The sequence below is a fragment of the Aquarana catesbeiana genome, linkage group LG10, assembly GCF_042186555.1.
Source record: "Aquarana catesbeiana isolate 2022-GZ linkage group LG10, ASM4218655v1, whole genome shotgun sequence".
Lineage (NCBI taxonomy): Eukaryota > Metazoa > Chordata > Amphibia > Anura > Ranidae > Aquarana > Aquarana catesbeiana.
In genome coordinates, this window is record NC_133333.1 from 179,308,837 (window position 1) to 179,597,194 (window position 288,358).

Below are 288,358 nucleotides of genomic sequence, written 5' to 3' on the forward strand. Positions count from 1 at the left end.
CGTGACACCCGCTATTATTGTCCCTCCTGTCCTGACAATCCTGGTCTTTGCATTGGTGAATGTTTGAACGCTACCATACACTAGTTGAGTATTAGCGTAGGGTACAGCATTGCACAGACTAGGCAAACTTTCACAGGGTCTCCCAAGATGCCATCGCATTTTGAGTGACCGTTGCAGTTACAAAAAAAGTGTAAAAAAAAAAAAACACAAAAAATATATAAAATAAAAGAAATAGTTGTCGTTTTATTGTTCTCTCTCTCTCTATTCTCTCTCTATTGTTCTGCTCTTTTTTACTGTATTCTATTCTGCAATGTTTTATTGTTATTATGTTTTATCATGTTTGCTTTTCAGGTATGCAATTTTTTATACTTTACTGTTTACTGTGTTTTATTGTTAACCATTTTTTTGTCTTCAGGTACGCCATTCAGCTGCAGCACGGATTTATTTATCTTGACAGCAACAGCATTTGCTCCCACGATATATAAAGCTGTGACTCCAGCGGAGGTGATATATGCCGAAGCATGGGGGCAGCAGGGGCAGAGGAGCGATTTGCTCCTACCTTTTGCGAGAGGATGCCCCCATGCTTCAGCATATATAAACGGTGCATGTATGCCCATCATTAGAAGTGGGTGGATGAAGGGAGGTATTCTAATGGTGGGCATACCCACCGATCAATCTTTTTTTCGTTCAGCCCACAGGCTGCATGAAAAAAAAAGATTACAATATATGCCCAACAAGGACCAGCAACGTACTGGTATGTTGCTGGACTTTGAGTGGTTATACCAGAATGATGCCTGCAGGTTTACTTATCATCTTGGTATCATTCTTTTCAGCCAGCGGTCAGCTTTCATGTAAAAGCAATCCTAGTGGCTAATTAGCCTCTAGACTGCTTTTACAAGCAGTGGGAGTGAATGCCCCCCCCCCACCGTCTTCCATGTTTTTCTCTGGCTCTCCTGTCCCAACAGGGAACCTGAGAATGCAGTCGGTGATTCAGCCAGCTGACTATAGAGCTGATCAAAGACCAGAGTGGCTCCAAACATCTCTATGGCCTAAGAAACCGGAAGCTACGAGCATTTCATGACTTAGATTTCGCCGGATGTAAAAAGCGCCATTGGGAAATTGGGAAGGCATTTTATCATACCGATCTTGCTGTGGTCAGATGCTTTGAGGGCAGAGGAGAGATCTAGGGTCTAATAGACCCCAATTTTTTCAAAAAAGAGTACCTGTCACTACCTATTGCTATCATAGGGGATATTTACATTCCCTGAGATAACAATAAAAATGATTAAAAAAAAAAATGAAAGGAACAGTTTTAAAATAAGATAAAAAAGCAAAAAAAAATAAAGAAAAAAAAAAAAAAAAAAGCACCCCTGTCCCCCCCTGTCTTCACGCAAAGGCGAACGCAAGCGTCGGTCTGGCGTCAAATGTAAACAGCAATTGCACCATGCATGTGCAGTATCACCGCGAAGGTCAGATCGAGGGCAGTAATTTTAGCAGTAGACCTCCTCTGTAAATCTAAAGTGGTAACCTGTAAAGGCTTTTAAAAATGTATCTAGTTTGTCGCCACTGCACGTTTGTGCGCAATTTTAAAGCATGTCATGTTTGGTATCCATGTACTCGGCCTAAGATCATCTTTTTTATTTCATCAAACATTTGGCCAATATAGTGTGTTTAATGCATTAAAATTTTAAAAAGTGTGTTATTACCCAAAAAATGCGTTTGAAAAATCGCTGTGCAAATACTGTGTGAAAAAAAAAATGAAACGCCCACCATTTTAATCTGTAGGGCATTTGCTTTAAAAAAATATATAATGTTTGGGGGTTCAAAGTAATTTTCTTGCAAAAAAAAATAATTTTTTCATGTAAACAAAAAGTGTCAGAAAGGGCTTTGTCTTCAAGTGGTTAGAAGAGTGGGTGATGTGTGACATAAGCTTCTAAATGTTGTGCATAAAATGCCAGGACAGTTCAAAACCCCCCCAAATGACCCCATTTTGGAAAGTAGACACCCCAAGCTATTTGCTGAGAGGCATGTCGAGTCCATGGAATATTTTATATTGTGACACAAGTTGCGGGAAAAAGACACATTTTTTTTTGCACAAAGTTGTCACTAAATGATATATTGCTCAAACATGCCATGGGAATATGTGAAATTACACCCCAAAATACATTCTGTTGCTTCTCTTGAGTACAGGGATACCAAATGTGTGAGACTTTTTGGGAGCCTAGCCACGTACGGGACCCCGAAAACCAAGCACCGCCTTCAGGCTTTCTAAGGGCGTAAATTTTTGATTTCACTCTTCACTGCCTATCACAGTTTCGGAGGCCATGGAATGCCCAGGTGGCACCCCCCCCCCCCCCCAAATGACCCTATTTTGGAAAGTAGACACCCCAAGCCATTTGCTGAGAGGTATAGTGAGTATTTTGCAGACCTCACTTTTTGTCACAAAGTTTTGAAAATTGAAAAAAGAGAAAAAACATTTTTTTTTCTTGTCTTTCTTCATTTTCAAAAACGAGAGCTGCAAAATACTCACCATGCCTCTCAGTAAATAGCTTGGGGTGTCTACTTTCCAAAATGGGGGTCATTTGGGGGGGGGGGGGTTGTGCCACCTGGGCATTCCATGGCCTCCGAAACTGTGATAGGCAGTGAAGAGTGAAATCAAAAATTTACGCCCTTAGAAATCCTGAAGGCGGTGATTGGTTTTCAGGGCCCCGTATGCAGCTAGGCTCCCAAAAAGTCACACACGTGGTATCCCCTTACTCAGGAGAAGCAGCTGAATGTATTTTGGGGTGCATTTCCACATATGCCCATGGTCTGTGTGAGCAATATATCATTTAGTGACAACTTTTTGTGAATTTTTTTTTTGTCAATATTCAAAAAATGGGGTCATTTGGGGGGGTTTGTACTGCCCTGCCATTTTAGCACCTCAAGAAATGAGATAGGCAGTCATAAACTAAAAGCTGTGTAAATTCTAGAAAATGTACCCTAGTTTGTACGCTATAACTTTTGCGCATACCAATAAATATACGCTTATTGACATTTTTTTTACCAAAAACATGTGGCCGAATACATTTTGGCCTAAATGTATGACTAAAATTGAGTTTATTGGATTTTTTTTTTTATAACAAAAAGTAGAAAATATCATTTTTTTTCAAAATTTTCGGTCTTTTTCCGTTTATAGCGCAAAAAATAAAGACCGCAGAGGTGATCAAATACCATCAAAAGAAAGCTCTATTTGTGGGAAGAAAAGGACGCAAATTTTGTTTGGGCACAGCATTGCATGACCGCGCAATTAGCAGTTAAAGTGACGCAGTGCCAAATTGTAAAAAGTGCTCTGGTCAGGAAGGGGGTAAATCCTTCCGGGGCTGAAGTGGTTAACAAGTTTTGAAAAGTGGATGTGGCAGCATCAGCTGATGCCAGATCTGGGTGTAAAGTTTTGCAGGTGAAAGTTCACTTTGCTGTATACCTTTCTTTTAAGACTTTCAGTCTGGTTTTACTTTTGCCCCCTCTGTTGTAACATTGTCCCGATAAGTGATGACATAAAAGTAGAAACTGTGTCCTCCCGTTAAAAGAAAAAAAATAGGGTTCACAGGAAAATAATTTTTTCTGCATTTATTGGAGAACACAGCACGCACCTTCTAACTTTCTGCTGCCTGTGAGTATAAATACTGTACTTTGGTTTGCACTGCTATGCTATTAAAGTTGTTCCAGAGTGTGGGGGGTTTTGCTCATCAGCTGGGTCCACCCCTGTCTTTAGTTTTTAATTGTACCCATCACCCTACACCTGCAGGTGACACTATACCCCATTAGGTGATCAAAACCAGAAGCTGTGTCCTCCAGTGAATGCAGAGAAAAAGAGCTTACAGTAAGTACAAAAAAAAAATCATTTTTTTTAAAGTTGAGTAGAGGAATGCTTGAACCTGCTTTTTACTGTTTGCTGTGTTCATGTTGCTGATTTTACCCACACTCCCTGTTTAGTAAAACATAATCCCCAGAACAGAAATTGAGGGGAAATCTTTCCAAAGGAGACCTGGATAGCAGTAAAACCTGACATGGGTTCTCTTTTTCCCATTCTATCCAAAAACAAAAAAAAAGGAAAGTTTTGGGTATAGATACACTATAATGGGTACACAACATACTGGTAAGAATAGGGTGGACTGGGCAAATCAGAAACGTTCCAAGTGATTTGTGTTCTTCCAGTTTCCTGATTATATATATGGCAGGTAATTGGTCCACACCAAATCACAGAAGTCAACAAGCCAAAACCCACCTAAAAGTGAATTTTTGGTGTGGTTACTCAGTAAGTACAGCAGCAGACTTAAAGTGGTTCTACACATTAAGGTAAAACAACTTACTGCATGCACCCCCCCATCCCAACCTTATACTTACCGGAGCTCAATATTGATCCAGTGATGTGTACGAAAGCAGATGCTCTCCCGCCTCTCTCCCTCCTCATTGGATCAGACACAGCAGGGGAAGCCATTAGCATCAATCACAGCCAGTGAAGAGAGGGAGCTCGAGAGTGAGCACGTGTAAGAGGGGGCGTGTAGGTGGGTGATACCGCCCTCCAAACTCCTCTGCTCATGTGGGTCACATGGAAGGCCTACCCCCTGGGTTTTTCTAGGATACTCTAGACACCTGTAACAGGATCACTTTACTTCACATGGGGTACCTTTACTTTAGTACCGTTATCATCAATGCCCTGGGACAAGGTTGAGGCTGCTGTGGGGAAATACTTGACCTTAAGGCAGACCTCTGGTTTTAGAGATGAATGTTGCACCATGTACACTTGCACTGTAACTGTTCTCCAGTCAACTCTCGAGTCCCTGTAACAATGTACACCTTCTCTGTATATTGCATGTAGGAGGTACACGTTGAGCCTTGTCCACATCCACCTGTCCAGCATACCACCGCTACCTTCTGCTACCCTAGGTAACCCTTGTACCTTCACACTGTATTACTCTTGTACCAATATCTGCATAACCCCAAAGAGCCTTATTGACCTGATCTATAGAAGGGTTTCAGTTACTTGCATTATACCCCTTTCAGTAACTTCAGACCAAGTGGGAACAAGGTTTCAAACTTTACTAGAAAAAGTGCAAAAGGCATTACAAGTATAACATACAGAAACATTCTTCCTTCCTATGTCCCTAACCCTAACTCAGGCCTTGGCATACCTGCATGTATAATACAGAGTCCATCAGTGGTGTACTCCAGCAACTGGCGTCTTCGGGGCGAACCCCAAGTTTTTGATGACTTTTAAAAGAGAAGTATGGGTTTGGGTTTTTTCTTCCCCCATCATACTTACCTAGGTCGATGCTGCATCTGTCCCCTGGCGCCTCTACACTGAGAACCAAGCGATCGAATATCGCCGATGGCTCGGTTCTCACAGCTCCTCGAGTAGAGAGCTGCTGACTGTCAATCAGCATCTCTCCTCTCTGCTCCTCCATGCTCACTGGAGTGCTGAGCTGTGGAGGGGCGGGGAGCGGCCGTATCAGCCTCTCAGCTGGGAGCTGAGACAGGTGTCAGTCCAGGCACCTGGCAGATCCAGACTTTATTGTCGCGATGATGCGGTGCCTGGACTGATTCCTGTGATGTCAGCAGAGAACTGACTTTAGTCCGCTCTCTGCTGAAAAAGGGTCACAGGGGTGCAAAACGGATTGCACTCCTGTGACCCATGGGAAAAGCCCAGCCAAACGAGCTCAGGCTGGACTTCTCCTTTAAATCTCGGCAGTAGTAAGCAACATTCTTTTGCTCCTCCTGGGTTCTGTTCTCTGACTCTTTCTTTCTCTCTCTCTATCTGGGCTCTCTTGCACACCCCTGTAAGGGGCTCTCAGGCCTAGGGCTCTCTGTTTCTGACCATTGTACCTCTTTTTTAACACAGGATTAGTGGGTCAGACCTAGAGATAATCCGCCAAAACCAAAGAACTGGGAAAGTATTAACTGTTGTCCTCCTGTCCAGAGCAGGACCTAACTGGTTTAACTTTCAACCTGCTTACACACGCACAAATGCCTCCGTAGCAAGCCGATTGTTAAGGGGGCACTCGACGGGGTGGGAGGAGCCAAGAGCGCCGACAGGGGACCCGTGAAGAGGATGACCAGTGCTGCTCTGTGCAAAATTATTGCCCAGAGCAGTTAAGTATAACATGTTTGTTATTTTTGAAAAATAAAATGTAAACCTTTTATAATCACTTTAAAATGTATCTATGGTCAAAATCATAAATTCTTTTTCACATTGTATTTTATTTATTTCTAGCCTACTCCTGTTATTCTGAATTTTTGAATTTTGTAAGCTTACTTTGTGAAGACCCTCACACATTTACTTGCATGTATTTACTATGCCCTGGGGGTAGCCACTGCTGTGTCACACATTTCACAGGGTCTGTGTTCTGCTGAGAAAGTTCCGCTCGGCGGCTAAGTTCCCCCCTCCGGCGGAAAAAGCCGAAGCGGAATAGCTGAAAATCAGCTGTACACAGCGCCTGTAAGAGGGCCCCTCGCGGGCTCGCTTCGCTCGCCACGCTTCGGGCACGGCCTCGCTTCGCTCGGCTCTTTTAGATTCCCCCTCTAGGTCCACTTGGATGGTGGGGAAGGAACCTGGACCCAGAGCGCAGGCGCCGTGTACAGCTGATTGAAGCGTTTGAGCTTCGGCTATCTCTGGCGGCTGACAGTAGTCTGTACTGAGCAGGCGCTGCGCCTGCGCAGTACAGGGGGGGAACTTATCCGCTGAGGGAACATTCTCAGCAAGACACCTGCCTTCTGAACTACAGAGGTGCTGAGAGGAGGAGTTTCAGGAGGCGGAGTCAGTACAGGAATCACTGTTTACAGGGAGCAAGGTACCATGGGATGTGTAGTCCTTAAAAATGTAAAATAAACAGCAGAGGAGAACCTGCTAAGCATGCAGGGAGCCCAGAAGATTGTGGAAAGAGATGACCAACAGCACTAGCAACATGAAAATAGATTTTTCAAGTAAGCTTATATTGGATTGTCAGCAATCATTGTTAGTATTACTAGTACAGTGCCGATGTAGTAAAATTAATGTGTATACTGTCTTCCCTGTAAAGCACTGTGCAAACTGCGCTATATAAATCCTGTATAATAATGATAATAATATTGTGACCATAGAACTCTCTTAAATATGGCAGTTTTTGGAAAGTGACAAATGCTTACTAGTACAATACCAGTGGTATGCTTAAAAAAAACCAGATAATTCTAAAATCATAATAAACAAGTCTAATATTATACAGGATTTTCTATAAATTTATTATAACAGATTTTTATTTGGCATGTAAACTTTTCTCACATTCTGCCACATTATGATAATAATATTTTTTACAGCTATAATAGAGAGAGAGATTGAGATCAGAGTGTGTGGGTGTTCTATGTAAATATACTATATTTTGCTATATGCGAGGCAAAACCACTTCCACACACGTTGTGCTGTAATTGCACAGAATCCAATGCTTTTCAAATCTTATATTTTCTTTCCCCTATGAGTTTATGAATGCTTCTCCCAACACAGTCTGGTTGTATAATATTACTCTATATTATTATGCTCCCAAAGGGAGCAAATAATTATCCTCCAGTCAATCACTGTGAACAACAGAAGCAGTAATACTCACATTCCAATAAGGGGCCACTAAGCCATAAGTCTTTTGCTCGCTCCTCCTTCCTGAATCCTCAACATCTCCTATTGAACCGAAAGATTTGCAGCTTTTTCTTGAGCAGATCTCTCCTCTTGCATTGCTGTTCAGGAGTGAGTAAGAGACGGAGGAGGCTCAAACACTGCTGGAAAAAAATGTAAGTGCAAGATTTTTTCAATGTATCTATTGTTTTTTTTTTTTATATTTCTCCTTTTTACTATATTACATTTAGAATTTTTTTATATATATTTTTTTTCTTTCTGCTTTGTTGACTTTTCTAGGATAAACATGCATTTATGGTCATTTTTAATGTTCACCTTGTTTTTGAATCATGTGTTTATCCAACATATGCATAGTTTTTTTCATAATAGGTGAAGCTACTGAACAGAAAAGTGTCATGTTAATGCAAAAAAAATATTTATTTACCAAATATGTATATATTGTCCTTTGCTAGAAAAAATGTAGAATTTAAAGGCGGACAGTATTTTTAGCAGAAATTTTATTTTGAGATCACAGTGAAAGTTTTGAGAAGTTTACTATCAGTCTAAAATTAGAATCATTTTAGTAATTAAGACAAAGCAGAGCCCCTGTATCCTATTGTAGGTTTCTACGATAACTCTGTGAATGTCCATTCAGAAACAGAGCAGGTTAAGGTGGGAAAAAAAAAAACAAGCCTGCTATTTTTAGTCAATGTGGTACTGATTCAATTACCTAGCAACGCATCAGAAATCTATGATAGCTCGTATACCAAAGATGGGAATTTTATTAATTTAAAAAAAAATCTTGTGAATTTGTGAGAAGTAGCCAATGGCTTTATCCACATTGCTGCCTACTCCCTAATACTGGGGAGGGGAACACCCACATATGTACACATATGTTTTATATAAACACAGAATCCCACATAAGAAAATAAAAACACAACATTTTTCAATGCAAATTTCAGAAACATTGGCTTAGCTATTAAAATTCCGTAGGGGAGAAATTTAAATATAATCTATTACATATGTAATTCTTATATGGTTGCAAGCTTTTCTTCTTGGGTCCTTCAATATTTTATACTTTGTTTGACGTGGGGTTCTTGAAAAGATGCAAGCTTTGATTAATCCTCGAAACATTGTTTTTTACTCAAATGCATATATTCCCTGTATATAGACAGCACAATGCATGTCTTTCGATCTCCCCATATCACTAGCCATGGCTCTGGCTTATCTCCGTTCTTTAAGGAATATATCAGGATTGGAATATGGGAGCTGCCATTACTGACTTATTTTTTAAAGTGCATGTTCCGGAGCTATCATCCTTATCCTGCACTGAATCATTGACCTGGAATAAGCATGTAGACAGTGTGAGAACACCTGATGCACAGTTGTGAACAAGCTGACATTTTCCATGGTCGCTTAGAATTTCTAAAATTGATGGGCAAGAAAACATCTTGTAATTGTTGTGTTGCCCCTAAAGGCAGTTCCTATTGATTTTGTAAAATTTTCTTTACCATATTAATGACAGAAAATTAAAATGTGTATTTTTTTTTTAATGCAAATACGATATAATGCATATGAATACTTAAAATGTACCATGTGCATTCAGTATATGAAGCTCTAGAGCAGGGATATGCAATTAGCGGACCTCCAGCTGTTGCAGAACTACAAGTCCCATGAGGCATAACAAGACTTTGAGAGCCACAAGCATGACACCCAGAGACAGAGGCATGATGGGACTTGTAGTTTTGTAACAGCTGGAGGTCTGCTAATTGCATATCCCTGCTTTAGAGTCTGCCTAATGCAACTTTTTTGCAGTTCTTCACTTCTGTGCTGTAAAGAGAATATTTTGGATCTCTCACTGTTCGATTCTATTTAGAACACACACAGATGAATGAGTCAGGGAAGTGACACATCCTCTCCCTGTCTCCCGTTCATACAGCTGTATATGGTTTTCAGTTACAGAGAGACAGTCCACAAGTGAGCAGCTGCTACTTGAAATCCCAGAATGCTCTGTGAACACAGTATCACATGAATGAAATATTTATTGCTAAAATCCAGATTTTATACACGTAATTAATGATGTTACACAATTAGCTTTTTTTTATCAAAAAAGTTCCTATTCACATTTTTTTCTATCTCTTTGCCACCATATTCCCCAAAAAATCTTGATATTTACATAGCTTAGTCATTCAAACTGAATGTACATACAGTACACAAGTAAATGACTCATTGCAATGACTACTTCCTAATACAACAGCTCAAAGCTTTAGCTAAGCCATAGTGTTCTGGAAATCCTTTGTCATTTATTAAATATGTATTTATAAGTTAAAGGTATGTGTGTACAGCTTACTACTTGTATAGTTTTCACCTCGGAGCCAGCACATGAATACAAATTTGAAACAGATACTTAACAGTTTTATCTGCCCCCAAAAAATTGTAAAGTAGATACTTGTGATGCTCCCATAACACTGTTACACCACTGTACAGCAGAAATGTTGCCGCAACTCTTTTTTTCAGAACCTGCAGTCTGTAGACTTTGGATCACTAATTCTGACATCTGCTTACACTTCAGGTAACAAGTGAATAGAACCTGACTACCCTGGATTTCATCAATAATTGCAAAGGTCTTGTTGCATTCTATAGATATCTGTGTGTTTACAACATCCATTGAACAGACTTTCAGGCCAGGTTCACATATGTCCGGCTGCTGTTCCCAGCATGGGGTCCGGTGGGTTTCTGTTCTCCAGTTCAGGTGCGAATCAGGTCCAAATTTTTGCCTGAATTCGCACCTGAACCAGACCCAAACATGCACAGGAGCCTTTTGGAATGCGGACCATGGCCGCCCTGGACATGTGTGAACCGGCTCCATTGAGAGCCGGTCACACTCGCATGTCATGCGAATTGGAGGCGGACGAAACTCGCATCCAATTCGCAGATATGTGAACCTAGCCACAAAGGGAATCTGAGTGTGTAAACCTATGAAATATTCCATATGCATATCTCTTACAGCAAGCAGTAGGCTTGAGCAGATCTAATTACAAAGCTAAAATACTGCTGTTGTACTAATATTGCAAGTAGGCCTAGCTAACAGTATGTAATATTACACATATAGTTGAATAGCTCAGAGCAGGGATACAGCCTCTCCAGCTCTCCTAATAGTACATTGCCCATTTGAATTCCCAGTCAACTAATGCAGAGCTAGTGCTGGGATTTCTATCCTGCAAACAAAGTATCACAAAATAATGAATGTATACAATTAATGTAAAATTAACCAACATCAACTTATAAAACCTGAAGAAAAAATATGTTTTAGCAAGAAACATTAAAACTACCACTGTAAAACACATTTCCAAATGGTTATTTACAATACATAACTGCGCTCACATTCTTAATGGTTTTCTAAGCTCTCTGCTCAAGTTAAGAGCTGCTTAGGCTCTCTTTTGAAAAGCTTGTTGTATACAGAGCTCAGTGGCACAAGCTGAAATGTACCTGGTTTTAACCTTCTACATTACCCCCTCCCTCATTGTCTGAAGTTTTAAAGAGAGAAGGAGGGAGCTGTGTATAGCATAGAGACCTCTGTCTTCTCTCCAACAGGCACTGCAGTGTTGCATTTTATGTGCCATTCATAAAATGCAGGCTGTGGTATAAAGCCTATGATGTCCATTGGAATGTTCTGTGGCTAATGCTGTAGAAAACATGATGTGATAAGAGAAGAAGCGAGTCATGTGACTTTTAGATTTTAATTACCATGACTTGTAGATCTGTGGTTAGAGAAGACGGCTTAGAGGAGATCCAGGCTCCCCCACCAAACAATTCAAAGTCAGCAGCTACAAATACTGTAGCTGCAGACTTATAGTATAAGGACACTAGCCTGTCCAGGGATCCAGCATTGTCCTTACCCGAGCCAGCTCTTTAATCGACTTTGGGTGCAGGCTCCGGCATCTGAAGTAAGGGAAACAGGAACTGAAGCCTTGCAGCTTCACAGCCAGTTTCCTACTGAGTATGTGCCTTGTGAATGGTCCCGTAGTCTTCTGGGACCTGTGATGTGTCCCAGTAGACTGCGGGCAAAGGGGGGGTGCTGATCTGAGCTGGAAGTGGGAGCTGGTACTTGTCAAAACCAGGCATCCACCCCCCAAAAAAGTGCCAAATGTGGCAGTAGAGGGTGCAAACAAGTGGAACTTCCCCTTTTGGGTGGGGCTCCGCTTTAATATACAGTATCTCACAAAAGTGAGTACACCCCTCACATTTTTGAAAATATTTTATTATATCTTTTCATGTGACAACAATGAAGAAATGACACTTTGCTACAATGTAAAGTAGTGAGTGCACAGCTTGTATATCGGTGTAAATTTGCTGTACCCTCAAAATAGCTCAACACACAGCCATTAATGTCTAAACCACTGGCAACAAAAGTGAGTACACCCCTAAGTGAAAATGTCCAAATTGGGCCCAAAGTGTCAATATTTTGTGTGGCCACCATTATTTTCCAGCACTGCCTTAACCCTCTTGGGCATGGAGTTCACCAGAGCTTCACAGGTTGCCACTGGAGTCTTCTTCCACTCCTCCATGATGACATCACGGAGCTGGTGGATGTTAGAGACCTTGCGCTCCTCCACCTTCCATTTGAAGATGCCCCACAGATGTTCAATAGGGTTTAGATCTGGAGACATGCTTGACTAGTCCATTACCTTTACCCTCAGCTTCTATAGCAAGGCAGTGGTCATCTTGGAGGTGTGTTTGGGGTCGTTATCATGTGGAATACTGCCCTGCGGCCCAGTCTCCAAAAGGAGGGGCTCATACTCTGCTTCAGTATGTCACAGTACATGTTGGCATTCATGGTTCCCTCAATGAACTGTAGCTTCCCAATGCCGGCAACATTCATGTAGAAGCCCCAGACCATGACACTTCCACCACCATGTTTGACTGTAGGCACTAGGCAAGACACACTTGTCTTTGTATTCCTCACCTGGTTGCCGCCACACACGTTTGACACCATCTGAACCAAATAAGTTTATCTTGGTCTCATCAGACCATAGGACATGGTTCCAGTAATCCATGGCCTTAGTCTGCTTGTCTTCAGCAAACTGTTTGCGGGCTTTCTTGTGCATCATCTTTAGAAGAGGATTCCTTCTGGGACAACAGCCATGTAGATCAATTTGTGCAGTGTATGGTATGAGCACTGACAGGCTGACCCCCCCACCCCTTCAACCTCTGCAGCAATGCTGGCAGCACTCATAACTCTATTTCCAAAGACAACCTCTGTATATGACGCTGAGCACGTGCACTCAACTTCTTTGGTCGACCATGGCGTGGCCTGTTCTGAGTGGCACCTGTCCTGTTAAAACGCTGTATGGTCTTGGCCACTGTGCTTCAGCTCAGTTTCAGGGTCTTGGCAACCTTCTTATAACCTAGGCCATCTTTATGTAGAGCAACAATTCTTTTTTTCAGATCCTCAGAGAGTTCTTTGCCATGAGGTGCCATGTTGAACTTCCAGTGACCAGTTTGAGAGAGTGAGAGCAATAGCACCAAATTTAACACACCTGCTCCCAATTCACACCTGAGACCTTGTAACACTAACAATTCACATGACACCAGGGAAGGAAAATGGCTAATTGGGCCCAATTTGGACATTTTCCCTTAGGGGTGTACTCAGTTTTGTTGCCAGCGGTTTAGACATTAATTGCTGTGTGTTGAGTTATTTTGAGGGGACAGCAAATTTACACTGTTATACAAGCTGTACACGCACTACCTTACATTGTAGCAAAGTGTCATTTCTTCAGTGTTGTCAAATGAAAAGATATAATAAAATATTTACAAAAATGTGAGATACTGTATGTTTCCCTGAGAGGGAGTTAAAATCTAGAATGGACTACTGCCTATGTGGGTTTGTGGTGGACAAGTGCAGAAGCTGTACAAACCACAATGAGCTTTCTAAACACAGGTCAGACTCCAGTGAAATTGCAGCTTCTCCTCCCATTGACTAACCAGTCCATCATGTAGATGGTACACATGTCAAATTTGCCAGTCCTGGCCTGACTGTCTTTCACTCTTTCTGTGCTTTAAATCCGTGTAACGCTCAGGGGCAAGTAGGAATTATTTGCATGGTTTTTCCCACTAAATAAGGAATAACCCTCTTATGGTTTGGAGTTGTAAGGACCTGATGTTTAAGTCTATGTAAAAGCGTTTTTCTATTAAATTAATAGGTGCCCAATTGGCTTAAGTAAAATTACTCTCAATAACATTACTTGAAAACAAGCAATTTTTTTTTACCTTTTATGCAGTTGTTAGAAACCTAGAAAAGTGACGGCAAAAAAAACATTGAGTAGTCCATTGATTCTGCCAGTTTCATTTTTGTTTGTTTGGTTTTTTGGGGGTTTTTTTGTTTCTTTTTATTTTTTTGTGTTTTTGTTTTGTTTCGTTAACTTTTTGTCTAAGTATAGATTTATGATTGTTCCAAGCATGTTTGAAGCCGTTTACTTTTGACTATCTTACTACCTTTCAGTAAAATAATGCTTTCTTTTTTTTATTGGTAAGAAAAGAAAAACATTTTTATTCAACAATAAACATGTTTTAAGATGTTGGAAAAATAATGCTTTCTGAATTCGTTTTGAATTTCTAGAATTAGTTGTCCACGTCTGTCTGATGTGATCAGCACACGCTTATATTATGATTTACCGCCAGGCAAAGTGGGAGGGGCTGAACAGAGCTGCTCCACAAACTACATCTTCCACGAGTTATGCCCCGTACACACGAGCGGTAATTCCTCCAGAAAAAGTCAGATGAGAGCTTTTGGTCCAAAAATGCGACCGTGTGTATGCTCCATCAGACTTTTGCTGGCGGAATTCAAGTCAGCAAAAGATTGAGAGCATGTTCTCAATTTTTCGGTCGGAAAAAGTTCCGATGTGAAATTCTGAGAGAGGGGGGGATTTGGGACTTTGAATGAGGCACATGTGAATGTGCCTCCATCCCTGAATCAGAATTAAACTACGGAATTTTGGGACTTTGAATGAGGACAACGTGGAGGTGGCTAAGATGAGGGTACAATTTTGTTAGATCAAGTAAAGTGCATACAACATAACAAAGTAAAACCACATAAAGAAAGACATTGTAATAAATATCATTTCATAGGTAATCACAAACACATATGTATGTGCATATGTGATATAATATTTCATAATATGTACATATAACCATACAGCAGCACAATGGAGGCAATAAAAAATATGTATGACAAATAGTAAAACCATGATAAAACGATGAAAAATGTTCTAAGTTGACGTTATACTGTAAACATATGTCTGTATCCCAAATCCCGACGCGTTTCGTGCAAGCAGCACTCATCAGGGGCCAGATGGTCGGGGATTTCTGGAAATATGATAAAATATATAGTAAATCTAATGGTAATTGATACTGACAAGGGGAGGCGGGTAAACCTCCTGAGTACTTACATACAGTCAGTACCCTACGCTGTGGCGAGTACAGAGCCAGGACCAACAGGTATCTGTCCCGGGAGCTGAGGTATAATGGGGTGCGTGCTGGCGGGTCAGGTACACTGAACTCCCCCGAGACGTGGCGGTCCACATGCTGGTATAGGTGACAGAGGCTATCACAGAGATGGAGCGCCAATGTGGACTACCTAAGAGGGAGTGAATAAGACAGTGTGTCAAAAAAATGCTATACATAACAGTGCAAGGGTTTATGTGAAAACAGAAAGGGCAGTATTTCTGATGTTTTGGGCTGCGGAACTTATCTAATTTTATAATGTGCCTGTAGTTTTACTTTAACAAACATTTTATGTGTTTTTTCTGTTAAGAACCCTTCTGTGTAGCAATCTATCCCCCCCATAACCCCATCATGAGTTATAACAAAAAAAATGACCTTGCTTCACTGTAGGGAGTTGTGGAATGTTTTTTGAAATGGGTGCAACAAGATTCACCAGCCTGATACTGAAGACCTAGCATCATTATATCGGGATGGTCACAGCTCTGTTTCTATTATAATTACAGTTGATATGCCTTATCTGGAGGGCTAGGTCCAGTAGATCAATGAAAGCCCAAAATTACTCACCTCCACTTCATCAATGTGTTGTCTGCAAGGTTCCTCACCACTACAAAATGGAACACAAAGAAGCGCCAGCTAAGCGCAGCATCAAAGGGTTTATTAGAGCCAAGTGCATTCTCACATACAGGTTAATTTATTTCAGTAATTCAATTCAAAACGTGAAACTCATATATTTTATAGAGTCATTACACACAGAGTAAAATATTTCAAGCATTTCTTTCTTTTTAATTTTGATGATTATGGCTTACAGCTAGTGAAAACCCAAAATTCAGTATATCAGAAAGTTAGAATATTGTGAAAAAGTAAAATTTTGTAGACTCATGGTGTCATACTCTAATTAGCTAATTAACTCAAAACACCTGAAAAGGTTTCCGGAGCCTCTACATTTTTTGAGATGCACTTGTAAATATAAAATCAAAGAGCTTTTCTGCAGCCATGCCTCATTGGATGGAAGAGCCGCTTGTGACAGAAAACAGTGTGTTCTCACTTCCGGTGGACGGTTTCCATCCAATGTGACATGGTTGCAAATAAGCTCTTTGATTTTATATTTCTGTGAATTTCCACTTTTGGCTTTTTAATCGTAATAAACCCATTGATACTGTGCTTAGCTAGCGCCCCCTTGTGTTTCTTTTTCTAATTTCAGAGATCCGTTCCTGTCTCAGGTGGAGCTGCCTACTGAAGTACAACACCCTTCCTATGGGATTTTTATGAACTACCTATGCTACTCTTTATATTTATCTAGGGGGGTAGAGGCTAACTTATGTGGGTGGTGCTTTAGCATTTGTTTGTGCCACAATTTAATTTGTTGTTTGAAGATTCTTCAACTGACATCTTAATCTTTTCTTCTGTTCAAAATCTTCGACCATCTTGATTAGCCAAGCCAAGATGATGTAACTCCTGTACATGCTCCTGGGTGGAGTACATGGAAAATTCTCAGGCGGTACGCTGAGTTGCACGTGCGCAGCTCAGCATACACTGTAGACAAGTTTGTTAGGAGGGTAAAAGTCCTTTATTGCAGAAGAGACATACATATGTCTCTTCTGTAATAAAATAGAGAACCTTCCAGCTCGCAAATTTTGTATTTTTGCTAAGGTTCCACTTTGAAGTGTATGTAAACCAATTAAAACCTATTAAAACATTTTCATATATCTGTTGTGCAAAAAAAAAAACCTGTTGATCCTACCAGAAATCCAGTGCTACCTTGTTTACTCTGCAGTGTTTTGTCAAGCATTGTTAACAGCCCTGCCCAAATGAATTCTGTAGAGTACAAAATACCTCCACCTATGCTACTGAGATAAATACATGACTTGGTTGGCTTTAAAATGGCACATCACTATTTGAAAGCATAAAGAGAAGAAAGAGTTTTTTTGTACCCCCTGGTTATGGTGGGATTTAAATGGAACTAGTCCATATACTGTGTAGTTAAAATATACAATGTTTATTACAAAAATACGTTTTCTAAAAAAATAAACAACATTTAATTAAAACAGAACTTGTTTGTCAATCCTTAGGGGTTTACACCAAACATGCCATTACAGCATACAGGCTTATGTGCAGTTGTGCGTTTTAAGCAGTATATATATTATATCAAAATCGCTGCAGAATGCGTTTCTTGGACTTTGGTCCACTTCATCAGGAGCTTACTAGCGCAACATGTAATACTTCATTGGATGGGGTGGGGAGAATCAAATCAGTATCTCATAGGGGGTGAACAAGCGAGCACCCAAACTGGAGGGATGGAACAGGGGGATCCGCACAGATATGTATTATATGAAGACCTCTAAAAAGTGTTTTTATGGTATATTGGTCTATATATAAGGTAATATCTGTTGCATTATAGCATATGCCATACAAAACATTTTAGCAATGGTCCTGCTAGCATGTCAATAGGTGGCCTTTAACCCTTTATAGAGGTCTTCATATATTACATAACTGTGTGGATCCCCCTGTTCCTTCCCTCCAGTCTGGGTGCTCGCTTGTTCGTAATACCTATGGATTGATGAACAAGTTCTGTTTTAATGAAAGTGTTGTTTGTTTTTTTAGAAAACTTATTTTTGGAATAAACTTTATATATTTTAACTAAATATGGACTAGTGCCCTTAAAATCCCACCATATCTAGGGGGTCCAGAAAAAAAAAAAACTTTCCTTCTCTTTATGTTACTGAGATGAGAGGGAAAATAGTTCTGAAGTCCTAAAAACTTCTTGGGCTACGGTGACAATGCTGCTGCTCCATAGAATGCAGTACAGTAAGTGAGCGTTGTCACCCTAGTACAGCAAGGTCTTTTTTTCGATGGGTTTCAGCTTGCATATGAGTGGTATGTATGGTAAGGTTTTACAAAGCATTTGCAGGATTGCAAGCTTTGAAGAAACCTTAATTGTACAATTTTGCTCCAGTTCTGCAATGTTAAACACAGATTTTAATGGGAAAGCTGACGGTCATTTTAAACAAGCTTCTAGTGGTATTGATTAACCTTCGGTATTATGTGTTACCAGCAAGATCACCAGGGGAAAAATAAAGGAAAGAGAGCCTGAAAACAGTATTTCATGAATCCCTATACAACCATTTACTGATCAATATACTTTATAACTTGTAAGCCAAAGTGTTGAAGCACAGTGAGAAACAACTTGGCTTATCGAGACATGAAATCTGCTTTTAAATTCCACCTCTGTATTTCTTGCTCCATCTGCTGTCTCAGGGAGTGGGTAGAGAGATATAATTCACCCCTCTATGGTAGACCTGGCCAGACATTGCGTTCAATGCGAATATTTTTCTTCAAGTCCTTTTGATGCACAGCCAATTCCTGTTCCCCTGGGTGGATTTTTCAGCCACATTGCTTTTTATCAAATATTCATTTTATTGAAAAGTTTTAAGACTGTAACGGTTTCCTTCAGACTATTTTTCCTCCGCTACCATCTCCAGGGAACGAGGAGTTATGCAAGCCAAGCCTTTCTTAGCAGCTAGTCTGTCCATCTTGAAAGCAAACAGTGAGGCCTATGAATCACATTAGTTAATCAAATATGAATGCAGATCACTGCCAGATTGTTTAGCAGAACATATGTCAGCTATAAAACAAAGATGAGCTTGTTTGACTGAAGGCCTGGAACCCACCTGGTTTCTTCCAAATAGTATTAATCAGATTTCGCAAATAGGACTGAACTCTATAACCCCCATGTAAAAAAAAAAAAAGAAACATGGGTTATGAAGTTCCTATGCTTTTAACGTTCAGGTGTATCAGCACACATTCAAATTTTACCCTAGGTTCACATCTACGTGGCTCTGGTTAATCCGTTTTTCCAGCGCGTTTTGCGTTTTTGAACCCGCGTTTTTGCAGGCAGTTTTCATGCGTTTAGATTTTTTTTTTTCTCTTTAACCACTTCCCTACCGGCCTATTGCAGAATGACGTCTGCAAGGTGGCTCAATTATCCTGACTGGGCGTCATATGACATCCAGCAGGATTATCTGCTCGTGCATGCCCCTGGGGGGGCGTGTAGAGTGGCGATCAGTCTAGCTTTTTTTGCTCTGACACACAGCATTTATGATCTTCGTAAAGAGCCTATGGCGTAGGCTCTTTACCACGTGATCAGCTGTGACCAATCACAGCGGTAACCAGAAAGTGTAGGTAATCGGCTTTCCTCAGTTCGCACTGAGGAAAGCCTATCGGCAGCTCTTCTGACGGGGGGGGGGGGTCTGCGTTGATAATCAGCTGCATTGATTATCAGTGCAGCCCCCCATCAGAGGTGCCCATCAGTAATGCCAATCGGTGCCCATCAGTAATACCTGTCAGTCCCCATCAGTAATGCCTGCCAGCGCCTCCTTGTGATTGCTGCCTATCAGTGCCATCTATTAGTGCCCATCAGTGCCATCTATCAATGCCCATCAGTGCTGCCTATCAGCGCTACATATCAGTGCCGCATATTAGTGCCTCCTCATCAGTTTCCATCAGTGCCCTCCAGAGCAGCCTCATCAGTGCCTGTCAGTAAAGGAGAAAACAAAATTTTATAATAGAAACAAAGAAAAACTTTTTTTTTTCCAAATATTTCATTCTTTTTTCATTTGTTTAAAAAAAAAAAAAACCCCAGTGGTGATTAAATACCACCAAAATAAAGCTCTATTTGTGGGGAAAAAATTATAAAAATGTAATTTAGGTACAGCGTTGCATGACTGCGTAATTGTCATTCAAAGTGCGACAGCACTGAAAGCTGAAAATTGGTCTGGGCAGGAAGGGGGTGTAAGTGCCCTGTATTGAAGTGATTAACAAACTGTGACATGGTTGTTAAGGAGCAAGCTGGGAAGCTGGCCTTCGCATCCTTAACAATGTATGAGTCAGCTGTCAACGGGGTTCCCTGCTGACAGCTGAATGTAAAAAAAAATAATTTCCGGCAACAAAAAAAAATAGGGAAAAAAAATTAACTAAGGAGCGTGGCCATCCAGTGACATAATCGGGTAACCCCGCCTCTTGTGACGTCAGCCAGGGGCATGGGTCACCGGCCCCTAATTATTTAAGTACTGTCAGATGGCGGAGCAGGCAGAGGTCAGGAGTGGACCTTTTTTTATTTTTCGTGTTGGCAGTGGGGGCAGGTGTCGTGATTAACAATGGATTTACTTTGAGGGACATTATTTTTCTTTTTTTAAATAAAGGATTTGTCAAAAACTGCCTACTGTCAATTTTACACTACACTTTTTTGGGGTTAATAAGTAGGGGTACTATGTACCCCATACTCATAAAAGGGGGCTTCCAGACTCCAATAAGCCCCCCCATCCCACAGACCCCCACAACCACCGGCCAGGGTTGTGGGGAAGAGGCCCTTGTTGGGTACAAGGTGCTTTGGGGGGCAGATCCCCCTTGCCCCAAAGCACCCCCCATGTTGAAGGCATGTGGCCTGGTATAATTCAGGAGGGAGGGGGACTGCTTCCTCATCCCCTCCCTTTCCTGACATGCCGAGCTACATGCTCAGATAAAGGTCTGGTATGGATACGGGGGGGGACCCCGCGCCATTTTTTAAAAAATGTTGAAGTTCCCCTCAAAATCCAAACCAGACCTGAGGAGCCTGATATGGATTGGGGGGGGGGGGGGCATGTTGTTTTTTTCCCAATCTTTTTATTGCCAGCTATTTTTTTTTTTTACATTCTGTCAGCAGGGAACTTGTAAAATCGGTTGCTAAAGACATGGAGGTCAATCGGCTGTTAAAGACACGGCGGCCAGCTTCCTGGACCGCTCCTAAACAACCAGCTATTCACAGTTTGTTATTGAAAAAAAACACATGTAAAAACACATCAAAAACGCAACACTTGCGTTTTTGGTGCTGATCTGTTGAAGTCTATTATACACAAAACGCAATCTGCTGTGGGGAAAAAAGTACGACCATTTCCAAAAATGCACTAGCTGAAAAACACATAAATGTGAACATGTGCCATAGAAAATCATGTTAAAGGGACTGTAGTGCATTTGTGTAAAACACACTAAAAAACGCATAGGTGTAAACCTAGTGTTAGCTCTAATGCATGTCCATTGCTCATCATGATGTCATAGCAAAGAGGGCCTTTGCTTGTTCTGTTCCTGTTCAAGCCTGGCTATCCAACCCAAGTGGGCAGAGATGCTTGGCTTGCAATTGTGTCCACTGTTTTCCCCAGGGTTATTTTGCTGGGTGCTCCACCCCGTCTATTTTAACTTGGCCATCCGGGCTCTGTTTGTAGGTCATTGCCCTGGGGTAGCAAGCTCTGGCAGTGTGCTTACAAGCAGGGCTTATGTAGAGGCAGTAAAGGTTCACAAATCAAACTCTGTCATTGGGTGGGGTGCAGCTGTAGTGGGAGCTTCACCTCCTGTCAGCGCTCCTGAGGACCAATTTGTCAAATGCAACACTGTATCAGGAGTACTGAAATCTAACTACGAAGTTTCAAAAAGAATACACGATTTTAAAATATATCTGAAATGATAATAAGGGACACCTTTTAGTACACAGTATGTAGGCAAAGGACATGTCCCTGCCATCATTCGGGTAGCACAGACCACAAAGATCTATTATGCAGAAAGCAATTGGCTTATCTGCATGTGGGTTTTTTTCACCTCTATTTTTCCTTTTTATTAGCTTTTTTAAATAATAAAATGCAGTGCAATAGAGGTTGGATAAAAGGTTTATTAAAGTCTAATACTTTTGGCAGTAACATTTTATATAGAGATTTACCCATCTGACCAATAAGCACACCTAAGGCTGCATGAGGGACAGAGAGATTTGGTCTCAAAATGAGGCACTGTTGGGAGCTATGCCTAATTATATCATTTGGCCTCTAATGTGGCCCCTTTTGCACCTTGTGTTTCCAGCTTTATCCCCTGGTTATAACGATCACATTTGTTTATAACCTTTCCTGATGGACTTTTCTTGAACGTTACATTTCCAGGAAGGCTGACTGAGGCAAGAGATGGATTGGCCCTTTATAAAGAGGGGCACTTAAGGTGGCCATAGATGGACTTAACCACTTGCCTCCTAAGTCAATTCTGACACTTTTCTCCCATGTAAAAATCATAATTTTGTTGCTAGAAAATTACTCAGAATCCCCAAACATTATATATGTTTTTTTAGCAGAGACCCTAGGGAATAAAATGGTGATTGTTGCAACTTTTTATGCCACATGGGATTTGCGCAGGAATTTTAAAAACGCGTTTAAAAACAAAAAAACAAAAAACAAACTAAAGGTAGCCCAATTTTTTTTTGCATAATGTGAAAGATGATGTTACACCAAGTAAATACCGTATTTATCGGCGTATAACACGCACCGGCGTATAACACGCACCCCAAGTTTAGGAGGACATTTTAAGGAAAAAAACTGTTAGGAGGGAAGCTTAAGGAAAAAAAACTTACATTTAAATGCCCATCAATGCAGCCTCATCAGTGTTCATCTGTAGCCTTGTCCATCATTGCAGAATGATCAGTGTCCATTTGCAGCTTGCCCAGTGCCATTTTCAGCCTTGCCCATTGTCATAAGCAGCCTTGCCCACTGCCCAGTGCAGCCCTGCCCAGTGCAGTCTTGCCCAGTGCAGTCTTGCCCAGTGCAGCCTTGCCCAGTGCAGCCTTGCTCAGTGCAGCCTTGCTCAGTGCAGCCTTGCCCAGTGCAGCCTTGCGCCGTTCGCGCCATTTAAATCTGTCGCTGATAGAGCCTGTGTACTCGGCTCGTCACGCCGCCCCGCCTCCCTGCTGAGGATGAGAAGCGCGCGCTTCCGAAAAAGACCGAGCCGTGTATACTGTGTACTCGGCTCGGCTCCGCTCGCAGTCCCGCCCAGTCCTGCCATTGGACGGAGTGTTATGTCCATCAAAGGAGCTGGGCGGGACTGCGAGCAGAGCCGAGCCGAGTACACAGTATACTCGGCTCTGTCTTTTTCGGAAGCGCTCGCTTCTCATCCTCAGCAGAGAGGCAGGGCGGTGGGACTGCGTGACTGTGAGTGGAGCCGAGCACTCGGCTCGGTCTTTTTCGCCGGTGCTCGTTTTTTTCCGTCGGCGCTCGTTTTTTTCACGGCACTCGCGGCTTTTTTGGCACACAGAGAGTGGGGATCGGCATATAACACGCACCCACGATTTTCCCCTGATTTTAAGGGGAAAAAAGTGCGTGTTATACGCCAATAAATACGGTAGATACCTAACATATCACGCTTTAAAATTGTGCACACTCGTGGAATGGCGCCAAACTTCAGTACTTACAAATCTCCATAGGCAATGCTTTCAATTTTTTTTACAGCTTACCTGTTTTGAATTACAGAGGAGGTCTTAGGCTAGAATTATTGCTCTTATTCTAATGTTCGGGGCGATACCTCACATGTGTGGTTTGAATGCCGTTTACATATGCGGGCGTGACGTACGTATGCACTCGCTTCTGCATGCACATACATTTTGAAACTCTCCCTTTACAATTTCTTTTTTTTTTTTTTAATTGCTTTTATTCCTATTACAAGGAATCCCTTGTAATAGGAATAGCGGGAACTATGGCTCTGGAGCTATCACTCTCCCGTAGATGTAGATCTTCTTTGCGAATATTTCAGCATATGGAATGCTTGTTTTTATTTATATTTTTTAGATTATGTTTATATATTTTGTTTTCCGCTGGTTATTTTACTACACTATGGGAGCCCTTATCTCATTTTTTTGCATGAATACCCCTATCTGCACTGGAAATTGGTGAGAGAAAGAAGTATAGCTGGGTGTTTTACACCTGGAGATTCCACCTGCACCCAATCTGATCCAGATGAAAGATATCCTTGGGCGATCCATAGAAGATGGATATTGGATGTCAATGCTGGAAACACCATCTGGGCACTAAGGCTGGCCTACATGCGAGATACCCCTGTAGGGGTGATTGGAGCTGATGAGTGGGACCTAAGAGGGGGAGCACCAAAAGTCACCTGGATTTTTCCTGTGTTCATAGTCACAATAAGAAGTCACCAAGCATCTAAGAATTATAAAAGACTCTTGTTTTGTTGGTCTTTGAAGGAGTTTGGATGTTACAACTTGGACTTATATTTCACACATATATTGGGACTGGATTCCTTTTTGTTTTTTTTGGGTTTATTTTGAATATTTGTATATGTCTTTGAGGATCACTCTGGATATAGTTACTTGTATTTATCACTGCCATTATCACTTATGGTTAGTGTATTACGCTTCTGTCACATGCTTTTTCTATGATATTAGCAGTGGTATATATTACCACAGTAGCACATTTCACTACATAGGCGATTTAGGCTTGTCGCCTATCTACTGCATAGCAACTCTAGCGATTTAGGCTCGTCACTGAATACTGTTTAGTAGTGGTTACTATTTTTTATCACATTCATTATTTTTATCTTTTCACTACATAGGTGATTTCGTTTTTTCACCTTTTTATTGCATAGCGATTCTAGCGATTTAGGCTTGTCGCTGTTTACCATTTTTCATCACATTCATTAGTTGCACATTTTTATCTCATCACCTAGTGTTATGTCACACCACATTAATGATATGGGTCTGTTGTTTGTTTATTTTATATAGGTAGCGCCATATTACTCTTAATTTTATTTTTATTCAACATCAGTGCCTGACCTCACAAAAGCGCTTCTGGAAGAATGGTCAAACATTCCCATAGACACACTCCTAAACCTTGTGGACAGCCTTCCCAGAAGAGTCGAAGCCATTATAGCTGCAAAGGATGAGCCTACTCAATATTGAACCCTACAGACTAAGACTGGGATGCCATTAAAGTGCATGTGCGTTTAAAGGCAGGCATCCCAATACTTATGGTAATATAAGGGTTTGCGCGTACTTTAAGGTGGTCATGGATGAACCCCTGCTGAACCGGTCAAATTTCGATCCATGCGTGGCCACTTCAATTAAACAGAAGGTCATCCACTGTTGAACTGCCCTGTCAGATAAAAAACGCTCAATTAGCAACTGCAATCATTAGCTGCAATGCTGTTTGTGTATTCTGACAGCAGGGGAGTCTCCCCACTGTTAGAATACAATAGCGCAGTGGGGAGGATTCTCCCATCCACCTCGAGTGTGTGGATGGGTTAATCAGTTCAGTTTTTTTTTGTTAATCCGCTATGAATGTATGCCCAGCTTTAGGCACTATAGAACCATATATGAACTCATCTTGACACAGCAGAACGCAAATGCACAGAAAGTACCTAAAAAAAAAAAAAGCACAACCTTTTAAACCATTCTTGGTTTAGCCTTGGACTTTACTCTTTGATGTTTTACATTCACTTGAACATTAAACGGTGGCGGTGATGTCACGCATGACTGGAGAAGATGATTCTTTCTCCAATTATACTCATTAACACAAGTTTTACCCTCAACCCCCGGATGTTCTGGCACCCCACGTGATTTAGACATGTACAGTAACAGTCTAATAGATGCTCTCTGTAATTACGGTTGTCCCAGGACATTCTGAAGACCATCACCGACCTACGTAGGTTGTCTAGACCTCATTATTTCTACTATGCCAACTCAACATGAGTTTGTTAGATTTCTTTTTATTATGCTATGCCTTACTAAGATAAGCAACCTCAATATAAAAAAAAAGAATTACAGCAGAACTACAATGCATCTGAGCACCACAAACCAAAAACGCTATTTAAATAATTTTTAATATACAAAGCAAGCTCATCCCTTCAGCCATGTCTTCATGTTTTATTCTTCTGAGAAATCACCTTGAAAAGCACCCCTAGCATTTCTGTCCATGGCCTTCTTGAGTAAGGGCAGATGATTCATGTAGCATTTACTTCTTGAAATCCGTCTGCCCTTACCTCAAGCATGCTGGCAGTTGGGTGTGCTTAGCTGAGAAAACCCCTTCTCCCTTTTGAAGACTCCTGGTAAGTTTGACATCATTTGCCTAGGCATGGAACCAGGAAGTAGCTGAAGAAATGTAAAAAAATGTTTAAAACAAGTAAACATGATATATTTCCTAACTATTTACTGCATAAGGATTTAAAAAGTGTGAAGTTCTGCTTTAAAGTAGAAAAAAGGCTTGTGGTCAATTAACTCCCCACAATCCGTTAAACAATATAAGTGGGTTTTTTTTAACTTGTCTGTTTGTACCTTTTTTTCATTGTAATGCATTGTAGTCACATGACTGCAATGCCTCTGCATTCATACAGCTAGGACAGCTGGTGGGCGTGTTTTCTTCCTCCTGTTCCGCCTGCCAGAGCACTCTAATGAATGAGGATGCTTGTGTGTCCTTATTCATAAGAAGACATATGACATCATCAATAAGGACTGGGCTAAGTGTGATGTGGAACCTCACCTTTATCTCAAAAATGACAATAGCCTTTAGAAATGTTAAAGTGGTATTAATGTTAAAGCAATAATAGTCTCTGCAATACATTTCTATATCATTTTGTGCCCTTTCTTTTTTTTTTTCTCAGTAAATAGATTTTTAACAAAAATACCTGTTGATCCTGCCAGTGGCCTTGCTATTAGTATCAGCAATTCGTAGGGCTACCCTCTACCCTCTGCAGTGTTGCCACCTCAAGTGTGCATGCTCCATAAGCTGTGTGTATGGCTTACTCTGCCTTTGCTCTATTCAGACTCGAACAGCCCAGGTCATGGGTGGGACTGTTCGAGTCTGGACTACAGATACCAGGGTGCCTTGGCAGGGCTCCGTAGCTTATGCATGCATTTTCAAATTTGTGCAACTAAACCCCTATTTTAAATGCATAGTGTTAGATAGGTTAATCTGATTGGTCGCAGGCTGGTCAGTAAGTAGAGCTTGGAATTTTCCTTGGTCCTTTTTTGTTATGCGTTGACTCCAATGCTCCTTGCTCTAAGGGGCAGTTATAGGTGAGGGCAGTGGACAATTTTTTAGTATGGTGGGTGGGACCAGCCTGCCCTTTCACTAATGGCTATGACTGGAGAAGCTACTGTCGATCAAACACTCTTACCTGCCCCCATCAGGTGATGCTGCTGGTGACATAGGCAGCTGGGAGCCTGATGGGTGGTTAAGAGTGATTGACAGAGGCTTCTCCTATCATTGCCTTTCTCAGCAGGGCAGGCTGGTCTGGCCATTTGGCTCCAAAAAGTTCAAACCAGTCATGTGACCTGGAAGTAAAGGAAGGAATAAAAGGTATTGTGGAAGCTCTTTTTTAATACTTTGCTTTATCACTTGATTTGGGAGCCAATTCTCAGCCTCTCTTTGAAAAAGTTGTGGTTTAAGTTTAGAATCACTTTAAGTAATGGCAAACTAGGCCTTAGATCCTTTACAAACCTTTTTTTCTTTTCCTACCCATTCATCCCATGGTGGCCATATTCTCTAAACCCCCGTGCACATGGGCGACATGAGCAGGTCCAATAAAAACCATCCGACACTGGGCATGTGTGTATGGGAGTTGGTCCGACAGAAACTGACCGTTTACCTGGTTTCTGTTAGATGAACATGCTGGAAAACCAGCAGCCGACTGGCTCCCGATCATTACTCTCAGCCAATGGCTGAGAGCGCTGATCGGGCCGTCCCCCCCTGTCAGAACACAAAAGCTCAGCCGGGGAGAGCACTGTACTAACGTTGTATTCAACTGAAGGTGAACAGAAAAAAGCTCATAGTGTGTAACAGATTTAAGGACAGATTATTGAACCTTCCTTTACTTCATGAAACTCTGGTTCTGGCTCCTGGAACATGTGACAGTGCACATCATCTTAAGCTCCTTGAGGGCAGGGACTGATGTGACTGTGTAACGTATATGAAAAAGCGCTGCATAAATTGACGGTGCTATCGAAGTACTTGAAATAAATAAATAAATCATCTTATGCAAAAACGCACTTCTGATGTAGCTTTTCTAGGGTGCTTATATTAGACTGGAGTTACATCACCAGTGCCTCACTCAACCAGGAAGTGGAAAACAGTTATTGTAAGTAAAAGCAAGAACTTCTTGTTTAACTATTGAACATAAGATGATTTGATATCGGCATGCAGAGCTGCATGCTAATGTGATTTTTAGTGAAAGAGGGTCCACTTTAAGCTTCTGTAGAAATCACTCTCCATTGGCTGTCTCTTTTCTAGCCAGTCATGTGACCTGGTTTTAGAGAAGGATTGTATGGTACTACAGAGAGCAGAAATCCTATTATAGTTGGGTGTCCTGCCCTCAGGTACCAGGCAGCTTCTTGTCAGTCTCAAGAATGCACGCCAAAATAGTAAGGGGTTGGACTAAAGCTGGCCATATACTAACAGATACCGTCATGCATGTTATACAGCACAGATGGACAAATCTCCCGCTGTGCCTTTTGTATTCTCAATACCGAAACTGGCTGAATATTTTCAATCCGGCTCTTTTAATTTTTTTAGTAATTAAAAAGCAGATGAAATTTGAATAGTGTATGACCAGCTTTAGTAGGGGTTCCATTCTCTGGGAAGAAGCACTTGTTGTGTCAGTGTGAATGAGGACTGTGAGGTGCTTCCCATTGGGGGGAGTGGGTTTTTTTCTTCCTCTGTGGTGCGGCGATTGAGAACAGTTGTATTCTGAGAAAGTGAAACAGAAGGGGTAATCGACAGTAGTTTCACTAACAGTGGTGGGCACTGAATTTCTCCCATTGGAGCCATTATCAAGATACTTTGCCTGTAAAGGAACAGCATTGAATGTTGATAACCTGTCTTTTAGGAAGGTTGCATATTCAATGCTTCAAGCTTAGTAAAGCAAACTTGTTTAAGCAAATGTCCTGGATCTGGACATTCCTTTATTTCAGATAAATAATCTCTTGTGAGGAGATCCTGTGTGTGGAGATGAGTGGGATAAACATTGTGGTGGCGATGAGACTTTGGTGGATAAGTGCTCAAGTTCTGCCATGTCGGTTAGCTACCATGTGTTATTTTGGGAGCCCCAGCTTTGATTTATTCAGATGTGACCTTCTCCCAGTGACCATATATTTAGGAAATAAAGCAACACACAGAGAAATAACAGTACAATGGAGTACATGCACAGTTCCTCTATCTAGAGTTCAAGCTACAAACATCATATGCATTTACATTAGAACAGGGAGGAGATCCAGGCTAAAAGTGTAGCAATTAAAATACTTCAGTACACACGGGCAGAGGTGGGAATCACAATGTTTTGGAGTACAAACCCCTTTCTCAGGTGGATCTCACTTAAGAAATTGGGTTTGTGCTCTGAAATTTTGTGATTCCCACCCCTGCCTAATCCTTAGGGGGGAGATTTACTAAAACTGGAGCCCTCAGACTCTGGTGCATGGTAGCCAATCAGCTTCACACTTCAGCCTGTTCAGTTAAGCTTTGACAATAAAACCTGGAAGCCGAATGGGTTCTATGCAGAGCTTCTCCGGATTTTGCACTCTCCAGTTTTAGTAAATCTCCCCAGAATGTCTGCATGTCAGCTGAAAGGTTTTTTCTGGTATCTATCCATGTGTATTGATATTATTTGCTGTACTTTTAGCCTGGATCTTCTCCCTTTTCTAATGTAAATGCATATGATGCTTGGGGTTTGTCTTTGTCTACATAGAGGAACTGTGGGGAGATCTTGTACTTTGTTCATTGTACATTGTCCAAGTGCGAGGAGCTGCAAGGCAGAGCAGGTAAGGTAAGCATATGGGCCCATGGATGCCCAGATACATTGTCACCTTGTCCTGTACAAACAAGGTGACAGTGTCTCTTTGAAAGAAAACTACATGGGCCTATGCATTTGCATTACCACATGCGCTGCAAAGAATGAGGCAATGGACCCTAAAAGTTCTTTTTATCCAATCTGTAGCGTGAGATTGTAGTCACTGTCTGATATGGGAAGTGCTAATTGCTAGATGTGTAAGATAAAAATAAGACACACCTAGTAACCAGCGTAAAATATATCCTTGGTAACAGAATGCAAAATGCTAAAATGTACATGTAATGCCGATTTCTATTTTTTCCTCCTTTGCAGAGACAGCCATGGAGAAAGCCCTAATGCTGCTTCTGGCAGTTGCCCTCCTCTCCTTGGGTCACACAGGTATGTATAATGTTTTGTTTATAGAAAACATGTATTTTTTAATGAATATTTCTGCTAAATTTTCAACTAACATTCCATGAGTCTGCTTTCAGCCCGGCAAAGATAAATTCTGCATCACAATACAATGAAGGGATACAAATATTATGGAATGATGAGAAATGTATTGGAAATGTTGGTAAATGTAAAAATGTAATTGGTAAATTGGTAAAAAAAAAAGCTTTACTATATAATAAATACTTCAAGCATTCCCAAGGCCATACTAGATGGAGAAATTGCAAATAAGACTCCAACTGTTATATTTTTGATAGGGTTGTACATCAAAGTATAAGTCAGCAGTAGGCTCTAGTCATATATAGTTTTATATGATCCCATTTACTGTATGCCCTTTGATTGTGACTCTTCCATATAAATAAGCAAAGTTTTAAGATTTAAAGTGTCAATAAAGACAAAAATAATTTTTTGCATCAAAGGCTCCCTATATAAAGTAGAAACAAATAGGGTGCATCAGACCACATTCTATTGTTGTTGCTGCTCCCTATTGACTCGGTTAAATTGATGATAGGCAACTCCTATCCTCATATTGATTAGTGGTTCCAAATTAATAATAACTACTGCAGTAGGGAACAGACACAAAAGATACGCTCAGCATCTTTCCAAATAACTGTTCTGCTTTATTATGACGCAATTGAAGGTTTTTATGCACATGATTACGTAGGTATCACATTAATATTACAATTGTAGGTTTATGGTAACAAGGGGCATTACATAGGCAGGCTAATTCTAATCAGGACTCGAAAGAATGTAAACATTAACTGAAAACATTATTAGTGCCGTGTGCACAGTGAGGGCAGTGTGCAATACATACAAAATACAATACAATTATATACAGAACTTACAAATTTCCATTACAGTCTCCCCTCTTTTGATCAATATTTTGATCACTAACCATACCTGCTATCACCTTTAACCTGGAACCTCCACACGCTTAGGTGGAGGTAGTCCTGGCCAAAGAGGCAAAAAACTCCATTGTGGAGAAAATAATAGCTGAGCAACTTTTTCATTACAAAATGACTTTTCATTGTGAAAAACAAATGATTGATAAGACATATTTACAGAGTACTGGCTGTGCACTCCTGTGGCCAGAATGGCCTTCTAGCTGAATTGTGGGCATGCTGACTTATCAGCATATGTAAACACAGACAATTCTACATAAAATGGAAAATGTACAAAAGACAAAATATGACTTCAAAATGGCTGAACTACTTTTCAAATATATATATCCCTTACAAATAAAGTAATTGAATCAAAAAGTACCCTAGACTGTGATCACAAGAGGGAAACAAATCAAACACAGAGATTTCTTTAATTTAAGTCATTTTTGCAGTGTCTGGTGTGGATCCAGGTGACTTTTCCTTCAAGTTTTGCAAAAACTGTACATGAACGAGATGCTGTATTGAGTCTCCAAACATTTCCTTATATATAAATGTCTCTTAACAATCCACAAGTCACCTGGCTTTAGTTTTAGATCCTTCCAAACTTTTAGGATCTGGAATTGGGGAGAAAACACATAAATGAGTTTGTAAAAAAACCTTAAAAGATCATCAACATTCTCTGCGAGATCCGAATGGAGGACTTCAGCTGTTGAGACAAAATATAAGCAAGTGAGTAACACACTCCCAAACCAAATCCCATAGGGAGAGAGTCTAACATCCCCCTTAGAGGCTTGATAAAATATAAGAAAACATTCAGGCAAAAATGTTCTAGTTTCTTACTTTACTTTGTCCGCTATATTGTAGACAGTAGGGGGTGTAAAAATAAAACCTCAAAACTTCTAGTAAGGACTCTCCTATAAAAAATGATTTACTCTGTTACTCTCTGTACTTTCTGGCACTCTGTACTTACAAACTACTTCTGATAACACTTTTTACTGTGGCCTTTGCAGTAGCATTTGCCACTGGACATCCAAAAAACATGTCCATACAGACAAAATGCATACTTGTAAGATCCTGACTTGGGCATCTGGATATATGTTTTTGTAATCTCTGGAAGGGATGTTCAGCTTTTGGTAACACCTTTGGTAACAGGTAAAACAGGAAGTGGTATGTTATAAAAACAACTGTGGAGAACCCTGGCTCTATCCCACGTTCATGTGTCAAGCTGAAGGGAAAAGAGTGGTTGACAGACATAAATGATCACCTTTTATAAAGTCCTGTTTTATAAGAAGTTGCCCCCTGTGGACCACTTGTTCTTCTCGTTCTGGGGTCCTTAAAGTTGAATTATTAATCCCAGCTATACTGGGCCAGAACTAGGGTGGAATCTCTGAGTTGCACAGACCCATCAATTGTCCGGGGCTGTAATGCAGCATCCTTAGAGTCACCTGGTCTGCTTCCATGTGTGAGTTTTAAAGTTAATATGGCTACTTCAGCAAGAACCTGGAAGGCTGAAAACAGCCGATCAAATTAACTTGGCATGCTTGATTGGTTTACCTGCCGAAATAAAAACAAACTTCTGGCCCTTTAAATGGAACCAAAAGCTCTCTATATCTCGACTATCTATATAAATATACACTCTTTTTATAGCTCACAGGCTTTGCTAAAACATGGAGCTCTGCTTCTGGAGCTGGGGAAAAAGGATCCAATGACTTTGAATACAGAGTATCCTTCTGGGTGATAAACTGCATACTCAAATCTACAAAAAATGTAATATCTGGGTCTTCAGGGAGTGTGTCCCGCACTGGGCTCACAGCAGCTGATTCCCACATCAATTTAACACATGTGTCTTCCTTTGTCTCCAGCCTCCTCCAATAGAGGCAATAAGGTGGCCGGATTCAAATGTACGCATTTTTCATTGTTAGATTTGTACATAAGCAAACTCATATTTTAAACCTTTCATTAGACAAACATTTAGTTAGCTGTATATTTGCTGCGCAGAATGTCGGACCCTTAAAAATTAAATGTTTGACCAAAACAATATCTAACTTTGTCTAATAGCACCTTTGCATAAAAGCTACAGCTCTGATATATCGGGGTGAACCCTTCATCACTGGGTCCAGCTACATAAATATATTACAATGGCTTGTTTTCTATTACGCTGTTTGTGTAAGAACTCCAGTTTCATGTTTCAAAAGACAACTTTTTTCTGGCAATATTATAATAAATGATAACAATACCCTGCGGTCATGGAGAGATGCCCATAAATCCAAAATATTCTTCTTTTTATACCACGGCACTTACAAGAAAAAGGGGCACATCATTTCACAATCCACATATTCTGCTTTGGATTTCAAAAATAAAAATAAATAAAAACAAAAGGACCAACAATCTGTATGATGGACCAGAAAGCATCAAAAACTATAAAACAACTGGCTGCAGGTGGCATCTATCCTAACAGGGTGTGTGGACTTGATGTGATGGGTCTGTTATATTTACATTTTATTTATTATTACTCTTACATCATGGACCGCACATCAAGTTATCATCAAAAACCTTACAATATCATTTTTGTAGAAAAACTTCTTATGTATCCCATCCATCTTGGCTTTGTTAAATATTATGGCATCTGTATTCCAAATAACAACCTCATCCTAATCTTTTTTTCTCTCAATAAGGGCTTATTGTATAAATGTAAAATTACAAAATTGTTATCTTAATCTAAACTAATCCCATTTTTACAAATTTCCCCAATAACCTGGATTTCATTTCCAACCAAAGGTTGTCTAAACCAATTTCAATATATCTATATTAATAAAATTGTTAAACTCATATTAGAAATGAATACTCATTATTACTTAATTTTACTTAATTTCCCTTTTTTAAATGCACTGTTTCCACTATCAAAGGATATTCAATTTGTGTAATACATGGTTAAATGTAACCTTCATTTTACCATGTCTGGAAAACAGATTCAAAATAATTGTGACAATAAATTGATTACCTGCAGATGCTGTTTGTTTTTTCTATAAGTCTTTGTGCAAAAAGAAAATATCCAGTGATACTGCCAGGTAGCTTCACTTCCTTGCTGTTGGAGGCAGCGCTGTGCAAGCACATCTAGTCTCAACAGCGTTTCCACCACCATGCGCATGCTCACATTCCCTCCACCAAAAAGCTTTGCTTATCCAATGCATGCTCTGTTCTATGCATCTCCCATCTGTCCACGTCTCGGGCAGGAATGCCTTGCAACGTGGTTCTAGATAGGTGATTGACAGCTGATGCAGGCATAAGAGTCTGACAGGACCAGTCAATCTGGATTAATTCCACATATATATATATATATATATATATATATATATACATATACATACTGTGTGTGTGTGTGTGTATATATATATATATATATATACTGTATATTTGTATACAGCGAGTAAAATAAGTATGGAACACGTCACAATTTTTCTCGATAAATATATTTCTAAACGTGCTATTGACATGAAATTTTCACCACATGTCGGTAACAACCCATGCAATCCATACATACAAGAAAAATAAGTTCAGAAATGAAGTTATGTGTAATAAAATGGAATGACACAAGGAAAAAGTATTGAACACGCTAACTGAAATTTATTAATACTTTGTACAAAACCCTTGTTGGTAATGACAGCTTCTAGACGCTTCCTGTATGGAGAAACTAGTCGCATGCATTGCTCAGGTGTGATTTTGGTCCATTCTTTCACACAAACAGTTTTCAAATCTTGAAGGTTCCCTGGGCCTCTTCTATGAACTCTGATCTTTAGTTCTTTCCATAGATTTTCTATTGGATTCAAGTCAGGTGATTGGCTGCGCCATTCTAGCAGCTTTATTTTCTTTCTTTGAAACCAATTGAGAGTTTCCTTGGCTTTGTGTTTGGGATCATGAATAAAATATAAATTAACTAATGCGCAAAACCACACTAATAGATAAAATATACAAGGAGCCGCCAACATAGAATAGTGTACTCACATAACCCTAATAATAAAGTGTAATAAGATATGTGGCGCTACCTCAATCTCGATGTGACAAAATAAAATAAACGGAATAGTCTAAAACCAAAATATGGTGCCAAAATATTAACTAAAGGTAGCTGCAAAAATAATGTGTAAATAAACCAACAAAGAGAAAGGTACATACAATGAAACAATTAGACCCCATATATGGGAACAATCAGTGTGAACAAAGATCACATGATATACTGTGTGTCCAATTAATTGTGAACTTCTAGCATAACCACCAGTGATGGAAACAATAAGTGTGAACAATGTCACATGAATAGAATGCGTGTCCAATCAATTAACATACCCTAACATCAGAATGAAATAATAATAATGTGTGAAAATGATGAGTGCAATACACCAACATGCAATGCGATTTTCCAATGCGACTCCCAAAGAGGGAATACTTACAAAGTGCAGTGTGCTTAAAATATGAAATATGAGAAAATATTATGCAAATAAACAAATAAAACAAATAATGTCAGTATTGCCATGTTATATAATAAGTGTCCAATCCACTTTGAACTGGTAGCAAAAAATAGCATCAAACGAAATGAAGGTGAAAATATATTGTGCAGTCCAAAACCATGCAATGCAATTTTCAATGCGACTTCCAATGTAAACAGCAAGAACTCCTTCTAAAAGTGAGGAAAAGTGCAAGTGCAGTGATGACAGATGTCTAAAATTCATCCAATTTTGTTCCGATGTGCGGTGACCATTTCCCCCAGCCTCTCACCTGCAGTGGCGGCCCCCAATGGGCCGAATCAAGCTTAAATCCACAGGTGGGCAGGGATGTAGACACCGGAGCGGCTTCCAGAATTGACTTCCAATCGAGGTCCCAGCTCCCAGGGGAGTATAGGTTGGTAAAGGAAGAAATGGCACTCTCCCACCCTCAGTCGGTATTTCTCAGGTAAATAGTGAAAGGAAAAGAATGGGCTCCATAGTGTAGTAAGTTAAAATAAATTTTAATAAAAGCGCTGTAGTAACTTACATAGCAATAAAAAGCGATCAGTAATGAAAGTATAGGCTTCTGGGTTCGGCCGTACCCTGGAAGCAGCGGCAGCTGGCTCCTCCCTCTCTGACGCGTTGCGTCACACCACATGTGACTTTATCAAAGGTATCAAGGTACCAAGGATTGAGGTAGCGCCACATATCTTATTACACTTTGTGTTTGGGATCATTGTCTTGCTGAAATGTCCACCCTTGTTTCATCTTCATCATCCTGGTAGATGGCAGCAGACTTTATCAAGAATGTCTTGGTACATTTTTCCATTCATCATTTCTTCATTGATATGAAATTTGCCAGTACCGTATGCTGAAAAACAACCCCGCCCACACCATGATGTTCCCACCTCCAAACTTCACTGTTGGTATGGGGGTGTTTTTGGGGTGATGTGCCATTTGACCTCCAAACATGGTGTGTATTATGGCATCCAAAGAGTCCAATTTTGGTCTCATCTGATCAGATAATATTCTCACAATATTTCACAGGCTTGTCTAAATGTTGTGCAGCAAACTGTAAATGGGCTTCAGCATGCTTTTTCTTCAGCAATAGAGTCTTGCATGGTGAGCGTGCATACAGGTCATGGCGGTTGAATGCATTACTTATTGTTTTCTTTGAAACAATTGTATCTAATTCCAGTTCTTACTGAAGCTCTCCACATGTTGCCCTTGGCTCTTGGACAACTCTTCTAATAATTTTTTCACTCCTGTGTCAGAAATCTTGTGAGGAGCACCTGGTCATGGCCGGTTTATGGTGAAATGATGTTCTTTCCACTTGCAGATTATAGCCCCAACAGTGCTCACTGGAACATTTAGAAGTTTAGAAATCCTTCTGTAACCAATGCCATCAGTATGTTTTGCAACAATAAGGTTGCGAAGGTCTTGAGAGAGCTCTTTGCTTTTACCCATCATGGGATGTTTCTTGTGTGACACCTTGGTAATGAGACATCTTTTTATAGGCCGTCAGTTGAGGCTGAACCAACTGATATTAATTTACACTGACAAGGGGCAGGACTGCTTTCTAATTACTGATAGATTTCAGCTGGTGTCTTGGCTTTCTATGCTTTTGTTGCACCTCCCTTTCTTCATGTGTTAAATACTTTTTCCCTGTGTCATTCCATTTGATTACACATAGTTAATTTATGAAATTATTTGTTTTGGTTTCTCTGTATGTATGGATTGCATGGGTTGTTACCAACATGTGGTGAAAGTTTAATGTCAATAGCACCTTTAGAAATATATTTAGCTAGAAAAATGGTGACGTGTTCAATACTTCTTTTACCCAATGTACAGACTGTACCTTCACAGTTCTAAGTAAACTAAAACCATATGTTTTACTGTCTAAGATTACAAGACCCTTTCTTATTCTAAGGAATGCATTGTACATTACTGTTCAAGAGGGAATAAGAAAATAGGATTTGTGTTCATAGATTGATAGCATTGTTTTTGCCTAAAGGTCCCACAGAGTCTTACTCGTTACAAACTGTGTTTTCCATTGTCTTACAAAACTACACCTCTCTCCACTAGATAGGTGATTGACAGCTGATGCAGGCATAAGAGTCTGACAGGACCAGTCAATCTGGATTAATTCCACATATATATATATATATATATATATATATATATATATATATATATATACATATACATATACATACTGTGTGTGTGTGTGTGTGTGTATATATATATATATATATATATATATATATATATATACTGTATATTTGTATACAGCGAGTAAAATAAGTATGGAACACGTCACAATTTTTCTCGATAAATATATTTCTAAACGTGCTATTGACATGAAATTTTCACCACATGTCGGTAACAACCCATGCAATCCATACATACAAGAAAAATAAGTTCAGAAATGAAGTTATGTGTAATAAAATGGAATGACACAAGGAAAAAGTATTGAACACGCTAACTGAAATTTATTAATACTTCGTACAAAACCCTTGTTGGTAATGACAGCTTCTAGACGCTTCCTGTATGGAGAAACTAGTCGCATGCATTGCTCAGGTGTGATTTTGGTCCATTCTTTCACACAAACAGTTTTCAAATCTTGAAGGTTCCCTGGGCCTCTTCTATGAACTCTGATCTTTAGTTCTTTCCATAGATTTTCTATTGGATTCAAGTCAGGTGATTGGCTGCGCCATTCTAGCAGCTTTATTTTCTTTCTTTGAAACCAATTGAGAGTTTCCTTGGCTTTGTGTTTGGGATCATGAATAAAATATAAATTAACTAATGCGCAAAACCACACTAATAGATAAAATATACAAGGAGCCGCCAACATAGAATAGTGTACTCACATAACCCTAATAATAAAGTGTAATAAGATATGTGGCGCTACCTCAATCTCGATGTGACAAAATAAAATAAACGGAATAGTCTAAAACCAAAATATGGTGCCAAAATATTAACTAAAGGTAGCTGCAAAAATAATGTGTAAATAAACCAACAAAGTGCAAGGTACATACAATGAAACAATTAGACCCCATATATGGGAACAATCAGTGTGAACAAAGATCACATGATATACTGTGTGTCCAATTAATTGTGAACTTCTAGCATAACCACCAGTGATGGAAACAATAAGTGTGAACAATGTCACATGAATAGAATGCGTGTCCAATCAATTAACATACCCTAACATCAGAATGAAATAATAATAATGTGTGAAAATGATGAGTGCAATACACCAACATGCAATGCGATTTTCCAATGCGACTCCCAAAGAGGGAATACTTACAAAGTGCAGTGTGCTTAAAATATGAAATATGAGAAAATATTATGCAAATAAACAAATAAAACAAATAATGTCAGTATTGCCATGTTATATAATAAGTGTCCAATCCACTTTGAACTGGTAGCAAAAAATAGCATCAAACGAAATGAAGGTGAAAATATATTGTGCAGTCCAAAACCATGCAATGCAATTTTCAATGCGACTTCCAATGTAAACAGCAAGAACTCCTTCTAAAAGTGAGGAAAAGTGCAAGTGCAGTGATGACAGATGTCTAAAATTCATCCAATTTTGTTCCGATGTGCGGTGACCATTTCCCCCAGCCTCTCACCTGCAGTGGCGGCCCCCAATGGGCCGAATCAAGCTTAAATCCACAGGTGGGCAGGGATGTAGACACCGGAGCGGCTTCCAGAATCGACTTCCAATCGAGGTCCCAGCTCCCAGGGGAGTATAGGTTGGTAAAGGAAGAAATGGCACTCTCCCACCCTCAGTCGGTATTTCTCAGGTAAATAGTGAAAGGAAAAGAATGGGCTCCATAGTGTAGTAAGTTAAAATAAATTTTAATAAAAGCACTGTAGTAACTTACATAGCAATAAAAAGCGATCAGTAATGAAAGTATAGGCTTCTGGGTTCGGCCGTACCCTGGAAGCAGCGGCAGCTGGCTCCTCCCTCTCTGACGCGTTGCGTCACACCACATGTGACTTTATCAAAGGTATCAAGGTACCAAGGATTGAGGTAGCGCCACATATCTTATTACACTTTGTGTTTGGGATCATTGTCTTGCTGAAATGTCCACCCTTGTTTCATCTTCATCATCCTGGTAGATGGCAGCAGACTTTATCAAGAATGTCTTGGTACATTTTTCCATTCATCATTTCTTCATTGATATGAAATTTGCCAGTACCGTATGCTGAAAAACAACCCCGCCCACACCATGATGTTCCCACCTCCAAACTTCACTGTTGGTATGGGGGTGTTTTTGGGGTGATGTGCCATTTGACCTCCAAACATGGTGTGTATTATGGCATCCAAAGAGTCCAATTTTGGTCTCATCTGATCAGATAATATTCTCACAATATTTCACAGGCTTGTCTAAATGTTGTGCAGCAAACTGTAAATGGGCTTCAGCATGCTTTTTCTTCAGCAATAGAGTCTTGCATGGTGAGCGTGCATACAGGTCATGGCGGTTGAATGCATTACTTATTGTTTTCTTTGAAACAATTGTATCTAATTCCAGTTCTTACTGAAGCTCTCCACATGTTGCCCTTGGCTCTTGGACAACTCTTCTAATAATTTTTTCACTCCTGTGTCAGAAATCTTGTGAGGAGCACCTGGTCATGGCCGGTTTATGGTGAAATGATGTTCTTTCCACTTGCAGATTATAGCCCCAACAGTGCTCACTGGAACATTTAGAAGTTTAGAAATCCTTCTGTAACCAATGCCATCAGTATGTTTTGCAACAATAAGGTTGCGAAGGTCTTGAGAGAGCTCTTTGCTTTTACCCATCATGGGATGTTTCTTGTGTGACACCTTGGTAATGAGACATCTTTTTATAGGCCGTCAGTTGAGGCTGAACCAACTGATATTAATTTACACTGACAAGGGGCAGGACTGCTTTCTAATTACTGATAGATTTCAGCTGGTGTCTTGGCTTTCTATGCTTTTGTTGCACCTCCCTTTCTTCATGTGTTAAATACTTTTTCCCTGTGTCATTCCATTTGATTACACATAGTTAATTTATGAAATTATTTGTTTTGGTTTCTCTGTATGTATGGATTGCATGGGTTGTTACCAACATGTGGTGAAAGTTTAATGTCAATAGCACCTTTAGAAATATATTTAGCTAGAAAAATGGTGACGTGTTCAATACTTCTTTTACCCAATGTACAGACTGTACCTTCACAGTTCTAAGTAAACTAAAACCATATGTTTTACTGTCTAAGATTACAAGACCCTTTCTTATTCTAAGGAATGCATTGTACATTACTGTTCAAGAGGGAATAAGAAAATAGGATTTGTGTTCATAGATTGATAGCATTGTTTTTGCCTAAAGGTCCCACAGAGTCTTACTCGTTACAAACTGTGTTTTCCATTGTCTTACAAAACTACACCTCTCTCCACATGCGTACTGTATATAACAAATGTAATTGTGTCTATGAAGTCTTAAGCTGGCCATAGACCATACAATTTTCTTATTCAATTTCCTTTAGATTTACCTTCAACTGTGTAGTACAAGGGCCTGTCTGATTGAAAGTGTTTAGATTTGATCTCATATTATATGGTTTTGGTAAATCTAAAGGAAATCTGTAGAAGAAAACTGTATAACGTATGGCCAGCACTAGAAAGGAAAATGTTTCTAAATGCCTTTATTACCATGAAGATAGTCATTTGGACTTGATTTAAACCATTGTGTTGAGGTAACATGTGGTAAGATATGTATTTTGCTGAATTTTACAGCATAACTAAACGTGATGCCATTTGTTTTAAAAGGCACCTTGCAAACGTACCCTAACTCAAGTAATGATAGCCCAAGGCACCTTGCAAATGCAGCTCCACTCAAGAAATGGTACTCAAACGCATCCTGCAAATGGATCTCAAATTATGTAATGATACCTAAGGCACCTTGCAAACAACATAGGCACTTTTTGGTAGAAGAGACTTTGTATGCCAAGAAAAAACTTGTGCCAAATGTGCAGTGCAGTTTACACACTTGGTATTTATGACTGCTAGGGTAATATAACAGTACACACGCATGAAAGTTACAGCATCAGTGGCCATCCACTGGGCACAGTAAAAAATCCAAACTTCTGAGTATGGGGAAACGAGCACACCCCTTCTCCTCCTGCCACAGATTTTGGTGTTTGAATAACCTATTGCCAGTCTTAGTCATGGTCACATAAGAGATGCCATGCAGAGCTCTCAATCAGATGGTGGGGAGCTCAGTGATGGTAAGAAAAGGCACCCTATGATGTCTGCGGTATCCCCCCCACATTGTTGTCTCTTTTGTCCATAGTACAGAATACACAGAGCCCAGTCTATAAATGTGTTCCATTAGGCAGCAATTAATTGGGAGGCATTAGGTTCTTGACATTTTTTTAAGCATTCTTTTCATGAAAAGCTTATATCGTGAAGTAATTTTTTTTCTTCTGCATTTTACAATATCATTTGCAGCTGTTTACAAAAAAAACAGGGATGGAGCATTTGCACAGCTGTCATGAATAATCCCTATACTGTGTCTAATACATGTATTTCCAATGATTGTCTGTTCCATCTAGTGACCATAATGCAGTATTTTGCCAAAATCTTGCAAGCAGAAAAATACTGCATTATGACCACTAGATGGGGCTGCAATCACAGGCAATACACTTATTAGACACATTACAGGCATTTGTTGTGAGTTGTGACACATTACAGGCATTTGTACTGCTTTACTGGGCTAATGTTGAGTTACCATCTGGCTATCTGTGTATGATGATCTCCTTTATGTTGGATGACTATATAACATTTTTTCAATAGAAATTGAAAGAAAAAAAATGTGTGAATGCTGAAGCACTTAACAGCATTTTTTTTTCTTTCAATTTCTGTTGAAAAAAATGTTATATAGTCATCCAACATAAAGGAGATCATCATACATAGATAGCCAGATGGTAACTCAACATTAGCCCAGGAAAGCAGTAAGCCAGTATAGCAAATGAACCCAGCCACTAAACATAGCAAGGAGACCGTGACGATACATATGTTACCAATATGAAGTCATAAGGATCCAAAGAAGGCCCTCCTCCTTACCAGGGGAACTCATTGGCAGGGCTAGACAGTACAATGATCTACAGCACTATCATAGAAAATAAATAAATAAATAAAAGAGGAAAGCAGGGGAAGAGAAGGAGAGAAAAGAAAGGAAAGGAGAAAAAAGAAGGATCCCAGGGAATGCAAAGACAATATACAAGGTAGCCCAAATACTTCCAGTTTAAAGGTCAATATGCATATAATGGTCCCCAAACTCTTTCAAAGCAGCTATATGAGTCCTGAATAATGCTCGTAATTCTCTCATGAGACATGATCCATTATACTTTTTGCCATACTCGGTAGACTAGAACCGAGGTCTTCTTCCACGATCCAGCAATAATTATTTTGACCGCAAAGAAAATAAAGAAGGCCAGCCTCTGAGTGGATCGAGAAACCATTTCCAGCGGATCATTAAAAAAAAAAACACTTGTGTGGATTGTGGAATATTGGCCCCAGTGACTTGTCGAGCAAGAGCAAAAACTTTGTTCCAAAAGCCCGAAGTCTAGGGCATTCCCACCAGATATAAAGCATTGTCCCCAGCATTTGGCAACCTCTAAAGCAAAAGGGTGACACATTGGGATAAAGCTTCAATGGCCAGGGAGAAACTAAATACCACCTAGTCATAATCTTTATATTAGCCTCAATTAACAATACATTCAATATGCCCTTATAAGACCAGTGTAAGTTGCTATAAACGCTGTATGGTCTTGGCCACCGTGCTGCAGCTCAGTTTCAGGGTCTTGGCAATCTTCTTATAGCCTAGGCCATCTTTATGTAGAGCAAAAATTCTTTTTTCAGATCCTCAGAGAATTCTTTGCCATGAGGTGCCCCCACCACCACCACCTCCTCAACACAGAGGTGTGGGGGGCATTCACATTTTGGTATTGTTTTCTAGGCCAATTTTTTGCCATGAACTTGAACTCTTAAAATGTTAGGAAACATCTGGTTACCCTGGCGTTCCTGTGTCTGTTCTGTCTCATCCAGGTCAGTGGGGCATGGTCCAATGCCAGATGAAACTTCCTTCCAAGGAGTCCAGAGCCAACTTAATCGCCAGGCACTTCTGCTCCACTTTGATGTAATTTCTCTTGGTGGCTGTCAACTTTCTACTAAGAAAGACTATGGGTGGTTCTCCCCATGGGAGAGAACAGTTCCTAAGCCCTCCCCTGGAGGCATCTGTTTGGACAATAAACTCAGACAGGTGCTGGCTGTTTCCTCTTCCTTTTATGCACTCTGATGCAGACAGGTTAGCCCCTTCTGGACCAAAGATCCCATGATTAGGGGTTGGAAGTTTTTTCTTCCCAAAACTCTTCAAACCTCTGAAATTCCAGGTCCCTAATGAGGACCTACCAGTCCAGAGAGTAATGAAAATCAGTTCTCTCCAGCCATACTACCCTGTATGGTTGATAACCCCTGAGTACTCAACAATGTCTTCAAACTGTCCCCTCAAATGGGCCACAACTCAGATAGTGGGGAAATAGTCTTGCTGTCCAGGACCCATCCCTGGCCTCCTGTACACCACATAATAAGTTAATATTGTATATAAAATACATATAAAGTTACATTTACATGTTTCAATTTAAATGGGAAAAATAAATACATGCATTTAACTTAATGCAAACACTGACATCCACCTACAGCAGTTGCTAGGCAGTATTAACTGGTCTTAGTAACCGAGTGTGACCTATTCCACAGTTCAGCATTACAGGTTTAGAAAACAAGATGTTCTTAAGCACAAATGCCTTTAGTTAGTCTCTTCTTTTCTGTAACAACAGGGGAGGCAAATATCATGATTATTAAAAATGTTTTGTTTTTTTATGACTGATATAGCTAGTAGCAGTTAGATTCTTGATTTGTAATCTTGAACTAGCCTCAACACTCATCCAAATGGATTCTTCAGTTCCAAAATTTGATCCAAAAAATGGTAAAATATCTTTAGTTACAAAACAAGTCCAGTTAAATGTGACTATTAATAGCTATATGATGACCTGGATAAATGAGGACCTTCACAGACAATGTTTAATGGTAAGGGTACATGCATACGGACGATGAGAGGTGACAAAGGAATGCTAGAGAAATCTTTTCAGCAGTTTTCCATGCCCAAGGAGCTGCAGGTGGCCAGCCATAGAAGTGTATGACTGTACATTTTTGTACTTGTGCAAATGCTGATGCTGTTTTGCATCTGTGTTTACCTGCAGATATGGCGTATTTCCTGAAAGAGAAAAAAGAGAAATATGTCCTAGGCAAAGGTGCAGGTAAATGTCAATGTGACAGAGCCTCAGCAGTTACATAAATACACATGTGTACAGCCATGCACTTCTATGATTGGCTGTCCATGTCACCTGCAGCTCCCCAGGAGTGGGAAAATGTAGGGATTTTTCTTTTTCATACATCATGGGACACAGAGTTAGGCTAATATTCATTACCTGCTGGGTTATACTTAATCTCCAATGAATGGACACTGGTAGACCAAAGGTCTTTAGACAGGAAGTGATCCCCTATATAACCCCTCCCATACAGGAAGTACTTCGTTTTTTTACCAGTGTCTGCAAGGTGGATGGCATGGTTGTTTGAGCTCTCTGAGCTCCAGGTCTCTAGTTCCACAAACAGTTCTTTTAATGAATAAAGGAACTGACCGATCATATCCATTTGACGCAGGCTTTATATGCTTAGATAAATGGTACCCGAGCCTTGCAAAGAAGACTCAAGATCCTGCGAGGTTTTGCCTGTATTGCGGCCTCTGGGCGATGGACCCTGTGAAGTGGAATCCTGGACACCACAGCTCTAAGGCATTCCTTCAGGGTGCTGTACAGGTCCAAGGGAGTGGACACTAAACATGAAATGGGTACCCAGTCCTTGAAGGTCCTCAAGTGACAGGAACCCATCATAAAGGGTGAAGATTGGGCTCTTAGTTTATAAGCGGCCCTGCGCCTGGACGGGTAAGTGAAACCCCTTTTTTATTATTGTGGGGTGTCCCAGTGATTGTAACAATCAATCAAGCTGGCTAGAGGCTGGACACCTGTGTGCAGTGACCATACAGGGGAGTTTTTTGGGCTAGCTGTGTTTTTTTTTTTAAAGTCTACCTTTTTTGCTTGTGTCTGGCTGTTTTTTACCTGTATAATGGCACATGTGCCCTATTTTGCCTTGGTTTGCCATGGCGCACGTGCGTTTGCAAAAGCGCCACTGGGCTCACCAGTTTGTTTGGCGGCCATGGCGCACACGGCGTTGCCACACATGCGCCGTAGTCTTTATCTGGGCGTACGAAGATTCGCGTCATATGCGAATACGGCCACGTCTGTTCGCCAGGACAGCGCACATGCGTGCACAGGCATGGGCAGAACATTTTGGCGCACAGCCAGCTTGTAAGCTGTGTATGCCAAGAATGCGATGCTTCCTTCGAAGGCAGCTGTGGGACACAGAGCAGGCTCTGAACCAGGCACTTGCAGTGGTTTATTTCTCTTTACCCAGGTCACGTGAGTCACCAGGTGTTGCTTGGCAGGCTAAAAGTGCTTAGCAGGATTGTTGCATAGGGGCTTGGTGAGCCCTATTAAAGGGTCTCCCTTCTGCGGTGTGCTAATTCTGTGGATGGCCTGGCGGATGAGTCTGCTTCCGAGCAATCTGGACAAGAAGATATCCAGCTGATGTCTGCCTCTCAATCACAGAGGCTTTTGATCCTGACTCTTACCAAATGGTTTGTTCTGCCTTTAAGTTGCCTCTTGCAGAGGTTACTGAGCCTCCCTGGTCCTTTTTGGGATCCCTGAGGCCTCTTCAGGCCACACAGGCTTTCCCCTTACACCCTCTTTTGGAACAGGCAGTGTATGCTGATTGGGAACATCCTGACAGGATTTTTGTTCCTCCTAAGAGGTTTTCCCTTTTAAATCCCATGGATGAAAAGTTCGTTAAGAAGTGGAGCATGCCAGCCGTAGATGCAGCAGTCTCTTCCTTAAACAAGAACATAACTTGTCGATAACGCACAGGGCTTGAAAGACCCTGTTGACAAGAAATTGGATTCGTTATTAAAGGCTTCCTTTTCTTTGGCCAGTTCAGCTATTCTGCCAGCTGTTGGTATCTGCCAGTCCGTAAAGGATCAGGTCAGACGGCCTGACAGGCCTAACCAGGAAGATGATCAGGCAATATGGCAGGTGACATTCCGCATCTGTTGACAGGCAATGTGGCAGGTGGCGTGGCAGGTGACATTCCACATCTGGTGACAGGCAATGTGGCAGGTGACATGCCGAATCTGGTGACAGGCAACGTGGCAGGTGATGTGGCAAGTGACATTCCACATCTGGTGACAGGCAATGTGGCAAGTGACATTCCACATCTGGTTACAGGCAACGTGGCAAGTGACAATCCACATCTAGTGGCAGGTGACGTGACAAGTGACAGTTTCACAACTGGTGACAGGCTACGTAGCAGGTGGTGTGGCAAGTGACAATCCACATCCGGTGGCAAATGACACACTCAGGGCTTCTACTGATTCTGCATTATAGTGAGTTGAACTATTTCATTTCACTACTATGTAATAATAGAAAGAATGTGCTTCAATCACCCTGACACCATATCAAGTATGGTGTCATGATGATTGAAGCGCTAACACCAGCCATTGAATTGTTTACCCCACCCCACCCTCCAGTCCTTGGCACAATTATCTTCCATGCAGCCGGTCCCCGGTGCCAAAAAGGTTGGGGACCACTACCTTAAAGGATTCAATACAGCAGGTTTCTCATTTGGCTCTCTTATCTGTACATATGCACAGACTTTTGTGGTTTAAGAACTGATCAGCCGTTCTTAGAGGAGTTATTGGCAGGTTTCCGTTTTCATGGGGAACGTTTGGTGATCATTTCATCCAAAAAATTTACGGATGGAAGAGTTCTCTACATCCTGTGAAGAAAAGCACCAGGTGTCCCTCATTTAAACCCTCAGGGACTGCTTCCTCAAATGTCTCAGCGCCAAGGCAGTTCTGCAGACAACAGGGCGCTAGGGCCAGGGGTAAGCCACAAGGCCAGGGCCAGAAAAAGCCCTGGGTCCAAAATGCTTCTAAACCTAGCACCAAGCCCTCCTTTTGAGGGGTGATGCCCCCAGTCCATCGGGTGGGGGGAAGGCTGCTGCACTTTGCGGACATTTGGAGAACAATAGTTCAAAACAAGTGGGTCACCTCAACTATATCCTGCGGTTACAAACTGGAGTTGCGGGGGGGTTCCCTCTCAGAGGTTTTTAAGATCCAGCGTTTCCTCGGATCCTCCAAAAAGAGATTTATTTCCTCAGGCACTACATCATTTAGTGCATCAAGGAGTGATTGTAGAGGTTCCTGTACCTGAAAGGGGCGCAGGGTTTCACTCGAACCTATTTAAGGTTCAAAAACTAAATGGGGACACAAGACCCATGTACCTATCTTTCAGCCTCATCAGAGGTTCCTGCGATTTGCAGTAGAGGAACGTCATTTTCAGTTTGTGGTTCTACCCTTTGGGCTTGCTACAGCTCCCGGGTGTTCACAAAGGTCCCCGCACCAGTATTGGGTCTTTTAAGGGCCCAAGGGATCCTGGTGCTCGGGTATCTGGACGACCTCCTGCTCAGAGATCACTCACTACAGGCTCTAGCACAGAGCATAACATGCACAGTGCGGTATTTGGAAAGCTTAGGCTGGATCATAAATGCCGAAAAGTCAACCTTGATACCAGCTCAAAGTCTAATGCCGCATACACACGATCAGAATTTCGGCCCGCAAAAGACCGATGAGAGTTTTTCATCGGAAAATGCGACCGTGTGAATGCTCCATTGGACTTTTGTTGGCCGAATTCCAGCCAGCAAAAGATTGAGAGCATGTTCTCAATTTTTCGGTTAGAAAAAGTTCCTATCCGAAAATGCGATCATTTGTGGCAATTCCGACAAGCAAAATTCCTACTCATGCTCGGAAACAATTCAACGCATACTCGGAAGCATTAACCTTCATTTTCTCGGCTCGTCATAGTGTTGTACATCACCGCGTTCTTGACGGTTGTAAGTTCAGCGAACTTTTGTGTGACCGTGTGTATGCAAGGCAAACTTGAGCAGAATCCCGTCGGAAAAGCCATCATATCTTTTTCTGACGAGAAGTCCGATCGTGTGGACGCAGCATTAGTATTTAGGTCTGATCCTAGATGCAGTCTAAGCAAGAGTATTCTTGCCACCCGCAAGGATCTGTGCCCTAAAGGATCAGGTGCATCAGATAAGGGGCACCAGACAACCCTCCATTCGGGTCTGTATGAGTCTTCTAGGGAGGATGGTGTCCTCCTTCGAGGCGGTGCCCTATGCCCAGTTCCATTCCAGGCCTCTACAACAGGACATCTTGTTGGCTTGGAACAGGAGAGGACAAGCCCTGGATTATCCAATGTTCTTATCTCCTCGGGCACGCTTAAGCCTAAACTGGTGGTTGCAGGATCAGAACCTGTGAAAGGGAAGATCCTTCCTCCTGGTAACTTGGAGAGTACTGACTACAGATGCCAGTCTCTCAGGCTGGGGAGTGACCTTAGAAGGGCCCCAGAGAGGTCAGGGATAAAGTTGTGGAGAAGTTTAAAGCAGGGTTAGGTTATAAACAAAGAATCCAAAGCTTTTAACATCTCACGGAGCACTGTTCAATCCATCATCCGAAAATGGAAAGGGTATGGCACAACTGCAAACCTACCAAGACATGGCCGTCCACCTAAACTGACAGGCCGGGCAAGGAGAGCATTATTCAGAGAAGCAGCCAAGAGACCCATGATAACTCTGGAGGAGCTGCAGAGATCCACAGCTCAGGTGGGAGAAGCCATGTGGGGGACACAGCAAACATGTGGAAGAAGGTGCCCGGTCAGCTGAAAGCAAAATTTTACTTTTTGGCCTAAAAGCAAAACGTTATGTGTGGCGGAAAACTAACACTGCACATCACCCTGAACACACCATCCCCACTGTGAAACATAGTGGTGGCAGCATCATGTTTTGGGGATGCTTTTCTTCAGCAGGGACAGGGAAGATGGTCAGATGGATGGAGCCAAATACAGGACAATCTTAGAAGAAAACCTGTTGGAGTCTACAAAAGACTTGAGACTGGGGCAGAGGTTCACCTTCCAGCAGGACAACGACCCTAAACATACAGCCAGAGCTACAATGGAATGGTTTAGATCAAAGCATATTCATGTGTTTAGAATGGCCCAGTCAAAGTCCAGACCTAAATCCAATTAAGAATCTGTGGAAAGACTTGAAAATTGCTGTTCACAGACACTCTACATCCAATCTGACAGAGCTTGACCTATTTTGCAAAGAAGAATGGGCAGAAATGTCACTCTCTAGATGTGCAAAGCTGGTAGAGGCATACCCAAAAAGACTTGCAGCTGTAATTGCAGTGAAAGGTGGTTCTACAAAGTATTGACTCAGGGGGGCTGAATACAAATGCACGCCACACTTTTCACATATTTTATCTGTAAAAAGTTTTGAAAACCATTTAGGGGTGCGTGACAGCACAAGTCTTGGCCACTGGAGGACAGGCAGGCTGTGCTCCCTGTACAGCTAGAAAACTGACCACGCCCCCTAAAACGTCACAGTCCCAGCATGCCCAAGGACTGTGACATCATATGGGGGCGGGGTCTCCGCCTATATAAGTCACAACGCAGCCCTCAGAGACCAGTCCAGCCGGAGAGAGCGTCGTGTCAACATCTGGGGGAAGAGAAGAGAAGAGAAGCCAAGAAGCCCAGAAGTCCGGACCTCCGCTCGCAATAGAGCTACATGAAGAGAGCGGAGGGGCCGGCCGAAGACCTGCGACACCGGGAGAAGAGGCCGGAGAGCGGAGAAGAACCAACCGGACGCCGGGAGAAGATGAAGCGGAGGGACCCCCGAAGCCGGAAGAAGACCCCCGAAGCCGGAGGAAGATCCCCCCCCGGAGCTGTTTAATAAAATATTTTAAAAACCTGTGTAGTGTGTTTTATTACTTACACTTTTTTCCTAGGTAAATGGGTAGGGGTACCATGTACCCCATACTCATTTACATAGGGTGGGGGGCCGGGATCTGGGGGCCCCCTTATTAAAGGGGGCTCCCAGATTCCGATAAGCCCCCGCCCGCAGACCCCGACAACCAACGGCCAGGGTTGTCGGGAAGAGGCCCTTGTCCTCATCAACATGGGGACAAGGTGCTTTGGGGTGGGGGGCCCCGCAGGGCGCCCCCCTCCCCCAAAGCACCCACCCCCCATGTTGAGGGCATGCGGCCTGGTACGGTTCAGGAGGGGGGGGGGGCGCTCGCTCGTCCCCACCCCCTTTCCTGACCGGCCAGGCTGCGTGCTCGGATCGGGGTCTGGTATGGATTTTAGGGGGGGCCCCACGCCATTTTTTCGGCGTAGCGGGGTTCCCCTTTATAATCCATACCAGACCTAAGGGCCTGGTATGCCCCGCGCTCGCCGCAATAGGAAGATTTGTTTTTCCTATTGCAGCGAGCGCGAGATGCAATACCATCCCCTCGTGTCGTATTTGGTCTGTCGGACCAGCCTACACACGAGCGGGCTTTCCGTCGGACCAGCACACACACGAGCGGACTTTCCGCCCGAAACTGAGTCCGACGGAAAGATTTAAAACATGTTTAAAATCTAGGTCCGGCGGGCTTTTGGGAAGAAGTCCGCCGGAAAAGTCCGCCGCCGCCCACACACGGGCGGATTGTCCGGCACACTCTGGTCCGCCGGACCAAGTATGCCGGAAAGTCCGACCGTGTGTACGCGGCATTAGACTTTTTCTGTAAGAGAATACAAAAGGAAAAGATGACATGATCTTTCACTGCTCTTCCTTCATTAATTAGGGTGACATCATTATTGTCATTTTCAAGGTTCCCTGAATGGAACTACTAAGGTGCGTGGTGAAAGCTTGCACCATTAAACTATCCCACAGCAGTGTAATATTTTATAATACCTCCCAATAATTTATGGAACTATAAAGAGTGACAGCTGGAATAAAAAACAGATAAAGGTTTTGCCATCTTCATCCTGAGAGGCCATGGGACATCTAACAACTTCAATAGAGATACCAGTTTTCTTGGAAGAAGATCCAGCTGGAATTCAGTTAGTCTTGAAAAGGCCTTTTCTGCAATAGAGCACTTTGAAAAAGTGTAACAAAACGATGCATTCTCTGAATGGTCATCTCCAGCTGAGACGCAGAAAACGTCCTTGTTTTACACTGCTTCCAAGCCAAGCCAAAGATTTCATGAAAGAGAACTTTGAAAGAAAATGAGGCCAATACAAATGAAGTTGAAAATAATTTTCTTATGGTGTTATTTTAAAATATTACATAATGAAAACAATGTAGCCTTTTCTTTATTGTGCAGAATGTCCTTCTCCAGGGTTTGGTGTGGCCTTCTTGCTGGTGAAGAATTGCACATTTCGGCATTGTTTATCAGATAGATTTTAAAATCTTGGATTAAAATGTTCACAGGTAACAAAGTATTAAGTGAAGCTAAACTAACTAGGCTAGGTAGGCTAGGTTTGTAAAGACAAGCAATAGTAGATTGTACTTGAAAGTGGTTGACGAAACTAACATTTTCAGGAGATGTCTGTAATAGTACCTTGATATTTCTAACAGCACATGCTTACTGTAATCGCAGCGTCTCAAGTAGATTTGTATATGTCATGTAAGTTTTATTTATTTATTTTTGAATACCTTTTTTGGGTGTGTATTTATTCTTTCTCTGTGTAGGGCTCTTTTAGTGTAAGTCTGGCCCTGTGATTACTGGTAGCTTCAATGCTATATAAACCCCCCTAGTTGGGAGAGTTTAATGGAGAGGTGGTGGTTGTGTTTTTGGAAGGTACCCGTGAGAGAAGGACCTTAGTTTGTTGGAGGAACTCTGTATCTACCTGTGACTATGTGTGTAGCTCAAGAATTAATCTCCCACTTCAAAGTGTGTAGAGAAAGAGACTGTACAACCCCAACACTGTGGACATTGGGTTTCCCTGGAGTTTGTTGAAATTAGCAGTCCACTTAAACTTGGAAGTATGTATACTGTAAGTGATTGAGATTTGCCTGAGAAAGATGTAGTTGGTCTGCTTGGAAGTACAGTATAGATAAGCGATTGGGCTTTGCCTGAGAAAGAGGTAGTTGGTCTGCTTGGAAGTACAGCATAGATAAGTGATTGGGCTTTGCCTGAGAAAGAGGTAGTTTATCTGCTTGGAAGTATAGATATGTGGTTGGGCTTGGCCTGAGAAAGAGGTAGTTGGTCTGTTAACAAGCCACCTTGCTGCAGTGTGGAGTATTTGGGTTTTCCTTCTTCTGATCTAAGACATACTATCAAATGTTGTGGCTTCCTGATGACCCTTATATTGCAGTGGGGCCCTGGAGCAGAGCCCTGGAGCTATCGGGACTAGAGAGGCCCCTTGAAGCACGTTTCCCTTTGACAGCATTGAAGCTGTAAAAAGTGAGTCCAGAGTTATAACTTTTGGATTTCTGACCCCCATAACTGGAAAAATAAGGAAAACTGACCTATGAACTAAAGAGCACAGTTAAACCTGTGGGACTGTCTTAAAGTGGTCCTTTTCTCAGCCTATGTAGGGAAAAGTAAAAAGGTCACTTAGCTCTTCCCCAGCTGCAACTTTGCTTTGTTCTCTCGCAGCTTTATTCAGCCACCAGAAGCCAGATGAAATACCTGGCATTTCTTGATATGAGCAAGCATGTAACTCACCCTCCCCCATCATGTGACAGTGCTGATGTCTCATGATTGCACCAGCTCTGTCACATGATGGCAAGCAAGGAATCCCTAGCCTATTGTAAGTTCCAACAGGCCAGTTTGGTTCTTACACAGGGCTTTCTCCCACCAGGCCTGGCAGCTGAATGGCGTGACACGAGAACAATGGAAAGGGCAGATATGCTTGTACAGATGGGTAGAGTTAAAATGAAGCTTTTACTTTGTCCTGTATGGGAAAAGGAAAGAGAAACCCTAACCTTTGCTGCCCATGTACTCTGAGGTATATACACACACAGCAAGAATTACTCATCAGCCAGCCATTTGTTATTCTGCAACACAGTGTAATCTGTAGGACTGAAGCTTGGTCCCTAAAGCAGCATTATAAGGGAAAAGGTGGGGTTGCAGCAGAGCTCAGACTAATGCCCCGTACACACGGTCGGACTTTGTTCAGACATTCCGACAACGAAATCCTAGGATTTTTATCGACGGATGTTGGCTCAAACTTGTCTTGCATACACATGGTCACACGAAGTTGTTGGAAAATCCGATCGTTCTGAACGCGGTGACGTAAAACACGTACGTCGGGACTATAAATGGGGCAGTGGCCAATAGCTTTCATCTCTTTATTTATTCTGAGCATACGTGGCACTTTGTCCGTCGGATTTGTGTACACACGATCGGAATTTCCGACAACGGATTTTGTTGTCGGAAAATTTTATATCCTGCTCTCAAACTTTGTGTGTCGGAAAATCCGATGGAAAATGTGTGATGGAGCCTACACACGGTCAGAATTTCCGACAACAAGGTCCTATCAAACATTTTTCATCGGAAAATCCGACCGTGTGTACGGGGCATAAGAATGGGAGGAGAAGAACAGAGAGCCGATCAGAAGTGCTGCTGTGGTAACTGGGGGAAGGACAAGACCTGTCAGTGTTACTTCACTACAGCTGAGAAAAATCAGGTCCCCTGCCTTGCCAGAGAGAACTCTGCTTTGTGGCAGGTCTGAGTGAATCTCAGAACTGAAGGGACAGAAATGCAAATCCTTTGGTAGGTAAACCAGTGACCTTATATGTGTTATATCTGTGTCTCTTTAAAAGACTTAAAATGTTTCTGTCTTCAATTTTAAATAACATTTAGCTTTTTGATTGTTTTTAAAGATGGTGAAGAAAATGCCAGAGCTTTGTTAAAGGTAAGTGAAAAAATAAATACTTTTTAAAGTGAAACCCCAGACAAAATATATTTGTTTGGGTAGTGGGGGCCAAGGTTAGAACTCCTATTGGGTCTTTACTCTTTACTCTTGCATCACATTTGGGAAGATTTCTTCTTATTCACCACCAGCCCATATATCTCCCAGCTGGCAGAAAGACGCCATGGATTGCTGCAGTAACAACTAGTGTGCATGGCCAGACATCTTCCCCCTATTAGTTTTTAGTCAAATCATACAAACGTTTCAATGTATTATTCATTTTTTGTGATTATGTAATTTTATTTAAATTATAGGAAAGAACAAAACGTCAAATTCCAAAAACTCTGACTGTCACCACAATTTTGGTAACCTATTTTTTTTAAGTTCCTTAATCGTTGATTCTTTTTCAGTTTGTATTTGAAGCAAAACAAAGAAATATTGAAGTATTTTTTTCTGTGTTTATTGTGTGTTTATGGTTCTGTTTGTTTTATGATGTCATGTTTTTGTTTTTTGCTTACATTTTTATCACTTTATACATTTTTACCGAGACTGGAAATATAAACTTTTCACATTTGGTATTTTTTTGGAATAAAGGAAAAGCCTTTTGCGATGAAGACTGAATCAGATGCCTTGGAAGGATATGCCATTGATCTTCTCTCTGAACTCACTCAGTCTCTGGGATTCAATTACACATTGCATATAGTGAAGGATGGAAAATATGGATCCAAAGACCAGGAAGGAAACTGGAGTGGAATGGTGGGAGAAATCATCCGAAAGGTGAGTCAATGCTGGACAACAAAAACAAAAAGTGAGCCCATCCCCCCCACCGCTTTAATAAAAAAAAAAAAATTTTAGAATTTGATGTGGCAAAGATGCCCCCACTGATTTAAATAATGGAACCCTATTGCTCCCAATGACATTAAAAAAAAGGAGGCACTATTCCTTACACTGACACCAACGATGGGGCACTATTCCTCCCACTAATACAGTACCAATGATGGGGCATTTTTTTTATCCACACTGACCACAAAGCCTAATGCCCCGTACACACGGTCGGACATTGATCGGACATTCCGACAACAAAATCCATGTATTTTTGCCAACGGATGTTGGCTTAAACTTGTCTTGCATACACACAGTCACACAAAGTTGTCGGAAAATCCGATCGTTCTGAATGCGGTGACGTAAAACACGTACGTCGGGACTATAAACAGGGCAGTAGCCAATAGCTTTCGCCTCTTAATTTATTCTGAGCATGCGTGGCACTTTGTGCGTCGGATTTGTGTACACACGATCAGAATTTCCAACAACAGATTTTGTTGTCGGAAAATTTTATAGCAAGCTCTCAAACTTTGTGTGTCGGAAATTTCGATGGAAAATGTGTAATGGAGCCCACACACGGTCGGAATTTCCAACAACAAGGTCCTATCACACATTTTCCATCGGAAAATCCGACCGTGTGTACAGGGCATTAGAATTGTTTACTCAAACTGACACTGGGGCATTTTCTACACCCAATGGCCACAGACTGCCCCCCCCCCCTTAAAGCCTGTGACCCTGTAGGTAAATGCTAAAAAACACAGCTCCTAGTACAAAGAAAAATCGTGTAAGGGTAGGGGGCATCTTGTGATGGACAGTTGACATCCGTTCCACGTGTTCACCATTAACTCATTGGGTGTCAAGTGTAAGGGTTTTTTAGGAGGCCTGGGTTCTTCTGGGTTACTTCAGGCAACCAGAAGGATTATATGTTGTAACGTCAGGTTTACAGCTTACTGAGGGCATACTCATTATTGTCAGGACTCAACAAGGACTGTGGTCATTGAAAAGTCAAACATTAAAGCAGTCCTCCAACTCCAAGATGAGCCACTTGTGTACAGTGTTATGTGAAGTCCTTGCAGAGGACATGGTCCCATATGCTACACAATTGTACAGGTGTATGTGATGCATTATCAGGGACATGCAGAGCTCATGTCCACTACACCAGTCAGTGTACTGGTTGCAGTTAACCTTTCAAGATGTTACTAGAACTGTTACAATTGAAAGCCGGTGCTCCATAGAAGAACTGCAAGTCTCCGCATGTCCTGTACAATCCCGTCCTTTTGTTCGCTGACCCAACGACCCTTAAGATCCGAACCTCTGACTTTTATATATCACAGGACAGGAGGCTGGACCCCAAAAGCCCGCAAGCAGTTGAACATAACAGATTCAACTTTTTCTCCCCCCAACCTGGGCAGCCATACTAGTCTATCAAGCATTAATACAGTAGGGCAACCTGTCTACAAGCTGATGGAAGAAAGGACTTTTCTCTTGTTATATAACAGGGGTGACACAGTGAGCAAAGTAATATTTTATATAGGTTGGAGAATTCCTTTAATTCTTTAAAATTTAGTATACATTGCTAGCAATGCATTTCTTTTTTATGAACACTGTCCATCATATGTCCTTGGTCTGTTTTTCAATGTAGCACATTGTTTGGAAACCTTGGCATTTCCTATTAACTAATGGGGGTTAAAAAGGTTAACTGGCAAGTTTGTGAGGCTCTGTAGCCAGCGGGGCCTTATACACAGGCAATTGTCACAGTGACAGATGTATTTCACAGCTTCCTAGGAGTATTTGCAGCTACAGACCCAGATGCTTCTTGACATTTCTATAATGTGATCAGACAGCTATGCCTGATAATTATGTTGCTGAGAATCAAATTTCATCATGAGCCGTCTCTTGGGGAACACAGTCTCCTGGAACAATGGGGGGGAGCTATATAAAAGTTTATAATGCCTTCAGCAACAAAGTTCACCCCTCCAAACTCCAGACTGCCAAAGCATAGCACAGCATGAGCAGAGGAATTCCTGCGTGAAAATTTGCAATCACCTTATCTTTGTTTATGTGTTTTATATGCATTGTGAGACATTTAGAGGGCTTTTTTTTTTTTTTTTTACTGGTCTGTCAATGAGCTAGGCAGTGGGAGGTGGGGGGCCAAGGGCCATCTTCCTGGTTAAAGGTGGTATGTGCATAATGGAGTAATACAGCTTTCATGATTCCCAGGCCACTTTTGAAGCTATGTTTGGGCATATCTGTATGCCAGTTTTGCAATCCTGCTAGCAGTTTATACCCATGATGTGATGCATTTTCTTCTTTTAGGAAGCTGATTTGGCCATAGCACCTTTAACAATTACATCTGTGAGGGAGAATGCCATATCATTCACCAAACCCTTCATGCAGACTGGGATTGGTATACTCCTAAAGAAAGATACAGCCGCTGAGAGCTCATACATGTTTGGTTTTCTGAACCCTTTCAGCAAGGAATTGTGGATAGGAATCATTATATCCTATGTGATCACCAGCCTCTGCCTGTTTCTTGTTGGAAGGTAAGAATTGGGTAGCTAAAAATATATGCATGTGAAATATGTTATTTTTGTCTGATGTAGAAGAAAATTGACTTTAATAACGACTTATATACTGCACCATTTACGTCAAAACTATGTTGGTGAACAGAGGGTTAAAGGACACACAGAAACCGTTTTTAGGGCTAATGAGGGTAAACTCAGGCACCAGGGCTATATACTCTTATGCAGGACATAGAGATGACAGGTTCACTTTAAACGTACTTTAGGTAGTACTTGATACAAAATATATTTTTGTTTGCCAAAATGGCATTATATGTTGATCAGCCCAGCGGTGTCAGCCAATGTTTCACATAGCAGGTTTTCCTTTTGACAGGGCCCCTTTATATAAAAAATGTAACATTAAGTTACTTGAACTACATTACTTATGCATTAAGACCAAAATGACTAATAACCGATTGCCTGCAGTTCTCTTATATTTTTACAGATTTTTCAAGGTGCAAATGATGTATTACCATTTAGCTCATACTTCTGTCCCTAGCTGTAATGTCAATGCTGTATTAAAATGCAATGAGTAATGTATTTACATGTATGTAAATTAGAGATGTAGATGGCTGAAAGCGGAGATAAAAACAGCACCGGCATAGAAAACATCTAATTTGTATATGTGAAGAAAGTTTACAATGCCAGGAGCGAGAATGTGTAAGCACCGCTGATGGACTGTTCTATGACTAGGCGCAGACATGTCTAAATACAGTTAGCTGTCTTATCAAAGCGCGGGTGGATAAAGAGAACATGTATAAAATAAAATTACAAAGATAGAGACTTGGAAGAATAGTATAAGGCTGAACTCCAGAGAAAGTAGAAATAGTCCCTTTCAGTGGAGCTGCCCCAAAAGCTCCTTTGCGCTGCAAGACCCCCCCCCCCCCCCCATATGCTCTAGCATTTTGATGCTCCTGATGTCATCATGACTGGTCCAGTGTCCATAGCTTTGCACTGGATGGGAGGACACTGAGGAACAGTCCACAAAGTGTTTTTTCCACAGACCACTAGACCCAAATGAACATTTAACCCATGCAGCCCCACTGCAAGGGAGAATTTTTAATTTTACAGTAGTTTGGCTACTTCAGCCCCGGAAGATTTGGCTGCTCAATGACCAGGCCATTTTTTACGATACGGCACTGCGCTGCTTTAACTGACAATTGCGCGGTCATGCGACACTTTACCCAAACAAAATTGACGTCTTTTTTTTCCCCACAAATAAAGCTCTCTTTTGGTGGTATTTGATCACCACTGCGGTTTTTATTGTTTGCGTTATAAACAAAGGAAGAGCGACAAGTTTGAAGAAAAACACAATGGGGTTTATTTACTAAAGGCAAATCCACTTTGCATTGCAAGTGCACTTGGAAGTGCAGTCACTGTAGATCTAATGCCGTGTGCACACGAGTGGAATTTCTGACAGAAAGAGTCCGATGGGAGCTTTTCATCGTATATTCCGACCGTGTGTAGGCCCCATCGGACTTTTTCTGTCAAAAATTAAGACGGACTTAGATAGAGAACATGTTCTATATTTTTCCGACGGAACAAATTACTATCGGAAAAAAACGCTCGTCTGTATGTTGTTCCGAATCACCAAAAACGCATGCTCTGAAGCAAGTACGAGACGGAAGCTATTGGCTACTGGCTATTGAACTTCCTTTTTCTATTCTCGTCGTACGTGTTGTACGTAACCGCCTTCTGGACAGTCGGAATTTGGTGTGACCATGTGTATGCAAGACCACTTGAGCGGAATGCCGTCAGAACTCGTCGTAAAAACCTTCAGAGTTTATTCCGACGGCAAAACCGGTCATATGCACAGGGCATCAGGGGGACATGCAAGGAAAATAAAAAACAGCATTTTTGCTTGTACATGATTAGATGATAAAATCAGCAGAGCTTCCACTCATTTCAGATCTTCTCCTCAAATCTAAAGCGACTGCACTTCCAAGTGCACTTGCAGTGCTCTTGTTGTGCAAAGTGGATTTGCATTTAGTAGATCAACCCCAATATCTTTTACTTTTTGCTATAATAAATATCCCAAATTTAAAAAAAAAAAAAATGTTTTCCTCAGTTTAGGCCGATATGTATTCTACATATTTTTGGTAAAAAAAAAAAAATCGCGATAAGCGTATATTGATTAATTTGCGCAAAAGTTATAGCATCTACAAAATAGGGGATAGATTTATGACATTTCTATCTTTATTTTTTTTTACTAGTAATGGCAGCGATCATCGATTTTTATTGGGACTGCGATATTGCGGCGGACAAATTGGACACTTTTGACACATTTTTGGGACCAGTGACATTTATACAGCGATCAGTGCTATAAAAAAAAGTACTGATTACTGTATAAATGACACTGGCAGGGAAGGGGTTAACACTAGGGGAAGATCAAGGGTTTAACTGTGTTCCCTAGTGTGTGTTCTAACTGTAGGGGGATGGGACTGACTAGAGGAAGAGAGAGATCGGTGTTTATACTTAGTATGAACACATGATCTGTCTCTACTCCCCTGAAAGAACCAGGATTTGTGTGCTTACACACACATTCCCATTCTCGTTCTGTAACACACAATCATGGGTGCCTGGCGGTCATCACGCCCGCCAGGCACTCGCATCGGCTGGGACATGCGCGCCGCCGGAGGTGTCTTAAAGAGCCGACGTACAGCTACGATGGCTCGCGCAGGAAAGCCAACCTGCCGCAGTATAACTGCGGTGGCTGGTCCGGAAGCTGTTAAAGGGTAAAGAAATTGCATACACTGGGTTTCGCTAAAAGCTGGGAGTGGCTTAATATGCACCATAATATCAGGACTCATGAATGCACACTATAAAATAGTATTTAAGTCGTGCAGTGCATTTAGTGAATAATGAATGAATAATCAGTTCCAGGTTATATAGAATTCCTGCATACATCAGTGTATATATACAAAATGAGAACAAATACTGAGAATGACACCCAGCAGAGAAGTAGTACTGTGCAGCGTTCATACATACAAAATGTGATCAAATACTGATGTAGCACCCTGATGTTTAGGCAGGGTTGATATTAAATGTATTTGCCAAGCGATTGTTTCCTTGGCCAATTGTTAGGAGGTCAATTGATTTTGCCCTAATTCTGGAATAGCTGCACTTCTCTCTTCTGTCACTAGATGGTCGGGTATCTGGTGACATTTGATAAGACAAGGGCATTGCAAGGACAGATTAGGAATGAATGGGGTGTCTCAGCCAATGGGCAGGGATTTTCTTGGGTCCCTTGGCCTGCTGGGAGAACCTTTATTTTTCGGTTGAGTCAGATGATCAGGGTTCTGTGCCACCTGGAGAGCTCTCTGGGTGGACATGTGTTGTATTGGCCCAGGCTGCTAGGCCAGAAACCTAAGGCCTAGCCCAGGGACATCTGGCTGCTAGGCTGTCTGAGGGCCTATCCAGAAGCAGGAAAGCAGCGTAGGGTTGGGACTGCGAGCTTGTAGTCCAACCAGAAGTAACGGTGAGTAAGCTGAGGCCAGTACCAGAGCAGACTTCTCACCAGTCAGGGACAGTGAAGAACTGAGTGAGTGTGGGGTAAAGAGAAATGTTCGTGTTGCAGATAGGTGAATACTTTTACCGTTAGTAGCAGCTACAAGATTGTTGCCATAGGATACAGCGGCCCTAGCTATACAGAAGTGGTGTCCGGCTGAAGGCCTTCAGCTGTGAAGCTGTCTACCTACTGAAGTCTTGGAGTATGCTAATAATGTTTGCATCTGCCTAAGGGTGTCCTGGCCCTAACCCTCTCTCCCACAGTTCTGCTTAAGAGACAATAAATCTCTTTGTATTCAAAAAAGTGTCTGGCGCCCACCTGTTCCTCTTGCATTACACCCACCATGCCTTCTAAGAAGTTCTAACCCACTCTACACTGAAGGATGTCAGCTCACCCTAACTCTGGACGTAACTATTAGGCCAAAAGAGGCCTGGGACTTTGCTACAGTTGGCGCCCAACATGGGGTTATTTCCACGGCAGCCGCCCCTAGCAACCAGCTACAGCTACATCGGGATTTCGTCTGGCTCCATGGGAAAGTGGCAGTAACATCTTTACTTCGTATAGACTGTGTTATTGTGCATTCCAACAACGTGGGGAAGAACCAGCATGTCTCATTGCTCATGGGAGAGTATCAGCCTGGTCTTTTGACACTTTACGCCAGTGCTGAAAGGGTTAAAATGAACTCCATTAAAGTTTTGGTGCGCCACGAAGGAAAAGAGGTGGGCGCTGAAGATTCCAGAAAGTATCTGCACCAATTCGTTGGCAGGGGGAGGAGCTCCCGCTCTGCAGAGGATAAGGAAGTGTTGCCACGTGTGCCTGTTTGTGGGTTGGAGAAGATGGTGCAGTTTGGAAGTATGTAATTGGAAAATGTATGCTCCGGGTGTTGGCTTTGGACTGAGCGAGCCAAAAGGTGTTCTGACTGACACCTAAGGATAGTCTTGCCCTGTGCACGGCTGGAGGCTATGAGGCCTTGGGACTGATCTGCGGGAAGTGTTCAGGTTTGGCCACGCATCTGAGGCCTTGGATCGTCTGTGGACTCTGCGGGGAACCCCTGCTCGAGGTAGTCTCCCCATCCCAACCTTTGTGGATACTGCAAGCGGTTTGGAACAAGAATGTCGATATCACCCGGCTTCTGAGAGGATGCTCCTCTTGCTTTTGTGGCTGCTCCAAGTGGCGTGAGTAGTGCCAGCCTGAGTGAGCCCTTATTCACATTTTGTGTTTATCTGATAGGACATGATAAGAAAGTTTCTGTAAGATAGTTGTGGAAGGGGGTGGCACCTTCGGATGAGGATGGGGCCCACTTTCATTTATATGTGTGTAGTTTAGACATATTATAGGGTGTATTAACACTGCTATGCTGTTCTCGGCTGAAGGCAATGAATGTGTGAACAAACCCTTATAAGAGAAGTATGTGATTTCCAAAAGAAATGTTTTACTCACCTTGATCAAATGCTGCATCTTTCCCCCACCACCTCTAAGAATGAGAAGTGAGTGATCAAAGACCACTGATTGCTTAGTTCTCAGTCTACAATGAGCAGAGGGCTGGTGACTGTCAATCAGCATCTCTCTTCTCTGGCCCTCCAGTGCTCTCTGGAGCGCTGGGCTGTGGAGGGGGTGGGAGTGGCTGGTTCAAGCTGTCAGCGGCACACCGAGAGGCTGAGCCAGCTTCCGGTACAGGCATCTGGGTGGAACCCAACTATAAAGTCTGCTGAAAACGAATCAAAAGAGTGCAGAATAAACTGCACTGCTGTGATCCATAGGAGACGTAGGGCCAAAGAAGCTTTGGCGCTACTTCTCCTTTAAGTAGCCGACTGCACAAACTGTCACACAGAACCACATCACTGTCATGCGCTAGACAAAGAAAGGGGGAGGTTCCCACATTCATGAAAATAGCGACTTTGGGAAAGTTGAAGTTTGCATAGTTCAGGAGAGCAATGAGTGGTCCTTGTCTTAGAGGATTTGCAAAAAGAGTTTTTGCGGTTTGCTGCTTTTTGCTGTCAGCTGCCTGTTAGATTTGTCATTTTCGCCACAATTTCAGTTTAAAGTTGAGCCACCCACAAGACATAGCAAATAATATTCAGATTACATATCTGGGCTGGGTGTTCTACCAATGATTTTGATTTGTTGTTTCAGATTAAGTCCCTGTGAATGGACTGAACCCGCCAGTGAACAGAATCAGTTCACTCTTTTGAACAGCCTTTGGTATGGAGTTGGAGCGTTAACACTGCAAGGTAAAGTAATGGGTGACTCTTCTACTGAAAGTGAACAAAACCTCGTTAATACTGCATGAGCATATAAAATGTAATTAATAAGTATATATATATATATATATATATATATATATATATATATATATATTGTCAAAAATATTGGGACACGTGACGTTTAATGACATCCCAATCTTAGTCCAAAGGGTTCAATATTGAGTTGGCCCACCCTTTGCAGCTATAAGAATGAGAGCTGAGACTGCAAGCTAGGCCTTCTTGTCCAACATCAGTGCCTGACCTCACAAATGCGCTTCTGGAAGAATGGTCAAACATTCCTATAGACACAGTTCTAAACCTCGTGGACAGCCTTCCCAGAAGATTTGAAGCTGTTATAGTTACAAAGGGTGGGCCAACTCAATATTGATTCCTACGGACTAAGACTGGGATGCCATTAAAGTTTCTGTGATACGGGGGGGGGGGGACCTCTGCACCGACCGATTGTCCTTCAAGGTCCGGGAGCGGAATAGGGGTAGGAAGCACTAAAAGGACACGCTTACTAAAAGTAGAAAATACATGAAATGGCAGATACTGGTATAGACATGTAGAGATTTGTCTTCTTAAATTGATTGTAAATTCACATATACCATAACGATGCAGGAGAAGCAATCTGATTGCCAAGGACATATTATTATCTAAATGTACAGCCAATGTAATTTGATGTATGTTTTTGTTTTTGTTTTAAGGAAGAGTTTTTTCTCTTCTTATGCTTTATAAATAAAAAAAAAAATCTGAGTTAAAAAAAGTTTGTGTGTATATAAAGGCAGATGTCACAATACTTTTGATAATATAGTGTGTGTGTGATTTTATATATATATATATATATATATATATATATATAAATATATATAAATAAAGGTATGACCAAATGCAGTTTACTTTCATATCTTATTGTCATTATCTTGGGGGGAGGATATTTTGTCTGTCTAAAACTGGACATAGTTATAAGTGAATAGAGGGATATGTACAATCTAACCATCTCACAATGTCTCTGGGTCCACCATGTGCAATGACCAGTAACTCTCTAACTCCATGAGCATTCCTGTGTAGCATATGAAGGAGGAAAAGGGGGAGTCTCCTACCTATCTTGGAGGCAATAATAACATCAAACGAGGCTTTTCAACCCATTAAAGGACTTTTTCCTCTGAGCACACTCATTCAATGCAGTCAGGGGTCAGATCCATCTGTGCATTATTTCTACCAGTGTAATAAACTCATCTCCTTGTCCTAAATTCAAATAACCTGCAGAAGATGTAATATAACGGTATCTGTAACTGTTATTAATAGATACTATAGGTAATGGGAGCTGCTTTTTATTTTTAAGATAGACTCACAACAAAAAGCAGGTCAACTAACCCAACAATAATTCAAATTTTAGCTAATGTGTTTTAGATGTTCCGCAGCCCTCACAGATTTCCCAATCCCTTCATTTACAATTGGTTTAAAGCTAAAACCAATCTGTCATTCTTTATTCTTAGTCTTTTTTTCCTTGCTCTGCATGGAAGCCAAAGACAGACAATTTAAGTGATTGTAAACGATCACTTTGTAAAACAACCATTCAATTTAATAATGAAAAGGCAAAATATTTGTGTATAAATATAATATATATATATATATATAAATATTTTTTTTCCCAATTTTTTTTTTTTCTTGAGTGATCCCATTCTCTCTGTTCCCTGTCTCTTCCCAGTAAAAGAATGTGCAGCAGGGGCATGTCAGGACAAGTCTGATCATTGGAGGAGAGCAGGCTGAGAATTGACCACGCTGTGCTCTCCTGCTTAGTGCGGTCAGTTTTTAATAGGAAAGCAGAGGGACTGGCAGGAACACCAGTTCCAGGAAACAATACAAAGAGAACAGGATAGTTTTTCATACAAGTACATGGTACAGTAGGCATATATCAGGAATATGAAATGTTGGGGTAACAGAAACTTAAGTACATAGCTTTTCCTAGTAGTAGTTAAGTTTGACAGAGGTTTTCTTTGATACTGAAGAGTGAGGTTCCTGTGCAGCGGTGGTGCTAGTAGTGCCTGTAGGAATAGTAAGATGGTGTTAGGGTTGTGTCCAGCTCTGCTTGTTGCCATGTAAATGGGCTACTTAGCACATGACCATAGAGCAGGAGCCATATGGTAGATCATGGTTGGGGGTGTAGTGAGAAACGGGTTTAAAGAACAGTCAAGGTGGAAAATAAAAAAATGTAGGTGGGGAAGGCATTGGTAGGGATGTCACAACTAGGAGTAGGGAGAAGGCCAGAGACTGAAATTTTACCAGCAAGCAGTACCATGGGGGCCAGTCATAGGAATAATCCACTCCTTAAAAAAGTTAGTGTTCTACCAATAGGATTCGTATCTGCTCTTATTTAAGTATTTTATGCTTAAGAATTGTGGTCCTTTTATCATGGCTCAAGAACCAAGTCAGGATCTACAACATTGGGTAGGCAGCACTTTCCTACAGAAGGGCTTCCAAAGCCAGTTCAGGGTGAGGTTGGGGTGAGAGCGAGGAACAGGAGTGCCACGACTAAAGGTTAAAGTTCTAAAATGTTTTATTCTACTAAAGTTGTTTCAAATAAATTGGTAGGTGCAGCCAAGGTATTTCTGGGAACCAAAATTACCCTTCCATCAGGGCGGAATCTCTACTGGGTGAATTTGGTTGAATTTTTTAATTGTGGTATTTAAATTGATAGAAATGCTCTTAAGCAGCTGGTGTGAGCAGTATCTGCTTCATTGGCCAGAATGCAGAGTTCCAATATTTTGTAGGGATGAATCATAAGTTATAATTCCAGTGAAGGAATCCAGCTCTCTCTGGATCTACTAGGCATAAGTAGGGAAGCATAACAGCTTACTATCTATGCTGCTCCCATAGTTCTCCCTCTGGGGGATACACTAAGGCTTGAATTACGCACTGCAACCTTAAGATTGAGACATTCCACTGTACATAGTTTGTCTGCACTTTCCAGATACCTGCACCCCATTGTCCTACCCACAACCCGTTTGTTAACTGATGTCATCAAATCAAAAGACAGTGTCTCCCCTATACCAAAACATCCATCCCTTATGAATACAAGATGTCTAAACATAAAGTATTAGCCTAACACATACTCCCATACATATTAGTATGGCCTGAATGTACAGTCCAACAGAGATATACTGTATTAAGACATATTTTGGATTCATCCAACTTGCACTTTGTGTCTTGAAATCTCAGCTGCATCAATGTGTAGATCTAATGCAGCTATGGTGAACATATTATACTACAAACATACCTTGTATATGTGTATTTATACCTGGTTGGTGGTCTAGAAAGGCAGATAAAATAGAATAGGTCCTGTAGCTGCTTTTTGTATCTTGCTTTCCTTATTGGCTGTGAAAACGTTATTGTTAAACTGTGATCAAGATTTTCCTACTTCATTTTGTAGGTGCCGAACCTCAGCCTAAAGCCTTGTCTGCCCGGATCATCGCTGTCATTTGGTGGTTGTTTTCCATCACCCTCCTGGCTGCCTACATCGGAAGCTTTGCTTCATACATTAACAGCAACACCAACCACATTCCAAATATTCAGTCTGTGGAGGATTTGCTGAAACAAGATAAACTTGAATTTGGGACATTGAGCAACTCTTCCACTTTAAATTTCTTTAAGGTGAGTCCTGACAAGCCTTCTAAGTAAAAAATTTAGCAATAGCTTGACAAGTACTGCAAAAAGAAACCTCTGTGATATGGAAAGACAATCCATGGTGTAAATAGTTTTTTTTGTACAGAGTAGGTAAATTGTCAGACTTGGCTGGCAGCCAAGCCCATGTTGCTTCTTCCTGGGTTGGGCAGAGATCCAGGGAGGGCTGGATGACTCGCAGAAACCTCCCCCCTCCTTCTCAAACTTACTAGAAACTTCCAGAAGAATGGGAGGGGAGGTAAGGAGGAGCTGCCTGGAGTATTCACGAGGGCCCTGACCAATCCCCAACCTATGGGTTGGCAGGAGGCAGGCCCCCTCAAATACTCAGGGTCAGCCCAGCTGGGGCAGTGGAGCTCGGGTGGAAGATGGAGATGGGCTGTGGAGTTTGGGTGGAAGATGGAGATGGGTTGTTAGATTGTCGTGTCCCTTGCAGGTGCCCCCTAGTCTGGGGGGGGTGACCTCGGGCTGGGGCTCAAATGTGGAAGGGACTCTTTTCATGAAACACAGAGGTGTCCTGACCAGGAGGCATGGGAGCGAGGTTGAGGATAGCAGGAGAACATTGCCGGGCAAAGCTCCAGGAAGGAAGACAGCCAGGAGGGCTGGTGAGTGTACAGTCTGAGAGGCATGCCTGAGAGAACTGGGTGCAAGCAGTCTGGGATGGATGCAGAGTCAGTCTGGAAGAACTGTGGAGTCTTAGCCAGGAGGGCTAGTGAAAGGGGCAACTGCAGCTCGGTGAGCTGGCAGTGCCTGAAGTGGTGGTGTTGGGATCAGTAGCCACAGGAGTAGGACAGCTGGGACTTCTTTTTGCTACACACACAAAGGGGCCTGTGGTCCCTGCCTGAAAATGGCATTTGCTACAAGTCTAACGGAGCCTTTGCTAGACCCTTTAAACAGTGCCAGCTGGTCCTGGGAGTTGTTGTTCTACAAGCAAGATTTAGCTGGAGGTAGAAGGAGAAGTGTATATACAGGCTGTATACAGTTTGTGTCCCTGAAGAGTTCTGAGTTTGATCAAGTGGGCATCCCATGTCACCCTCAACCCCATCCAAGTTCAAGGTCCCCTAATAAAATACAAAAACAAAACTGCAAGGACTGTTTTCTGACTACAGTGTGCTGTGGAAAATTTGTGTGCCTGGCTGTGCAGGGTTGGAGTCTTTAAGAGGTTGTCCATTCTTTCCAGTAGTTTCATTGGGAAATCAAAGCTGTTGTTTGGGGTAATATTTTTGTAATACTTTTACTAAAATCCAGATGACCAGTGCAACATTTCTTTTACATTGTAGCACAACCTGTTTGCTCATACTTGCCTTTTCTTTTTTCGTAAGTTTGACTTTCATGTTTTTCTGTAAGCAAGTTCACATTTTTTGGATAATGGGTATAATGTCTGCATTTTAGGCAACTAGAGGGATTTATGGATTAAGGTAGTCTGTTGCCTGTTACAGGGTCTGTGTCATTGACATTAGTTTGAGATGCTTCTGAGATCTCCTTCCAACCTGCATTCAACTCAGTTCAAGCAGGTATTGCATTCCCATAGACTTGTATATGAATATAAAACCCACTTGTAGGGAACAAAAGCCTATTGACGTATACCCATAACCTCAAAGCAATTCCAATCGGCTAATAAAAACAATCGGCGAACCATTTATACTACTCAAAAAGTAATTCAGTATATTTAACCAGAGTTCTCTGGACTGAATTTCAGCCACATTTCACAGTGTTAGGGTCTGTTCACATAGGCGGTCCGCTCGGCGGACTCTGCTTTGCTCAGCGGGGGATTTCTCTGTTGATCCCTGTTGATCCCTGCTGAGCAGGCGGTTGACAGGTCCGTCTCGGCTCACTGTGCAGAGATGGACCTGTCAGAGCCCTGCTCTCCTCTATGGGGAGATTGGATAATAATGGACCGCCTGTCCGTTTTCATCCGATCCGCCAGACGGATGGAAAATAGGGTCACCTGGACAAGGACTCCAAAGTTCTTTTTCTCTCCTATTTCTTTATTTCCTTTTAAAATATATTGCCTTGTGTTAGAATATATTGTCTTGTTTTACGATATTATTAATGAATTAACTATTCTTTAATTGTAAATGAGCTGTATGTTATTATTCAATGTTATCTGTACATAATCTCTGTACTCAATAAAACTATTTTGACAAGGAAAACAGGGTCACCATGCTTCTGGTTTTGAAGGATCGGATCGGATAGCAGCGGGTGTCAGGGGACATGTCACCGCTGACATCCGCCGCTCCATAGGGTTGAATGGAGTGTCCAATCAGGTCCGCTGGAAAAACTGACAGGCGCACCTGATCGGAAAGCCCATGTGAAACGGCCTTACTCAATGAGTGATGGGTGTGTCTGCTTCTTAAAGTCAGTCATGTGTAACATGCCTTCTTTCTTTAAGGCTCCATGCACACTAGCATTTTTTATAAGCTCAAAAAATGCTAGAAAAAAATGCCGATAAAAGTGTTTAGGGGCATTAGCATTTTATTTAGACATGTGTGGTTTGTTTCATTCCGAATATTCGGATGAATTTTTCATTATTCAGAGATTTGGATATATCCGAATACACGAATTACAGTAAAAATGAAGTTCTTCTTTTGTTTAACTTTGCCACATTCGAACTGATAAAAAGAAAAAAAGAAAAAGTTTTTGATTCAGTCGATTCAAAATTTATCGTTTCGAATCGAAAAAAATCTGTGAATTAGAAGAAAATTTAAAATAGACATGAAACGAATTCCGTATACGAAATGAATTAATCAACCAAATTTAACGAAACAAAATAACTAGATTAACGAATCTAAACAAAACAAATTTTTTCGCATAAGATAACATACCTCCCAACATTTTGAGATGGGAATAAGGGACACCTACTAACAAACGTATGTAGGCATAGGACACGCCCCCTGCCACACCCACTTAAAGGAGAATAACCCCAAAAAAAGATTAATTAAATCCACAAGGACTTTTTTTTACCACTACTATTCCTTTATATTGGCTCTTAAAATGTACAAATGCAAGAATTTAGAAATTGAATGAAAGGTTTAGCTCTGGGAAACACTTTTTGAAAGATAAAAAGTGCATTTTATATACAACTATATGGATCAGACCAAAATGAGGGACAAATGAGGGGGAAAGAGGGACAGAGGGTCATTGTTCCAAATCAGGGAAAGTCCCTCAAAATCAGGGACAGTTGGGAGCTATGGGATAACACTATTTAGCTTCTAGGAGAATAAAAAAATGCTTGTGTGCATGGAGCCTAAATGTTTACACTTGTAATGTTTTAGCTTTCCATGATTGTTTATTAATTTTTTTGTGCCTTTGAATTTGCTAGAAAATTTGACTACTCCAGAAGAGTCAATTCAGTAGCACAACCCCCTCCCTCCTAGCATGTTAAAGGTCTTTCTTCTTCTGGGAGTGTCTAATTAGGTGTGTTTGCTGACCTAGCTCCTCTGCACTTCCCGTCACCTTCCTATGTAACCTTTTATGTAACAGTCGGGGGAGAGTAATACTACAGAGTATCACTTGAGTGACATCTATGAGGATGCTGACATCACATTCAAGATGATCGTACCCAACAGTAATCTCAGGACTTTTGGATGTCCATACAAGGGAGGTTTTACAAAGGAAAATAACATGCATAAGATACATTAAACGCACATATAATCTTATAAAAATATGTATGTTAGTCTGGTGAAAGGGTCTTTTAAGACTGTCACTTCTCAAACCTTGAAGGCACTGTGGAGCTTTCAGACACTTTCATACACTGCCAGTCACCTACAGAATCAGAGGTCTGAACACTTAAGTGGGCTAACCCAACTTCATATTCAAAATGAGAATGCAAATGTTTGAGCATTCCCCAAATACGACATTTTGAAATTTTACTGTAGGTGAAATTTATGTGCAATGCATATGACTCGCATGTCTGTTTACTGCAATAACTTTATTTCTCTTGCATATATTTGCCTCACCAATGCAGAATTCTAAGAATCCAACATTCCAAATGATCTATGAGTACATGGACAAGAGGAAGGACCGTGTGCTTGTGAAAACTTTTTCTGAAGGAGTACAGCGAGTCCGAGAGTCAAACTATGCCTTCCTGGGAGAGTCCATCAGCCAAGACTTCGTGGCGGCCAAACACTGTGACCTTATTCGTGCCCCAGAAATGATTGGAGGCAGAGGATATGGCATTGCAGCAGAATTAGGTATTTCTGTGTGAGAGAATTTATAGCAGAGCTGTCATGAGAGAAGCACGAGGGCTGCCATTCCTGACCTTCTGCAAATCCTAGATTCCTGGCTGTTATGCTGAACCTTTGGTTACAGTACTTTTTTTTAGCATTGACCATGTAGTGTTATTGCAAATGTAACAGAACTACAGCAGGCCATCCAATAAGTAATGTTTACCTGTTTCTGGCAGGTATAAAACTAAATCCATATTAATGATGTATCAAACCAAAATTATTAAATGAAAAAAGGGTTTCAAATCAGGAATTGAAGTCATAAAAAAAAATGTCATGTCTTCAACACCAAAAATGTCAGGCCTCTGCAGGGAGACCACTAATTCATCACAGACAGCAAGGGTCTTTCTCTGTTACATGTTGGCAGATTACCAGAAAAAGATGGGCATACAGTATATGGAAGGAGTGCAGACCAAAACATAAGAGTCCAAATTCATTTATTGATATTGTGTTAAAAGACAGCCAACAAGTTTTGAGGGATCAAAGGAACTCTCCCTTTATTAGGGCTTCAGTTAAAAATGAGAACCTGGAGAAGGGTTTTCCTGTTTGAATCTATGCAGAGAAGCTGATTACTGGATTAGGATTCCTAGCCAGCAGCATCTGCATGAGCAGTCAAAAAATATAACATGTTGGCAGATGACAGGCATGTCTCTAAAACACCTTTTTGTTTTTATGCACTTCTAGTGTATTTAGCTGAATTAAACTTAAGGTTCCTTTAGGTTTTAAAATAAAAAAAAACCTCTAATGAATTAAAGTGTAACTTTTAGGCTGGGTTCACAGCAGGGGGTCCTGTGTGTTCCTGTTCTCCATTTCAGGTATATATTGGGCCCAAATTTTTGCCTGAATTCAGACCTGAAACAGAGCCAAACACGCAGAGGACCCCTGTGCAATCAGCTCCACAGCTGCCCCAGAGATGTGTGAACCAGTTCCATTAAGAGTCGGCCACAATCTCCTGCCATTCTTATTGGATGCGGGGAAACCTGCATCCAATTTGCACTAGTGTGAACCCAGCCTTATTTAGTTTTGGATAAAACTGGGAAGAGTTACAACCTTTGTCAGGCTTTTTATTGCTTTTTTAAACTTTTTAAATTTTTCACTGGAAACCGTCACAGAAGTTAGAAACTTCTTCTCATTTTCCCCGATTGGGCCACAGAGGTTGTGGAGGTTCTAACCCTATCCTGCTCCAAAAAACGAAATCTAAAAACACCTAAAATATTATTTTCATAGTTTAGTGAGTAGCACTCCTGCCTTGCAGCACTAGATTCCCCAGTTTGAATTCCAACCAGGACATTATCTGCATGGAGTGTGCATGTTAACCGTGTGCTTGCTTAGGTTTCCCTTGGGTGTTCAAAAGACATGTTGGTAGGCTAATTGGCTCCTGTCTAAGGCCCCTTTCACACGATCGGACCGTTCAGGTCCGCCTGTCAGTTTTGACGGCGGACCTGAATGGGCGCTCCATGTTAGCCTATGGAGAGACGGATGTCAGCGGAGACATGTCCGCTGACATCCGACCCCGTCCGATCTGCTAAAAGCAGACGGATGGCTCTACGTCCAGATCCGTCGCTATCAGATCGGGTGAGATCTGAAGAAAACGGACATGCTGTCCGTTTTCATCCGATCCCTCCATAGGCAGCAGCGGCGCCTAACAAGCCCCTCCCCACTCAGTGAGCAGAGAGGGACCTGTCATCCGCCGGCTCAGTGGAGATCAACAGACTGATCTCCCGCTGAGCCGGCGGACCGAGGCGGGCTCCGTGGAAACAGAGTCTGCCTCGTGTGAATGAGGCCCTAATTGGCCCTAGTAAGTTTATGTATGCATGTAACATAGGGACCTTAAATTGTAAGATTCTCGGGGACGGGGATTGATGTGAATAGACAAAATGTAAGGAGCTGCATAAAGTGTTGGCACTTTTTAAACAATTATAATAAATAAATTAAATAATATTTGAACCTTTTGATACAGCTGATTCAGGCCCAGGGTGGGAAAACCCATCCCCCACAGATCACTATCTTTCACCAGCTCCATCAATGTTCTTACCAGTAAAGCTGGCCATAGTAGAATCCTTCCTCGATCAATGCAATTGAGGTGGGTAAAGGTAACAGAAGTTGATCTAAAGATTGACTTTTAGGCTTCATGCACACGAGACGCCAGTGAAAAACTCTGCTGAACACGTTTTTAAAAGCTGAAACCGGCATTTAGAAATGCTCGTTTTGCCGCGTTTGTATGCCGCGTTTAAGTCTAGAAGCGTTTAGTTAAGATAACAAAGACCCTCCTCAAGCTCAGAAAGCATGATAAATTTTAACTATTTCTGCCATTTTGATCAGAGTGAGCAGCAGCAGCAGGGAGAGCAGTTGTATACTTGCATTTGCCTCTCTTTCTGTGGTTTTTTTTTTTGGAAATGGATCCCATATTGAACATATTGTAGAGCAGAGAATGACATTTTGCGACCTGACTTTGGGGGCCGTATCTCGGGGCCACTTGGTGCTAGGAACCCCTTTGGATATGTTGTAGTGCTAGTTCCACTGTGTTTGCACACCAAATTTGGGGTTCCTAGCACCAAGTGGCCTTGAGATACGGGGCCTCAAAGTCGGGTCACAAAATGTCATTCTCTGCTGCAGTTTACCATCATATTTCTGTGTTTTCTGGTCCAAAAAATAGGGTTCCTATAAAAACCCTTATAAACGCAAATGCGGCTAAACACGGTACCGCGTTTGGCGTCTGAAGCATGGAAAACTTTTGCGTCTGAACCCATTTTTTTGCTTCTGGAAAAACGAGGTTAAACGCAACTGCCAAAAAACGACACTGTGTACATGGACACATAGGATAACATTGAATGAGTTCAGGGGCAGTTGAAAAAAGTGTCCAACTGCCTCTGAACGTGCGTTTAACAGCGTCTCGTGTGCATGAGGCCTTATACAACACACATGGACTGAAATTTGCACAGGTCCCTGCTGAACCGATTTCAACTCATCTATGGCCAACTTAGCTCAAGAGAACATCACAGAGGTGTGATGGTGATTTTCAACCCATTCTACTAATTCAAGCATGATGTAATTGGCTCTTTAGAAAGAGGTACCGTGCCAGTGCTGTTAGAGAAATCATCATCATAACACCCTGCTATGTGGTTCTTGAATTTTCTGTTCCATAAAAGATTTACAGTAATGTATATAGACCTGTCATGTTTTCTCAGACTCTCCCCTTATCAGACCTCTGACTATCGCCATTTTGGAGCTGTTTGAGTCCGGAAAGCTGGAGTACCTGCGTCAGAAGTGGTGGGAAAACACCTGCTCTACACAAGACCAGACAGGTTGGGTGCCCGTACAACCTTACACTTTGGGCGGCATCTTCCTTATCCTGGGTATTGGCTTGGCTCTTGGGTTGATTGTCTCCTTCATGGAACTCATGTGTAAATCAAGAAGCAATGCGGATCAACAGAAGGTATGTGCAATTCCATAATGCTTGTGAATGTTTTTTTATAACTGGATGTACTTTATATCTCCATATGCTCTGGTACAATGTAGCAGTCTGTTTCACTACCCAGTAACAGCAGTTAAACATTCTAATAACAATATCGGCAACAATATATGCATGGTGTTTTTTTGCCCAATTTATGGGTAGGTTTCCTATAAAAAAAAAAATGCAATGTTTTGCTCCCACATTCAACCTATTGGATCCTAGATAGATTGAATGTATGCGTGTTATATGACTAAGATCCTTCAGGAGTAAAGATTAATTGGAATAGTTTTATGTCTTTGACTCCTTTTGGATTTGTATGCCTCTCACGAAGAAGATCGGTGTTTGAATGTCTACTATTAATATGGCTGGGTTTGATCAGGGATTGCAAATCTCTAGAAGTATGAGATATCCCCTATGTTCTTAAATGCAGTTTTTGTGCTGCATATATGCTTAAATCTCAATTGAAGGCAAATAAATAAATAGTCAGGCATATATAGATGGTGTCTTAGAATCAGGGCTTTTTTTTCCTCCAAGAATAGTCGCAGGAACTTCCCCTTTTTGAGTGACCCCCGTTTCCCCCCTCTACCCACCTGTGAGCATGTTTCTTGTCTCCCACCTCCCAGTACCACCCCTTTTAGAGGATACAGAACCAAGTATCATTTTGTGGTGCTAAGTAATTCGTATGGAATTTGATAATGAGAAAAGCAGTAAAATAGTTAATCTGCAGCCAGCATCACTAGACCCTCCAGCAGTCAGCAATAGGGATGAGCTTCGAGTTCGAGTCGAACTCATGTTCTACTCGAACATTGGCTGTTCGCAAGTTCGCCGAACAGCGAACAATTTGGGGTGTTCGCGGCAAATTCGAATGCCGCGGAACACCCTTTAAAAGTCTATGGGAGAAATCAAAAGTGCTAATTTTAAAGGCTTATATGCAAGTTATTGTCATAAAAAGTGTTTGGGGACCTGGGTCCTGCCCCAGGGGACATGGATCAATGCAAAAAAAAGTTTTAAAAACGGACGTTTTTTCAGGAGCAGTGATTTTATTAATGCTTAAAGTCAAACAATAAAAGTGTAATATCCCTTTAAATTTCGTACCTGGGGGGTGTCTATAGTATGCCTGTAAAGGGGCGCATGTTTCCCGTGTTTAGAACAGTCTGACAGCAAAATGACATTTTGAAGGAAAAAACTCATTTAAAACTACCGCGGCTATTGCATTGCCGACAATACACATAGAAGTTCATTGATAAAAACGGCATGGGAATTCCCCACAGGGCAACCCCGAACCAAAATTAAAAAAAAAAAATGATGTGGGGGTCCCCCTAAATTCCATACAAGGCCCTTCGGGTCTGGTATGGATATTAAGGGGAACCCCAGCCAAAATTTTAAAAAAAAATTGACGTGGGGTTCCCCCTAAATTCCATACCAGACCCTTCAGGTCTGGTATGGATTTTAAGGGGAACCCCGCGCCAAAAAAAAAAAAAAAAAAACGGCGTGGGGTCCCCCTAAAAATCCATACCAGACCCTTATCCGAGCACGCAACCTGGCAGGCCGCAGGAAAAGAGGGGGGGACGAGAGTGCGGCCCCCCCCCCCTCCTGAACCGTACCAGGCCACATGCCCTCAACATTGGGAGGGTGCTTTGGGGTAGCCCCCCAAAGCACCTTGTCCCCATGTTGATGAAGACAAGGGCCTCATCCCCACAACCGTGGCCGGTGGTTGTGGGGGTCTGCGGGCGGGGGGCTTATCGGAATCTGGAAGCCCCCTTTACCAAGGGGACCCCCAGATCCCGGCCCCCCCCCTGTGTGAAATGGTAAGGGGTTACTTACCCCTACCATTTCACTAAAAAACTGTCAAAAATGTTAAAAATGACAAGAGACAGTTTTTGACAATTCCTTTATTTAAATGCTTCTTCTTTCTTCCTTCATCTTCTTCTTCTTCTGGTTCTTCTGGCTCTTCTGGTTCTTCCTCCGGCGTTCTCGTCCAGCATCTCCTCCGCGGCGTCTTCTATCTTCTTCTCCTCGGGCCGCTCCGCACCCATGGCATGGGGGGGAGGCTCCCGCTCTTCTCTTCATCTTCTTCTTCATCTTCATCTTCTTCTTCATCTTCTTCTTCTTCTTCTCTTCTTCATCTCTTCTTCCTTCTTCATTTCTTCTGCGGGCCGCTCCGCATCCATGCATGGAGGGAGGCTCCCGCTGTGTGACGGCGTCTCTTCGTCTGACGGTTCTTAAATAACGGGGGGCGGGGCCATCCGGTGACCCCGCCCCCCCCTCTGACGCACGGTGAATTGACGGGACTTCCCTGTGACGTCACGGGGAATGCCACAGGGAAGTCCCGTCATGTCCCGTGCGTCAGAGGGGGGCGGGGTCACCGGGTGGCCCCGCCCCCCGTTATTTAAGAACCGTCAGACGAAGAGACGCCGTCACACAGCGGGAGCCTCCCTCCATGCATGGATGCGGAGCGGCCCGCAGAAGAAATGAAGAAGGAAGAAGAGATGAAGAAGAGAAGAAGAAGAAGAAGATGAAGAAGAAGATGAAGATGAAGAAGAAGATGAAGAGAAGAGCGGGAGCCTCCCCTCATGCCATGGGTGCGGAGCGGCCCGAGGAGAAGAAGATAGAAGACGCCGCGGAGGAGATGCTGGACGAGAACGCCGGAGGAAGAACCAGAAGAGCCAGAAGAACCAGAAGAAGAAGAAGATGAAGGAAGAAAGAAGAAGCATTTAAATAAAGGAATTGTCAAAAACTGTCTCTTGTCATTTTTAACATTTTTGACAGTTTTTTAGTGAAATGGTAGGGGTAAGTAACCCCTTACCATTTCACACAGGGGGGGGGCCGGGATCTGGGGGTCCCCTTGGTAAAGGGGGCTTCCAGATTCCGATAAGCCCCCCGCCCGCAGACCCCCACAACCACCGGCCACGGTTGTGAGGATGAGGCCCTTGTCTTCATCAACATGGGGACAAGGTGCTTTGGGGGGCTACCCCAAAGCACCCTCCCAATGTTGAGGGCATGTGGCCTGGTACGGTTCAGGAGGGGGGGGGGGCCGCACTCTCGTCCCCCCCTCTTTTCCTGCGGCCTGCCAGGTTGCGTGCTCGGATAAGGGTCTGGTATGGATTTTTAGGGGGACCCCACGCCGTTTTTTTTTTTTTTTTTTTGGCGCGGGGTTCCCCTTAAAATCCATACCAGACCTGAAGGGTCTGGTATGGAATTTAGGGGGAACCCCACGTCAATTTTTTTTTTAAATTTTGGCTGGGGTTCCCCTTAATATCCATACCAGACCTGAAGGGCCTTGTATGGAATTTAGGGGGACCCCCACATCATTTTTTTTTTTTAATTTTGGTTCGGGGTTGCCCTGTGGGGAATTCCCATGCCGTTTTTATCAATGAACTTCTATGTGTATTGTCGGCAATGCAATAGCCGCGGTAGTTTTAAATGAGTTTTTTCCTTCAAAATGTCATTTTGCTGTCAGACTGTTCTAAACACGGGAAACATGCGCCCCTTTACAGGCATACTATAGACACCCCCCAGGTATGAAATTTAAAGGGATATTACACTTTTATTGTTTGACTTTAAGCATTTTTAAAATCACTGCTCCTGAAAAAACGGCCGTTTTTAAAACTTTTTTTTGCATTGATCCATGTCCCCTGGGGCAGGACCCAGGTCCCCAAACACTTTTATTGACAATAACTTGCATATTAGCCTTTAAAATTAGCACTTTTGATTATTCATGTTCGTGTCCCATAGACTTTAACGGTGTTCGCGTGTTCGAACGAATTTTTTTCCTGTTCGCATGTTCTGGTGCGAACCGAACAGGGGGGTGTTCGGCTCATCCCTAGTCAGCAATAATAGACCCCTCCCTCAACAGTTGGCCCTTACAGCAGCAATAGATCCCACAGCACCCTTTGCCATTGCAAACATTCAGTGCTGGAACTGCGTTCCTGCTGAAAAACAATCCCTGCTTACAACTAAAACGACTGTGCAGTCTAATAGGCAGCAGAGTTAGACCCAGTGCTCTCAGTAAACACCACCATCTGCAATACAAGTGGCACTTGGGGTAAAGGCATGTACTGTAGTCATTACTCAGCTATGCCAGCATATAACACTGCAGTGGAAGGGCAGGAGTCAGCATTATTAGAGAAAGGGGCATTGTTCTGCAATCTGGAACAATGTTAGTCTAAGGGCAGGTAGCTGCCTCATGCATCCATTTACATCTGATTATCTGTGAGTCCAGCTATGTCTGAAAAAAAAATGGAAAATGTTTGCACGCGTTTCTATTTTTTTGGACCTAAATGTGATAGATTGGTGGTGTCTGTTTATGGATGCATGCCTGCCCATGGAAGCAACACGGGGCCAATTACAAGATGCAGGAAAAAACTGAACACATGTCAAAAAAGTCACATCTGTTACATTCTGCTCTGCTTTAACAGGGGGATCTGTTTATGGATCCCCTGGTAATAGCAACAGACGCCACCCGTGTGAACAGGGTCTTTAAGGCATTTTCAAGAAAAAAAAAAATAATTCACATATCCTTATATGGGGTTAAAGACTACACTACAAAGAAATAAAAAGGTGTAAAACTAAAGGCAAAACGCTTTTGGGGGATAAAACCAGCAGCCAGTTATTTTTGTTGTCTGTGTCACCTTTAGGGAGATTTACTCTCTGTAATTGTCCTGATCACCAAAGCCATCGGAAATGAAATGGAGCATAAATTAAAATAACAGAAATTAGAAGGTGAAGTTTCCAATGTGGACACATTCTTGTGACAACTGTTTGAGATCCTCTCATTTCCTGTTGAGATTGCAGAACAGGAAGTCGATGGAAGTCTCCCTAATGAGGCAGATAGCAAAAAAAAAAAGCTGACCGTGGTTTTAACCTTTCCCTACTCTATCAAAAGTGAAAAAGGGTTGGCTCTAGCTATACTTCAAGGGCCCATTCATAATATTCACCTCAAGCTGCACTGACCAATCTTGCCCAGTGCAGTCCTAATGCAAAAACAAGGCAATTCACGAAACAAGCCACTGTGTTGTGGCGGTGTATGCTAAAAACGTACTGCATGCAGTACTTTTTTTTAGCGCCATGTTGTGATGCAAAGCATCACTTTGCAAAGGTGCTGCAGTAAATCAAACTGGATCAATTCAATAAAGTTCTAAAAGTGTTTTAACGGTGTCAGATTCATCACAATGGCATTGTTCCTCCCAGTATATACCAGCAGTTGTACATTCAGCACAGCTGCTGGTGTGAATGGGCCCTAAGGCCTTCGAGTTATAAAGGCTCCTTATAGTATTTTAGTGCTACAAAAAAAAAAAATACAGGAATTAAATGGCCTCAAATATTCCCATTGTCCTAGATTATAATCACTTGTCAAAAGTGGTAGAGTTTAGCCTGGTACACGCATTTTATTACATTTTTTTTCAACCTAGCAGGCTGAACGAAAGGGCCTGACAGATCGCTGTACTAACACATGCAATGTTAGTTCCGCAATCTCACCCACTGTGCATTTGTGTTCTCATAGGGGGACTGACTGATCAGATGTGGGTTGCCTTCTTTTGACAGAAGCCAGTTGTGAGCCTGAGTTCTATAGAACAGACAGCTGTATACGTGGGCCAAACGTTGGCTGGTTCCTCCCGAACCAACTGACATGTACAAGGCTTTTGTCACCTGTTCGAATCAAGAGGTAGTCCTTGGGAAACTAGAATTGAACACCTCTGGTTATAATTTCCACAATTCTTGCTATTGTGACTCAACCATTGATTTAACCACTTACGGACTGTCTAGCTGCCATAACTCCGGTATCAACTTCTTCAGCGGGCGGGCAGGTTTCAGACAAAAGTGGATTCGCCACAAGATCACTTTTATCGGTGGCAGGAGAGGGCCCCCTTCTCCCCTCCCGCTGCTCTCTGGTGCCCTCCACCACTTACCGGGGCTGCCGGCAGCGATGGAGGTGAGCGCGTCCTCTCCCCAGCTTGGTATGGAGCTGAGTTAGGGGAAGATGGCCCCCGCTCAGCTCCATACAATTGCAGGGTGGAAGTGACATCAAAACGTCACTTCTACCCATAGTTCTTAAAAGGGACATTTTTTATTTTTTTTCCAAACGATTTTTTTTTTATTTATTGCATTTTAGTGTAAACATGAGATCTGAGGTCTTTTTGACCCCAGATCTCATATTTAAGAGGTCCTGTCGTGCTTTTTTTTTTCTATTACAAGGGATGTTTACATTCCTTGTAATAGGAATAAAAGTGACGATTTTTTTTTTAAAAAAGAACAGTGTAAAAATAAAAAATTTTTAACGCACCCCGTCCTGCCGAGCTCACGTGCAGAAGCGAATGCATACGCGAGTAGCGCCCACATATGAAAACGGTGTTCAAACCACACATGTGAGGGATCACCGTGATTGTTAGAGTGAGAGCAATAATTCTAGCCCTAGACCTCCTCTGTAACTCAAAACATGTAACCAGTAGAATTTTTTAAACGTTGCAAATGGAGATTTTTAAGGATAAAAGTTTGTCGCCATTCCGTGAGCGGGTGCAATTTTGAAGCGCGACATGGGTATCAATTTACTGAGCGTAATATCATCTTTCACAGTATAAAAAAAAAATGGGCTAACTTTTTAATTAAAAAAAGTGCGCTTGTAAGGTCGCTGCACAAATACGGTGTGACAGAAAGTATTGCAGCAACTGCCATTTTATTCTCTGGGGTGTTAGAACCCCCCCCCCAAAAAAAAAAAAAAAAAAAATTAATATATATATACTTTTTTTTTCTAAGTAATTTTCTAGTTAAAAAATTTATTTTAACTTGTAAACAAGTCTGAAAAATAGGCCCAGTTTTAAGTGGTTAAAGTAATATTATATTTCAAAAGATCACATTATGCAGAAAACAAAAGCAAACCCTAAAAGAATAGGGATACCTTTAGGGTGGGGGCATTACTAAAGATCAAAATAGAATTTTTGAGAATACTCTTTTGTTTAAAGCAGTATTAAACCGCCAGAAAAATGAAAAAAGCCCCCCCCCCCCCGCACCGCATACTAGCACATTATGACAGACTTACCTGGACACAGAGCCCTCCAGTACAGCGCTGTCATGGCTCACCGGAGCTTCCTTCTTCACCTGGTTATCCTTCCGGGTTTGCGGACTCTGGCAGTATGAATGGGTGGGGCCCCGGCGCAAAGCTCTGAAGGTATAGTACGGGTATGCCGTCTCTTCAGAGCGCATGCACCGGTGATATCACCAACTGTATGCTGTGTGAATATCTCCTAAACCATGTTGGTTTAAGAGATACTCACTGTACCTACAGGTAAGCCTTATTATAGGCTTACCTGTAGCAGTACAATTTAAAAAGTGGACTTTACTTCCACTTTAACAACCCCAACCCAGCTAGCCCATGTACTATCAGGGGTCCCCCACAACTGTATAGCCACAATGTTAGGACAATCAAAGTTGATTTACCTAAATTACCAGCTTGGTAGAGCTTCTTAAAAAAAAAAAAAAAAAAAAAAAAAAAAAAAAACTAATTAGGAGAATTAGTGAGATATGATCTTATGAACTGCTTTTATTTTTACGTTTATCTTGTGTAAAGATGCCACAGTATATCTTTTAAATACACTAAATTTTATTTTTATTGTACAGAAGTCCTGCTGCTCTGCATTCTCAGAGGAGATCGCTCAGCGCTTTGGAAAAACACAAAATCAGGAGGGTCTGGAAAAGGTACAACCATAGGTTTGGAATTCTACTAGAAGATTTGTTAATATATAACTAAGAATCATTATCAGTTACCTGTAGTGGTGCCTCTCTGTAATAGTGACTTTACCAGTTGTAACTATGGTGCTCTGAAGGTTCTTTGTCTTCTCTTTAAAAAAAAATATGAGCAAAAAAAAAAAAAAAAATCCATGCAAAAAATGACTTGTCCCATTTTAATGGACTGAGCCCATTACTAAGTCACCTGGGACTGTCCCCAATGATTAAAGCAGAACTAAACCCTCCTTTTCAGCCAAGAAAGCTGCCATCTTGCCTGTTTGATCTGCAGTTGCAGTGGTGCTGCACATGTGATCAGTTATAACACCAGCTGCTAGTTAATGGTTTGACAGTTTGGTTGAGAGCACAAACAAATGTGAAAGTTCTTCTATTGCCGGCCTGCACCTGTTTTTCTAAACCGTTAAATAATGGGTTTAGTTCTGCTTTAAAGATGCCAATGGCCAATACCCCCTCTTCCAAAACTAAAATGAGTTTTGAGTGGAATTGTCCTCCTTTAAGGAATGCCTTGTACAGAAGCAGTACATACAGCAAGCTTTGTCCAGGTTTGTTGAAGTAAGTTTCATCTCCAGTTTGAGGATGTTAAAGTGGAAGTTTAGGCAAAAACTAACTCTGCCACATTCTAGGACAAATCTATCTAGCCGTATCAAGCAAAAATTGCTGTACTTACCTGTTCTGCAGCCGATCCAGTCCGGTCTCCAGCGGCGGTTGCTGTGTGCAGGAGAGAACTGACGACTGGGAAGTGACATCACCCATAGAGTTACTATGAGGCTTCTGTTCTTGGCTGCCTCTTCTGCACCCACCCCCACAGTGAAGCCGCCGCTGACAGCTCAGCATGGGACCAGCTGCAGAGCAGGTAAGTACAGTGATTTTTGCTTTACAGGGCTAGATAGGTTAGTCTTAGAATGTGGTATAGAGTTAGTTTGTTTTTGCCTAGACTTCCACTTTAAAGAGGAGCTCCACCCCCCCAAATACTGTAGCTGCTGACTTTTAATATAAGGACTATTACCTGTGCAGGGATCCAGCGCTATTCCTACCAGAGCAGATTCTTCACTTGGCTTTAGGTCCAGGAAACAGGCAGTGAAGCATTGCGGCTGTGCGAGACCATATCCAATGCTGGTCTCACCTGAGCCGATTCTTCAGTCGGCTTTGGGTGCAGACGCCAGCATCATAACTAAAGGAAACCAGCAGCAAGGCTTCACAGCTGGCTGCCCACTGTGCATGCATTAAATGTGCTGCACTGCACTTTGTGAATGGTGGTCAGTCTTCTGGGACCTGTGATATGTCCCAGAAGGCTGTGGGGGTTGAACTCCAGTGCTGATCCAACCGGAAGTGGAAGCAGGTACCTGTCAAAACTAGTTACACCCCCCCCCCCCCCCAAAAAGAAGTGCCAATTGTTAAAGAGAAGGGGGAGAATACAAACAAGCGGAACTTACCCTTATGGGTGAAGTTCTGCTTTAAACACAGATCAGGTGTGTTGGCTTGTAGTTTAAATGAATTCCAGATTTCATTTCACTTTAGAAAGTTTGTTTGGGCCAAGCAAACTATTTCCATTACATAACTAGGTTACTGCTGTGTGTATTGAAATATACAGTAGTAGCATTAAATACATAAAGTGACACCACCTGTGATTAGCTAAGGTGGAAAGGCAAGTGGATGATGTCACGATTGCCACCTCAGCCAATCAGAGAAATCCTTTCATTCAATGATAAAGAGACAAGGATTCTCCTGAATAGCAGAGAAGCACTTGGGCTCACTCTTTTGAATTCCCACAGCAGACAGGAAGCCATCCACACTGCTGTCAGAACACCTAAATGTAAGCTGCTCAACTTCTACACATTAAAAGTAAAACTGGACCCAGTTTTGTGTAACAACATGTTCCTTTGCTGTAATAAACAGTGTTAAACACCCATACAGAATGCAAATGGTTACTACACCAACAGGCTCTTAATAAGCAACTGATGTCTAAAGCTGGCCATACAACTGTAAAATTTAGTTTTTTGGAACATTCGTTCTATTTTCTAATGGTTTAGTGAATTTTCTTCATTATAGTTGAAAATAAATGTCTAAAAGGGGCAGAATGGATTTATTTCTTAAATTAAATAAATTCTAACTGTGAAAATGGTTTTGGGAAAAATCTGAATTATAATGAAACCTAATTATTACAACTGAATTTCCATTCTAATAACAGGCTTGGGAAAAAAAATTGTTAAGGGCTTTCAAACAAAAGTTGATTCAATGATGGCAAGAAAGACTGTTCTGATGAACAAACTTTCATATGAATGACAATTCTGAGTATGACCAGCTCAAAGGGGTTAGTTCATCTTTTTCAGAAAACTGCCGATGTAGGTAGGGGCATCTGTAGATAAAACACAAACTATCTATAGGCGCCCCTTAACGGCACAGGCAGTTTTTAAGGTAAGCAAACCCTTTAACTCATAGCTAAACTTCTATCCTTTGCAGAGTAAGGCGATGCCCTTACATTCATTGTGTTAAATCTCTGTAGCCCAGCACAATGTTTATGTTTCATCTACAGTAAATACAATGTTTATATCACAATAATATCTGGTTCAACAGAAATCTCCTACTTCGAACAGCTGTGATGAAGTGAAGGCATAGACCCATGAAACTCAGACCACTTACCTTGGTGTATACATGAAGATTACAAGCATTCAAACAAATCGTTTACATTTTCAAAGTACAAAAAAGGAAAAATGTAATTGTAACAAATGTTCTGCCTTTGTATCACAGTTTTAGACATTAAACAACCATTAGCCTCACTAATTTACTATAGGTGTTGTGAGTGATCCACTAGCCCGTTTACATAACAGAGCACAGTATTAGCATGAATCTGGATAAACCAGAGCAGTATTAGTGGCCGTCATTGACAAGGTTTTGACAACAAAGGGACTGATTTACTTATCTTGGTTTGTGAGGCCAGCAGTGAGCTATTCCTGCTAGAATTTCCTGGCAGTTTAATGGCAAGCACACAGCTTTGTTTATTAACAGAGCACCTGACCACAATCATGTGGTTTTGTTCATTAATTAAACCATGTGATCAAAATGTCATGGCCATCAATTTATCACATTTTTGTGAAAGTGTTTGTGGGGTTTTTTTACACCTACATTTTCATATGCATCTGTACGTAGCAGAAAAACTTGTTACTAGATTTTTTTTTTTTTTTAAGTACAAAATAAAATCAATGCAGGAAGAGCTTGCTGCCCCTTTCACACTGGGGCGGGGGTAAAAACGGCGCTGTTTTTAGCGCCGTTTAAGCGGCGGTATTCAGCCGCTAGCGGGGGCAGTTTTACCCCCTGCTAGCGACAGAGAAAGGGTTAAAACCACTGCAAAGCACTGCTGCAGCATTGCTATGGCGGCGGTATAGCCGTGCTGCCCCGTGGATTTCAATGGGCAGGAGCGGTATACACACCCCTCCTTCACCGCTCCAAAGATGTTGCTAGCAGGACTTTTTTTACCGTCCTGCCAGCGCACCACTCCACTGTGAAAGCCCTCGGGGCTTTCACATTGGAGAGCAGCAGAGGCTCGTTCAGGGTGCTTTGCAGGTGCTATTTTTAGCGCTGTAGCGCCTGCAAAGCACCCCAGTGTGAAAGGGGTCTTAGGGTAGCCAGTCAGAGCAGATCTTTGCAGGAACATTCGCTCAGGACAATCACTGCCAGCGTAAGGCTTGGTTCACACTAGTGCGGTCCATGTGGCCTCCATTTGCTCGGGCACAGCATCTCATATATTTTAATGGGCTGCTGTGCCTGCATTTCCTGCAGGAAAAAAGGTGCATGCACCTTTGTAAAAACTAAGCCACAGGTCAGGCACTGATGTTTGACACGACGGAACTTGACTGGCCTGCACCTCAACCTGAAAGAACACTTTTGGGAGGAATTAGAATGGAGACAGCAAGCTAGGCCTTCTCGTCCAGCAACAGTGCCTGACCTCACAAATGTGCTTCTGGATGAATGGTCAAACATTCCCATAGACACACTCCTAAACCTTGTGGACAACCTTCCCAGAAGAGTTGAAGCTGTCATTGCTGCAAAGGGCCAACTCAAATCTTGAACCCTACAGAACCATAAAGACACCATTAAAGTTTGTGTGTGTAAAGGTAGGCATCCCAATACTTTTGGTAATATAGTGTAAATTCATATGACCGGCCTAGATTAAACATGTCAATAATGGGACACTTTCAGCTGACAACATATTTCAGATTTTTTTTTAAAGTTGAAAATTTAAAACATGGGTTTAATAAAACTTGTTTGTAGAATAAAGATTTTATATGAAGAGTTACAAAATATTCATTACAGCTGCCCCCATGACACTTGTTTTGCACAACACACATTTCTAAAGAGAAAGTACAGTGGAACCTTGGATTACAAGCATAACCCGTTCCAGGAGAATGCTTGTAATCCAAAGCACTCGCATATCAAAGCCTGATTCCCCATAGAAGTCAATGGAAACTAAGATAATTCGTTCCACAGTGACTTCTATTGCATGCAATACAGCATGTGGTCAGGGGTGGGGGGGCACCGGAGAGACTCGGAAATACTCAGAGACCGGAGTATTTGAGTGCTTCCAAGCGGCTCCGAGTGTGACCAGCGCCCCTGCACCCCTAGTCAAATGTGGTATTGCACACCGCAGAGGCTTGAATCCTGCTCGTTTTGCCAAACAGCACTCGCAAACAGAGTCAGGATTTAAAATAAAATAATAGCTTGTATTGCGGAACGCTTGTTAACCATGTTACTCACAATCCGAGGTTCTACTGTATAGCTGTAGCTTCACCCCAGTATCCCTCGAATCTAACACCATACAGACATTTTAAATGAACAGGGGAGTAAATCAGTTATCTGACCTGACGCAGCTGTGTGTGGAATCAAGGCAATTAATGTTAGTAAGGTTACTATAGTAAAAAGATATATACAAAAACATTATACATTCCATGTAACATGCAAAATCTTGACAGCTGGGATTAATGAACTGCATAAATTCTCTGTTAATTGTTGAATTGGCACAGACACTCGTTATTTCACCTACATTGTACCACAACAGTACAATAGATTTGCCTATTCCTAATAAGATTACTTTCCCGTCTCAGATTTTAGAACACACTGGTAAATACGGGAATTATCAAAAGTCATGCAGTCCTGTTTACAGATGTCAGGTGTTTTGTCTACAAATTAAATATTTCATACAGTATGCAAGACAAAGGCAGCTACTAATGTTAGAGCTAAAGATTTTGTATTGTTTTATTCTATCCAGACAATTATGAGAATATGGTCTGTGATTCTGTTTAAAAACTGTGACTGTGCTGTGTGTTTTTAAAATCAATGAATAAATGTTAACAGATATAACAAAAGCCCATGTGCTCATTTATGAGGTTTGTATAGCAAAAAAAATAGGTTTTCTAACCTGTATTAATGGATGTGCTAAGGACTTCTTTAATAAACATGGACTACAACAAAATCAGAGTGCTTTATCTTTTCTAAACAAAGATACTTTAATAACAGTGCGAAAAAAAAAAAGATTACAAGTCCTTTATCACACTGGCGATGCCCAAGATCAGATTGCATCTCTGATCGTTCTAAAGTTAGAAAATACACACTTATTCTGGTATCCAAGACAAAGAACTGAACACATAAAGCCAGCCATACATACATGGATCGAAATTTGAGCAGTTTAGCAGGGACCAGCCGAATTTAGATCCATGTACAGGCACCCTGGTTGTGCACAAGTTGACCTATCGATCGACTTGTGTACAACCAGTCTGTTGGGTTTTTCCCAAACAATTAATTCCACTGGCTATAGCCTGCAACACTAATCATTGTGTTCTGCCAGCAGGGAGGGCTCCACACAACACAATAGCGCTGCAGGAGGGATTCTTCCATCAGCACTGATTGCGTTGATGGGGAACTGAGCAACTGGTGGAAGGAAAGAAAATTGCATAATCTATGGCCTACCCCAACTTCCATCTCTTAGCAAATTAAATCATTCAGGGCCTGTGTCGGCAGACTTTGGGCTCGTGTCAATGGCATCAATTTAATACACTTCCAAAATCATTCAGAATCAAATAAAACACTTCTTGCCATATAAAAAATATTTAGGCAAGCAAAGAAAGCCAAGTTAACTTAACCAACATATATGGATACTGCAAAGTTTGGTCTAGGCATCCAAGTAGCAATGAACTCTGGTCATGAAAGGGTTAAAAAAAAAAAAAAAAAAAAAAAAAAAAAGCAATACATAACAAGAAGCAAAATGTAATATATAATTTAAATTTATTTATATCGATGCATATTGTCCGTTTTCAGTTCAGCACAAAAGCACAATATAAATACAGCAATTGTTACCCCCATCCCTGTAATAAAAATACATTCTTTACAACGGAAGAATAAAACGAGTGCTGAGGAATGGAGAGCAGTGGTGCACTAGTGGTCTCACTTGGGTGGAGTCTCATATTTGAAAACAACGCTAAAGATTTTGCCCCCCAGTCTTTCTGCCAGCCAGGAGTTTTTGATGACAGCCAGCTTCAGACTCTCACACTGAAGCACAGCATAGTAGTTGGTGTGGATCGCTCGGCCCATGCCTTCGATAATGACCAGGTCTGTGTTTCTCTCCTTCACCAGCATGGCCAGGCCTTTGTCTAAGCGGCTGTAAGCAGAAATGAATGCAGTTTCAGAAAAAGGATTATACCAAGATCAATAGAGTTTTGTGTTTGTTTAACCTGGATTACAAGCTGTGACGGAGTAAAAATAAAAAGGAGCAGGTAGAAGGTTGTACCATGTACATCTTGAGAACTACAAAAAGGATAAACTTGGCCAATCTATAGTTAGAAAAAAGTTCACGTTACAAGGTCAACTCACTGATAACTCAAATTTGTTCTAACACCGTTGAGATAAAAATCATCCAATGACTTTTCATCCCTTTGGAACTCTTACAGTTTGCCCACTCAGACACTGCCAAGAGGCTGAGCTTGGAACTTGTAGAGATCTCAAGAAGCAGCCATCAACCTGTTGCCATTTGGCCAAAACAGAAATATTAGTTTTTGGTAAAATGGTCATCCAGTTGTGCACATGAGCCTTGATTTACTTTAACTGGTTTGGTCCTAAAAATATACAAACTGATACTTTGGGGGAGATTTACTAAAACTGGTGCAGCTGTGCATAGTAACCAACCAACTTCAGCTTGTTCAATTAAGTTTTGACAATAAAACCTGGAAGCCGATTGGTTACTATGCACAGCTGCATGAGATGCTGTGTGCACCAGTTTCAGTAAATCTCCCACTTTGTGTCAGTATCTTATCTGGACAGAACTAGACAAAATCGGGGATCATGCCTCATTAAGAAACTGATGCAAAAGGGTTGATTTACTAAAACTGGAGAGTTCAAAGTCTGGTGTAGCTCTGCAAAGAAACCAATAAGCTTCCAGATTTCTTTTTGTTCACCAAAGCTTAAAGCCAGGTACACACTGAGTTTTTTCCTTCACCTGGGTTGAACGAAAAAAAAAAAAACGCATCCGCACTGGTCGGAGCTGCTGTACTAACTATGCGGCGTTCGTATAGCTATCTCCCCCGCTGAGCTGTTGTGTTCTGACAAGGAGACGCCATTGGCTGAGAGCGCTGGTCGGGAGTCTGTCAGCTGCTGGTTTTCCAGCATGCTTGGCCGGCTTCTGCCAGACAGGGTAGCATACACATGGGCCGAATGTCGGCCATTTTTTTTTTTTTTTTTTTAACCGACCGATGTCTCGACATTCAGCCTGTGAACGGGGCTTTACTGAACAAGCAGAAGTTAGAAGCAGATTGGCTACCATGCACAGCTGCACCAGATTTTTCACTCTCCAGTTTTATTAAAGCAACCCTAAAAAAAGGTCCATCAGAGCTCACCTAAGATCAAGGCAAGGAGAACTGGAACCTGTCTGTACCAGAATTAACTTCTCACTCTGTAGAGCAGACCTGAAAAAAACAAAAACAAACTTATTTAGTTTATGCAGTAGAATGCAGATTTTTTTTTTTTTTTAATCGAACACAAACAATAGATTCCAATATCTGTTAGCTGTAAAACAAGCCAAATCTAGGACTTCTGCCTATTCTTTTGAAAGGAAGTCAGTCAGAAATGTAGAGGCAACCATTGCTTACTTGTTTCAAAGTGAATCTGTGCGGAAGCTTTGGATATTCAATTTTTCACATTCCTAACAAAAAAGTTGATGAACTTTAAAAACGAGCCCTCACTGACCTCTGTATTAACTGTATTGTAGCCTTAGCTACATACAGTGCTGTGTTCCACTCCTGAACCAAAACAAAGTTGGGCTGAGTGCCGCTGAGCCATTAACAGGAAGCTTTGTATGCTATGAATGACTAGTGGCTAAGTAGTTAGCACTTCACCAATCAGCCCTAAGGTCATCGGTTTGAGTCCCAACCATGGCACTACCTGCATGGAGTTTACATGTTCTCTCTGTGCCTGCGTGGGGTTTCCTCCCACACTCCAAAGACATGCTGATATGTTAATCGGCTCCTGGCTAAACTGGCCCTAGTATGTATGTATGAATGTGAGTTAGAGACCTTTGATTGTAAGCTCCTTGAGGGCAGGGACTGATGTGAATGTACAATATAGGCGTAAAAGTGCTGTGTAAATTGATGGCCCTATATAAGTACCTGTAATAAATAAATACAAAGCTTCCTCCAGGTGGGTGAGGTGGAGGGGTGAGCAGATTACATCACAATCTCCACCTCGCCAGAGGAAGCTTTGTTTTAATTAAAAAAAAAATGCAAAGATTCCAGTGATTGACTTAGTAGCACTTAGCCTGACCATTTTGTTCAGAAGTTAATTATAGTTACATAGTAGGTGAGGTTGAAAAAAAACACAAGTCCAACCTATGTGTGTGATTATATGTCAGTATTATATTGTATATCCCTGTATGTTGTGGTCGTACAGGTGCTTATCTAATCGTTTTTTTAAACTATCGATGACCACCGCCTGTGGAAGGGAATTCCACATCCTTGCCGCTCTTACGGTAAAGAACCCTCTGCGCAGTTTAAGGTTAAACCTCTTTTCTTCTATTAATGAGTGGCCACGTGTCTAGTTAAACTCCTTTCCAAGAAAAAGTTTTATCCCTATTGTGGGGTCACCAGTACGGTATTTGTAAATTTAAATCATATCCCCTCTCAAGCATCTCTTCTCCAGAGAGAATAAGTTCAGTGCTCGCAACCTTTCCTCATTACTAATATCCTCCAGTCTCTTTATTAGCTTTGTTGCCCCTCTCTGTACTCGCTCCATTTTCAGTACATCCTTCCTGAGGACTGGTGCCCAGAACTGGACAGCATACTCTAGGTGCGGCCGGACCAGAGTCTCGTAGAGCGGGGGCGATTTATCATTTTATCTCTGGAGTCGATTCCCTTTTTAATGCATGCCAATATTCTGTTTGCTTTGCTAGCAGCAGCTTGGCATTGCATGCCATTCTTGAGTCTATCATCTACTAGGACCCCCAGATCCTTTTCCATCCTAGATTCCCCCAGAGGTTCTCCCCCCAGTGTATAGACTGCATTCATATTTTTGCCACCCAAATGCATTAATTTACATTTTTCTACATTAAACCTCATTTGTCATGTAGTTGCCCACCCCAGAAGCCCAATGCCTGAACACCGAACTGTATGTAGTGGAGGCTGTATCATGTATGTAGTGAAGGCTACATACAGTTAATACTTGCGTGCCCAAACGTACCTGTTAGTGCAATAGAACGTACGTTTGAGCCAGCTTGGCCCAAGCAAACTATTTAAAGGAACATTAAAAAGGTGAGATCAGCTTTAAGAGAATGGAAGGTGGTCAAGTCACTGCTGCGAGGGACATTGAGGCAAGCTAAGCTGCTGAGAAAGGGAATTGGTGCACCTGTGGCCAAACTATGAACAGTTAAGTATTCAAATATTTTTAAGCAGTGAATAGCTTTAAAACAAGACGTAAACATCTGTAGCTGCAGGGATTGAAATGCTGGCAGGAAAGGTGGACTTAGCAGTTACTGTTCTCCCATTTCCCTAGACTCTGCTCTTCACTATTACACACAACCATCATGCCCCACTCTACACAGTGGCATGCAGCTCCAGATTTTCTTCACTACACTTACAATGGATGGTTGGTGCACATTCATGTGAAGCCCTACCTGTCATTTACACCCAGCTTGAGATGCAGGGGCTATTAGTGGTGGACCAACAGAAAGCCAGACAACGAGAAGTAGGATAGGCAGAAAACAACAGTTCAGGCTGTAAACAGCAGAGGCACCAGTGGACACTCGACTCGCCCATCTACAGCTCCAACAGATCTAGTAAAATCTAGGTTTTTTATACTTACTGTATGATTGAATCCATCTCTGCTATACGTTCAACTACAATTAGCGACTCGTTATACGTCACATCATTGAGAGCAGGTCCTGAATTACATGCCAGGATGACCTGTAAAAGGTAACAGTCTGCAGTCACACCTTGACAAAAATAAGTAATACAATGACCAAAAAGCATGAATTAAACGTTTTTTGTTCCCATTTACATCACAAAGCCTGTTAGCATGTAAATTCTTCATGTAAGGTGTTGCTGTAAGAAGAAATGCAAATGATAAATATATTGTATGTGGCAGTTATAGAGTGATTCCATTAGCAAGAAGAACATGCTTATAGCACGTTTAGTGTACATTAGGTGGTTTCTCTCTTTTTTTCCTAAATTGGTTCTAAAAAGGTAGGTGTTTTTTTTCACCTTAATGCATTCTCTGCATGAAGGTAAAAAACCTGTCTGCAGCTCCCTCAGCCCCCCCTTATAGTTACCTGTGGCCAGCCTTAATCCTGCACTGTGCCCAAGAGCAGTGGCTCTCTCCTCAATGGAGATCAAGGCAGCAGGAGACATTGGCTGCTGAGCTCATTCACAGCCAGTGAGGAGAGAGCACGAGGCAGGGCCGGGACGCATTTTGTGTGTCAACAGACACGCAGGGACCGAACCGCATTGTGTGGGTCAATAGAGACCTTGCTACTTGGGGGTTAGGGTAGCTCTGTGCAAAACCACAGAGCAGGGAAGTTATAAAAAAAAAAAAAATGATTATTCCCTTAGAATCACTTTAAACACAGGTAATGTGATGCAAGCATTGCTCAGCTAATGTATTATAGACTATACAGGGAGTGGAAAGAGGTTAGTATTACTGTACCTCAGTACCTCTGGAGATCAGCTCCCGTACAAAGGGAAACACTCCTAGAATGATGTCTATGCCACTGTTGTCCACAAAAATTAAGGCACAATTATGTGGAGGACCCTAAAAAAGAGAAAAAAAACTACTGCTGAAAACGTATGTTATTACTTACAGATAAAGAGCAAATACAGTGCCTAAAAGAAAAAAAAAAAAAAAAAAAAAGATAAAATAATGGATAGTGCGAATAAAAAAAAAAATGTGCCACCTAAAATACACCATCATAAAATAAATCATGAACACACATTAAATTTTGCTAAACACAAGTATCACGAAAGTAAGAAAAAAGGGCCCATCAAAAAGTTCAAAGAGATTGTCAATCACAGTAATATGAATGTATCCACTGATGAAGCAATTTGAGTGAAGGGTGCACTGTAACTTGTATTCCTGTCTCCTACAGATTTGGGTTATAGAACACCCATCACCCAGAGACAAGTATAGCAGTTACCGAAATGTAAAGCCCCAGAGGAAAACAGCATGTGTAAATCGTCCCTCTCACTCTGCGCACAGCTCACTCCCACCAGTCTGCTTCCAAAGACCAAGCACTACCAATATAAAGCAGTGCTGTGCCACAACAAACAGGACAGGGAAAGAAACTCTTCTACTGTAGTATGTAAAAGCTTTTTATTAAAGCCCAATCAATAAAAACATACAAAAGCCAGCAATACACTTACAGAAACACTGCTGCCCATCTTGGAAGCAGCCTGTGATGTCAACAGGCACCAATTCTGTCCTACACGTTTCGTCCTATGGAACATCTTCAGGGGCTTGGATCATTTTATTATCATTTCACTTTTAGGCCACTTTCACACGGGCGGACCAATAGGGTCCACCTGTCAGTTTTTCAGGCGGACCCGATCAGACACTTCCGTCTCTATGGAGCGACGGGTGTCAACTGACATGTCTGTTGACACCCGCCGACATCCAATCCAATCCTGTCCGCTAAAGAGAGATAGATGGGGACACGTTCCCTATCTGTCTGGCGGATCGAAGTGAATGGCAGTCGGGTGTAAACAGACAAGTGGTCCCTCTACATCTGACCACCCATAGAGAGCGAGCTGTGTCTGTGTCCGCTCTGCATAAGGAGAGAAGACACAGACCAGCCATCTGCCTGCTCAGTGGGGATCAGCAGGCAGATCCCCCGCTGAGCAGGCGAACTCCAATGGAGCCTGCGTGTTTCATTATTTTGATTTGCACATTTTATTTTTATAAAGTTAAGTCCACAAGGTCTTTGAAAACAGTGTTATCTTCCACAGGAAAAGAGAACAAAAGGCAAAATTGTATAGAGATGGATTAGAACACCTTTTAGGTTTTTATTGCTGTGTGTACCCCCGTTGGGAAGATCCATCCTCTCCATTTGTCCTGTTTACTGGTAACATCAAAAGTGAAAATCAAAGAAAATCCCAAATATTGGGTGGTTCCCAGAACAGGAATAGAGGGGAAATCTTCCAGTGGGGACACTTGTTCCGATGAAACCCCGGGATCCCCTCACTTTGGAGGAATTTCCTCTCACTTCCTGTTCTGGCTATGCGACAGGAAGTGAAGGGAAATCCCCCCCCCCCCCTCCAATGAGATACAGGGCAAAATTTAAAAAAAAAAACTGACAGGGGTTATAACCCTCCCTTACTCTATTTAAAAAAAAAATTGACTTTAGTTCAACTTTAAGGTCTTGTTAAAGCAAGAATGGCAGGGTCAACCACAGGTCTTTCCTTTTCTGAATAAATCCTCAGTAGGTGAGGCCAGTCACTGTACAAGATGGGCTCTAATATAGCGTGGACTTGGGAAGTCTTTAAAACCAAGGTAGGTTACCCAACTCTAGACAGCCGTCAGGTGAGGAATATTATTATTTTTTTTTTTTTTTTTAGCTTTTGCTAGGTGAAGAATACTAATTGTGGTAAAGCCTAAGTGGAACAAGGCACAACTGCTGTAGAAAAGCACTCCACTACTGGAGGTGATCAAGAGTATAAACCTGGTACACACGAGTAGTTTATTTTTTGTTCAACCCAGCAGGCTGAATGAAAAAAAACTGAGCAGCTTGCTGTACTAACTATGCGACGTTGGTAGAGCAATCTCCCCACTGAGCTGTTGTGTTCTTATAAGGGGACTGTCCCTAGACCCCGTCTTACCCACCCACAAGTCTAGAATGTATGCAAGAATGGTTACGGTGGGCCGCCTGCCCCCGAAAAGGGTCTTTAGGGTCTGGGTTCTATAGCAATGGACTGCAGCCCTGGACCTGTATAGCACCCGAGGCTGACTACAATGCATTGCATTAAGTGCCAAGGTGAGCCCTCATACAGGATCCAAAGCAACATTACAGGCCATCCCCACAGCATACTGTTGCCATGGTTTTACCAAGGCTGCACCCATCCCCATGTACTGTTCCTTTCAGTTCAACACCCAAACATTGACCATACATCAAAGAGAAGACCTTACAAGTGTTTTACAAATTTTTTTTTGAAAATGGGAACACAGTAATTTTGTCAAGCTGTAAATGTCAAATAACTTTACCTTTAATCTTTTGATCCATTCACAGTAGGAGTCCACAAGCCATGGTCTTGCTGTTGGAAATAGAAAATGGAAATCATGAAACATAACCTGGAATTAATCCACTGCATTTATTAGGAGGAAATTAGTATTACATTAAGGTTTATATAAGGCACAAAATAACGAACAAAGTGCAATAATCTATAACCGTTAATTAGAAACCAATTCGTAAAGTGCAACAACTCCTAGCGCCCAACTAGAAAAGATTTTTCAGTCTGATTGGTTGGCAGGGTTTATGGTAATTTCGCCATAATACATGATCCAATATGGCATACAAAAAGTGTATTTGAACTCAAAAATAATAATGTAATATAATGGAGCTCACCTATACTCGGATATGGTGGCTGTATTAGTTGTCTTTTTTTTCAGGTTTTTTTTCTCTTTAATTTTCACCTGATGGTCCTACCAATAACACACTTCCTGTCCTACGGTGAAAATACTCACTTTGTTGTGTCTATGGAGAAACCGTGATGTCACCCTAGGACAGGAAGTGCAATAGGACTTCTCTTTGTCAACTTCATAACAAGTGGGAAGGTGTCCCATAGTTCAATTCTAATAACAGTGCAGAAGCACTAGAGACAGGAAGTTGTCCGCTCATTAGATTTCTGTCAAGTTTAAAAAGGTATTTTTGTTCACTAGCTGGACAGATAACACAAAATGCTTTGAAATGGTATCTTTATCAGACCAAAAAGCAACAAAAAAGAAAAAAAGAGAGTTGTTCACTGTTAAAGTTTCCATAAACTTTAATAACCAAATATTTTACAAGGGAATAATACCTATAAGAAGTATTCTTACTAGGCAGCCAACAAAAGTCATACAGATGTAAACAAGCATAGCACGTGCCTTCACAGTCACCCTTTCACTTATGGCTGCGTTGCCAAAGCCCCTATGCAAATAGAGGTTGACAAACACAAGCATGGCTCTCACACCCAAATAATAGTACCCAGAACTGCCGATAGGTCACGTGGGCCCCAGGTATTCCACTGAGGATGATGGCATACATTAGAAGTACAGTGAAGGTGCTCTGAAAGCACAGAAGGGATGTGCAGTAAAGTTCTGAACTGACGCTGAATGCGGTCGGACAACCAATCCTTGCCTTTCTCTCACAGGTTTGTTTAAAATCCCTTAAAAAAAAAAATAAAAATAAAAACACCTTATGCAAATATCTGCATTTTCATCAAGCCAACCTTGTAATTTTGTCTTTGCTTCTTCAAATCCAAACTCGGGATCAGACTCCAAGACGCTGAATTAAACATGAGAAAACAGCATCATGTTACAATTTCCAGCAGCCTTTAAATAACATATTATACAGCAATTCAGTAATAACAAGAAACATCAACCTAAACGGTTATGCACTTCACTACCTTCTGTACGAAGACACCTGCATTAAGTAGGAGGGGAGACAGAACTACAACTCATTTGGTATGATAGTCTGAGAATCTGAGAAGCTATGGAATATTTTGATGGCTTTAGTTTTTAAACTACAATTGCCTAAATACTCATCATATATTGTGGTTAAAGCCCAAGTATTGACACAATGAAACCAATCAGCTCCAGGTTTTATTGCCAAAGATTAATTGAACAAGCTGAAATTAGAAGCCGATTGGCTACCATGCACAGCTGCACCAGATTCTGAGTGCACCATTTTTCTTATCCTAACCCAATGTATTCTTTACAGTGGACCTTTTTCTCCAGTCACTAAAAATCACATCAGAATGCAACCCTGTAAGCAGATATAAAGTCATCTTATTTTATGTTCATTAAACTCTGAAACGCGTTGCCCTGGCACCCACACTGCATCCCATCAGCTTTCTCCATCTGAGCTCTCCCTGGGCCAAGAGTTGGAGGCGTCCATAGCGCTCTCCTGACTGGCCTTTTCTGGAGTCAGTGAATTGCTCGCTCGCAGCCTGTGGGCAGCTGCTTGATGAGCCAGCCTATCCATCCATCTTGAGGATATCTCATCTACCCCAGCGCTTGAATGAGACCCTGTCCAGGGCTCTTCATTAGATGAACTGTTTGACGCTTATGATTCACCTATGCTTGTGAGTGTTTCAATTTTATCCCCTTTAGTACAATAAACAGACGTTATTTGCACCATGAGCCTGTGTGCTTGTATTCCCTTATGGTTTTCACAGCTATAAGTCTCCCATTGATCACTGAGCTGCAAGGAGTGTGGTGTCGGATAGACTTTCACATTTACTCTTTCCATTCATGAATTCCTTGGTCAGAATGTTCCTGGTTTGGACTCCATACGTTTAGCGCAAAGACTATTGTTTTGTTTCTTTTTTTGTCATTAAACATGTTTGCCTATGCTTACAAATGGTTTCCAATTACTGTCTGAGTGAGACACTGGTGAGGTAGCCTGGCCTCACAGTTGCATCCTGCGAAGACTACATCGCCAGTGCTTTTCTGGGAAATCTTGTATGTAAACTACAAGATCTCAGGGGGAAGGCATTTTTCCTCAGAGATGATGTGCACTGTCACATGTTCTTGGAGGCACACCCTGAGCTCCAGGATGTAAAGGAAACAGATTACTCTGGCCTTAGGAAAATGGCCACATGAAAAGAATGGGGAGGAAAAGAAATGGTTACGATGACATGAAGCCACAGAAGGCAATAAAAGCATCTTATATAAAAGGGTCAAACCTTTGACAAAAAAGATAAATAAATAAAAAAAAGTCTATCCCCTTTGGAGAGCAGTGGAACAGGAGTAAAAACCCAAGAGGGTCTAACCCTTACCCATATTTTCCAAAAACAAAACAGTTTTCACTTGGCCTCATCACAATTGTCCATTATGATGCAGCATACCCCTTGTACTATGCTGTATGTCAAGTAGACATCCTATTATTTCCTATGTGACAGCTCCATGTCTATGTGCTGCAGATTAGTGGTAAAGAAAGGGAAACTATGGGCCAAATCACACCTCCATGTGTATATTACCACACCTGCTTGCACGCACATGGAAACAGTGTAAATCCAGCATAAAAAAGGTTTTACAAGAGACCTTTGAATTATACCTGCAAGGATCCATCTCAGAAATACCGCAATCTTGTCAGGATCTGAGCATTTCCCATAGTGGACTGCTGAGAATTTGTAGAAATCATCAGGTAGAACCGTGCACAATATCAGTGCTTGAGGTGATTCCTCACAGACTTCACCTCCACTTTTCACTGGTAGCTCTCCCCAATACTCAAACAGGTATAATTACTGCGCTATCCCCCCCAAAAAAACTGTATATGAGAATATACAGTGTGTGAATTATGTAAGGCTGCAACTAAAAATGTGAGACACCTCCACTAAATATACAAAAAAGCGAAAATAGCTGCGCTGTGAATCATAAAATAATTGAAAAATAGAGCAATATAATCACCTCTATACATACAAATTATGCACCCATCAAAACGTGACTAACGGTGAAGAAAAAAAAAATAGATTTTCATCATAAAAAAATATAATGAAATAAAACATGAATAAATGAATATGTTCAGTCCAATTCAAAAGTGTATAGGATAAAAGTTCACTGGCAGAACAATCTTTCAAAGGACGAAATAACAAGCATCCATGCGGTGTGAAACATGCGACCATATCACCCAGGAGAGCGTGATGACAGAAGGGTTCCTCCACCAATAATAATGCCGCCCCTTACCAGCTCCTGTGATCTCTTGTTAAGGAGATCGTGCAGGCATGTGGCTATCTACCCCAGCCTCGGGTCTTTATGGAGGACGGATCCCAATATGTCTCCTCACCGAGAATCCTCTAGATAGTAGATGGGCACTCGTCCCATGCTACTTACTTAATACCTTGGAAAGTAGACATTCCAAGGTATTAATTAAGTAGCATGGGACGAGTGCCCATCTACTATCTAGAGGATTCTCGGTGAGGAGACATATTGGGATCCGTCCTCAATAAAGACCCGAGGCTGGGGTAGATAGCCACACGCCTGCACGATCTCCTTAACAAGAGATCACAGGAGCTGGTAAGGAGCAGCATTATTATTGGTGGAGGAACCCGTCTGTCATCACGCTCTCCTGGGTGATATGGTCGCATGTTTCACACCGCATGGATGCTTGTTATTTCGTCCTTTGAAAGATTGCTCTGCCAGTGAACTTTTATCCTATACACTTTTGAATTGGACTGAACATATTCATTTATTCATGTTTTATTTCATTATATTTTTTTATGTTGAAAAACTAGTTTTTTTTCTTCACCGTTAGTCACGTTTTGATGGGTGCATAATTTGTATGTATAGAGGTGATTATATTGCTCTATTTTTCAATTATTTTATGATTCACAGCGCAGCTCTCACCAATAATCAATAACATTAGGACTACTGACGGGTTTAGTGAATATCATTGATTAGTTACAATGGCATCTGAAAGTTGGCGGGGTATATTAGACAGCAAGTAAACATGGTGTCACATTACTTGAGGAAGAGATGGTACCAAGATGCAGTATGGGAAGAAAGCAAGCAAGCTGGCAGAGGCAATTTGATGCTTTGGGCAATGCTCTGCTGGGAAACCAAATACACCCCTTCAAGAAAACAGTATTTCCTGATGGCAGTGGCCCCTTTTTAGCAGGATAATGTACCCTGCCACACTGCAAAAATGCTTAAAGAATGGTTTGAGGAATGCAACAAAAAGAGTTTGAGTAGTTGACTTAGCCTCCAAAATTCTCCAGATCTTAATCTATTTGGATGTGCTGTTAAAACAAGTCCAATCTATGGAGGCCCCACCTCGCAACTTACAGAACTTAAAGGATTTGCTACTGACGGCTTGATGCCAGATACCACAGCATACCTTCAGGAGGTCAAGTGGCATCAGGGTTGTTTTGACGGAAAAAGGAAGAACTACCCAATACTAGGTGGGTGGTAATTAAGGTAATGCTGATCAGTGTACCTGCCTAATATATAGGTCATGTCACCAATCTCATACTCGTGACTTATTTATGCAACTTTTACATAATGTTCAATAAAGCAATTCACACAGAATGTTTTGTACTTTATCATCAGTTTACCATGCAATAGGAGATTTAACAAACACCTATACAGAATACATGCAGCAAATTTTATACAATATGAAGGGTAGAACGAGAAGAGGTCTTTGTTTTTCCAGCTGTGAAGGTTTATGAACATTTTGTAAGGATTATGTCCAGCCAAGCTTCACATATCATCAATATCCATCCCCCCCATCTATGCATTGTAGAATGGGTATTTTAGAGGGTGGGCGGATGGTTGCCAAAACTGAACTACAGATTAAAGAGGCCACTGCTATAACCAGATAGTAAATATTTTTTTCTTTTTCATTCCTCTTTCCTGAGTATTGGTAAGGGTACAGGTCACACCTAAACTTTCCCAGTGTGGCCATGGTACAAACAGAAGGAGACTAACAGTAGAAATGAAGGTACACTTAAAGTGACTGATCACTTAAAAAGCACCAGATTGGTGGCAAGAATGCATCTTGAGGTACACCTGTTGCAGAGCTCCAGCAACCCTAAAGCCTGCAGATATGCTAAACCAGGGGTCTACGAACTTTCTAAACAAAGCTAGTTTATGGTTTCTCAGACTTTAGAGGGGCCGAATTTCCAGCAGGTATGGAAATTTTTCAGGCATCAGTGGGAGTAACCATCACCACATTTGGCATTAGGAGGAGGAATAGCGCCCCATTGTTGGTGTCTCAGTGGAAGAAATGGCACCCCCATTGTTGGTGTCTGTTGGCAGAATAGTGTCTCCAGTGGAAGGAATAGTGGCCCAGGTGCTGGATAAAGGCACGCAAAGGGCAGCATCTGGCCCCTGGGCTGCAGTTTGGAGACCACTGTTCTGCACAAATAGTGAATGCCTGAACCTAAGTTAAAACTACAACTCTTTACTAACCCATAAGGCTGCTCAACAAGTATTAAGATTGAGAAAGTTGGAGACCGAAGTCATCTGCAAACTAGCTCTGCATTCTGTTGAGTTGGTACTGGAGCACGAGAATCAGCATGGAAGCGGGGCAACACTTCTCTCAAAAGGTAGTCTTGTAAAGGGTCATGTTGATATGTTATTTACATAATAAGCCAAAACCTTCATTACTGAAAGAACAAAGAACACTGCCTACATCCCCCACCCTCCTTTACATATTTATGCTTACTACTAGAGAACGGGTAAATTTTAAGATCAATGCTACGGGAAAGGAAAAAGGGGTTCAATAACTAAAACAGCAGCAAGCATCCTGACATGTGAAGGCTCCTACATATTTCAGGGTAACACTGCACTGCAAGACTAGAAAGCGGAGATTAGCTACATAAAACATGGTGGTTGTAAGACATGGAACACCTACTCAGAGACTGCTTTTGCTCCCCAGTCAAAGACATTGCCTGCTAACAGTCCTTTCACCAGAGCAAACTGTTTGTCCTCCCAGCCCAATGAATCCAAAGATCTGATAACTTTCTGATAACATTTTAACGCTATGTCATTCTCTTTCTGCTTTACCTGGAAGAAAAACATGAGAGACTGGATTTTACAAAAGGAAGAAGATCTTACCCAGGCTTGGATCGCTCGTTCCAAGACCCCCTCCGGACATTCTCCTCTTACGCTGATGGCCTCTATTGGACCAACAAGTCACTGTTACCAGCATGCTGATATGAACAACAGTTACACGGGGGTGCTAAGCAAAGTACACTAAAATGGCACATATAGAATTCTATAGAATATAATTACATTCACTAATTTACCAGACATCACATACTGTGCATCAGAATTGGAAGAGATGTCTACACAATGAAAAGAGAACATTTAAAGGGAACCAGTCATAGGATAGGCTACCAGTGTCCTGTTATGTTCTGTTTTCAATACAGAGTCCTGGAACAAGTATCCAGAGCAGGACTTGCAATTAATAACTTGTTTTCAAAGTTCATGTTCCATCATTGTTATCCTTGCTTTATAGATGACTGCTGTGAGGCATGCACAACAGCAAGTTCTATATTATTACCTTGATAAGTTCTCCTTAGAGTGAGGAAAGGAGGCAAATGTGATAAGTGATCATCACTCATTGCCAGCACTCATGACTGAGAAATATTATCTAGAGGGGAGCAGTGAGTACTACTTACACACTGCTATACAAGAAAAGGCAAAATGTATATCTTCCTATACTGGGACTTTAAATGAGTTGCACAAAGGGGGGTGCACCTCCATCCCTAATCTGGATACAAAAAATAAAAAGTATGGGACTTTTGAGTGAGGCAGGCTGTAACACAATGTAGAAGTATATCCATTTATGAACAAGGGTAAAAAGGATGCATAGCAATGTGAATGAAGGGTAAATTTGGAGCAAATATACAATTTGTATATTTGCTCCCATGTTATGGTACCAATGTTTATACCATGGTCTTATTTATGTACTATTTTTCAAGTTTAGTTTACTCGATATGTTGTTTTGCATGCTTTGAGCATTTACCCTTCATATACATTGCTATGCATCCTTTTTACCTGCGTTAATAAATAGATATACTTTTACATTGTGTTGCAGCCTGTCTCACTCAAAAGTCCCATACTTTTATTTTTTGTATCCATATTAGGGATGGAGGTGCACCCCTCTTTGTGCACTTCATTTAAAGTCCCAGTATATGTAGATATACATTCCCCCTTTTCTTGTATGCATGAACCAGGGATGGAGGCAGAGATCTAACCTATCAGGTAGAGCTGCACGATTCTGGCTAAAATGAGAATCACAATTTTTTTGCTTACAATAAAGATCACGATTCTCTAATGATTCTTGCCGCCTAACATCATCTTTTACATTATACAAAAAAATGGTGCTAACTTTACTGTTTAGTGTTTTTTTTTTTTTTTTTAATTAATTGAAGTGCATTTTTTTCCCCAAAAATTGTGTTTGGAAGACCACTGCGCAAATACAGTGTGACATAAAATGTTGCAACGATCGCCATTTTATTCCCTAGGGTCTCTGCTAAAAAATATATATATATATATATATATATATATATATATATATATATATATATATATATATATATATATATATATATATATATATATAAATATAAATATAAATATAAATGTTTGGGTTCCAAGTAATTTTCTAGCAAAAAAATACTGATTTTAACTTTGTAAGAAACAGGTGTCAGAAAAAGGTTTAGAATTTAAGTGGTTAAACTTCCCTCATTTACATGCCAAAGTGCATTCCTTTGATCTAAGAAGGAAAAGTTACAATGTTTATAGTTCTCTACTAGCACTGACAATGTTGTGAAAAACTTAGCTCAGCGAAGCTGGCCCCCCTACAATCAGCACAAATAAAAACTCAAGTGTGTTTCTTTAGTGCTACGTTTGTGCCGTTTTGTGCCGTAAAAATTTACATTTGTGCTGCTTTTATTTTTAAGATATTAGCAATTTTTTTTTCCAGACTATGACATCACTCAGCCCCCCTACAACGCCCAAATGACACGAAACTGGTCTCGTTGGTTAGTGCTACGTTTGTGCTGGTTTGTGCTGCTAAAATTTTTATTTGTGCTGTTATGGTTTTTAAGTTATAACAGATTTTTTTTTTCAAACCCCACTCACTTTACCCCCCCCTACAATCAGCACAAATAAAAACTCAAGTGTATTTCTTTAGTGCTACATTTGTACTGTTTTGTACTGTTTAAATTTATGTTCTATCTTTTATCGTTTTTGCGTTATTAATGATTTTTTTTTAAAGGTCACCAAAGGTCACTCAGCCCCCCTACTACACCCAAATGACACAAAACTGGTCTCGTTGGTTAGTGCCTCATTTGTGCTGGTTTGTGCTGCTAAAATTTTTATTTGTGCTGTTATGGTTTTTTAGTTATAACAGCTTGTTTTTATATTTGTGCTTTTTTGTGTCATAATAATAAAAATCTGTGCTGCTTTTTTTTTAAGATAATAGCAATTTGTTTTTTCCAGATGATGACATCACCCCGCTCTCCTGTCACGTACCTGGTTAGTGAGCTCCTGGTTAGAAAGCAGCCATGGGAGCACAGTGAGGTATGAGTGGCTGTGATCAGTCCAGTAGACTGCGTGGTGGCAGCAGTCAGCAGGTGGATGTGGCGGCAGAACCAGCTAGTGGTAGATGAGCTGGCACTGAGCTTGGCTGGTGGTAGACTGTGGGTAAGCAGCTGGAAGCAGGAGACAGATGAGACCTTGCTGGGCTGAAGAGCTGTAGTAGGCTGGATGAGCAGGATGCAGGGTCAGATGAGCCAGATCCATAATGGTCAGGCAGATCAGGCATAGACGGCACACAACAGGATAGTCGGGTCACAAGCCAAGTCAGCAACAGGAGGTAGATCAGGCAAGAAGAGAAGGCAGAAGCAGAATCCAGAGACAAGCCAAGGTCAGGGCAGGTAGCAGTCAAACGGAGGTCAGGAGCAAGCTGGGTTAGGATCAGAGGTCAAACACAGGAATCAGGAATGAACACACAGAAGCGGCACACCAAATTGCAGCCTGTTTAAATAGTCTGTCTGGTGCCAGCATTGGTGACAGGCTCACGCTCATCTGCCCAGCCAGTTGCCAGTCTGCGCATGCACATATGTATGTACAGGGAGACATCATTTGTGCTATGCAAAAGCCTTCCCTGACACCCCCTACAACAGCCAAACAAAATGAAAACAGGCTGGTTGGTTAGTGCCATGTTTGTGTTGGTTTGTGCCTATTTACTTTCCATTCTATCTCCTTTTGTTTTTCAGTTATTGTTTGAACCCCCAAGTTATTCAGTTACTTAATAAAGGTCACCACTTTTCGTTTTTCAGTTATTTACTATTTATTAAAGGTCACCAAAGGTCACTCAGCCCCCCCTACACATTAAACTGGGTTGGTTGGTTAGAACTGCGTTTGTGCTGTTAAAATTATTATGTGTGCTGCTTTGATTTCTTAATTGTAAAAGTTTGTTTTTATTTGATCAAACCCCACCCACTTGGCATCCCATGTTATTAGATACTATAAGGCCTCATGCACACGAGACGCTGTTAAACGCGTTAAATAGTAAATAACCGAAAAACAAAAAGTGGTAGAACTGATATTTAAACAGCACAAACCAGCACAAAGGAGGCACCAACCAGCCCAGTTTCATGCCCTTTGTCTCTTGTAGGGGGGCTGGGTAACCTTTGGTGACCTTTAATAAATCAACAATAACTGAAAAACAAAAGGAGATAGAATGGAAAGTAAATAGGCACAAACCAACACAAAGGTGGCACTAACCAACCAGCCCGTTTTTCATTTTGTTTGGCTGTTGTAGGGGGTGTCAGGGAAGGCTTTCGCATAGCACAAATGATGTCTCCCTGTACATACATATGCGCATGCGCAGACTGGCAACTGGCTGGGCAGATGAGCGTGAGCCTGTCACCAATGCTGGCACCAGACAGACTATTTAAACAGGCTGCAATTTGGTGTGCCGCTTCTGTGTGTTCATTCCTGATTCCTGTGTTTGACCTCTGATCCTAACCCAGCTTGCTCCTGACCTCCGTTTGACTGCTACCTGCCCTGACCTTGGCTTGTCTCTGGATTCTGCTTCTGCCTTCTCTTCTTGCCTGATCTACCTCCTGTTGCTGACTTGGCTTGTGACCCGACTATCCTGTTGTGTGCCGTCTATGCCTGATCTGCCTGACCATTATGGATCTGGCTCATCTGACCCTGCATCCTGCTCATCCAGCCTGCTACAGCTCTTCAGCCCAGCAAGGTCTCATCTGTCTCCTGCTTCCAGCTGCTTACACACAGTCTGCCACCAGCCAAGCTCAGTGCCAGCTCATCTGCCACCAGCTGTTCTGCCGCCACATCCACCTGCTGAATGCTGCCACCACGCAGTCTACTGGACTGATCACAGGCACTCATACCTCACTGTGCTCCCATGGCTGCTTTCTAAGCAGGAGCTCACTAACCAGGTACGTGACAGGAGAGCGGGGTGATGTCATCATCTGAAAAAAACAAATTGCTATTGTCTTAAAAATAAAAGCAGCACAAATTTTTATTATTATGACACAAAGAAGCACAAATATAAAAACAAGCTGTTATAACTTAAAAACCATAACAGCACAAATAAAAATTTTAGCAGCACAAACCAGCACAAACGTAGCACTAACCAACGAGACCAGTTTTGTGTCATTTGGGTGTTGTAGGGGGGCTGAGTGACCTTCGGTGACCTTTAATAAATCATTAATAACGCAAAAACGATAAAAGGTAGAACGGAAATTTTAGCAGCACAAAACAGCACAAATGTAGCACTAAAGAAACACACTTGAGTTTTTATTTGTGCTGATTGTAGGGGGGGGTTAAAGTGAGTGGGCTTTGAAAAAAAAAAAAAAACTGTTATAACTTAAAAACCATAACAGCACAAATAAAAATTTTAGCAGCACAAACGTAGCACTAACCAACGAGACCAGTTTCGTGTCATTTGGGCGTTGTAGGGGGGCTGACTGACCTTTGGTGACCTTTAATAAATCATTAATAACGCAAAAACGATAAAAGATAGAACGGAATTTTTAGCAGCACAAAACAGCACAAGCGTAGCACTAACCAACGAGACCAGTTTTGTGTCATTTGGGCGTTGTAGGGGGGCTAGGTGATGTCATAGTCTGGAAAAAACTATTGCTAATATCTTAAAAATAAAAGCAGCACAAATGTAAATTTTTACGGCACAAAACAGCACAAACGTAGCACTAAAGAAACACACTTGAGTTTTTATTTGTGCTGATTGTAGGGGGGCCAGCTTCGCTGAGCTGAAAAACTTGCCCAGTTTTTTCCTTTGACAGCTGAGCGAGCAGAGAACTCTCTATACTTGTTACATGAATGAATCAGGAAATTCTGCATAAAGATTGTGAGGGGGGTTGAATCGAGATCGCAATTTTTTAACGATTTATTGTGCAGCTCTACTATCACGTAGCTCTGGGTTGAGTGGGACTTTGTTTGGGTCCCCACCCTTTGGACACATGGTGTGTTTGCAGTTTTGGATGTCTTTGTATATGCGGTACATATGCAATGCGACTCTTTTATACCTACTCTATATTTACAGCCCTTGCATCCCTGTTTTTTGTTCCCAGAGGTCTGTTTTGCTCAGGCTGCCCTGTTGTCTTCTCCCCAGAGCTGCGTTGCTCACCAGACACCGCCCCCCATCTCCCCCTGGTGCCCTTGTGGTGAGGGATTGGAGGCTTGTGGTCTCCTACGCATCAGCGCCACGCACATGCTATAGTAGTGAAGTCCTTTTTGGGAGCTGCCTTGTCCCTGCGGCTTTTCCACCTTGGCTGATGCGAATGACGGAATACGTTTTGGCGCCAATTAGCAACAACGCCTCCCGCTTGTTATCACACTAGCGTCACGCTCTATATATCGGGCCCACCCAGACGTCCCCATTTGTAGCTTACCAGGCAATCTGGTTGCACTGTCTGACTCACTACACATCACACTCTGCATCTGCCACCAGAAGGTAACCTTATGCGTCAGTTGTTTTTATCATCTTCTCTTTTTTCCCTTTTTCATATCCTTAGGTTTATCACTGTGCAGGTTTTCCAAGCCTGCTGTTCACCTGATACTTTTATCACGGAATTTTCTTTATTTACCCCAACCTTTGGGCTTGTATGCACTCCTAGTGGACAATGTTTCTTTCATGCTATTTTGCGACAGTGCTACCTGGCTCGCTACATATACTATGTTATATTTATTTTACAGATTCTTTGTTGCCAAATATTGGAACAATACTCCCTACAATATGTACACTCCTAATATGCTGGGGGCGCTCATGTGTGGGCCTGATGTTCCGATGGATCCAAACACCTCAGCTTGCGGGGGGACTTGTATGGCGACGTTTGCATACCAGTATCGCTCAGGTTGAACTTTTAATGGGATGTAAGTTTGTGGATTAGACCATTGATATATTTATTGTACATAACTTTCCCACAACATGAGATCTTTAGACCATCTTATATTTTTTTACAGACACAAAAATCTGCGCCTGGTGAGTCGGATTATCAACGAAATGCATCAAGCTTCAAAGGATGCAGTCCCCATTTTTTACTATTGGTCTTACCGGCACCTTATTTCTGTACATGGTTTTATTTAATCCCATTCATGTATTTTGTTTATTTCCTCCTATTTTATGGTACCAATGTTTATATTATGGTCTTATTTATGTACTATTTTTCAAGTTTAGTTTACTTGATACTCATTTTGTTTTGCACGCTTTGAGCATTTACCCTTCATGTACATTGCTATGCATCCTTTTTAACCTCATTAATAAATGGACATACTTCTACATTGTGCTACAGTCTGCCTTATTCAAAGTCCCATATTTTATTTTTTGTGCACTTACACACTACAGTCCTTTTAACCCTCTCTACATTAACCCATTGAGTGGACATCTCTCAAATTCAAAAGGCATACAATAAAGCAACATGCGAGGTTATAGGCACATGTAAAAACCTCATGTCTTATCAATCTAATCAATGAAAAAGATCCTCAGTAATGACATACTGACCATATTTTAGATCATTTACACCTTGGTTAAGGCTACCTACAGTTGTATAGTGGCATTTTGCATAATTTGAATTAAAAGCACTGAACACTCAATGATATTAATTGTCCAAAATAAGAGTTAGTGATTTGACACTATATAAATTACTAGCTGTATAATGTATTTATTATATACTGTATGTACATTTGCACCACTAGCAAAGAGCAATGCAGTCAAGCACTTTTTTTGAGTAACCTTTTCTCATCGCCCATCGAAGCATTAGTAGTGTTTCTTCAGAAAACCTTCAGTGGGTGATTCCTCTTGAATGAACAATTTGGTGGAGTGGGAGATGTGAAGAGTAAGTATACACTTTTTGCTGGATATACTTTGTGGCAATTTTAATATAACTGACAGGGTAGCTACAACTTAAGGTCATGATGTTTAGAGATCACAGTAAAATATTCAGTTAATTACATATGCAAGACTTGTGACAAGAATTTATGACTTTGAAATTAAACCTTGCAATATATTTATTAGAAGTGTAATTTTTATGTGAACTCAGCTTTACCATGTTGCTAAAAAGGCACAGGAGCTTGTCAGGTACACTGACAATACTAGTGGCATGCAAGAGAACAAATGCTAATTACATCATTACATATTCACAGGCATCAGGATCCTGAAATGTTGCTAACATGATATTTAAATGAACACAGGTGACTCTTTATACACTGAGGTGTGAAGTATAATACAGGCTGTTACCCAGATCTGGTAGCTACAACTCACTCAATGTTAATTTGCTACTTGAATGACGCACTAATCTGTACACCTGCATCACTGGCTTGTTGTGTTTCTATACAGGTGCATTAGCACCATCATAGTCAATTACATACGATTATAAATCTCAAGATATAAAAATAAACTGCCTCTGATATTATTCATGCACCAAAAACTACAAGAGTTTAATCCCTGTTACAGTTAGAAGACTTATTTTTTTTCTTCTATATTTCTGGGTCTCCCAGTTCCTTTAGAAACAAGCCACAAACAACATGCTATAGCCTGATAATGCCATTCAGTAAAAAATGTCGACCAACAAAACAGTTTTTTTCAATTTGCCCATCTGTAGTTTTTAAAAATTTTCCATGATCTCTCGCAGTCAGATTTAGCAGGACTCTCACACTGCATCTGAGCAGGACTGTATTATCTTGGTGTTCTGTACAACCCCCCTCTATAGGTAAAGCTCCATGCAAGTAAGCCATTCATAGGAATACAGCTTGTCAATTTAGGAATGATGCCAAGACTACATATGTAGCAGCCTGAACTATAACACTAGAGTGGACATAAAAATGCAAACTTCCATTCATGTCCAGACCCACAGAGATGAAGGTTTCCATTAAAGTACAAGGTGAATGGGCTATACAAAGCTTTTACTTCCTTTCTCAAATTAAAGTGAGGATCGTGGTTCAGTGCAGCTTCACACTGGATTATGTACTGTACATTATATCAGTAATAAGCCAGACAACCAGATACTATTGTGATCCGTAAGAGTGCAACTTACCTCTATATCACTACTTGCAGAGAATCTGGCTGACAAGGAGAACTGTATAATGCAGAAATTGGGACTCACCTTTGAATAGGGGTCTGGAAAATTGAATTCATTTAAACAGTGCTCCCGAGTGTCTAGTAAACTGCGGACTGTCAGCGATCCATAAGCACTGGAAAAGATTGCATACATGTTCTATGAGGAAGGAACAAAGTATTGAAAAAAAGCATGTTCTTTACCAAATATAGCCATCTGTACTAGACTACTGGTCCCATTATATTTCAAACTTTATGTTAGTAGGGAACATGCCATCACATTGCACTATTCAGAGAAATAATAATAATAATAATAATCTGCCTGCAATGTTATGGGGCATGAAAAAAAAAAAAAGAAAGAAAGGCCATTTTCTCCTCCTGAAAATGCTAAATGCCTGGCATTCATACAGGCATTTAGCTTTAAAACGTATTTGCATGCTTGTTTCAAGTCAGTAGTTAGGGACAGAAGTAATTTCTCTAAATTTCCTTATTGGAAAGATATCGGTCCAATCACAAGGTAGAGGTAGACAGTGACTAAAGGACTAGAACTTTTGCAGACACACATACATACATTCATTCATGAGTAGGAGTATCACAGGAAGGACATATACAGTACATGTGGCATATAAATAAGTTCCTAAGATGCTTTTGACCAAGTTTTAAAGTTCGTCCGCCCCTCCCCCTCCTTTGAAAATTAAATCAGCAGCTACACATACTGTAGCTGCTGACTTTTAACATTAGGACACCTGCCTGTCCTGGAGTCCAGGGATATTGACATCTGCTGGTCGGGTGCTGCCGACATTGCTGGTAAGGGAACCCGGCTTCATGGCCAGGTCCCTACTGCGCATGCGTGAAGCATGCTGCGCTCTCTCCCTGGCCGAAGGGGAGGGAGGAGGGGGCCTGAGCTACTGACGTACTTCGCCGCGGCCCGGTCTCCCGGAAGTGGGTACAGGGTATCTGCTTCCCCCCAAAAGGTGCCAAATGTGGCACCGGAAAGGGGGGAATCAGATAAGCTGAAGTTCCACTTTTGGGTGAAACGCTGCTTTAATTGTGCACTCATGCCTGTTTAAAAGTGTTGCATACTAATTTTTTACATTCATGATTATCCATGGCTACAAAGTTACAAAACGGAACAGGTGTGTATTTAGTGGCAATATAGGGCCAAAGCAATCAGAATACAAATTCAAACATGCCACCAGTACAGCTCTAGTGATCTTATACACAAACAATCTATACCTTCTAGAATCATCAACATACTCACAAGGGCTGGTGCCTGAGAGTCTGTAATTTGTTCCAGTACTTCTGCTGGAACTTTTCTGCCCGCTCCACGGCATCCCTGGCATCCAGCTGACTGGCAACAGCACGTTTAGCAACCTTATTAAGAAGGTGTAAAAAAGGTGTTAATTTGCAGGTTTCCTTGCAATGCAGTTAAAATAAAAACACACTTCAGCCAACTACTTTTTATATACACACCCTCAACAGATTTTAAAAACACTAAAGCCGCGTACACATGAGCGGAATGTCCGACAGAAAAAGTCAGACGGAAGCTTTTCATCATCTATTCCGATTGTGTGTATGCCTCATCTGACTTTTTTATTTGAAAATTCTGATGGACCTAAGAAGAGAACATGTTCTAAATGTTTCCGACGGAACCAATTCCTATCGGGAAAACCACTCGTCTGTATGCTGTTCCGATGGACCAAAAACGGCGCATGCTCTGAAGCAAGTACGAGATGGAAGCTATTGGCTACTGGCTATTGAACTTCCTTTTTCTAGTCCTGTCGTACGTGCTGTACGTCACCGCATTCTGGACGGTCGGACTTTGGTTGGATTTTGGTTTGACCGTGCGTAGGCAAGACTACTTGAATGGAATTCCGTCTGAGAAACCTTCGGAGTTTATTCCCACGGCAAAACCGGTCATGTGTACACGGCATAAGGAGGTAGGCATTAAAATGGCTCCCGTCACTGTTGCCCCATCCCCATGTGCTGACCAGCAGCTTTAGGGGTAGATTGGATCCTTCAGTAAAGATGACGCCACACTTCCAGGACTGCGGTGGAACGCACACACCAGAAGTGACATCAGGAAAGGTGCAGTGACGTGTTTCGGAGCATGCGCACAGTGTTTTGAAGAACCTTTTGCACATACGCCGAAAAGCATCACGGTCCCTTTCTTGACGTCACGTCGGGCGTGCGAGTTCCACGCACAAAGCATGTGTTCCACCGTGATCCCAGAGAAGTGGCGGCCAACTTTACTGAACGATCCAGTCTATCCCTACAACTGCTGGTCGACACAGGTAGATGGAGCACCAAGAATATGACATCACGATAAGCCTTTTTAACACCTACTTCTTGTAAGTGTTTTTAAACCGTGTTGGATAATAAACTGCTGAAATTCTGCACTTAGAGGTGCCTTCTCTGGTCTTCTCCTGTAAAATTGTTAATGCCAAACATTGTGTTTATTTTTTTCCCCCCAGGCTGCAATATTTGCCTCCCCCTTGATGCTGTCCCCCCACAGTACTACTTTTTTCACAACAAAATCTCCTCAGTTTTCCAGGTTGCATGATACCCAGCATCATTTACCTGGAAGAGGGAGGCCATCCTGTAAGTGAAGGGAGTCATGGGCATGCTCTCTAAGGGGCAATTACCAAAGCGCCTTGCTCTCACAGTATAATGATGTATCATCTGCAACTAGGACTCTGCACATCATGTGACTGGCTTATAGACTTTATTGAACATGTATGCATATATCAAAAGAGAAAAAAATTAAAAATACATAACGCACTACTGAGGAGGATGAAAAAGCTTACATAATGATATGGCTAAACAGATAAAGAACTCTATCAGCTTTAAAATATATCAGATTGCGCTGCCTGTAATCAGTTCTACAAGCTGCCCAGAACCCCAAAGAGAGCTGTCTGCTGTCCCAATGTTGAGATTTACATTTGAGTTCTGACCAAAAGTCATAACAGAAAATGAGGTGAAATCTCTCCTTCTACAGATGTCCACAGTGGAAGATGTCCCCTCACTTCTTGTGAAAACATTTTGCTTTCTCTATCGCATATATATATATATTTTTTTTTTTTATTTATTAGACCAGGGTTCTGCCTTCTAGATATAAGGACCTAATTCTGTTCTGTTCTGACACCTCTCTCTAACAATTAGTGGTGTCCTATTGAAAGCATTAACTGGAAAGCAACATTTGCTTTAAATGTTATTTGATATATTTTTTATTCTTTTTAATGCAAGGTACAGAGTTATAGCTGGTCACTATAGGTCTCTTGTACTTTACAATTATCTATGCACCAGGCTTCACCTAATGTGCTACTATAGTTTTCAAAGTACAGTAGTTATGTTAACTACAGAAATAAAAAAAATAAAAAAAACAGCAGATGTCATAAACAAAATCCCCACTTGATGGCACCAAACTACGTCTCCTGAGAAAGAGACTGTCAAGTCAGGATTGCTAGAGAGATTATATATTATAAAAAAAGAATACAAAAATCAAAAACAGAATCACCGAGTTTGAAAAAGGATCACCCCCTTATGTCAGTATTTTGTTGGACCACATTTTGCTTAAAGTACAGACTTTAGTCTGTTGGGATTTGTCTCACCTAACTTTGCACATCTAGACTTTACAATATTTGCCCACTGTTTGCAGAACTGTTTGTGGACTGCAGTCTTCAAGTAATTCCACAGATTTTCAATGTGGTTTAAGTTTAGGTCATTTTTGCTGTGTGCTTTGGGTCATTGCTATGTTGGAAGGTAAACCTTCTTCCCATTCACAACTTTCTGGCAGAGGGCAGCAAATACTCAAGAATTTGATGATATTTAGCCCCATCGATTTTTGCTTCTATCCAAATAATTAAATTTTAGTCTTGTCTGACCACCTTAAAAATGCACCTTGAAGATTCTGAGGCCACATGGAAAAATGTGTTATGGTCAGATGCGACCAACATTTAATTATTTGGCCTCAACACCAAACTATATTTCTGGCAGAAATCCAATACAGCTCACCATCCAAATAACAACATTCCTACAGTAAAGCATGGAGGTGGTTATATCCTGTTATGGGGGTGTTTCTCTGCAGCAGGGACTGGAGCACTTGTCAGGATAGAAGGAAAATCGGATGGAGCAAAAAAAAAAAAAACAAATTCTTGAGGAAAATCTGGCAGAAAGTTGTCATTGGGAAGGGTTTACCTTCCAACATGACAATGACCCAAAGTACACAGCAAAAATGACAACACAGTGGTTGAAGGAGAAAAAGGAAAAATGTCCTTGCATGGCTTAGTCAGAGCCCAGACTTAAAGTGGTTGTAAAGGCAAAAGTTTTTTTTTATCTTAATGCATTAAGATAAAGGGCCTTGTGTGCAGCAGCCCCCCACCCCCATGCTTACCTGATATCCATCTAGATCCAGGGATGTTGCACGAGAGACTCAGCTGTCCAGTACTCTCCCTACTTATTGGCTCCTGCTGCAGGCAATCAAGTCAGTTAGTCAAATCAGTCAGTCAGTGAGCCAATGAGGAGAGAAAGGGGGCTTGGGTGGGCTCTGACTCCATGTCTGAATGGACACATGGAGCTGCAGCTCGGCTCAGGTGCCCCCTTAGCAAGCTGCTTGCTGTGGGGCACTCAACAGGAGGGAGGGGCCAGGAGCACCGAAGAGGGACCCGAGAAGAGGAGGATCTGGGCTGCTCTATGCAAAACCAATGCACACAGCAGGTAAGTATAACATGCTCTTTTTTTTTCTACGTTAAAAAGAAAGGAGGCTTTAGTATCACTTTAAATCCCATTAAAAATCTGTGGAAAGACTGCAGTCCACAAACGGTCACCATCAAATTTAACTGAACTTATGTAACTATGTATATGTAACTTCAAGCAGTTCTGCAAAGAAGAGTAGGCAAATATTGCAAAGTCTAGATGTGCAAAGTTAGTAGAGACATAGCCCAACAGATTGAAGGCTGTAATTAGAGCAAAAAGGTGGTCCAACAAAATACTGGGGTGATCCTTTTTCAAACTCAGTGATTCGGTTTTGAATTTATTTTTTTTCTGACATGTTGGTATAATTCACCGCAGATGGATCTTAGCTTCTCATCTATTAACAGGTTTCACCAATACAAAGCTTTTCTTTGGGACTGTAGGCACAAGGAAATATACTCACTCCTTCTAAAGCATCTTCGAAGCAGGTGAGCCAGTACTGCCGAGCCAATGCATCTTCTGTAAGATCCATTGTATCAGGAACATAGGAAGATGAGTCAAAGAGCAGAGGGAGGTTTACTAGTTGACGCTCCAGCCGGTCCATCTCCAACATGTCAAACTGCAGAGCACAACAGAGACTACATTTGAGACGGCACCAAAGTCTGGGCACAGCATAGAAGACTATGGATTTAATGTATGAAACAGAGAACTATCTGTGCTGCCCATAATATACTATATTACTCTCCTTAGGTATGAGTAGCCACAACGGGCACCAGACAGTTTTGGTTTCAGACAGATTACAATAAAATACTAAATCTTTGGAGAGCAACAGAAAGCACTGGGTTCAAGAATACAGAGTATTGAGCTGGTAAAGGTACAAATGCACCCCCCCCCTTTCACATGGATGAATATACTGCTAGAAGTCAGGGGTCCTTAGACTTTCCTTCATACTCTAGGGGTGGCCAGTAGGAGTACTAAATGCAGCAGTGTCAGTGGGAGTAAATAATTCTCCAGGGTTGGTGGTCAGTGAGAATTAAAAAAATAAATATATATATATATATATATATATATATATATATATATATATATATATATATATATATATATATATATATATATATATATATATATATATATATAGGGAGGAAATATGTCCCATTGCTGGTTGCAGCGGCAGGAATAGTGTCCCATTGTTGGTGTCAGGGGAAGGCATTATACCCTATTATTGGTATCGGTGGGAGGAATTATGTCCTAGTATTGGTGTCACTGGGACAAATTGTGCCCCATTACTGTCACTGGAAGGAATTATGCCCCATTGCTAGTGTCACTGGGAGGAATTATGCCCCATTGTTTGGTGTCAGGTATAGTGCCCCAAGGGCCAGATAAAAAGGCAAGCAAAGGCCACATCTGGCCCACAGGTTGCCATTTGGAAACCACTGGAAGAAGTAATGATTCTTTCATTCACATTTATTTAAACAAAGTGTATAAAGCAGGGCTGCTAATAAGGCAGTACAGCCGTCCCTCCAGTACCTGGCCCAGGCCCCATTAGTTCAGGAGTGGGGCCCAGGCACTAGCCAAGTAGGAGGGACAGCTGTACTGCCTTATTGTGCCTCTTGCGGTTCCGCTGCTGGCTTCTCCCCCTTTTCTCCCTCCGTCTGCGCTGCAGGGGGGTTTGGTATCTGTATGCCCACCCCCTTTCCCATGATGCTCAACTACACTGCAAAGTGCATGAGCATCATGGGAAATGTAGTTCCAAAACATCTGGGGTGCCAAGGTTCACCATCACTGCTCTAAGGGGATGCAGCAGCAGCTGTACGAATGCAGCCGGAGGCCCTTCTTTGACAGGCGTGGGTTAGGGATGAGCCGATGTTCGCCCGTTCACCGAATATTGAAGATTATAGGGCATTCGCGGGAAATTCGAGCGCACGCAGAGCGTGTCATAACAGCGAGACCGTCAATGCACTGCGAGATCACAGTGCATTGACGGCTGCTGATTGGCCAAAGCATGCACTTGACCTGCATGCTTTGGCCAATCAAAGCGCGCCATACTATCTGAGCCATGATTGGCCAAAGGCAGGGTGCCTTTGGCCAATCATGGCTCAGGGGGAGTCCACGCCCCACACTATGTAAGGCTGCTTACATGGCAGTTTTATTAATGAAAGCAGCAAAATGACATTTGTAAGGGAAAAACAAAATGTCATATAAAACTGCTTGCGGCTGTAATGTATTACTGGATCCCAACAATATAGATAAAATTCTTATATCTATATCTATGGATATTAAGGGGAACCCCGCACCAAAAAAAAAAAAAAAGCATAGGGGTCCCCCCCAAAATCCATACAGGCCCTTCAAGTCTGGTATGGATATTAAGGGGAACCCTGCACCAAAAAAAAAAAAAAATAAATAACCAAGTGAACTGCGCTAGCAACTGTATATAATTAAGATGTACCCCAACAAAATAAAAACAACAATGGTGAATATGAAAGTGTCACAAATGGTGAAAAAAGTATCAAAGACCTGGACATGCACCCTGCGCAACGCACCCAATTTGGTGTGAGAATGCACAGGAGTGCACTACCAGAACCAGAATCAAAGTCTTTGATAACGCCCTGGGGGAGGGGCGAAACGCGTCGACGCAATATCCTGTCCACGTCTGTCTGATTTGCTACCAGTGACATCACTTCCTGGTGTTGGTGGAACGCACGCCGGAGAGCGGCGAACCGACCATATTATCTGATTGCCTGCTCTGCATACCGGTCCCGTGAGTAGCGCTTTTATGCGCAGGTGACCCCTTGGTACCCTAAGGTTTTATGCTATATGCTTCTCCTTTCTCTTTTGGTGGAATGCGAGCTTTGTGGTCCCTTTCAAGCAATTTCAACATTGTTATACCATCAGCCCTGTGTGATCATAAGGATGAAAAAGCTGGAAGTCTGCCTATTGCTTCTCCCATGAAGGGGTTCTAACCACTAGTTACGTTTCTTCTGTTTGTTATTGGTGACATTTCATGATTTCACTATCCCATCTGCATTTCCTGAGAGGATCGCTTCATAAGTCGGTCTTTGATTGTATATATCATTAATATATTATTTTTTTTGAGAGTATATCTATTTTCCGTCCTCACATGAGTGTTATGATAATTGATATTTTTCATATTTTTTATATTATTTGTTCAAATATGCACATCAATTGTTTTTTATTGTAGTGAAAGTTTTCACTCAGGGAGCGCAGTTTTGTACGTTCCCCTTGCCATCCATTGTACAGTAATAGGCACAAAAATTGGTTTATCACCTATATTGAAGGTCTTGTGGTTCTGGTAGTGCACTCCTGTGCATTCTCACACCAAATTGGGTGCGTTGCGCAGGGTGCATGTCCAGGTCTTTGATACTTTTTTCACCATTTGTGACACTTTCATATTCACCATTGTTGTTTTTATTTTGTTGGGGTACATCTTAATTATATACAGTTGCTAGCGCAGTTCACTTGGTTATTTATCACTAAAGTACAGTACTTTTATTCTGCAGCTGCAACAAAATTCCTTTTTTCTTTTGAGATCACATATTATATATATTTGCGAGCGCTGTATTGTATGATTTTATAATAAAAAAAAAAAAATGGCACAGGGCCCCCCCCAAAATCCATACCAGACCTTTATCCGAACACGCAACCTGACAGGCTGCAGGAAAAGGGGGGCAAGAGGGCGCATGCTGCCAGAAGGGGACGGGTCAACCGTTTACATCACTGGGTGGCCCCGCCCTTAGCTGTATAACAGCTGTCAATGGAGAAAGTCTGCAGTCAGCGGCGAGCCTCTCAAAGAGGCAGAGTTTTTTACGTTTTACGTTTTTTTTATGTCAGGTGCTGTGATTGAAGATGAATGGACATCGCGGGACAATTTTTAATTTTTTTTTAATAAAAGGACTTGTCCCAAATTGTCTACTGTCATTTTTACAATTTTGACACTTTTTTGCTGAATGTGTAAGGGTACAGTGTACCCTTACACATTCAGGATCTGGGGTCCCCTTGTTAAAGGGGGCTTCCAGATTCCGATGAGCCCCCAGTCTCCCCACCAACAACCACCGGCAAGGGTAGTGGGGATGACCCCAAAAACACCCTCCCCATGTTGAGGGCACGTGGCCTGGTGCTCGGATAAGAGTCTGATATGGATTTTGGGGGGACCCCCACGCATTTTTTTTTTTTTAATTGTGGTGCAGGGTTCCCCCTTAATATTCATACCAGACCCATAGGTCCTGGTAATGATTTTTATTCATATTGCCGAGACCCGACAATTCATTACAGCCACGAGCAGTTTTAAATGACATTTTTTTCCTTTAGAAATGTCATTTTGCTGTGGTACTGTTCTAAAAATGGGAAAAATGCACTGCTTTACAGGCATACTAAGGGAACCCCCCAGGCATGATATTTAAATGAATATGTCATTTTTATTGTTTCACTTTAACCCTATTAAAATCACTGCTCCTCAAAAAACAGCAGTTTTTAAAACTTTTTTTGCATTGATACATGTCCCCTGGGGCAGTACCCGGGTCCCCAAACACTTTATGACAATAACTTGTATATAAGCCTTTAAATTGAGCACTTTTGATTTTTCATGCTCGTGTCCCATTGACTTTAACGGCGTTCGCACTAATTTTTTGCCTGTTTGCAAGTTCTGGTGCGAACGGAACCGGGGAGTGTTCAGCTCATCCCTAGAGTGGGTAAGTGGCTCTGAATGCACACCATCTATGTTCAGGATCAAACACATGTACCCACATGCCTGTCAAATTAGGACCTGTGGCTATGTTTGTACAGCTGCTGCATCCCCATAGCGTAACATACATACAGCTCCAGCCATATCAATAAGCCACTGAGGCCACAGCGCCTATGTGAACGAGCTCTAAAAACTAATAATTTTAGTGTATTTTTAGCAAAAATTTGATTTTATATGGGGGCCTGTCAGGTAGGTTGTGGGGGCCGCCCCGATATTTTTAACAGCAGCCTTGTGTATAATCCATAATCTGCCTGACAGCATAGTATCACCTTGTCATGCCTACTGAGTGCACTGCAGACTTAAGTTTAAAGTCACCTTCACCAGTGATCGGTGGATCTTCTCCCTCCACTCCCTGTCACAAGTAAAAAAAAAAAAAAAAAAAACACCACACGCCTGCCCAGCTGCCTCACTCTTTAACAGTGTTTTGTGAATGTGAAAACTACAGGTACCGACAGCCTTTGCAGCCGTTTGCTTTTAGCTCTCAAGTACCAGGGCACGGTTGAGCGTTCTAGGTAGTTCATGGAGTCTTCCTGCTGGAGTAACTGCCTTATGAGGTATGAGCAGACAGCATATACAGACTGTTTGCAAGAACCCTGAATTGCATTGATCTGCTGAGGCTTTGCAGACTCATAGTAAAAAAATTAAAGTTACGTACCGGTAACGTCTTTTCCAGTAGTCTTTCAGGGCAGCCACCATGAGAGATAGTCTCCTCCTCTTCCTCTAGGAAACACTGCGCCAGCCCATAAATTCTTACTTCCCCCTGCCAGACCTCAGTATATTCCAAGATTACCTCCGGTCAGCTGGGGAGACACAAGAACACATTAATAACATACTATTCCATATCATTATCATGCTGCGTTCTGGTCTTTTATAAGACACCCCAAAATTTCGGGTGGGTAACTAGGGCTGTCCTGAAAGACTACTGGAAAAGACGTTACCGGTACGTAACTTTAATTTTCCCCTTTCGTCTTTCAGGACAGCCACCATGAGAGGATGAACGAGCACTTACCAGTTAGGGTGGGACTACAGCTTGCAACACCTTTCGCCCAAAGGCTTGCTCACTAGCCGACACCAGGTCCACTCTGTAGTGCTTAACGAAAGTGGAATAGCTGGACCATGTTGCAGCCCTGCATATCTGCTCTGGTGTTGCTCCAGCCTTCTCTGCCTGAGAAGCTGCCATAGCTCTAGTAGAGTGTGCCCTTATACCCATTGGGATTTCTTTCCCTGCTAATGTATAGGCCTGGCCAATGGCTACTCTGAGCCATCTGGCAATAGTGCGTCGAGACGCTTTGCATCCTTTTCTGGCCCCAGAAAACAAAATAAATAAAGAGTCTGACTTCCTAAACCTCTTGGTCAGCTCTAGGTACTGAAGGATACCTCTCCTTACGTCCAACGAATGAAATTTTAATTCCCTTTCCCCCGAGGGGTTGGGACAAAATGAGTGTAGAACTACCTCCTGACTTCTGTGAAAACCAGAAGCAACCTTAGGTAAAAATGCTGGATCAGTCTTGAAGATGATCCGATCTGGAAAAATAACGCAAAAGGGAGGTCTAACAGATAAGGCCTCAATCTCGCTGACTCTCCTGGCAGTTGTCACTGCTACCAAAAAAACTGTTTTTAACGTAAGATCCTTTAGTTGACATTCCTCTAAAGGTTCAAAGGGGGTTCCCGTCAGGCCCTGTAAAACTAAAGATAGGTCCCACTTGGGAAAGGGAGGGCCCTGAACCGGTCTTTGTCTAGACAGAGCCTTAAAGAATCTGACCACCCAAGGGTTGGTGGCCAGATGCTTTTCTAAATAAGCACTGAGTGCTGACACCTGACCTTTAAGGGTACTTATGGATAAACCCCTATCTGCCCCGCACTGAAGGAATTCCAACACCGTTGTGGGACTGTGTACCGCAAAGGAGCCTTCCGCACACCATTCATTGAAACGTACCCAGACCTTTTTATAAATCTGGCGTGTTTCCTTCTTCCTGCTGTTGAGGAGGGTGGAGATTAATTTCTCAGAAAAACCCCTAGCTCTTAGCATACCCTCCTCAGTAGCCAGGCCGCTAACTGCCATTGGTGAACCTGTGGACAGAGGACTGGGCCCTGTGAGAGGAGATCCTCTCGAGGTGGCAGGAATAAGGGAGGTTCGACCGCTAGTTGCTTGAGTACTGAGAACCAAGCCCTCTTTGGCCAATGTGGTGCTACTAGAATCAGGGACGTGTTTTCCATCTGGAACTTCCTGAGAACTGCCGGTAATAATGCTGGGGGCGGGAAGGCATAGCAGATTCTGAAATGCCAGTTCTGGATCAATGCGTCGACCCTTCGCGCTCCCTCCCCTCTGTTTAGGGAGAAAAAAACAAGGGGCTTTCGCGTTGCTTCTTGATGCGAACAGATCTACTTCTGGAGGACCCCATTTCTCTGAAATGAGATTGAAAACCTCCTGGTTGAGGATCCAATCGCCCTCTCAGTTTGGTTCGGCTGAGAAAATCTGCTATCACATTCTTTTCTCCTCTCAGGAAGACTGCTGAGAGTGAGAGAGTGTGAATCTCGGCCCAGTTCAGAATGTCTGATGCTAAGGCTGACAGGACTCCGCTTCTCGTGCCGCCCTGTTTGTTTACATAGGCCACGGCGGACGAGTTGTCCGACCGCACCTGAACATGGTGGCCCCGTAGCTCCTCCTTGAAGAACCTGAGTGCTAGCCCGATTGCCCTCAGCTCCTTCCAATTGGACGACCTTCTTAGTTCGTCGCCCTCCCAGGTGCCCTGTGCTAAAAGGGAACCCAGATGCGCCCCCCAACCCTTGCCGCTTGCGTCTGTGGTTACCACCTGAGAAACTGGGATGAACCACAGACGACCCTGCGACAAGTTTGAGACCCTCCTCCACCACCAGAGGGATCTCTTTACTTGGGGTGGAACCTGTACCAAGGTGTCCAGATCTTTCTGACTGTGATCCCACACCCTTAAGACAAAGGACTGTAAGGGACGAAAGTGCAGACCTGCCCATTGCACTACTGGGAGGGTAGCGGTTAATAGTCCCAGGACCGACATCAGAACTCTTATGGAGACCTGACTGCTGCACTGGAGAACAGCCACTGCCCTGTCCAGTTTTTGTACTTTTTCTGCTGGAAGAAACACTCTCAGTAGCGTTGAGTCCAACAGATAGCCTAAGTACGTGATGCGCTGAGAGGGAATCAAACTGGATTTCTCCAAGTTCATTAGCCACCCTAGACCTGTAAGAACTCTCTTTGTTAGTTCTAGATCTCTGACTAACTGCAGTGGACACGGTGCAAACAGGAGCAGGTCGTCCAGGTATGCAGTCATTGGTTTTTACGGGGCTGTTCAGGAGGGCGAAAAATCGCCCCTCCCCTTCTTCTGACCCCAGAATTTCTTTTGCCCTTCCGGCTTTGGAATTTCTTTACGCTTTTGCGGACGAAACCCCTTCTTTGTCTGTGTAGGGGTTTTCCGCTTAACTGGGAAGGATTTCTTCCTGTCTGCTGTGCGGTCCAAGACGGTCTCTAACCCTGGGCCGAAGAGAAGGTCTCCCGTTAACGGTATGCCGCACAACTTGGCCTTAGAGGCGCTATCGCCCGGCCAAGTTTTTAGCCAGAGGGCTCTCCTGGCCGAATTGGCCAGAGCCACTGATCTGGCCGACATACGGACTGATTCTGCCGAGGCATCAGCTATGTAGGCGATACCCCGCAGAATCGTAGGGAAAGAAGATAGAATGGTTTCTTTTGCCGTTCCAGCTTCAATATGCTCCTGAATCTTAGAGAGCCAGTGCTCCAGATTGCGAGCCACTACTGTGACAGCCAACTCAGGTTTTAAATTACCAATTGTTGAATCCCAAGTCTTTTTGAGAAGAGAGTCTATTCTCTTATCCATGACATCCACCAGGGCCCCCATGTCCTCAAAAGCCAGGTCTGTGTGTCTGGAAACCTGGGAGAAGGCAGCATCTAACTTGGGACTTTTATTCCAGATAGATGTAGGATCATCCGAGAATGGAAATCTCCTTTTTAAGGATCTAGAAAAAAAGGGTTTCCTTTCGGGATCCTGCCACTCCTTTTTAATAGTTTCAACCAGTACCTCATGTACTGGAAAAACTTTCCTCCTTTGTTCCCCTAAACCCTTGTACATTTGGTCATGAAGGGTCAGGGGTTTCCTGTCTTCCTGAATACCGAGGGTTGTATAAATAGCCCCTAAGAGGTCCTCTACCTCTTCCAGGGATAATTTATATCTGGAGGATTTCCTGGACTCCCCGTCCAGGTCCTCTCCCTCTGAACCATCCTGGGAATCGGAGGAGGAACTGTCTGGTTGTCTTTGTTCCACTCCGGAGGGCCCTGGAGCTTCCACTGCCCTAACTGAAGTTGCAGGTTGGGCAGGAGCAGAGCCCTGAGCCTGAGGCGAGGTTGTATCCTGGGGGACTGGACTAAAGGGAGGCTGAAACCTTTCAAATAAGGCTTTAAATGAAGAGAAGGTGGACGAAAGCTCCTTAACCGAGGCTGCAAGTCCTGACTCCTGTTCAGAGTCCCTGAAGTGGTGGCAATAGAACGAGGGGTAAGTCCCCCCTATGCCCTAGGAAACCCCTGCTCCCATTACAGGCTCCAAAAAATATAAACAGCCGCAGTCACCCTGACTGAATGGCCTGGTTCCTTGCACAGTGTCTCCCCACCGGAGGAAACACTAATACTGAGGTCTGGCAGGGGGAAGTAAGAATTTATGGGCTGGCGCAGTGTTTCCTAGAGGAAGAGGAGGAGACTATCTCTCATGGTGGCTGTCCTGAAAGACGAAAGGGGAAAAATTAAATAAAAATGATATAATAAAAATACACTTTTTTACCTGCAAAAAAAAAAAAGAAGTTCATTTATTTATTTATTACAAAGGTGAACTTATCCTTTAACTTTACCCCAGGCTATAACATGCTTCGAGCTACAGCAGTGATTCCTCATCCACATTGCATCTTTGAACTGGGACAGCTATATCATATGACCTGATCACAGATTATTGTCAATTAGCATAGTCTTATGTCAACGTTGCAGAGTTCAAAATGTAATATTCACTTTAAAAACACTTGATGGTGCTGTGACAATGCCATATTTAAATCTGAAGTTTAATGTGCTTGTGTTCAAGTATTCCTCTTGTTCTCCTCCCCTTCCGCTCATCAAAATGCTATTGAATTATATATAAAAAAAAAAAAAAAAAAAAAAGTTTTCATTACATCACTTAGACCCAGTGACCTAATTACTAAGTTTTTGTACTTATCTATGCAATGTAGGCAGATCATAGCTGGCAGGAGGGACCAGCAGGGTGCTGTACAGGTCTTCCTGAAAACAGGAAGCTGTGGTAACCCCCATATATGTTCCTGAACTTCCATGACTTAAAGCACTAAAGCCCAATGAATGAAAGGAGTGGGCCAGGGACAGTATAGCTGGGAATAAAAGATAATACAGGTAATAATAGATAATGTAGGATGTCTTCCAGACAGGACATGAGACAGGCCCTGTCCGACTTGCTCTAGCTGTTAATGTAGTGCAGAGAAATCAGAGTAATCAAGTAATTTCAGTACAGGAAAGACGCCTGTACAACTGGGCAAGACTGCTCAGCTTTAAGTTGCAAAGTTCAGCTTGTAATATTTATCTTGGAATAAGGAATATTTGCAGCAATAATATATATTCAAAAGATCCAAAAACATGCTACTAGTTGCATCTGAAACACAAACTTTGTACAAATGGCAGGGCAGACGTATGCAGCTAAAATGATTGATACACAGAGAAAATAAATATTGGTTTGCCAGAACAAGATCAATGAAAACAAAGCTGACCAATTCTATAAACATTTCCTAAGAAATGGCTGGCTGTATTAGCAGTCACAGTTCCCTACAGTGATCAGAACTTGGCACTACAATACCCCTGCCCCCACTATTTGTAGTAGCTCTGTGTACATTGTAAAACAGACTGCCAACCTGACCAGCAATTGACTTTCACTGCAACTAAAACAGCAACACATAATGCAATTCTACAAGCACTGACATGTAAAATTACTTACTGAAAACTGAAGTTAAGAGTGATGAGAGGAAACAAAAAAAAAAACAAAAAACACAAAAATGTAATAAGAATGTGCAGAAATCAAAGCGGTGAAATGATTAATAAGTAAGAAAACACAGATAATAGGTTACAGAAAGAAAGATAAAACATGTAACTACGTGTGACTTCTGTATCTCTGATGAGATTATATTCAACTTCCTTTATGATCTTACTTTTTCAGTTTTCTGATTACAGAGATGACTGTATAACCTGTAAACATCTTTAATTATAAGAAACTTGCACTGAGAGAAGGATGAACACTGCTGCTAGTAACCTTATTCTGGAAATGGGGACGTGGCCTATCGGGAGCCCAGGCTGAGATTGTTATTTCACCACTAACACCTACGTGGATGTGCGGCATCGGGGATTTCCTCCTCGCTCTCTCTCTCTCCCCCCAACCTAAAGCCGCGTACACACGGTCGGACCCTTTGACAACAAAAGGTCCAACGATCTTTCCGACGGACTTTCGACGGAGTTACGACGGACTTTCTAACGACTGGACTTGCCTACACACGATCACACCAAAGTCCGACGGATTTGTACGTGATGACATACACCGGACTAAAATAAGGAAGTTGATAGCCAGTAGCCAATAGCTGCCCTAGCGTGGGTTTTCGTCCGTCGGACTAGCAGATTTTCCGACCGGACTCGAGTTCGTCGGAAAGATTTGAAGTATGTTCCAAATCTAAAGTCCGTCAGATTTTCAACCGAAAAAGTCCGCTGCAGGTCTGATAAAGCCCACACACGGTCGAATTGTCTGTCGGACCAGTGTGGTCAAGAAGTCCACTTGTGTGTACGCGGCTTTATTCTGGAAATGCCAGGAGCCTGTTCATCTTCTGGCTTCTATAATTCTGGAGTCTGCAATGGCAACCCACTTATTCTTTTCAGTATAGATTGCTTTCAAAATATTTGTTAAATTGCTGACTTCCATCAGAGAATTCTAGTTTGCTGGCTAGTATGTTGGTCCAGTAAATTTTAAACTGATCTGCAAGGATGATACATTCTACATATTTATATTTAAGCCAGCTTGGTCCAATGTAAGTATGCATAGGCGATACCTGATTGGCCTTCTTGGAAGCTCTAAATCCCTGCAGTAGCCTGAGCTACTACAGTGATGGCTGCGGAGTTCACGGTGCCAAGCTGAGTTGCTGCCCTAGCTTGTTAGGCATGGCATCCATTTAGAATACGCCCTGCATTTTTTTCAAGATAATTATTCTCATATCTCAATATAATATTTTTTCTCCCTATAGCTTAACAATTAACAAAGATCATGTTCCTTCTAATTGAAGAGCTTTGGCATTGTCCCAGGGGTATGTCGAGGAGGAGGAGGGAGGAGGGAGGAGGGAGGAGGGAGGAGGGAGGAGGGAGGAGGAGCGAGGAGCTTTTGTTTTGATGTAAAACAAAAGTTCAGTTGGGCTTTAACTCTCTGAACAATTTGGAAGGAAAGTGAGGAAAAAAAAAATCTGAAGTTTTTCGTTAGCTGGTCAAAGTATTAAATCTACAGGATCAGTATATCAGCCAGGCAAATAGCATTATCAGAATGAGCATTACATACAAGTACCACCACACAATTAAACTCCAGTTGGAAACTAATGAAAAAGACAGGCTTCAGCTCAAATTCCTGCTCATTGGTCACGCCCTCTGACATGGGCTTAATGGATTAAGCCCAAAATAGGTGAAACATGTCAGGAGGATGGCCAATGGACAGGGATTTCACGTAAGCAGATAAATGTATATGCTTTAACCCTTTCACTGCCAGGTCCGTACACCGTACAGACCTAAAAAGTGCCCGCAGGTGGCCAAGTCCTCATTTCTCCCTCTCCTATAAGCTTATGGTCACTTCAATGACCATAAGCTTATATCAGATTTCTTCAGCAGACTCTGCTGAACAATTCTATAACTCTGATCAGCAGATTACAACCCACTGATAAGAGTTAATAACCTCAAATGTGACCACCGCCTGCGCCCCATCCCCCCCCCCCCACAATACCACCGCTTCTCTACCTCCTGCCGCTAACTTTCACCTTAAACTGCCCCCCCCACTCTCCTTCCCTATCCTTCATCCACCTTCTCCCCCCCAGCATTGGTAACCCCTCTCCACCCGATCAGACCCCCCCCCCGCAAAGGGTTCCCTTGCAGGAACCTTTAGAAGCCGGCATCCCTCCACTGCCGCTCCCGTCAGCTTCAGGTGCTGCATGGGGCTTGGGGGTCCAGGTGTGTCCCCCCCGCCAGTCACATCACCCCCAGTACTGGCCCCCGCACCCCTGATCATTTCTCCCTCTTCTATAAGCTTATGGTCACTTCAATGACCATAAGCTTATATCAGAATTCTTCAGCAGACTCTGCTGAACAATTCTATAACTCTGATCAGCGGATTACAACCCGCTGATCAGAGTTATTAACCTGAAATGTGACCGCCGCCTGCCCCCCTTCCCCCATGCCACCGCTTCTCTACCTCCTGCCGCTAACTTTCACCTTAAACTGCCCCCCCCCCCACTCTCCTTCCCTATCCTTCATCCACCTTCTCCCCCCAGCATTGGTAACTCCCCTCCACCCGATCGGACGCCCCCCCCCCCCCCCCCCCGCGAAGGGTTCCCCTGTAGCTACCTTTAGAAGCTGGCATCCCTCCACTGCAGCTCCCGTCGGCTTCAGGTGCTGCACGGGGCTTGGGGGGGGCAGATTCCCCCCAGCCCCACCCCCCCAAGCTGCCAGTCACATCACCCCCGGTACAGGCCCCCGCACCCCTGATCTATGCCTGCGGGGGGGGGGGCAGCGGTGCGGGTGGAGGCAAGTTTGGGGCTTGCGTGTTTACTAAGCTCCCCGCTGCAGTACAGTGGATATAGGCAGTGATTGCTCCTATATCCACTGACCGCTGATATATAGTAACTGCGAGTGTTACTATGTATCAGACTGTAATTTTATGAATGAATGAGAAATCTTTATATATTCCTATTCTATATTCCTCATTCAAGTAAAGTGCTGCAGAGAAAAAAGAACCATCTTCAGTCCCTTTCCTTGTCTCAAAAAAAAAGAAGGATGGACAATCTGTACTATCTATAGAAAAGTGATCTTTAAGAAAATGGACAGGAACTCTGACCAAAGCTCACAGAGAAGAAGGTAGTCGTTTATTGACTGAATAAACCTGTGAATGGATCCAGGTCTGTGTGCTGTGAACATTAACAAGACTTACCGTCCCACTCCGGGATCGCTGCATGGGGTAGACATCTGGTGACGTGCTCATAAGCCCGGAACTGCCAGCATAATTTTCTCCCCAGCTGTACAAATTAGGATCTATATGTACGCAATGAAAAGAAGGTTCATCATTTGCCTAGCTCACTAGTAAACACTATCAAGAAGGCTAATACATTAAAGTGTATGTAAACTCTAACGATTACTGATTCTTATTTGCTACCCCTAAGCAGGAGCCGGCCAAATTTTGATCCATTTAAGGGCAGGCTGGTTGTACTGAGGTCGATTGATTGACTCCAGTACAACCAGCCTGTCTGTTTTTTTTCTGTTAGATCACTGGTGTCACGTGATGCAAGCAAGGACTTGACAAAGGACTTGCCAAAACATGTCGTAGCAACAGCTCACAAACCCCAACAGCATCCATCTGCTCACGTTACTTGACCCCAAGCATGGTACTGGCTTGTCCGGCCCTGGGGAGGCTTCTTGTGTATGTTTACGGTCAGCGTGTATATGGTCAAACATAGCAGTGCCTGCATTCGGTTAGGCGCCTTTCACAAGGATGGCTATTCTGCCGCAGTTAAAAGCATGTTTTTTTTCCTGTGGAGTTCAAGACTCCAGGCACTGCGATCAGCTGCATTTGCACAGTGCGATTAGCTGCGGTCGCGTTTGGCTGCGGTTTGCCATCTCTATGGCAACCCGACAGGGTGCCGACTAGCACTGTTTAGTATGAATCTTGAGGGGGAACTCCACGCCAAATTTTAAACAAATGGCGTGGGTTCCCCCCCAGGGGCATACCAGGCCCTTCGGTCTGGTATGGATTTTAAGAGGAACCCCAGGCCGAAAAAACAGCATGGGGTTCCCCCCAAAATCCATACCAGACCCTTATCCGAGCACGCAGCCCAGTCGGTCAGGAAAGGGGGTGGGGACGGGCGAGCGCCCCCCCAACTCCTGCGGCCGTACCAGGCCGCATGCCCTCAACATGGGGGGGTGGGTGCTTTGGGGGAGGGGCACGGTCATCGGGTGATGACCACGCCCCCTAAAACGTCACAGTCGGATCCCCATGCTTGTCACTCATTGGGGAAAGAAAAAATATTTTTTCCTTTCCCAATGAGCAGCTCGGCGCTGTTATCCGCAGCTGACACAGTGCACTGCGATTACCTGCGGTTATGTGCAGATAGCTGCGCTAAATCGTTCCTGGACGCAGTCAATTCTATTTTTTCTATCCGCACAGAACCGCATGTATCTAATTCGCAGCTAAACACAGTGTGTGAATGGGGCCATAGGAAAGCATTGTGTGCTTTTAGCTGCGGTAGAAAATTAGAAAATCCGCAGCTAAATGCACCATTCTATCCGTCCGTGTGAAAGGGGCCTTAAGGACTGCTGCCATATTTACATTGTCAGCTGGAGCTCCTATCAAGGGCGATGAAAGGATGTTGGTGTATAGTACAGTGGTGGGGAGAGGTTAATAAGTTCTGATTCATCTTTGCATTTGTATTTAGTTTTTAATAAAAAATAAAAGGGTATTACACCAAAGCCCGTGCGCTCTTCTCTTCTGTGCGATTCTGTGGGATACACACAGAATCATTTTTTCCTTGCCCATTGCACATTTATTTTTCTGTACTTGCAGGGTCTGCTCAGACAGTGAGAGAATACACCTAAATTATATTACAGCTTAAACACCCATCTATAAGACATGCTGTTACACTAAAGGTGGAAAATCAGATGGGCCTTACAAAGGCCTACTCCTGTTGGTTCTCTTGAAGGCCCAAGCTTAAAACATTTCAAATGTAACATTTTTCTATACTCACTGTCTTGCTCAGCTCCTTTCAGAAATGCCCCAATTGCACCAAGGTAGCCTTCATGCCTGAGAAAAAGTGCCTGGACTTCCCCCTATAATAAAACAGAAAGCCATGAGTTTGAATTTACAAAACAGCACCACTGTAAAAACAGAAAATAGAACTAATGTGCAAGTCATAGGACTACAGTGGTAATGTCCTGCAGCACTAGGTCTACAATTGTGAAAGGTTTCTACAGTTATTTTAGGTGGAGCCTGGTTAGTCCTGGACAACAGTGAAATCTCCCTACCAAAATTCCAGTTGTGTGTGTACGCGCGTTTTTGCTCAGCACCTCCAGCTGCATGCGTCATGTTAATATACTATTAATCCAACAGGGAGAACAGGGAGCAAACAGGTAAGAATCTGAAATAAAGTTTGTAAAAACCCTTTCAATGCATAAAATAGATCTAAAGATAAGGCTGTCATCCTTGGGTTAGCCAATCCCATCCTGAAGCTGGTGGTGGCAGATATAAAAATTACTGGCCCATTACAGACTTCAAGATTGGCATACCTCTAGATACATGACCCATCTGCAGTTCAATTACACTACACTGGGGGAGGAAACCCCTACAATCAGCATAGTATCAGCAGACAGAAGAAAATCTTCCATGTCATACTCCCCTCATGAGACCCATTACAAGATAATTATTATGTACGTTGTTAGAGAGGTAATTAAAGTGTTTGTAATCCCCCCCCCAAAAAAAAAATTTATAATAAAAAAAAAAAAAAAAAACTTACCTTATAGCAGGTTGAACACCACAGTGTTTGTGCTGTCTAACCTGCCCCTCCTCTGGAAGCTGTAAAAAACCTGCCCTCCCCCTGTAAACTGACCACAGTTTATTAGGGCTGCCAAGCCATGACACCGTGGTAAGTTTACGTGCCTCCGTCATCCGCAGCCCTGCGCTCCTTTCCCCCCTCCTCCCTGCCTGTCAGCTTATGTGTCTTCTGTGTGAGCTGTCCCCCCCTGCTGTTAGTGGAAACGTTTTTTTGAATATATATATATATTTTGTATAAGTTTTTGTTAAACGATTCCTCTAAATACCTTCTTGCATGCATCTTCAGGCCAAGTGATTCGCGGTCGATCTACACTCACATTCAATTCAGGGCTACAGCACGAGGGGCTGAGTGGCCACGTGACCCCCCTAGCTGACGTCAGAGGGAGATCTTGGCCCCTCCTGCTGTAGCCCTGGATGTGAGGTGTAGAGCGGCCACGATTCTTGTGACCGGCCTGAAGATGCCTGAAAAAAAAAAAAAACAAAAGGCATTTAGAAGCATCGATTTTAACAAAAACTTTTACAGTACATGGATGCATACAAGTGAGGGGCTGGCAGTGTATGTAACGGTTAGAGTTACAAACACTTTAAAACAAGACTAGGTTAGTTGTAACATGTAGAGTTTTTAATTCCAGGTTATGAGCTACTATGTCCAATAGAAAGTGAGAAGGAGGGAGCACGGCTGGGAAAGACTTTTGGCTGCTGCAGTCAGGTCTGGAGGACGCTGGACAAAGTTCCACCTATGTGGTTTCCCCTGAGGAGCCAGGTTTGGTGGGTGGTTCAGAGCTCCTGCATTTATCCGGTCTGGTGGCTACTGAGAGGGACGTCTTATGTGACCAAGCAGGATTTGGCATCCGCATTGGAAAGCTTAGAGAACAAGCTTGTTAATATGTTCACTTCACTGACGCAGGGAAGAAAATCGTGGATGGTCTCCCTCTCTTGAAGCCCCTCCAGAGTTTAAACCAGAATGGGTGGAAGTTGAGGAAGACAGGAGGTGGAACTCGAAGAGTGTCAGGTACAGTATGCAGTTTCTGAGGAGTCAGAACCTGAGGATTTTCAGGACCAGGCTGTCGCAGGTACAGAAGATCCTTGTGAGTACTTTGGCAGACATGGTGCACCTGAATTTGGATTTGCCTCTGGCAGGGTCTACAGTTCCAAAGTGTCCACGGTGCTGGGTTCCTGGAGGCCTCCACAGTGTGCACAATTTTTTCCATTACACCCCCACTTAGAGGAGATTTTCTTTTTTGTAATGGGCTTATCCAGATAGGATGCTTTCATCAGAAATGTCTCCAGTTTTCCATAGAAGACCAGCATTATCAGTTTGTGGTGTTGCCATTTGGTCCGACCCCACAGCTCTTTACAGGTTCTGACTCCTGTCCTGGGCCTCTTAAGGATCCAGGGGTGTCCCTTCCTGGATACTTGGATGACCTGCTGATCAGGGAACAGTTGTTGCTGCAGCTGCAACACAATGTGGACTTCGCGGTTAAGAACATTGGAGAGGTTTGGTTGGATTCTCAACCTTCGGAAGTCAGTGTTACTTCCAATCCAGAGGCTGGAATATTTGGGCCTGATCTAGGACACGGTTCAGGCAAGGGTTTTTCTTCCCCCAAAAACATTTGTCCGTGAGAGGGCAAATTGCTTCACTCAAGGAAAATCAGGAATCTCTCGATTCCTTTTTTTTTTTAAATTGTTTATTTAAAGAATTTTTGTAAAGCATACAAAGTAACACAAAGAATACAAACTCTGTGGATAGTACAGATACACACTGTCATTTATAACAAATAAGAAAAAGAAACCATAAGAATGCCAATAAGAATGAAATTGCGGCCTAAGTTGACTTAGAATATTCATAAACAAGGGCTCAAACCTGCACTAGTAATGCACCATATCAACAGGGGGGAGACAGAAAGATGGAGGTAATGCACAACAAACAGCTGTATACATAGCTTACGTCAACATTGGAGTCATAGCAAAAAGGAACATAGGTGTCAATTATCCCTTAAGTGAGACTATTTGTGTCAGAACAATAGTTGGATTCATCCCATATCTGCCATATTTTGGAAAACTTCTGTACTGAACCATCAACTAAAGCAGTCAAATGTTCCAACCTACGTATATCAGCTATAATAGAGAAAAAATGTGGGAGTGTAGGGGGAGAAGTAGAGAGCCAAAGCCTAGGGATAGCTCATTTAGCAGCTAATAATATAAAGAACATGAGTCTCCGTTTAGCTTTAGGGATATTTGGGAAAGGGAGACCTAGTAGATAATGCATAGGATTTAAAGGGATGGGGATCTCTAGCAATTTTTCCAGAAGCGTTTGGATCTGGACCCAAAACTGATTAACTGAGGGGCGTTCCCAGAAAATATGGTAATGTGAGCCCACCGCATTATTACCTCTCCAGCATTGTTTTGAGGTTGTCGGATTACGGGCATGTAAGAGTTCTGGGGTCCTATACCAAAAAAGTAGAACTTTATATTCGGTTTCCTTATGGGTCACACAGCGGGAGATTTTGGAGGTAGACTCCCAGATACTCTCCCAATCCAACAAGGAGATGTCATGCTGAAGGATCTGGGACCACTTCCGCATGAAATAATGACTATCTACCGTTAACCACTTGCCAACCGCTGTCAGCACATATACGTCGGCAGAATGGCACGGCTGGGCAAAGTAACGTACCTGTACGTTACTTTGAATTTCCCGCCGTGCACGCGCCTGCTGCGAGCTCCGTGACCGTGTCCGAGGGACCTGTGGACACGATCGCCGTTGGGATACCAGCAATCGTGTCACGGAGTTAAAGAACGGGGAGATGCCAATGTAAACAGCATCTCCCCGTTCTGCCTAGTGACAGGACACCGATCGTCTGCTCCCTGTCATCGGGAGCAGCGATCAGTGTCATGTCACTGCTAGCCCATCCCCCTCACAGTTACAATCACTGCCCAAGACACACTTAACCCCTCGCCGGCCCCTAGTGGTTAACCCCTTCACTGCCAGTGACATTTTTACAGTAATCAGTGCACTTTTATTGCATTGATCGCTGTATTAATGCCAATGGTCCCAAAAATGTGTCAAAATTGTCCGTCATTACTAGTAAAAAAAAAATATTAATAAAAATGCCATAAAACTATCCCCTATTTTGCAGACGCTATAACCTTTGCGCAAACCAATCAATAAATGCTTATTGCGATTTTTGTTTACCAAAAATATGTCGAAGAATACGTATTGGCCTAAACTGAGGGGAAAATTTTTTTTTTTTTATATATATATATTTTTGGGGGATATTATGGAAAAAAGTAAAAAATAATGCGTTTTTTTCAATATTGTCGTTATTTTTTTGTTTATAGCGCAAAAAATAAAAAACCGCAGAGGTGATCAAATACCACCAAAAGAAAGCTCTATTTGTGGGAAAAAAAGAATGTCAATATTGTTTGGGAGCCACCTCGCACGACCGCGCAATTGTCAGTTAAAGCCACGCAGTGCCGAAACGCAAAAAGTGCTCTGATCAGGAAGGGGGTAAATTCTTCTGGGGCTGAAGTGGTTAAGGTAGATTCCACACAAAATTCCAAAAATGGGGTGGTCAAAATTCTTGGCACCCTTTCAAAATTGTGGATAAACAAGATTGTTTCAAGCATGTGATGCTCCTTTAAACTCACCTGGGGCAAGTAACAGGTGTGGGCAATATAAAAATCACACCTGAAAGCAGATAAAAAGGAGAGAAGTTCACTTAGTCTTTGCATTGTGTGTCTGTGTGTGCCACACTAAGCATGGACAACAGAAAGAGGAGAAGAGAACTGTCTGAGGACTTGAGAACCAAAATTGTGGGAAAAATATCAACAATCTCATGGTTACAGGTCCATCTCCAGAGATCTAGATTTGCCTTTGTCCACAGTGTTCAACAATATCAAGAAATTTACAACCCATGGCACTGTAGCTAATCTCTCTGGGCGTGGACGGCAGAGAAAAATTGATGAAAGGTTGCAATGCAGGATAGTCCGGATGGTGGATAAGCAGCCCCAAACAAGTTCCAAAGAAATTCAAGCTGTCCTGCAGGCTCAGGAAGCATCAGTGTCAGCGCGAACTATCCGTCGACATTTAAAGTAGATGTAAACCCAATGTCATCCTTTCTAAACTACTGCCATAGGGGTTATCTATAAGGATATACATGCCTCCTGCATGTATCTTTACCTGTCAAAATGTCTCCCCTCTGTCTGTTAAGAGACCCGAAAAACTGCATATTCTGTGGGTGGGTCTGTTGTCTGGAGCTCAGCGGGTGGAGTCGTGATGTCAGTAGACTCCCCGCCCACCTCTACACTCCCCTTGTCAATATGCATTTTCTCCTGTGTATTTCTTACACTGAACTTCTGCTATGATCTCTAACATCCAGTGAAAAGACAGGAAAGTAACCACATGACTTCATGTGGTTGTGGAACAGCCAATCCTTGCAGAGCTGCTGAAGAAAGGAGTGGGGGTGGGAATTAAAAAATAATGCATGTCTTCGGCTAGTGCACGAGATATGTAAATCACCTGTCACTCACAGCAAGGGGGAGGATTTGACAAAGTTTTTCTCTGTTTGTCAAGTTGTATCTCACTGAACAATAAAAGAGGATTGCTCAGAGCTGGATTAACTCTTTGTGGCAAGACTGGGCTCAAATGATAGGAAATCTTATACTCTACATTATGACATAAAAAAATATAATAATAATAATAATAATAATACGGGTTTACATCCACTTTAAATGAAATGAAACGCTATGGCAGGAGACCCAGGAGGACCCCACTGCTGACACAGAGACATACAAAAGCAAGACTACAGTTTGCCAAAATGTACTTGAGTATCCTTCTGGGAAAATGTTTTGTGGACAGATGAGACCAAGATAGAGCTTTTTGGTAAAGCACAACATTCTACTGTTTACCGAAAACGGAATAAGGCCTACAAAGAACAGAACACAGTACCTACAGTGAAATATGGTGGAGGTTCAATGATGTTTTGAGGTTGCTTTGCTGCCTCTGGCACTGGGTGCCTTAAATGTGTGCAAGGCATCATGAAATCTCAGGATTACAAAAGGATTTTGGGTCGCACTGTAGAGCCCAGTGTCAGAAAGCTGGGTTTGCGTCCAAGATCTTGAGTCTTCCAGCAGGACAATGACCCCAAACATACGTCAAAAAGCACCCAGAAATGGATGGCAAATGGATGTGGAGAGATCTTAAAATTGCTGTTGGGAAAAGGCGCCCTTCCAATAAGAGAGACCTGGAGCAGTTTGCAAAGAAGAGTGGTCCAAAATTCTGGGTGAGAGGTGTAAGAGGCTTATTGATGGTTATAGGAAGCGACTGATTTCAGTTATTTTTTCCAAAGGGCGTGCAACCAAATATTAAGTTAAGGGTGCCAAGAATTTTGACCAGCCCATTTTTGGAATTTTGTGTGACATTATGTCCAATTTGCTTTTTTTCCTCCTTTTTTTTTGTTCCAATACACACAAAGGGAATACACATGTGTATAGCAAAAAATTTCTGGGGTGCCAACAATTTCAGCCATGACTGTACCTTTCAGTTTGGGCATATGTTTGTCATTAGATGGCCAGAGCATATAACAGGGGTGTACCGGTGCGGTAACACTCATTTCAATCTCCGCCCACCTACTCGATGCCCTCCTAGCAGTCCAGGAGGTGAGTGCTCTTAAGTGCGAGGCATATCAATTCCTTTTTGTATGAGGGTTCTAGGGAAGATGGTGGTCTCTTTCAAGGCCTTTTGCTCAAATTTTACTCCAGGCCTCTGAAGCTGAATGTTCTGTCAGCTTGGGACAGGAGATCTCAGCCTTTGGACTCGGGGGTGCATCTCAGTCCCAGTGTCCGGCAGTCACTTCAGTGGTGGATGTTGCCGTGAACATTGGGGATAGGGAAGTCATTTCTTCCCATTTCTTGGAACGTAAGCTTGAAAGATGGCAGTCTGTCAGGATGGGGAGGCATGTTGGATCATCTTTCAATACAGGGAACATGGTCCCCAGAGGAGAGTTTGTTGCCCATCAATGTGTTGGAGCTGCTGGTAATTGGCTTGGTGCCTCAGCATTGGACAGATTACAGGGTCTCAAGACAAGTTTCATTTTTAGTACAACTAAAGGCAAAACTTCTCATTTCAGATTTACTAAGGCTGGGTATAACCTGTCAGAATTGTTTTGCCGTCTAATATATTGGGGAGATTTCCCTTCACTTTCCATCCCATAGCAAAAATGGGAAGTGAGAGGAAATCCCTCCAAAGCAAGGGAATCCCTGGTTGTCACCAAAACCTATGACACTGTTAGATGATTTACCCTATATTCCTTTCCCGGTGACAACCCAAAATTTCTTTCACTAGAACGTGATAACTAACAGGACAAATTGAGAGCATGTATCTGCCAGCTAACACAGGCAGAGTAGCCGACCTGCACATGCTCAGTTGTGTCTTTTATGCTGGAGAGAACAGTTACTTGTTCTCAGAGATAGCCAGGTCACAAGATATTGACATCACATGTGGGCGTGTATACAGGCTGCACTGAAAATCTCCTTCCTGAACTCTAAGCACTGGAGAAACTGTGCAATCTGTTGGTATACAGATTATCTAAAAAGGAATATAGTGGCAGTATTTTAGTAAAAAGATGATTTATAAGCTGTGGGCACTGTAAGGGGGGGGGGGGTGTAGATGAACTATTTTCATATTACTGGGTTTAGTAACACTTTTATTGTACTTTTAGAAAAAGCATGGCACTTTTTATCCTGGATTCAAGCTCTATACTCGTCCCCGTCGGCCTCTGAAGTATGCAGGATTTTTTTTGACCCATTCTTCATTCACCGGGGTACTCGGCAGGGATGTCCCATATTCCCAGCGCTTTTTATTTTGGCGCTAGAACCATTGGCGGCAGCAATCAGGGCTAATGTAGATATCTCGGGAGTGGCCCATGTAGGGGTTAAAACATAAGGCAAATTTCTTCGCAGATGATGCCCTCCTGGTCCTGACCAATCCGCTTATCTCCCTTCCCAATCTGCAGCTTAAACTCGATCGCTTCTCTGCATTCTTGGGTCTCCGGATCAACCCTGCCAAATTGACCGCACTGAATATTACCCTCCCTACAGAGGACGTGGAACAGCTTCAACAATACTTTTCGTACCGCTGGGCACCTCACTTGCTCGACTATTTAGGGATCAAGCTGATACCTTCCTACTCAACCCTATTCCCTGCAAACTATTATCCTTTGTTGTGCTCTCTGACCTCCCTTATGCATTCCTGGCAATATCCTTCGCTCTCCTAGACTGGGAAGATTTCTGCCATTAAAATGACAATCCTTCCTAAGGTCCAATATTACCTTTGTATGCTACCAGTGAGCGTGCCCCTCTTCTTGCTTTGCCTCCTACAAAACCGGATACTCCGATTCATTTGGGCCCAAAAACACCCTAGATCCATTTATGTTCACAGGTTGCAAGAACATCTCGCAATATTATACGGCGGCACAGATCTCCTTGCTGGCTATGGTTCACACGGTCTGGGATGTCCCTCTTTGGGTGATGCTTCAATTGTCCAATGTTGATCCCTCTTCAATACAGGCCTTTCTCTGGCTCCCCCACAAGCTACACCCCCCTCCTTGAGCCCCATGATGTTACATAGTCTGAGGGTATGGGATTCAGTCCACTACTTTGGCAATTTGAGGTCCCCTTTTTTGCCGTTTCTATTACTCACAACCCCCTTATTCCTCCGGGCTTGTCGAAGCCTCAGGCTTTCTCCTGGTGGCTCTCCCGAAGCTTTATGCAGGTACAGGATTTTCCTTCTTCCTGCTCTTTCCCATCCTGGGAGGCCATCCAAGAGACGCATGAGGCCCCACCTAGGGGGCATTTTCATTTTCTTCAATTTAAATATTGGATTGCTGCTCTGCGCCGTACATCTTCTACCCCTATCAGAAAACTTTTTTGAACACGTGTCAGCATGCCCCAGGGGCCCCTAACCCAATTTCTGCCATTTATGCATCCTTGAATGGATGCCAGTTATCGGTATCCCTCTCCTACATGTTTCAATAGGAGAGGGACCTCCAGTCCCCAATTGATCTGGTGGACTGGTTTCAAAATGTTCCTTTAATACAAATACGCTTGAAGCTGCGTATAAGGTCCTTTTCAGATGGTACAGAGTTCCTGCTCAACTTGCTCATGCCTACCCGGGAAGTGGTGACAGATGCTTTCGCAACTGTGGACAAAGGGGGGTGGAATTCCTCCATACCTGGTGGTCCTGTCCCAGACTGGTGGTTGTTTTGGTCCCAAGTCTCTGGCCTGCGCCAGACCCTGTTTCATCTAACGGTCTGCAGAGATGTTAAGATGGCCCTTTTGCATTGCCTGATACCTGGCTTTATGCTCCCCAGCAGAAGCTGGCCACTTACCTTTTTATCTCTGCCAAATGGAAAATAGCACAGGCCTGGAAGATCCCACGCGTTGCCTTCCAAGGGGTGAAGTCGCGTATGACTGCTCTAATGCTCCATGAGCAGATGTCCAGTATTGTGAATAATTCCCATTCCAAATTTCTCAAGATCTGGGAACCATAGATCTCATATGAATTCCCCCCTCTTCAACTGGCTTGTCCTGGCCTTATCTGATTGCCACCAGCACAACTTCCGAGTCTGGAGCACTGGGCTGTGGAGGAGGCGGGAGTGACCGTCTCAGGTTCTCAGTGGCTCATTGAGAGGCTGAGCCGGGTGCTGGTCCAGACTTCATTGTCGCGATTTAGCCTGGACGGGCTTTGTGATGTCGTTCGACAGCAGGCTTCGCCTGCTGTCTGCTGAAAACAGGTCACAGGACCGTGATCCACAAAAGAAGTACAGCCAAATGAGGTTTGGCTGTACTTCTCTAAAGAAAACTTGTGCTGGGAAATATGTAGGCAGCCATAACTGATCTTCCTGAAAATGCATGTAACCTGGCCATCCCTGCCTTTAGTATTGACCTGGAATAAACTTAGTAATTGAAGACAGCAATCTTTATCTGCATACTTGTTTTGCGTACGTGACTCATGATATATTGAAGCAAAGATTACCGTAACAGCAAGTAACTTGCTTTTAACAATCAGAAGCTAGCACCGGCTACCTACATATTTCTCTGCAAGCAGATTTCCTTTAATAACAGGTCCACTTTGGAAGCAAGTTGAAAGAATATTGTGCCATTACTAACAATCTTCAGCTTGACAGCTGCTGACCCATAACTTATTTTGACAATGGCACCCATTATGAGCTGAAAATGACACCTGGGTTATGACTTGGTGAATTGCACTTAGACCTCCCAGTAGTATACATACCCGAGAGCATGTAGCAAGCAGGGTTCTCTCTGTATCACTGTGGAATGCGTGTGTATAGATAGAATAGTCTGCCAGACTCACCTGTCTGAACCAGTTACCACAATGGCAACAATCTTAGTATAGTACATAAGATGACATCTAGTCAAAAGGAAGGGCGTGGAAAGGAAGGGCGGAAGGGCAGAACTGCAGCAAGAATCTTTCCTCTTCCCTGATAGCAGAAAAGGAGACCACATCCTGTTAGAGCTACCCAACATTTAGCATTGCTAAAATTTCAAGTCAAATGCCAGGGTGAGCTTCCTTCATGGAGATATAAGTGAAGTGGTTAGAAAAAGGAAAGTGAAAACATTTCACAATCCACCAAGGCACTGACACCCAACTGGTGGCTTACCACACATTACACAGACTCCGTGCTACATTGCAACATTTTTCTGGCTGGCCACAAATTGCAAATTTCATCATAAATAAGGTTAGCTAAAGTTAAGCTGAACCCTAGTTTTACCTTCAAGTCTACCAGTGCTGGACAGTCTTTGCTCCTGTAGTGAAATTGCTGACTCTGATTTTACTGCACACTATGCCCTTCTCACAGTGTACATTAGAAGCTGCATCAAGGCATATGAAACCTGCCTCATTTTCAAGCTGGAGGACATCCAGCATCATCTAGTCTTTTCCTACCCAAGCCTGGCTGTCCCTGGCCTACCCTTCCATTCACTGATTTTATATTATTTTTTCAAACAGAGTATCACATGCGGGCTACATGCATGCACTCCTCCAGGCTGACACCCACACAAAGAATTTATCACACATCCAATGCATTTTGGGGGGTCAGAAGACACTCAAATTCATCAAGGCTTCAAATAAATATATATTGGACTGGATGCAAAGCATACAGTAGTTAAACTGGGCAAGTGTTGAAGCACTGAGTCTGTGTACAATGGGTTTAAGCAGCTCAAACTACTACTAGAATACCTACAGTGGGACAGAAAGTATTCAGGAGCAGGTGCGTTCCTCTAGACCATTGCATATATGGAAAAAAAGGGGAAACCCAGAGGGTCAAGGGACAGGGTCAATCAATGAGGGACACACTGGCTATAATAATAATTTAGAAACAATTTATTTCAAAATGATGGTAAAAATATAGTTTCCACCCACATAATAAAACATGGAACTAACCTCCACCACTAAGAAAGTGACAGTGCAAAAAGGACAGATACACCACCTGGTACTCACTACATACATGTAAAAAATCCCCATACATGGCAGTAATAGGCCATGACCAGCTGAACCCGCACCTGGGAACAGTGTGGTGGCCTAAAAGAAACAAACAAAATAATCAATTATTGAAGAGGACAATGCTGAGTGACAATTATGCGATCACTTTTGAAGCCCAGCCTGTATGTAACCTGCTGGTCCACAAAGTGAGGTAAAATTCAGTGGTAGCATGCAATCAATTGGTTCAAAAAGATCTTCCTGTAGGGGGGCAACTGATAGCCGTTCTATAGTTTGCCGCACATATATAGAGATGATAGTCAGATGATGGTAGAGAGCGGCTTATTTAGAACAATTTCAGTGTAGCTGAACACATACCTTCAGTCTTCTGCCCTCTCTGCTATACAGTATGAAGGAGGGGGGTAAAACAGCTGATCTCAGGATGCGGGAACTAGCAGGCCGGGTAGTGGAAGACCTGTATCGTTCACTGGAGTTCCCAGAGTTACCTTCTGTAGGATGGCCACGCCGACCCGATCCGCGGGTCTGTGGTGATCAGCACTAGAAGGGAAAAGAGACTGCGGGGTCCTAGAAGCCAGTCTCCGAGTATCTCAACGGAGTCGCCAGGCGCCGCAGTCGTACGGCGTGAAGAGTAGTAGTCCACACTGGCTGCACTCTGCTAAAGTGGGACGCTCCACAGAGACAGCTCAACTGGACATGTGGATGATGTGATGATAAAGTCTCTGACGAGCTCGCAGCTGAGGTGGGTGTGTGAGGAAACAGGAAGAATGAAGTTAAACAGTGTAAGCAGACATCCTGGAAAGGATCTTCAAACAGCTTGTACTCGGGGGGGGGGGGGGGGGGGGGGAAGCAAACCAGGAATAAAGTAGGGGTTGGTAAATACAGTCCAGTGGTGAATGTCAAGAAGTGGGGGCATCTAGCTGGCACGTTTCAATCGGTTGACCGATTTTCTTCAGGGTTCTGAAGAAAAACGGTCAACCGACTGAATGCATCAGCTAGACACCCCACTTCTTGACATTCGCCACCTGGACTGTATTTACCAACCCCTACTTTATTCATGGTTTGCTCCCCCCCCCCCCCCGAGTACAAGCTGTTTGAAGATCCTTTCCAGGTTGTCTGCTTACACTGTAAACTCCGGTCTTCCTGTTTCCTCACACACCCACCTCAGCTGCGAGCTCATCAGAGACTTTATCATCACATCATCCACATGTCCAGTTGAGCTGTCTCTGTGGAGCGTCCCACTTCAGCGGAGTGCAGCCAGTGTGGACTACTACTCTTCACGCCGTACGACTGCGGCGCCTGGCGACTCCGTTGAGATACTCAGAGACTGTCTTCTGGTACCCCGCAGTCTCTTTTCCCTTCTAGTGCCGATCACCACAGACCCGCAGATTGGGTCGGCGCGGCCATCCAACAGAAGGTAACTCTGGGAACTCCGTGAACGATACAGGTCTTCCACTACCCGGCCTGCTAGTTCCCGCATACTGAGATCAGCTGTTTTACCCCCCTCCTTCATACTGTATAGTAGAGAGGGCAGAAGACTGAAGGTATGTGTTCGACTACACTGAAATTGTTCTAAATAAGCCGCTCTCTACACCGTCATCTGACTATCATCTCTATATATGTGCGGCAAACTATAGAACGGCTATCAGTTGCCCCCCCTACAGGAAGATCTTTTTGAACCAATTGATTGCATGCTACCACTGAATTTTACCTCACTTTGTGACCGGCAGGCTACATACAGGCTGGCTTCAAAAGTGATCGCATAATTGTCACTCAGCATTGTCCTCTTCAATAATTGATTGATTATTTTGTTTGTTTCTTTTAGGCCACCACACTGTTCCCAGGTGCAGGTTCAGCTGGTCATGGCCTATTACTGCCATGTATGGGGATTTTTTACATGTATGTAGTGGGTACCAGGTGGTGTATCTGTCCTTTTTGCACTGTCACTTTCTTAGTGGTGGAGGTTAGTTCCATGTTTTATTATGTGGGTGGAAACTATTTTTACCATCATTTTGAAATAAATTGTTTCTAAATTATTATTATAGCCAGGGTGTCCCTCATTGATTGACCTGTCCCTTGACCCTCTGGGTTTCCCCTTTTTTTCCCAAATGTACACACAGCACCCCATATTGACAGAAAAATACAGAATTGTTGACATTTTTGCAGATTTATTAAAAAGAAAAACTGAAATATCGCATGGTCCTAAGTATTCAGACCTTTGCTGTGACACTCATATATTTAACTCAGGTGCTGTCCATTTCTTCTGATCATCCTTGAGATGGTTCTGCACCTTCATTTGAGTCCATCTGTGTTTGATTATACTGATTGGACTTGATTAGGAAAGCCACACACCTGTCTATATAAGACCTTACAGCTCACAGTGCAAGTCAGAGCAAATGAGCATGATGAGGTTAAAAGGAACTGCCTGAAGAGCTCAGAGACAGAATTGTGGCAAGAACAGATCTGACCAAGGTTACAAAAAATTCTGCTGCACTTAAGGTTCCTAAGAGCACAGTGGCCTCCATAATCCTAAAATGGAAGATGTTTGGGATGACCAGAACCCTTCCTAGAGCTGGCCGTCCGGCCAAACTGAGCTATTGGGGATAAGAGCCTTGGTGAGAGGTAAAGAAGAACCCAGAGATCACTGTGGCTGAGCTCCAGAGATGCAGTTGGGAGATGGGAGAAAGTTGTAGAAAGTCAACCATCACTGCAGCCCTCCACCAGTCGGGGCTTTATGGCAGAGTGGCCCGACGGAAGCCTCTTCTCAGTGCAAGACACATGAAAGCCCAAATGGAGTTTGCTAAAAAACACCTGAAGGACTTCAAGATGGTGAGAAATAAGATTCTCTGGTCTGATGAGACCAAGATAGAACTTTTTGGCCTTAATTCTAAGTGGTATGTGTGGAGAAAACCAGGCACTGCTCATCACCTGTCCAATACAGTCCCAACAGTGAAGCATGGTGGTGGCAGCATCATGCTGTGGGGGTGTTTTTCAGCTGCAGGGACAGGATGACTGGTTGCAATAGAGGGAAAGATGAATGCGGCCAAGTACAGGGTAATCCAGGACAAAAAACCTCAGACTGGGCCGAAGGTTTACCTTCCAACAAGACAATGACCCTAAGCACACAGCTAAAATAACGAAGGAGTGGCTTCACAACAACTCCGTGACTGTTCTTAAATAGCCAGCCAGAGCCCTGACTTAAACCCAATTGAGCATCTCTGGAGAGACCTAAAAATGCTGTCCACCAACGTTTACCATCCAACCTGACAGAACTGGAGAGGATCTGCAAGGAGAATGCAGAGAATCCCCAAATCCAGGTGTGAAAAACTTGTTGCATCTTCCCAAAAAGACTCGTGGCTGTATTAGATCAAAAGGGTGCTTCTACTAAATACTGAGCAAAGGGTCTGAATACTTAGGACCATGTGATATTTCAGTTTTTCTTTTGAATAAATCTGCAAAAACGTCAACAATTCTGTGTTTTCTGTCAATATAGGGTGCTGTGTTTAATGAGGGAAAAAAATAACTTAAAATGATTTTAGCAAATGGCTGCAATATAACAAAGAGTGAAAAATGTAAGGGGGTCTGAATACTTTCCGTCCCCACTGTATATAATCATAGGGTTCCGGTGCTATTCTTCCATCTCTCACCCCCCCCCTCTCCCCCCCCCCAAGTTCCCATTAAGATATTTTAATATTTTCATAACTTCTCCCAAGAGCCCAGCCCACTGCTTGCATCAGAACGGGGGGTCTTGAGGAGTACTGAGACAGGGTGCTACATCGTTTTCAGGTAGCCACTATACGTACAGCCCCCTGCTGGCTCCTGCCACCAGCAATGAGCTGCCTGCATAGCATAGAGAAGTGTTTCTCAACTCCAGTCCTCAAGGCGCCCCAACAGGTCATGTTTTCAGGCTCTCCATTATTTTGCACAGGTGATTTTCGCTGCCTTAGTAATTACCACAGCCGTTTCATCTGAAGGAAATTCTGAAAACATGACCTGTTGGGGAGCCTTGAGGACTGGAGTTGAGAAACACTGGCATAGAGAAACACAGAGGCCTAAGCATGATATTTCTGGGACTAAAATAAAGGTTTGTAGGGAAAACTGAAAATGAAAAAAGGGGGGTGGGTCTCCATTAGGCAGATTACAGGTGTCTTACTGTTAACGGAATGGTTGTCAGACAGAACAAAGGGAGGAGAGGGGAAATCTCTGCAACAGGACTTCAAAAACAGGATAGTAGTGGCTCTGATGAGCTTGCTGCCCTGGTTTACATTAAGGGTTTATGGCAGCTAGGGACATTTCCTCAGGATAATTGCCTCTGTTTTCACTTTGCTGTCCACATTCCTGTCTTTGGCATTTGTCTAGTTTCTTATAGATCTACTAAAAGGTCTAGTTTCCTGTGTCTGGATGTTCAACATATTTTTACTTATTTCTATTTTGTCTTTTTTTGTTGAGTCATTTAACATATTCATAAGGTGTACTTTTTAGCTGTGTGAATTTAGTACACTTATGCAATGTTAAAATAAAATTGACTTCTCTCCTATACACCAATAAGCATAACACTCAGTTTCAACAGGAAAGGAAGTCCGCTATCCTTGTACAGGCACTGTTCAAGGATAGCGGATTTCCTTTTCTATTGAACAAAGTAGAATAAGGGAAGTAACATCTACCATTTCATATATTATGATATTGTATACACAGCAGTTTATTTGGCCTTGGAATCAAATTGTTCATAGAATTGTGCAAAACTGGGACTTTAAGTGTTTTATCATGTGGTTGCATGTAACATGTTGACATTGAGATCAGTGGGATATTTTCTGTACGGGCAACTGCAGAAAGAGGGGTAGAGGTGTTTTTGTAGGTCCCCCCCCCAATTTCTTACTTGGATTCCCCAATATTTGAACATGTTAGTTCTTGCTGATGATGTATTATGGACTCTCTCTCATATATATATATATATATATATATATATATATATATAATATATATATATATATATATATACATATACACACACACACACACACACACACACACACACACACACACACACACACACACACACTATTTATAGTAAGCTCTCTCCCTTGTGTTGCATATTTAAGACTCATTTACACCAGCCAGCAAGCTAAACCATGTGCATGCTGCTATAAGTTAGGTAGGGGTATTGTTGAATATGGACTTGAAGATCTTTACCAATAATACTGCAAGTAGAACTGCTTTAAAATATAATTTGTTGTGCCGCTTCTCAAAAAAAGTGCCCATAGAAGTGCAAATGGGGTCCAATTGCATTTTTTCCTACAGAATGGCAGATTATCCTATATCCTCCTCGACATATATATATATATATATATATATATATATATATATATATATATATATATATATATATATATATATATATATATATATATATATATATATACATACATACATACATACATACATATATACACACATATATATACATACACACACACTATAATGTGTGTGTCTGTGTATATTATAATGCGTGTGTATACACACACACACAAACAGTATCTCACAAAAAAAGTGAGTACACCCCTCAAACATTTGTAAATATTTTATTATATCTTTTCATGTGACAACACTGAAGAAATAACACTTTGCTACAATGTAAAGTAGTGGGTGTACAGCTTGTATAATAGTGTAAATTTGCTGTCCCCTCAAAATAACTCAACACACAGCTAAACCGCTGGCAACAAAAAGTTAAAATGTCCAAATTGGGACCAAACTGTCAATATTTTGTGTGGCCACCATTATTTTCCAGGACTGCGTTAACCCTCTTGGGAATGGAGTTCACCAGAGCTTCACAGGTTGCCACTGGAGTCCTCTTCACTCCATGACGACATCACAGAGCTGGTGGATGTTAGAGATCTTGCGCTCCTCCACCTTCCGTTTGAGGATGCCCCATAGATGCGCAATAGGGTTTAGGTCTGGAGACATGCTTGGCCAGTCAATCACCTTTACCCTCAGCTTCTTTTGCAAGGCAGTGATAGTCTTGGGGGTGTGTTTGGGGTTGTTATGTTGGAATACCTCCTTGCTGCCCAGTCTCCGTAGGGAGGCGATCATGCTCTGCTTCAGTATGTCACAGTACATGTTGGCATTCATGGTTCCCTCAAGGAACTGTAGCTCCCCAGTGCCGGGAGCACTCATGCAGTCCCAGACCATGACACTCCACCACCATGCTTGACTGTAGGCAAGACACACTTGTCTTTGTACTCCTCCCCATTCACACCTGAGACATTGTAACACTAACGAGTCACATGACACCGGGGAGGGAAAATGGCTAATTGGGCCCAATGTGGACATTTTCACTTAGGGGTGTACTTAGTTTTATTGCCAGCGGTTTTAGACATTAATGGCTGTGTGTTGAGCTATTGATATAATAAAATATTTACACAAATGTGAGGGGTGTACTCACTTTTGTTAGACACTATATATATATATATATATAGATAGATAGATAATATATAGTGTCTAACAAAAGTGAGTACACCCCTCACATTTGTGTAAATATTTTATTATATCAATAGCTAGGTAAAGGTGATTGACTGGCCAAGCATGTCTCCAGACCTAAACCCTATTGCGCATCTATGGGGCATCCTCAAACGGAAGGTGGAGGAGCGCAAGATCTCTAACATCCACCAGCTCTGTGATGTCGTCATGAGTGGAAGAGGACTCCAGTGGCAACCTGTGAAGCTCTGGTGAACTCAATTCATATATATATATATATATATATATATATATATATATATATATATATTATATATATATATATATATATATATATATATAATTTTTTTTTTTTAAATGGTTGATGACACTTTTTCTGCAATTGGGATAGACTGTGGAAGGGATATCCTGCTCCTCCCTCTCCAAGTCTGGGTGTTGCTGTATAGGGAGTTGCAAGCACCTGATAGCAAGCCAAAAGTTCAGTACTTTCACTAGCTGCTTTTAAAAATACACGAATAATAATGTATTTAAATACAGAGCTGTATTTATAGGTGTCCTTTACATCAGTCTGGAGTTTTGTTTTAAAGACTTCCGAGCATGTCAAGAGATTGAGAATGGCGGCAAATTCTTTTACCACTCATACAAAATAATTCACCCCGACAATGCCAAATTGTGGCTAGTGATGCTCAAATCATTCACATCACAGCAATAATTGGGCCACAGGGACAGCCTAGAATATTTCTCTTTATAGCCCTTGATAGTACGAGTCCCACCTTAGAGAAGAAGTTGATACTGTAGGTGATGGTGTGCATTGTGACAGGATGACCTCGAATGAAGAAGCCTCCGAAATACACCTGAGATAGGTTGTGCTGTTTGGCATACAGGCACGCCAACTGGCCAATGTCATTGCTGATCATGTGCAGTAAGCTCTTTGCCATGTCTTCTTTGGAGAATTCTAGGGTACATAAGAGAAATATTGAATTAGACTTACCAACAATTCCCTTTCCAAGAATCTTCCACAGCTGACACCTTAACCTATAGTTAAATGCAAAACATTTTTTTTGGATAGAGCGGTGAGGGGATAGAGCCCATGTCATGTATTTTATTGTGGGCTCTGTCCCCATTTGGGAAGTTTGTTCTCCCAGTTGTCGTGCTCTCCAAGGTTACCAGAAATGAAAGTAAATGGCAAAAAACACACACGCAAGAGGGCACAAGCTTCTAGTGCATTACCACCAAACCACCACTAAGGCTCACTCTCTTCCTCAAAGGTGAACCAACACAGTGTCACATCACTCTTTAAATTGTCCAGGACCAGAAGCCTTCCCACCATCTAGCAAGTCACTGGGCGGGGCCCTATAGTCAAACACCCTTTGCAGCCAAAGTATCATTCTAACCGACGCTGTTGGTTCAGCTCTGAGAAAGGAAGCAAGTCTCCGAAACGCGTGAGCTTTCCAACCAGTTGGTCTAATAATGGGATGTATCGTCTGTGGCTGAAGCAGCTTTGTTACATGTCGGTTTTACTTTTATGTTTGTGAGTATCTATTTGACTATAGGGTTTTAATAATTTGTTTGGTGGTAATGCATGAGGAGCTTGCACCATCTTGTGTGTGTTTATTTCAATTTACTGAAGATTCCCCGATCTGTGGAGGGCTGCACCTGAGGAAACATTATGCACCTAAGTGTCCTTGAGAGCATCTTGCACTGAGCGCTGGAGTGTTTTTGCAGATTCTGAAATGAAAGTGAGGATAAATCCAATTTTTTTTTAATTACCACCAGAAAAGAAATATTTGAGAAATATTCTAATGGGGCACTTGTACCCATGACAACTCTTGGGGGGCATTCGAGTAAAATTTTAATACAAGTGCCAGTATCTCTTGATTGACTAATCTATGTTACACCCTTAGGCATTTCTTTCACCATTTTCTCAGAAAGAACTGTCCACGTGCTCAGGTTTACAACTGAGAGATGATTCCCACTTCCTCACATGGACAAGTGGGGAGTTTAAAAAGCTTTAACCAGCTGCAATTCCTCCGGGTTTAATAAAGAAGAATTGATGCAATAGAAGGGCATAAATATTATTTGGAAAGAATTACTGTATGCCAGGAGTCATTGTGGAAGATTCCTGGAAGGACAATTACGGAGAAGTTTGGTTCAGTGTTTCCAACTTCCCAGATGACACGCTTCATCTGAAAGGATCCTAAACATTAACCAAGAGGAACTAGATCCTCTTATTACCAAAGCTTCCAGACAAGTTATGTTTAGTGGTAGACCGTCAAGGTATATGCTGAAAGCACCAATTCAGAAAATTTACAGAACTGAACAGTTCCCTTTAAAGAAACCCTGTGCCTGATTAAAGAAAAGATAGAGAATAAAAAAAAAAAAAGAAGGCAAAGGGGGGGGGGGGGGTTGGGACTTTATATGAGACTCATGATAACATGCATCTCCATCCCTGTATCTAGTACATAAGAAAAGGGTTTAAACTTTGAATGAGGTAAGTATATTGTGGTTAGTCAAATGGGTCAATATGATTACATATATTTATTGTCTGCCATAGCATTATAAGTACATCACAATCAGTACATATATATGAAAGGGACACATAAATGACATGTTGCAAACCATGAATCAAAAATATTGACATGTTAAAGACCATGTAAAATTGTACAATGACAAATAAAAGATGAAAAACAAAAAAAAGGAGTCTATCCTCCATAGTAGAAATCGCTATGGAAATCAGTAGATTGAAAACAATTAGAAGAACCGCCTGGAACAAACAATTGCATCTGTGTAAGCCCGACACGTTTTATGGACTAACTCCAATCTTACGGGGCAGATGTGTTGTGAATCTATAAGGAGACATGGACATGTCAAAGTGGAACAGTCATAAACCAAACATTAGAAAATATTAATGGGTAAAGGTAAGGTAATGATACCCATCCCTTTAAAACTTGCATGTCTGCTGTATGCAGAGCAATATTGTTTGACTGCTGGGCCAGACTGTCCCAGTTTCCTCCTGGTGCTGCGATGCTCTCCTGGAGCCCCTCCCATTTCTCTCCCACCCACCTGCAGTTGGATGCGGGGATTTGGGTGGGTGTGTCCGTCTGAGCATCGGCGCCACGCTGCCACCCGTGCATTCAGCATCCTCCAGCGTCGATCTGCCGATGCGTGCTTTCATTACAATCTTGGCTGACATTGGGAGGTCTTCCTGAGTTTTAGTGAGCAGTGCCTGCCATCCTATCTCAGACGTCTCCCCTTGATGTCATGCTTGCATGATGCCAGGCGGGGCCTGTTGGATATGCTGGAAGCATTTAACATCCTCTCTTGTTGGCAGCAAGTCCTTTTGTTGAACACATCTTGTGCACGCTGCACCTACCATTCCTTGACCCCATTTCATGTTAGCTAGGTAATCATATGACACTCACCTAATTTTCTATGTGTTTTGGATCCTTTTTGTAACCATTCCTTGGGGATACTTTCTGCCTTACATGTCATCTGTGCCATTCACTGGGTATGGGCCCCCCTCACTTGTTGATAGTATACATTTGTCGTCATTTATAATTTTATTGATCCACAGAATGGAGCCCACTTCCTCCATTGTTTCAGACACTTTTGGGGAATACAGATATGCTCCCCGCCCTTCCACCATATGGAATGTACCAACGAATATAGATCTTCAGACAAGAAAAAAAAAAAAAAAAAAAAAAAAAAAAAAAAAGGTATAGGAGCAGCAAAGGAAGCCATATATAAAGGGTGGGAGAGGGTAATGGAGAAGGGAGGGGAGGACCTCAGGACTGAAGGAAACCCCTCTAAATCTGTCAAAAAGTCAATAAAGGTCATTCAAAATCATGTGGGAGATCAGGAGTTATCCATAAACCTCAAGCTTTTCATTGAGTCCTTTTCGTTTATTCTTGAATTGGACTATGGTAGTTTGAGCAGACCCTAAGCTTTTGCAAGCATTTGTGAAGCTGCTGTAAAGATAAAAGTGAACCATTGCTTTTGGTGTTCCATGCAAGCTTCAACCCTTGAAAGATCTCATATGGATTTTTGTGAATGCCCCTGCCTAGTGCTGGGTATATTAAAATAGACATAGTTTCAAAAATGTTCACATTTCAGACAGTCCGAACATATAGGTTTCAGGATACCTAAACGCATTACAGCCTCTAAAACATCAGTCTGATGCATCACTACACTATTTAGCCAACCTCTGAGGGACAATATAAGCTTTTGTTAAACTGGCGTATTTAGTTTCCTCCAGAAACAAAATGTATTGATCTGTGGGCTGTAGAGTCCCAGATTCAGAGCTGATGCTCCTTTTCCCAAGTGGATGTCCAGGTCACCTTTACACATGGTTACATATACAGTCTGGTAGCGATAGTCAAAATATATGGATGGAAGAATATATTTGAGACACTATACCCTCCCCTCAAGAAGTGTCCGAACACTGGCGCTCGAAAGGCAAAATGGAGAGGGGCAAAGATGTGAGTTTGAGAGCGCTTTTGACAAAATTTGACCAGCAGGTAGCAAAACTTTTCTGAAGCACCGACTTTGTGATAAGTTTGTAGGAAGGAACTGCTTCCCCTGCATAGAAAGTAAATCCTTATGAAATCCTTGGTTCAACCAACAAAAGGAACCTTCACAGTTCTCCAAAGCCCAGCAGAAATGAAGCATTGTGGCAAAGGATGGCCATAGAGGCGTGGGATGAGATTAGCTTTCCCAAATATTTAATTGCTATCCCTTTTAAGAAAGTGTTTGGTATTGGGAGTCCATAAAACGTTATCTATGGCTAAGGGATTTATTTATCATGCTTCAAAACTAATTTGTATAGGCTTTAAGTACACGTTGGAGATTAATACATATAAACTGCACTTTAACTTTTGAGTTTAGGTTCACTGTACGACAGCATACGTTAGTCATTCTAGATATTTCTCTGTCTGGAGTATCACAATTCTACAGCTCTGAGAAGTTATATCTCAGCCATCTGAAATAACCCAACCCCATTTAGTAAACAAACTTATGTATATTATTTACAATAATTTTATCTTTATTACTTAACTTCCCAGCTGTGTCTTAGATTGGAATGTAGGCAGACTGTTTAGTCCAAAGAGGAAACTGTTCTTTGCAGACTCAGAACCCTCATATTCTGCAGGGAACCAAAAACTATACCAAAGTAATTTTGACTAGAATTATAGCTTTGCCTAGGCTTCATAAAGGTTCTGATGATCAAAGGATACACTAAATAGAAAAGATCAGAAATGTAGAACTTGCAGAATACCAAAACTGTGTAAAGGGAGCAAAGAAAAACTGAAGGTATTGTCCAAGAGTTTTGCTCATGTGGCCAATAAACAAGAAAACCTTATGGGTTTTCGGTTGGGTGTGTCCTTTTAACCTGGTTTATTAATAAACTATGTCATCTTTTGCATAACACCTTATGTGGGCATAAATCACAAAATAGATAGGAAAAGTTTTGATGTGAACACCATGCACTTCGCCATTATTTTTTCTCACATTAACATATGTTAACTTTAATCACGGAAACTGGAAAGTCTTTTTGTAACACCAAATATGCGATTTGTTAAGCATGTTTGGTCCAATATGTAGGTTGTATGACAAGGTGCCTGCGAGACTGCATACAAGACCACCTGTGTGACATTGCAAAGAACCATTCCACAAATTGTTGCATGCCACTTTAATGGGTTCCATGGTGGGGATGCATCAGCCCTTAGGGTTCAAACTATTGAGGGTGTTAAGTGTTCAGGGCGTGGAGGCGATGGTTTCAGGATTTTATGCAGGCATGATATTTTTTAGATTTTTAATTTGTCTACTAGGATACCACTGGGTTTAAATTATAAATGGGATGTAACTCAGGTTTATCAGAAATCGTGGATGATGCCTACATGAGTTAGCCTGGAACAGCTGCTTACTTTGCCTTCCACTGTATTATTGAGGTTGTTCTTTGTTGCCTTTTTACAATGCCAACCTTGTTAGTCAGTTTATTTACAAAACGTGGAGTTCATTATATTGTTTCAATGATGGAGGGTTTAAATGAATGCCATTTATTGTTTTTATTTGTCCAGTATCATTTATCTGTGGGGATGTCTGGGTGCAGTGCAGAAAGAGTTAACCCTGGACTGTCAATTACTGACTTGATATATAGACTACCTGCACACAGACACAGCGAGTTATGATTAAGTGTCAGTGAGACATGAAAGCGTCAACCTCGCTGCTTGTGTGATCTGATGTTCTGCTGATTTTCTGTTTTTAACCGATGGAAAAAAAAAAAAAAAAAAGAAAACTTGATTTTTTAGCTATGGATTTGAGGTGTGCCATCATTCATTCCTATCATTTGCAGCATCTCCGGCATGAACTGGACCTGCACCCTGTCTTGTGGCTGAGCAGTAAGTGGTACATGCCCTCTTTTCAAGTTGCTCTAGAAAGTCCTTTGCTGTCTGTTGGCAATGACTAGACTGGGAGCAGCTATCTCAGTGGTAATGCACGCTCAGAATTTCTACCATTGGTCTTCTCAGATCCAGCTTCTGCTATCCCCAACACCCATTTGTCCAAACCATAACCATTGGGGCCAACATTTACTTTAAATGTATCCAATGCCCTAGCTTAGTTCCTGCCTTTTTTCCTATGGATCTTGTTGACAAGCCACACAAAAGAGGGACATGAAGAATAATGGGTTATGTTGGCCAGCATACATAAAATGGCAGTGTTGTCCACACACAGTCTACCATTGATGTACAATGGTGTCAGGGGTACCTTACAGCTGCTGGAAAACATGTTACATCACATATGTTGAACACAAAGCTCACAGGCTGAGTACGACCACCAGGCTTGTCATGTACTCCATCACACTCAATTTTGCAGCTGGAATGTGGCAGAACTTCATTCAGTCACCTCTGGCTCTTACCCTCAGCTCCTGATACCTCATCGTCACTTTGTGTTTACAAGGGACAGCTTTGCTCTCAGAGGCTCCTGGATCTAACAGAACCCTGCCTGCAACCAGGGCAGAAAGAGAAAAATACAGACGATCAACCTGCAAGGCATGACAGAGCTGCCTACACATGGAGGTACTAGAACCGAATACACGGGTAGTAGAGTCGTCCACATAGTGAGGTACTGTACTAGGGACAGGCCAGGTTGGGGAAAGTAGAGATATGAGCAAGCTTTAGGGAACTCCTGAGCCCTGCACTCTGTACACAACACACTCCTGAGCCCTGCACTCTGCATGTACTCTAACGTACCCCAGATACAACCGGCCGTTTGAGGGTGTCAATACTGCTCCTGTGGCCCACGATAAAATGGAGTTTGACACCCCTGTGTTTACATGGTAATACGACACAACCTATGGTCTCACAAGTGCATACATTCAAATGACTGGTCACTAGGGTAATCAAACTCTTCCTTCAACAACTGACCCACCAGTAGTTGCAAGGATATAACCCTCACTTCTAACACTAAGTAACAGATTTGTTTACATCTCATACCTTTGTCTGTTGTGGCTGACTTGCCAAAGCTGCTGGCAATCAGGTCTCCCGTTAACCCGAGAATTTGGTACGCTCCTCCATATATATCTTTCACCAGCATGTCAACATTCGTATGTTGTCCCTTTGCAGCTAGTTGTAATAATTCATCAAACTTCTGTTGGTGATAAATATGTATATTTTAGAGAGAAGAAATTAAAAAGAAAAATGCTATACAGGAATTGTGGAATAAGGTTTAAAAGAGCAAAAAGTCTTAACAAAAGAAAATGCACTCTTTTGCAATGTCTGACCTTTGTCTTTGTGAGCAAAGCGCCAAGTCCCCAGAAAGTACCCCCACCTATTGAACTTCCTCCAATCCGCTCAAACTTGTCCTCTGTTTCAACCTGACATAAAAAGGAAGAATTTTCAGAAAAATGTTAATAAAAGATATGGTATGTTGCCATGGGAGACATTTAAAAAAAAAAAAAAAGAAAGTAGGTAACAGTGTCTTGACCCCCAAGTCAATTGACTTCCCACTTTGATTTTCACGGAATGCAAAAGAGAGAATCTGATTTAGAAAGTAAACACATCATATAGGATTTATTTTATTTATTATTAATTTTATCTTTCTTGCATTGGACCAAGAAATGTTACAATTTTGCTACTAATAAAATAAGTTTAAAAGAAAAAAAAAAAAAAAAAAACTCACCTTGACTATGGATACCCCAGAACCTATATTAACTAATAAATATGGGAAGATGTTGGGATGAGTGGTTTGAAATCGAAATTCAGGATCTGCATGCCTTACATAGACAAAAGCTTCGTGAGGTATATTTTTCAGTACAAAATTACAGCCCTTTATAAGACAGGTCATTTCATCCTCCTTATCCACTCTAGGAGAAGAGAAAAATAAGTCAATACTCCTTGGCAACAAATCTATAAATGTACAAAGCTACAAACACATTAGGCATAACTTTATTTTATACTCCTTAAATATAGCTTCCCCTTATGAAGTACTAAGATGCTGTTTCCATGTTATAATTAACTAAACTTGTTGTTTACCATCTGTTCCAGTTTACAAATAACTAAGGCATCAAATCAAAGCGCTCCAAAGAATATACAAAAAAAAAAAAAAGTGTGCAACTGGGTGGAATAACCCTTGAAGTTAAAGCTGAACTCCAAAATAAGCAAATATTTTCCAAATACAAAAGCCATGTGTATGCTTGAATACTGGTGGGTTTTGTGTATTTATTCCAGATTTGTGCAGTAATCAAAGTGTGAAACTTTGCTTCTGTGCTGGAGATCCTGAAATACAGACCAGTCACTGCCGCTCTCATTCCTTATGCAGGGTGACTGATCTCATCTCCGCCCCCTTCTATAGTTTTCTGCAGGCAGCCTAAAGTAGGTGGACCCGCTAGGCCCTTCCTACAGCTTTGCACAGGCTATGCACCAGAACAACTTTTACAAGGTAATATTTGGGTAAAAAATGCATTACATGCACACAAAAGATATAGATCATTTATGGCTAATGAGGAATATATTTTTTGTGCCCAAAGTTCATCTTTAAAAGTAGCCTGTCAATATAGATATGCAAGAGCTGAAATTACTAACTTATTTCTGAAGCTGCAGTCCTCAGGGCAGTCATCCTTTATACACTACTTTGCTAATTTTTCTTCATATGTTCCTGATATAGGCATATTTATTCCTTGCCATTGACTTTCAAACAAAAAATACAAAAAAGGTATCCTTCAGTGAAAACCTCAAAAGCATCAGTAGATTCAGATGTTTAAACAGCTGAAGTGATTTGCAAAGCTTGACTTTTCTTGTAAAAGCCAAGCTTGGCCCAGTTCATCCCAAGTTCCGCAAGTCCAGAAGCCTCCCTTTTAGTAAAAGTAACTACCCATCGCATAAAAAAAAAAAAAAAAAAAAAGAAGGGGGGAGAAAAAAACCTGCCACCACATACACCCACACTAGACCTGAACTCCAGGCATCATTTTTTTCCCCGTGCAGTGGGACTGACTGCACTACATGGGTTAACTGCTATTTTTTTCCCCCAAGGGCGACCAGAAACCTATTACTCCCCTGATGCTCTGATCCAGCAGCAAACAGAGCTCCCCGCAGTCCAGCTGCGGACTGTCCCTGTTGTGCTCAAGTCCAGAGCAGGCCTATGGGCGTAATGACTTCAGGAACACTCAACTGCACACGATTACTAGACCACGTGGGGGGGGCAGGAGCCACAGGGACCAGGCTTGTGTTGGGAGAATTGCAAGATTAGGCAAGTATGTCTCCATTCTCCTCTAGAAAAAAAAAACAAACAAGCAGTTAACCTGTGCAGTGTGTACAAATTGCCCAGAGTTCAGCTTTAAAGGAGGATATCCAGCCAGTAAGAGAGGCAGTCCCAACTCCTAAAAAGGAAAAAAGTTGCATTTTGCATATGATCATTTACTGATCATTTTGAGAAGAAATTTTGAGTGAAGGTGGCCACCGCTTAGCATTTTCCTTTAAACTGTACAGGCACATTGCTGTCTCTGTCTTCAACTTTAGGTCAATGACTCAGACTAGGCATATTGCAATTAAAGTCAGAACTCCTGATCTTAATATGGTTGCTATAAGTTGCATAGAAAAGTAACCAAACCAGATTGTCAACATGACAGCCAGGCAGACTGTCAATTTTCTCATTCATGGCAAACTGACAGTGTCTGTAAACGCCCAACCACCCCCCGCTGACCCATCTTCAGCAATACATCACCATTCCTTCCCCTATCTCAGCTGGAAAAAATACCCAGAAGTGCAGGATATGGGGGAGCATGTAACCTCATTTCATATGACAGTACTTGGATCTGGGGAAGGTTAACATCACTGCTCCCTCTAGGCTCCAAAACCAGACAAAATAGGCTATTTTGATGGGGCTGCAATAAAAGGAAGGAGCAGCAGAAATTGCAGGAAAGAGATCAGTGGTTTGGGGCATATTCACACACATGGTCTTTTTGCCATGAATAGGCAAAGTAACAGTGTCTCTTTAAAGTAAATTTGTGCTTTACCAATGCAGGACAAACCAAAAGATTTACTAATTAAGACCTCCACAAAAGCATATGCTTGCATTTCTTTCACCAACGACATTGTCCTATAATACAAACTGTTGTACTCCACACTATGGATGCCTGCATGGCAATGCTGATTGGCCAGCTGCTGCTATGTGGATATGTCACATGTTTCTTCACAGAATGGTGGAAGCATGAAGGAATAGCACATGTGCTACCACTTTCTGGTAGTGGCAAGCCCAGGCATTGCCACAAGGCGGAATTGAATTGCAAGTACAAACTTTAAAATTAATCTACAACCATGTTCTGCGATGGCCTACATGACCGGGTAAAGTGAATGGACTGAGGAATTCCCCTACAACACAATTTTTGGCAAGTCTAATAAAAATTGTACAGAAACTGCTCAATCATGCTGTAATATGTGCAGCCAGCTTAAAGTTATGTTACAATTTACCTTTAAGCCGGCCATATACGGATTCAAATTCAGCCAGTTCAGCAGGAACCGGACAAATTTCAATCCATCTGTGGCCAGGCTGGTTGTACTGAAGTTGACCTATCAATCGACTTCAAGTATAACCATCCTTTCGAATCGTATTCATTCGATCACTGCTGGTGGCTATAGCTGCTAACAGTGATCGTATTCTGATGGTTGGGAAAACTTCCACTGTCAGAACCCAATAGCCCAGCGGGAGGAATTCCCCCATCAACACTGACCGTTAAAGGAAAGAAAATTGCATAATGCATGGCTTGCCTTTAAGCTCCTTAGACTTCAGCTACTGGAACTATACATAGTTGTAGTTGTATGACCTTGTGGTCAGCAAATACCTTTTGTGATAGGAGTGGCATAAATCTGTTGGCTGTGCATTCATAAAGCATATAATCAACAACTCAGCCAGTTACTTCCAGGTCAAAGAACAAGTGAACCTAAAGCCAAGCACGTTATTATGAAGTTAAAGGCTGACGATTATACAAGACTATAGCTTGTAAACATGGAGTCTGCTCATTGCCAACTACTGACACTGTTATAAATCTGCTTAGCTGTACTGAATTTCTCAAGCACTTAGCTCTATAAAAAAAAAAAAAAAAAAAAGCAGGACACAAGGCATTGTCTGCAAACCTGAAATTCAACAGAAGACGTTTCTTTGCTATGCAGCAATACTCACTTTAACCCCAATTTTTTCTCTATGAGGTCTTTGAACTTGTAGGCTCCTCCGCCTGTTGCCTTGATAACTTTTGTGTCTGTATTCACTAAATGATCTTTAATAAAGTTCAGGCAGGTTTCTATGTATGTGTTTTCAAATTTAATGAAATGGAGTCGAGCTGTAATTTCTTCCTGCTCTGAAATTTCATATAACAATTTTCGATCTGCATCCTTTGAGGGGGAAGGAAAAAAAAAAAAACACCACATTTACAGCCATAGACTCGCAGATGAACTCCAGGCAAATATTTTACTTGTAAACGGATTTGTATTTATCTAATCTTCAGATTTACACAGCCCTGTCACACAGAAAAGTCAGATGGATAACATAAAAGCTCTGTTAAAAGTTAATCTATACCAGAAAGAAAGAAGAAAAAAAAAAAAAAAAAAACTGTACTGCAGCTCAGAAGCTCTGTTAAAAGTTAATCTATACCAGAAAAAAAAAACAAAAAAAAAACTGAGTGTGAGTAAAAAGTGAGTAGATGTAGTGGCCGCAATCATTTTTACAACCAGAAAAATTTCTAATAGTAGCATTGCAGTCATCTTAAAAATAAAAACATTAAATTACACACATATATATATATATATATATATATATATATATATATATATATATATATATATATATATATATATATATATATATATATATTTATATATATTTATACACACACACACACACACACACACACACATACATATATATACACACACAGGGCTTTTTTCCCCTCAAACAATAGGTGCTGGAACTTAACCATGGCCCCACAAAACCCCTCCCCCTACACACACCCTCCAAATCACATCAAATAGTGGGTGTGTTCAGTCAAATTTCACGAAAACAGTAGGAGGGTCTTAAAGGGGCATTAAGTACCAGGATTGCATTACATACAGAGTGCAGAGCTGTCACTTATAAATACAGAAACTAGGCTTCTGTGTTTACAAGTGATTGTGGTGAGCAGGCACCAAAGGGTCTGAGCCAGAGGTGGTGGAACTGAGTTCCACCAAGTTCCTCCTGAAAAAAAGCCCTGTATATACATATACACACACACACACACACACACACACACGGTTGCCACAGCACACAAATCGGGGATAAAAAAAAAAAAATGGGCCTGGGTGCACAGCGAATACTGTAGTGCATATAAACCAAAAGAGTGGCACTCACAGGTCTTGAAAGGTGAACACACAATAGCAGTTTTATTTCAACGAGGCACAAGCTCGTAAGGCTGACGAGCTTGTGCCTCGTTGAAATAAAACTGCTATTGTGCATTGCATGGACATCGAAAACACATATACTATCCAAAACATTTTAATTGCATGGGTTAATTTCCTGCTTTAGATTTGCAGATTCCCAGGTCACATTTTCACCTCCAGCCTGCTCAGTAATGACTTTGCATACCTATGTCTAAATTCTTCCCAGCTCCTGCAAAGGACAGAATAGGAAGTAAAAAGGTACCCAGGCTCTCAACCAGGGTCCTGTGGATCATATGGTTCCTCCAGAAGTTACTAGGAGTTCCTTAAGCATTGAGCAATTTCTGACCCTCAGATAAGTAACCAATGACACCAATGATCTTGCTACTCTATGTGACAGAAGGGACATTCTTCCTATCTACCACCAGTGTAAGGGACATTCTTCCTATCTACCACCAGTGTAAGGGACATTCTTCCTATCTACCACCAGTGTAAGTGACATTCTTCCTATCTACCACCAGTGTAAGGGACATTCTTCCTATCTACCACCAGTGTAAGTGACATTCTTCCTATCTACCACCAGTGTAAGGGACATTCTTCCTATCTACCACCAGTGTAAGGGACATTCTTCCTATCTACCACCAGTGTAAGGGACATTCTTCCTATCTACCACCAGTGTAAGGGACATTCTTCCTATCTACCACCAGTGTAAGTGACATTCTTCCTATCTACCACCAGTGTAAGGGACATTCTTCCTATCTACCACCAGTGTAAGTGACATTCTTCCTATCTACCACCAGTGTAAGGGACATTCTTCCTATCTACCACCAGTGTAAGGGACATTCTTCCTATCTACCACCAGTGTAAGTGACATTCTTCCTATCTACCACCAGTGTAAGGGACATTCTTCCTATCTACCACCAGTGTAAGTGACATTCTTCCTATCTACCACCAGTGTAAGTGACATTCTTCCTATCTACCACCAGTGTAAGGGACATTCTTCCTATCTACCACCAGTGTAAGTGACATTCTTTCTATCTACCACCAGTGTAAGTGACATTCTTTCTATCTACCACCAGTGTAAGGGACATTCTTCCTATCTACCACCAGTGTAAGGGACATTCTTCCTATCTACCACCAGTGTAAGGGACATTCTTCCTATCTACCACCAGTGTAAGGGACATTCTTCCTATCTACCACCAGTGTAAGGGACATTCTTCCTATCTACCACCAGTGTAAGTGACATTCTTCTGCCTGACAACTCATGTAAGGGGCATTCTTTAAACTGACTACCAATGTGAGGTGCACGTCTTATTTTCTATTTGTAAGACTCAAAATGCACTGCGAGCTGCAGATATTGTAATCATAAGCCAGGGTTTTCTGAGACATTTATTTCAATTTCTCTGTTAAAAAATGTTGAGAAAGGCTGATCTTATCTGACTGATGCGTAAGCTGTGTGTGTGTCAGCAACAATACAAGTATAATATCTAGGGAAAAAACATGCAGCTCAACAATAACAAAACGTGGAAAAGAAACAAGAACATTTCTTACCTTTCCTGTGTGATCAAAAGACCTGACCTTGGCTACCCTATGCTGAACAGTAGAATAGTATGCCAACTTTGTAAGTGAGCCACCTGGGGAAGAAAAGCGGACATTAATAAAATACATCAACCAACTGGATACTTGCAGAAGGGCCACAAAAAACACATGCCTCTTCAAAGAAGTTATTTGGGAATTTTAGCAAAAGTCATCAACTTAACAAGCAGACATTGTAGGCCAAAGGCTTAAAGCGGAGTTTCGCGAAAATTTTTTTTTTAGATTTCAGCAGCTGCAAATACTGCAGCTGCTGACTTTTAAAATAAGGACACGCACCTGTCCCGGGGTCCAGCGATGTCGGCACCCGAGACCGAACCGTCCCTCGATCCTCGGGTGCTGCCGCCGCCATTCTCACTGAGGGAAATCGGGAAGTGAAGCGCTGCGGCTTCACTGCCCGGTTCCCTACTTTGCATGCGCAAGTCGCGCTGCGCGTCTACACTGGTCCCCGTTGTGTTGTGGGAACTGTGTATTTCCCACAACACAACGGGGGTGGGCGGGAGTTTTGCGGCTAGCTATACCCGGAAGTGGGTGCAGATACTTGTATTATACAGGTATCTGCACCCCCCTCCCCCCTGAAAGGTGCCAATTGTGACACCGGAGAGGGGGAGGAATCCGATGAGCGGAAGTTCCACTTTAGGGTGAAACTCCGCTTTAATAAGGTCTTTGGAGAGGGGTTTTCTCAGCTAGGCACGCCCTCCTGCTTGCATGGTGGAGCTAAGGGCAGATGAATTCCAGGAAGTAAATGCTGCATGAATCATCCGCCCTTACCCAAGATGGCCATGGCCAGAAATGCTAGGGGTATTTTACAAAGTGATTTCTCAGTAAAATGAATTATGGGGACATGGATGAATGGGGGAGTTTGCGTTGAATATCAAAAAGGAGTTGAAAAGTAGTTTTGGTTTGTGGTGCTAGATGCAGTGTAGTTCCACTTTAAGGTTTTATAAATAATTTACACAGTGAGAGAAAAAAAAGTATTTGATCCCCTGCTGATTTTGTACGTTTGCCCACTGACAAAGAAATAATCAGTCTATAAATTTTAATGGTAGGTTTATTTTAACAGCGAGATACAGAACAAAAAAAAAAAAAAAAAAAAAGCATTTAAAAAAAAAAAAGTTATAAATTGATTTGCATTTTAATGAGTGAAATAAGTATTTGACCCCTTTGAAAAAGAAAAAAAAAAAAAAAAAAAAAAAAAAAAAAGCTAGGGCTTATAGAATGACAGAAAACACGTGAACTTAAAGTATGAACACTTTATTCTTAAATATAAAACATGGTGGTTAACTAGTTGGCTACTATGGCTACAAGACAATTGCCAAGCAGCTTGGTGAGAGGATGACAACAGTTGCGATTGCGATTATTCGCAAATGGAAGAAACACAAAATAACTGTCAATCTCCCTTGGTCTGGGGCTCCATGCAAGATCTCACCTCGTGGAGTTTCGATGATCTTGAGAACGGCGAGGAATCAAATGCTCAAAGCACATGTACAGGCCTGTCTGAAGTTTGCTAATGAACTTCTGAATGATTCGGAGGAGAACTGGATGAAAGTGTTGTGGTCAGATGAGACAAAAGTCTAGCTCTTTGGCATCAACCTAACTCGCTGTGTTTGGAGAAGGAAGAGGAATGCTGCCTATGACCCCCCCCCCCCCAAGAACACCACCCCCCACCGTCAAACATGGAGGTGGAAACATTATGTTTTGGGGAGTTTTTCTGCTAAGCCGATACAGGGGCGGATCCAGAGCCTTGTCTCGGGAGGGGCACTGCCAGAAAATACTTTTTTTGGGGGTAAATTTAACGGGGAAATGGCTGGTGTTAGCGCTTCAATCATCACAGCACCATGGTTGTTATGGTGTCAGGATGATTGAAGCGCATTATTACTATTATTACATGGTTATAAAAAAATGAAATGGTTCAACTCACCATAGAATCAGTGGGAGCCCCGAGCGTGTCACTTGCCACTGTCACCTGCCACACGTTGTGGATTGTCACTTGCCACGTCACCCGTCACTAGATGCGGATTGTCACTTGCCAGGTCCCATGCCACACGTTGCAGATTGTCACTTGCCAGGTCCCATGCCACACGTTGCAGATTGTCACTTGCCACGTCCCATGCCACACGTTGCAGATTGTCACTTGCCACGTCCCATGCCACACGTTGCAGATTGTCACTTGCCACGTCCCATGCCACACGTTGCAGATTGTCACTTGCCACGTCCCATGCCACACGTTGCAGATTGTCACTTGCCACGTCCCATGCCACACGTTGCAGATTGTCACTTGCCACGTCCCATGCCACACGTTGCAGATTGTCACTTGCCACGTCCCATGCCACACGTTGCAGATTGTCACTTGCCACGTTCCATGCCACACGTTGCAGATTGTCACTTGCCACGTCCCATGCCACACATTGCGGATTGTCACTTGCCACGTCCTATGCCACACGTTGCGGATTGTCACTTGCCTGCTATAATTGTCTGCTGTGTCCCAGAGTCAGGCTTATTCAACTGGTGACCCCCCGTCATCAGTGCTGGCTGCTGCCGCTGGGAGAGTGATGGGAGCAGAGCAAACAAAGGGCTCATCCTGAGCGGATGTGTCAGCGCTGCATCCCTCCCCAGGGGCAGCAGAGAGATGATGTAATCTCTCTGCTGCCGCGGCTGCCTGTACATTCTACAGTGAGGGTGGAACTGCAGGGATGCAGGGCGGCGCTGGGCGGTGAGAGATGATGTTATCTCTCTGCTCCCCCGCCCGCCGGCTCCCTGATTGGCCAGCAGCCGCTCACACACACAGTCTGTCACTGAGCCGCACAGCTGCTCACCAACGGAGCCGCCCGTGCTCTCAGCTGTGGAGCCGCCCGCCGGCTCTCACCCACAGTGATGCCTGCCCACCCACTCACCCACATTCTCGGAGGGGGCAATTGCCCCATTGCCCCCCCCCGGATCCGCCCCTGAGTCGATAGGACAACTTCACCTCATCAAAAGGGGTGATGGACGGGGCCATGTACCGTCAAATCTTGGGTGAGAACCTCCTTCCCTCAGCCAGGGCATTGAAAATGCATTGTGGATGGGTATTCTAGCATGAGGCTAAACAAATTCACAAAGATGTCCGGACGCCAGGTATATTGGTGCAGGTTGTGCTCACTCGGACAATGCCGGGTGCTCAGCAAGTGCTGAGAGTAAAACAACCAAGCGCCAACCCCCTGGAGCCTCGAGCCATAGGGAAGGAGGGGTGAGAGAAGGGAGGGAGTTGCTCATGAGTGCTTTATCTAGTTACAATGGACTGGCCAAAAATGTACACATGTTGGACATATACAGTCACCCAAAACTGTAGTGCAAGAACCGGGCCCCGTAAGAATAATAACTCAATACAGGGCGCAATGGGATACCGTCAGGGGTATACTCCAAAAACATTGGGGGATACTTACCAGTACACTAGGAATAGCCCAAATAGTGGGACCAACCCCCAAAATGGTAGCAAGAAATTTGGGCGACACCCTAACACGTTCTGAATACACAAAAACTACAGAAACAACTTGGCTATCAATACCCAAGAAATAAGGGGATGTTCCCCTGTGGGCACTGCCAGGTTTACCCGTATGTTCACAGAACGGCAACTTTTCATGACTCGCAAATGAAACAAAGTTTCCAGATTAGGGATCTTATCAACTGTGCTACAACTAAAGTCATCTACATGCCAACATGCCCCTGTAACAAAATCTATATTGGAAAAACCAAAACGCTACTTGAGAACAGGTTTGGGTGAACACATGAGGGAAATTATTGAAAAGAACCCATATAAACCTGTGGCGATTTTGACCAGATCCTCCTCCAGAAAGAAAAATGGTGGATTTATAGATTGGGTTCCCTTATGCTTCTGGGCCTCAACAATGAACTGAATTTACAGCCCTTTTTTGAGACCTAGGATATTGATATGCATTATCTCTATTGACTATGTAATTAATGTTTGTCCTGTTCTGTATGTGGGGACCTATGTGTGTTTGTGAAATCATATTAATAAATAATAAAATATTTACACAAATGTGAGGGGTGTACTCACTTTTGTTAGACTTACAACATGAAATGGACCTGAAGTGTGCCTGAAGTGTGCCCTGGTCTGCTGGTCGGTATACCAAAATAAGGGGGCAAAAACATTCAGGTAGGGGGTGTAGTTTTATTAGTTTTATCTTTATTGAGCAAGTTTGGTGAATGCTTGTGCCATTTCCACCTGAGGATTGGGGATGTACTGGGCGAGGTAGGCAGAGTTCCAAATGCTAAGTCTCTTAATGACGTGATCTGGGACCCATGCCGAGATGCTGCCAAGGCTGCCCCAATACTAAAGAATGACCGGAGTACTGACTAGGGTCGAGGTGTAGGCTGCGTAGAAGAACCCCCAGGTGTTTGATGAACTGGCAGGCACTCAAGGGTTTGCCCGAAAAGGTTATAGGGGACTAGAGTTTGAGTGTTCCGATAGGAGTGACAGTAGGCGGTCGAGTATGGTTACTGGACACTGGACGTTGTTTATTTTATAGAGATGGATGTCTATCCTGAAGCCTGATTGCTGGGTTTTAGACACTGCAAGGTGGAGGATAAAATGGAGTTGGTAGCGAGCCAACTACACAGAACTTGGCCTGCGGGATTGCTGTGGGTGACCTCGCTGGGCCGCCAGAACCCGTAGTAGTCTAAATAAATGGCTGCTTGTATGAGCAGACTGGGGAGAAAAAAAAAGTATTTGATCCCCTGCTGATTGCACCAGCCTGCGCAGGAAAGACATAACAGAGCGACGCGGACCTGGCTTCATCAACAAGATCGGCCTCAGACCGGTTGTTGGTGGCGAAAGCTACGGCCTGTCCTCTCCAGATATGACCCTAGAGTTGAGCGGCTGCCATGACCGGGTATAGCTTGAAGAGGGAGGAAGTCCGGGTAAACCCAGGGTTTACGAGTATCTCTGGAGGCCATGTTCCTGTAACCCAATGGTGGCCAAAAATTGCTGCGTGGAGTTGTTAGTTTGAAAGAGGGTATTGTAGACCTCGGTTCCGGATTGTTGAGTTTTGGAGACCGCAAGCTGAAGGACGTAATGGTTTTATCAACGAGTCAAGTGGTGTCCACATAGTACCTGGCTGCCAGTGCCACTAAAAGTGAATTTGTTAGGCCGTAGAAAACCGTAGAGGGTGAGGTAGATGGCTGCTTGGATGACTAGACTGGGGAACGTGTGAGGATTTTTGACATGTCCCTAAAGATGGCAGTTGTGATGGGCAAGTGTTTGCCATTTAGCTATGGGCTGATGCTTCTGGATGCCACGTAGAAGGGATCTTACTGTATGGGCCGTAAACACAGACGGCTCTCTGGGGTCCTGTAAGGACAGGAAATGCTGGATGCTGGCTAGGTATAGCCTGATAGTGTTATGAGAAGGAGCCAGTTGCATGTGGCAATACGATACCTGGTGCGGGATGGAACCTGAACTCAACTGACCTAAGTGAGAAATGATACAGAAAATGGTGAGTGGCTCGTATGAAGATGCCAATGGAGACAATTGGCCGATTAAGTACCACTGAAGAATGATGTGTGGCTGTGTGCCACTGGGAATGTGTCTGCAATAATTGCAAGAAGTCATGCTAAGATGCGATCCCTGCAATGATTGCAAGAGTTGTGCTGAAATACGTGTTTGCAACGATTGCAAGGGAGTTTATGTCAATGGAGATGTATTTGCAGTGACTGTGAGAAGTCTGTATTACTGCATGTGCTTGCAAGGACTGCAAGGACTTATGCTTGGATGCGTGTGTGCAACGATTGCAAGAAGTTATGTTTGGATGCGTGCTTGCAACGATTGCAAGAAGTTATGCTTGGATGCATGCTTGCAATGTTTGCAAGAAGTTATACTAAGATGCGTGTCTTGTAATGATTGTAAGAGTTGTGCTTAAATGTGTGCTTGCAATGATTGCAAGGGAGTTTATGTCGCTGGAGATGTGTTTGTAGTGACTGTGAGAAGTTCGTATTACTGCATGTGCTTGCAAAGACTGCAAAAGTTGTAATGGGATGCGTACTTGCAACAATTGCAAGTTATGTTTGAATGCATGCCTGCAATGTTTGTAAGAAGTTTTTACGATTGGATGTGTGCTTGCAATGATTGCAAGAAGTTATGTTTCGATGTGTGCTTGCAACGAATGCAAGAAGTTTATGCTTGGATGCATGCTTGCAACGACTGCGGGAAGTTGTGCTTGGATGCGTGCTTGCAACGATTGCAAGTTGTGATTTGATGAGTGTTTGCAATGATTGCAAGAAGTTGTGCTTGAATGTGTATGAAATTTAATCCGATATGAATCGGTTGTAAAGTGTATGGAATGAATCCGATACGAATCGGTTGTACGAAATTAATCTGATACGAACCGATTGTAGAGTGTATGAAAATGAATCCAATATAAAATCAGACTGTGGAGAGTATGAATATGGATCCGATATGCATCGCTGTGCCACCGACGCAACTAGATTTGAATCGTACTGTAGCACGTATGAAATTAAGCCGATACGAATCATTCGTAAGTTGTATACAATGAATCCTGATACTAATTGGTTTGTAAAGTGTATGAAATGAAACCAACATGAATCGGATTGTGCGACTATAAGGGGGAATAGTAGTGAGGCGAGGTTTTAACGAATTAATCGGGACCATGACAACTTCGAAGGAAGACGGGGTGTGGCTTTTTTTTTTTTTTTTTTTTTAACTTGACTGACCTGGAGGAAAATGACAGATGACAACCAGTGAAGGGTTTGACTACCTGACCTGAAAAAGTGACTTGTAACGTTATGTTGGAGTACATGGCTGGACTGACTCACAAAAGGGAGGTGACCATGCAAAACCCCAGGATCCCGAACATACCTGGAAAACAGACACCCAGGGGAGGCCCGGCAGGGATCCCCCAGCCGGGGAAAGACCAGACTGCACCGTATCTATGTCTGCAGGGGGCACATAAAAGACCTGGCAATCAAATGTATTAAAGATTAAAAAATAGTAATGGCTATGCAGGTTTGAAGTGTATGTAATACACACAGTATTTTTAGGACATGAGTGGGGCCACAGACCGCACATAAATTAAATAGGGCATCAAAGCCTCAAAAAGACTCACACTTTAAAAGCAGATTGGTTGAGAAGACGAAAACGCGTGGAGTTTCGTCTTATCAACCAATCTGCGTCTTATTCGTCTTATCAACCAGGCCTCCCCTGGGTGTCTGTTTTCCAGGTATGTTCGGGATCCTTGGGGTTTTGCATGGTCACCTCCCTTTGTGAGTCAGTCCAGCCATGTACTCCAACATATACTATTGTTCACAACAGCCTACATCCCAATGTCTATTTATCTGTTTGTTTATATGGTGTTTTTGTATCTCTATGCATAGATTCTTATATATTGCAACAAGCTCTTACCATTCCCTGAGGAAGCCAATGTCTTGGCGAAACATGTGGGAAACTGAGCTCTTGCTTTGAAGGCCGTCTCTACCTGGCCCACCCTACTGCATTGTGGTCATGTACAATATATATGTTAATTGCAGCCAATGACTTTATCGTTTCTTGTATGTATTGAATTGTGCTAAATAAAGTATTTTTTGTAATTTTACATCTACTATCTTACCTCCATACTTTTCTCCTTGGCACCGCTATAATCCCCTGCTCTCCCTATTGATCAATTACTAAGTTATTTTGGGATGAGGTGCTGCATCTGATGCAACCCGTCTAGCCATACCTTCATTTGACTTATAACGTGTTTAAGCGACAGGTGCATGAAATTAAATAAAATGAGTAAAATGTTTATGCCATGATAGAGGCACGAATCAGTGTGCGCGACTGTGCCAATGAGGCCAAGCCAACTGGGGCTTCCTGGGATGAAGCGATGCCTGACGGATGCCCTGGACTCGAATCGGGGCACGGCATGTGACAACGAAATGAATGAAATGTTTGCCTTAGAGTGAAATGAATAAAAATGTTTCGCCATGACAGAGGCACGAACCGTGCCGCCACTGCCACTGACAGCGAACCGGACTCTGGAGCATGTACTGAAATGAGGCAAGAAGAAAAAACACTAGTGCACACCGGAACAAAATCGGTGCATCACGGATGCGACCGGTTTTGAATCGGAGCATGGTACGTAACAGTGAAATGAATGAAATGTTTGCCCTGACAGAGGCACGAATCGGCTGTGCCGCGACTGCGACTGACAGTGAACCAAGCTCTGGTGCAGGTGCTGGATGAGGCCAAAACATTTTTTTTTTCCGACTGCGACAAACGACGAGTCGGACTGTGGAGCACAGAATGAAATGGGGCCAAGACAACTGGGGTGCGCCGGGACGAATCGGTGCATCTCGGATGTTACTGGATTCGAATCAGGGTGTGGTACGTGACAGTGAAATGATGAAACGAATGAAATAATTTGTCATGTTAGAGGCACATGCCATGACAGAGGCACGAATCGGTCATGCCGCGACTGCGACTGACAACGAGCCGGACTCAGGAACATGTACTGACATGAGGCCGAAAAATAACTGGGGCACACCGGGACGAATCGGTGCATCACGGTTGTGACTAGATTTGAATCTGAGCGCGGTACAGGAGACATCTTTTGTTTGCTTGCTAGATTTGGGGTTAAAGTCACAAAGACGAGCCACTCGTTCCCATTCTGTCCCTGGGGTCGATTCTTCAATGTCACTTACAAATGCCTCCTCAGCAGCCCGATTATTTGCTTTAGTCTACTGTAATAACTCATCTTGTCTTATGTACCACTCTTCTAGCTCCTTAGCAGCTTTCTCCTTCCACTCTCCTTCTTGCTTTCTAGAGTTGGCATCAAGTACTTCTAAACGACTCCTGAGGTGAAATGATAAGCCATGACAGAGGCACGAATCTGTGTGCCGTAATTGTGACCGATAACGAACCACGAACCGGACTGTGGAGCATGGTATAATACATGAGACAACAATGGAATTGGGGGAGTTTTGGGACTTTAAATGGGGCACATGGCATGTGCCCCCATCCCGGGATCAGTAAGATAAAAAAAAAAAAAAAAAAAAGGGAAGTTGGGTATTTAAATGAGGTGGAAAAACATGTAATGAAGTGTTGTCATATTGTACATATGCATACTAAATTCAAAATACAGAATAATAGTAAAATTCATATACAGAAATCAATGAGTAAGTAACATCGTAATATACGTATGCATAGAGCGGTAACATCGTATGGGTAGATGTGTACATGATAAACACTTGGTACATATATATAGCATAATCAATTAACATGACAGCTGGCAGCCAAATGAATAATACAAGGTTAAGAATAAGTATGACATATCCTGATATGAAGTTAGTAGGGCATATAACTACATCCTTAAAGCCCGACGTGTTTCTGTGTAAGATACAATTCTTCAGGGGCGGATGTTGTGGGGTGTCTATAAAAATATAAATAATAAAAAAATTAATCCTAATGTAGGTAAGTACAGCAGGTCGAGACCTGGTAATGTGGTATACCCTAGGTATTTACATGCCTGTAAGCAGCGACGGTATGTAGTATGAGCAAAACCGGAGCCGTGGGAATGGTCTGTCCCGGGAGCTGAGGTGATAGAACACCCCATATCCAAGGACTTGCACATGCAGAAACCTCCAGAAAGGACACAGGCCCCTTGTGATCAAGGTGTAACCAGTGATGAAACCCAACAAAAAATATTGATGTAGCCTAAAAAGGATAAAAAAGGTGACCATTAGTGGTGGTAGTGAAAAAATGGAGAATGAGGTGTAGTGTATAAGAACGGTGGTGGTATGAACCACCGCATCGCCAAAGGAAGATGAGTAGTGAGAGGCTGAAAAAAAGAAAACAGAAAAAAGCATGTGCTGAGAAGTACTGTCCATGAGGACACATCTGTGTTTACCTTGTGTGAAAGTGCAAGCATGGAAAGCTTCCAAAAGGTGAGCGTGCAGCCTGTGTGTGAGGGAAGGAGAACTGCATTGGGGAATGACTTTATGCGGGTCCAAGGAGGGGGGGCCCATCACCAACGTCACACGCACGACAAAAAAGAAGGGCGGGCCCAAGCATGCACGGCGGATGCCGCACGTGACCTGGTGCCGAGAACCCCACTATCGGCTGGATGGAATCAACACGCAGCCTCGTTGTGGCGCTGAAAGGTGACGACACCTCACATGCGGGGCTGCTAAGCGTGGCGCCGATGCGTTGTGGACACCCGCCCACCAACCCAGGAAGGGGGGGGGGGGGGAAGGGTGAGTGTGCAGAGCGCATCGCAGCTCCCGGGAACTAGACAATAACACAGGCCCGAAACAGCAATATCTGCATAAACCGCCGACACCTTGGGCATGATTAGGTGCTGCCACCAACTGAAAAAACAAGGATAAATGTTGTCTCGCCACGTGTACAACTACACATGGATGGCAGGGGAACACTGCCAACCAAAGTCAAACACCTCCATCCCTAATGCATAAACAATGGAATTGGGAGAGTTTTGGGACTTTAAATGGGGCACATGGCATGTGCCCCCATCCCGGGATCAGTAAGACAAAAAAAAGGGAAGTTGGGACTTGTGAGGTGGTAGACTTTGTGTGTACCAAGTGTTTATCATGTACACATCTACCCATACGATGTTACCGCTCTATGCATACTTATGTTACGATGTTACTTACTCATTGATTTCTGTACATGAATTTTACTATTATTCTGTATTTTGAATTTAGTATGCATATGTACAATATGACAACACTTCATTATATGTTTTTCCATATGATGTCTACCATCTATATGCATTATATTTTTTACTTTAATAAAACTGACCACATTTTCTACACAAAATCTACCACCTCATTTAAAGTCCCAACTTCCCTTTTTTTTGTCTTACTAATACATGAGACAAGAACAACTGAGACACGGCTGGACAAACAGGTGCGAAGGGGACGCAACTGTATTTGAATCAGAGTGAGGTACGTAAAAATGAATGAAAAATGTTTTAGAAATGATAGAGGCACGAATCGGTGGCTGAGTGCTACGGCTACGTGCAGGGTTTTTTAACAAAATGACTCGTAAGTTCTGTATTGGGGTTTGAACGACACACGGTATCTAGTAAATGGTGATACATGAAATGAAGAAATGTCAACGAAACCCTACCTGCAACAGTCAAGCCAGACACGTTTGTATGAAAAACTACGAACGGGAACCGAAAGCCACTGAAATTTCGAACGCGCAACTCACAAACGCCAACGAGTTGGAAGAGTCGGCCTAGTGACGTAACGTACTGTGCACAGAAAACCGACAAAGACCACTGGCGAGCGGGCTGGTTAAATACCCCCCGGGCTCCTCCCATACACACACACACACACACATATACACACACACACATATAAATCCAGATCTTTTGATGATGAAACAAAAAGATATTTTGAATAATTGGACATGTGATATTCATGTGTCCACATCAATAATACCCACCGAACACCATGTACCCAGAGACTAAAAATCCTTTAAAGGAACTGGTAAAATGCTTGAGTGAATGTTTGGAGTTCAACAAGAGACAAATCCAATAGATTTTCCCTACATGTGTATCTCCTTTAAGATCGTTCTTCAGTAAGGGCGGGTACATTCGAGGGGTGGATGATGTTAAAAGGAGCCCTCGTACGCCGCTCTGAAGTCCAGACGAAGCTATGCAATAGCAGTGTGAAACGCGCTGACGTCATTTCCACCCAGACACCACGTTACGACGTCATCCCCCGCTGTGTTGGCGAACCTCTCGGAAACAGATGGGAAATTTTTCCCACTTAATGGGCAGAGGGAAGGCAGTGAAGGATTGATATTCACGGACCTACACCAGCCCCTATATGGAGAGAAGCGGAAGCTACATGGCATGAAAGCACTAATCCCTCAGATGACACCCGATCGGTAAAGAATCTTCTGAGATAAGGTGACACGGATATTTTTGAGCTGTGCTACTTTGAGGACCAATTATATTTATCTGATCATGGTCCCTAACCAGAGCGGTAACGTATGATTGATGAGACATACTAACGTCTCCAATGTATTACCATCAAGCGCTCACCAACCTTGCTGCCAGGTTAACTCTATATTAGGGTTTGTCATACAAGGAAATATCCATAATCAAGCTTATTCAAGTAACTGATAACACAGACTTTGCTTTGTGTGTCTTTGATCAAACCATAGTCTCACTATAGGATTGTGGACTGACCGGCATTTACGGCCCCTCTCCCTCCCTTCTCTCACCCCTCCTTCCCTATGGCTCGAGCCTCCAGGGGGTTGGCGCTTGGTTGTTTTACTCTCAGCACTTGCTGAGCACCCGGCATTGTCCGAGTGAGCACAACCTGCACCAATATACCTGGCGTCCGGACATCTTTGTGAATTTGTTTTATGTTGTAAATGTCCCACATGTATGTGTAAATGTTTGGCCAGTCCATTGTGACTAGCTACAACACTCATGAGCAAGTCTGGAATTAGTAACCATAGTTAACCACCATGTTTTATATTTAAGAATAAAGTGCTCATACTTTACTTCATCTGTGAGGTGTTTTCTGTCATTCTATAAGCCCTTGCTTTTTTTGCTCCCCCACCCCCCCCCGTTTGGGACTTTTTTTTGTCCATATGTTTTTTTAAGGGCTGGGTGACAGACATCACTATTTACACTTACAACATGGGTTCCTAAGCCTCCTCATAACACGTTTTTTAGCCTCATGCTGGAATACCCTTCCACAACGCATTTTCAATGCCCTGGCTGAGGGAAGGAGGTTCTCACCCAAGATTTGACGATGCACGGCCCCGTCCATCGCCACTTTGATGAGGTGAAGTTGTCCTATCCGCTTAGCAGAAAAACACCCCAAGCATAATGTTTCCCCCTCCATGTTTGACGGTGGGGGATGGTGTTCTTGGGGGGTCATAGGCAGCATTCTTCTTCCTTCTCCAAACACAGCGAGTTAGGTTGATGCCAAAGAGCTAGATTTTTGTCTCATCTGACCACAACACTTTCATCCAGTTCTCCTCCGAATCATTCAGAAGTTCATTAGCAAACTTCAGACAGGCCTGTACATGTGCTTTGAGCACTTGATTCCTCACCATTCTCATGATCATCGAAACTCCACGAGGTGAGATCTTGCATGGAGCCCCAGACCAAGGGAGATTGACAGTTATTTTGTGTTTCTTCCATTTGCGAATAATCTCAACCGCAACTGTTGTCATCCTCTCACCAAGCTGCTTGGCAATTGTCTTGTAGCCCATTCCAGCCTTGTGTAGGTCTACAATCTTGTCCCTGACATCCTTGGACAGCTCTTTGGTCTTAGCCACGGTGGAGAGATTGGAATTTGATTGATTGCTTCTGTGTCTTTGATAAAGAGGTAACAAGCTGAGATTAGGAACACTACCTTTAAGAGAGTGCTCCTAATCTCAGCTTGTTGCCTGCATAGAAGACACCTGGGAGCCAGAAAGCTTGCTGATTGATAGAGGATCAAATATTTTTTTTCACTCATTAAAATGCAAATCAAATTTATAACTTTTTTTTAAAAGGTGTTTTTCTAGATTCTTTTTGTTATCCTGTCTCTCACTGTCAAGCACGTTATTCCACTACATAGCTTGGTGTCAAAGACAGAAATGGTACTTTTAATCCCAGACCTGATATCATTTATAAAAGTTATTAAAAAGTAAGGGTCCCAACAATGAACCTTGGGGTACACCACTGATAACCTTACACCATTCAGAGTAAGACTCATTAACCACTACTCTCTGAATTCGGTCTTTTAGCCAGTTTTCCATCCATTTACAAAATTGATTTTTTTCAAGCCTGTAGACTTTACCTTACACATTAGTTGTGTGTAGGGAACTGTGTCAAACACTTTTTCAAAATCCAAGTATACCAGAATTATGTAAATACTTTGTGCATAGTCGGGGTACAGGTTCACTTTAGGTTATTTTTTTACTGTTTCACCAGTGCATATTTTCCCATTCTTTTGGTACAATTACCTGTGAAATGATTTGGTAGGCATTTTGAAATGTTACTTCTTAATATAACCATGTAATTATCTGGGAGTGTTGAACCCTTAGATTGTAGCAGTCCCTACAGATCAGAATTGCTTACATGGAGCTACAGACAATAGAGAAGACTGTACACTTAGAACATTTTCCAATGTAACAGCAGTACACACTGCAGAACAATGGTTCACTCATGAGAATTATTCAAGCTATTTTCTGCTTGAGTCAACAGGCACGTGCGGATAGTACAATGAGCAATGTTTCCTGCACACAGTAAATAGTCAATGTGCATTCAGCTCAGAAATTAAGCCTATTTATATAGAAATATACTATTTGTTATAGCACCTCCTGCATTTTAAATGGTGATCCAATGGGCCAGCAAACAGGCTTATTTTCAAATCACAAAATTACAGTATCCCACATAAATGAGTACACCCCTCACATTTTTGTACATTTTTTATTAGCTCTTTTCATGTGACAACACTGAAGAAATAACACTTTGCTACAATGTAAAATAGTGAGTGTGCAGCTTGTATAACAGTGTAAATTTGCTGTCCCCTCAAAATAACTCACACAGCCATTAATTTCTAAATCACTGGCAACAAAAGTGAGTACACCCCTATGTGAAAATTTCTAAATTGGGCCCAAAGTGTCAATATTTTGTGTGGCCATCATTATTTTCCAGCACTACCTTAACCCTCTTGGGCATGGAGTTCACCAGAGCTTCACAGGTTGCCACTGGAGTCCTTTTCCACTCCTCCATGACGATATCACGGAGCTGGTGGATGTTAGAGACCTTGTGCTCCTCCACCTTACATTTAAAGGATGCTCCACAGATGCTCAATAGGGTTTAGGTCTGGAGACATGCATGGCCAGTCCACCACTTTTACCCTCAGCTTCTTTAGCAAGGCAGTGGTCATCTTGGAGGTGTGTTTGGGTTCGTTATCATATTGAAATACTGCCCTGCGGCCCAGTTTCCGAAAAGAGGGGATCATGCTCTGCTTCAGTATGTCACAGTACATGTTGGCATTCATGTTTCCCTCAATGAACTGTAGTTCCCCAGTACCAGCAGCACTCATGCAGCCCCAGACCATGACACTCCAACCACCATGCTTGACTATATGCAAGACACACTTGTCTTTGTACTCCTCACCTGGTTGCCACCAAACACGCCTGACACCATCTGAACTGTAACTCAAATAAGTTTATCTTGGTCTCATCAGACCACAGGATATGGTTCCAGTAATCCATATCCTTAGTCTGCTTGTCTTCAAACTGTTTGCGGGCTTTCTTGTGCATCATCTTTAGAAGAGGCTTCCTTCTGGGATGACAGCCATGCAGACCAATTTGATGCAGAGTGCGGCGTATGGTCTGAGCATTGACAGGCTGACCCGCCACCACTTCAACTTCTGCAGCAATGCTGGCAGCACTCGTCTACTTTCCAAAGACAACCTCTGGATATGACGCTGAGCATGTGCACTCAACTTCTTTGGTCGACCATGATGAGGCCTGTTCTGAGTAGAACCTGTCCTGTTAAACCGCTGTATGGTCTTGGCCACCGTGCTACAGCTCAGTTTCAGGGTCTTGGCAATCTTCTTATAGACTAGGCAATCTTTATGTTGAGCAACATTTCTTTTTCTCAGATACTCAGAGTTCTTTGCAATGAGGTACCATGCTGAACTTCCAGTGACCAGCATGAGAGAGTGAGAGCAATAACACCAAATTTAACACACCTGCTCCCCATTCACACCTGAGACCTTGTGACTGGGGCTGCAACTAACGATTATTTTCATAATCGATTAGTTGGCCGATTATTGTTTCGATTAATCGGATAATAACCTTAAAAACGCGTGGTATATAATTTAATGTGTAAAGTTTAAAACAAAGGCAATTTATTCTTCAAAATCTATATGCAGTGGTAAATATAAATAATCAACTATATGATTAGGGTGCAAAATCTCTAATCCACTCTGAGAATAACAGACAGAAGAGATATACTGTATATACTATTGGAGGTTGAATCTGGTAAATATCATCAGACTCAGAGATCACATTTTTTTATTTAGACCCCATTCACACTGGGCCAGTTTCAATGTGCCCTGCTCCCACGTAATGTGCCCTGCCTCCTTGAAATGTGCCCTGCTCTCACGTAATGTGCCCTGCCTCCTTGAAATGTGCCCTGCTCCCACGTAATGTGGCTTGCCTCCATGTAAAAGTTTACTTTAAATGTAATAGTAATGCCTTCTATTACCTCCAGTCTATCAGCGTCCACCTTCTCTGGGTTCAGATGCTGATCTTCCCTGCATAGTCTTTAAAGTTATTTTTTTTAAAACAAACATGGTATACTTACCTGCTCTGTGTAATGGTTTTGCACATAGCAGCCCCGATTCTTCTCTTCTGGGGTCCCAAACCGATGCCTCTGGCTCCTCCTGCCTTTAGAGTGCCCCAATAGCAAGCTGCAAATTATAGTATAGTGTGCCCCTATAGCAAGGTAAAAAAACTTCTGCTTTTAGACCCACTCACTTCCTGCCCAGGACTACATGTTCCATGAGGTATTGCTCCTCACACATTCACATGTTCTCAGGCACTTCCTGACATGTATGGATGGTGTACTGAGATGTATGTGTGCTGCACTGTATTTCCTGATATGTAAACAAATAATGCATTCTGTATGCAGGCCAAATAATCGGCTGGCCGATTAATCGATTATGAAAATAGTTGACAACTATTTTCATAATCGATTAGTTGTTTCAGCCCTACTTGTGACCCGTTAGTGTTACATGACACTGGGGAGGGAAAATGGCTAATTGGGCCCAATTTGAACATTTTCACTTAGAGGTGTACTCACTTTTGTTGCCAGCGGTTTAGACATTAATGGCTATGTGTTGAGTTATTTTGAGGGGACAGCAAATTTACACTGCTGTACACTCACTACTTTATATTGTAGCAAAGTGTCATTTCCTCAGTGTTGTCACATGAAAAGATATAATAAAATAACCCTGGCAAACAGACGACACCAGAAGTCTCAAGAGACTCAGCCGTGCTCTTGAGCCAGCATGGCGTAAATCTAAATCCCTGCAAGATTTTACCCTCTACAAATCTGCCCTTCTCAAATACAACTCTTGCCTCCACACTGCTAAACAAACCTATTACAACACTCTCATCAAAACCCTATCATCCAAACCTCGTCAACTCTTTTCTACCCTTAATTCCTTACTTCACCCCCCACTGCCCCCACCCACCAACTTGCTTACCGCTCAACATATTGCCAACCACTTCAATAGCAAAATCAACACAATTCACAAGGAGATATCCAGCATTCAAATTCCTCCCCTACCCAACATATCAGGTCCAACACCAAACTCAATACTCTCCTCCTTTTGCCCAGTTACCACAGAAGAAGTTGATAAACTCCTCTCCATGGCCCACCTCACTACATGTCCCCTGGACCCTGTCCCCTCTCAATTACTGCAACCACCTTCCCACTCTATCCTCAACTCCCTAACCCACATCTTCAACCTCTCCCTCTCCTCCGGCACCTTTCCTTCCCCGCTCAAACATGCACTGGTTACCCCCATACTCAAAAAACTCTCACTAGACCCCACCTGTTTGAATAACTTAAGACCTATCTCCCTGCTCCCGTTTGCCTCCAAGCTCATCGAACGCCTTGTTCATGGCCAAATGAGTTGCTACCTTACAGACAACAACCTTCTTGACCCCCTACAGTCTGGCTTCCGCCCAAAACATTCTACTGAAACTGCCCTACTAAAACTCACCAATGACCTAATAACTGCCAAAACCAATGGCCACTACTCCATACTCATACTTTTAGACCTCTCTGCTGCCTTTGACACAGTTGACCACCTGCTGCTCCTCAGCAAATTACACTCCCTTGGCCTCCGTAATTCTGCATTATCCTGGCTTTCCTCTTTTAGTGTCACTTACAACTCCATCTCCTCCACTCCCCTTCCTCTTCCTGTTGGGGTACCCCAAGGCTCCGTCCTTGGGCCTTTCCTTTTCTCACTCTATACCTCTTCCCTGGGCCAGCTGATAACCTCCCATGGCTTCCAATACCACCTCTATGCCGATGACACACAGATCTATCTCTCCACTCCTCAACTCACCCCCTCTATCTCCTCACGGATGTCAAACTTGCTGAATGACATCGGTATGGATGTCACACCACTTCCTCAAACTTAATCTTTCTAAAACTGAGCTTGTTATATTTCCTCCTTCACGGTCCCCCTCCTGTGACTTCACCATTAATATCAACAACACAACCATTGGTCACTCCACACATGCCAGGGTCCTGGGTGTAATCCTTGACTCTGACCTCTCCTTCAGCCCCCATATCCAATCACTGGCTAAATCCTGCCGCCTTAACCTCCGCAACATCTCCAGAATTCGACCCTTCCTGACTAATGACACCACAAAGCAACTTATTCACTCCTTGGTTATTTCCCGCCTCGACTACTGCAACTCTCTCCTTAATGGCCTACCCTTAAGCAGGCTATCCCCCCTTCAGTCTATTATGAATGCTGCTGCTAGACTAATACACCTCACTAATCGATTCGTGACTGCTGCTCCTCTCTGCCAATCCCTTCACTGGCTTCCCCTACCCCACCGTGTAAAATTCAAAATGCTAACCATAACATACAAGGCCATTCACAACATCGCCTCCATCTACATCACCAACCTCATCTGCAGATATCGCCCAAATCGCCCCCTCCGCTCCTCCCAGGACCTCTTGCTCTCTAGCTCCCTTGTTACCTCCTCCCATGCTCGCCTTCAGGACTTCTCCAGAGCCTCTCCCATCCTCTGGAATTCCCTGCCCCAGTATGTCCGATCAGCCCCTACCCTGTACACCTTTAGGAGATCCCTGAAAACTCATTTATTCAGGGAAGCCTATCCCACACCCACATAACTATCCCCAAGCCACCCCCATCAAATCATTCTTTGCAGCTATTACCTTTTGTACCACCACTCCCTCCCTTTAGAATGTAAGCTCTACGAGCAGGGCCCTACTGTACCTTTTGTATTGAACTGTACTGTAATTGTGTTGTCCCCCTTATACATTGTAAAGCGCTGCGTAAACTGTTGGCGCTATATAAATCTCGTATAATAATAATAATAAAATATTTACAAAAAAATGTGAGGGGTGTACTCACTTTTGTGAGATACTGTATATGCTGGTGACAAGATCTTCAATGTTTTGAAACGCTGCCATGATGTTGCTCCCCAGCACAGCACTTCCAGGTGTCTGAATTCCCGCTACCCTCACCGCATGCAGTAGTTCCTTTGGCAGCCTCATACATCACTACATAAAAAGCCAGCGGAAGGAACCACTGCGTACAACAGGAAAAATGAAAAATGGGCATTTGACTTACAGGGCTGATTGAATACTTTCAGCAGCAACGCACAGCTTATCTGCAAGACATGGGTCACTGTAACGGTAATGCCTATTCTTTCTATAGGTATTGCTTTTCTGACCATACAGAAACAAGGCCACATTAACAGACAAAGAAACTTTAACATAACCAATTAAAGTGGCATCCCAGGAGGCAATCTCTTACAGCTGCACATGCATTATGTCATCAGGGGGCCAGCTTCAAGAACTCAGGAAGAAAAAAAAAAAAAAGGAAAAGAAAAGAGGGGAGAAGGATCTGTAGTTTCCAAGTACTGTTTTATTGAAGCGAGTGGTGTCCTTGGAGAATCCCCATCAACACACCTAATGGAAAATATACCCAGGTGGCTGCAAGCAATCATTTAGAAGCACATTACTTAGCACACAACATCAACTACACTGAAGTGTAAACAACTTCTTTGCATGGTCCAAAATACTTAGCTATACAGAATACAACTATACAGGGACCACTGGGAAGCTGAAAAATCACTAGTGGGTAAGGTATGTCTTTTTGCTAATGACACAAAGGTGTGCTATACGACTGATATTCCTGGAGGTGTCTGTAACAAGGAACAAGATTTGGCATGGCTGGAAGATTGGTCAAAGCTGTGGATACTGCAGCTCAAGGTTTCTTTAGTTGGACCTCATTTAACCACTTGACCACTGGGCACTTAAACCCCCTTCCTAACCAGACCAATTTTCAGCTTTCGGTGCTCTCACATTTTGAATTACTCAGTCATACAATACTGTACCCATATGAAATGTATGTCTTTTTTTTTTTTTTTTTTAACACAAATATAGCTTTCTTTTAGTGGTATTTAATCACCATTGGGTTTTTTACTTTTTGCGCTATAAAAGACTTAAAATTCTGTAAAAAAAAAATGGATTTTTCTTTATTTAGGTTATAAAATTTAGCAAATTAGTAATTTTTCTTCATACATTTTTGCCAAAATTTATATTGCTACATATCTTTGGTAAAAATAAGTACAAATTGGTGTATATTATTTGGTCTTTGTGAAAGTTATTTTGTGAAAGTCCACAAGCTATGGTGCCAATATCTGAAAATTGATTACACCTGAAGTACTGACGGCTTATCTATCTAATTTCTTGAGACCCTAACATGCCAGAAAAAAGTACAAATACCCCCCAAATGACCCCTTTTTGGAAAGAAGACATCCCAAGGTATTTAGAAAGATGCATGAAGAGTTTTCTGAAGTTGTCATTTTTTCCCACAATTCTTTGCAAAATCAAGATTTTAAAAAAAAAATTTTTTCACAAAAAATTGTCATATTAGCAGGTTATTTCTCACACACAGCATATGCATACCACAAATTACACCCTAAAACACATTCTGCTATTACTCTCGAGCATGGCGATACCATGTATGAGACTTTTACACAGCGTGGCCACATACAGAGGCCCAACATGCAGGGAGCACCTTCAGGCGTTCTGGAGCACCCAGGCCAATTCTGACATTTCTCTCCTACATGTAAAAATCATCATTTATTTGCTAGAAAATTACATAGAATCCCAAAACATTATATATGTTTTTTTAGCAAAGACCCTAGAGAATACAACGGTGGTCGTTGCAACTTTTTATCTCGCACGGTATTTGCGGAGAAATTTTTCAAACGCTTTTTTTGGGGAAAAAAAACAACAGTTTTGTGCTAAAAAAACAAAACAATAAAGTTAGCCCAATGTTTTTGCATAATGTGAAAGATGAAGTTACGCTGAGTAAATAGATACCCAACATGTCACCCTTCAAAATTGCACACGCTCGTGGAATGGCGCCAAACTTTGCTACTTAAAAATCCCCATAGGCGACGCTTTAAAATTTTTTACTGGTTACATGTTTTGAGTTACAGAGGAGGTCTAGGGCTAAAATTATTGCTCTTGCTCTAATGTTTGCAGCGATACCTCACATGTGTGGTTTGAACACAGTTTTCATATGTGGACGGGACTTACATATGTGTTCGCTTCTGCATGCGAGCACAGGGGGACAGGGGGTGCTTTCATTTTTTTAATTTTTTTTTTTTTATTGTTCATTTTACTTTATTTAATTAGGTTTTTTCCAAAAAATTAATTTTTTGATCACTTTTATTCCTATTACAAGGAATGTAATCATCTCTTGTAATAGGAATATGGCATGACAGGTCCTCTTTACAGTGAGATATGGGGTCAATAAGACCCCACATCTCACCTCTAGGCTGGGAAGCCTGAGTCGGTAGAAGCACCAGAGGGCGGCGGGGGGGGTGGGGGGGGTGGGGTATTTCCCCTCTCTCGCCTCCCGTAAGAAGAATCAAGCAGCTGAACAGCTGCTATGATCATTCTTATGGTGTAGGGAATCGCCGGCTGAAAAAGCTGATATCTGAATGATGCCTGTAGCTGCAGGCATCATTCAGATATCCCCACACAAAGTCAAGGACATCATATGACGGCGGGCGGGAAGTGGTTAAAACGCATTTTTTTTTTTTTTTTTTTTAACACAAAGTTGTCCATTTATACAATATTTCTAACACATAGCATATGCATACCAAAAATGACACCCCAAAATAAATTCTCCTACTCCTCCTGAGTACGGCAATACCACATGCGTGAGACTTCCACAGCCTGGCCACATACAGAGGCAGAGCATGGCAGAGTATGGTCAAGCATGGCAGGGTATCGCAGAGTATGGCTGGGCATCACCGAGTATGGCAGAGTATGGCTGGGCATCACCGAGTATGGCAGAGTATGGCAGAGTTTGGCAGAGTTTGGCAGAGTTTGGCAGAGTTTGGCAGAGTTTGGCAGAGTATGGCTGGGCATCACCGAGTATTGCAGAGTATGGCAGAGTATGGCTGGGCATCACCGAGTATTGCAGAGTATGGCAGAGTATGGCTGGGTATCACCGAGTATGGCAGAGTATGGCTGGGTATCACCGAGTATGGCAGAGTATGGCTGAGCATCACCGAGTATGGCAGGGGATGGCTGAGCATCACAGAGTATGGCAGGGGATGGCTGAGCATCACAGAGTATGGCAGGGGATGGCTGAGCATCACAGAGTATGGCAGGGGATGGCTGAGTATGGCAGGGGATGGCTGAGTATGGCAGGGGATGGCTGAGTATGGCAGGGGATGGCTGAGTATGGCAGGGGATGGCTGAGTATGGCAGGGGATGGCTGAGTATGGCAGGGGATGGCTGAGTATGGCAGGGGATGGCTGAGTATGGCAGGGGATGGCTGAGTATGGCAGGGGATGGCTGAGTATGGCAGGGGATGGCTGAGTATGGCAGGGGATGGCTGAGTATGGCAGGGGATGGCTGAGTATGGCAGGGGATGGCTGAGTATGGCAGGGGATGGCTGAGTATGGCAGGGGATGGCTGAGCATGGAGGGATGGCTGAGCATGGAGGGATGGCTGAGCATGGAGGGATGGCTGAGCATGGAGGGATGGCTGAGCATGGAGGGATGGCTGAGCATGGAGGGATGGCTGAGCATGGAGGGATGGCTGAGCATGGAGGGATGGCTGAGCATGGAGGGATGGCTGAGCATGGAGGGATGGCTGAGCATGGAGGGATGGCTGAGCATGGAGGGATGGCTGGATGTGACTGCAATTGTCACAGAGCAGCGCTGTGGGCACTACAGATCCAGCCCACAGCGCTGCTGCCATCTGATCTCTCCCCCTCTCCTCTCACACTGTACCGATCGGTACACAGAGGGGAGAGAGGAACGAGAGTCACGACGCCAGTTTGTTTACAGGTGATCGCTCCATCATTTGACGGAGCGATCACATGGTAAATGGCCGCTATCAGCAGCCATTTACCGTGATCCGTGATGCGCCAGGTCGGTCACGGATGTTCTCAGGTGCGTGTCCCAGGGGGCGCGCAAGAGCGGGATTCTGGGAGGACGTCACTGTACGCCCTCCCAAAGTTATGCAACCGCCCTGTAGCAGTCATTCGGCTATGGGCCGGTTAGCAAGTAGTTAAAATACTGTGTCCAGTTGTGGAAACCTCATTTACAAATTTATATGAATAGGTTAGAGAAAGTCCAGAGATGGGCAACAAAAAATGGGGAAAGGTATGGGGGATAAAACATATCAGGAAGGACTGCAGGAACTCAAAGTGATACTAAATGCAATTATTTTGCCCTCAAATGAAAAAAAAAAATGTTATACTTACCTGCTCTGTGCAACAATATTGCAAAGACCTCTTACTACCTCTTCTGGAGTCCCCCATCAGCGCTCTGCTCCTCCTTCCTCCAGGTGTTCCCCCACAGAAAGCCGTGTATTAAGCAGGCACGCTCCTGAGTCAGGCTGTTTGCATCTATAGACACACTCAGACAGTGACCCACTCCTCTGCTCCCAGGAGGTAGACTGGCTCTTGCTGCCGCTCGTGTCTCCTGTGAGACCAGGAAGCGGTATTGCAGCCATGACATGGCTGGATTGGTGGGAGGTGCTAGGTAAGTGTTTACGGGACGGCACTAAGGTTTAAAAAAAAAAAAAAAAAAAAGTTGACTTTAGAAGCACATGTACAGTCTGGAGGAAAGAAGAGGGGGGGGGGGGGGGGCGAACATGACTGACACCTTTAAATACATTAAAGAAGTTCTCCTTTGGGGAAAACCTAATAAATGCACATATTTTTGCAGAAAAAAAAAAAAAAAAAAAAAAGACGTGCAGTTCTTTTTACCCCAAGGAGCCTAAAAAGCATTGCACCCACGATCAGTGGATCATAGGTTCCTGCTGATATTTACTCCAGCTTTCATGCCCGTACCTCAATGCAAACTTTCTGTTAGCAAGCTGGAGGAAGTGTCAATGAACTACAAGGGTGCTCAGAACTTCATTGAGAACTACATGCTATCTGCCACAGTGGCAGACAGGACTTGTAGTTCACGCATTTACAGATGGCTGTAAATGAATGACACTGCTGCACAAAGTCTAAAAATGTGACAGTGTGTGACCACATCATGGCCATGGTGCTGTGCTTCACATGTGCAGTATAAATTAAACAGCATATTGCATTTGGCATGTGGTACTGATGCCAAACGCAACCCATGCAAGTCTACGGGTCTGCAATGCAACCATGTGCTATGCATGCAATTAGGAGTGGTTGTGCGGCATATACAGGGTTAAAGTAGGCGGTGAGGAGGTGACATATCTGTAAGTGTGCAAAGGTGAATCCGCTTAGCACAGGACCTGCAAGATCACAGATACAACTGTAGTAACACAGACTGTTAGTGATTTTTCAGCTTCCCTAACAGCCCCCGGGTATGAAATATGCATACTTAGACCTCTTGCACACGATACTGATTTTTGAACATCTGCATTGTTGGACGTAATGTCAGAAGTTTATGTTGGACGTATTTGCACGCAATCCTATTCTCGCGTTTTCCAGCTCCCGGTATGTTGTATTCAAGACCATACAGGCGGAACATACTGACTGGAAATGCAGACTTTTCCATTGTTTTACTCATGAATATGCAGCGCTTGTTTACACACCAAAAAAAATAAAAAATAAAGCTTTATTGAGCTTTTTCAAGCTGCAATGTGCAAGAGTCCTTACACTGGTCCAAGCTAGACCAATGCAAGTATGAAATAAAGATCATAGCTGCAATTCTGATTTAAAGCCCAACCCAAGGAATTTAACAAAATCCAACTTTGCAGTTGGGCCTTGGCTTGTCCACCAAGCATGTCATTAATCTGGTCCAGCTTAAACCAATATAACATTGCATATAACATACCTGCGGAATCTCTCTAGAAGCTCGTTGGAGTAGATACTGCCTCTCTAGTGAGCTCTACTAGCTTCTGATTCCTGAGCCAAGTGGCTGCCCTGCTGCATTCTGTAAACAGGGGTTCAATAGCTTGGCATGGGCACCAAAGAATGCTTTGCATTCTACCAATGAATACAGAACTTTCTCCGATTAAAAGAGGTGTCACCCATGACAAGCTGCCGACCTCCACTCAGCACAGGACTCCGAAGCTAGTGGAAATGACTGAAGTAGCAATGTTTATTGGCGATTTCCAGCTTCTAGAGCAGGGATCTACAAACTTTCTAAGCAAAGGGCCAATGTAATTTCCTTAAAGTGATTGTAAAGTCTCTTTTTTTTTTAATTACCAGTTCTGTGCAGTGGTTTTACACAGAGCAGCCCAGATCCTCCTCTTTGGTGTTCCTGGCCCCTTCCTCCTGCTGAGTGTCCCCACATCAATTAGCATGGTATGGGGGGCACTCAAGCCAAGCCACAGCTCTGTGTGTCCATTCAGGCACAAAGCCGAAGCCTGGCCCCACAGCCTCTCTCTCCTAACTGGCTGACTTTGACAGCAGCGGGAGCCAATGGTGCCACGCTGCTGTTTCAGCCAATGAGGAGGGAAGACCCAGGCAGCCGAAGATACTGCTGCAACATCGCTGGATCTAGATGGGGCTCAGGTAAGTGTAGTCATGGCCCTGACCCCTAGAGGGCTAATGGTGACCTCCAGAGTCAGGGAGAGCCGACACCCATCTTCAGTGTGTGTTACTAGGCATAGTGGGTGTGGTGTAGATAAAGTAAGTTGGGCGCCAGACAATTTCAGAATGCGAAAAGAGACTTTCTCTCTTAACAGAACTGAGGAGAGAGGTTTAGGGTCTGAACACCCTTAGGCAGAAGCAAAATACTTTGCACACTCTGAGACAAAAATAGAAGAACGGCTATACAGTTCAAGGGCCTTTAAGCCAAATTGCAGCAAACTGTATCTGTAGACCACTGTCTTCTATAGAAACTGATCTGGTGACTTCAATACAGATCACAACTCACAATATCCCGTTGTAGATCCTCTCACTGAGCTCCCAGTCTCTCACTAGACTCTTCAGATCCCAGCCACCACTGGATCCCTTGAGCTCCATCACAACTATCCCGCTGTGGCTTTCAAGTGTCGCCCACACTGTCCCGCTGGGTCCCTGACTGGCTCTTCAGCTAACCTGCTGAATGCTCTGCAAGCATCACCCACACTGTCCTGCCGGGTCCCTAGTTTGACTCTGCTGAAGCTTTCCCAACTTCATCGTCCTCGACTAGTGAAAAGGGCTGCTCTGGTACTTCAGTCTCCACAGAACCTGACCTCTGATAACAGGAGAGATTGTCCCTTGCTGGCGACTATGTCCCCTTTACCTCTGACTCTGGTTCTCGCTTACCTCTGGCGACAGGAGTGGCCATCTCTGATGGCAACAACTTGGCTCTCCAGCCAGAAGAACCCCCTGCAACTTGGTTGGGCTTGAAGCCTGAAGCCCCAAGCTTGTTCGAGTAGATAATGCTACTCTAGTGAGCTCTACTAGCTTCTGATTCCTGAGCCAAGTGGCTGCCCTGCTGCATTCTGTAAACAGGGGTTCAATAGCTTGGCATGGGCACCAAAGAATGCTTTGCATTCTACCAATGAATACAGAACCAACCCCATGGCTGCTTGCTTCTAACCTGGATGGGCCTCAGGCCGCCTAGCAGCCAGGTACTCCCGGATAGACCTCAGGCTTCTGGCCTAGCAGCTGGGTGCTTTTCAACACACTTTCACCCAGACAGCCGTCAAAGTGGCACCGACCTCAATCACCTGATGACCACCCCCCACCGAATAAATAGGCTCTCCCAGCAGGCCAAGGGCAAAGAAACACCTGCCAATTTGCTGAGACAACCCATCCACTCCTAGTCTGGATTTACTAAGGCCTTGTCAATCTAATGCCGCAAGTAACAATGCCATCTAGTGACAGAGAGAGGTGCATCAAACCCAGATTTGGGAAAAGGTTAGTGAATCTCCCTAATAATCAGCTGGGCTGGTTATTGCTGAGCAAACTAAATTTGTTAGTAACCCTGCCTAACACCAGGGTGCTACATAAGTATTAGGAGGGGCTGAGTGGTTCTGCTGCACACAGGTTTTTTTATCTTGATGCATAGAATGCTGCCTTTACAACCACGTTAAGGCTTTAGGTAGGCTAGACTGTGGCCAGTGGGAGTAGAAAATGCCCCAAAATCACTGCCTCATCATTGGTTTTAATGGGATAAATAGTGCCCCATTCTTGGTATCAATAGAAGAATAGTACCCAATTGATTGTGTCACTAGGGGGAATGGTACCCCATCATTGATGTCAGTTGTTGAAATACTGCCCCAAAGCCCAGATAAAGGAGAGCAAATGGCCACATGTAACTATATAAAAAAAAAAATGCAATACCTGGAATTCTTTTTTACATAATAGCCCATTAAAATATTCAGGCCAAACTGAAATTGTGCAATCAGGAATAAAGGGTTTCTGAACGACACCGGCGCATCCCCAACCTCTGGCCTCCCCAGAGGCTTGAATACTGCTAGTCTTGCCAGTCAACGCTCGCAAACAAAGTCAGGATTTTTAAAAAATAATAGCTCATATTGTGAAACGCTCGTAAACCACGTTACTCGCAATCCAAGGTATTACTGTATTTTGTGCCATTAACCAGTATGAACACACAGATTCCAGCCAAGGAACAAAAACTGGTTTGAAGGAAAAGCATTTGCTGGGAAATAAACTGCTACATGCAACGGTGTATAATATACAGGTCATTACAGCTATTTACAGAAAGGACGGATCTATATAAAGCATGTAATGAGCATTGCATATATAGCTTAGAGAACATCTCCTATAAAGCAATCTAAATAAAGATCACCACATTTAGAAAGATTAGCTGAAGCTACCTGTCTCTCAGTCCTGATCCGTCTCAGTACCGGGGCATTGAAGGTGAAAGCAAGGCTGGATTCACAAGGACAGTGGCAGTGACAAGTAGAGTGCCATTTGCAACACATATACTAGGTTAAAGGATAGCTTTTCAGAGTGGCATTGGCGGCTGGTGCGCAAAACTTTTTGGGGAGGGCCACAAACAAACTGAAAAATTAAACTGTTAGTAATGCAGGACTGTAAATAGCCATTTATCATGCGATTATGTACCATTAATGCTAGATAAAACTGTGCCCATCAATTGCAGCCTCACTGTGCCCATCAATTGTAGCCTCACTGTACCAATCACATCCACATTTCAAATAAAGAAAATAAAACCACTTAAAATAAGGTGTCCTCATCAGAGTCCTCCTTTACAGCAGGTGCTCCGCCTTCACAGCAGGTGTCCCCATCAGAGCCCCCCCTTCACAGCAGATGTCACTATCAAAGTCCCCCTTTACAGATTCCTCCATCTGCATAAAAAAAGGTCGATGGAAGAATCCTCCCTGAAAGGACAGTGTATTCTGACAGTAGACCTCGCTATACTGTCAAGTGGAGACAGCCACACATGGAAATTTGGCCCCAAATTTGTCAGCTTGTGAACCAGATAATGATAAAAAACAACAATAGGCCATCCAAACACATACTCTTTCCACAACTGGCTGTGCATTGCATCAGTAAAGCCACTTTAGCATAACGTTTGCCATGTCTATATGAATAAATCAGACCACCAAACTTTTATGCCTCCTGGATCACTTTTTTTCTTTGTTTAGATGTTCCTGCTAGATGCTGCAAGTTGCATTTAGCGTGTCTAATCAGATCCTGAATGCAGAGAATTCCATTTTCTCCAAACGCAGCTAAACTGACCACACCCAAATGCAGGTAAACACCACAGTGTGAATGGCGCAATTGAAAAATCATTACCTGCTTTTAAATGCGTTTATAAACGTGCTCCAAATGCATGGTTTGACAGTGCCAGTGTGAATAAGGCCTTTGCAGTGCATTCTATGGTACAATAATGTTTGTTGCATTAAGGTAGCCCAATAAAATTAATGGGCTGCCAACGCATCCTAACATTCTGAAAATCAGACTTGACCCTTTTTTTGTAATGCAACATACTATGCATTACCATGTAGTGTGCATTCTCCTAATGCTTTTGGCGTCCATTCAAAATGAATAGCACTGGAGCACAGTAATGCATGCAGGTTACCACATTGTGTTAGTGGTAAATGGGACTTCACGATATTCAAATGGTACCTAATTAATTTTAACAGCTTTTCGCTCTTGATTTCTAATAGATATGTGACATGTTTGATCATGTCCCTCTTTACCACACGTTCTCCTACCCTGCTAACGGGAACTGTAGCCTGAAATCCTAGGGCCTCATTCACATGGGGACTGAGGCTCATAGTCCATGTATGGGTAATGTGTTTATGGGGCTTTAGCCACCAGACACTACATGCAGTCAGCCCATTTAAAAAAAAAAAAAAAAATTTATAGAGTCGCTTTTTGGGGGCGGCACCCCTGCAACCCCTATGGACAGGCCATCACTGCAAAGTGACATTTAATATGCACAGTATGCAATTTGCTACAAAGTCGAAAGTACAAACACACATGCTCGGAATCACTGCTCACCAAACAGGAAATTAGCAGAAGGGGCCTGAAGGGTGGTCGCTCAAGAGCTGAAATTCCTCGGAGTACGTCACTACTTTCGTGTTTGTGGCACGACAATTGTGTGCCGCTAGTATGCAAGACAAGATCCTGGCACATGACCTTTTGACAAAAATCAGACGCTCGGTTGGCCAACAATTGTACCGTGTGTACGAGGCTTTAGGGTCAAGTGCATTAAAGCAAGTGTCAGAGGTTTTGTTTCAGTCTCTAAATCTGCACATAGAGAAAGGCAACGTAAATATGGACTATACCTTCAATGTAACTTTAAGGCCCCATTCACTTGGGCTATCCGTACACCCATGCAAGGCCAGTATGGGATTCACAGGTGTTACAAACACATCTGCATGCATGCAGGCAATCCCACTCATGTCTTCTGGAAAGCAGCAGCATGAACGCAGCCACTGGTCACAATCTGACAGGTACATAGGTGTGTCCCCCTCTATGCCAGGGGTCTCCAAACTTTCTAAACAAAGGGCCAGTTTACTGTCCTTCAAACTTTGGGGGGGGGGGGGGGGGGGGGCATACTGTGGCCAGTGGGAGCAGAAAATGTCCTGGCATCAGTGGGAGTAAACAATGCTCCATCATTGGCATTAGGGGAGTAAAAGTACCCCCATCACTGGTGTCAGTAGGAGGAATAGTACCCCATTGCCAGTGTCAGTAACTATGCCCTACTGTTGCTGACAGTGGGAGGAATAACGGCACAAGAGCTGGATAAAAGCAAGCAAAGGGCCACATCCGGCCCCCAGGCCACAGTTTGAAGACCACTGCTCTATGCATTTGAGTACAAAAAAGAAAAAAAAAAAAACCTTGCATGGCTGTCACATTCAGACCAGCGGCTATGTCCATACAGCTGCTGCTTCCCAACAGACATAAATGGGATAGCCTGGATGCAGATGCACACAACACCAGTGCATCCCGTGCAGGCAAAAACGGTCTTGTGTATGAATAGGTACATCACATGAATTAAGCTGAACTCCAGACAAACAACTAAAAGAAATAAAGTACATACAACGAAGTGGTGTACCTGCCAAAGGAATTGTTTTTCTATCTATCCTGTTGAAAATTACACAGCCCTGCCCCACAGCACAACCCTGCTTTGCAGGGAAAGAGGCACATTATTTTTCTGCTACTGTTAGGTAACACAGGTCTCGTTTCTTCCTCAAACTGTACAGTGAAAAGAAAAGCAGCAGACTGATCATCTCTCTGTTCTCTTCTCCAGTCAGCCTGCCCCTCATTGGCACCACATTGACCCTGGTGCTGCTCCCTCAAATCTGAGCTCTGCTGTATTGGAGACTTCAAAAGGCTGATGTTAAAATTGGATTTAGGTACTTACACTCCTTGCATTCACAAAAATAGATTTATTGATACATTAATAAATACAGAGTTGCCATAATTAGTGTACGTGTCTGGAGTTCAGCTTTGCTTAAATTGAGAAATATTTTGAAACACAATACAAAGTTCAGACATTAGAAAAGAAAAAGACAAAACCTTTTTAGCTTTTGTTAGGGTAGGGAAAAGTTAGAATCACTATCAGTTTTGTATTGCTGTCTGTGTCGTTCCTTTCTATTTGGAAGTGAGGGGCCGTCTTCCCAAATGAGACAGAAACAAAAAACGGAAGACGCAACCATTTCTTACTTTCTAATTTTGTTTTTAATTGCTGCCTGGGTGCCCAGCAGGGAATTGCACCACACTTCCTGTTCAGTCTGACAAAAAGAAGTTATGGGAAACCTCCCTAGTGAACACACAGTACTGAACACAAGGTCTAACACTTCTCCAGGTTATCCTGCCCAATGTTCTAAAAAACGTTTAGGCTGGAGTTTGACTCAAAGTTGAAATATATATATTATATATATATATATATATATATATATATATATATATATATATATATATATATATATATATATATATATATATATATATATATATATATATATAAATATATAAAATTAGTGTTGCCCTCGTTAAATGGGAATTAAAATGGTTCTAAAGGCAGAAGGTTTTTTACCTTAATGCATTTTTTGCACTAAGGTAAAAACCTTCTGGGTGCAGCTCCAAGCCCGCCCCCCTATACTTGAGCCCAATCTAGGTCCAGCAATGTGAAAGAGAGCAGTGGCTCTCCCCGGTCTCTCTTTCCCCACTGGCTCACACGGCAGCCAGTGAGCCAATGAGGGGAGAGAGGAAGACGGTGCCAAGTCTGTGGGTGACTAGACAATGTCCATTCACAGAAGCATGGCTTGGGAGTAACCCTGCTCGAGTGCCCCCATAGCAGGAGAGGCTTCACTATTGGGTGCACTCGGTGGGGGAAGAACCAGGATCGCTGCCGGGGGACCCAAAAAGAAGAAAATCAGGACTGCTCTGTGCAATGTTTTTTTTTTTTTTTTTTTTTTTTTTTTTTATAAATGACAAACCTTTACAATTACTTTAGACTCACCAATTTAACAGCTTCCCAAAACAATTACATTCAAGGCATGTTCCTAGTAAGAATTGTCTAGGTTGCCAGCGAGCTTATGTTTGCTCTCAACTGAACCTTTAGGCCCTCAAATGTCATAGCTGATCAAACGTGTAGCACCATGGAAATAGCTGTTCAAACAGATGCCAAGATGGTACCTTTCTTGGCTGAAAAGTATAGAATTGTTTAGCTCTGCTTTAAGTGCACAAGGAGATCATTATTATTGTTCTTTTTTTCATGTGTCTCAATATAGATTTTTTCCTTTGATTTGTAAGGTGGACAAAAAACATCTCCCTACTTTGAACCAAACATGATTAAAAGGTAGAACTTCAGGAGAAACCCTTCCCAGCTCACAGCCTGGCTAAAGTTCCACTTTAAAGCACATATTTCCATCAGAAGGAAGGTTGGGCACCATTTCCCTTGTTAGCATATGCAGCATAGCTAATCAGCTGTTTATGCTGCTTCCGGATCAAAGTGTTTGTTAGCCCGGCGGACATGGAGTGACGCATGACGTCACCGGACTGAGGGCGGAAGCCGAGTCTCTCGTTCGTGCAGGACATGCAGAGCGGGGTGAGAGCCGGCGAGCCGCCGTTCCTCCGCGTGACCCCCCCCCCACCTTCAGGCAGAGGCAGCAACAGGTCGAGCAGACCCCCCCCTCGAGTGGCTGAGAAAAGAGAGAGACGGGATCCCGGAGCAGCAGAGGGCGAAAAATTTGAGGAGAGAGACTTCTCCTAAGTTATCAGACCTTCTGAAGGAGTCAGCAGAAGACGACAGAAGCCTCCAGGCGATAGCTGGCGGGAGCAGGAAACGGAGCGCGTCCCCTGCATGATGAACTGTGAGCTCTGCTTTCCCCCAAGGCATTCACCACGATGAAAACAAGGTAATGACAACTGGTCAGAAATACGCTGGCCGAGTGAAGAGAGCAAAGGGAAGAAGGACATGAAGGTATGACAAGCTTTTTTTCTCCCTGCTTTTCTCAACTGCATTACTCAACTTTAAAGTGTTACAAGTGAATGGTGCATTTCATAGTACTGACCTCAATTTAAGCTGCAGCAGTAAGGGGGCTATTCAGGATTGGACTGTATTACCTAAACCCGTGAGTGTTTTCCCAGATGAGTCAGACATGATCAAACTGAGGCCCTCCCTGATTCTCCCCTCCTGACTCGTGGACTATGGTTTGAGAAACTATCTGTAAACCAAACAGATGAGGTGCAGCATCTAAATGGGGTCGCCACAAAAGTAAAAGAAACAGAAATAATAAAGAAATAGCAAAGTGTGGGTAAGAGTTAAAACCTGACTTAAATCAAGGGGAAATCAACAAAAACCACTCAGCTTGCATATAAATTCTGGACTGTTGTACCGATGCTTTCGAGGGTGGGACAATCTGTCGGACCTACTGGTGGCCCCTATATAAATTATATGAGCTCATGAGACTGAGACTGGAATACTTATCTACTTGTGTGCTTGTCTGGGAGGAAGTAAAGTGTGCTTAAACTAGGATCCCCCCTAACTCTACCCACAACCGTCAGGAGCGGATTTGAGAGACTATTTGTAAATTGAACGGAGTATGCATGTGAGTCTACTCTAGTTACTAACTGAGGCGACCAAGATAAAAATCTTTCTATATATTCAATATTAGGACTGTCGCCCCTGTGCCTCTGAGGATCTGACTGGATCCGTCCCCCTGTCTCCCCCTTGGTAGTGCGGACGGTGGGGTGGGTTCTCGGCCTTAATTTTTGTCTTCTTATGCAAACTACATACCCCACTCATTTGGGACAAAGAGTAAACAAATTGTAAACAGTGGGGGGAGGAAGTATGAGAGGACGCTCCTCAAGAGTAGCGGAACCCCAGAACTCAAGGGAGAGTTTGAATACCAGCTCTATACAAAAATATTTAAAAGAGGCGAATTTGAAGAGCCCCGGAATGGAGGCTAAACAAACAGGAGCAAAGGACAAGAAGAAAGACCAGCAGAAGCAGAAAGGGGGACAGGGGGACAGGGCCAGAGAAGAGCAAGAGCTGGATGGCGCATCCGTCTGTGCTAGTGTGGAAGAGCAAAGAATAATGGCGTTAGTACCAAGCAAATCTGAAATGATCGACATGTTTGCTAAACTAGAAAATGTGATAAAAGCAGAAATAGTAAATGTCCGTACCGACATGGGACATCTCCTGCGTAGAGTGGAAGAGGCGGAAGAGGCGTCAGGAAACTTTGCTAAAGAAATCTGTGAGTTAAAAGAACAGGTCAAGAAAATGCAGATTGAGAATCGCATGTTGGCGTTTAGACTAGAACAGGAAAATCAGAGTCGACGCCAAAATCTACGGATTAGATCCATCCCGGAACAACATAATGAGGACCTGTGGGAGAAGATGAGAAAAATATTCAATCCGATTCTGGGTAGGCATGAAGAGGAAGCTCTGAGGATCGACAGGGTCCACAGAGCAAGGAAGCCCCCAAATATAAAACAAGAGATTCCCAGGGACGTCATTGTAAAGTTTCACTCGTATGAAGATAAAGAAAAAATATGGAAGAACTTAAAGGGGGCTCCCCCAATAAGCTTTGAAAATCAAAATCTACAGGTGTTCACAGATTTGTCAGCAGGAACTCTAGCACGAAGAAGACAGATGAAGCCAGTTCTAGACCAGCTCAAGAGGTCTAACTTGAAGTACAGCTGGGGATTTCCAACATCCCTGATAGTTATGAAAGACGGCAGATCGCACAGAATGCGTTTCCAGGAGGAGCTGCAGGACTTTTGTGACAGTCTGGGTATTCCCATCCCTGACCTGCCATAAGGAGAGACATGAAGTGTCGAGATTGTTCAGCTGGGGTGCGGGTAGTGTTGGGGGTTTTTTTTTTTTTTTTTTGCCCCCCAGCTGAAAGTCTCGGTCTATAAATTTCTTACTGAGGCATATGGACTTTAAACTTAGTCATTGTAATGCAGTATTTGGAGATAAGGAGGGGGAGAGTATTACTGGTTGATAGGATGCTCCTGCGGGGGGGGGGGGGGTGGGGTCGGCGGGGGGAGGGGGTGGTTTCGTAGGGCTAGGGAGCCGGTTTACTGTCCTCCCGGCTCCCCCCTCGAGGCATTGCTTCTTGGGGGGGTTCCGGATGCCGGCAGGGGAGTCCCACCCCGAGGAAGGAGGCACATTGAGGGAAATGGGTGATTTCCCAACATGTGGGCTCGGAGTCGGTCTTCCACCGAGGGGAGGGGGGGGGGAATGGGGGCGGGGGTGGGTTGGGTGAGGGAGGGAAGAGGGGGTGGGGGGGACGGGAGGGAGAGGTGTTCCTGCAGGTGGGGTTCCAGGGGATCAGGAGGGAAGGGAGAATGGCGTGATTGATCGATATGCCAGAGCTCAAATTTTTATCATACAATGTGAAGGGATTAAATTCGCCAAAAAAAAGACACAAATTATTGGGGGAGCTCCGGCACTTAGGTGCCGACGTTGTATTCCTTCAGGAGACCCACCTGACCCTAGATTCCAGAATCAGGATTTTTTCCCCAGGATTCCCCACGTGGTTCTACGGAGACACACCTCTTAAAAGAGCAAAAGGGGTTGCTATCGGGTTTTCGAAAACATCAAATTTCACATTAGTAGACAGGATGACGGACCCAGATGGTCGCTATATTTTATTGAAAGGCAAAATGGGGAATAGGATGTTTACCTTGGTGAATGTATATTGCCCCAATAGACACCCGTCAGTTTTTCTGGGACAAGTGCTTACAAAGCTCATGGAATTTAGGGAGGGGGAGGTGGTCTTGGCGGGGGACCTCAACTTCTGTCTAGATCCAGATCTGGACAGTACGTCCCGTGCCCAGGGGATAGGGAAAGCCTCAACCCGCGCAATCGGGCGGAGGTTATTTCGTTGCCAGTTAATGGATGTATGGAGAATGCAGCACGCTGAAGAGAAAGACTTTACTTTTTTTTCCCCTGTGCACGGGACCTACTCCAGACTGGACTATATATTTGTGGATCACAGCATGTTGGAGTGGGTTAAGGAAACGAGAATAGAAATTTCCTCCCTGTCTGATCACTCTCCGGTAGTGATGAAGGTAGAAATCCCAGAATGGCAACGACAACCTTTCTCGTGGAAACTTAATGAATCCCTGTTGAGGGATCCAAAGGTAGTTGAAAGGGTCCAGGAGGAAGTGGACTTCTTTTTCAAGTCAAACGACACGGGGGTAGTATCCCCCTCTATTTTATGGGAAACACACAAAGCCTACATTAGAGGGATCTTTATGTCTCTGGGAGCAGGTCTGAAAAAAAAGAGAAAGGAAGAAAGGGAAAGGTTAATAGAAGAAATTTTCTCTTTGGAACAGGTACATAAAAAGTTTAATGGGCAGAGTCAGGATTGTTATCGCCAATTAATAGCCAAAAGGGAGGAGTTGAGGGATCTGATGGAGCAGGATACTAAGAAAGCCCTTAACAAGATAACAAAGGATAATTACCTCTGGGCGAATAGGTCGAGTAAACACCTGGCTAGATTGATAAGAAAAAAAAAAGAGGGCGAAACTTTATTGAAAAAATTCAAAACAAAAAAGGCGAGGTAATATTGACCAGTAGAGGCATGGCAGAGGAATTTAAAAAGTTTTATACGTCTTTGTATTCTATTGGGCAACAAGGAGCAGAGGATCCCACGCGCAGTTGTAGAGGGGAGGAATTTCTGAAGGAGGCGGGATTGGTTGAGCTATCTCAGGAAGAGAGATCTATCCTGGATAGACCTATCGAGGAGGAGGAAATATTTGCCGCATTAAAAGATTCTCCAAAGGGTAAGAGCCCCGGTCCAGATGGATTCTCTACTATCTATCTTGAAAAATTAAAACATATTTTGGTGCCTAGGTTATGTCACTATTGGAACGAATTAGGCATCAACTGTGAAATGGAGAGGGAGGCTCTAGCCGCGACGATAACGTTGATTTTAAAAGAAGGGAAGTATGCCAGGCTTTGCTCAAGCTTTAGACCCATTTCACTGTTGAATACAGATGTTAAACTTTACGCGAAAGTACTGGCTAATAGACTGAAGGAAAAAATGTCCTATCTAGTTCACCCAGACCAGGCAGGTTTTGTACCGGGGAGACAGAGTAGGGACAATGGGGTGCGAGTGGTACTTCTGGGGGAAACCAGCAAAAAGGGAGGGCCCCCAGTTCTATTCCTGTCGATTGACGCAGAAAAAGCGTTCGACAGGGTAGACTGGGGGTTCATGATGAAAACTCTTGAGGCCATGGGAATTGGACCGAGGTTTATCTCGTGGATCAAAATACTCTATAACAATCCCACAGCATCAGTTAAGGTGAATGGAGCACTTTCAAAGCCCTTTAGTATGACAAACGGGACTAGGCAGGGCTGCCCGCTCTCCCCTCTTCTGTTTGTGTTGACACTCGAGCCTCTACTGGCCACTATCCGTAACAATCCTAACTGTAGTGGAGTGAAGATAGGAACTGAGGAACACAAACTCGCGGCATTTGCCGATGATGTTTTGTTCTTCATCACGAATCCCAGAATTACGCTCCCTAACTTGAGTCAGATTCTTAGAGGTTATGGGGACATCTCTAATTTCAAAATAAATGTAAAGAAGTCAGAGATATTAAATATTAGTATAAGAAAACAGGAGGAGGTCCACCTAGTAGAAGTGTTCCCCTTTCCGTGGAAAGAAGAAATCAAGTATCTGGGGATAAAATTAGCTAACACTTATAAAAAACTGTTTCTAAAAAATTATATCCCTCTGATGGATGAGATCAGGCAGGAGGCTAGGAGACTATCGTCAAGACCCCTCTCCTGATTTGGTCGCGTAAACGCGGTAAAAATGGTACTGACACCGAAAATATTATATAAGTTTCAGATGGTACCCATCCCTCTGCCCAGGTATTATTTTAGAGCTCTACGGGGCGTGATTGCGAAATTTGTCTGGGGAGGCAAAAAACCACGTATTTCTTATGCAACTTTAAGCAGGGGAAAAAAAAAAGGCGGGCTTGCTTTGCCCGATTTCAACAGATATTATATAGCTGTAGTGTTAGCACGAGTGATGGATTGGTCCAAGAAGGAATCGGAGAAAAGATGGGTAAATATAGAACACAACTTAAGTAACACTAATCTAGGGCACGTTTTGTGGAACCCACCTAAATTCAGAGCACTTAGTAGTAATACGGCCGTTTTGACACGTAACACTTTTAAATACTGGGATTTAATACACAAGAGAAATAAATGGACATATAACTCACCATTGATTTATATGAAAAACAATATATTGTTTGAACCTGGGAAGAGGGAGGTGGGGGGGAATTGGTTGAAAGATGATTGTATTCAATTAAAAATTTTTTTGAGTAAAGGGAGAATTTGCACGTTAGATGAGTTAAGGAAGGAACCGGAGTTATGGGTGATAGATGAGTGGAGGTTCCTCCAGCTTTCGCATTTCATAGACAAGTTACCTAAACCACTGAGAAGTGAAGACGAGTATAGACAGCTCGAGCGGTTCTGTACGAGGGGGCAAACAGGCGGAGAGATCGCTCAATTATATAGGATCTTGGGAATGGAGATGGAACTGGAGGAGCCTCCTTACATTAAAAGGTGGGAGCAGGAGTTGGGGTTACAGTGTAGTAAAGCGTTACTAGAAAAGATCCTGCAGTTGGTACACTACTCAGCACTTGACATAAGAAGAACGGAGACTCATTATAAATGTCTTGCAAGATGGTACGCCACCCCAGACAGATTAAGCAAAATGGACAATTCGAAATCTAGTGCCTGCTGGAGGGGGTGTAGAGGTTTGGAAACAATGACTCACATGTGGTGGAATTGCCCCATCATTAGGATTTACTGGAAAAAAATTATAGCCTTGATTAAAGAGATCACTGGGGAAGAAATAGCAGAGGACCCCTGGGTTTGTCTCTTTCATGGCACAACGTTGTCGGTAAAAAGATACCGGTCCTCCCTGGTCCCTATAATGCTCGACGCAGCTAAAAGACAGATGGCCCAGAAATGGCGGGAACTGCCAAATCCAAATATACGAGATTGGCTATTGAATATAAATGAAATATATAATATCGAGTGTTTGGACGAGAGGGGACAGGTACCAGACGAAGGGGAGGAACGGACGGGGAAATGGGCAGGTTGGCAAGGATTTAAAAAGGTCTTGGAGTTACTTGGAGGAGATAATAAATATAGAATAAATGGCGGAAGTTTATTTGAGACAGGCAAGACTTAACTTACAGGGTGGTCCCTCAAGGAGTCCTTTTGCAGGAAAGGGGGGAGGGAGTGGTTGGGGGCTTAGGTAAATGTGAGTAATATGTGATCGTGGAAATGTAAATGGAAATGTTTTTGGTGGGATACGGTTTTGTACTGATAAAATCATAAATAAAGAATTAAAAAAAAAAAAAAAAGAAGGAAGGTTGGCTTTTGGGAGTAGATTTCCAGCCGATTCCTTATGGTTGTCCACTGTCAGTGAAGTTGTGTTTACACTCTTACGGAAGGCTATAAGAGTAGGGTTGGTGCATGCATATATGGAGGTTAAAAAATAAATTAAAAAAAAGCCTTTGAGTGGACTTTTTCTAATGAACAGTTGGTATCAGGGGTCTACTGAAGTCCAAAGAAAACCACCCTGCAGGAAATGCATGTACAGGGCTTTACCCATATGCAAGAGTCATTATAACAGTAGAACTATAGGCTAAACATCCCCCCCCCCCCCCCCATATTTTGGATAGAGCAAGGGAGGCTGATAACCCCGGTCAGATTTTTTTTTCCGCCATCTGTGTCCCATTGCAGAGATTTTCCTTCACTTCCTGTCCCATAGCCAAACAGGAAGCAAGAAGAAAGCCCTGTAAATTAAGGGAATTTCTTGGGGACCCATTGGAAGGTTTCCCCCTCTATTACTTTTCCAGGGACAACCCAAAATTTGGTATTTTCTTTCAACGATAATGGTAAACAGGACAAACAGAGGATGAATCTCCCCATTGGGGCACAGACAGCAATAAAAGCCTAATAAGTGTTCTAATCCTTCTCTACTCTATCCAAAACTAAGGCCTCAATCACACGGGCCTTTTAAAAAGGGAGCTGTAAAGCTAGTACCAACGCCAGGAAAAAAGCAGTGTTAAAAACACGATTTTATCCGCGTTTTGCATTGGCGTCAATGCGCGTTTAGCCACGTTAGCTTTCAGCCGCGTTTCTCTGCCTCTATTCAAAATCAATGGTACCCTATGGGAGCCCATTGATTTGAATAGAAGTCGCACCAGAAGTCTGATCAAGATGTCCTGACTTGTGTGCTGGGAATCTTGAAGGGGAACACACAAAAACGTAAAAAAAAGTATTTTATTAAGGCAGCTCCGGCTCTTCTCCACTCTGCGCTGTCTTCTTGCTCTTTTGCCGGGTCTTCTCAGTCTGTTCTTCTTCGGATGTTGACTCGACGCGATCTCCCAATGTAATGCTGGGTCTGCTGTGTGCAATGACTTATACTGGCATGGGGCGAAGCCATCCGATGACGTAATTTTGAGGCCACGCCCCTTGTGACATCACTGCCTGGAGCATGATGGTGTGATGTCACAAGGGGTGGGGCCTCCAAATTACATCATTGGGTGGCCCCACCCCATGCCAATATAAGTCATTGCACACGGCGGACCCAGCATTGCGTTGAGTCAACATCGAAAGAAGAACAGAGGGAGAAGACCCAGCAAAAGAGCGAGAAGACCCAGCAAAAGAGATAGAAGACAGCGGAGAGAGGAGACCCGGCAGAAGAGGAAGACATCGCCGGAGAGGGGAGAAGAAAATTGGAAGAGACGCCGGAGCTGATTTAATAAATTACTTAAAAAAAAACCTGTGCAGCGTTTTTATTTCTTAAAACTTTTGTGAATGGGTAGAAATACGATGTACCCCATACATCTAGGGCTTGTTAAAGGGGGCTTCCAGATTCCGATAAGCCCCTGCCCGCAGACCCCGACAACCACCAGGCCAGGGTTGTCGGGAAGAGCCCCTTGTTCTCATCAACATGGGGACAAGGTGCTTTGGGGTGGAGGGGCCCCTGCTCCGAAGCACCCACCCCCCCTCCCCAATGGACTTGTGTGCTGAGAATCCCTTCAAGATTCTCAGCACACAAGTCGCACCGCAAGTCAAATCATCTTGATACGACTTCTATTTAAAGCCATGGGCTCCCATAGGGAACCACAGATTTTTAATAGAGGCAGAGAAACGCTGGACGAGGCTTAACATCTAGCTCTACTTTAACCGCTTGCCAACCAGCCGCCGTCATTATACTGCAGCAGGTCGGCACGTTCCCGCAAACCGTCGTAGCTGTAAGTCAGTCCCTTTAAACGGGAATAGTAGGCCCGCGCTGCACTGCGGGGGTGCTAATGCGCGTGGCCGGCGGTCGTTAATAATAATAAAAATAATGCCACAAATCTTTCCTCTATTTTGTAGATGCTATAACTTTTGTGCAAACCAATCAATATAAGCTTATTGCATTTTTTTATTACCAAAAATATGTAGAAGAATACATATCGCCCAAAACTGGAGGAAAAAAAATTAGCTTCTTTTTTTTTTTTTTTTTTTTTTTTTTAAATGGGGGATATTCATTATAGCAAAAAGGACAAAAAGTACTAAAAATATTGTGTTTTTTTCAAAATTGTCTTTTTTTTGTTTATAGTGCAAAAAATAAAAAAACTGCAGAGATGATCAAATACCACCAAAAGAAAGCTCAATTTGTGGGAAAAAAAGGACTTCAATTTTGTTTTGGGTACAGCGTCGCACGACTGCGCAATTGTCAGTTAAAGCGACGCAGTGCTGTAGCGCAAAAAATGGCCTGGTCATTGAGGAGCCAAATCTTCCAGGGCTGAAGTGGTTAATATCAGTTGGTAGCTACTTACATTTACCTACAATTATGTTCTTCTAACATACCAATGATACATTTTTAGGTGCTGGCATCCTGGACCAAGGCTGTTTCTCTATTTGTGCCTACCGTACTTAACAACTGAACTCCAGGGACAAAAACTCTAAACTATTTTACCCGGCTCCCGTCCGACCTATTGGAGAATGACGCAGGCAAAAACCTCTTGTCAACCTGGGCAGAGGTCATATTATGTCTGCTCGCAGCGGCGTGGTCTGTCACCGACTGTGTCCACCGGACACAGACGATAACTGATCACTGTACCGGCCCGCTGCCGGTACCATTTGACTGCTGTAACCAATCACAGCAGGTCACATGACAGTTGTATACAATGGATGGCTTCCTTTCAAGCCATCCATTGTATGCATATTTCTTGCTAGCTGTGATTAGTCAGCGTAATCACATAGTACAGACTGGGCCAATCACACCCTATCTGTACCATGTGATTAGCTCTGACCAAATCACAACAAAAGAAACTGAATGAATTGATTTCATTCAGTAAAATGCTTGTATGCTTGCATGTAGCAATATAATGCACTGCTATTTGCAAACAATGTGTAAAAATAAATAAAATAACACTGATCACTTCCCCAGAGTAGTGCATTGTTAACAATATATTGCTCTAGTTAAAGTGTGTTAAATTTTTTTTTTTCCTTTTTCAAACTGTCACTAGTCAGTGTCCCTGATTACCGCCACACCCTTTATAGGATGACACTGTACTGCACTGATAACAGAATGCAACAAAAAATAAAAAAATGTTTAATTTCTTAATTTTCCAAAAAACTTATGACAAAAAAAAATGACAACTTCAAAAGAACTCGCCATGCCTCTTACTAAATTCCTTTGACTACTTTCCAAAAAGGGGTCACTTGGGGGGTATTTCTATTGTCCTGGCATTTTTGGGCTTCAAGAACATCAACACTTATCAACTTTCATACTTTATTATAAACTAAATAATACACCGATTTGGGTTATTTTCACCAAAGAAATGTAGCAGAATACATTTTGGCCTAAATTTATGAAGAAATAGATCTAACAGAAACAAAAATGTTTGGTCTTTTTTCATTTATTTAGCAAATAAAAACCCAGTAGTGATTAAATACCACCAAAAGAAAGCTCCATTTATGTGAAAAAAAAAAAATGATAAAAATGTAGCTTGGGTACAGTGTTGCATGACCTCGCAATTGTCCTTCAAAGTGCAACAGAGCTGAAAGCTAGCCTGGGCAGGAAGGGGGTAAAAGTGCCCGATATTGAAGTGGTTAAATATATACATCAAAACACCATAAAGCATATAAATCAACTTTATGTGAATCAAATGCCATTACTAATCCACATATTGCCTTGTATATGAAGCAGTGACATCATCACTGTGGTGCACAGAGCCTGGGCAGAAAGAAGAGTTGTGGGAGGGACCCATCTGGCCCCACCCACTACAGGCTGCCTGCGGAAAACCACAGGAGGGGGCGGCAATAAGACCAGTCACCCCATACAAAGAGACAGAACAGCAGTAATCGGTCTTTATTACAGGAAGCTTCTATACAGAGGCAAATCTTCACACCGGATTATCCCGCACAGACTTGTATGCAATATGGTGTAATACTGTAAAACCCAAAACACTACTTTTCAAGGCCACAGCCTACAAAACATTTCATAGGGTGATCACCATTAACATTAGACTGCCCACAATGGGAGCGCGGCTTACAGAAAACCCACAATCTGCTCAAGTAAAATAAGTCAGGGTTGAGCTATACAGTGGACACCCTAATGCATAGTAAATACAGCTGCAATAAAAAGTATGTGAACCCTTTTAAAATGATATGGATTTCTGCACAAATTGGTCATAAAATGTGATCTGATATTAATCTAAGTCACAACAATAGACAATCACAGTCTGCTTAAAATAATAACACACAAAGAATTAAATGTTACCATATTTTTATTGAACACACCATGTAAACATTCACAGTGCAGGTGGAAAAAATATGTGAACCCCTGGATTTAATAACTGGTTGAACCTCCTTTAGCAGCAATAACTTCAACCAAACATTTTCTATAGTTGCAGATCAGACATGTACAATGGTCAGGAGTAATTCTTGACCATCCCTCTTTACAGAACTGTTTCAGTTCAGCAATATTCTTGGGATGTCTGGTGTAAATCGCTTTCTTGAGGTCATGCCACAGCACCTCAATCGGGTTGAGGTCAGGACTCTGACTGGGCCACTCCAGAAGGCGGATTTTCTTCGGTTTAAGCCATTCTGTTGTTGATTTACTTCTATGCTTTGGGTCGTTGTCCTGTTGCAACACCCATCTTTTGTTGAGCTTCAGCTGGTGGACCGATGGCCTTAAGTTCTTTGCAAAATGTCTTGATAAACTTGGGAATTCATTTTTCCTCGATGATAGCAATCCGCAAACCATGATGCCCCACCACCATACTTCACAGTTCGGATGAGGTTTTGATGTTAGTGTGCTGTGCCTCTTTTTCTCCACACATAGTGTTGTGTGTTTCTTCCAAACTCAACTTTGGTTTCATCTGTCCACAGAATATTTTGCCAGTACTGCTGTGGAACATCCAGGTGCTCTTGTGCAAACTGTAAATGTGCAGCAATGTTTTTTTTGGACAGCAGTGGCTTCCTCTGTGGTATCCTCCCATGAAATCCATTCTTGTTTAGTGTTTTACGTATTGTAGATTCGCTAACAGGGCTGTTAGCATATTCCAGAGACTTTTGTAAGTCTTTAGCTGACACTGTAGGATTCTTCTTCACCTCATTGAGCAGTCTGCGCTGTGATCTTGCAGTCATCTTTACAGGACGCCCACTCCTAGGGAGAGTAGCAGCAGTGCTGAATTTTCTCCATTTATAGACAATTTGTCTTACCGTGGACTGATGAACAGCAAGGCTTTTGGAGATACTTTTATAACCCTTACCAGCTTTATACAAGTCAACAATTCTTAATCGTAGGTCTTCTGAGAGCTCTTTTGTGCGAGGCATCATTCACATCAGGCAATGCTTCTTGTGAAAAGCAAACCCAGAACTGGTGTGTGTTTTTTATAGGGCAGGGCAGCTGTAACAAACACCTCCAATTTCATCTCATTGATTGGACTCCAGTTGGCTGACACCTCACTCCAATTAGCTCTTGGAGATCTTATTAGTCTAGGGGTTCACATACTTTTTGCACCTGCACTGTGAATCTTTACATGGTGTGTTCAATAAAAACATGGTAACATTTAATTCTTTGTGTGTTATTAGTTTAAGTAGACTGTGATTGTCTATTGTTGTGACTTAGATGAAGATCAGATCACATTTTATGACCAATTTGGTTTTTGGTTTCAATAAAAAACAGCCGACAATTGGCCCGTGTGTATGTTAGCTGGTCCGACAGAAGACAGAAGTTTGGCCAGCTTCTGTCGGATGAGCATGCTGGAAAAAGAGCAGCCGACCAACTCCCAATCAGTGCTCTCAGCCAATGGCAGAGAGTGCTGATCGAAGACAGACAGAGAGGAAGAGGACAGGCAGGAGGGGGGGGGGGGAGCAGGCAGCGTATGACGGAGGGACGCACTCTGACCATGGTGGTCATGACTCAGCAGCCATGATTTTCGTGGTCAGTATAGAGAGGGCATACAGGAAGTGGCAAGTTCAGGAAGGTTTTTTTTTTTTACAGTTTAGAGGGGGTAGATTACTCAGCACAAGCAATGTGCTGTGTAATCTGCTTTAAGGGACCAGGAGCTATCTATATATATTTTTTTTGGGCTAACAAACGCTTTAAGGCAGCCTTTTCAATGCAGTGCCATCTGGGTACTGCAGGGGTGCTGTGACAAAATGCCTAAAAATTGCCCCAGATTTCCAAATTGTCAACAAACTGGAGTGTGGATTAAGCCAGTTTTTTTGTTACACAAAGCCACAGGTTTTTAGTCTGCAGCATCACAACCTTGGGTACCACGCACTAGCATCCTAACAACCAATGATGTCTTCAGTGATAAGGCACACGTCAGGCACCTGCACAGCATCCTTGCTTGCTAGATGCACCACTGCAGCCCAGCAATAGTCTAAAATGTTCAGTTATAGGGTGCACTGTTACACTCACACCACCTCGAAAAGTGCAATGCCTCAGTAAGCTATGCAGGTCCAAAACACAATAATACGGAGCGCTAGTTATTAGGACAGGGTACATGTGTGTGCTTGCCACACAAATTTTACACTAAAAGGAGAGGTACATCACGTCACAATGGGTAGTTAAGCCTAAACTTGCACGCAATGCTCTTTCCAAACGCCATTAGTACTGAGCTAATATTTTTCCAACCTCGTGGTTGTTTTGGCAGGTTGTCAGGGCTCAAAAAAAATAAATAAATAAAATAATGTAACTGCTCACCAAGTAAACTATTTCAAGGACCACAGCTGTGGATAAGTCTTTACAGTGAAGATTCCTAAACTCCACAATTGTTTTTCAAAAAAACACTGTTTTTACCTTTTTTTTATATCCCAGTGCTGCTGATCACCTCCAGCCTCCTTTAGTCACTTCCCATCTACATGCATTCACTCCAGTGTCGTTGTTCTAAAGCAGCTTCCTAATAATGACAATGGCAGGCCACTTGTAGTCTCCATCAGAAGAGCATGTGACACAAATGAGGACAGTCGTCACCCTGTAACAGGAAATGCCTGAGCCCCGAGAAGATTTGCTTTCACTTCCTGTCCCAAAATCACAACAGATGTGGGAGGAAATTTTTCCAAAGCAATGTCAAAATCCCCAGACAGTTGTCATGGGAACAAGTGTCCTCACTGGAAGAGGTTCCAACTCTTCCCTTTTCGTTCATTTCAAAACTGAAGAAAAATTTGGGCTACAAATACACATTAAACTGCAGAAAAACCTGAAAATCATTAAACTATTTTTAACACCCCCTTGTTTCTACAAGTCTACTGCCACGATGGGCATAATTAATGGCCAGTAAAAGTAGGCAGGTAAAGGCAGCATAGCATTCAACACAATCAGGAAGCATTACAAAAGACTTACAGTAGGTCAATGTTGGATTTCCCCACTCTACACATTTCACAGGACAGAGCTCACTTCCTCAGGAGTTAGGGGTTCAAGAGTAACAACATCACTCCATCTACTGTTACCACTAGGAGTCTTTCATGCCATGGTAACAACTCAAAAGCAAGAGATTGAATGTCCTGCTGTGGAATGGAAATGGATTGGAAATCACATGCAAAAATGACAAATGAAGAAACAAATAAGCCTTGATGGTAGTACAAGGCTAAGGATAATGGATCCTACACACCAGCCCCATTGGCTATTGTTGCCCAATATGCCCCTCCCCCTGAACCGCTAATGTTTCCTAGTGGGTAGGGAAACTGGCAAGATTACTTCTAATTTCCCCACAATGGCTGGCTCCGTCCTCTCCTTGAGCTCCAGGTGGTCCCTAAGCATCATCATGTACAATGCAAGGCTATTAACCCTATACTGTATATAGTGGGGGTGACTACGACCAGGAGCGACTCAGAGCAGGCTGTGGAGGACCAGTCGGTCACACTGCTGGACCAAGGAATAAAGTACTTATTCTGCCACCACGGAGTAATGACAATGGGTAGATTTGGTCTCATTCTCAAGAGTTCAGCTTTAAAGAGGCGCTTCAGTCCCCTGATATACAGTACTAGTTCCTTTCCTCCTGCACTGCCATCTTTGAATATCTGGTGCGTGTGCAGATGTCCCAAAGGTCTCAGCTCTGTTTTTGGGACTCAGGAGAGATCTGCTGCACATCTTTACATGCACAGGGGGGGGGGGGGGGGTGATGCCCACTCACACACACGCTTGTATCTGGGATCTTGACACCTGTGGGAGAACCCCCTGCAGGTGCTTACAAGTGTTGGGTTTAAGGAAGCTTAAGTTTTGCAGGCTACCTGCGTGGGAAGGGGTTAAGCTAACCATTTCCCCAAGCTCTTCTGGGCTCTGCCCTCCACTCTGTGCTGTAAATAAATAGGGGGAAAACTTAGCCTAGAGGAGGGCCAGCATGAGAAGAATGGGGAGGTAAAGCCAAAAGATGTAGACACCAGCAACACTGGAGAACACTGATGGGAACTGCCGCCTGACCAGGACTCTACCATTTATGGACTTCCACCTTTGGGAAGTTATGCACTGAGTAGCCAGGAGTAATTAGTTAGGGAGAAACTGTGGACTGTATTGCTGAAAAGTTCTAGGGATGGATGAAGGTACACTGCGTATTTGAGGAACAGGGCCTGTAAGGTCCGCCTGTCAGTTTTTCAGGCAGACCTGATCGGACCATCCATTCACCCCTATGGAGCAGCGGATGTAAGCGGTGACATGTCCGCTGACCCCCACTGCTATCCAATCCTGTCCGTCAAATCCAAACAGATGGTGGTCCTATTTTCCATCTGTCTGGCGGAATGGATCGCATGGGATGGGATGAAAACAGACAGGCGGTCCATTTTGATCCAATATCCGCATAGAAGAGAGCGGGGATGTGTTCGTCTCTGTGAGCGGAGATGGACCTGTCATCTGCCTGCTCAGTGGAGCGATTCCCTGCTGAGCAAGCAGAGTCTGTCAAATAAAGGCCCCGTGTGAATGGGGCCTAAAGCACACATGGGGTAAAACGTAAAAATTCAAGGCCACCATGAAAGGTTAATTATAGGAGGAGTTGGAGGGAGGAAAGTAGCTGCCATGGGTAACCATAAACTAGTGGGAATGTAATAGCAGCCAGACAGAGAAGAATAGTACTAGGCAAGGGCGACAGGTCCTCTGGTAATGAGGGGGTCAGTGTCCTGGCTCCCTCCCTAGCAGTCAGAACAGAACATAATGGTACACAGACCCCATGAATCTAGCTACATTTTGAGAGACAAAGTGTGCACGGAGTGTTATACAGAAAGGATCTGTATGTTTCTTCACAGCTGCACGGCTTACTTCCAATCTGGGGTTTCCCTTTAATGTTGAGTTCACATGTCCGCAGCCCCACCCAGTCCCAGGCATTAGTGAGCGTGTACAGAAATAGGCCCCACCCACACACTGAAGAACATTCCTGGTTCCTAAAGACCTGTGCTGCATCAGTGCATCAACGTAATATCATTGCAAGCATGTGCATGTCAGCAAAACTGCCTCCTGGGATGCGATACGTGGCCATCCCAAAAGGCAGCGGGGGGGGGGGGGTGGCAGGGGGGGTACTATGTCATTCTTTCCTAGGAAAGAAAAGAAGCGCTGTGGTGCAGCAATAAAAAGGACAGTGCTACTATATTGATAACTAATACCACACCTTGTGCAAATATATAATTAAAATAATCAAATCACTGCAATATCACACAACATAAAAGTCCTTATTATAAACACAATTCTTGATTGCTGTGATAATCTTTCACCACTGTGCTTTTCTTTAAACACTTAAGGTTTGTGCACACCTCCACCAGCTATTTTACCTGCTCACCTCAAGAATGAGTCAAGCAGACTCAAACATAACTCTTTATCCTTCACTCTTCAATGATCTCTCCCTTCTACTTTGGATCAGCTGTTCACCATCGGCCCTTTTGCAGTTTCAGCTACTCCCAACGTGTTTCACATAAATAGAGGGTTGATCTCCCATACAAAAAGCCTCTCTTCCACTCCTAGGTACTCGTTTCCAGTGTCATGTAATCAAAAATACAGCAAACATAGTGCTCTCTATTTTTCAAATGTATTAAAAAAAAAAAAACCCTGCTTAAAAGAGGGCACTTACAAGATAAAAAAAAGACAAAACCCTCGCATGTGTGTATAATAAGAGTGTTCGCTCGCTCACCACCGTGGCTGCGTTACGTCACAGGCTCGGTTCCTCCCCTCTGCACGCATATCGACCTCTGATTGGTCTTCCTCAGCAGATGGGTAGGACAGTTCACCCGAGCCCTTAAAATCTTTATCGTTGTTATGGCAACCTCCCAGGCTTCTCCCCGGCAGTTTGGAGTGACTCAAGGTACGCCCATTTCCTGCGGGCCCCGGAACTCACTTTCCCTTAAGCCAGAACACACAAAAACAGGTGCAATACTACATTTGTAGCATCTGAATGTAATTTGATTAAAATTGTTTCTGCATCACTCTCTCTAGCTACCGTGGAGATCGCCCGGGTACAGATTAGACAATCTCAACAATAAAAACAGTGGGGTTTATTTACCAAAGGCAAATCCACTTTGCACTGCAAGTGCACTTGAAAGTGCAGTGGCTGTAGATCTGAGGGGGACATGCAAGGAAAAAAAAATTATTATTATTTTTGCTTGTACATGATTGGATGATAACATCAGCAGAGCTTCCCCTCAGTTCTACAGGGACTGCACTTCCAAGTGCACTTTCAGTGCAAAGTTTATTTGCCTTTAGTAAATCAACCCCATTGTGTTAAGCTGGAAGTATGATCAACTGAGTATGGTATTTTTGGATGCGGAGATGTATATACAAGGCGGAGGGATATGCACCAGGAATGACTGCAAACCCACAGATAGAAATGGGTACATAGCTATTGACAGCTGTCATTATAGGCCAGTGATGGCGAACCTTGGCACCACAGATGTTTTGGAACTACAATTCCCATGCAGTGTAGTTGAGCATCATGGGAAATGTAGTTCCAAAACTTATGGGGTGCCAAGGTTCACCATCACTGTCATAGGCCATGGTTATTTAAAGCGGAGTTCCACCCAAAAGTGGAACTTCTGCTCATTTGTCTCCTCTCCCCCTCTGGTGCCACAATTGGCACCTTTTGGGGGGGGGTATCCTGTTCCCACTTCCGGGAGTCCGGGCAGGGGCCGGGACATTACCGCGGGGCTCCCTCCTCCTCTCCCTGTCGCCGGGCCAGTAGGAGAGAGGAGTGGGGCCTCGCACATGCTCAGTAGGGTTCCCAGTGTGAAGCCGTAAGGCTACACTGCCGGGTACCGTTACTCGCAATGGCGGCAGAAGCACCCGACAGCTGATGGAAACATCAGCTGCGGTGCCGACACCGCTGGACTCCAGGACAGGGAAGTGTCCTATTGTTAAATGCCAGCAGGTGCAGTATGGGTAGCCGCAGGCTTTTAATTTTATTTTTTGGGCGGAACACCGCTTTAATATACCAAGGGGTCAGTTTGTGTGATTAAGGAGGAACTGCACTAGAGAGGAGGAATTTATGGAGAAAGCAACCCTATTTGGAGAAAAATTCCTACAGAAAGATTATGAGGAGAAGTTTATATAAAAGGAATTAGAAGTAGTTAAGAATATGGCTAGAAAGGACTTGTATTAGTAAATAAAGAAAAAAAACACGAGGTAAAGCCAAAACAGGAGTAGAGTTCAGGATATTGTTGGGAAACAACATCCAAAGGCATAAAGTAGAAAAAAATTTAACAAATATTGGGGGATACTGTTGAGGGATAAGGTTCTGGGGGAGCACTTCCACCTACACCTAAATTTGTTTACAAAAAGGCCCCAAATTTAAGACATATTTTAGCTCCCGGTGTACAGGACCTGTCCCTGTCATAGGTAGAAATAGAAGTCTCAGGTAATACAAGGAGAATATCATTACGTTATAATAACAAAGATTAATATTAGGATTAACATATCCCCATTAGTAGAAAATAATAATACAATAAAATATAGAAGTACAGTGTTGCACTTTGTATGTGGTCCCTTAAGTGTTCATTAGTTATTATAGTTTTTTTAAAGTTCTTAATATGTTTTATAGGGAGTATCAATAATACATGTATATTAATAATGTTATTAGGGTTAAATAACAAAGAAATGTTTATATTGTCAGAATTAAGTAGCGGTGCATAATAGGTATTATTGTTGAGATTGTCTGGAAGGATCTTGTGGGTCACAGGAGTGCACTTACTTTTGCTCTCCTGTGACCCAGAACCAGCTGACAGGAGACTAAAGTCTGCTGATGTTACAGAACTGCTGCAGACTCTAGAAGAATCCCAACCAAAATGTTGGGATCCACCCAGCTGCCTGATTGAAGGTTGGCTCGGCCTTTCAGTAAGCCGCAGCAAGCTGTGCCTGCAAGTCCTGTGAGCGCTGGAGGAGCAGAGAGCGATGACTGACAGTCACTGCTCTCAGCTCAGAGCAGATGAAGAATTGAGTGATCAGCAGTCATGTGATCACTTAGTTCTCGGTTTTAGAGCTGGTGGGGGGACAGCTGTAGCATGGAAGCGAATGTGGATGCTTTTTCATGAACCCCAAATTTCCCATTTAGTGCCGGTTTACACATATGCAATGCGGGAACCAGTGCGGGTTCCCGCATTGCATACAACTTGCAGGCAGTTCACACTACCCTCTGTGAACCGCTGGGGGTGTCAATACAAAGTAAATGACACCCCCAGATCGGTGCGCATATCGCAGTGCAAATTTGGACAGGAATCCAATTCTGGTGCAGACAAAAAAAAAGGATCCTGCGCGATTTTGGGCTGAATTTGATGCAAATTCAGCCATGCAATCTGTATGGCTGAATTTGCATCGCACAGACATCGCATGTGATTTGCAATGCAGTGTGAACCACATGCGATGTCTGTGATCACATATGTGTGAATCGGCAGTTAAAGACCCTTTCACCTGGTCGATCGGCCTCAGTGCAGAGTACTTCCAGTATTTATACAGGTTACCCATACTCTACTCTCATAGACTTCTATTAAATTGGGCGTTGTGTGTTTACTGGAAGCATACCAAAAGTCCTCCAAGCTGCATCTCTGGTGCACTTTCAGAAAACGCACCAAAACGCAGATCTAATAAAAAAAAGTAAATGGGAAAACATGGGTAACCCTCAGGAGAAACCACAGGTACACTGCGCCGAGTCCAGACAGGTAATAATCCACCAATCATGGTTGAGGGAGCAGCCAGAAGGGAGAAACGCATTTCCATGGCTGAAGGTGAAGTGTTCCTCATCCACCATCCAGACAGCACACCCCCTGTGTACATGACAGCACTCATCACTGTGACATTCTACAATGACGCCCCTCTCCCCTCTACCACCCAGAGCTCCGTTCCAGCAGGTTGTTTACTTTCCACTTCTAGTCCCTGTAGAGCACCAGTGAGGCATGCTGGGAGTTGAAGTCCCCCAAACACGCTCAGCTTATCATTTCCAAGTAACATTGCCTCCATGGTAACTACGACTCCCACAATGCCCCTCGCCCGAGCTCACTTCGCGGATTGTAGTTCGGCACCTTCCTAAATGAATGGAGCCGCTGCAGAAGGGTAGGCGGGGAAGGACTACACTTCCCAGCAGGCTGTGCGGTAAAGGCAACAGCAGCATCCGACACCAACTTGTGATAACTGCACGGCTGACGGCATTCTCCGGTGTGCGGGTCAGTGTGGGGGGGTCACCGGGTCCGCTTACCTATGTCAATGGCGAAGCGCTTGGCGTTCTCCAGGTTGCGGAATATCTCGTCGGGCGGCAGAGTGATGCTCTTGTCCATGCTGGCTCCACTCTTCTCTCTGCCTCCGCTGGCCGCCATGTTCGTTCTCCAGCTCTGCTCTGTATGGAGTATGATAATGAGGGGGCGGGGCTGTCCGCACATGGAAAGGGCACGTGTGTGTATACATCGCCTACTGTATGTGGGCGACATGACTGACTGTCCATGCTGGATTATTATCTTACCATGATGACATTTCATTGGATCCCCCCTCCGCTCAAAGACATTATTAATTGTGAGCATAGGTGGGCACAGGGGGGTGTGCCTGGGAACACTTGAATCACCCAAAGGGGCGCACATTCCCCCTGCTGATAGTTCACCAAAGCCCCCCCAACCTCTGCCCCACTGACTCCAACCTCTGCCCCACTGACTCCAACCTCTGCTCTACTGACACCAACCTCTGCCCCACTGACTCCAACCTCTGCCCCACTGACTCCAACCTCTGCCCTACTGACCCCAACCTCTGCCCCACTGACACCAACCTCTGCCCTACTGACTCCAACCTCTGCCCCACTGACACCAACCTCTGCCCCACTGACACCAACCTCTGCCCCACTGACACCAACCTCTGCCCCACTGACTCCAACCTCTGCCCCACTGACACCAACCTCTGCCCTACTGACTCCAACCTCTGCCCCACTGACACCAACCTCTGCCCCACTGACACCAACCTCTGCCCCACTGACTCCAACCTCTGCCCCACTGACTCCAACCTCTGCCCTACTGACACCAACCTCTGCCCCACTGACCCCAACCTCTGCTCTACTGACCCCAACCTCTGCCCCACTGACACCAACCTCTGCCCCACTGACTCCAACCTCTGCCCCACTGACTCCAACCTCTGCCCCACTGACACCAACCTCTGCCCCACTGACCCCAACCTCTGACCCCAACTTCTGCCCCACTGACCCCAACCTCTGTCCCACTGACTCCAACCTCTGCCCCACTGACTCCAACCTCTACCCTACTGACCCCAACCTCTGCTCTACTGACCCCAACCTCTGCCCCACTGACCCCAACCTCTGCCCCACTGACCCCAACCTCTGCCCCACTGACATCAACCTCTGCCCCACTGACTCCAACGTCTGCTCTACTGACCCCAACCTCTGCCCCACTGACCCCAACCTCTGCCCCACTGACCCCAACCTCTGCCCCACTGACTCCAACCTCTACCCTACTGACCCCAACCTCTGCTCTACTGACCCCAACCTTTGCTCTACTGACCCCAACCTCTGCCCCACTGACCCCAACCTCTGCCCCACTGACCCCAACCTCTGCCCCACTGACCCCAACCTCTGCCCCACTGACATCAACCTCTGCCCCACTGACTCCAACCTCTGCCCCACTGACTCCAACCTCTGCCCCACTGACATCAACCTCTGCTCTACTGACTCCAACCTCTGCCCCACTGACCCCAACCTCTGCCCCACTGACTCCAACCTCTGCCCCACTGACTCCAACCTCTGCCCTACTGACTCCAACCTCTGCTCTACTGACTCCAACCTCTGCCCCACTGACCCCAATCTCTGCCCCACTGACTCCAACCTCTGCCCCACTGACTCCAACCTCTGCCCCACTGACCCCAACCTCTGCCCCACTGACACCAACCTCTGCCCCACTGACTCCAACCTCTACCCTACTGACCCCAACCTCTGCTCTACTGACCCCAACCTCTGCCCCACTGACTCCAACCTCTGCCCCACTGACCCCAACCTCTGCCCCACTGACCCCAACCTCTGCCCCACTGACATCAACCTCTGCCCCACTGACTCCAACCTCTGCTCTACTGACTCCAACCTCTGCCCCACTGACCCCAACCTCTACCCTACTGACCCCAACCTCTGCTCTACTGACCCCAACCTCTGCTCTACTGACCCCAACCTCTGCTCTACTGACCCCAACCTCTGCCCCACTGACTCCAACCTCTGCCCCACTGACCCCAACCTCTGCCCCACTGACCCCAACCTCTGCCCCACTGACATCAACCTCTGCTCTACTGACTCCAACCTCTGCCCCACTGACTCCAACCTCTGCCCCACTGACTCCAACCTCTGCCCCACTGACTCCAACCTCTGCCCCACTGACCCCAACCTCTTCCCCACTGACACCAACCTCTGCCCCACTGACCCCAACTTCTGCCCCACTGACCCCAACCTCTGTCCCACTGACTCCAACCTCTGCCCCACTGACTCCAACCTCTACCCTACTGACCCCAACCTCTGCTCTACTGACCCCAACCTCTGCCCCACTGACTCCAACCTCTGCCCCACTGACCCCAACCTCTGCCCCACTGACCCCAACCTCTGCCCCACTGACCCCAACCTCTGCCCCACTGACATCAACCTCTGCCCCACTGACTCCAACCTCTGCTCTACTGACTCCAACCTCTGCCCCACTGACCCCAACCTCTGCCCCACTGACTCCAACCTCTACCCTACTGACCCCAACCTCTGCTCTACTGACCCCAACCTCTGCTCTACTCACCCCAACCTCTGCCCCACTGACCCCAACCTCTGCCCCACTGACATCAACCTCTGCCCCACTGACATCAACCTCTGCCCCACTGACTCCAACCTCTGCCCCACTGACTCCAACCTCTGCCCCACTGACATCAACCTCTGCTCTACTGACTCCAACCTCTGCCCCACTGACCCCAACCTCTGCCCCACTGACTCCAACCTCTGCCCCACTGACTCCAACCTCTGCCCTACTGACTCCAACCTCTGCTCTACTGACTCCAACCTCTGCCCCACTGACCCCAATCTCTGCCCCACTGACTCCAACCTCTGCCCCACTGACTCCAACCTCTGCCCCACTGACCCCAACCTCTGCCCCACTGACCCCAACCTCTGCCCCACTGACACCAACCTCTGCCCCACTGACTCCAACCTCTACCCTACTGACCCCAACCTCTGCTCTACTGACCCCAACCTCTGCCCCACTGACTCCAACCTCTGCCCCACTGACCCCAACCTCTGCCCCACTGACCCCAACCTCTGCCCCACTGACATCAACCTCTGCCCCACTGACTCCAACCTCTGCTCTACTGACTCCAACCTCTGCCCCACTGACCCCAACCTCTACCCTACTGACCCCAACCTCTGCTCTACTGACCCCAACCTCTGCTCTACTGACCCCAACCTCTGCTCTACTGACCCCAACCTCTGCCCCACTGACTCCAACCTCTGCCCCACTGACCCCAACCTCTGCCCCACTGACCCCAACCTCTGCCCCACTGACATCAACCTCTGCTCTACTGACTCCAACCTCTGCCCCACTGACTCCAACCTCTGCCCCACTGACTCCAACCTCTGCCCCACTGACTCCAACCTCTGCCCCACTGACCCCAACCTCTTCCCCACTGACACCAACCTCTGCCCCACTGACCCCAACTTCTGCCCCACTGACCCCAACCTCTGTCCCACTGACTCCAACCTCTGCCCCACTGACTCCAACCTCTACCCTACTGACCCCAACCTCTGCTCTACTGACCCCAACCTCTGCCCCACTGACTCCAACCTCTGCCCCACTGACCCCAACCTCTGCCCCACTGACCCCAACCTCTGCCCCACTGACATCAACCTCTGCCCCACTGACTCCAACCTCTGCTCTACTGACTCCAACCTCTGCCCCACTGACCCCAACCTCTGCCCCACTGACTCCAACCTCTACCCTACTGACCCCAACCTCTGCTCTACTGACCCCAACCTCTGCTCTACTCACCCCAACCTCTGCCCCACTGACCCCAACCTCTGCCCCACTGACATCAACCTCTGCCCCACTGACTCCAACCTCTGCCCCACTGACTCCAACCTCTGCCCCACTGACTCCAACCTCTGCCCCACTGACTCCAACCTCTACCCCACTGACATCAACCTCTGCTCTACTGACTCCAACCTCTGCCCCACTGATTCCAACCTCTGCCCCACTGACTCCAACCTCTGCCCCACTGACCCCAACCTCTGACCCACTGACCCCAACCTCTGACCCCAACTTCTGCCCCACTGACCCCAACCTCTGTCCCACTGACTCCAACCTCTGCCCCACTGACTCCAACCTCTACCCTACTGACCCCAACCTCTGCTCTACTGACCCCAACCTCTGCCCCACTGACCCCAACTTCTGCCCCACTGACCCCAACCTCTGCCCCACTGACCTCAACCTCTGCCCCACTGACTCCAACCTCTGCCCCACTGACCCCAACCTCTGCCCCGCTGACCCCAACCTCTGCCCCGCTGACCCCAACCTCTGCCCCGCTGACACCAACCTCTGCCCCGCTGAAACCAACCTCTGCCCCGCTGACCCCAACCTCTGCCCCGCTGACACCAACCTCTGCCCCACTGACACCAACCTCTGCCCCACTGACACCAACCTCTGCCCCACTGACCCCAACCTCTGCCCCACTGACCCCAACTTCTGCCCCACTGACCCCAACCTCTGCCCCACTGACTCCAACCTCTGCCCCACTGACTCCAACCTCTACCCTACTGACCCCAAACTCTGCTCTACTGACTCCAACCTCTGCCCCACTGACTCCAACCTCTGCCCCACTGACACCAACCTCTGCCCCACTGACCCCAACCTCTGCCCCACTGACCCCAACCTCTGCCCCACTGACATCAACCTCTGCCCCACTGACCCCAACCTCTGCCCCACTGACCCCAACCTCTGCCCCGCTGACACAAACCTCTGCTCCGCTGACACAAACCTCTGCCCCGCTGACACAAACCTCTGCCCCGCTGACACAAACCTCTGCCCCGCTGACACAAACCTCTGCCCCGCTGACACCAACCTCTGCCCCGCTGACCCCAACCTCTGCCCCGCTGACCCCAACCTCTGCCCCACTGACCCCAACCTCTACCCCACTGACTCCAACCTCTGCCCCACTGACTCCAACCTCTGCCCCACTGACTCCAACCTCTGCCCCACTGACCCCAACCTCTGCCCCACTGACACCAACCTCTGCCCCACTGACACCAACCTCTGCCCCACTGACTCCCTCTGCCCCACTGACACCAACCTCTCCCCCACTGACACCAACCTCTGCCCTACTGTCTCCAACCTCTGCAACACTGACTTCAACCTCTGCCCCACTGACTCTGTCAGGAGAGTACTTACCGAGGCCGAGATGCTGAGAGTGGTCCGCCCTTGCAACTACGCGCACCCCGTCCCCTGGAGATGATACAGGGAATGGGTGGCACTAAGGAGCACAGGCCACCAGCAGGTATGGAATCCTCTGTGGAGGACTGCAGAGCCGGGTCTGGGGGTGCAGGAGTCCTGGAACTGGCGGAATCCCCGATGCTGGGTGGAGTAGGCAAAACTGTAAGCAAGCAGAGGGTCAAACACAAGTAATAGGCAAGGCAAGTCCGTATAGGCAGGCCGGGGGTCAAACACTGGAGGTAGGCAGAGCAAGTCCGTTAAACAGGCCGAGGGTCAGTCCAGGAGAGAAGTAGCGTGGTGAGAACAGTCCGGGTCACAACAGGAGATCAGGTAAGCATAAACAGGAAACAGGAGCTGACGACAAACCAGCAACCCGTCTGGGCGCTGGAGCTGTTTTAAATAGCCCCGCCAGAGTGTCACGGTGAACATGCACGAGTTACCGCGCGCACCCGTGTGTGCCGCTCCATCGGACCGCACATGCGCCGGAGCGCCAATCCACCGCGCACGCGCACAGGGACATGGTGAATGCGGCTGGAGAAGACCCTTCTCTGACAGTGCCCCCCCTCTGAGGGGCAGACTCTGGGCGCCCAGACTGGACATCAATTCAGGATGTTCCAGATGAAAAGCTTGAATTAAACGTGGGGCATGGAGTTTCCTAGCAGGCTCCCAGGAATTGTCCTCGGGAGGGTGTCCCTTCCACTGAATTAGATATTGGAGCTGTCTGCCTCTCTTCCTGCAACTCTAGACAGACTCCACTTCAAATTCGTTCTCCCCATCCACTTCAACTGGTGGTGGAGGAAGTTCCTTTCCCCCAGGGAAAGGGCTGGCCACCACAGGCTTTAGCAGGGATGCATGGAAAACTGGGTGTATCCTATAAGAGGTTGGTAATGGCAGCTCAAATGCCACGGGGTTGACCATCTTCTTGATTTTAAAAGGCCCGATGAATTTTGGCCCCAGTTTCCGTGAGGGCAGGGGTAATCCGAGATTTATGGTTGACAACCAAACTTCCTCACCCACTTTGAAGATTGGATTCTCCTTCCTTTCACGGTCATACTGTTTCTTATAACTGTCCTGAGCTTTCCGTAGGGTGTCCTGAATCTTTTGGAAGTTAGATTGGATAGAGCCTATCCGGTCTTGTACGGCAGGAACAGACATTTCAGGGAGGATGGAATCCAAAGTTTGCCCAGAAGGGTGTTTGGTTTGTTGCAAAGTGAACGGAGTTGTTGTAGGCGAACTCAGCATATGGTAGGAGAGTCGCCCAATCATCCTGATTACCAGAACAAAAACATCAGAGGTACTGCTCCAAGGTTTGATTTGTTCTCTCCGTCTGGCTGTTGCTCTGAAGATGGTACGCAGAGGAGAGGCACAACTTTATTTCCAGGGTCTTGCAGAGCTCCTTCCAAAACTTGGAGGTAAATTGAACACCCCTGTCTGAGACAATGCTCTTGGGCACACCATGAAGTCTGATTATTTCCTTGAGGAAGATATTGGCCGTATCAGAAGCAGAGGGGGTGCCCACCATGGGCAGGAAATGTGCCATCTTGGAGAGGCGATCAACATCGATCAGGATGGTGGTAAACCCCGCCAAAGTAGGCAAGTCCACAATAAAGTCCATTGACACTTCCGCCCATGGTCATTCTGGAATGGGCAAGGGTTTGAGTAGAACCCAAGATTTAGTGTTTAAACCCTTATTGCGAGGGGGCGTGGCCTAGCGCGGCATGTGAACAGACCTGTTCACCGGAGCTCCCGCTGTTGATCCTGAGAGCGATCCTTTCCTTGCTTGTCCAGACGCCCAAAAGTCACGGTACCGGTACCTACAGCCTCCCTGACATCCCAGACCACAGTAACAGCACCAGACTGGGGCATGATGACCCGAGGGAACCGCGGAGAACAAGCGGCCTCGGCCGCGGCTGACTTCCAAGATGGCGCCTGGTCATCTCAGCCTCAGAGAACACCACGAGGCCAGGAGAAGAAAACGGAGCAGGGGGGTAAGTCACAGAAACCCCCTAAGACTAAAGATCAGCCCAGGGACATGCTCTACTATACCCATAAGTTAACAGGCTCCGCAGAATCCACACAGAGCAGCACACAGCTTCCTGCAGCTTCTATGGGACAGGCAGGCAGGGGTGACACAGACAGGCCAGAAGACACTGACACCATGGAGTCTGTACCTGACCCTATGCCAGGCCTGTTTGATATGCAGGTGGAGGACACCCCCCAGCCCACGCTGAGTGAAATACTCCATGCAGTCCACAGATGTACTGCTTCAGTGGATGACCTTAAGGAGAAGTTTGGAGGGCTGAAGGAGACTGTCTCCCTCCTCCGGCAGGACATCCAGAAAATCAGAGAGAGAACCACGGCAGTGGAGGGGAGGGTCAGCGATATAGAGGACCAGATGCCCCACTTGAACAGGGATGTGAGGGGAGCCACACAGCATGCACGCCAGGCCTTTGAAAAGACCGACGACATCGAGAACCGCCTGAGACGTAACAACGTTCGCATAGTTGGGCTGCCAGAGAAAGTTGAGGGCAGAGACCCCACGACATTCGTTGAGGAATGGCTGCAAAATATATTTGGCAAAGAGGCTTTTTCGCCACTGTATGCGGTGGAACGGGCACACCGAGTACCACCAAGACCTCTCCCGCCTGGCAACCCCCCCAGAGCGATGCTGGCCAGGCTCCTCAACTATAGGGACCGTGAAGTGGTTCTAAGGTTAGCCAGAGAAAAGGGGACTGTGCAGTTCAACGGTACCAAAATATCCTTCTATCCTGACTTCTCTGCCGAAGTGCAGCGCAGAAGATCTAAGTTTGCTGACGTCAAAAAAAGGCTACAGCGACTGCAACTCAAATATGCAATGCTGTTTCCCGCTAAGCTGAGAGTCACGGCCGGAGACCAGAATCACTTTTTTGAAACTGCACAGGATGCAGCAGAATGGCTGGACCAGAACGAACAGAATTTGCAACGCCGCAGACGTGAAAATGAGGAAGGCTGACTTCAACTAACCAACTTACCCCATATATAACAGGGTGCATACATTCCACTTCTTATATTGCTCCTTACACAGAGGACGTTTCCTTATCATCCAGCGACAGCGATTGAACACCAAACCTTACAGAGCTCGGCACATTTTTTGTCTAACCAGTCGAGTGGGCTGTGAATGTGCCTCAATTCCGCACAATACAAGTTGCCATTGTTGATATGGCTTGAGTTTGGGTGCCCTGTTGGCACGGTTTGGGCATATGGAGCCCCACAGTTTTTGATCTCTTTCCGCAGGGCACTGTCAGCGGGACCTGTTTTACAAGTTCTACTTCATCTATGGATCCATCATGTGCTCAGTGTCACCACACCATTGAGCTGGTTTATTTTCTGCAGGGATTTGTTGCTTCTCCACTGCGTACTGTGCCTCGTCGACCTGCCTCACGCCCCACACATTCGGATGGTCATTTTGCCTGCACGAGGACTACGCCTTGGAAGACACCGGGTGCAAAGCCAAATGACACAGGACAGGGACATGCCTATCAGAAATGGTTCATACCCTCGCTATGTCTGATACACCTATAGTGTCCTGGAACGTGCGAGGCGTAAATGACCCATTAAAAAGATCCATGATCTCTGCGGGGCTGCGGAAGTTTCACCCGGCCATAATAGGTCTGCAGGAAACCCACTTGAAGAGCGACACAGTTAATTTTTTGCAATATGCCTGGGTAGGTAAAGCCTATCACTCCACTTACTCTGCTTTTTCGCGTGGAGTAAGTGTTTTGATACACAAAGCCCTAGTGTACCAGGAACTTGACTCATTGATAGATATATCTGGAAGGTTTGTGTTTTTGCACTGTAAATTGTACACATCCACATTAATATTAGCCTTTGTGTATGTGCCCCCTCCGTTCTCCAGAGAGGTTCTGCAACTATTAATCTCATATTTAGTTAACAAACCAGATATTCCGGTATTAATCATGGGTGACTTTAATTGTTACCTGGACCCAAAATTAGACAGACACCCCCCTGTACAGCCTCCTGGGGGCGGACGAGGCACAGCTCTGAGCCGTTTACTTACAGAAATAGGATGGATGGAAATGTGGCGTAACAGAAATCCAAGTAACAAGCAATTTTCTTGTTTCTCTAAGACCCATGGGTCGCTGTCTCGCATTGATTTATGTATTGGCACCCCAAACCTGGCTGGTAGTATATCTAAAATAGAATATTTCCCGCGAGGTGTATCGGACCACTCCCCATTAGCTGTATGGCTAACTACTAGGCCCCCTAGTAACCTACCTAGAGCCCCCTGGAAGTTAAATGCCTTCTGGCTGAAACTTTTCACTTCACAAGATAGAATAGCCGCCCAAATCCAGGCCTTCTTTAAAATGCATAGACATCTAACTAATACTCATCTGAAATGGGAAACCTTTAAAGCACACTTAAGAGGGACATTTATCCAGGAAATACAGAAGGTCAAACACAATTCCTCGGTCCTGTTAGAACAGGCTGGGGACTTGGTGCGACAAATGGAATTGACTTATGTTACCAGCCCCACCGACTCCGCCAGGGAGGCATGGATGTCGGCCCAGGACTCCCTGGACCGGCTGAGATCCTCCACAGCGGAGAAAAAGAGATTTTTCTCGAAACTGGCGTTCTATGAAGAGGGGGAAAAGACAGGCCGTTTACTTGCAAAAATCGCACGATCCCAACAGCAGTCACCGGCCATTGGGGCTATTAGAGCAGCCAATGGGAAAATAGTTAATTCTCCGGAGGTGGTTGTCTCCGAGCTGGCATCTTTCTATGGCGACTTGTATAAATCGGGAGATGCCTACTCGGATGCAAACCTAACCATGTACATGACAAAAATAGATTTACCCTCGCTGTCGGTGGCAGCTCGAAATCAGTTAGATGCTCCTATAACCCTGGAGGAGCTACACACCGCGGCCTGCTCTTTTCCCACATGTAAGGCGCCGGGAGAGGATGGCCTCCCCATGGAGGTGTTTAATGAATATGGTGACCAGATACTCCCCGAACTGTTAAAGGTTTTTAATGCTTGCCTAGAGGCGGGTAGACTTCCCGAATCCATGACGAGAGCCAACGTAATCCTACTACTCAAACAGGGGAAGGACCCGGTTGACCCCGGCTCCTACAGACCTATATCGTTACTCCAGAGTGACGTGAAGATCCTAGCAAAGGTCCTGGCGCTGCGGGTCAATGGGGTCATCTCCTCCATTATACACCAGGATCAGGCAGGTTTTATGCCACAAAAGTCAACGGCTACAAATCTTAGGAGACTGTTCCTGAATATGCAGATGCAAGCGGATAACGGGGGTCAAAGGGCACTGTTGTCTCTAGACGCCAACAAGGCCTTTGACAGCGTTAGCTGGAGATATGTATGGGTAGTGTTGGAAAAGTTTGGTTTCGGTGCACGGTTTATAGCCTGGGTTAAGTTGCTGTATGCGTCCCCTCAGGCCAATATTAGAGTGACAGACAGGGTATCACACGCTTTCGCTCTGGGCAGGGGGACAAGGCAGGGTTGCCCTCTGTCCCCCCTGCTCTTTGCGATCGCGATAGAGCCCCTAGCAGCCCTGATAAGAGATAGTGCCCAGATACAGGGGTTCCAATACGGAAACCTACATGAAAAAATAATGTTGTATGCTGACGACATGCTACTCTTCTTGGGGGACACTGGGCACTCGTTAGTAGAGGTGATGTCCATAATAAAAACGTTTGGTCACTATTCCGGGCTAACCATCAACTGGTCCAAGTCGGCTCTGATGTTGTTGGAAGGGGATCATGGGGTTGCGCTCCCTGAGGGCTTCCCCATTCCCCTGGTCACTGGTTTCAAATACCTGGGCATCCAAGTGGCGCCCAGGATTGGAGACTACTGCGCTTTAAACATCTACCCCCTGCTTTCTCGTTTTCGAGATAAAATAAATACCTGGAACAACCTGAAGATGTCCTTGGCAGGCAAAGCCAACCTAATTAAAATGATCCTAATGCCACAGCTGCTATACTTCCTACATAATACTCCTGTAGTGATCCCACTTAAAATTTTCAGAATAGTGAATACACTCTTTCGTCAGTTACTATGGAACAACAAAAACCCCAGAATTAAGCTGGAGCAGCTGCAGCAATCAAAGGACAGTGGGGGGTTGGCAGTTCCCAACCCCTGGTTGTACTATATAGCATCCCAATTGCAGCAGCTGGTCGGCTCTATGACACCAGAACCAAAAGGCTCGTCGGCGCGGCTGATGTTAATGGCGACGGGGGCAGAGACCATTCCCATGGGCCTTGAGGCACAGTTATTTGCAAAGTCCAACAAACAGACCCCAACACTATCACTAGTACAAAAAATTTGGAATAAGGTTAGACAGCTTCAGGGGGTACAAGGCTTCACTGATTTTAGCCCAATATGGGGCAATCGCTCTTATACGGAGCTGGATAAATTATTACAAGGGCCAAGATGGCGCAAATATGGGGTTAAACTGCTACCACAAATATTCGCAAACGGTAAACTACTCTCCTTTATAGAACTGCAGGATAAATTTAACCTTCCAGATAATATGCTCTATTCATACCTTCAGCTGCGACATGCAATTCTCGCACAGGGGGACGCAGGGGGTTGGACACTGTCACCCACACCGGTGTTTCATGTATTGCAATCCAGTAGCGAGACCAAGGGTATTATATCTCAATGCTATCAGATGTTATTAGTGAGGCACTCGCGAGCATACCCATGCAAGGCAATGCTGGCCTGGGAAAGGGACCTTGGTCAGATTACAGAGGAGCAATGGGAGGAGGCCCTGCAGTCCATACCCACTTGTTCCCTCAACGTTGCACAAAAGGTTTCCCAATTGTTTATAGTGCTAAGAGTACACTACACCCCAAAAAAGCTATTTAAAATGGACAGGACGATAGACCCTCTATGTTCCCGCTGCCGTCAACAAGAGGGGGACCTTATCCACCTTCTGTGGAGATGCCCGAAGCTCCACAGATATTGGAGGGAGGTGATGGGTACGCTCAATGAGGTATTTCAAACGAAAGTCCCCATAGACCCCATGTGCTGTATACTAGGGGTCCTGGAGGATGAGATCCCGGAAGAATTGGTCAGGGTCGCGTTCTCCAGAGCTTTATTTCAAGCCAGAAAACTTATACTTATGGGTTGGAAGTCAGTGGAACCACCTACTAGTCGCACATGGGTGGAACACATGGGACAAACCCTCATAAGGGAAAAGTATATATATCAACACAGAGGGTGCCCTACCAGGTTTGAACGAATTTGGTCCAAATGGTTGGACACACCGGGGCTAAGCCCGAGAGAGCTAGTGATGTCCAGACTCTTACAATCTCTGTAAATAAAACGAGGAGGTGCAGGACAGTGTAAATATTATAAGATGTGCGGGTGGGGGGGGGGGGATGAGGATAATATGTACTTGGGTTTGCAGAAGTGTCGTGGGGAGATGAAGAGCAAAGTTGAAATAAACACTGTATGTATGTACATGAAGGATTTCTGCTGCAACAAATCCTATGTAATTGAAAAAAAATTGGTGACGTTGATCGATGGATAATATGTGAATGTTCAATAAAACCTTTTTTTTGATTTAAAAAAAAAAAAAAAAAAACCCTTATTGCGTTGGCAAAGTAAACAAGAAGAGACATAGTCCTTACAATCCCGTCTCCACCCTGGCCACCAGAAAGAACGGGAGATCAGTTCAGCAGTCTTTCTTGTTCAGAAATGGCCTGCAAATCTGTGATCATGGAAGGTTTTGAGGGCTAGTGGCCTTACATCCTGTGGAACAAAAATTTTCTCTTTGGCACAGAGCAGCTCATCATGTCTCTTTAAAGCATGTATTTCTGGACCGGAAAAGTGGCTAGACGAGGATTTGATGGAAGTCATTAGATCAGATTGGGTGACTCCAAGGAAGTTTTGCGGAGAGAGGATGGTACTAGGTTCAGTGATCCGAGGAGTCTCGGAGAACATCCGAGAGAGCGCATCTGCTTTTCCGTTCTTAGAGCCCGGTTTGTAGGATATATAAAAGTTAAATCTAGAGAAGAAGAGAGCCCAGCGGGCTTGTCTGGGCCTTAACCGTTTTGCTGTCCTGAGATACTCTAGATTTTTATGATCGGTGAAGATCATAACAGGATGAGACGCCCCTTCCAACAGATACCTCCACTCTTCTAGGGCAAACTTGATGGCCAGCAGCTCCCTGTCACCTACATCATAGTTTAGTTCTGGTGGACTCAGTTTCCGGGATGCAACGGCTACAGGGTGAAGAATGGCCTTGGGCCCATGTTTCTGGGAAAGGATGGCTCCTGTAGCAGTTTCTGAAGCATCCACTTCTAATAAAAATGGTAAGGCCGGATCAGGATGTCATAAGATTGGTGCAGATACAAACAAGGTTTTGAGCTTGGTAAAGGCTTCCTGTGCTTGCTGAGACCATTGGAAACGGTCGCGTTGACGTGTGAGTTGAGTGATAGTTGCCACAATGGATGAAAAGCCAACAATAAACCTATAAAAGTTAGCGAATCCGATGAACCGTTGTACCCCTTTTTGTCTGATGGGGCCGGCCATTCTTGAATTGTCTTGACCTTTTGTGGGTCCATTGCGACCCCATTGGTAGAGATTATGAATCCCAGAAACTGCACCACAGTCTTCTCACATTTCTCGGCCTTGAGGTATAATTTATGATTCCTGAGTATGGTAAGGACATTTTTAACATGGACCCGGTGAAGCTCAATGGTAGCAGAGAAAATGAGAATATCGTCCAGGTAGACGACTAAGAAGTCGTCAAGGTATTTCTCGGAAGATGTCATTGACTAGATGTTGGAAAGTGGTCGGGGCATTGCATAACCCAAAAGGCATCACCAGGTACTCGTAATGTCCAAACCTGGACCTGAAGGTGGTCTTCCACTCATCCCCGGCCCGAATCCTGATGAGATTGTAAGCACCCCAAAGATCCAGTTTAGAGAAGATCTGGGCCGACCGAAATCGTTGGAACAGTTCAAGAATGAGTGGTGTGGATATTGTTTTTTTACCGTTATGTTGTTTAGTTGCCTGTAATCCACACACGGCCTTAAGGACCCATCTTTCTTCTCCACAAAAAAGATACCAGTTCCGGCTGGCGAAGAGGAAGGACGGATGAAGCACTTTTTCTAAATTTTCATCAATGTAATCTTTCAGGACTTTCAGCTCAGTTTCTGACAGCGGGAAGATGCGGCCAAACGGGCCTTCTGTTTGTCAAATACATCCCGGAATCCAAGATATTATGAAGGGATGTGTTGAAGATTATCAGGCACAGGTGAGATGGCTGAGCAAATACCCGGAGCTGGGGTGAAGCAGTGCTGGGAGCAGTATTGAGAGGAGAAGAACACTTCCTTGGTCTTCCAGTTATTTTGAGGTTCATGTGCCTGGAGCCAGGGCAGGCCTAGGATTACAGGAAAGATAGGAACTCTTGATGGCCTGAGTCGGTGGAGGTAAGGATGGGCTTGGTTTCTCGGGTGATGGGTCCAGAACGGGGAAGAGACCCATCAGCCTAATGTACCAGGAGACTTTGGGCTTTAGCCTGAAGAGGAATATGTAGATTTTGGGCCAGCGAGATGTCTAGGAAGCAGCTACAAGCTCCGAAATCAATTATAGCTGGCAGACGGGTTTCCTCTTCCGGTAGCTGTAGAGAGATAAGGAGAGAAACATAAGTCTTGGGTATACCAATGGCTTGGTAATTCACAGTGTTTTGCAGATACGACTTACTAGGCCTCACTGGACAGCTGCGGAGGAAATGACCAGAACCTCCACAGTATAGGCACAGATTGGATTGGCGTCTGCGTTGCCTCTCTTCAGGAGTCAGAGGAGCACGGACCAGTCCGAGTTGCATGGGCTCAGCTTCAGGAGCCGAGGAGGTGGCAGCAGCTGGAGATGGAGAATGGGTAGACATTGGCCTGAAGGGTGTCCAACTAGGTCGCAGCCCCTGAAAACGTTCCGAGCGCCGCTCACGTAGAATGCCTATCCAACTTGGTGGCTGACTGGATTAGCTCCTCTAGAGAGGCTGGGGTTTCTATCCTAGCCAATTCATCCTTAAGGACCTCTGACAGACCTTGACGGTATTGGTACCTCAAGGCAGGCTCATTCCAGCCAATGTCAGCTGCCCACTTGCGGAATTCTACTGTGTAATCCTCTATGGGTCTTCTCCCTTGAGATAGATTATGCAGGGTTGCTTCAGCTGTGGCAGTGCACTGCAGATCATCATAAAGTTGTACCATGCTCTCAAAGAAGGTATGAATAGAATTCAAGACGGGGCTCCTTTGTTCCATCAGACTGTGAGCCCAAGCTTGTGGCTCCTCAGCTAGAAGGGAGATGACAAACCCCACTTTTACTGTGTCAGAAGAAAAAGTCCTGGGCTGGAGGGCCAGGTAGAGAGAGCAGGCATTCTTGAGTATTTTTTACGATCTCCTGAGAAACGGTCAGGTGTAATGACCCTGGGCTCAGGGAGCGCCATAACTACTGTTGAGCTTGCGGTGGGCTGAGGGGCGGAGGCCCCACTAGTAGGTGCGGGAGCTGCGGCTGCAGGTAGAGGTGGACTGGATAGTTGCTGAAGGTGGCTATCAATTTCGGTATAGCCCTCCTGTAATTTCTGGACTGCATCGGTGAGAGCTGAGACCTGCTGGCACAGGATCTCTAGAGGGGAACGCGCTCTGTCAGCCTCAGACATCTGGCTGGTTTGTACTGTCAGGAGAGTACTTACCGATGCCGAGAGTGGTCCGCCCTTGCAACTACGCGCACCCCATCCCCTGGAGATGATACAGGGAATGGGTGGCACTAAGGAGCATGGGCCACCAGCAGGTATGGAATCCTCTGTGGAGGACTGCAGAGCTGGGTCTGGGGGTGCAGGAGTCCTGGAACTGGCAAAACTGTAAGCAAGCAGAGGGTTAAACACAAATAATAGGCAAGTCCGTATAGGCAGGCCGGGGGTCAAACACTGGTGGCAGGCAGAGCAAGTCCGTTAAACAGGCCGGGGGTCAAACACTGGTGGCAGGCAGAGCAAGTCCGTTAAACAGGCCGGGGGTCAAACACTGGAGGCAGGTAGAGCAAGTCCGTTAAACAGGCCGGGGGTCAAACACTGGAGGCAGGCAGAGCAAGTCCGTTAAACAGGCCGAGGGTCAATCCAGGAGAGAAGTAGCATGGTGAGAAAAGTCTGGGTCACAACAGGAGATCAGGTAAGCATAAACAGGAACTAACAGGAGCTGAAGACAAACCAGCAACCCGTCTGGGCACTGGAACTGTTTTAAAAAGCCCTGCCAGAGTGTCACGTGGGCGCGCACGAGTTACCGCGCGCACCCGTGTGCTATCACGCACACGCGTGCGCTGCTCCATCGGGCCGCGCGCATGCGCCGGAGCGCCAATCCACCGCGCATAGGGACATGGTGAATGCGGCTGGAGAAGACCCTTCTCTAACAGACTCCAACCTCTGGCCCACTGACTCCAACCTCTGCCCTACTGACTCCAACCTCTACCCCACTGACACCAACCTCTGCCACACTGACACCAACCTCTGCCCCACTCACTCCAACCTCTGCCCCACTGACACCAACCTCTGTCCTACTGACACCAGCCTCTGCCCCACTGACACCAGCGTCTGCCCCACTGACACCAACCTCTGCCCCAGTGACTCCAACCTCTGCCCTACTGACTCCAACCTCTGCCCTACTGACTCCAACCTCTGCCCTACTGACACCAACCTCTGCCCTACTGACTCCAACCTCTGCCCTACTGACTCCAACCTCTGCCCTACTGACTCCAACCTCTGCCCCACTGACACCAACCTCTGTCCTACTGACACCAACCTCTGCCCCAGTGACTCCAACCTCTGCCCTACTGACTCCAACCTCTGCCCTACTGACTCCAACCTCTGCCCTACTGACTCCAACCTCTGCCCTACTGACACCAACCTCTGCCCTACTGACACCAACCTCTGCCCTACTGACTCCAACCTCTGCCCTACTGACTCCAACCTCTGCCCTACTGACTCCAACCTCTGCCCTACTGACTCCAACCTCTGCCCTACTGACATCAACCTCTGCCCTACTGACTCCAACCTCTGTCCTACTGACTCCAACCTCTGCCCTACTGACACCAACCTCTGCCCTACTGACTGTCTTTTTCTAAATGTAACTGCCTTCTCCCAAACTGTCATTTGAAGACACATAGCCAAGTATTATTCTACACAATTTTTTTATTGTGCATTAAAAAAAAGAAAACAAATAAAATTAGACATATCTGCCAATAGAACTTAACCAAAAAGTGCATTCTATGCATCCAAAAATATACCAAATCAAATCATTATTCAACCAAAAAATAAAATAAAAGCCTCATGGATGTGTCCTGCTTCTTAATATAGGGGGTCACCAATGCCAAGAGTTGGTAAAAGCAGGGGTCCGTCATCCGGAGATAATTCTGAAAATTATCCGGATTATTCTCCTGGAGCTCCCGCATCAAAGGCATATGACATAATTGGTCACTATTAATAAACCAATTTTTGGTCCAAGAACTCTTCCTCCTGTTCCTGGACTGGACTTGGGTCAAAGCAATAACTCCAAGGCTAATAATAAAGAACACGTTATCTCCTCCGATTCCGCAACATGGCTGGTCGACGAACACCCATTCAGAAACGAAATGAAAAGCGCTTAATGAAAAGCGTAAAATGAAAAGAGCGAATCAACGCTTGCCACACTTCCTATACTAGCACGAAATTAGTAGAATGAGCCAAAAGGGTGGCGTTAAAGAGCTGAAAAACCACATCGTATGTCACTACGTTCATGTTTGTTGGCCAACAATTTGTGCCGTTTGTGTGCAAGACAAGTTCCTGGCCAACGCCCTTCAGACAAAAGTCTGCGGTTTTGACTGCGGAAAATCTGTTTGTGTGTACGAGGCTTTAGAGTTTTAATTTGTATGCAATCAGGCAGGCCCTTGCACTACGTGGTTTTGGTAAATCTGAAGACAAAAATCTACATTTATCAGTCCCTTCTTTGCAGAAATTATGATTCTGGTACAAAATATTGCAAACATATTAACAAATAAAATAGTTTTTTTTTCAGTGTTGTACTTTTTAAAATGGGAAATGTGAAAATATTATCAAACACAACAAAAGCAAAAAAAGTTTAAATATTAGGGCTACTTTCACACTGAGGCACTTTACAGGCGCTATAGCGTCTGTAAAGCGCCTCTCCTCTCACTCCAGCGTGAAAACCCGTGTGCTTTCACACTGGAGCGGTGTTCTGGCAGGATGTTTAAAAAAGTCCTGCGAGCAGCATCTTTGAGGCGCTGTAGGAGCCTGATTTGCGGGCGCTTTTAACCCTTTTTCATCCATTAGCAGGGGTCATAAGCGCCACACTAGCGGCTGAAAAGCGCCGCAAAAACTACGGTTTTAGCGGCACTTTACCACAGATGCCCGCCCACCCCAGTGTGAAGTGCCCTAAAAGTTAATAAAATAGAAACAACCCAAAAAGATCATCAGGAAAATTATAGATAAAGAGAGGAGAATAGGGAGTTAATTAGGTTAGAGTAAACTAAGGATTAATAAGGGGTTAAAGAGGAAGTAAACCCTGATGGGTTTTACTTTCTCTTTATTCCCCTGCAAAGTAAAAACATAATGGGTTAGTATGCATCGCATACTAGCCCATTATGTGGAACTTAGAAAATAAATAAGTGCAGCGCTATGATTGCAAAAAAAATGGAAAAATTATATGTGATTCAAACATATATGTGACAAAATGACACAAACTCTAACATAATGGATGTGAATGAATATTAAGCAATGTGCTAATATAGTGACTGCACTACACACAGATGTCCAAGTTGAGTGAAATGATGAAATACAGTCCAATCAGGTTTGTGATCCAATACACATGTGGGAAGTTCCTGGCATTCCTGGGAACCTTGGAGTGAAAAAATGAAAGCAAACACCACCACCGTGAAAGAGGGAGGAGGCTTACCAGATAATATTGACTTGGTGGGGCATATACCACCCAAGTCAACAGGGCTTGTTGGGTTCAAACTACCCAATGGGGGACAGCAGATCCTGGAACTCCGTCAGTCGATCAGCCTTGGACGGTCATGAGATGTTAGTTGGAGCCTCCAGCTAACATCTCATGACCGTCTAAGGCTGATCAACTGACGGAGTTCCCGGAACTGCTGTCCCCCATTGGGTGATTTGAACCCAACCAACTAACATCTCATGACCGTCTAAGGCTGATCGACTGACGGAGTTCCAGGATCTGCTGTCCCCCATTGGGTGGTTTGAACCCAACAAGCCCTGTTGACTTGGGTGGTATATGCCCCGCCAAGTCAATATTATCTGGTAAGCCTCCTCCCTCTTTCATGGTGGTGGTGTTTGCTTTCATTTTTTCACTCCAAGATTCCCAGGAATGCCAGGAACTTCCCACATGTGTATTGGATCACAAACCTAATTGGACTGTATTTCATCATTTCATTCAACTTGGACACTTGTGTGTAGTGCAGTCACTATATTAGCACATTGCTTAATATTTATTCACATCCATTATGTTAGAGTTTGTGTCATTTTGTCACATATATATTTGAATCACATACAATTTTTCCCTTTTTTTTGCAATCATAGCGCTGCACTTATTTATTTTCTACCTACTTAGCTCTTTGTCTACAGCCATGCCGGCTGCTGGATTGCGGGGTCACAGCGCAGTATACACTTTTCATTATGTGGCACTTACCTGCAAACGAAGCCCACGATTTCCCAGCTGGTGGAAGCATCCATCTTTGCCCCTCTTCCTTCTGGGGCCGCGGACTCCGACTCTGTGACTGGCCGAAGCCACATGACATCACTCCCCTGCGCATGCACCGGTGACCTCATCGGTGCACTACAAGGTAAATATCTCCTAAACGGCGCACGTTTAGGAGATATTTTTAGTACATATAGGTGAGCCTTATTATAAGCTTACCTATATGTAAAAATGTCTCAGGGGGGTTTACAATCACTTTAAACAGAGGAACATTTTATTATTAAAAAAAAAAAAAACATTTGTTTTTTTGTTTTTTTTTACGTCAGGATGTTTTAACTGACATCATCTGCAGATCTTAGTTCATGCCTTAGATCCGCAGATGAATGAACAGAAAGATACAAATGTAACATTATGTTACTTTGAATCCTTGAATAATCGGTCTGGATTCGTCTTGTTTATAAACATTGATTCAGACTGATTTATTGTCAGCTAGAGCTGCCAACTTCTTCCCTGAGTACACCAAGTTCCAGCCTGTTTTTTGTTTTAAAAACACCCCCACGACGGTCACAACTCCAATACATTATGGAATGAATAATAATAGTAGGTTTTCTGATTCATTTTCTATTTTAAAAACTTACTCTGCTCTCTTCATCGCATGGGCTCCCTTCTTCAGTGTGGGCATCTGAAGCCCACTCATTGCTCCTTCCTGGATTTGGTGCTGCCGGGTACCCAGCATGCACCTCCCACACACATGCTTGCACAGTGCGTACAAAGTGTGGCGCACTCATTGAAGTTGAGGATACACATTGACTCCTGGGATTGATGACACTTTTATTCCAGGAGCCAATGGACGGGTGGGAATGATGCACATCGCCGCAGCGAGGTACAGCAGAAGCAGAACCTTCAGCTTCTCAAATAAGGTAAAAAGCCTAAAGGAAAACAAAAAGATTTGGATGAGTCATTTACATGTGACCATGAATGCAGGGGTGCAAACTTTAAAAAGTGGGTGGAACACCACTCTAAAGTGTTACTAAACCCAGGACCCTGCATTCACTATATCTGGTTTCCCGCAGTACACAGAACAATGCAATTATTTTAGTAAATATAAACTGCTAAATACCTTTTCTCATCAGCAGTATATAGCAGTCTTGTGACTTCTATCAGTGTCTGGTTAAAGCTTGTAGGACTGTGCTATGAGGCTGCATGACCCCTGATCCTCTGTTTGGACAGTGCTGATGAAGATGTTCGTGTTTGATGAAGTGTTTGTGATCACTGTGTCGCTTGGACAAAGAGGATCACAGATCAGGGTAAAGGACTAATCACAGCGGCCCTTTACCATGTGATCAGCTGTGTCCAATCAAACAGTAAAAAGTCTTGCGGGTTATCTGCTCTCCTTTCCCTACACAGTGACAGCATGTAAGGAAAGGAGAGCTGATCTGACACGGCACAGTGAGTACAGCATTATCAGATTATCAGTGCAGCCTCGTTAGTGCCCATCAGTGCTGCCTCATCAATGCACATCAGTGAAGAAGGAAAATTACTTATTTTAAAGCTCTGTATACTTTTATGATCTCATCTCTGAGGAAGACGATCGGTACGGGTTCGGGATCTTCGCCTGCCGAGCGCACAGTCAATAGGTTTGTAAGGAGCAGAGCCGGGATGCTAGCCGCTGCATCCTTGACAATGGATGAGTCATTAACTGTCCACGGGCTTTCCCGCTGACAGCTCAATGAAAAAAAAAACATTGCCAAATTAGTCGGCAATAGAAATTTACATCAGGCCCTTATCCAAGCATGCAGCCTGGCAGGCCAGTAAGGGGGGGGGGGGGGGGGCGAGCCCCCACTTAACCATACCAGGCCACATGCCATCAACATAGGGGTGTGCTTTGGGGTGGGGGGGCTCTGACCACCCCACCCCAAAGCACCTTGTCCCCACGTTAATGGGGACAAGGACCTTTTCCCCAAAACCCTGGGCAGTGGTTGTGGGGGTCTACAGGCAGGGGGCTTATCAGAATCTTGAAACCCCCATGTCCCGACGCCCACACCTCTTCTATGTGAATTCACCAAAAAAGTGTCAAAAGTAAATAAACACATTCCGTAGGACCCGCGATCACACTCACGGAGCTCGCCCGCCGCGGGGATACCCGCGATCGTCTCACAGAGAGGAAGAACGGGGAATGCTGATGTAAAGAAGCATTTCCCCGTTCTGCCTAGTGACACTGGCACTGATCACAGCTCCCTGTAATCGGGAGCGGTGATCAGTGTCGTGTCACATATAGCCCCTCCCCCACAGTTAGAATCACTCCCTAGGACACACTTAACCCCTACAGCGCCCCCTAGTGGTTAACCCCCTTACTGCCAGTCACATTTACACAGTAATCAATGCATTTTTAATCGCACTGATCGCTGTATAAATGTGAATGGTCCCAAAATAGCGCCAAAAGTGCCTAAACTGAGGGGAAAAAAATATTTTTTTATATATTTTTTGGGGATATTTATTATAGCAAAAAGTAAAAAATAATGCATTTTTTTCAAAATTGTCGCTATTTTTCTGTTTATAGCGCAAAAAATAAAAAACGCAGAGGTGATCAAATACCACCAAAAGAAAGCTCTATTTGTGGGGAAAAAAGGACGTCAATTTTGTTTGGGAGCCACGTCGCACGACCGTGCAATTGTCAGTTAAAGCGACGCAGTGCCGAATCGCAAAAAGTGCTCTGGTCTTTGGCCAGCCAAATGGTCCGAGGCTGAAGTGGTTAAAAAAATTAAAAAAAACAATCTCCCAGGATGTAGATCCGTTGTCAATCACGACGCTCGCCGGACCCCCCAAAAAAAAGCTCTGCCCCTTGTGACATCACCAAGGGTCAGTGCCACCAGGTGATGTCAGGTGGCCCCACCCCTTACCTATTTAAGAACTGTCAGACGGAGGAGCAGGCATTCGGCCCATGATGGGCCTGATATGGCCACAGAAAAAAATTACATTTAAATTGATTCGTGGTTGCAAGTTATTGCCGGCAATACAACAAAAAGAATGTTAAAAAAAATGTGGAGTCCCCTACTGAATCCCTACCAGACCCTTATCCGAGCATGCAGCCTGTCAAGCCAGGAAAGGGGGGAGGTTGAGCGAACCATACCAGGCCACATTCACTCAACATGGGGGGTGCTTTGGGGAAGAACCAAAAAAACAAAAAACTCTCTGCCTGCGATGAAGGTTAACCGTTGAATGCCTGCGCCTCCATCAGATAGTTCTTAAATATGTAAGGAACGGGGTCACCTGGTGGCACTGCCCCCCTGTGACGTCACTGGCCCAGCATGCACCAGTCGGTGACTTCACAAGGGGTTAGCCTTTGTCGCGGCCAGAGCGGTTTTTATTTTAATTTTTTTTTCAGGTCCAGCGGGCGTCGTGATTGATGGTGGATCTACTTTGGGGGGGGCATTGTTTTATTTTTTTAATAAAGGAATTGTCAAAAACGGCCTCCTGTCTTCATTTATTTTTAACATTTTTTTGGTGAAAGAGTAGGGGTACAATGTACCCCATACTCATTTACATGGGGGGGCTGGGATCTGGGGGCTTTCAGATTCTGATAAGCCCCCTGTCGGCAGACCCCCACAACCACTGCACAGGGTTGTGTGGAAGAGGTCCTTGTCCCCATCAACATGGGGACAAGGTGCTTTGAGGTGGGGGGTAGAGCCCCCCACTACAAAACATACACCCATGTTGAAGGCATGTGGCCTAGTATGGTTCCGAAGGGGGGGTGCTCGCTTGACCCCCCCCCCCTTTCCTGGCCTGCCAGGCTGCGTGCTTGGATAAGGGCCTGGTATGGTTTCAGTAGGGGACCCCACACCTTTTTTTTATTTTTATGTTGTATTGCCGGCAATAACTTGCAACTGTGTATCAATTTAAATGGCTTCTTTTTTTTTTACAGGTCATCTTTGCTGCAGCAGGTTCTATACATGGTACAGATGCGTCACTTTACAGACAGACTTAGGGGACTACACAGGCATTATATTTAAAGGAATTTTTCATTTTTATTGTTTCACTTTAAGCATCATTAAAAACACTGCTCCTGTAAAAACGTTTTTTTAAAAAAATTGCACTCTGATGGGGACACCGGATGTAAGGGGATATTATGATGGGGACAACTGATGTAAAGGGGTGCTTTGAAGGGGACATCTGATCTAAAGGGGTGCTCTGATGGGGACATCTGATGTAGGGGGTACTCTAATAGGGACACCTGATGTAAGGGGGTACTCTGATGGGGACACCTGATGTAAGGGGATATTATGATGGGGACAACTGATGTAAAGGGGTGCTTTGATGGGGACATCTGATCTAAAGGGGTGCTCTGATGGGGACATCTGATGTAGGGGTAGTACTCTAATAGGGACACCTGATGTAAGGGTGTACTCTGATGGGAACACCTGTTGTAAGGTGGCACTCTGATGGGGACATCTGTTATAAGGTGGCACTCTGATAGGGGGATGCTCTGATGGTGACAACCAATGTAAGAGAATATTCTGATGGGGACAACTGATGTAAGGGGGTTCTTTGATGGGGACATCTGATCTAATGGGAGTGCTCTGATGGAGATACCTGATATAAGGGGGCTTTTTCGAGTTGTGTTGCTGCCACCAAATTCAAAATTACCTTATTTTTTTCTTAAAATAGTATATTTTCTCGGTTTAAACTTTTGATACATTTTCTATTGTGAATAAAATATGAGTTTATGAGATTTGCAAATCATTTCATTCTTTTCTTATGTAGAATTTACTCAGCACCCCAACTTTATTGGAGTTGGCATTGAATAAAAACCCTGTTTCTGGGTGCAATCAAAGTACACCTCCCTAATTCCTCCCCTACCCAATCTGTAATTGTTCAATTGTTAATAGACATGACTATTATTACATCATTGGTGGGAATGGAGAGTGCTACTTCTGCACGTATCATACACTGGCTTCCACTTTTTCATCAGATGTTGAGAGGTGATATCTATGAAGCAAGGCAAGTCCAATTAACCACTGGGCACTTAAAACCCCCTTAATAACCAGACCAATTTTCAGCTTTCGGTGCTCTCACACTTTGAATGACAATTACTCAGTCATGCAACACTGTACCCAAATGAAATTTTTGTCCTTTTTTTCACACAAATAGAGCTTTCTTTTGGTGGTATTTAATCACCGCTGGGTTCTTTATTTTTTGCGCTATAAAAGAAAAAAGACCTAAAATTCTGTAAAAAAAAATGCATTTTTCTTTGTTTCTGTTATAAAATTTTGCAAATTAGTAATTTTTTCTTCTTATATTTTGGCCAAAATTTATACCGCTACATATCGTTGGTAAAAATAACCCAAATCAGTGTATATTATTTGGTCTTTGTGAAAGTTATAGAGTCCAAAAGCTATGGTGCCAATCTCTGAAAATTGATCACACCTGAAGTACTGACGGCCTATCTCATTTCTTGAGACCCTAACATGCCAGAAAAGTACAAATACCCCCCAAATGACCCCTTTTTGGAAAGAAGACATTCCAAGGTATTTAGAAAGATGCATGATGAGTTTTTTGAAGTTGTCATTTTTTCCCACAATTCTTTGCAAAATCAAGATTTTTTTTTCTTTTTTTTTTTTTTCACAAAATTGTCATATTAGCAGGTTATTTCTCACACACAGCATATGCATACCACAAATTACACCCCAAAACACATTCTGCTATTACTCTCGAGTACGGCGATACCACATGTGTGAGTCTTTTACACAGCATGGCCACATACAGAGGCCCAACATGCACGGAGCACCATCAGGCATTCTAGGAGCACCCAGGCCAATTCTGACATTTCTCTCCTACATGTAAAAATCATAATTTATTTGCTAGAAAATTACATAGAACCCCAAAACATTATATATATTTTTTTAGCAAAGACCCTAGAGAATACAATGGCGGTCATTGCAACTTTTTATCTCGCACGGTATTTGCGCAGCAATTTTTCGAAAGCGTTTTTTTTAAAAAAAAAACAGTTTTGTGCTTTAAAAAAAACAAAACAGTAAAGTTAGCCCAATGTTTTTGCATAATGTGAAAGATGAAGTTATGCCGAGTAAATAGATACCTAACATGTCACCCTTCAAAATTGCACACGCTCGTGGAATGGCGCCAAACTTCGCTACTTAAAAATCCCCATAGGAGACGCTTTAAAATTTTTTACTGGTTACATGTTGTGAGTTACAGAGGAGTTCTAGGGCCAAAATTATTGCTCTTGCTCTACAGATCGCAGCGATACCTCACATGTGTGGTTTGAACACAGTTTTCATATGTGGGCGCAACTTACGTATGCGTTCGCTTCTGCATGCGAGCACACGGGGACACGGGGAAAAATGTATTTATTTATTTTTTATAAATTTTTTGATCACTTTTATTTCTATTAAAAGGAATGTAAACATCCCCTGTAATAGGAATATGGCATGACAGGTCCTCTTTACAGTGAGATTTGGGGTCAATAAGACCCCACATCAAACCTCTAGGCTGGGAAGCCTGAAATAAAAAAATAAAAAAATTATCCTGGCTTCGATTGTAGCGGTGAGTCGTTAGAAGCACCTGAGGACGGCGAGAGGGGGGGGGCGTCCCCTCTCGCCTCCCGTAAGAACGATCAAGCAGGGGAACAGCTGCTATGATCATTCTCATGGTGTAGGGAATCGCCGGCTGAAAAAGCTGATATCTGAATGATGCCTGTCAAGGACGTCGTATGAAGGCCGGCGGGCGGGAAGTGGTCAAAACACATTTTTTTAACACAAAGTTATCCATTTATACAATGTTTCTAACACATAGCATGTACACACCAAAAATGACACCCTAAAATAGATTCTCCTACTCCTACTACATGCGGCCGTTTACCGTGATCCATGATGCGCCGGGTCCTCTGGATGTTCCCGTGTGCACGCCCCAGGGGGCGCACGGGAGCAGTTTTCTGGAATCACGTCATATGACGTGATCCCAGAGTTATCCAACCGCCCTGCAGCCGTCATTTGGCTATGGGCCAGTTGGCAACTGGTTAATGGTGAAAGCCCAAATTAGATTCTTCTACATGCCTTTCCCAAGACACCGCACCAAGAACAGGGAGATTAGCTACAAAGAGTATTGAGTGGTACACTATCTATCGGATAGTTAGCTATGTTCTCAAAAATTGCCACAAGAGGTCACTCTTCTCACCCTGGGTGCCTGTTTTCCAGTTAGCATTGTGGGGTTGATTTACTAAAACTGGAGAGTGCAAAATCTGGTGCAGCTCTGAATATAAAGCAAACAACTTCCAGTTGTTTTTTTTTTTTTGTGGGGGGTGAGGTTGTCTAATGGAACAAGCTGAAGTTAGAAACTGATTGGCTACCATGCACAGTTGCACCACACTCTCCAGTTTTTGTAACTCAACCCCTGTGTTCCCATTAAATAGAAATTCCTGGATGGTAGCCCTTATGCACTGCTGTATGTATTGAGGTACATCTGTTCTAGCCTGCACATCTGATAAAAGGTGCTAATATTCTAGCAGTAATATAGGTGCTACCATCCAGGAAGTTCTATTTATTGGTAACAAGATGCTAAGAGATGCTCCTACACCTCTTATTTCTGCGTTTCCAAGATTCCTGGGACTTCCACAATTCCTGCCAGTACTTCCAATAGCACTTGCTAAATCCCTACCAGGATTTCATTATCATTTCAAGTACTAAGGCTGGCCATACATTATAGAATTTTCTTGTACAATTTTCCTTTTAATTTACCAAGACCATATAATATGAGGTCAAACCTAAACAAATTATATTTTTCTATGCAGGCAGGCCCTTGCATGACATATTTGAAGGAAAATCAAAGCCCAGGTTCACACTGAGCTGCGGGAATGAAGCCGTGCGAGTTCAGCTGATTTCAGCGGCGATTTCACAGACATCTGTGCAGGTTTCTGCACAGATGTCAATGAAAATCGCAACCTGAAATCGCAAAAAGTAGTACAGAAACTCTTTTTTGAAATCTGTGTGGCGTTGCACCGATTAGGATGGTGCCATTGCTGCCGATTTGACATGTCAAATCGCACCAGTGTGAACCAGGGCTTAAGGAAAATTAACACGAAAATTGTATATGTATGGCCAGTTTTACAGTGGTGCTCACAGAATTCTTGCCAGGACTACCAGTGCTCTCTGAAACAATTCTGGACATGCCTTCTTACCCAAAGGATATTTAAGTATGTGGCTGGTACTGTGTCTCCTTGTCAGTTACCCCGTTTGTGTAAAAGAGCTGTATTATCGTTATGATTGGCTATTTTTATGCTGATTCGGATTCACCTGACTACACTTGTTTGCTGACTGTCCTGCCCCAAACCTGGACCTAACTTTTGACTGCCAACTGCCTCAACCCCTGCCAGGAGCTGACTATAGTCTTGTAGATCCCCTAGTGTAATGGTCTCCACATTATAGCCTTCCTTGTCCTGCTCACCCCTTAGTACTGTGATACTGGGGACCGTGACCTGGTACCAGCGCACAGCAAAACCTATCTTCACCATCAGCCCTTTATAACCATACCACTTCATTGTCTCCTCTGTAACTGCAGCTTTTTTTCACCCTTTTTGCCCTGAGCTGCAGACTTTATTCCAGGTAACCACATATAATATAAAAAATAATGCAGACCAGAAGTCAGTGATTTTAGTTTAGGGAATATTTTATTGTGATTTAAATATTCCTTGAGTCTTTTTGGACTGTTTCACAGTGCCTGTGTATATAACACACACAACAATATTCTTTAAGAATGAGAAATACAATGTAACATGAAACTGCATTTGCAGCTACAATACAAAAAATATTTTTTACAAATCCTTTTTATACCTAAAAGCATCTTTACAAAAGACACAATGTGAACAAGGCACAGCTGATGTAAAATAACATCAGTGTTATTACAACATTTTGTCTTCTGCATTCAGAAGACATTACAGTTAATACATATCAACTTTATAAAAGTTAATGTTAGGAGACAGGTACACTTTGCCACCTTTTACTGTTGTGAAACTACAACTTCTAGCACGGCAGGCTGGTTCTTGTAGTTCCACAAGAGCTTCCAGAGCAAACTTGCTCATACTAATTTAGGACGTTATTCTGTAGACTGCAGGAGACTAAAATCAATGATCCACAGAATAAAGTCCTTCTTGGCTAAATGCCAATAGCATTGCTATATACCTGGGCATTTCTTGAGGAAATATAGGTTAAAGCACTTGTTAAACAAATGCAATGAGAACAGACGAAAAAAGTCATTTACAATACTTGTTTTTCCCATTAGGATTACTACAAATAAGAATAAGAAATCTACAAATATTATAGAAAAAAGAACTTTTGTTCACTGTCAACCTAACTTCTTAGAAGTTACTTTTTCCTTATGAAGGAGATGGAGCAGATGATGCTTCTTACATTGTGTAATTGCTCCCCTATATTGTATTAATATACAGCCCTCCATTATATAAACCACATCTACACATATTATAGAACCTCAGTACTTAGTACAGAGGAATCACATAGCATGAACATTATCACAAATAATACACATTCAAAAGACCTTGCAAAGGTTAACGTCTCTGAGTCCTTTTTAAGTTACAGAGATGTCTCTCTCTTCAAAGAGAGGTGTTATACTGTAATCCCAAGGGATAACCTGATGCTTTACAGTCTTTGCTGCTGTTAAGTTTTTGTTGCTGTATCCAAGCATACTGATGAAAAATGAACACAGTTCCATACCGACAGAGGTCCACGTGACTTATTTCAAGCCATATCTGTCCCTCTTTGGTTGTAGAGTCCAGACCACATCACCAAGGCCTCCATATCTTGACTGGGCTGCTTGCTGCTGTGGCTTGCTTTGAATCGCTGGAAGACGCGAGATAAGGAAAGACGGGAACCTTTTGAGGCACGGTCAAGTGGTTAAGCAACTTTTTCTGGGCCTCTCCACTTTCTGGATAATGGCACAGGAACTGCAATGCTTCTGTAACACACCAGGAATATCCTTGGTTGTAATCCCGTTGTAAACGTTCCACGCTGATCGTTTGACGTTGATCTAGAATAATAATAATACAATCCATTAGACTTATGTGCAAGAGGTTTTACTGAAAAGCAGCATTAGATGAGACGTGTTAGGAATGTAAATAAAAGAATGAAACTTACTTTTTTGTTGTTGTAGGTAATTGACTGCCATCTCCAGTATATCAGCTTTCTCTAGCTTGACATTGGGTTGCTGTTTGTGGAACTCCTTTTCCAAGAGAACCTTCAGATGTTCAATGCTGCTGTTGATTCTGTCTCTACGCATCTTCTCCACAATGGGTTTTCTTAGCTAGGAAAATAAATAAGAAAAATACATTAATTAACCATTCCCAATACATGGAGAGTAGGCAGTCATGTTGATTGGCTGCTAAAAGTTACTGTCATGCTGTTTGCCATTGGTTATCGGACATTAAACTTACTTTGTTTTTTTCCTTTGGGGAAAGGTGGTCCACAGGAACGCTTGTAGGAGCCATGGTCCAAAGTATATGAGTAGCTGCGGCTGCTCTAGTGATGAGCTAGGAGCGATGTGAGATGTACAGCCAGTTCTCCCCTATTTATACCCCAGAGCTTGCATACAAATGCCTGAGTCCCAAACTTGTCAGACTTTCCCACACTCGTATAGCCAATACATGCATTCAGCAGCACAATAGGAGAGGCATCTATTACAGCATGGTAAATTGACTGTGAATTGCCTGAGGATAATACCATGCTCCCAGCGGAGCAGGTGGAGAGTGTGTTAGACAATAGGGACAAGCTTTAGAATGAGGTGGGAGAATGTGGGAAAGAGCTTCCCATCACTGTAATCAAACTGATTCCCAATGAGAACATGGATGGGGCAGCATGCTGCTCTTTTTGAAGTGTGCCTGTCACACACATATGCCGAAACCAGATGTTGTCAACCTGGGCGCACATCATTGTTCATCATCCTGTGATTCACATCACCTATAAAAATAATTACAAGTGTCTTCAATTAAGAATTGTTGCCCAGAGCCGCAAATCAGTTGGACCAGTGAAAAAGGAATCCAAATAAATTGTTCTAGATTAACGCACAGTTCCTATGGAATTGGTGCATACATTGAAAAAAAATCTGCTATAACCAATGTTCTATACAAAGAAATGCCCTTGCCAGAACATTATTGTCCAATGCAACTGTTCAAGATCAGAGTCCATATCAATCAACGTTTAATAGTCACAATTATGAGGCCTGTGATAAGGATATCTGCCAATACACTTTCATGTTCACTGCCTGCAAAATACATCAGCAGCTGCTTCCAAGTTCTGGTACTTTGCTACATTATACTGCCTTCTTAGATATGTAGTAACATAGTAAGAGTAAAAGTGCTCCCAAGAAAAAAGGTTTTAATACACGTGTTAATGTGTGATTCAAGCAAAAACTTTTAGAGCCTCTAAAATGATTTTTTTATTGTGTGTGTGTGTCGGTCGCAATGGAGAGAATTCTCCTCACTTCTGTCCCCATAATATAATTTTCTAATATAAGGTCCGCGCTGTGATAAAGGAGCCTGCTACCAGAAAGGTTGATATATAGAAAAACCCTAAGGAACCATAAATATAATCATCTGCAGTGCCACACAATCAGAGGGCAACAATTAATTATAAGGTCACATATCTATATAAAGTGGATAAATCCACACATATATTAATACATTAATCCTAAAGTGCAGTATAATATCACAATAAAAAAGTATATTTGTATAAAAGTGCATAAAGTGCAGATAAAGTGCAAAAAAGTCCTGCATAGTGCAAACAACATATGAGTTATAATTCCTCCACCAACAGCTCAGATTGTTGCCAGACTCTTCTCAGTGTAAAGAAGCACCAGCTACCACCTCATGAAATGAACACTCACTAGAAAATGTGCTACACATATATTGTATGCATTTGTTGTTTGGACTATATAGGACTTTTTTGCATGTTATCAGCATTTATGCACTTTTATACATATATACTTTATTTGTATTGTGATATTATACTGCACTTTAGGATTAATGTACAGTATTTATATTTTTGCATATTTTCGCACTTTATATGGATATGTGACTAATTGTTGCACTTTGTGATTAAAGTGGAGCTCCATCCAAAAGGAGAATTTCCACTTTAAGCACTCCTTCACCACCCCTGCCATATTTAACATGTAATTTTTTTGTGGGAAGCGGGTACCTAGTTTTGACAGGTGCTCACTCCCACTCTAGGCAATCTGAGTGGAAATTCTCCTTTTCTTCTCCCTCCCTGCAGACTTCTGGGACACATCACAGGTCCCGGAAGACTGCCGGACCATTCAGCAGGCGCAGCACGACTTACGCATGTGCACTGTGCACCCAGCACAGCTGTCACAGCCAGGTATTCACAGTTCAAATGCCAGTGCTGGGGAGAGGAGAGGAAGAGAATTGAAGGTTGAGGTGACCATATCTGGATCCTTGGAGAGGTGAGTATTTGTTTATTAACAGTTAGCAGCTACACTTTTTGTAGCTGCTGACTTTTAATAAACACAAAAATAACTGGAGCTCCTCTTTAAATTCTGTACTCATAATGATTGGGCCACCTTAAAACAAATGAATGCACTACAGAACATTTAGGTTTGAATGGGCCCTAGGGGCCATGTTGGACAGTAGATTTATTCGTAGGGATTCAGTGAATTCCTGCAAAGGGAATCATAGTTATTTTCTATGGAATCACTAACTGACTGACTTTACAGCGATTTGTAGCTCAGTCACTCAACAATTGATTTATTGTACAATCTCAGTACAATCACCTTTAGATATACCAAAAATGAAGTAGTGTGAGGGTCTACGCATTCCTCTCAGTGCAAATCTAGTCAGGTAGGTCCTTTTGCAGTTTTTAGTGAGTGTGGTCAACTTTAAGGGAATTGTATAGTTAGGATCCTTGTGCCGCGTACACACGACCGGACTTTACGGCAGACTTTGCCCGGTGGACTTTTCAACTGACTTTATGACAGACTTTCCGAATGAACGGACTTGCCTACACACAATCCACCAAAGTCCGTCGAATTCGTACGTGATGACGTACGACCGGACTAAAACAAGGAAGTTTATAGCCAGTAGCCAATAGCTGCCCTAGCGTGGCTTTTTGTCCATCGAACTAGCATACAGACGAGCGGACTTTCCGACCGGACTCGAGTTCGATGGATAGATTTAAAACATGTTTCAAATATAAGTCCGTCCAACTTTTGAGAAAACAAAGTCCGCTGGAGCCCACAAACGATCGAATTGTCCGACGAAATCCCGTCCGCCGGGAAAAGTCTGCCGTAAAGTCCGCTCGTGTGTACGCGGCATTGCTCTTAAATAAAACCCAGTTCCTTTGGCAGAAAAAAAAGATCATATAGAGCATTTTTTTGTGCAAGTGTTTAGGTGCATTTAGGAGCGTTTACCATTTTTTTTACAAAACTGCTCTCAAAAGCACAAGCCATAAGGGTTTTTTTTCTGCCTCTAAACGCTGGGCTTACAATATGCCTCTAAACGTCCTAATGTGCATGGGCACATAGGATAACATTAAGCTGCTTCTACAGACAAAACACAAAACTCCTGTAGAAACAGCGATTTTTAAGCCAGTGTGCATGGAGCCTAGGAGTGTAGCATTTGTGGCCAGCCATGGTGCTTGGAGATAGATATCTGCCATCCAATGCTTGGATGTAGGATCAGCAGACAGGGCTGTCTGTGTGGCATCATATATAATACCTTCAAGCTGACATTTTTAGAAGAGACGTACAGTATACTGGTCATGGTGGAAAACTTTGCCCAATATACTGTTGTTCTTCTTTTGAGAGATATAATAATGGTGTCACCTGGAGTATCAGTCTGTCTTGCATACATGCATGTGTAGTATCTAACCACCATCGTTTACAACTGCCATTTATCTTTTGGAATCACCTGTCTTTGATGGTAAAATGAGCACTAGTATTTTTGTGTCTATCGTGTCAAATTATCTTCAACTTGACAAAAATTGCAGTTCAATCCACAAAATTCATTCAGACAACTCATTTGTACCAGTGCAGCTAAAATTTTGGATAAAAATTACCGTATAGGAAATCAAAGGCAGAATGTGGGAACTGCAAACCACCAACAGATAAACGGGGTCTTTATTGTGACATTCCCATAAGCCTACGCTAATTTGCATTACCATGGTACATCAAACAGACCCTTGTACTTTCCTTTTAACAATGCCACGTTAATAAGCTATCCAACCCTCAAGTACATCCAAACTTTATATGACATGCTTGGCACTGGGGTGTGATTACAAGCACCTTAACATTCATTAGATAAGACTGAAGTCTGAGTTTCAGTTCCCACGCACTTAGAAAACATCTTGTGAGCCCTCTGGTATGTGAACTCATTTCTAGACATTAGATCTTCGTTTTGGCTGCATCCTTTAATAGCTATGCCAGTTCATTCTATAAAGCGAGAGCTACGCCATGCTTTCTCAGGCACGGTGATGGGACTCTGCATACCACAGAAAACATCAAGGTGGTCCATTGGCCTTTCAAAACCATTACACAGATGTCTGCAAAGTTACAGCTAAGCACACTTTATTAGCATTGGATCAAACAGCCATAATATACCGGTAATCATTTTTGTATTTAATTTGCAAACTAGAAGCTGGCATATGAGGCATTTCTGGCTCCTGACTCACCCAACCAGTCATTGCTATAAAATTGCATTTGTTTGTGTTTATTTTCACATGGCTTTTGCTTTGCCTTGTGCAAGGTTTAGGGATGACTGTTAAAGTGTATCTATGGCCAAAATGTAAATTCATATATTCTTTTCCACATTTTACTTCAATTATTTATAGCTTACTCTTATTAACCACTTCAACACCAGGCCTATTCTGACACTTCTCTCATACATGTAAAAATTGACCTTTTGTTTGCTAGAAAATGACTCAGAATCCCAAAACATTATATATATATTTAAGCAGGGGCCCTAGAGAATTAAATGGTGCGTGTTGCGATTTTTTTATGTCACACTTTATTCACGCAGCGGTTTTTCAAACACAAATGTTTTGGAAAAAATATACTTTCATTAATTTTTAATGCACAAAGACACAATATAATACCCAATTGTTTGGTAAAATATAAATTATGATGTTGCGTCGAGTGAATAGATACCAAACAAGGCACACTTTAAAATTGCATCCTCACGTGGAATGGCAGCACACTACGGTACTTAAAGCGGGGGTCTACCTATCTATCGTTTTTTTTTTTTTTTAGTTAATTCACAAACTTTTCTTCTCAGCATTGCATACTCACATATTGTGTGTAATATGTCCGCCTGTGTCAGATTTCATCGGAAAGAATAACTTATATTATTCACTGCAGGCGGTTTCCATCTTCATTGTGGGCATTTGAAGCCCACAAGCATTTATTTCCTGGATGTGGTGAATGCTGTGCTCCCAGTATTCACCGCTCGTTCCTGCACATGCTCAGTGGCATCCTGGGAAGCCTGAGACTAGCTCCCAGGTGTCTGGGAGAGGCTAGAAACATGCCTACTCCCATGGGAGGAGAACCAGGAAGTGCAAAGAAGAATAGAAAAATAAAAGGTAATTATGGCGATTTAAATTTTTTTAAACGGCATGTCAGCATCTAGGCAAGGAAGAGAATACATACAGATATTGTTCAAAATTTGGGTGGAACCCCGCTTTAAACATCTCCATAGGTGACACTTTAAAAGCCTTTACAGATGACCAGTTTAGAGTTACAGAGGAGGTCTGGTCCCAAAATGATTTCCCTCGATCTGACATTCGCAGTGATACCTCACGTGTGTTGGAATGATTGTCTACGTGCGCATTCACATTTGTGAGCAAAGGGGAATGGGGGCACTTTTGATTTTTTTTTATTATTAATATTATTTATTAATTTATTTAATTTTTCTAAAGTTTGCACTGTATCTTTAATTTTTTTTTACACTTTTATTGCTATCAGAAGGGATGAACAATATCTCTTTTGGTAGAATGAGCCATGACTGGTCTTCTTTATGGAGAAATATGGGTTCAGTTAGACCCCATAACAGCTTATTTGCATGAGACTGAAACCAGAAGTGACAAAATCCTCGTTGCTTCCGGTATATGACATCACACAGTGGGAGGAACAACATCAGTTCTTCTCATTGTGTCCCAGGAACCGGCTGCCACCAGTCAGCAGCTTCTTAGTTGGTAGGATTGCTTTTACAGTGAAGGGAATTGCTGTTACAAGAAAATGATATTTCGATCATTGCTGCAGCTGCAACAATGACCGAGATGTCACCCTTCTAATGCAGCAACATACTGGTACGTTACTGGTCAGCAAGTGGTTGATCTCAATGTTCTTAAAGTTTGTAAATTTACTTTGTGAAAATTCCCAGACATTTTTTTCAGTGAATTACATGAAATGTATTCACTATGCCCTGTAAGTAGGCACTGCTGTGTCACTCATTTCACAGAGCCTGCCATCTGAACTACAGAGGTGATAAGAGGAGGAGTTTAAGGAGGTGGAGTCAGTACAGCAATCACTGCTTGCGGGCAGCAAGGTACCATGGGATATGAAGCCCCCAGACATTAAAAGTAAACAGCAGAGGAGAAGCGGTAAAGCATGCAGGGAATCCAGGAAGTTGTGTAAAGAGAAGGCCGGCAGGCAGGCAGAGCTCACAACATGAATGGAGATTTTTTTCAAGTGAGTTTATATTGGATTGTCAACAATAACTTTTGTTTGCATTGTAATTCCAGTTTTGATGTTATAAAATGAAAGGGTATACTGTGACCATAGATCTTCTTTAAAGCGGAGTTCCAGTCGGTTTTCAGTTTATTAAAAGTCAGCAGCTACAAAAAGTGTAGCTGCTGACTTTTAATGAACACATACTCACCTGTCCCAAGATCCAGCGATGCGACCGCCCGAAGCCTCAGTCCTCTCCCCCGCTCTAGCATTACTAGTGAGGGTACCCGGCTGTGACAACTTGCGGCTTCACAGCCAGGTGCACACTATCCTGAATAGCCGAGCAATCTTCTGGGAGCTGTGCCGTGTCCCAGAAGATTGGAGGGAGGGTGGGGGAGAGGAGGAGTCGCCTAGGCGGCGCGGGTGAAAGTGGGAGCTGGGTACCTGTTAAAACTAGGTACCCACTCTCCCCCCCCAAAAAAATGACAGTGGGTTAGGACTCAAGAGTTTTTGTACCTGTATTAATCCAGCGCCTTGGTTAATCTGTTTTCTTTTTTATTTATGTAAAACCTTTATCTCAAAAGGCACAAAACAGTTTGCTGTAACTGCTTATAACATGTTAGCTGGAGTTTTGCTTCAATTTGTTATTGTATCTAAATGTGCTAATACATCTAACCCCCTCGTCCCCCCATACTGACAAAGTTGCTGTCTCTGTTGCTCCTCCATCCAGAGTGGAGGAACTCTAATACAGGAGGTGTGGTACTGGCCAAATCACCAAGTAAAAACAAAGTAAAAAAGACTTAAAAAAATACAAATGCAGCCACCATTCTAATTATTGGTGATTATTGGTAAGCTGTAAATATACTATATTACATTTTTGGTTTGGAGTTTAATACCATTTCAAGTGAGAAATTTAGGTTTGACAGTAACTGACAGCAATTGTGTTTTTTTGTTTTGTCAAAATTCAGCAGAACAAGTAGATAATCAACAACCGTGAAAATAAGAGTGAGATTCCTTACTGGCTTGTTCCTTTTTTATAAAAGTGCTCTTTACATTTCTTAATAAGATATATAATTTTCTCCATCAATTTGTAGTTTGTAAAATGAAAAATATGATCAACTTGACTATAACATCATTATATTATACTTATTTTATTTCATTTTCTAAACTGTATTATTTTTATCAGTTTGTGGGAAAGATAGTATGGCTTTGTAATTATCACTTAATATCTTCTTAATTTTCTTTGATAGCCTTTTGTACTTTAGACAATAAGATTTGTTTAGTGCATTGAAGACCTTGCAGAAAGCTCTGGGTAAAGGGATGAAATGTGCTCACCCTGATTTAAACTGTTTTCTTAGGATGTCCCAGTAAGAAAAATGATAATTGTGAAAAAAAGGTACACAATGATGCTGTCAGGACAGAATGGCGGTTAGGAAAAAGGGACCTTTTCAGATTTTCCCTATTCTTTACCAGTACTTAAACCCAAACCTTTTCACCTCTCTCCAGCTCATTCTAGTGTCAAGGGGCATTGCATTCCCAGGTCTTAGATGGCTGTGACAATACTGAAGGATCAATGTATTCCTTGGGAAAAGTGAGATCCAGATGGCCTATGGGGACAGGAATTGCTGGTGGACACAATGGCAAGTTAAACATCATCAGTAATTTGCTTCTTGTTCGACACACTTCTTTTGTCCTCTATTCTGAAAGTTACAAATAGATGGAAAACTGTGGGGGACTCTGGGAAAATTCACATCCCATTCAGGGCTCAAGTTTCTCAGAGTTTGGGCGGCCAATGACTAACAACTTGCAGCCAAAATCAACTGCAACTGAGTGAAGCCCAATTAACAATGCTTATTATTGCTGAGCGAACTGTGGAGCTGAAGATCAAGGAAGAAGTGGAAGTGACCTCCAAATGATGCTTAACCCCTCCAGAAAAAGTCTGGTATGGCCATGGGACAGAACTGTATGTGCCATATAAATAAACCAGACATGTCTAGGGTAGTAGTGTTCACACCAAGATGTTTTGTGGTGTTTTTTTCTTTTAAACTACCTTTACAGACTGACTGACCTTCCTAGAAATAAATACCTCAATAAATAAAGAGGGGCAGAAACAGTTGTTAGATAGAGCAGCATGACCATATACAATATCTCACAAAAGTGAGTACACCCTTCACATTTTTGTAAATATTTTATTCTATCTTTTCATGTGACAACACTGAATAAATTACACTTTGCTACAATGTAAAGTAGTGAGTGTACAGCTTGTATAACTGTAAATTTGCTTTCCCCTCAAAATAACTCAACACACAGCCATTAATGTCTAAACCACTGGCAACAAAAGTGAGTACACCCCTAAGTGAAAATGTCCAAATTAGGCCCAAAGTGTCAATATTTTGTGTGGCCACCATTATTTTCCAGCACTGCCTTAACCCTCTTGGGCACAGAGTTCACCAGAGCTTTACAGGTTGCCACTGGAGTCCTCTTCCACTCCTCCATGACGACATCACGGGGCTAGTGGATGTTAGAAACCTTGCGTTCCTCCACTTTCCGTTTGAGGATGCCCCACAGATGCTCAATAGGGTTTAGGTCTGGAGACATGCTTGGCCAGTCCATCACCTTTACCCTCGGCTTCTTACAAGGTCTCAAGTGAATGGGGAGCAGGTGTGTTAAATATAGTGTTATCGCTCTCACTCTCTTATACTGGTCACTGGAAGTTTGTCAGAAACCATGAATCAGACTGAGACAGAAGTACATTTAAATCACACTTGTTTAATAATATAAAAAAAGGTAAACAGAGTAAACGTAGTCAAAACATAGCTGGAGTTCAGAAACCGGAACGGGTAGTCAGACAAGTCAAATGTCAGGGAGCTGGAGATGAGCCTAGTAAAACAGCAAGCAGGATCTGGAGCCAGAAGGGATGTCAGCCAAGCAAGTCTTTAACAGGAATGCAGGAGATAGTCTCTGTGCTGTTGACCAAGGCGAAGGCAGAAATCCTCTGGGCTGGGCGGCCTAAGTAGGCAAGACTGATGAGCAGGATATCATCAACAGGTGCGTGGCTGTGGAGAGATAGGAGCTGGCAATTAGCTGACAGCTGAGCGGCCAGCCCAGGGAAGGAAGGGCTGGGCCCAGCCTTGACAAAGTTCAACATGGCACCTTATGACAAAAAACTCTGAGGATCTGAAAAAAAGAATTGTTGCTCTACATAAAGATGGCCTAGGCTATAAGAAGATTGCCAAGACCCGGAAACTGAGCTGCAGCACAGTGGCCAAGACTAAACAGCGGTTTAACAGGACAGGTTTCACTCAGAACATGCCTCACAATGGTCGACCAAAGAAGTTGAGTGCACATGCTCAGCGTCATATCCAGAGGTTGTCTTTGGGAAATAGACGTATGAGTACTGCCAGCATTGCTGCAGAGGTTGAAGGGGTGGGGGGTCAGCCTGTCAGTGCTCAGACCATACGCCACACACTGCATCAAATTGGTCTGCGTGGCTGTCATCCTAGAAGGAAGCTTCTTCTAAAGATGATGCACAAGAAAGCCCACAAAAAGAGACAAGCAGACTAAGGACATAGATTACTGGAACCGTGTCCTGTAGTCTGATGAGACCTAAACTTATTTGGTTCAGATGGTGTCAAGAGTGTGTGGCGGCAACCAGGTGAGGAGTACAAAGACAAGTGTGTCTTGCCTACAGTCAAGCATGGTGGTGGGAGTGTCATAGTCTGGGACTGCATGAGTGCTGCCGGCACTGAGGAGCTACAGTTCATTGAGGGAACCATGAATACCAACATGTACTGTGACATACTGACCCAGAGCATGATCCCTTCCCTTCAGAAACTGGGCCACGGGGCAGTATTTCAACATGATAATGACCCCAAACACACTTTCAATATGACCACTGCCTTGCTAAAGAAGCTGAGGGTAAAGGTGATGGACTGGCCAAGCATTTCTCCAGACCTAAACCCTATTGAGCATCACAGAAGGTGGGGGAGGGCAAGGTCTCTAACATCCAGAAGCTCCGTGATGTCGTCGTGGAGGAGTGGAAGAGGACTCCAGTGGCAACCTGTGAAGCTCTGGTGAACTCCATGCCCAAAAGATTTAAGGCAGTGCTGGAAAATAATGGTGGCCACACAAAATATTGACACTTTTGGGCCCAATTTGGACATTTTCACTTAGGGGTGTACTCACTTTTGTTGCCAGCGGTTTAGACATGAATGGCTGTGTGTTGAGGTATTTTGAGGGAACAGCAAATTTACACTGTTATACAAGCTGTACAATCACTACTTTACATTGTAGCAGTGTCAATTCTTCAGTGTTGTCACATGAAAATATATAATAAAATATTTACACAAATGTGAGGGATGTACTCACTTTTGTGAGATACTGTGGGTCAGATTCAGTCAATTTTAAGTTAAAATGTAAAAGTTTATCTAGAGCCACAATTTGCTTCCTTAGTTGTTTATGCAGTAGGTATTTTTTCAATCTGTGTTTTTTGGGGGAGATTTCCCTTTACATTTTGTCCCAGAAATACAAGAGGACATCAGAAAATATCTCTCCACAGCAAGGCAAAATCCCTTCTAAGGCTCCATTCACACCAGTGCGTTTTTTTTATGTTTTTTGCAGAAACGCAAGTCATTTTTTAAAAATGGGTTCCTGTGGAACATGTTCACATCAATGCATTTTTGTGCCTCTGCATTTTTGGAAAGGGTCAGGGACTTTTTTAAATGCAAAACAGTGCTTTTTTTGCATTTTTGGTTCAATAGACTTCAATGGAGAAGCTGCAGAAAAGCATGTATTGCATTTTTGCAGTGATTTTGCCACAATTTGCATTTTGCGTTTTTTAATCTGCCCCCCCCCCCCCCACCCCCAAAAAGCACCAAAAAATGCAAATCGCAGCAAAATCGCAGTAAAAAAGCTGTCAGGTCACCTGAGTCCAGGTGACAGATGTACTCTGTAGGAGTCAGGAGTGCACTGCTAAGGTAGTTCACCTTAGGACTGACTGCTGCGGCTTGAACTCTGGGAGGTTCAGGAAACAGGTCCACTGGAGGACCAACACAGATCCCTCTATAAGCAGTCAGGTGAGAGTGGCTGGCCTCTAAAGGTGAACACATGTGGAGGAGAGGTAAGCTGACAGACAAATATTACTGCATAACCATGACAAAAACATAGCAAAAAGCACTGCAGAAACGCTCAAAATCAACATGCATAGATATGAATCGAGCCTTAAGTCGGGCAAAATTAATTGACAGCCCTGTTGGCCTCTTCTAGCTCTGCATCATTAAATTAAAAAATTGAAGAATACTGTCTGGGCATTATGACAACCGCATAGCATGGATGGAGACATTTTATCTATCAGTGTATGGCCAGCCTTAAGCCCATACACAATATCCAGCAGTATTGACATTCGGCCCGTGTGTACTGCAGCCGGTCTGACAGAAGCCAGCTGAATGTATTACATCATTTTGGCCTAGGCCACCTGAAGAAATGTAAAAAAATACATTTAAAACAAGTAACTATCCAAACGCATTATGCCTTCCTATCTATTTACTAATGCTGCCAGCATAAGGATTGAAAATAGGTATGTTGTTTGAGAGAGTTTTTGACTCTGCTTTAAAAAAAAAAAACTGGACTTTTGTTTTAGAGGTAGTATGTTGAAGTTTTCCTTTTCATTTAGATTTTTTTATTTTATATTAAGGCCTTTTCTAGGTTTGGGGTGCTCAAAGCAAAACATTCACTTGCTACTAACCATGTATTCTTGGGGCTGCATCATTTGAAAGAAAAAATGTAAATGTTAAAACAGTTCGCACCCAATCATCTGTTTAGCATTGGGGTAGACAAGTAGTTTTCACTCTCTCCTTGTGGTGTTGCACCGTGGGTTTAATTTATGATATGTTTATAATCTGAGCCTCAGCTATTGTGTTCTGTAAACAACACAGCAATGCTACTAAGAATAGCCCAGTAAAAACATGAAAACAGCCTAGAGCCACCTGCTTTCCATAAGTAGAACATTTGAAATATTCATATGACTTATTTATATTTAAAGGGTTAGTTTATATTCTGAACCTGGTTTGGATAAAGAATAAAAATAAATACCCACCTTCCAACACAGAAGCTGCTGCACTCCATTCTGGAGGTCAGCAATCAGGTTTCCTTAGTAAACGATGCTTGGAGACTTAAGAGTTCAACTTACATGTTGATGTATTTTGGCCATGCATTGATCAAAATTCGGTTAGTTCCTGCTGAACTGGACAAATTTGGATCTATGTATGGCCGTTCCCGTTCATAAAAAGTCAATCTATCGGGCGACTTCTCATGAACGGATCTGCTTGATAATTTTTGTTCAATCAGTACATGATGCAGCACTGATTAGTGTATTGTAATGGAAGGGGAGTCCTGCTGTCAGAATACAATGACACAGCAGGGGGGATCCCTGAATCCAAATCAAATGAGGATGAAAGAAAAAACTGTACCATGTATCTATCTATTATTTAAATTTACTATATATATATTTATATATATATATATATATATATATATATATATATATATATATATATATACATACATACATACATACATACACACACTGTATGTATACATAGTATTTATACATAGTATTTATACATACTGCATATATTATTTTTTTAGTATGCTCTGTACTAAAACATATACGCGGGGTCTATTTATCAGTGTTTTATGCCAAGATTTACACATTTTTCCAAAAGATGTAATTAGAAATATATGGAAATCTTGGGTGAAAACATTCATAAATAGACCCCATTTTTTATCCTGGGTGAAAACATAAATAGGCCCCACTTTTATGTTTTAGTACAGAGCATACTTAAAAAAATAATTATATACTGTATATATATATATATATATATATATATATATATATATATATTGCTGTACATTGTATATTCCTGTTAAAAAATAGCAAAGACAACAAGAATTAAGACCTTCAGCTACTACTGGACTTGTAGTTCCTCAACAGATGGAGGGAAGCACGTTTATAGTGTGTAGAGCCTATATATGGAAAGTTACTTAAATGTAATTTAATTAGGCAGTCAACAGGTAAGCGGCTTCTTCGAAATGGCCCACAGGGCATCCCCTGCCAATTCTCCAGGCCATGGGAAAGAGCGGTTCTTACTGTATGAGAACTGATAGCCAGATGGTCTTTGTGGAGTAAGATTTCCCCTCCATTCATTCAAATCAAACAGCAGCACTAATGCGAGTACTAGTAGGAAGACACACTTCTATTGTGCTAGGCAAAGATGTCATCAATTGCTGAGACGGAGAGACTGTGGGAAAGTGGAGGAAGCTCAAATGTCCACAGTCTGATGCTAATAACTCTGTTGTCAGATTGCTATTATGTCCATAAACCATGAACTCCCAGGCTTTATTGGATGGCCCTTGTATTGAAGAGCACATGGACACTACAAGCTGTGGTGCATTTTCTCAGGGCTCTTTATTTACCAACAGAGGGGATGAAGGCTGTTAATGTACTTCTGTTCAGATAGCCATGCCAGATAAACACTTACCCATGTACTCATGTGAAAACATTGATTTTTTTTTTTCTAAATTAAAGAGCACCACTCCATATACCAATTTATTTTGATTATCTTTCAAATTAGGCTTTGTCAGAAAATTGAAAGTTCTGGCACGCTTCCAGTGTGTTAGGATGTCTCACTGAGAAGTATGGGCAGAAAAACTGACCATGAATGACACAATCTGATTTTACAACCTCTTCTCAATCACCTACCGCTTTATCAAAACCTATTAAGTGCAAAGGGCTACCTTTACAAGCCATTTCATTTAATATACAATAAGGTAGATCCTTGCATTTTAAATCTGTTGATTAATCTACAGGGGATTGAACATTAGCATTCTAACATATAGGCCAATTTAAAGTGGAGTTCCACCCAATTTTACAACTCTTCAGCATCCCTCACTAAACTGTGCACTGTAAACGAATTGGATATTTTTTTATTTTTTTTCTCAGCACTTACTGTCTATCTGCTGTATTCATTTTTCACTTCCTCCTCCCTGGCCGCGGCCCATCGCATCATTTCCTGTTTGCAATGCCTTCTGGGAAGGGGCGTCAACTTCCTCTGACACTGCCGTTGCTATGGAAACCTTACCTGAAACCTATTACACTGCTTGTGCTGCACTGAGCATGTGCGAGATCTGCAAGGATGAGATCCAGGAAGAAATACAGTCTGGCTTCAGATGCCCAGACTTAAGATGGCCACGGCCTGCTGTAAGTTTATAAAATAACAAACTACTGCTATAAACTAACAAAACAGACCTTAGTTTACAGACTAACTTTACTAGAATACATTAAGCTTGTGTATTATAGGGGTATTTTTATTTAAAAAGTATAATTTCGGCCGGAACACCACTTTAAGACATTTTCTGATCCCTTCCTGAATCACTACACCTCTCTGACCAGTTCCAATGTGTTCCACAACTCTCAAGGCAAACGAATGTGGCAACCTACGCACAAGCGGAATGTCCGACAGAAAAAGTCTGACGGGAGCTTTTCATCGTATATTCCGACGGACTTTTAACGTCGAAAATTCTGACAGACCTAGAAAGAGAACATGTTCTAAATATTTCCGTCAGAATCAATTCCTAGCGGGAAAACCGCTCGTCTGTATGCTGTTCCGATGTACCAAAAAACAACGCATGCTCTGAAGCAAGTACGAGACGGAAGCTATTGGCTACTGGCTATTGAACTTCGTTTTTCTAGTCCTGTCGTACATGTTGTACGTCACCGTGTTTTTGACGGTTGGACTTTGGTGTGATCGTGTGTTTGCAAGACAGTTTCAGCGGAATTCTGTCTGAACTGAAGGTTTTTCCGACGGGAAAACCGGTCGAGTGTACAGGGCATGAGTTATAGTCTCATTCCCTTTTCACCATACAAAAATACATTCTCCTTTCTGCATAAAAAAGAAGCAATTGGTAGCATTTTTTGAAGGCATTTTCATCATGACTTATTACTTTTGCATACTTAGTGTTCCTAAACCCACAACAGTAAAATCAGTCTGCATATGCATTAAAGCAGGGGTAGGCAACCTCGGCCCTCCAGCCTTTTTGAAACTACAAGTCCCATGAGACATTGCAAGACCCTGACAATCCCAGGCATGACTCCTAGAGGCAGAGGCATGATAGGATTTGTAGTTTCACCAAAGCTGGAGGGCCGAGGTTGCCTACCCCTGCAGTAAAGCATACTTGTTATACTCACTGTGGAACCCAAGGCGTTAATCATCTGCATTGTGTAAAAAGGCTGTTGCACAGATCCTCCTCTTCTTGCATTGCCCCCAAAACACGAGAGAGACTTAGTGGAATCATTCTGCACATGCTCAGTTTGGGGTGTATTGCTAGAGAGATTTTTTTTCTTGGGAGAGTGCATGTAATCAGCAGAGGGCCAATCAGCACTGTCCAGACAGAGGGTCAGGGGTCCTGCATACTGATAGGACAGCCAGTGCAGTATGAAAACTCCTCCTACAAGCTTTAACTTGGCACAGATAGATGTCACAAGACTGTTATATACTGCTGATGAGAAAAGTTATTTAGCAGTTTATATTTACTAAAATAATTGCATTTCCATGTTCTGTGTACTGTGGTAGACCAGATATAGTGAATGCAGGGTCCTGGGTTTAGTAACACTTTAATAATCAAAAACCATTGATTATTCAGGTAAAAATGAAATGGGAAAATTGTGATTCCTTTGTAACCCTGTATTTTAAAAAAATGGGGTACCTTTTTATTATTTTGTCTTTTTTTTATTACATTTTGATATTATTCTTCATTACACATTAGACAGCTGTCATTGTCACTTGGCTGTATATACCTTTGGTCATACATAACAGTACAATAAATATCAATTGTTATTTATGATTATAAATGGTCTGTAGTAGCAGAATTACATAGATATTCTGCCTGCCATAATTCAGAACAAGTTGTTTGGAGTGATTTTCAATAGAGAATTTTTTTTCCATGATTTTAGGATTATCAGGAGTGAAGAATTTCTATCAAACATTGCCTTTGGTGTACTGCTGTAAAAATAAAGGTTGCTCCAGAAGATGCTAGTGCTGAATACCTCAAGACCCTCAGACAATATTAAAGCTGATCTCCTGGTTTCATTTAACTTTAAATCATTCATTTGGACTAAGCAGGTTCAAACAAACTAAAGTTAAATGAAATCGGGAGATCAGCTTTAAGTTACATAGTTGGTAAGGTTAAAAAACAATACCAGTGCATCCAGTATGTGTGTGTGGGTGTGTGTTTTTATGTTATTGTGATTTCCCATATCACTGTATATTGAGTTCACTAAGACACCCATCTAAACCTGTTTTGAAATTATCGGCACTCCCTGCTGACACCGCTAACTGTGGAAAGGAGTTCCACATCTTTAACGCTCTGACAGAAAAGAACCCACTATGTAGTTAAAGTTAAAATACTTCTTGTACAACTTCACTGAGTGGCTGCGTGTCCTCTTAAGCGACCTGAGACTGAATAGATTTCTTCCTATTCTAGAATCATCATTGAGATATTTGTATTTTGCGATAATATCTCCTCCTTAGCGTCTCTTCTCCAGGGAGTAAAAGTTTAATGATTGTAGTCATTCCTTATAGCTGAGGTCCTCCAGCCCCCATGTTAGATTTGTTGCCCTTCCCTGGTGACCAGAACTGGATGGCATAGTCAATATGTGGCCGAACCAGAATTTTGTAAAGCGGTAGAATTAAATTTTTATCTCTTGAGTAAATACTCTGTTTAATGCATGATTATACATAAACTAATAGTATCCAGTCCAGTGTATGTAGGCCTTCTAATACACTCAGATTATTCCAATGCATTATTATAGTCTGCTAGCTTGGCATTGCATGCTATTGCTGAGCCTGTGATCTACTAGGACCCCCAGATCCTTTTCCATCCTCGATTCCACAGAGTTTCACCCCCTATCGAGTAAATTGTGTTCAGATTTTTAGCCCTTGAATGCATTACCTTACTTTTTTTTATATCAGACCTCATTTGCTATGTAGTTGCCCATCCTTCCCCCCATTTTATTGTGGTCTTTCTGTAAAGTTTTCATATCCTGTTGTGAAGTAATTACCCTGTTTAGCTTTGCATCATCAGCAAACACTTAGATTGGACATATTTATACCAACCTTTATATAATTTATGAACAAATTATACAAATTTGGTCCCAGGACAGAGCCTTGGGGTACCCCACTTTAAACTCCAGACCATTCAGAATATACGCTATTTATCACCACTATCTGAACGCACTCTTGTAACCAGTTTTCTATTCAGGTACATACAATATCATCAATGCCAACAGACCTCAGTTTGTAAATTAGGTGTTTATGGGGAACTGTATTGAATGTTTTGGCAAAATCCAGATACACCACATCCACTGGCCTTCCTTTATCTAGATTACAGCGCACGTCCTCATAAAATGTTAACAGGTTGGTTTGGCAAAAATTATCTTTCATAAATCCATGCTGATTACTACTTAGCATTCTGTTTTTATCAGCAGGTTCTTGGATCTGGTCTCTTATTATTCTCTTCAACAGTTTACATACTATTGATTTTAGATTGAGAAGTCTGTAGTTCCCAAGTATATATCTTTGCTCTCTTTTTGAACATTGGTACCACGTTAGCACGTTTGGCAATCAGCTGGTACCATTCTGGTCTGTAAACTGTGCTTTTAAAATTAGGAATAATGGGCTGGCTATAATATAGCTAAGTTCTTTGAGGACTCTTGGGTGTAAGCCATCTGGTCATGGTGATTTATTCATATTAAGTTTTTCAAGCCTTTTTTGAACACTGGCTTCTGTTAGCCACAACGGTACATTTTGTTCTATGTTACTAACAACACAGTCTCATGAAAACCCGTGGTGTTGGTTAGTATGAAATACACCTCATCTCTGTCATTTAAAAGTGGATGTTCATCCTACAATTCCTGATTAAAAAGTGGATGTTCATACTACAATTCCTCTATGAACATTAAACAACTATACAGCTCATTAATTTTGATAAACAAATAGACATATTTGTCTTACATTCATGCTCCAGTTGCCTAGCAATCAGTATTGTAAACTGCTGGCCATTTACCAGTGGCACCATGTAACTCATGATGCCACTCAGTCTCCATGTTAATTACATCTTCTTGCAAAGACTGAGTGAGAAACGTTTCCTCTGTGCCCTGATGCTGTCAAAGATGTAGGTAGAATGAAGGGGGCTGAGTGACACCATGAGTTGCATGGTGCCACTGGTAAATGGCTGGCAGTTTTCAATGCTGACTGTTGACAAACCAGAGCATGAACAGAAGTCAGTAATTCTAGGGTGAACTACTACTTTAAAGTGAAGGCTCAAGTGCACTTTAATGATTTTGTAATATAGTCCTGACTGACAATTTTACTTGAATTGGTAGAGAATAATGATTTTGCTTCTTTGGATGACACAGTTAAGCCCCTTTCACATTAGTGGACAGATCAGTTTTTCAGGTGGACCCGATTGGACCCCCATTCTCCTCTATGGAGCAGCGGATGAAAGCAGACATGTGCTCATTTACACCCGCCTACATCCAAGACCAACAGATGGGGTTCTCCTTCTGTCTAGCAAATCGGATGGCAGTTGGATGTAAATGGATAGGCAGTCCCTTTCCATCCGAATGCCCATAGAGGAGAGCAGGCTGTGTCTGTGTCTCCCCTGCTGAGCAAGCGGACTCCTGGCCAGTCCACCCCGTGTGGAAGGGGCCTTATTGTTTGTATTTTTAAAAATCTTTTTTTCTCAAAATCCCCTCTCTTGGAAGAAAATAAAATGGTGTGATTGCTACCACTCCCAAACAAGATTCAGTCGGGGGTGTCTGCTGGTACCCTACAAACATTAGAACTCTTGTATTGCCAACCTGGCAGGCTATCATCTTAGGTCTATGAGCTCATTAACACACAGGTTAATCATAATGACTTGTCAGGCCTGGTGATACAGTTAGCATTTATTGACTTAAATATTAAGCATTGAAATAAATTAACTGGCTGACTGGTGCGATAAGGTAAATAACATAAAGCCACAGAAGTGATTCCCATCACTGTTGTCAAGTGGAATTGTTTTTTCAAAAAAGATCCAAAAACAATTTCTGTGGTAAGCATAAATTAAATTAATTAAAGGTGAAGACATATCAAGAGGGACCTAGAAAATGTTAAAAGACTGTGCAGATTTAAGATCAGATTAAATATTCTGTCTCTGGGCCTGATATAGTGTGTGGGAGATCAGTTGAGGAGCCGCAGGCAAGGCCCAGAGCAAACATATGCCATATGCAGGCGAAGAATGTTTGCACATTAAGACACATCAGGCATTTTTTTTTCAAAGTTCTTTCCTGAGCAGATTCTAAAGAGCTACTGTCACCTTTTTCATGCAGGGCAAATCGGCAGTATCTTTGGGAAGTGCGTCTCTCGACCACCCTATACTTACCGTATCTTACCATCACTCTCTGGTAGCTCCTTGCTCCCCACGAGCCAGCAACACTTCCGTGTATGGAGGAGCATATGATCTGCCCCCCGTGACGGTGCCCAGGCTTGTCACTGGCTACTGTGTCACATGACTGGGGGATTGATATCACCACACCAACACAATCAATTTTATATATTATATCAGGGGTAGGCAACCTTTGAGAGATGGAGATCTACTTGAACAACACCAATAAAGTCACAGATCACTGGACACAGTGTCCCCCCCCCCAAAAGAAAAGAAAAAGACAGTAAGACCGACCATTTTTTTTTTTTTTTGATAAAATATTTTTACTCAGAACAAAAATAAGTATTACAAGAGAGTGCAGGTTTTAGGAGTGCGTTATGCAGAGAATGCAGGTTTCACCAGCCTATTACGCTCAGAATGTAGGGATCAGGAGTGGACTGCTCTTAGAATGCAGGGTTCAGGAGTGCGTTACGCTCAGAATGCAGGGTTTAGAAGTGCATTGCACTCAGAATGTAGGGTTCAGGAGTGTGTTGCAGTCAGAATGCAGGGTTCATCAGTGCATTGCGGTCAGAATGCAGGGTTCGGGAGTGCGTTATGCTCAGAATGCCGGGTTCAGGAGTGCGTTGCGGTCAGAATGCAGGGATCAGGAGTGTGTTGCGCTCAGAATGCAGGGATCAGGATTGTATTACGTTCAGAATGCAACGTTCAGGAGTGCATTGCGCTCAGAATGCAGGGGATCAGGAGTGCGGTGCATTCAGAATTCAGGGTTCAGGGGTGTATTACGCTCAAAATGCAGACTTCAGGAGTGCGTTGTGCTCAGAATGCAGGGGATCAGGAGTATGTTGCACTCAGAATGCAGGGTTTAGGAGTGCATTGCACTCAGAATGCAGGGTTTAGGAGTGTATAGCACTCAGAATGCAGGGTTTGGGGGTGCGTTGCACTCAGAATGCAGGGTTTAGGGGTGTATTGCGCTCAGAATGCAGGGTTTAGGGGTGCGTTGCCCTCAGAATGCAGGGTTTAGGAGTGGGCCGTGCTCAGAATGCAGGGATAAGGAGTGCATTGCGCTCAGAATGCAGGGGATCAGGAGTGCATTGCACTCAGAATGAAGGGTTTAGGGGTGCGTTGCGCTAAGAATGCATGGTTTAGGAGTGGGTTGCAAATGCAGGGATCGGGGGGGAAGGTGGGGGGTGATGTAAGGGTGGTAGAGAACATTGTTATGGGGGTGACCCTGCCCATAACATTGTCCTCTGCCCCCTTCACATCACCCCCCCACACACACACACAGTTGTGTCTTCTGCCCACCTCCCCTTTCTCCTATAGCAGTAACCTCTTTCATCCCCTCCCCTCCCATAGCACATAGTGTCCTACCTGTTTCCACAGCAGAGACAGGGAGGCTGCACAGTTCTGGACAGGGGACAGGAGCTGGCAGAGTGACTTTTCATATTAGCAAGCTGGTGATTGTTTGCTTAGGAACACTCTATGTCCTAGCAACCAATCACCAGCGGTTTAACATAAAAAGTTAATTTGCCCAGCTCCTCCTCCCGCCCTCCGTCCTGAGCTGTGCTTCCTCCCGGTCTCCGCTGTTGGCTTATCACAGCAGCGGAGAAGGATGGAGGTGGGAGGGAGAGCAAGAGACCGGGACATAGATGGCACGGCGGAGCCACGGACCAGGCTGGAGGTTGGTAGGAGAGACAAGGGCCGGCACATAAAAGGCAGGGGTCTGCGGCACAGGAACATGTTCGTGATCTACCTGGTACCTCCCTGTGGTCAACAGGTGGACCGCAATCGACGGGTTGCCGACCCCGTATTATATTATTATATATATATATTATAACAAGCATGCTTTACTGACTGATTTTACCAGTGGCGACTGGTGAAGTTTTAGGATGGGGGGCGCCAGACCCCGCCTTCCTTTTTGACCTCTCACACTTGGTGAAAATGGGTGTGGTTTCAGAGAAATAGTGGGCGTGGCTCTATGGTGGTGTGGTTAGCGTCTGAGATGAACGAGGGATGGAGGGAGAGGAAGAGAGGAATGGAGGGACAGCAGGCCCAGATCCTACACAATAGAAATATGTGTATTCTAGAAAGTTTAACAATCAGCAGATAAAGATACTCCAAACACCTGGTGTTAGCACTTCAATCATCCCAGCACCATGGTTGTTATGGTGTCAGGATGATTGAAGCACATTACTTCTATTATTACATTGTAATATAAAATTAAATCAATCAACTCACCATAATGCAGAATCAGTGGGAGCCCTGAGCGTGTCACTAGCCACATCGCCTGCCACCAGATGCCATCAGGTGCCCCCAGCGGAGTCCCTCCTTACATGCAGCCTGTGTCCCATCAAATGCAGCCTATGTCCCATCAAATGCAGCCTGTGTCACATCAAATGCAGCCACATCAAATGCAGCCTGTGTCACATAAAATGCAGGCTGTGTCCCACCAAATGCAGCCTGCGTCATATCAAATGCAGCCTGTGTCCCATCAAATGCAGCCTGTGTTACATTAAATGCAGCCTGTGTCACATTAAATGCAGCCTGTGTCCCACCAAATGCAGCCTGTGTCCCACCAAATGCAGTCTGTGTCCCACCAAATGCAGCCTGTATCACATAAAATGCAGCCTGTGTCTCACCAAACGCAGCCTGTGTCCCACCAAATGCAGCCTGCCTGTGTCCCACCAAATGCAGCCTGCCTGTGTCCCATTAAATGCAGCCTGCCTGTGTCCTGACAAATGCAGCCTGTGTCCCACCAAATGCAGCATGTGTCCCACCAAATGCAGCCTGTGTTCCACCAAATGCAGCCTGTGTCCCACCACATGCAGCCTGTGTTCCACCAAATGCAGCCTGTGTCCCACCAAATGCAGCAGATGTCCCACCAAATGCAGCCTGCTTGTGACCCATTAAATGCAGCCTGCTTATGTCCCGTTAAATGCAGCCTGTGTCACTTCAAACTCCCCCCCCGTTCTCCACGGGAGCACAGCGGTACTTACCTTGCGCCGGGCAGAAGCTACAAAGTACAAAAGCCCGCAAATGAAGCGCCGCGTCTGCAATCTCATGATTGCATAGACGTGGCGATTCCCATAGTGCACTGTGTCCGGCGTCCGAACACAGTGTGCTTAAGGAACTTTTTTTGGATTTTTTTTTTTGTGGCTGCTTGGAGAGGGGGGGGGGGCAGCGCCCATGTGCCCCCTAAGGACGGGCCGCCACTGTACTGTTGTGGATTTAGTACCACCTGTAACAAACCTGGGCAATGCCAACTGGGAAAAAAAATTAAGTAGAGGTTACCATCCATAAAAGTATATCTGTATGATTTACATGGCCTACCTACCATTCCAAAATGAGGAATAAACCTTGATCTAGTGATGGAAGTGAAACCAACAGTTACTAGCAGCTCTCCTGGCTGCTTGACCACTAGCCCTGCTTCTGAGGAACGCCCCAGGACAAGGGATTGGTATTTAGCACAACGCTGTCCCTGGAAAGTATGCTACGTCTAGCAGCCTCTCCCCTTGTATGCCCCTGGGTGTGCTGAGGTACACACACTGTTCTTTGCCCCCCACTGCACTAGGCAAGAATCCTGTTCAGACCTCCAACTAAACAGATCTTCCCATGCCAGCCCGCATGTCTTCTGCACAAGACCCAAAGGTAATGGAGAGCCCTCTGTTGGGCTTTCTCTCCTTGCTTTCCTCAGCTCCAGCTTGCAGGCAGAGCCCCCAGACCCGGGGTTCCCCTCCCAGGCAAGACAACAACCTCAGTCAGCACTCCATCATCCACCTGTAGAGCCTTCCAGCCTGACCTGCAGTGACCCAACCTAATTACAGACTCACACAACTACCATGAGTCAACAAAATAAATTTACCTACATTAGTTACACACCAATGGGTGTTACATATGTATGCTATAAATTAATACGTAGTTTCCTCTGATTCGATGAGGCAGAAAGACAGGCATATGACATCAGGATCTCCAACTCAGCCAATCAGAGGAAGCTTTGTATTTATTCATAGAGCGCTCAGCCCAACTCGATTTCCTTTCCAGGAGCAGGGCGGTAAGCTTCTATCCCATTACTGGAACACAGCGATTTATACTGCATCAATGGTGGCTGTTGTTTTTTTTTTTGGGGTGGGGGGGCAGTGCCAAACAACCACCCCCCCAGTCAGTCAGCAGCACCCACCCCCCCACCCCCCGGTCGGACGGACTGGGTAGGCCCGGCACTTACCCCATCTAGGTAGCGGATGGGCGGACAGGCAGCGTGTCCTATGGGCGGCTGCAGTGTGTTCTACGGGCGGTCGAAGCGTGTCCTAGCTTGATCCTCCTCCTAGGTGTCCAATAAAATCACCTGTCCTTTTGGCCAATCAAAAAACGGGTCTTACACCCACTTCTAAATGGCCAGATTGAGGATCAGTGTTTCAACAGCGAATATTCATTCGCTGTTGTAACACACCTGGGTGGGCTCCGGTCCAAATTTCCTTGTGACCCAAGCCCACCCTATTTTGAAGTCTATTAGAGCCTCTGGCTCTAATAAGGTGCTTAAAAGAAAAAAACCCTGTTGTAATTCATGCACCGGTGCCCTGAAAGGGGGCACCTAATTGGGGGTGGCTGTGGCAGCCATAGATAGATTCATGTGAATCTATACATTGCATATAGGGTGTGGCCCGGAGAGAGGGGTCTGGTGCCCAGGCGCCCCTAATGGACGGGCCCCCCCTGTACTGCATGTAACTGAGGCTACATACAGTTCATACAGCACTGCCAGCCACTGCATGTGTTAGTGAAGTAAATAGTTTGTATGGACCAGGTTGGTTCAAACAAACTATTTAAATGTCACAAAAACATGGAGATCAGCTTTAAAGCTCAACCTTGGGCTATATTTTTATTCCCCTAGGTCTTGTTAGAAAACACAAAGTAGCTCTGTCTGCAATACTATCCTCCATAATACTTCTTCTCAAGATGTTCTCAAGGTCACTCAAGCAGGAAGACTGAGCAAATAATGTGAGTGCGGGTCATCATGTCCCTACCCCATCACTATGGTGCCCTTCATTCATAGTGTACAGGACCAAAAAGCAGCATTGATGTCATTGTACAAGTGCTGCTATCTGCATCAATAAGAAACATTGAGCCCAGAGAAGAGGTGAAAAGGAAGCGAACCCTGCAGAATCACATGACCGTACTGAAGACTTCAGAATAGGTAGGCATAACATAATACATGTTATAATATCATAACATGCTGCCAATGGGGTTGTTCTATCAGATTCCCGCTACCCATCAGAAAGCCGCTACCGGCCTACTGCGCATGTACGATGCACAGCCGAAGTGACGTTGTCTCGTGGCCATCTGGGTACACCCGCACTCGTCCGCAGTAAGCCTGGATTTAGAAGTCGGCAAGCGGACATTCTTATACACCCACCGGAGTCTTGCTTTTCACAGTTATTTTTAAAAATAAACTCAGCTTATATAGTGAAATGCAGTAATTAGAAGTCCGTAACACTGTGATGTGCAGCCGAAGTGAGGCAACGTCACTCATGCGCAGTAGGTAGAGTTGCCACCTCATCCCTTTAAACCCGAACACATATGAATTACACAGGTTCTGAGGCTAATTAAATGCAGATAAGGCACCAAGTGAGTTTAATTACCACCTTAATCAGCCACAGAACCTGTGTAATTAATATGCGTTCGGGTTTAAAGGGATGAGGTGGCAACTCTAGCAGTAGGCCGGGTAGTGGCTTTCTGATGGGTAGCGGCTATCTGATAGAACAGGGGCAATAATGAAGGGAAGATGTAGTCCAATCTCAGAAAGACACCACAGTATTTCTGCTATAATCCTATGCTTAGAATATCATCTTCCCTGACACTCTTTGATGTAATTTCACTTTATTATTGGGGCCTCCCTTCCCCTGATTTATAGCTCAAAGGGTAACTTTCCTTTATAGCAAACAAAAAAATAATATAGCATATACAATGCTACAGCTGCCATGTTGAAACGTAATGATGTTAGAAATTACCTTTCTTTTTCTATCTGCAGCTGCTGTAATTTTCTATAACATTCCCCACAATATGGCAACATAGGAATGTCATTTCCTGCTTGTGTAATTGGCTCAGTGAATTTCCTAGAAGTCCGTGCTAAAATAATGGTCACATTTTAGACAGCTCCTGCAATAGGAATTTCAGTTTTGGTGAGATAATCCCCAAGGGTTAAAAACTTTAAAGGGATGTAGACTCTGCAGTTTTTCTCATTAGAACACTGAGAGAGCACCATCTGATTATAATGAACCAAACCCTCCCATTTAGAATAAGTATCTAAGGGACATGGTGAAACATACAGCTATTTATTCAACAGGTAGGAATCTTCCACAACGTTTAAAATCCTTGCAATGTACATTAAAGAAGCTTATCTGGGTAACAAAGGTCATATTAGAAATAGCAGACATTTTTTTTATGTCTGCCCATAAGTAGGACTCTTACTTTTAAAAGTTTAAAATTGAACAGAAGTTCACTTTAAATAAGGTATATAGAAAAAATAAAAAGTATCATGTAATTAATATTTATTTATGGGTAAAAATGACAAAAAGTCACATTGATTACCCTCTAAACAAACCACTGCTGGCCCTGGCTTTAAGCAGACAGGGTTAAACAGGACAGCAATTAAAGTTATTTTGCACATGAATGCCACAAGTGTGCTGAACAATAGACAGAGGTCTGGAGTCATGTGTGATTATCTGGAGGCAATCTGACCCCAGGCTTGAACAAGCTGATGCTGGATGTCTAGATGTAAAGTTTGGTCTGAACTCACAAACTTTATGATGTGTGCTGCATATATATGGATTGATTATTGAGCCGCCTTAACTAAAATTTACTAGAGGGAACAATATAACTTGGCAAGTTTGGCACAAATTATTGCTTTAGCTTACACTAAGATATGCAATTGCATGTACAGTATGTACTGAAAACCATGTTTATGTTAGAGGTGCACCAAATGGAAATTTTGGTACCGAAACAGAAAATGCAGGATGCACTTGGCCGAAAACCACAAATGGAAGTTAAAAAAAATATATATATAACAGTCACTGGGTGAGGTGCACTGAACGGTCTTTTAGGAGGTGTTGTGCAAGCAATCTAATCCTTCCCAGGGACTAAATTATAAAAAAAAAATCAGAAGAGGATTGCTGCACAAACAGTGAAAATTTATTGGTAAAAGTTACATCATATCAGGTATTGTCAGGTAGGTATGTGGTCATGAAGAAGGGCGATATCATTGTTAGCCCGAAACTTCACCTGACAATACCTGATATGATGTAACTTTTACCAATAAATTTTCACCGTTTGTGCAGCAATCCTCTTCTGATTTTTTTATATATATATATATATATATATATATATTATATTTTTTTTAATTAATATTATGAATTTATATTAATTAATTGTTGGCCATTATTGGCATCTTTAGCGCAAGAAAAGCTCAAGAAAAATGCATCCCTTTAAATTCTATGTATGTCTTCACATTGGTCTGTTGCACTTCCATTTTGGTGTTAAAAATCCTGCTTGCCGCATTTTTAGTCAGTTAAAAAAAAAATGTACTAAAAACGCACCTCCCCATTGAAGTGCATTGAAAATGCATTAATAATGCACCGTGCTACGTTTTTGATGCAGTTTTTGAATCACATGACCCATGAAAAGCAACGTAAAATTGTGGCAAAATCACGTGCATTTTCGAGGGCCAGGAACCAAGCATACCTGAGCTCTTTTCACCCAAGTTTTGTCTGTGCTCAATCTCTGTCATGTTCCAATATGTATGGATGGAGGTGAAATTGACTAAAGCCGGCCATAGATGGTTCGAATCCCAGCCTGTTCAGCAGGGACGGGCTGAAATTTGAACCATGTATGGTCAGGCTGATTGTACTCAAGTCGATCCAGCAATCGACTTGGGTGCAACCAGCATGTCAGATTTTTAGGATGTGATTATTGCTAGTGGCTATAGCCGCAAGCAATAAGGCTCAATTCACATCTATGCATGTTGTTTTGGAGCCTTTCTGCAGTGCCTTTTGCATTTTTTTATGTTTTTTTTTTTTAATGTGTTGCTGGGCAGATGTAAAAATGCAAATCGCAGCAAAAAAAACTACACACTTTTCTGCAGCTTCTCCATTGAAGTTTATTTAACAAAAAATGAATAGAAAAGGCACCGTTTTGTGTTTAAAAACATCCCAGACCCTTTCCAAAAATGCAGAGGCACAAAAATGCATTGATGTAAACGTGTTCTATAAGTACCCATGTTAAAAAAATGTCCTGCGTTGCTGCAAAAAGCAAATAGCATGAAAAAAAAAACACATTGTGTGAATGAAGCCTTATAGCTGTGTTCTCCCAGCAGGGATGGGTCACTGCGCACCCCCACCAGGAAAACACAATAGCTCAGCGGGAGAAATTTGCGGTTGCAGGAAAGAAAATCGTATCATCTATGGCAGATAGCGAGACAGTAAAATCATGAAACAAGCTTAACTGAATTTCTGCAGGCTCAGATTTTGCAGCATTATAGGTAGAAAAACAAATACAGTGAAACCTTGGGTTGCAAGCATAATTTGTTCCGGAAACATGCTTATAATCCAAAGCACTCGTATATCAAAGCAAATTTCCCCATAAGAAATTATGGAAACTCAGATTATTAGTTTCACAACCATTTATTCATAAGTCCTTCAGTTTATAGTCCATATAAAAAGATTATATTTGATAGGTTGTGTAACCATAAAATGTCCATCCACAAATGGCAGCCTCCACAAGGGGATTAGAAGCAAAATCCTGCAGGAACTACAGTTTAAAAAATAGAAGAGAGGCTACATTTAATGAAGGTACAACCAGGGCCGATCCTGGCTAGGGTGCAGTGCACCCAGGCGCCACAGAGGTGGGGGCGCTGTCCGCTGAAGCATCAGTGTGCTCCCCTCCCTCCTCTCCTTGTCCGTAGGCGGCTCTCTCCGCCGGTCACCGCCACTGCCGCCGCTGTGCCCACCATCCCCCCTCCCTCCTCCTGTCAGAGGAGGAGAGTGAGACAGCTGGAGACCGGAGCGGCTGTCTCTGTGTTCAGAGAGAGACCGGCCGTGCAGTGACGTCATGGGGGTGGGGCTGCCCGAGCCCGACATGTTCCACTTCTCCTGTGTGTACTCCGAGTCCCTCCTGCTGCCCAAGCCTGAACTCTGTTTTCCACCCGGGCGGCGCGGGGGTCTGTACTAATGGAGGGGGGGTGTTTTGTCCTGGGGGGTGTGTACTAATGTAGGGGGGGTGATTTGTCCTGGGGGGTCTGTACTAATGTAGGGGGGTGATTTGTCCGAGGGGTCTGTACTAATGTAGGGGGGTGATTTGTCCTGGGGGGGTCTATACTAATGTAGGGGGGGTTGGTTTGTCCTGGGGGGTCTGTACTAATGTAGGGAGGTGATTTGTCCTGTCCTGGGGGGTCTGTACTAATGTAGGGGGGGTGATTTGTCCTGGGGGGTCTATACTAATGTGGGGGGGTGGTTTGTCCTGGGGGGGTGTACTAATGTAGGGGGGTGATTTGTCCTGGGGAGGTCTGTACTAATGTTGGGGGGTGATTTGTCCTGGGGAGGTCTATACTAATGTAGGGGGGTGATTTGTCCTGGGGGGTCTGTACTAATGTAGAGGGGGTGATTTGTCCTGGGGGGTCTTTACTAATGTAGGGGGGGTGATTTGTCCTGGGGGGTCTATGCTAATGTGAGGGGGGTGATTTGTCTGGGGGGGTCTGTACTAACGTAGGGGGGATGATTTGTCTGGGGGGGTCTGTACTAATGTAGGGGGGATGATTTGTCTGGGGGGGTCTGTACTAATGTAGGGGGGGTGGTTTGTCCTGGGGGGGTCTGTACTAATGTAGGGGGGTGATTTGTCCAGGGGGGTCTGTACTAATGTAGGGGGGTGATTTGTCCTGGGGGGTCTGTACTAATGTAGGGGGGGTGATTTGTCCGGGGGGGTCTGTACTAACGTAGGGGGGATGATTTGTCCTGGGGGGTCTGTACTAATGTAGGGGGGGTGGTTTGCCCTGGGGGGTCTGTACTAATGTGGGGGGGTGGTTTGTCCTGGGGGGGTGTACTAATGTAGGGGGGTGATTTGTCCTGGGGAGGTCTGTACTAATGTAGGGGGGTGATTTGTCCTGGGGAGGTCTATACTAATGTAGGGGGGTGATTTGTCCTGGGGGGTCTGTACTAATGTAGAGGGGGTGATTTGTCCTGGGGGGTCTGTACTAATGTAGGGGGGGGTGATTTGTCCTGGGGGGTCTATGCTAATGTGAGGGGGGTGATTTGTCTGGGGGGGTCTGTACTAACGTAGGGGGGATGATTTGTCTGGGGGGGTCTGTACTAATGTAGGGGGGATGATTTGTCTGGGGGGGGTCTGTACTAATGTAGGGGGGGTGGTTTGTCCTGGGGGGTCTGTACTAATGTAGGGGGGGTGATTTGTCCAGGGGGGTCTGTACTAATGTAGGGGGGTGATTTGTCCTGGGGGGTCTGTACTAATGTAGGGGGGGTGATTTGTCCGGGGGGGTCTGTACTAACGTAGGGGGGATGATTTGTCCTGGGGGTCTGTACTAATGTAGGGGGGGTGGTTTGCCCTGGGGGGTCTGTACTAATGTGGGGGGGTGATTTGTCCTGGGGGGTCTGTACTAATGTGGGGGGGTGATTTGTCCTGGGGGGTCTGTACTAATGTAGGGGGGTGGTTTGTCCTGGGGGGTCTGTACTAATGTAGGGAGGGTGATTTGTCTTGGGGGGTCTGTACTAATGTAGAGGAGGTAGTTTGTCCTTGGGGGGGGTCTATACTAATGTAGGGGGGGTGATTTGTCCGGGGAGGTCTAAACTAATGTAGGAGCGGGGGTGATTTACCCTGGGGGGTCTGTACTAATGTAGAGGAGGTGGTTTGTCCTGGGGGGTCTATACTAATAGAGGGGGGTGGTTTGTCCTGGGGGGATCTAAACTAATGTAGGGGAGTGATTTGTCCTGGGGGGTCTGTACTAATGTAGGGGGGTGATTTGTCTGGGGGGGTCTGTACTAATGGAAGGGTGCAGGTGGTTTGTCACGGGGGTCTGTACTAATGGAGGGGGGTGGTTTGTCCTGGGGGGGTCTGTACTAATGGAGGGGGGTGGTTTGTTCTGGGGGGTCTGTACTAATGTAGCGGGGGTGGTTTGTTCTGGGGGGTCTGTACTAATGGAGGGGGTGGTTTGTCCTGAGGGGGGTCTGTACTAATGTAGGGGGGTGGTTTGTCCTGGGGGGGGGTCTGTACTAATGGAGGGGGGTGGTTTAACCTGGGGGAGTCTGAAAAGCCACATGAGGGAAAGCCACACAGCCTGGCGCCATCCCTGGTGGAGAAAGGAATGGAGTCATGTAACATGTCTGCAGTCTCCGACCATCTCTTGTAACATGTCTGCAGTCTCCGACCATCTCTTGTAACATGTCTGCAGTCTCCGACCATCTCTTGAAACATGTCTGCAGTCTCCGACCATCTCTTGAAACATGTCTGCAGTCTCCGACCATCTCTTGAAACATGTCTGCAGTCTCCGACCATCTCTTGAAACATGTCTGCAGTCTCCGACCATCTCTTGAAACATGTCTGCAGTCTCCGACCATCTCTTGAAACATGTCTGCAGTCTCCGACCATCTCTTGAAACATGTCTGCAGTCTCCGACCATCTCTTGAAACATGTCTGCAGTCTCCGACCATCTCTTGAAACATGTCTGCAGTCTCCGACCATCTCTTGAAACATGTCTGCAGTCTCCGACCATCTCTTGAAACATGTCTGCAGTCTCTGACCATCTCCTGTATTGTGTCTGCAGTCTCTGACCATCTCCTGTATTGTGTCTGCAGTCTCTGACCATCTCCTGTATTATATCTCCAGTCTCTGACCATCTCCTGTAATATGTCCGCATTCTCTGACCATCTCTTGTAAAATGTCTGCAGTCTCTGACCATCTCTTGTAACATGTCTGCAGTCTCTGACCATCTCCTGTATTATGTCTGCAGTCTCTGACCGTCTCCTGTAGTATGTCTGCAGTCTCTGATCATCTCTTGTATCATGTCTGCAGTCTTTGACCATCTCTTGTATCATGTCTGCAGTCTTTGACCATCTCTTGTATTATGTCTGCAGTCTCTGACCATCTCCTGTAGTATGTCTGCAGTCTCTGACCATCTCCTGTAGTATGTCTGCAGTCTCTGACCATCTCCTGTACCATGTCTGCAGTCTCTGACCATCTCCTGTACCATGTCTGCAGTCTCTGACCATCTCCTGTACCATGTCTGCAGTCTCTGACCATCTCCTGTACCATGTCTGCAGTCTCTGACCATCTCCTGTACCATGTCTACAGTCTCTGACCATCTCCTGTAGTATGTCTGCAGTCTCTGACCATCTCCTGTACCATGTCTGCAGTCTCTGACCATCTCCTGTACCATGTCTGCAGTCTCTGACCATCTCCTGTACCATGTCTGCAGTCTCTGACCATCTCCTGTACCATGTCTGCATTCTCTGACCATCTCCTGTACCATGTCTGCAGTCTCTGACCATCTCCTGTACCATGTCTGCAGTCTTTGACCATCTCCTGTACCATGTCTGCAGTCTCTGACCATCTCCTGTACCATGTCTGCAGTCTCTGACCATCTCCTGTACCATGTCTGCAGTCTCTGACCATCTCCTGTGCCATGTCTGCAGTCTCTGACCATCTCCTGTGCCATGTCTGCAGTCTCTGACCATCTCCTGTGCCATGTCTGCAGTCTCTGACCATCTCCTGTGCCATGTCTGCAGTCTCTGACCATCTCCTGTGCCATGTCTGCAGTCTCTGACCATCTCCTGTGCCATGTCTGCAGTCTCTGACCATCTCCTGTGCCATGTCTGCAGTCTCTGACCATCTCCTGTGCCATGTCTGCAGTCTCTGACCATCTCCTGTGCCATGTCTGCAGTCTCTGACCATCTCCTGTGCCATGTCTGCAGTCTCTGACCATCTCCTGTGCCATGTCTGCAGTCTCTGACCATCTCCTGTGCCATGTCTGCAGTCTCTGACCATCTCCTGTGCCATGTCTGCAGTCTCTGACCATCTCCTGTGCTATGTCTGCAGTCTCTGACCATCTCCTGTGCTATGTCTGCAGTCTCTGACCATCTCCTGTGCTATGTCTGCAGTCTCTGACCATCTCCTGTGCTATGTCTGCAGTCTCTGACTATCTCCTGTGCTATGTCTGCAGTCTCTGACCATCTCCTGTGCTATGTCTGCAGTCTCTGACCATCTCCTGTGCTATGTCTGCAGTCTCTGACCATCTCCTGTGCTATGTCTGCAGTCTCTGACCATCTCATGTGCTATGTCTGCAGTCTCTGACCATCTCCTGTACTATGTCTGGGGGCTCTTTCTAACAGAAGCCCTCTCTGTGTGCATCAGAGAGACTCCCCTCCAGGTCTCATTAGTGTACGCTCTTCCTGTATTTTCCTTATTGTTAAAAGATCATGGGAGGATCCCAGGGTAACGAAGAGTTCTTAGGGGAACATCTCTGTGTTTGAGTCATTGCCATAGAAACATTTGTAAAGGGGAGGAGTTGGTAAGATGACCACACCCATGTGGGGGCGCCAGAAATATTTCTGCACCCAGGCGTCTGTGACCCTAGGATCGGCCCTGGGTACAACATTTAGCAACTCACATGGTTGATGATTAAAAGAGGCACATCTAAGTATGCAGACATCAGGGGTAAAGCTGTCCACATAGACAATCCTCTGCACCACCGGCTCTCGGCTGTCAGTCTGCAATCGTGACCGGGAAGACTACCCTGCAGTAAAGCGATCTGAAAGCGAGGCTTGAAGCGCTCGTGGAGCACCACGTTGTAGGGATGATCTCGATGGTGGAGTGGAAGATGGTCTATGTGGACCACTTTACCCCGGATGCCTGCTTACTTAGATGTGCCTGTTTTAATCATCAACCATGTGAGTTGCTAAATGTTGTACTTTCATTAGATGTAACCATGTTGCTACACATAGAGGCACCTCTCTTCTCTTTTATACTCAGTTGTGACGTGAAGCTTTATAAAAAATGTTTGCTTGTCTTACAAAACACTCTCAAACCAAGATACCCTCAATCCAAGGTTTTACCGTATTGGAAATATTGATTAAAATGTATTTTCAAAATTCATTTAGAATACGGGACAATTACAATCCTGTTGTTGTGAAATTGTCTGCCCAAAACATCTATAAGTTGCATAAAACAGAGGAAAAATATGTTCTTTGAGTTCATGCATTACATATTCTTTAGTTATATAATTCATCTAACAATCTTCTTTGTGTCTTGGCACGTTTCCTCAATCCTAATGATAGCCCGGCATGTTCCTTTGGAGACAGAGAATTGCAGTGACTCTCTACAAGATAATTTGCCTTTATTATGGCTAATAGAAACATATGGAAATGTGTTTTTAATGTCCCTGGGTGTATTTAAAAAGGACATACAATGATGCTTCCTGCCTCTGATTTCCCAGCAGACTCAGACTAGCACAGCCTCTCTTTGTTGGCCTGTTATCAATGTGCAGCTGTGATCATTGGACAATGACGGACATTGCTGAATACATTTGTATGGCACTATTTTCATTTATTATGTATTGATTGGGTGCTTTCAAGTAAAACCAATGACTTATTAGAATCCCAGTACAGCCAGGACATCCCTGGAGAGCTGGTGTCGTTTCCTGAAGTTCTACACAATTGGCTTGAACTAAGATAGGTCATGTGACATCATACATCACATATGGGCATTGCAGGGAGGTTGTATAGGACTATAGGTGAACCTATACGAAGAGAAATATGGAGGTACCCAGTGCTGAAAATGCAAGTTGCCTGGCTGTCTCCAGTCTCAGTACTTTTTGAATGTACTGACCCTGCCAAGCATCTGGCTAATGAAGTCAAGGAGAAAGTCATAACTCCTGATCAGCCAGATGATTAGCATTTTTGTAAAGGAGAGTTCAGCAATAGAAGCCTATATTTTCAGTACAGAATTTCCATAAAGTGCAGATGTACTCCTCTATAAATGTTCAGTAATCCCCACCCCCAACACCCCTAAACAAAGAAATCGAACAAATTTGTAATGGTGGACATCCATGCTAAATAGCGTGGATGGATGATTTTCCCCTACCGACTTGTTTTGACAACCTGTGCCCAGTACCTGGTCCCTGTTAGAATGACTGAATGGTACCTGTATATGATTGCATGCAGGTGCTGTTTGGCTGACAATTTTCCAACTGGCTTCTTCAACAAAAGCTGAAATTTGAGTGCTGTATGGCAGCCTTAAAGTGGTTGTAAACCCTTACATATACCCAGTGAAGGGACTATCCTTAGGTGCTACACAGAGATGAAATAAATCCTTCTACATTGTTGTATGTGTCTATCTGCAGTCTTCTCTTCTCTACATCCATTCAAAGTTCTGAATTTATAAGCCTAATGCTGTGTACAAATTCTACCAGCAAAACTCTGATGAGAGCTTTTTGTCGGAAAATGCAGCCGTGTGTATGCTCCCTCTGTCTTTTGCTGGCGGAGTTCCAGCCAACAAAAGACTGCGAGCATGTTCTCAATTTTTCGGTCAGGAAAAATTCCTATCCAAAAATGCGCTCATCTGTACAAATTCCGTCGCGCAAAATTCCTACACATGCTCGGAAACAATTCGACGCATGCTCGGAAGCATTGAACTTCCTTTTCTCGGCTCGTCGTAGTGTTGTACGTCACCGCGTTCTTGGCGGTCGAAAGTTCAGAGAACTTTTGTGTGACCGTTTGTATGCAAGCCAAGCTTGAGCGGAATTCCGTTGGAAAAAAACATCCAAGTTTTTTCCGACGGAAAATCCGCTCGTGTGTACGGGGCATAAGAGTTTTGAAAAAAGGGGGGTTGGAGAGTTGATGTTACACCCTGTGGAGCTCAGTGAGGAGAGGTCTGAGAGCTGATTAGAGGGAGGAGACACGTCCCCCTTCACACAGTTCACAAGAACAGAGCTAAGGCTGTCAATCTGCTGGAGGTCCCTCCTTGACACCATTTTTTTTCTTGGTGTCAGGAAAACTTGTCAGAAACGATTCATGTTGATAGCAGAGGAACAAAGCAGCAGACAGAAATAATACTTTGGATTGAGACAAACTATAGATGTATATGCTTTATTCATACAGTATTTAATGTCTGAGGTTTAGAGCCACTTTAAGGTAAACTACAGTAAAACCCTGCATACCTACCCTGATCACCTTGGTTCCAGAGCTGTGGTCCTCTCCATGAAAATGAACACATTCCTACATCAGCATAAATAAGGTCGATGGAGGAATCCTCCCTGAAAGGACAGTGTATTCTGACAGTAGACGTCGCTACACTGTCAAATTCGGTCACAAATTTGTCAGCTTGTGAATCAAATAATGATAAAAAAACAATAGGCCATCCAAACACATACTCTTTCCACAATTGCCTGCGCGTTGGGCCAATAAAGCCACTTTAGAATAACGTTTGCCATGTCTATATGGGTAAATCAGGCCACCAAAGTTATTTAGGAAAAATAAACAACTTTTATGCCTCCTAGATCACTTTTTTTCTTTGTTTAGATGTTCCTGCTAGATGCTGTAAGTTGCATTTAGAGTGTCTAATCAGATCCTGAATGCAGAGAATTCTATTTTCTCCAAACGCAGCTAAACTGACCACACCCAAATTCAGGTAAACAACACAGTGTGAATGGCGCAATTGAAAAATCATTACCTGCATTTAAATGCATTTATGAATGTGCTCCAAATGCATTGTTTTGATAGTGCCAGTGTTATGAAAGGCCTTTGCAGTGCATTCTATGGTACAATAATGTTTGTTGCGTTAAGGCAGCCCAATAAAATGAATGGGCTGCCAACGCACCCTAACATTCTGAAAATCAAACTTGACCCTTTTTTTGTAATGCAACATACTATGCATTACCATGTAGTGTGGCATGCTGCAAAACAGGTGCATTCTCCTAATGCTTTGGGCATCTATTCAAAATGAATAGCACTGCAGCACAGTAATGCATGCAGGTTACCACAGTGTGTTAGTGGTAAATGGGACTTTACGATATTCAAATGGTACCTAATTAATTTTACCGGCTTTTTACTCTTGATTTCTAATAGATATGTGACATGTTTGATCACGTCCATCTTTACCAGACATTCTCATACCCTGCTAATGGGAATTTTAGCCTAAAATCCTAAGGCCTCGTTCACATGGGGATTTAGGCCCATAGTTCATGTATGGGTAGTGTTTATGAGGCTTGAGCCACCAGACACTACATGCAGTCAGCCCATTTAAAGTGTCAAATCATCTTTTTAGAAAAAAAGGTGAACCAATGCCGTAACCCCCCCCGGCACTGCAGTGCCACGCAGTTTGATGGCTGCTAACGTGCTGATTTTAATATATTCGTTTGGGGTGCCATTAAAAATTAATGGCAGCCGTGTGCATCTAGCAAAGGCAGCACATTCCCTTGCATAGATAGAAATGCGCACAGAAATGTGCCTTTCCTCCTCACGTTCTGGTGTGAGTGGGCCATAAGTCTTTAGAGACGCAGTGACTGCACAGACATAGCTGCTTGGCCTAATTTGAGGGGCATGTGCATGAGTGGCCCCAAACGCAGGCAGTGTACTTTAGGGTCCTCTCACCCGCACGCCTCTCAAATTGGGTTGAACTACTGTGTTCCTATAGACTTGGATAGGCTACCTGCATGCAAAATCTGGCAGCTTAAACCACATAAACACAATGCTCCCATACACGGTCACCCCCATACTTAAAAAGCCCTCACTGGACCCCACCAATCTTAACAACCTATGTCCCATCTCCTTACTCACCTTCTCCTCCAAACTTCTTGAAAGACTGGTCTACAAGGACTAAGTGACCATCTGACCATGAATAAACTTCTTGATCCCCTTCAGTCCGGATTTCGCCCTCAACACTCCATCAAAACTGCTCTCCTTAAACTCTCAAATTACCTACTAATGGCTAAAACCAGTGGACACTATTCTGTACTACTTCTCCTGGATTTCTCTGCTGCCTTTGACACAGTGGACCACTACCTCCTTCTCAATAAACTCCACTCCTTTAGTCTCCGTGACTGTACTCTTCGCTGGTTCTCATCCTACCTAGCCCACCGCTCCTTCAGTGTCACTTACAACTCTACTTCCTCTTCTCCTCTTCCTTTCTCTGTTGGGGTCCCCCAAGGTTCTGTTCTTGGACCTCTCCTTTTCTCAATCTACACCACCTCCCTGAGTCAGTGGATTGCCTCCTACAGCTTTAAATATCATCTCTACGCTGATTAATGACACCCAAATCTATCTCTCCATCTGTCTCCTCACGCATTAGCAACTTACTAGCAGACATATCAGCCTGGATGTCACATCACTTTCTCAAAATCAACCTATCCAAAACTGATCTCATGATATTTCCTCCCTCAGGTGCCACTTGCCCTGATTTCTCTGTCAATATCAACGGCTCAACTATCAATTTGTCCCCCCACGCCAAGGTCCTAGGTGTAATCCTGGACTCTGAACTAACCTTTCAGCCCCACATCCTATCACTAGCCAAAATTTTCCTCAACCTCCCCTACATCTCCAAGATACGCCCCTTCCTAACCAATGTCACCACAAAGCTTCTAATACACTCCTTGGTCATCTCCCTCCTCGACTACTGTAACTCCCTCCTCATTGGCTTACCTCTAAATAGGCTATTCCCACTTCAGTCCACCATGAATGCTGCTGCCAGGCTCATCCACCTCACAAACCGATCAGTGTCTGCTATACCTCTCTGCCAATCCCTCCATTAGCTGCCACTCAGCCACCAAATTAAATTCAAGATATTAACTATAACTTACAAAGCCATCCACAACCTGGCCCCCAGCTACATCACTATCCTAGTCTCAAAATACCAACCTAATCGTTCTCTTCGCTCCTCCCAAGACCACCTGCTCTCCAATTCCCTTGTCACCTCATCCCATGCTCGCCTTCAGGACTTCTCCAGAGCCTCTCCCATCCTCTAGAATGCTCTACCCCAATCTGTCCGATTTTCTCCTACTTTATCCACTTTCAGACGATCCCTGAAAACTCATCTCTTCAGAGAAGCCTATCTGGCCCCCACCTAACAACTGTACATTTATCTTCTCAATCAGCACATTGCCCACAGTTATTACCTCTTGTATCTCTTGACCTTCCCTCTTAGAGCTTACAATCTAAGGAGCAAGGTCCTCTGATTCATACTGTATTAAAGTGTATTGTATTTGTACTGTCTACCCTCAAGTTCTAAAGAGCTATGTAAACTGTTGGCGCTATATAAATCCTGTATAATAATAATGCCCATTCATGGACTATGGGCCTCATTGCCCTTGTAAATGAGGCCTAAATTGCCACCAATACCAGCCATATGATGGAATCTCCCCAACAAAGATCTAGATGAAAATATAAAAAAATGACAGAGGTTCTAACTCTTCCCTGCTTTATCTAAGGCTGCTTTCACACTACTCAGTTGAAAAAGAAAAGTATCAAAATGCATATACATTAAAAAAAAATAAAAAAATAAATGCATATACATTTTTTGGTGCATTTCCAGTGTGTTTTCTGGTTGCCTGACTCCCAGCATGCACCTATGAAACATGGACATGTGACTCAAACGCACTTATAACGCAACCACTGTGCATTTTTTATGTGTTTTTGATAAGTTTTCTATTCATTTCAATGGGGAATTGTGTTTTTAGTGCAGTTTTGAAAAGTGCACCAAGGTTGCAGCAAGCAGGATTTTTAAAAATGCAACTGACCAGTGTAAAGAGTTCCATAGAATTTAAAGAAATGCAATTTTCATGCATTTTTCATCCGTTTTTGTTAAAATTAAAAACTGATAGTGAAAAAGCCCAAAAATGAAAGAAAAATACGCCTGATATTCCACTCTAAATGCCCTGATGTTATTTATGAACTATTGATGGCATTGGGGTATTTCATTTATTGTGTCTTTTTTTTATTATTATTATGTGGATTATTATGTTCATTTTTTGTTGTACTATTACTGTACGCATTTTCATAAAAGATGTACACAAGAAAATAATCCTCTCGCCGTGTAGAAGAAACAGGAGCTGACAAGCCTTGATCAATGTCGCTGTCAGGACACAGTTGCCTCCAGATGGCTGGCCTGTGTTCTGTGATACCCAGAGAACACAAAACAAAGTTAAATACCATTGCTAATTCAGCATGTAGCCCGGCACACTTCTTTTGTTCTGTCAATGAATGAGTTGAATACAGCAAAAGTGTGGGAAACTCAGACCTACTTGGAACTCACAGAGTCAGAGGCTTGTAACCAAATCCTGTCACGGGCTTAACATCTGCCTGAGAGAGCGGGAAAGTGTCTGCCATGAAAAGAGAGGGAACAGCTACATCTGTCAGGACAGTGGGCGCTTTATTTACCTACCACAGGTTCAATTCACCTTGTGTCTAAAGGGAAACTTCAATTGTTTCCATTCAATTTTATTTCCATCCATGTTTTTAAATCAAATATATATATATATATATATATATATATATATATATATATATATATATATATATATAGC

General features: G+C 43.4%; 3 protein-coding genes across 5 annotated transcripts; 1 reads left to right on the plus strand and 2 right to left on the minus strand.

The window, feature by feature from the left end:
• The first annotated feature begins 7,636 nt into the window (after window positions 1–7,636).
• On the plus strand, window positions 7,637–85,892 carry LOC141111055 (probable glutamate receptor). Of its 2 annotated transcripts, XM_073603008.1 has the most exons (13): window positions 7,692–7,794; window positions 10,136–10,190; window positions 30,062–30,127; window positions 54,448–54,479; window positions 54,791–54,841; window positions 55,071–55,253; window positions 57,615–57,841; window positions 63,501–63,598; window positions 67,044–67,264; window positions 71,259–71,484; window positions 74,706–74,953; window positions 82,586–82,663; window positions 85,286–85,892. In XM_073603008.1, exons 3-13 carry the CDS (start codon window positions 30,070–30,072, stop codon window positions 85,325–85,327), a joined length of 1,464 nt encoding a protein of 487 aa, XP_073459109.1. In that variant the 5' UTR covers window positions 7,692–7,794; window positions 10,136–10,190; window positions 30,062–30,069; the 3' UTR covers window positions 85,328–85,892. The 2 variants fall into 2 exon arrangements, with proteins under 2 accessions (XP_073459108.1, XP_073459109.1); XM_073603007.1 differs by lacking the exon at window positions 10,136–10,190 and having other exon boundaries at window positions 7,637–7,794.
• A 3,078-nt stretch (window positions 85,893–88,970) lies between these two features.
• Window positions 88,971–217,831, minus strand: PANK4 (pantothenate kinase 4 (inactive)). Of its 2 annotated transcripts, XM_073603006.1 has the most exons (19): window positions 217,656–217,831; window positions 164,241–164,323; window positions 161,464–161,672; window positions 157,969–158,152; window positions 157,571–157,663; window positions 157,284–157,437; window positions 150,567–150,748; window positions 132,004–132,085; window positions 130,197–130,297; window positions 116,641–116,796; window positions 112,747–112,859; window positions 111,535–111,622; window positions 102,783–102,934; window positions 97,657–97,712; window positions 96,434–96,483; window positions 93,887–93,991; window positions 93,047–93,147; window positions 90,592–90,660; window positions 88,971–89,360 (listed from the first exon to the last, which is right to left on the minus strand). In XM_073603006.1, the coding sequence occupies exons 1-19, from the start codon at window positions 217,771–217,773 to the stop codon at window positions 89,147–89,149; spliced, it is 2,310 nt and encodes a 769-aa protein (XP_073459107.1). In that variant the 5' UTR covers window positions 217,774–217,831; the 3' UTR covers window positions 88,971–89,146. The 2 variants fall into 2 exon arrangements, 1 of the variants encoding a protein (XP_073459107.1); XR_012236368.1 differs by lacking the exon at window positions 88,971–89,360 and having other exon boundaries at window positions 93,895–93,991.
• A 28,492-nt stretch (window positions 217,832–246,323) lies between these two features.
• HES5 (hes family bHLH transcription factor 5) lies at window positions 246,324–248,214 on the minus strand. The gene is made up of 3 exons (XM_073601315.1): window positions 248,078–248,214; window positions 247,782–247,947; window positions 246,324–247,674 (listed from the first exon to the last, which is right to left on the minus strand). The coding sequence occupies exons 1-3, from the start codon at window positions 248,129–248,131 to the stop codon at window positions 247,430–247,432; spliced, it is 465 nt and encodes a 154-aa protein (XP_073457416.1). The 5' UTR covers window positions 248,132–248,214; the 3' UTR covers window positions 246,324–247,429.
• Window positions 248,215–288,358: the final 40,144 nt, after the last annotated feature.

What these genes read in the sequence shown, in the direction of transcription:
- HES5 (XM_073601315.1), bottom strand. Translation starts at nt 248,131, where the DNA reads ATGGCTCCTACAAGCGTTCCTGTGGACCACCTTTCCCCAAAGGAAAAA. An exon ending in CCCCAAAGGAAAAAAACAAA is followed by an intron (nt 247,948 to 248,077) that starts GTAAGTTTAATG and finishes TTATTTTCCTAG; the next exon opens with CTAAGAAAACCCATTGTGGA. An exon ending in TTACCTACAACAACAAAAAA is followed by an intron (nt 247,675 to 247,781) that starts GTAAGTTTCATT and finishes TTATTATTCTAG; the next exon opens with ATCAACGTCAAACGATCAGC.
- LOC141111055 (XM_073603007.1), top strand. Translation starts at nt 30,070, where the DNA reads ATGGAGAAAGCCCTAATGCTGCTTCTGGCAGTTGCCCTCCTCTCCTTG. An exon ending in CCTCTCCTTGGGTCACACAG is followed by an intron (nt 30,128 to 54,447) that starts GTATGTATAATG and finishes TTGTTTTTAAAG; the next exon opens with ATGGTGAAGAAAATGCCAGA. An exon ending in ATCAGGAGGGTCTGGAAAAG is followed by an intron (nt 82,664 to 85,285) that starts GTACAACCATAG and finishes CTGGTTCAACAG; the next exon opens with AAATCTCCTACTTCGAACAG.
- PANK4 (XM_073603006.1), bottom strand. Translation starts at nt 217,773, where the DNA reads ATGGCGGCCAGCGGAGGCAGAGAGAAGAGTGGAGCCAGCATGGACAAG. An exon ending in GAGAAAAAATTGGGGTTAAA is followed by an intron (nt 158,153 to 161,463) that starts GTGAGTATTGCT and finishes CTCTTCTCCTAG; the next exon opens with AGTGGATAAGGAGGATGAAA. An exon ending in AGCAAAGACAAAATTACAAG is followed by an intron (nt 96,484 to 97,656) that starts GTTGGCTTGATG and finishes TATTTCCAACAG; the next exon opens with CAAGACCATGGCTTGTGGAC.